Raw genomic sequence first — 288,358 nt, 5'->3', positions numbered from 1 at the left:
GAGACTGGGGAGTAACTCAGTGAAAGTGTTGGGCTTGGTGGTGATCCCTGGGTTCCTGGAACTGACCCGCGCTGAAATGTGGGCGTGGTTGGAGAGTAGCTGGGACAGACTGGAGGGTCCGTGTTTGGAGAGTAGCTGGGAGACACAGGAGACCCCCCGAGAGCTGGGGGTGAGCTGCTGGGTGATGGCAGTAAGAACATGTGGTATATCACTGATGAACGTGGTGACTCTGAGGAATCCTCAGAGGAGGACACGGGAGAGCCCAATGGCTTCATTGATTGCCCAGCACGGTGAGGACAGGGAAATGGGAGCTTGTGGGATTCTGGTGATGACAGAGGTGAGTGTGGTGAAGCCCTAGGGGATGGTGAATGGTAGCTCCGGATCCCTGGTGGGGAGCTTCCCCTTAAGCCTGAGTTTCTGAGAGGGGAGAGGGAGAAGCTGGGTGAGGCTCGCATGGACCTTGGGGAGTCCGGGCTGGGGGACCGTTCATAAGAAGAGCCAGACGAGACCCTACTGTTCTTAGGTGCAGACATGATTAGGAACCCTGCAGCTCCCAGGAGCCCCTACTAATTTTCTAACTCGCAGAAATAAGGAGTGTGTGTGTGCGTGTGTGTGTGTGTGTGTGTGTTTGTGTGTGTGCGGTGTGAGGTGTGTGCCCCTTAAGAAAATGGAAATCAACCAACCAATGGGACAGACAGACAGGCAGAGATTCACTTGCCCAAGTGTTCTGTCCTGTCCTCTGAATCCGCTTCCAAGTCGCAAGACGCTGTGAGCTCCAAGTCCACGCAGAGTCCGCCAAACGCTCCGGCCGCTGATCCGCTCCGCGAAGATGTGATTACAGGCCAGCCAGGGTGGGTTTAAATAGCCTCGGGCGCAGCCTAGCAGCGGAAAGGGCGGAGCTTCACTCCTCCTTTCCATCAGTCACCCCCAACTTTCCCAGGCTACACCTCGTAGGAAACTGTTCTCCTGCATTGATTCCATGCGCCACCTTTGGGACAATCTAAGAACTTACAAGTTTTCTTGGCCAGATATATTAGGAATTGTATACACGGAACCACTGAGAAACAACTAGTGGTTCCGTGGTTCCCACGTTGTGGTTTTGACACCAGCAGCACCCTTGCCACAATCAAACCCCGGAGATGCACAGATCTGTGTTGTAACAAGACCTCCCCCTGACCCTGACGCATGGCAGTTTAAGAAGTCTTTCCGTGTAAGCGAAAAGACTTTGAAGAAAAGGTGGAGATATGCGTTGTATAAACATTCTTTTGCTCTGGAACCACGTAGAGACTTGGGAGCCAGTTGGGTGGAGCATTCGTTGGATGAGGGTGCTCGGGTGAGGAATATCAAGGTGTGGCTCCAGATAATCGGATCATCTAATTAAGATTCCAGTTATGCTCATCGGTTTTAAAATTCCATTTGGGTAAATTCTTTAAGTCAGACTGAGAATGGCAAAGCCTCAACCCCAATTTCCAGGGAGGGTTGAGAGCCTCAGGTGGAGTTGATCACCAATAGCCTATGGTTTAACCCATCATGCCTATAGAATGAGGTCTCCATAAAAACCCAAAAGGACTGGGTTCAGAGAGCTTCTGGATAACACTTCCCGGAAGGTAGTGCGCCCCTCCCCACATGCCGGGCCCCACATTTATCTCTCAACTTTTTGCAATGTCCGCTAAAATACAAAGGCAAGTGTAAGTGTTTCCCTGCGTGCTGTGAGCTCTTCCAGCAAATGAATGCAACTAAATCTGGGAGTGGTGGCAACCTGATTTATAGCCAGTTGCTGAGAAGCACAGGTAGAACAAAGTAGGGCTCCCCATTGTTATTAGTGTGGGAGGCCTGTCTGGCGGGACTCGGCCCTTTGGAATCTAATGCTATGTCCCGGTAGATAGCGTCACCATTGAATTAGAAGACACACATATGTTGAGAATAATCTTTCTGGTCATTTGCTGCATGTCTTATTTACAATATGTAATCAAATTCTTTCTCCTGACCTTATGGCACCTGGGTTGAGAACCAAGATTTGAACCAAACATTGGTCGGTCACTTTCTGAGTTTGAAACTCTATTTTGCCTTTAGCGTTTTGCTATTGCTTTTTCGTTTTCTTTTGTTTCGTTTCGTTTCTAAGTTCTGGGGTATATGTGCAGGATGTGCAGATTTGTTACTAAGGTAAAGGTGTGCCATGGTGGTTGGCTGCACCTGTCAACCCATCACCTAGGTATTAAGCCCAGCATGCAGTAGCTGTTTTTCCTAACGCTCTGCCTCCCGAAAGGCCCCAGTGTGTGTTGTTCCCCTTCCTGTGTCCATGTGATCTCATTTTTCAGCTCCCATTATAAGTGAGAATGTGGCATTTGGTTGTCTTTCCCTGGATTAGTTTGCTGAGGATAATGACCACACATCACCACTGTTTTTGTTTTTTAGTATAAAGAGTAGTATTTTATTGAATAAGATCTGCTCACAGAAAAATAGGCTTAAATCTACAATGAATGCCAGACTCTACAGCAGAAAGCAATTTTCTCACTTTTCCACACACAATGGTTCCTACTCATTGAAAAAAAGCCATCAAATTTCATTCACAAATGTACTACTCTGTCTCAAAACATCTCACATAATCATGCACTGTACTAAAGCCATTAGATCAGTTCTTCAGTCAGGTTAAAGAAGTAGCCCTCTAATGACTGACTTTTATAGTGCTATCAATATCCACTCCCAATCAGTCTGCCATTGTTAATGGTGTACAGCATTACTGAATACAATGGAATTGATGACGCCCATATCCACGGACAGACCGTGACTTATGATGGTTTGATTTGTGATTCTTCAACGTTATGATGGGTTTATTAGATCATTAGATGCGTTTCTGAGTTACACTGGGTTTATGAGTATGCGACCCTATACTCCAGAAACAGCTGTATAAGGAAAAACAGGTGTACCTAATAAAAATATGCTTAGTGACTTGGGATAAACCAATAGATGTTCACAACTGATGGAGAGCCGTGAAAGAGAGATAGCGGTAAATAGTTACAATAACACAATTTTCCTGCACCTGTCGAGGATTTCCCCAAAAAAACGCAGAATGTGGGATGCACCTAAGGCATATGAAAGAGAGAGGGCAGAAGGAGTAAGAGAGAAATATGAGGAAGGAAGGAAGGAAGGAAGGAAGGAAGGAAGGAAGGAAGGTAGGAAGGAAGGAAGGAAGGAAGGAAGGGAGGAAAGAAGGACGAAAGGAAGGAGAAAACACCGGTGTTACTAAAACCCCCCCCCATAAAAATGGATTCCCACTGTGGGTAAGCCTACAATGTGGATGAATCTTGAAAATATTGTGCTACGTGTTATGTCAGTCATAACAGCTCACCTATTGTGCAATTCCGTTTATAGGAAATGTCCACAATATGGCAATCTATGCATATGGGATTGATCGCACTAGGTAGTTGCTACCTAGGGCTGAGGGTCAGGGAGAGGGTTTGAGACAGAATGAGGAGTGACTCATGTCTACAGGGTTCTTCTCTGGTCGGGGGTGAGAAGACGTTCTACAATGGATTGCGGATTAAAATTGAATGTGCACAGCCACAGGTATACTAAAAGCCACTCAATTCATGACTTTTAATGGGGGAATCTTACGTGGCGCACTCTCATGGACACCACGGCAGACATAGTGAGAGAGAAAAAGGTGAGTAAATATCTGAAACGGAGGCAGAAACAGAGAGAATGCAAAGCCCTGTGAATGGAAGGGAGAGCGAAAAGGGAAAATGATCCTATTTACAAATGACAGATGTGAAACTGGGGTTCACATCAACAGTGTCACTGTCAGGAAGGAGGGTCATGCTAGCCATGTCACCGGTAGTGTGGCCCGCAGGGACGCCGACCTGCTGGAGCGTCGTGCCAGCATGGGCTCTGGCAGCCACGTGGGCCAGCAGGAGGGTCCCGCTGCACAGCTGTGGGGTGAGGATAGCCTGGGTGGTGATATCGGCCATTACAGGGGCCTCTTCTGCTGGCAAGAGTGTGACAGTAGCAAGTAGATGGACAGGCCTGCGTGTGAGGACGGAATGCAGGAGGGGCTCTTGTGCGGCTGGGTGTGGGGCCCTCACGGGAACCGTGGAGAAATGGCCAGGTAACTGCGTCATGTGGGCTAGTAGATTGGCCAGGGCTTCGAACTGAAGGACAATAACGGGGAGTAGCTGTCAGGCCCTGGGAGTGTCTGAGTGTAAGTGGAGATGGGTTTGGGGTCACTGAGGGATGCGTGGGAGCCATCCCTGTATAGGTACAGGTCATAGGGAGATAGTCTCGTGAGGCCTGTGAGTGTCTAGGTTTGTCCTGGGTGCCTGGGGCTGACTGTGGCAGAAATCTGGGGAAGGCTGGAGAGAAGCTGGGAGACCCAGGAGAGTCCCTGAAGGCAGGGGGCGAAGAGGTGAAAGAAATGGGGGAGGGTTGCAGTAAGGTCCGTGAGTTTGTAGGTGATTCCTGGGTGCGGGAAGCTGACTCCAGGTGAAATCTGGAGATGGCCGGAGAGTAGCTGAGAGAGACAGAAGAGTCCCTGAGGGCTGGGGGTGAGAACATGAGGGAGACTGGGGAGTAAGTCAGTGAAATTCGTGAGTTCGGTGGTGTATCGTGGGTGCCTGGAACTGACTCCAGCTGGAATCTAGAGAAGTTTTGAGAGTAGCTGAAAGAGACACAAGAGTCCCTGTGGGCTGAGGGCAAAGACCTGAGAGAGACCAGGGAGGACCTCAGTGAAGTCTGTGAGTCTGTAGGTGATTCCGGAGTGTGGGAGGCTGACTCCCGCTGAAATCTGGGCGTGGTGGGAGAGTAGCTGGGACAGACCGGAGAGTCCCAGGGGGCTGGGGGTGAAGACATGAGAGAGACCGGGGAGTAACTCAGTGAAACTGCTGAGTTTGGTGGTGATACCTGGGTGCCTGGAACTGACTCCCGCTGAAATCTGGGCATGGTTGGAGAGTAGCTGGGACACACAGGAGAGTCCCTGAGGGCTGGGGGTGAAGACATGAGAGAGACCGGGGAGTAACTGAGTGAAACTGGTGAGTTTGGTGGTGACTCCGGGGTGCCTGGAACTGACTCCAGCTGAAATGTGGGCGTGGTTGGAGAGTAGCTGGGACAGACAGGAGAGTCCCTGAGGGCTGGTGAAGGCGTGAGAGAGACTGGAGAGTAATTGAGTGAAATTGGTGAGTTTGATGGTGATTCCTGGGTGCATGGAACCGACTCCCGCTGAAGTGTGGGCGTGGTTGGAGAGTAGCTGGGACACACAGGAGAGTCCCTGAGGGTTGGAGATAAAGACGTGCTAGAGACTGAGGAGTAACTGAGTGAAATTGGTGAGTTTGGTGGTGATTCCGGGGTGCCTGGAACTGACTCCAGCTGAAATGTGGGCGTGGTTGGAGAGTAGCTGGGACCGACCGGAGAGTCCCTGAGGGATGGTGAAGACATGAGAGAGACTGGGGAGTAACGCAGTGAAGTTGGTGAGTCTGGTGGTGATTTCTGGGTGCCTGCAACGGACTCCCGCTGAAGTGTGGGCGTGTTTGGAGAGTAGCTGGGACAGACAGGCGAGTCCCTGAGGGTTGGAGATAAAGACGTGCTAGAGACTGGGGAGTAACTCAGTGAAAGTGTTGGGCTTGGTGGTGATCCCTGGGTTCCTGGAACTGACCCGCGCTGAAATGTGGGCGTGGTTGGAGAGTAGCTGGGACAGACTGGAGGGTCCGTGTTTGGAGAGTAGCTGGGAGACACAGGAGACCCCCCGAGAGCTGGGGGTGAGCTGCTGGGTGATGGCAGTAAGAACATGTGGTATATCACTGATGAACGTGGTGACTCTGAGGAATCCTCAGAGGAGGACACGGGAGAGCCCAATGGCTTCATTGATTGCCCAGCACGGTGAGGACAGGGAAATGGGAGCTTGTGGGATTCTGGTGATGACAGAGGTGAGTGTGGTGAAGCCCTAGGGGATGGTGAATGGTAGCTCCGGATCCCTGGTGGGGAGCTTCCCCTTAAGCCTGAGTTTCTGAGAGGGGAGAGGGAGAAGCTGGGTGAGGCTCGCATGGACCTTGGGGAGTCCGGGCTGGGGGACCGTTCATAAGAAGAGCCAGACGAGACCCTACTGTTCTTAGGTGCAGACATGATTAGGAACCCTGCAGCTCCCAGGAGCCCCTACTAATTTTCTAACTCGCAGAAATAAGGAGTGTGTGTGTGCGTGTGTGTGTGTGTGTGTGTGTTTGTGTGTGTGCGGTGTGAGGTGTGTGCCCCTTAAGAAAATGGAAATCAACCAACCAATGGGACAGACAGACAGGCAGAGATTCACTTGCCCAAGTGTTCTGTCCTGTCCTCTGAATCCGCTTCCAAGTCGCAAGACGCTGTGAGCTCCAAGTCCACGCAGAGTCCGCCAAACGCTCCGGCCGCTGATCCGCTCCGCGAAGATGTGATTACAGGCCAGCCAGGGTGGGTTTAAATAGCCTCGGGCGCAGCCTAGCAGCGGAAAGGGCGGAGCTTCACTCCTCCTTTCCATCAGTCACCCCCAACTTTCCCAGGCTACACCTCGTAGGAAACTGTTCTCCTGCATTGATTCCATGCGCCACCTTTGGGACAATCTAAGAACTTACAAGTTTTCTTGGCCAGATATATTAGGAATTGTATACACGGAACCACTGAGAAACAACTAGTGGTTCCGTGGTTCCCACGTTGTGGTTTTGACACCAGCAGCACCCTTGCCACAATCAAACCCCGGAGATGCACAGATCTGTGTTGTAACAAGACCTCCCCCTGACCCTGACGCATGGCAGTTTAAGAAGTCTTTCCGTGTAAGCGAAAAGACTTTGAAGAAAAGGTGGAGATATGCGTTGTATAAACATTCTTTTGCTCTGGAACCACGTAGAGACTTGGGAGCCAGTTGGGTGGAGCATTCGTTGGATGAGGGTGCTCGGGTGAGGAATATCAAGGTGTGGCTCCAGATAATCGGATCATCTAATTAAGATTCCAGTTATGCTCATCGGTTTTAAAATTCCATTTGGGTAAATTCTTTAAGTCAGACTGAGAATGGCAAAGCCTCAACCCCAATTTCCAGGGAGGGTTGAGAGCCTCAGGTGGAGTTGATCACCAATAGCCTATGGTTTAACCCATCATGCCTATAGAATGAGGTCTCCATAAAAACCCAAAAGGACTGGGTTCAGAGAGCTTCTGGATAACACTTCCCGGAAGGTAGTGCGCCCCTCCCCACATGCCGGGCCCCACATTTATCTCTCAACTTTTTGCAATGTCCGCTAAAATACAAAGGCAAGTGTAAGTGTTTCCCTGCGTGCTGTGAGCTCTTCCAGCAAATGAATGCAACTAAATCTGGGAGTGGTGGCAACCTGATTTATAGCCAGTTGCTGAGAAGCACAGGTAGAACAAAGTAGGGCTCCCCATTGTTATTAGTGTGGGAGGCCTGTCTGGCGGGACTCGGCCCTTTGGAATCTAATGCTATGTCCCGGTAGATAGCGTCACCATTGAATTAGAAGACACACATATGTTGAGAATAATCTTTCTGGTCATTTGCTGCATGTCTTATTTACAATATGTAATCAAATTCTTTCTCCTGACCTTATGGCACCTGGGTTGAGAACCAAGATTTGAACCAAACATTGGTCGGTCACTTTCTGAGTTTGAAACTCTATTTTGCCTTTAGCGTTTTGCTATTGCTTTTTCGTTTTCTTTTGTTTCGTTTCGTTTCTAAGTTCTGGGGTATATGTGCAGGATGTGCAGATTTGTTACTAAGGTAAACGTGTGCCATGGTGGTTGGCTGCACCTGTCAACCCATCACCTAGGTATTAAGCCCAGCATGCAGTAGCTGTTTTTCCTAACGCTCTGCCTCCCGAAAGGCCCCAGTGTGTGTTGTTCCCCTTCCTGTGTCCATGTGATCTCATTTTTCAGCTCCCATTATAAGTGAGAATGTGGCATTTGGTTGTCTTTCCCTGGATTAGTTTGCTGAGGATAATGACCACACATCACCACTGTTTTTGTTTTTTAGTATAAAGAGTAGTATTTTATTGAATAAGATCTGCTCACAGAAAAATAGGCTTAAATCTACAATGAATGCCAGACTCTACAGCAGAAAGCAATTTTCTCACTTTTCCACACACAATGGTTCCTACTCATTGAAAAAAAGCCATCAAATTTCATTCACAAATGTACTACTCCGTCTCAAAACATCTCACATAATCATGCACTGTACTAAAGCCATTAGATCAGTTCTTCAGTCAGGTTAAAGAAGTAGCCCTCTAATGACTGACTTTTATAGTGCTATCAATATCCACTCCCAATCAGTCTGCCATTGTTAATGGTGTACAGCATTACTGAATACAATGGAATTGATGACGCCCATATCCACGGACAGACCGTGACTTATGATGGTTTGATTTGTGATTCTTCAACGTTATGATGGGTTTATTAGATTATTAGATGCGTTTCTGAGTTACACTGGGTTTATGAGTATGCGACCCTATACTCCAGAAACAGCTGTATAAGGAAAAACAGGTGTACCTAATAAAAATATGCTTAGTGACTTGGGATAAACCAATAGATGTTCACAACTGATGGAGAGCCGTGAAAGAGAGATAGCGGTAAATAGTTACAATAACACAATTTTCCTGCACCTGTCGAGGATTTCCCCAAAAAAACGCAGAATGTGGGATGCACCTAAGGCATATGAAAGAGAGAGGGCAGAAGGAGTAAGAGAGAAATAGGAGGAAGGAAGGAAGGAAGGAAGGAAGGAAGGAAGGAAGGTAGGAAGGAAGGAAGGAAGGGAGGAAAGAAGGACGAAAGGAAGGAGAAAACACCGGTGTTACTAAAACCCCCCCATAAAAATGGATTCCCCCTGTGGGTAAGCCTACAATGTGGATGAATCTTGAAAATATTGTGCTACGTGTTATGTCAGTCATAACAGCTCACCTATTGTGCAATTCCGTTTATAGGAAATGTCCACAATATGGAAATCTATGCATATGGGATTGATCGCACTAGGTAGTTGCTACCTAGGGCTGAGGGTCAGGGAGAGGGTTTGAGACAGAATGAGGAGTGACTCATGTCTACAGGGTTCTTCTCTGGTCGGGGGTGAGAAGACGTTCTACAATGGATTGCGGATTAAAATTGAATGTGCACAGCCACAGGTATACTAAAAGCCACTCAATTCATGACTTTTAATGGGGGAATCTTACATGGCGCACTCTCATGGACACCACGGCAGACATAGTGAGAGAGAAAAAGGTGAGTAAATATCTGAAACGGAGGCAGAAACAGAGAGAATGCAAAGCCCTGTGAATGGAAGGGAGAGCGAAAAGGGAAAATGATCCTATTTACAAATGACAGATGTGAAACTGGGGTTCACATCAACAGTGTCACTGTCAGGAAGGAGGGTCATGCTAGCCATGTCACCGGTAGTGTGGCCCGCAGGGACGCCGACCTGCTGGAGCGTCGTGCCAGCATGGGCTCTGGCAGCCACGTGGGCCAGCAGGAGGGTCCCGCTGCACAGCTGTGGGGTGAGGATAGCCTGGGTGGTGATATCGGCCATTACAGGGGCCTCTTCTGCTGGCAAGAGTGTGACAGTAGCAAGTAGATGGACAGGCCTGCGTGTGAGGACGGAATGCAGGAGGGGCTCTTGTGCGGCTGGGTGTGGGGCCCTCACGGGAACCGTGGAGAAATGGCCAGGTAACTGCGTCATGTGGGCTAGTAGATTGGCCAGGGCTTCGAACTGAAGGACAATAACGGGGAGTAGCTGTCAGGCCCTGGGAGTGTCTGAGTGTAAGTGGAGATGGGTTTGGGGTCACTGAGGGATGCGTGGGAGCCATCCCTGTATAGGTACAGGTCATAGGGAGATAGTCTCGTGAGGCCTGTGAGTGTCTAGGTTTGTCCTGGGTGCCTGGGGCTGACTGTGGCAGAAATCTGGGGAAGGCTGGAGAGAAGCTGGGAGACCCAGGAGAGTCCCTGAAGGCAGGGGGCGAAGAGGTGAAAGAAATGGGGGAGGGTTGCAGTAAGGTCCGTGAGTTTGTAGGTGATTCCTGGGTGCGGGAAGCTGACTCCAGGTGAAATCTGGAGATGGCCGGAGAGTAGCTGAGAGAGATAGAAGAGTCCCTGAGGGCTGGGGGTGAGAACATGAGGGAGACTGGGGAGTAAGTCAGTGAAATTCGTGAGTTCGGTGGTGTATCGTGGGTGCCTGGAACTGACTCCAGCTGGAATCTAGAGAAGTTTTGAGAGTAGCTGAAAGAGACACAAGAGTCCCTGTGGGCTGAGGGCAAAGACCTGAGAGAGACCAGGGAGGACCTCAGTGAAGTCTGTGAGTCTGTAGGTGATTCCGGAGTGTGGGAGGCTGACTCCCGCTGAAATCTGGGCGTGGTGGGAGAGTAGCTGGGACAGACCGGAGAGTCCCAGGGGGCTGGGGGTGAAGACATGAGAGAGACCGGGGAGTAACTCAGTGAAACTGCTGAGTTTGGTGGTGATACCTGGGTGCCTGGAACTGACTCCCGCTGAAATCTGGGCATGGTTGGAGAGTAGCTGGGACACACAGGAGAGTCCCTGAGGGCTGGGGGTGAAGACATGAGAGAGACCGGGGAGTAACTGAGTGAAACTGGTGAGTTTGGTGGTGACTCCGGGGTGCCTGGAACTGACTCCAGCTGAAATGTGGGCGTGGTTGGAGAGTAGCTGGGACAGACAGGAGAGTCCCTGAGGGCTGGTGAAGGCGTGAGAGAGACTGGAGAGTAATTGAGTGAAATTGGTGAGTTTGATGGTGATTCCTGGGTGCATGGAACCGACTCCCGCTGAAGTGTGGGCGTGGTTGGAGAGTAGCTGGGACACACAGGAGAGTCCCTGAGGGTTGGAGATAAAGACGTGCTAGAGACTGAGGAGTAACTGAGTGAAATTGGTGAGTTTGGTGGTGATTCCGGGGTGCCTGGAACTGACTCCAGCTGAAATGTGGGCGTGGTTGGAGAGTAGCTGGGACCGACCGGAGAGTCCCTGAGGGATGGTGAAGACATGAGAGAGACTGGGGAGTAACGCAGTGAAGTTGGTGAGTCTGGTGGTGATTTCTGGGTGCCTGCAACGGACTCCCGCTGAAGTGTGGGCGTGTTTGGAGAGTAGCTGGGACAGACAGGCGAGTCCCTGAGGGTTGGAGATAAAGACGTGCTAGAGACTGGGGAGTAACTCAGTGAAAGTGTTGGGCTTGGTGGTGATCCCTGGGTTCCTGGAACTGACCCGCGCTGAAATGTGGGCGTGGTTGGAGAGTAGCTGGGACAGACTGGAGGGTCCGTGTTTGGAGAGTAGCTGGGAGACACAGGAGACCCCCCGAGAGCTGGGGGTGAGCTGCTGGGTGATGGCAGTAAGAACATGTGGTATATCACTGATGAACGTGGTGACTCTGAGGAATCCTCAGAGGAGGACACGGGAGAGCCCAATGGCTTCATTGATTGCCCAGCACGGTGAGGACAGGGAAATGGGAGCTTGTGGGATTCTGGTGATGACAGAGGTGAGTGTGGTGAAGCCCTAGGGGATGGTGAATGGTAGCTCCGGATCCCTGGTGGGGAGCTTCCCCTGAAGCCTGAGTTTCTGAGAGGGGAGAGGGAGAAGCTGGGTGAGGCTCGCATGGACCTTGGGGAGTCCGGGCTGGGGGACCGTTCATAAGAAGAGCCAGACGAGACCCTACTGTTCTTAGGTGCAGACATGATTAGGAACCCTGCAGCTCCCAGGAGCCCCTACTAATTTTCTAACTCGCAGAAATAAGGAGTGTGTGTGTGCGTGTGTGTGTGTGTGTGTGTGTGTTTGTGTGTGTGCGGTGTGAGGTGTGTGCCCCTTAAGAAAATGGAAATCAACCAACCAATGGGACAGACAGACAGGCAGAGATTCACTTGCCCAAGTGTTCTGTCCTGTCCTCTGAATCCGCTTCCAAGTCGCAAGACGCTGTGAGCTCCAAGTCCACGCAGAGTCCGCCAAACGCTCCGGCCGCTGATCCGCTCCGCGAAGATGTGATTACAGGCCAGCCAGGGTGGGTTTAAATAGCCTCGGGCGCAGCCTAGCAGCGGAAAGGGCGGAGCTTCACTCCTCCTTTCCATCAGTCACCCCCAACTTTCCCAGGCTACACCTCGTAGGAAACTGTTCTCCTGCATTGATTCCATGCGCCACCTTTGGGACAATCTAAGAACTTACAAGTTTTCTTGGCCAGATATATTAGGAATTGTATACACGGAACCACTGAGAAACAACTAGTGGTTCCGTGGTTCCCACGTTGTGGTTTTGACACCAGCAGCACCCTTGCCACAATCAAACCCCGGAGATGCACAGATCTGTGTTGTAACAAGACCTCCCCCTGACCCTGACGCATGGCAGTTTAAGAAGTCTTTCCGTGTAAGCGAAAAGACTTTGAAGAAAAGGTGGAGATATGCGTTGTATAAACATTCTTTTGCTCTGGAACCACGTAGAGACTTGGGAGCCAGTTGGGTGGAGCATTCGTTGGATGAGGGTGCTCGGGTGAGGAATATCAAGGTGTGGCTCCAGATAATCGGATCATCTAATTAAGATTCCAGTTATGCTCATCGGTTTTAAAATTCCATTTGGGTAAATTCTTTAAGTCAGACTGAGAATGGCAAAGCCTCAACCCCAATTTCCAGGGAGGGTTGAGAGCCTCAGGTGGAGTTGATCACCAATAGCCTATGGTTTAACCCATCATGCCTATAGAATGAGGTCTCCATAAAAACCCAAAAGGACTGGGTTCAGAGAGCTTCTGGATAACACTTCCCGGAAGGTAGTGCGCCCCTCCCCACATGCCGGGCCCCACATTTATCTCTCAACTTTTTGCAATGTCCGCTAAAATACAAAGGCAAGTGTAAGTGTTTCCCTGCGTGCTGTGAGCTCTTCCAGCAAATGAATGCAACTAAATCTGGGAGTGGTGGCAACCTGATTTATAGCCAGTTGCTGAGAAGCACAGGTAGAACAAAGTAGGGCTCCCCATTGTTATTAGTGTGGGAGGCCTGTCTGGCGGGACTCGGCCCTTTGGAATCTAATGCTATGTCCCGGCAGATAGCGTCACCATTGAATTAGAAGACACACATATGTTGAGAATAATCTTTCTGGTCATTTGCTGCATGTCTTATTTACAATATGTAATCAAATTCTTTCTCCTGACCTTATGGCACCTGGGTTGAGAACCAAGATTTGAACCAAACATTGGTCGGTCACTTTCTGAGTTTGAAACTCTATTTTGCCTTTAGCGTTTTGCTATTGCTTTTTCGTTTTCTTTTGTTTCGTTTCGTTTCTAAGTTCTGGGGTATATGTGCAGGATGTGCAGATTTGTTACTAAGGTAAACGTGTGCCATGGTGGTTGGCTGCACCTGTCAACCCATCACCTAGGTATTAAGCCCAGCATGCAGTAGCTGTTTTTCCTAACGCTCTGCCTCCCGAAAGGCCCCAGTGTGTGTTGTTCCCCTTCCTGTGTCCATGTGATCTCATTTTTCAGCTCCCATTATAAGTGAGAATGTGGCATTTGGTTGTCTTTCCCTGGATTAGTTTGCTGAGGATAATGACCACACATCACCACTGTTTTTGTTTTTTAGTATAAAGAGTAGTATTTTATTGAATAAGATTTGCTCACAGAAAAATAGGCTTAAATCTACAATGAATGCCAGACTCTACAGCAGAAAGCAATTTTCTCACTTTTCCACACACAATGGTTCCTACTCATTGAAAAAAAGCCATCAAATTTCATTCACAAATGTACTACTCCGTCTCAAAACATCTCACATAATCATGCACTGTACTAAAGCCATTAGATCAGTTCTTCAGTCAGGTTAAAGAAGTAGCCCTCTAATGACTGACTTTTATAGTGCTATCAATATCCACTCCCAATCAGTCTGCCATTGTTAATGGTGTACAGCATTACTGAATACAATGGAATTGATGACGCCCATATCCACGGACAGACCGTGACTTATGATGGTTTGATTTGTGATTCTTCAACGATATGATGGGTTTATTAGATCATTAGATGCGTTTCTGAGTTACACTGGGTTTATGAGTATGCGACCCTATACTCCAGAAACAGCTGTATAAGGAAAAACAGGTGTACCTAATAAAAATATGCTTAGTGACTTGGGATAAACCAATAGATGTTCACAACTGATGGAGAGCCGTGAAAGAGAGATAGCGGTAAATAGTTACAATAACACAATTTTCCTGCACCTGTCGAGGATTTCCCCCAAAAAAACGCAGAATGTGGGATGCACCTAAGGCATATGAAAGAGAGAGGGCAGAAGGAGTAAGAGAGAAATAGGAGGAAGGAAGGAAGGAAGGAAGGAAGGAAGGTAGGAAGGAAGGAAGGAAGGAAGGGAGGAAAGAAGGACGAAAGGAAGGAGAAAACACCGGTGTTACTAAAACCCCCCCATAAAAATGGATTCCCCCTGTGGGTAAGCCTACAATGTGGATGAATCTTGAAAATATTGTGCTACGTTTTGTCAGTCATAACAGCTCACCTATTGTGCAATTCCGTTTATAGGAAATGTCCACAATATGGCAATCTATGCATATGGGATTGATCGCAATACGTAGTTTCTACTTAGGGCTGAGGGTCAGGGAGAGGGTTTGAGACAGAATGAGGAGTGACTCATGTCTACAGGGTTCTTCTCTGGTCGGGGGTGAGAAGACGTTCTACAATGGATTGCGGATTAAAATTGAATGTGCACAGCCACAGGTATACTAAAAGCCACTCAATTCATGACTTTTAATGGGGGAATCTTACGTGGCGCACTCTCATGGACACCACGGCAGACATAGTGAGAGAGAAAAAGGTGAGTAAATATCTGAAACGGAGGCAGAAACAGAGAGAATGCAAAGCCCTGTGAATGGAAGGGAGAGCGAAAAGGGAAAATGGTCCTATTTACAAATGACAGATGTGAAACTGGGGTTCACATCAACAGTGTCACTGTCAGGAAGGAGGGTCATGCTAGCCATGTCACCGGTAGTGTGGCCCGCAGGGACGCCGACCTGCTGGAGCGTCGTGCCAGCATGGGCTCTGGCAGCCACGTGGGCCAGCAGGAGGGTCCCGCTGCACAGCTGTGGGGTGAGGATAGCCTGGGTGGTGATATCGGCCATTACAGGGGCCTCTTCTGCTGGCAAGAGTGTGACAGTAGCAAGTAGATGGACAGGCCTGCGTGTGAGGACGGAATGCAGGAGGGGCTCTTGTGCGGCTGGGTGTGGGGCCCTCACGGGAACCGTGGAGAAATGGCCAGGTAACTGCGTCATGTGGGCTAGTAGATTGGCCAGGGCTTCGAACTGAAGGACAATAACGGGGAGTAGCTGTCAGGCCCTGGGAGTGTCTGAGTGTAAGTGGAGATGGGTTTGGGGTCACTGAGGGATGCGTGGGAGCCATCCCTGTATAGGTACAGGTCATAGGGAGATAGTCTCGTGAGGCCTGTGAGTGTCTAGGTTTGTCCTGGGTGCCTGGGGCTGACTGTGGCAGAAATCTGGGGAAGGCTGGAGAGAAGCTGGGAGACCCAGGAGAGTCCCTGAAGGCAGGGGGCGAAGAGGTGAAAGAAATGGGGGAGGGTTGCAGTAAGGTCCGTGAGTTTGTAGGTGATTCCTGGGTGCGGGAAGCTGACTCCAGGTGAAATCTGGAGATGGTCGGAGAGTAGCTGAGAGAGACAGAAGAGTCCCTGAGGGCTGGGGGTGAGAACATGAGGGAGACTGGGGAGTAAGTCAGTGAAATTCGTGAGTTCGGTGGTGTATCGTGGGTGCCTGGAACTGACTCCAGCTGGAATCTAGAGAAGTTTTGAGAGTAGCTGAAAGAGACACAAGAGTCCCTGTGGGCTGAGGGCAAAGACCTGAGAGAGACCAGGGAGGACCTCAGTGAAGTCTGTGAGTCTGTAGGTGATTCCGGAGTGTGGGAGGCTGACTCCCGCTGAAATCTGGGCGTGGTGGGAGAGTAGCTGGGACAGACCGGAGAGTCCCAGGGGGCTGGGGGTGAAGACATGAGAGAGACCGGGGAGTAACTCAGTGAAACTGCTGAGTTTGGTGGTGATACCTGGGTGCCTGGAACTGACTCCCGCTGAAATCTGGGCATGGTTGGAGAGTAGCTGGGACACACAGGAGAGTCCCTGAGGGCTGGGGGTGAAGACATGAGAGAGACCGGGGAGTAACTGAGTGAAACTGGTGAGTTTGGTGGTGACTCCGGGGTGCCTGGAACTGACTCCAGCTGAAATGTGGGCGTGGTTGGAGAGTAGCTGGGACAGACAGGAGAGTCCCTGAGGGCTGGTGAAGGCGTGAGAGAGACTGGAGAGTAATTGAGTGAAATTGGTGAGTTTGATGGTGATTCCTGGGTGCATGGAACCGACTCCCGCTGAAGTGTGGGCGTGGTTGGAGAGTAGCTGGGACACACAGGAGAGTCCCTGAGGGTTGGAGATAAAGACGTGCTAGAGACTGAGGAGTAACTGAGTGAAATTGGTGAGTTTGGTGGTGATTCCGGGGTGCCTGGAACTGACTCCAGCTGAAATGTGGGCGTGGTTGGAGAGTAGCTGGGACCGACCGGAGAGTCCCTGAGGGATGGTGAAGACATGAGAGAGACTGGGGAGTAACGCAGTGAAATTGGTGAGTCTGGTGGTGATTTCTGGGTGCCTGCAACGGACTCCCGCTGAAGTGTGGGCGTGTTTGGAGAGTAGCTGGGACAGACAGGCGAGTCCCTGAGGGTTGGAGATAAAGACGTGCTAGAGACTGGGGAGTAACTCAGTGAAAGTGTTGGGCTTGGTGGTGATCCCTGGGTTCCTGGAACTGACCCGCGCTGAAATGTGGGCGTGGTTGGAGAGTAGCTGGGACAGACTGGAGGGTCCGTGTTTGGAGAGTAGCTGGGAGACACAGGAGACCCCCCGAGAGCTGGGGGTGAGCTGCTGGGTGATGGCAGTAAGAACATGTGGTATATCACTGATGAACGTGGTGACTCTGAGGAATCCTCAGAGGAGGACACGGGAGAGCCCAATGGCTTCATTGATTGCCCAGCACGGTGAGGACAGGGAAATGGGAGCTTGTGGGATTCTGGTGATGACAGAGGTGAGTGTGGTGAAGCCCTAGGGGATGGTGAATGGTAGCTCCGGATCCCTGGTGGGGAGCTTCCCCTGAAGCCTGAGTTTCTGAGAGGGGAGAGGGAGAAGCTGGGTGAGGCTCGCATGGACCTTGGGGAGTCCGGGCTGGGGGACCGTTCATAAGAAGAGCCAGATGAGACCCTACTGTTCTTAGGTGCAGACATGATTAGGAACCCTGCAGCTCCCAGGAGCCCCTACTAATTTTCTAACTCGCAGAAATAAGGAGTGTGTGTGTGCGTGTGTGTGTGTGTGTGTGTGTGTGTTTGTGTGTGTGCGGTGTGAGGTGTGTGCCCCTTAAGAAAATGGAAATCAACCAACCAATGGGACAGACAGACAGACAGAGATTCACTTGCCCAAGTGTTCTGTCCTGTCCTCTGAATCCGCTTCCAAGTCGCAAGACGCTGTGAGCTCCAAGTCCACGCAGAGTCCGCCAAACGCTCCGGCCACTGATCCGCTCCGCGAAGATCTGAGTACAGGCCAGCCAGGGTGGGTTTAAATAGCCTCGGGCGCAGCCTAGCAGCGGAAAGGGCGGAGCTTCACTCCTCCTTTCCATCAGTCACCCCCAACTTTCCCAGGCTACACCTCGTAGGAAACTGTTCTCCTGCATTGATTCCATGCGCCACCTTTGGGACAATCTAAGAACTTACAAGTTTTCTTGGCCAGATATATTAGGAATTGTATACACGGAACCACTGAAAAACAACTAGTGGTTCCGTGGTTCCCACGTTGTGGTTTTGACACCAGCAGCACCCTTGCCACAATCAAACCCCGGAGATGCACAGATCTGTGTTGTAACAAGACCTCCCCCTGACCCTGACGCATGGCAGTTTAAGAAGTCTTTCCGTGTAAGCGAAAAGACTTTGAAGAAAAGGTGGAGATATGCGTTGTATAAACATTCTTTTGCTCTGGAACCACGTAGAGACTTGGGAGCCAGTTGGGTGGAGCATTCGTTGGATGAGGGTGCTCGGGTGAGGAATATCAAGGTGTGGCTCCAGATAATCCGATCATCTAATTAAGATTCCAGTTATGCTCATCGGTTTTAAAATTCCATTTGGGTAAATTCTTTAAGTCAGACTGAGAATGGCAAAGCCTCAACCCCAATTTCCAGGGAGGGTTGAGAGCCTCAGGTGGAGTTGATCACCAATAGCCTATGGTTTAACCCATCATGCCTATAGAATGAGGTCTCCATAAAAACCCAAAAGGACTGGGTTCAGAGAGCTTCTGGATAACACTTCCCGGAAGGTAGTGCGCCCCTCCCCACATGCCGGGCCCCACATTTATCTCTCAACTTTTTGCAATGTCCGCTAAAATACAGAGGCAAGTGTAAGTGTTTCCCTGCGTGCTGTGAGCTCTTCCAGCAAATGAATGCAACTAAATCTGGGAGTGGTGGCAACCTGATTTATAGCCAGTTGCTGAGAAGCACAGGTAGAACAAAGTAGGGCTCCCCATTGTTATTAGTGTGTTAGGCCTGTCTGGCGGGACTCGGCCCTTTGGAATCTAATGCTATGTCCCGGTAGATAGCGTCACCATTGAATTAGAAGACACACATATGTTGAGAATAATCTTTCTGGTCATTTGCTGCATGTCTTATTTACAATATGTAATCAAATTCTTTCTCCTGACCTTATGGCACCTGGGTTGAGAACCAAGATTTGAACCAAACATTGGTCGGTCACTTTCTGAGTTTGAAACTCTATTTTGCCTTTAGCGTTTTGCTATTGCTTTTTCGTTTTCTTTTGTTTCGTTTCGTTTCTAAGTTCTGGGGTATATGTGCAGGATGTGCAGATTTGTTACTAAGGTAAACGTGTGCCATGGTGGTTGGCTGCACCTGTCAACCCATCACCTAGGTATTAAGCCCAGCATGCAGTAGCTGTTTTTCCTAACGCTCTGCCTCCCGAAAGGCCCCAGTGTGTGTTGTTCCCCTTCCTGTGTCCATGTGATCTCATTTTTCAGCTCCCATTATAAGTGAGAATGTGGCATTTGGTTGTCTTTCCCTGGATTAGTTTGCTGAGGATAATGACCACACATCACCACTGTTTTTGTTTTTTAGTATAAAGAGTAGTATTTTATTGAATAAGATCTGCTCACAGAAAAATAGGCTTAAATCTACAATGAATGCCAGACTCTACAGCAGAAAGCAATTTTCTCACTTTTCCACACACAATGGTTCCTACTCATTGAAAAAAAGCCATCAAATTTCATTCACAAATGTACTACTCCGTCTCAAGACATCTCACATAATCATGTACTGACTAAAGCCATTAGATCAGTTCTTCAGTCAGGTTAAAGAAGTAGCCCTCTAATGACTGACTTTTATAGTGCTATCAATATCCACTCCCAATCAGTCTGCCATTGTTAATGGTGTACAGCATTACTGAATACAATGGAATTGATGACGCCCATATCCACGGACAGACCGTGACTTATGATGGTTTGATTTGTGATTCTTCAACGTTATGATGGGTTTATTAGATTATTAGATGCGTTTCTGAGTTACACTGGGTTTATGAGTATGCGACCCTATACTCCAGAAACAGCTGTATAAGGAAAAACAGGTGTACCTAATAAAAATATGCTTAGTGACTTGGGATAAACCAATAGATGTTCACAACTGATGGAGAGCCGTGAAAGAGAGATAGCGGTAAATAGTTACAATAACACAATTTTCCTGCACCTGTCGAGGATTTCCCCAAAAAAACGCAGAATGTGGGATGCACCTAAGGCATATGAAAGAGAGAGGGCAGAAGGAGTAAGAGAGAAATAGGAGGAAGGAAGGAAGGAAGGAAGGAAGGAAGGAAGGTAGGAAGGAAGGAAGGAAGGGAGGAAAGAAGGACGAAAGGAAGGAGAAAACACCGGTGTTACTAAAACCCCCCCATAAAAATGGATTCCCCCTGTGGGTAAGCCTACAATGTGGATGAATCTTGAAAATATTGTGCTACGTGTTATGTCAGTCATAACAGCTCACCTATTGTGCAATTCCGTTTATAGGAAATGTCCACAATATGGAAATCTATGCATATGGGATTGATCGCACTAGGTAGTTGCTACCTAGGGCTGAGGGTCAGGGAGAGGGTTTGAGACAGAATGAGGAGTGACTCATGTCTACAGGGTTCTTCTCTGGTCGGGGGTGAGAAGACGTTCTACAATGGATTGCGGATTAAAATTGAATGTGCACAGCCACAGGTATACTAAAAGCCACTCAATTCATAACTTTTAATGGGGGAATCTTACGTGGCGCACTCTCATGGACACCACGGCAGACATAGTGAGAGAGAAAAAGGTGAGTAAATATCTGAAACGGAGGCAGAAACAGAGAGAATGCAAAGCCCTGTGAATGGAAGGGAGAGCGAAAAGGGAAAATGGTCCTATTTACAAATGACAGATGTGAAACTGGGGTTCACATCAACAGTGTCACTGTCAGGAAGGAGGGTCATGCTAGCCATGTCACCGGTAGTGTGGCCCGCAGGGACGCCGACCTGCTGGAGCGTCGTGCCAGCATGGGCTCTGGCAGCCACGTGGGCCAGCAGGAGGGTCCCGCTGCACAGCTGTGGGGTGAGGATAGCCTGGGTGGTGATATCGGCCATTACAGGGGCCTCTTCTGCTGGCAAGAGTGTGACAGTAGCAAGTAGATGGACAGGCCTGCGTGTGAGGACGGAATGCAGGAGGGGCTCTTGTGCGGCTGGGTGTGGGGCCCTCACGGGAACCGTGGAGAAATGGCCAGGTAACTGCGTCATGTGGGCTAGTAGATTGGCCAGGGCTTCGAACTGAAGGACAATAACGGGGAGTAGCTGTCAGGCCCTGGGAGTGTCTGAGTGTAAGTGGAGATGGGTTTGGGGTCACTGAGGGATGCGTGGGAGCCATACCTGTATAGGTACAGGTCATAGGGAGATAGTCTCGTGAGGCCTGTGAGTGTCTAGGTTTGTCCTGGGTGCCTGGGGCTGACTGTGGCAGAAATCTGGGGAAGGCTGGAGAGAAGCTGGGAGACCCAGGAGAGTCCCTGAAGGCAGGGGGCGAAGAGGTGAAAGAAATGGGGGAGGGTTGCAGTAAGGTCCGTGAGTTTGTAGGTGATTCCTGGGTGCGGGAAGCTGACTCCAGGTGAAATCTGGAGATGGCCGGAGAGTAGCTGAGAGAGACAGAAGAGTCCCTGAGGGCTGGGGGTGAGAACATGAGGGAGACTGGGGAGTAAGTCAGTGAAATTCGTGAGTTCGGTGGTGTATCGTGGGTGCCTGGAACTGACTCCAGCTGGAATCTAGAGAAGTTTTGAGAGTAGCTGAAAGAGACACAAGAGTCCCTGTGGGCTGAGGGCAAAGACCTGAGAGAGACCAGGGAGGACCTCAGTGAAGTCTGTGAGTCTGTAGGTGATTCCGGAGTGTGGGAGGCTGACTCCCGCTGAAATCTGGGCGTGGTGGGAGAGTAGCTGGGACAGACCGGAGAGTCCCAGGGGGCTGGGGGTGAAGACATGAGAGAGACCGGGGAGTAACTCAGTGAAACTGCTGAGTTTGGTGGTGATACCTGGGTGCCTGGAACTGACTCCCGCTGAAATCTGGGCATGGTTGGAGAGTAGCTGGGACACACAGGAGAGTCCCTGAGGGCTGGGGGTGAAGACATGAGAGAGACCGGGGAGTAACTGAGTGAAACTGGTGAGTTTGGTGGTGACTCCGGGGTGCCTGGAACTGACTCCAGCTGAAATGTGGGCGTGGTTGGAGAGTAGCTGGGACAGACAGGAGAGTCCCTGAGGGCTGGTGAAGGCGTGAGAGAGACTGGAGAGTAATTGAGTGAAATTGGTGAGTTTGATGGTGATTCCTGGGTGCATGGAAGTGTGGGCGTGGTTGGAGAGTAGCTGGGACACACAGGAGAGTCCCTGAGGGTTGGAGATAAAGACGTGCTAGAGACTGAGGAGTAACTGAGTGAAATTGGTGAGTTTGGTGGTGATTCCGGGGTGCCTGGAACTGACTCCAGCTGAAATGTGGGCGTGGTTGGAGAGTAGCTGGGACCGACCGGAGAGTCCCTGAGGGATGGTGAAGACATGAGAGAGACTGGGGAGTAACGCAGTGAAGTTGGTGAGTCTGGTGGTGATTTCTGGGTGCCTGCAACGGACTCCCGCTGAAGTGTGGGCGTGTTTGGAGAGTAGCTGGGACAGACAGGCGAGTCCCTGAGGGTTGGAGATAAAGACGTGCTAGAGACTGGGGAGTAACTCAGTGAAAGTGTTGGGCTTGGTGGTGATCCCTGGGTTCCTGGAACTGACCCGCGCTGAAATGTGGGCGTGGTTGGAGAGTAGCTGGGACAGACTGGAGGGTCCGTGTTTGGAGAGTAGCTGGGAGACACAGGAGACCCCCCGAGAGCTGGGGGTGAGCTGCTGGGTGATGGCAGTAAGAACATGTGGTATATCACTGATGAACGTGGTGACTCTGAGGAATCCTCAGAGGAGGACACGGGAGAGCCCAATGGCTTCATTGATTGCCCAGCACGGTGAGGACAGGGAAATGGGAGCTTGTGGGATTCTGGTGATGACAGAGGTGAGTGTGGTGAAGCCCTAGGGGATGGTGAATGGTAGCTCCGGATCCCTGGTGGGGAGCTTCCCCTGAAGCCTGAGTTTCTGAGAGGGGAGAGGGAGAAGCTGGGTGAGGCTCGCATGGACCTTGGGGAGTCCGGGCTGGGGGACCGTTCATAAGAAGAGCCAGATGAGACCCTACTGTTCTTAGGTGCAGACATGATTAGGAACCCTGCAGCTCCCAGGAGCCCCTACTAATTTTCTAACTCGCAGAAATAAGGAGTGTGTGTGTGCGTGTGTGTGTGTGTGTGTGTGTGTGTGTTTGTGTGTGTGCGGTGTGAGGTGTGTGCCCCTTAAGAAAATGGAAATCAACCAACCAATGGGACAGACAGACAGGCAGAGATTCACTTGCCCAAGTGTTCTGTCCTGTCCTCTGAATCCGCTTCCAAGTCGCAAGACGCTGTGAGCTCCAAGTCCACGCAGAGTCCGCCAAACGCTCCGGCCGCTGATCCGCTCCGCGAAGATGTGATTACAGGCCAGCCAGGGTGGGTTTAAATAGCCTCGGGCGCAGCCTAGCAGCGGAAAGGGCGGAGCTTCACTCCTCCTTTCCATCAGTCACCCCCAACTTTCCCAGGCTACACCTCGTAGGAAACTGTTCTCCTGCATTGATTCCATGCGCCACCTTTGGGACAATCTAAGAACTTACAAGTTTTCTTGGCCAGATATATTAGGAATTGTATACACGGAACCACTGAGAAACAACTAGTGGTTCCGTGGTTCCCACGTTGTGGTTTTGACACCAGCAGCACCCTTGCCACAATCAAACCCCGGAGATGCACAGATCTGTGTTGTAACAAGACCTCCCCCTGACCCTGACGCATGGCAGTTTAAGAAGTCTTTCCGTGTAAGCGAAAAGACTTTGAAGAAAAGGTGGAGATATGCGTTGTATAAACATTCTTTTGCTCTGGAACCACGTAGAGACTTGGGAGCCAGTTGGGTGGAGCATTCGTTGGATGAGGGTGCTCGGGTGAGGAATATCAAGGTGTGGCTCCAGATAATCGGATCATCTAATTAAGATTCCAGTTATGCTCATCGGTTTTAAAATTCCATTTGGGTAAATTCTTTAAGTCAGACTGAGAATGGCAAAGCCTCAACCCCAATTTCCAGGGAGGGTTGAGAGCCTCAGGTGGAGTTGATCACCAATAGCCTATGGTTTAACCCATCATGCCTATAGAATGAGGTCTCCATAAAAACCCAAAAGGACTGGGTTCAGAGAGCTTCTGGATAACACTTCCCGGAAGGTAGTGCGCCCCTCCCCACATGCCGGGCCCCACATTTATCTCTCAACTTTTTGCAATGTCCGCTAAAATACAAAGGCAAGTGTAAGTGTTTCCCTGCGTGCTGTGAGCTCTTCCAGCAAATGAATGCAACTAAATCTGGGAGTGGTGGCAACCTGATTTATAGCCAGTTGCTGAGAAGCACAGGTAGAACAAAGTAGGGCTCCCCATTGTTATTAGTGTGGGAGGCCTGTCTGGCGGGACTCGGCCCTTTGGAATCTAATGCTATGTCCCGGCAGATAGCGTCACCATTGAATTAGAAGACACACATATGTTGAGAATAATCTTTCTGGTCATTTGCTGCATGTCTTATTTACAATATGTAATCAAATTCTTTCTCCTGACCTTATGGCACCTGGGTTGAGAACCAAGATTTGAACCAAACATTGGTCGGTCACTTTCTGAGTTTGAAACTCTATTTTGCCTTTAGCGTTTTGCTATTGCTTTTTCGTTTTCTTTTGTTTCGTTTCGTTTCTAAGTTCTGGGGTATATGTGCAGGATGTGCAGATTTGTTACTAAGGTAAACGTGTGCCATGGTGGTTGGCTGCACCTGTCAACCCATCACCTAGGTATTAAGCCCAGCATGCAGTAGCTGTTTTTCCTAACGCTCTGCCTCCCGAAAGGCCCCAGTGTGTGTTGTTCCCCTTCCTGTGTCCATGTGATCTCATTTTTCAGCTCCCATTATAAGTGAGAATGTGGCATTTGGTTGTCTTTCCCTGGATTAGTTTGCTGAGGATAATGACCACACATCACCACTGTTTTTGTTTTTTAGTATAAAGAGTAGTATTTTATTGAATAAGATTTGCTCACAGAAAAATAGGCTTAAATCTACAATGAATGCCAGACTCTACAGCAGAAAGCAATTTTCTCACTTTTCCACACACAATGGTTCCTACTCATTGAAAAAAAGCCATCAAATTTCATTCACAAATGTACTACTCCGTCTCAAAACATCTCACATAATCATGCACTGTACTAAAGCCATTAGATCAGTTCTTCAGTCAGGTTAAAGAAGTAGCCCTCTAATGACTGACTTTTATAGTGCTATCAATATCCACTCCCAATCAGTCTGCCATTGTTAATGGTGTACAGCATTACTGAATACAATGGAATTGATGACGCCCATATCCACGGACAGACCGTGACTTATGATGGTTTGATTTGTGATTCTTCAACGTTATGATGGGTTTATTAGATCATTAGATGCGTTTCTGAGTTACACTGGGTTTATGAGTATGCGACCCTATACTCCAGAAACAGCTGTATAAGGAAAAACAGGTGTACCTAATAAAAATATGCTTAGTGACTTGGGATAAACCAATAGATGTTCACAACTGATGGAGAGCCGTGAAAGAGAGATAGCGGTAAATAGTTACAATAACACAATTTTCCTGCACCTGTCGAGGATTTCCCCCAAAAAAACGCAGAATGTGGGATGCACCTAAGGCATATGAAAGAGAGAGGGCAGAAGGAGTAAGAGAGAAATAGGAGGAAGGAAGGAAGGAAGGAAGGAAGGAAGGTAGGAAGGAAGGAAGGAAGGAAGGAAGGGAGGAAAGAAGGACGAAAGGAAGGAGAAAACACCGGTGTTACTAAAACCCCCCCATAAAAATGGATTCCCCCTGTGGGTAAGCCTACAATGTGGATGAATCTTGAAAATATTGTGCTACGTGTTGTCAGTCATAACAGCTCACCTATTGTGCAATTCCGTTTATAGGAAATGTCCACAATATGGCAATCTATGCATATGGGATTGATCGCAATACGTAGTTTCTACTTAGGGCTGAGGGTCAGGGAGAGGGTTTGAGACAGAATGAGGAGTGACTCATGTCTACAGGGTTCTTCTCTGGTCGGGGGTGAGAAGACGTTCTACAATGGATTGCGGATTAAAATTGAATGTGCACAGCCACAGGTATACTAAAAGCCACTCAATTCATGACTTTTAATGGGGGAATCTTACGTGGCGCACTCTCATGGACACCACGGCAGACATAGTGAGAGAGAAAAAGGTGAGTAAATATCTGAAACGGAGGCAGAAACAGAGAGAATGCAAAGCCCTGTGAATGGAAGGGAGAGCGAAAAGGGAAAATGATCCTATTTACAAATGACAGATGTGAAACTGGGGTTCACATCAACAGTGTCACTGTCAGGAAGGAGGGTCATGCTAGCCATGTCACCGGTAGTGTGGCCCGCAGGGACGCCGACCTGCTGGAGCGTCGTGCCAGCATGGGCTCTGGCAGCCACGTGGGCCAGCAGGAGGGTCCCGCTGCACAGCTGTGGGGTGAGGATAGCCTGGGTGGTGATATCGGCCATTACAGGGGCCTCTTCTGCTGGCAAGAGTGTGACAGTAGCAAGTAGATGGACAGGCCTGCGTGTGAGGACGGAATGCAGGAGGGGCTCTTGTGCGGCTGGGTGTGGGGCCCTCACGGGAACCGTGGAGAAATGGCCAGGTAACTGCGTCATGTGGGCTAGTAGATTGGCCAGGGCTTCGAACTGAAGGACAATAACGGGGAGTAGCTGTCAGGCCCTGGGAGTGTCTGAGTGTAAGTGGAGATGGGTTTGGGGTCACTGAGGGATGCGTGGGAGCCATCCCTGTATAGGTACAGGTCATAGGGAGATAGTCTCGTGAGGCCTGTGAGTGTCTAGGTTTGTCCTGGGTGCCTGGGGCTGACTGTGGCAGAAATCTGGGGAAGGCTGGAGAGAAGCTGGGAGACCCAGGAGAGTCCCTGAAGGCAGGGGGCGAAGAGGTGAAAGAAATGGGGGAGGGTTGCAGTAAGGTCCGTGAGTTTGTAGGTGATTCCTGGGTGCGGGAAGCTGACTCCAGGTGAAATCTGGAGATGGTCGGAGAGTAGCTGAGAGAGACAGAAGAGTCCCTGAGGGCTGGGGGTGAGAACATGAGGGAGACTGGGGAGTAAGTCAGTGAAATTCGTGAGTTCGGTGGTGTATCGTGGGTGCCTGGAACTGACTCCAGCTGGAATCTAGAGAAGTTTTGAGAGTAGCTGAAAGAGACACAAGAGTCCCTGTGGGCTGAGGGCAAAGACCTGAGAGAGACCAGGGAGGACCTCAGTGAAGTCTGTGAGTCTGTAGGTGATTCCGGAGTGTGGGAGGCTGACTCCCGCTGAAATCTGGGCGTGGTGGGAGAGTAGCTGGGACAGACAGGAGAGTCCCAGGGGGCTGGGGGTGAAGACATGAGAGAGACCGGGGAGTAACTCAGTGAAACTGCTGAGTTTGGTGGTGATACCTGGGTGCCTGGAACTGACTCCCGCTGAAATCTGGGCATGGTTGGAGAGTAGCTGGGACACACAGGAGAGTCCCTGAGGGCTGGGGGTGAAGACATGAGAGAGACCGGGGAGTAACTGAGTGAAACTGGTGAGTTTGGTGGTGACACCGGGGTGCCTGGAACTGACTCCAGCTGAAATGTGGGCGTGGTTGGAGAGTAGCTGGGACAGACAGGAGAGTCCCTGAGGGCTGGTGAAGGCGTGAGAGAGACTGGAGAGTAATTGAGTGAAATTGGTGAGTTTGATGGTGATTCCTGGGTGCATGGAACCGACTCCCGCTGAAGTGTGGGCGTGGCTGGAGAGTAGCTGGGACACACAGGAGAGTCCCTGAGGGTTGGAGATAAAGACGTGCTAGAGACTGAGGAGTAACTGAGTGAAATTGGTGAGTTTGGTGGTGATTCCGGGGTGCCTGGAACTGACTCCAGCTGAAATGTGGGCGTGGTTGGAGAGTAGCTGGGACCGACCGGAGAGTCCCTGAGGGATGGTGAAGACATGAGAGAGACTGGGGAGTAACGCAGTGAAATTGGTGAGTCTGGTGGTGATTTCTGGGTGCCTGCAACGGACTCCCGCTGAAGTGTGGGCGTGTTTGGAGAGTAGCTGGGACAGACAGGCGAGTCCCTGAGGGTTGGAGATAAAGACGTGCTAGAGACTGGGGAGTAACTCAGTGAAAGTGTTGGGCTTGGTGGTGATCCCTGGGTTCCTGGAACTGACCCGCGCTGAAATGTGGGCGTGGTTGGAGAGTAGCTGGGACAGACTGGAGGGTCCGTGTTTGGAGAGTAGCTGGGAGACACAGGAGACCCCCCGAGAGCTGGGGGTGAGCTGCTGGGTGATGGCAGTAAGAACATGTGGTATATCACTGATGAACGTGGTGACTCTGAGGAATCCTCAGAGGAGGACACGGGAGAGCCCAATGGCTTCATTGATTGCCCAGCACGGTGAGGACAGGGAAATGGGAGCTTGTGGGATTCTGGTGATGACAGAGGTGAGTGTGGTGAAGCCCTAGGGGATGGTGAATGGTAGCTCCGGATCCCTGGTGGGGAGCTTCCCCTGAAGCCTGAGTTTCTGAGAGGGGAGAGGGAGAAGCTGGGTGAGGCTCGCATGGACCTTGGGGAGTCCGGGCTGGGGGACCGTTCATAAGAAGAGCCAGATGAGACCCTACTGTTCTTAGGTGCAGACATGATTAGGAACCCTGCAGCTCCCAGGAGCCCCTACTAATTTTCTAACTCGCAGAAATAAGGAGTGTGTGTGTGCGTGTGTGTGTGTGTGTGTGTGTGTGTGTTTGTGTGTGTGCGGTGTGAGGTGTGTGCCCCTTAAGAAAATGGAAATCAACCAACCAATGGGACAGACAGACAGGCAGAGATTCACTTGCCCAAGTGTTCTGTCCTGTCCTCTGAATCCGCTTCCAAGTCGCAAGACGCTGTGAGCTCCAAGTCCACGCAGAGTCCGCCAAACGCTCCGGCCACTGATCCGCTCCGCGAAGATCTGAGTACAGGCCAGCCAGGGTGGGTTTAAATAGCCTCGGGCGCAGCCTAGCAGCGGAAAGGGCGGAGCTTCACTCCTCCTTTCCATCAGTCACCCCCAACTTTCCCAGGCTACACCTCGTAGGAAACTGTTCTCCTGCATTGATTCCATGCGCCACCTTTGGGACAATCTAAGAACTTACAAGTTTTCTTGGCCAGATATATTAGGAATTGTATACACGGAACCACTGAAAAACAACTAGTGGTTCCGTGGTTCCCACGTTGTGGTTTTGACACCAGCAGCACCCTTGCCACAATCAAACCCCGGAGATGCACAGATCTGTGTTGTAACAAGACCTCCCCCTGACCCTGACGCATGGCAGTTTAAGAAGTCTTTCCGTGTAAGCGAAAAGACTTTGAAGAAAAGGTGGAGATATGCGTTGTATAAACATTCTTTTGCTCTGGAACCACGTAGAGACTTGGGAGCCAGTTGGGTGGAGCATTCGTTGGATGAGGGTGCTCGGGTGAGGAATATCAAGGTGTGGCTCCAGATAATCCGATCATCTAATTAAGATTCCAGTTATGCTCATCGGTTTTAAAATTCCATTTGGGTAAATTCTTTAAGTCAGACTGAGAATGGCAAAGCCTCAACCCCAATTTCCAGGGAGGGTTGAGAGCCTCAGGTGGAGTTGATCACCAATAGCCTATGGTTTAACCCATCATGCCTATAGAATGAGGTCTCCATAAAAACCCAAAAGGACTGGGTTCAGAGAGCTTCTGGATAACACTTCCCGGAAGGTAGTGCGCCCCTCCCCACATGCCGGGCCCCACATTTATCTCTCAACTTTTTGCAATGTCCGCTAAAATACAAAGGCAAGTGTAAGTGTTTCCCTGCGTGCTGTGAGCTCTTCCAGCAAATGAATGCAACTAAATCTGGGAGTGGTGGCAACCTGATTTATAGCCAGTTGCTGAGAAGCACAGGTAGAACAAAGTAGGGCTCCCCATTGTTATTAGTGTGTTAGGCCTGTCTGGCGGGACTCGGCCCTTTGGAATCTAATGCTATGTCCCGGTAGATAGCGTCACCATTGAATTAGAAGACACACATATGTTGAGAATAATCTTTCTGGTCATTTGCTGCATGTCTTATTTACAATATGTAATCAAATTCTTTCTCCTGACCTTATGGCACCTGGGTTGAGAACCAAGATTTGAACCAAACATTGGTCGGTCACTTTCTGAGTTTGAAACTCTATTTTGCCTTTAGCGTTTTGCTATTGCTTTTTCGTTTTCTTTTGTTTCGTTTCGTTTCTAAGTTCTGGGGTATATGTGCAGGATGTGCAGATTTGTTACTAAGGTAAACGTGTGCCATGGTGGTTGGCTGCACCTGTCAACCCATCACCTAGGTATTAAGCCCAGCATGCAGTAGCTGTTTTTCCTAACGCTCTGCCTCCCGAAAGGCCCCAGTGTGTGTTGTTCCCCTTCCTGTGTCCATGTGATCTCATTTTTCAGCTCCCATTATAAGTGAGAATGTGGCATTTGGTTGTCTTTCCCTGGATTAGTTTGCTGAGGATAATGACCACACATCACCACTGTTTTTGTTTTTTAGTATAAAGAGTAGTATTTTATTGAATAAGATCTGCTCACAGAAAAATAGGCTTAAATCTACAATGAATGCCAGACTCTACAGCAGAAAGCAATTTTCTCACTTTTCCACACTCAATGGTTCCTACTAATGGAAAAAGGCCATAAAATTTCATTCACAAATGTACTACTTTGTCTCAAAACATCTCACATAATCATGCACTGTACTAAAGCCATTAGATCAGTTCTTCAGTCAGGTTAAAGAAGTGACTCTCTAATGACTGACTTTTATAATGCTATCAATATCCACTCCCAATCAGTCTGCCATTGTTTTTGGTGTTCAGCATTACTGAATAGAATGGAATTGATTACGCCCATATCCACGGACAGACCGTGACTTATGATGGTTTGATTTGTGATTCTTCAACGTTATGATTGGTTTATTGGATTATTAGATGCGTTTCTGAGTTACACTGGGTTTATGAGTATGCGACCCTATACTCCAGAAACAGCTGTATAAGGAAAAACAGGTGTACCTAATAAAAATATGCTTAGTGACTTGGGATAAACCAATAGATGTTCACAACTGATGGAGAGCCGTGAAAGAGAGATAGCGGTAAATAGTTACAATAACACAATTTTCCTGCACCTGTCGAGGATTTCCCCAAAAAAACGCAGAATGTGGGATGCACCTAAGGCATATGAAAGAGAGAGGGCAGAAGGAGTAAGAGAGAAATAGGAGGAAGGAAGGAAGCAAGGAAAGAAGGAAGGTAGGAAGGAAGGAACTAAAGAAGGAAGGAAAGAAGGAAGGTAGGAAGGAAGGAAGGAAGGAACGGAGGAAAGAAGGACGAAAGGAAGGAGAAAACACCGGTGTTACTAAAACCCAGCCAAAAACATGGTTTTCCCTTGTGGGTAAGCCTACAATGTGGATGAATCTTGAAAATATTGTGCTACGTGTTATGTCAGTCATAACAGCTCACCTATTGTGCAATTCAGTTTATAGGAAATGTCCACAATATGGAAATCTATGCATATGGGATTGATCGCACTATGTAGTTGCTACCTAGGGCTGAGGGTCAGGGAGAGGGTTTGAGACAGAATGAGGAGTGACTAGTGTCTACAGGGTTTTTCTCTGGTCGGGGGTGATAAGACGTTCTACAATGGATTGCGAATTAAAATTGAATGTGCACAACCACAGGTATACTAAAAGCCACTCAATTCATAACTTTTAATGGGGGAATCTTATGTGGCGCACTCTCATGGAGACCACGGCAGACATAGTGAGAGAGAAAAATGTGAGTATATATCTGAAATGGAGGCAGAAACAGAGAGAATGCAAAGCCCTGTGAATGGAAGGGAGAGCGAAAAGGGAAAATGGTCTTATTTACAAATGACAGATGTGAAACTGGGGTTCACATCAACAGTGTCACTGTCAGGAAGGAGGGTCATGCTAGCCATGTCACCGGTAGTGTGGCCCGCAGGGACGCCGACCTGCTGGAGCGTCGTGCCAGCATGGGCTCTGGCAGCCACGTGGGCCAGCAGGAGGGTCCCGCTGCACAGCTGTGGGGTGAGGATAGCCTGGGTGGTGATATCGGCCATTACAGGGGCCTCTTCTGCTGGCAAGAGTGTGACAGTAGCAAGTAGATGGACAGGCCTGCGTGTGAGGACGGAATGCAGGAGGGGCTCTTGTGCGGCTGGGTGTGGGGCCCTCACGGGAACCGTGGAGAAATGGCCAGGTAACTGCGTCATGTGGGCTAGTAGATTGGCCAGGGCTTCGAACTGAAGGACAATAACGGGGAGTAGCTGTCAGGTCCTGGGAGTGTCTGAGTGTAAGTGTAGATGTGTTTGGGGCCACTGAGGGATGCGTGGGAGCCATCCCTGTATAGGTACAGGTCATAGGGAGATAGTTTCATGAGGCTTGTGGGTGTCTAGGGTTGTCCTGGGTGCCTGGGGCTGACTGTGGCAGAAATCTGGGGAAGGCTGGAGAGAAGCTGGGAGACCCAGTAGAATCCCCGAAGGCAGAGGCTGAAGATGAGAAAGAAATGGGGGAGGGTTGCAGTAAGGTCCGTGAGTTTGTAGTTGATTCCTGGGTGCGGGAAGCTGACTCCAGGTGAAATCTGGAGATGGTCGGAGATTAGCTGAGAGAGACAGAAGAGTCCCTGGGGTCTGGGGGTGAGAACTTGAGGGAGACTGGGGAGTAAGTCAGAGAAATTCGTGAGTTCGGTGGTGTATCGTGGGTGCCTGGAACTGACTCCAGCTGGAATCTAGAGAAGTTTTGAGAGTAGCTGAAAGAGACACAAGAGTCCCTGTGGGCTGAGGGCAAAGACCTGAGAGAGACCAGGGAGGACCTCAGTGAAGTCTGTGAGTCTGTAGGTGATTCCGGAGTGTGGGAGGCTGACTCCCGCTGAAATCTGGGCGTGGTGGGAGAGTAGCTGGGAGAGACAGGAGAGTTCCTGGGGGCTGGGGGTGAAGACATGAGAGAGACCGGGGAGTAACTCAGTGAAACTGCTGAGTTTGTTGGTGATACCTGGGTGCCTGGAACTGACTCCCGCTGAAATCTGGGGTTGTTTGGAGAGTAGCTGAGAGACACAGGAGTCCCCCCGAGAGCTGGGGGTGAGCTGCTGGGTGATGGCAGTAAGAACATGTGGTATATTACTGATGAACGTGGTGACTCTGAGGCATCCTCAGAGGAGGACTCGGGAGAGCCCAATGGATTCATTGATTGCCCACCACGGTGAGGACAGGTAAATGGGAGCTTGTCGTATTCTGTTGATGACAGAGGTGAGTGTGGTGAAGCCCTAGGTGATGGTGAATGTTCAGTATATAATACTGATATTTTATGTTCAGTACATAATATATATTTGCTGTGTTTTTTGATATTTTATATACAGTATATAATATATATTTGGTGTACTTTTTGATATTTTACGTAGAGTATATAGTATATATTTGGTATACTTTGATATTTTATGTAAACTTTATAGTATATATTTGATATTTTATGTAAAGTATACAATATATATTTGGTTTGCTTTTTGATATTTTATGTACACTATATAATATGTATTTGGTGTACTTTTTGGTATTTATGTACATTTTAAAATGAATATTATGTGTAATTTTTCATATTTTATATACAGTATTTAGTGTATATTTGGTATAATTTATGATGATATTTTATGTACATTATATAATGTATGTTTTGGGTACTTTTGAATATTTTATGTACAGTATATAATATATATGGTGTACTTTTTGATATTTTATATACATTGTATAATATATTTTAGGTGTAACATCTCATATTTGAGGTACAGTATATAATATATATTTGGTATAATTTTTGATATTTTATGAACAGTGTATAATATATATTTGGTAAACTATTTGATATTTTATGTACAGTATATAATATATATTTGGTGTACTTTTTGATATTTTATGTACAGTATTTAATATATATTAGGTGTAATTTTTGATATTTTTTGTACAGTATATAATAAATATATAATGTAATTTTTGATGATATTTTATGTACAGTATGTAATGCATATTTGGTGTAATTTTTGGTATTTTATGTACAGTATATAATATATCTTTGGTGTAATTTTTGATATTTTATGTACAGCATATAATATATATTTGGTGTAATTTTTGATATTTTATGTGCAGTATATAATATATATTAGGTATACTTTTTGATATTTTATGTTGTGTATATAATACATATGGTGTATTTTTGATATTTTATGTCCAGTATATAATATATATTTGGTGAATCTTTTGATATTTTTTGTAGGGTATATAATATATACTTGGTGTACTTCTTGTTATTTTATGTAGAGTGTATAATATATAATTGGTGTATTTTTGATATTTTATATACAGTGTATAATATATATTTGGTGTACTTTTTGATATTTTATGTACAGTATATAATATATATTTTGTGTACTTTTTGATATTTTAGTTACAGTATATAAAATATGTTCACTGTACATTTTGATATTTTATTTATAGTATATAAGATATATTTGTTGAAATTTTTGATATTTTATATTCAGTATATAAAATATATTTACTGTAGTTTTTTATAATTTATTTACAGTATATAATATATATTTGGTGTAATTTTTGATATTTTATGTACTGTATATAATATATATTTATTGTACTTTTTGATACTTCATTTACAATACATGATATGTATTTGGTGTACTATTAGATAATATTATACGTACATTATATAAAATATATTTACTGTTCTTTTTAATATTTTATTTACATTATATTATATATACGGTGTACATTTTGATATTTTATGTACAGTGTATAAAATATATTTGCTGTACATTTGATATATTATTTAGAGTATATAATATATATTTGGTGTACTTTTTGATATTTTATGTACAGTATGCAATATGTATTTACTGTACATTTTGATATTTCATTTACAGAATATAATATAAATTTGGTGTACTTTTAGATAAAATTATTTGAAGAGTATATAAAATAAATTTATTATACATTTTGATATTTAATGTACAGTATATAATATATATTTGGTGTACTTTTTGATATTTTATGCACAGTATAAAATATATATTTACTGTAGTTTTATACTTTATTTACGGTCTATAAAATATATTTTTTTAGTTTTTGATATTATATGTACAGTATATAATATATATTTGATGTAATTTTTGACATCTTATGTACAGTATGTAATATATATTTACAGAAATTTTTTTATTTTTTTACAGTATATAACCTGTATTTCGTGTACTTTTAGATGATATTATATTTGCAGTATATAAAACATATTTACTATATATTTTGATATTGAACAGTATATAAAATATATTTACTGTTGTGTTTGATATTTTATTTACAGTGCATAATATATACATGGTGTAGTTTTTGTTTTATTATGTACAGTATGTAATATATACTTACAGTACTTTTTGATATTTCATTCACAGTGTATAATATGTATTTGTTGTAATTTCAGATAATATTAGATGTAGAGTATATAAAATATATTTACTGTACTTTTTGGTAATTTATGTATGGTATATAATATATATTTGGTGTACTTTTTCATATTTTATATACAGTATAAAATATAAATTTACTCTCCTTTTAGATATTTTATTTACAGAGTATAATATATATTTGGTGTAATTTTGATATTATATGTACAGCATATAGTATACATTTGGTGCACTTTTTGATAATTTATGCACAGTATGTTATATATATTTACTGTATGTTGATATTTTATTTACAGTATATTATATGTATTTGCTGTACTTATAGATAATACTATATGTACAGTATATAAAATATGTTAACAGTATTTTTGTTATTTTATTTATATTATGTAGTATATATTCGGTGTACTTTTTGATATTTTATGTACAGGATATAAAATATATTTACAGTACTTTTTATATTTTATGTACAGTAAATAATATATATTTGGTGTACTATTTGATATTTTATGTAAAGTATAAAATATATATTGGGTGTACCTTTTGGTATTTTATGTACAGATTGTATTATATATGTATTTTAATATTTAATATTTATTTACAGTATATAATATACATTTGGTGTACATTTTCATATTTTATGTACATTATGTAAAATATATTTACTGTAGATTTGATATTTTATTTACAGTATATAATATATATTGGGTGTAATATTGATATTTTTTGTAGAGTATGTAATATATATTTACCATAATTTTTTTATTTCATTTACAGTATATAATTTGTATTTGGTGTACTGTTAGATAATATTATATGTACAGTATATAAAATATATTTACTGTAGTTTCTGTTATTTTATTTACTGTATATAATATATATTTGGTGTACATTTTGATATTTTATGTACAATATGTAATATATATTTACTCTAATTTTGATATTTCATTTACAGTATATAATGTGTATTCGGTGTACTGTTAGATGATATTATGTGTATAGTATATAAAATATTTTTACTGTAATTTTTCATATTTTATTTACAGTATATAATATACATTTGGTGTACTTTTTGATATTTTAAATACGGTATATAAAATATACTTACTGTAGTTTTTGATATTTTATTTACAGTATATAATATGTATTTGATGTACTTTTTGATATTTTATGTACAATATGCAATATATATTTAATGTACTGTTTGATAATTCATTTACAGTATATGATATATATTTGGTGTAATTTTTGTTATTTTATATACAGAATGTAAGATATATTCACTGTACTTTTTGATGTTTTAGCTACTGCATATAATATGTATCTGGTTTCCTTTTAGATAATATTATATATACAGTATATAAAATATATTTATTGTACTTTTTGATATTTTATTTGGAGTATATGAGATATATTTGGTGTACTTTTTGACATTTTATGTACATTATATAATATATATTTACTGTATTTTTGATATTTTATTTACTGTATATAATATTTATTTGGTGTACTTTTTGATATTTTATGTACAGTATATAAAATGTATTTACTGTACTTTTTGATATTTTAAGTACATTATATACTATATCTTTCTTGTACTATTTGATATTTTATGTACGGTATATAATATATATTTAGTGTACATTTTGGTATTTTATTTACAGTATATAATATGTATTTGGTGTACTTTTAGATAATATTATATTTACAGTATATAAAATATATCTATTGTACTTTTTGATATTTTATTTACAGTATATAATATATATTTGGTGTACTTTTTGATATTTCATGTACAGTATGTAATATATATTTAATGTACATTTTGATATTTTATTTACAGTATATAATATATATTTGGTGTTCTTTTTCATAATTTATGTACAGTATATAAAATATATTTACTGTATTTTTGATATTTTATGTACAGTATATAATATATATTTGGTGTACATTTGTTATTTTATGTACCGTATGTAATATATATTTACTGAAATTTTGATATTTCGTTTACAATATATAATGTGTATTTGGTATACTGTTAGATAATATTATATGTACAGTATATAAATTATATTTACTGTACATTTCGATATTTTATTTACAGTATATAATATACTTTTGGTGTACCTTTTGATATTTTATGTACACTATATAAAATATATTTACTGTTGTTTTGATATTTTATTTACAATATATACTATATATTTGATGTAATTTTGATATTTTATGAAGAGTATGTAATATAGATTTAGTGTAAATTTGATATTTCATTTAAGGTATATAATCTGTGTTTGGTGTACTGTTTGATAATATTAAATGTACATTATATTAAATATATTTACTGTATTTTTGATATTTTATTTACAGTATATAATATATATTTTGTGTACTTTTTGACATTTTATGTACATTATAGAAAATATATTTACTGTAGTTTTTGATATTTCATTTACTGTATATAATATATAAGGTGTACATTTTGATATTTTATGTACAGTATGTAGTATATATTTATTGTACTTTTTGATATTTCATTTACAGTATATAACATACATTTGGTGTTCTTTTTGATATTTCATGCACAGTATATAAAATATATTTACTGTAGTTTTTGATATTTTATGTACAGTATATAATAAATATTTGGTGTACTATTTGATATTTTATGTACAGTATATAATATGTGTTTGGTGTACATTTTAATATTTTATGTACAGTATGTAATATATGTACTGTGTTTTTTGATAGTTTATTTACAGTGTATAATATACATTTGGTGTACTTTTTGATAATTTATGTGCAGAATTTAATATAAATTTAATGTAGTATCTGATATTTCATTTACAGTATAAAGTATGTATTAGGGGTACTTTTAGATAATATTTTATGTACAGTATATAAAATATATTCACTGTAATTTTTGATATTTTATCTGCAGTATATAATATATATTTCGTGTACTATTTGAATTTCTATGTACAGTATATAAAATATGTTTATACAGATGTCTGTATAAATATTTCTGTTTATGCAGATATCTCTATAAATATTTATGTTTTTTCAGATATCTGTATAAGTATTCATCTGTTTATACAGACATCTTTATAAATATTTCTATGTTTATACAGATATCTGTGTAAATATTTATATGTTAATACAGATATCTGTAAAAATATTTATATGTGTATACAGATATCTGCATAAATAATATTTATAAGTTTAGACATCTGTATAAATAATATTTTTATGTTTATACAGATATCTCTATAAATAATATTTCTATGCTTATAGAGATATCTGTATAAATAATATTTATATGTTTATACAGCTATCTGTATAAATAATATTTATATGTTTATAGAGATATCTGTGTAAATTTTTATATATATATACAGATATCTGCATATATATTTATATGTTGATACAGATATCTGTATAACTTATATTTATATGTTTACAGATATCTGTATAAAGAATATTTATATGTTTATACAGATATCCATATAAATAATATTTATATGTTATTACAGATAACTGTATAAATAATATTTATATATTTATGAAGATATCTCTATAAATAATACTTATATGTTTATACAGACATCTGTATAAATAATATATATATGTTTATACAGATATCTTATATATAACATTTATGTTTATACAGATATTTTTATAAATAATATTTATATGTTTATAATATCTGTTTAAATAATTCTATATTTATACACATATCTGTATAAACATTTATATGATTATACAGATGTCTGCATAAATAATATTTATCTGTTTATTCAGTTATCTGTATAAATAACATTTATTTGCATATTCAGTTATTTGTATAAAAATATTTATATGTTTATACAGGTGTCTGTATAAATAATATTTATATGTTTATACAGATATCTGTATAAATATTTATATGTTTATACAGATATCTGTATAAATATTTATATGTTTATACAGATATCTGTATATATATATGTACAGATGTTTATAAATATTTATAAGTTTATACACATATCTGTAAAAATATTTATATGTTTATACAGATATCTGCATAAATAATATTTATATGTCTATACAGATATATGTATAAATAATATTTATATGTTTATACAGATCTCTGTATAAATATTTATGTTTATACAGATATCTGTATAAATATTTATATGTCTATACAGATAGCTGTGTAGATATTTATATGTTTATACCGATATCTGTAGAAATTATATTTATATGTTTATAGAGATATTTGTATAAAAATATTTATATGTTTATAAAGATATCTGCATAAATAATATGTATATGTTTATACAGATATCTGTATAAATATTTATATGTTTATAGAGATATATATATAAATATTAATATGTTTATACAGATATCTGTATAAATAATATTTATTTGTCTATAAAGGTATCAGTATAAATAATATATATGTCTATAGAGATATCTGTATAAATAATATTTATATGTCTATACCGATATCTCTATAAATAATATTTATATGTCTATACAGATAAATGTATAAATAATTGTATGTCTATACAGATATTTGTAGAAATCTTATTTATATGTCTATAGAGATATCTGTATAAATAATATTTATATGTACATACAGATATCAGTATAAATAATATTTATATGTTTATACAGATATCTGTATAAATAATATTTATATGTTTATAGAGTTATCTGTGTAAATAATATTTATAAATTTATACAAGTATCTGGATAAATAATATTTATATGTTTATAAAGATACCTGTATATATATTTATATGTTTATACAGATATCTGTATATATATTTACATGTTTATAGAGATACCTGAATAAATATTTATATGTTCATACAGATATCTTTATAAATAATATTTATATGTTTATACAGATATCTGAATAAATAATATTTATATGTTCATATAGATATCTGTATAAATAATATTTATATGTTTATACAGATATCTGAATAAATAATATTTATATGTTTATGCAGATATCTTTATAAATAATATATATATTTTTATTCAGATATGTGTATAAATAATTACATGTTTATACAGATACCTGTATAAATATTTATATGTTTATACACCTATCTGTATTGATATTTATATGTTTATAAAGATATCTGTATAAATCTTTATATGTTAATACAGACATCAGTGTAAACATTTACATGTTTATAGACATCTGTGTAAACATTTACATGTTATACAGATATCTGTGTAAATACTTACATGTTTATAGAGACATCTGTGTAAATATTTACATGTTTATGCAGACATGTGTGTAAATATTTATATGTTTATACAGACTTCTGTGTAAACATTTACATGTTAATACAGACATCTGTGCAAATATTTACATGTTTATACAGACATCTGTGTAAATATTTACAGGTTTATACAGACTTCTGCGTAAATAGGTAAATCTTTATACATATATCTGTGTAAATACGTACATCCTTATACAGACATCTGTGTAAATATTTACATGCTTATACGGACATGTGTGTAAATATTACATATTTATACAGACTTCTGTGTAAATATGTACATATTTATACAAACCACTGTGTAAATATGTACATCTTTATACAAACATCTGTGTAATATGTACATGTTTATACAGACATCTGTGTAAATATGTACATGTTTATACAGACATCTGTGTAAATATTTCATGTTTATACAGGAATTTGTGTAAATATTTACATGTTTATACAGACTTCTATGTAAATATTTACATGATTGTACCAATATCTGTCTAAATATTTACATGTTTATACACACATCTGTACAAATACTTACATGTTTATACATATATCTATGTAAATATTTACATGCATTTTCAGATATCTGTGTAAATATGTTAATATTTACACAGATATCTGTGTAAATATTTACATGTTTATACAGACATCTGGTAAATATTTACATGTTTTTACAGACACCTGTGTAAATAATTACATGTTAATACAGTCCTCTGTGTAAATATTTACGTTTATACAGACTTCTGTGTAAATATTAACATGTTTACACAGATATCTGTGTAAATATTTACGTGTTTATACAGACTTCTGTGTAAATATTAACATGTTTACACAGATATCTGTGTAAATATTTACGTGTTTATACAGACATCTTGAAAATATTTTCCTATTTATAGAGACATCTGTGTAAATAATTACATGTTAATACAGACCTCTGTGTAAATATTTACATGTTTATACAGACATCTGTGTAAATATTTGCATGTATCTACAGACATCTGTGTAAATATTTACATGTTTATACAGACTTCTGTGTAAATATTTACATGTTTATGCAGACTTCTGGGTAAATATGTACATCCTTATACAGACATCTGTTTAAAAATGTACATCTTTATACAGACGTCTGTGTTAATATTTCATGTTTATACAGACATCTGTGTAAATATTTACTTGTTTGTACAGACAGCTGTGTAAACATATACAATTTTATACAGACATCTGTTTAAATATTTACTTGTTTATATAGACCTCTGTGTAAATATTTACATGTTTATACAGACATCTGTGTAAATATTTACATGTTTGTACAGACAACAGTGTAAATATTTAAATGTTTATACAGACATCCTTGTAAATATTTACATTTTTATACAGACATCTGAGTTAATAATTACATGTTTATACAAACATCTGTCTAAATATTTATGTTTATACATACGTCTGTATAAATATTTATATGTTTATACAGACATTTCAATATATATTTATATGTTTATACAGATATCTGCATAAATATGAATATGTTTATACAGATAACTGTATAAATATTTATATGTTTATACAGATATCTGTATAAATATTCATATGTTTATTCACATATCTGTATAAATATTTTTATCTTTATATAGATATGTTTATAAATAATATTTATATGTTTATAAAGATATCTGTATAAATAATATTATCATGTTTATAGAGATATCAGTATAAATAATATTTATATGTTTATACGGATATCTGTATAAATAATATTTACATGTTTATACAGATATCTATATAAATACTTACAAGTTTATACGGTTATCTGTATAAATACTTACATGCTTATACAGACATCTGTCTAAATATTTACATATTTATACAGACTTCTGTGTAAATATGTACACATTTATAAAGACCACTGTGTAAATATGTACATCCTTATACAAACATCTGTGTAAAAATCTACATATTTATACTGACATCTGTGTAAATATTTACATGTTTATACAGACATCTGTGTAAATATTTACATGTATATACTGACATCTGTGTAAATATTTACATGTTTATACAGACTTCTGTGTAAATATTTACATTATTGTACGGATATCTGTGTAAATATTTAGATGTTTATACAGACATCTGTAAAAGTACTTACATGTTTACACAGATATCTTTGTAAATATTTACATGTTTTTTCAGATATCTGTGTAAATATTAACATGTTTATACAGATAGCTGTGTAAATTTTTACATGTTTATACAGATATCTGGTAAATATTTACAAGTTTATACAGACATCTTGGTAAATATTTACATGTTCATACAGACATCTTTGTAAACATTTGCATGTTTCTACAGACGTCTGTGTAAATATTTACATGTTTATAAAGACTTCTGTGTAATATTTACATATTTATACAGACTTCTGGGTAAATAAATACATCTATATAGACACATCTGTGTAAATATGTGCATCTTTATACAGACATCTCTGTAAATATTTACATGTTTATGCAGACATCTGTGTAAATATTTACTTGTTTTTACAGACAGCTGTGTAAACATATACATGTTTATACAGACATCTGTGTAAATATTTACTAGTTTATGCAGACATCTGTGTAAATATTTACAGGTTTATACAGACTTCAGTGTAACTATTTACATGTTTATACAGACATCTGTGTAAATATGTACATCTTTATACAGACATCTGTGTAAATACTTATATGTTTATACAGACATCTGTATAAATATTTATGTTTATACAGACATCTCAATAAATATTTATATGTTTATACAGATATCTGTATAAATATGAATATGTTTATACAGATATCTGTATAAATATGAATATGTTTATACAGATATCTGTATAAATATGAATATGTTTATACAGATATCTGTATAAATATGAATATGTTTATACAGATATCTGTATAAATATGAATATGTTTATACAGATAACTTTATAGATATTTATATGTTTATACAGATATCTGTATAGATATTTATATGTTTATACAGATATCTGTATAGATATTTATATGTTTCTACAGATATCTGTATAAATATTTATATGTTTATACAGATATCTGTATAAATATTTATGTGTTTATACAGATATCTGTATAATTAATATTTATATGTTTATACAGATATCTGTATAAATAATATCTACATGTTTATAGAGATATCGGTATAAATAATTTTTATACGTTTATACGGATTTCTGTATAAATAATATTTACATGTTTATACAGGTATCTGTATAAATACTTACATGTTTATACAGATATCTGTATAAATACTTACATGTTTATGCAGATATCTGTGTAAATAATTACATGTTTATACAGATATCTGTGTAAATATTTACATGTTTATACAGACATCTGTGTAAATATTTACATGTTTATACAGACTTCAGTGTAAACATTTACATGTTTATACCGACAGACATCTATGTAAATATTTGCATGTTTATACAGACATCTGTGTAAATATTTACATGTTTATACAGATATCGGTATAAATAATATTTATATGTTTATACGGATATCTGTATAAATTATATTTACATGTTTATACAGATATGTGTATAAATACTTTCATGTTTATACAGATATCTGCAGAAATACTTACATATTTATACAGAGATCTGTGTAAACACTTTCATGTTTATACAGATATCTGTGTAAATATTTACATGTTTATACAGACATCTTTGTAAACACTTACATGTTTATACAGACATCTGTGTAAATATTAACATGTTTGTACGGATATCTGTGCAAATATTTACATGTTTATATGGATATCTGTGTAAATATTTACATGTTTATGCGGACATCTGTATAAATATTTACGTGTTTATATGACATCTTTATAAATATTTACGTGTTTATACGGACATCTGTATAAATACTTACGTGTTTATACGGACATCTGTATAAATACTTACATGTTTATACAGACATCTGTATACATATTTACATGTTTATACAGATATCTGCATAAATATTTATACGTTTATGCAGACATTTCTATAAATATTCAGATGTTTATAGAGACATCAGCATAAATATTTGTATGTTTATACAGATGTCTGTATAAATATATGTTTAAACAGGTATCTGAATAAATATTTATTTGTTTATACTGATATCTGTATAAACATTTAAATGTTTATACAAATATCTGTATAAATAATATTTATATGTTTATACAGATATCAGTAAAAACAATATTTATATGTTTATACGGATACCTGTATCAGTAATATTTATATGTTTATAGAGATATCTGTATAAATAATATTTATATGTTTATGCAGATATCTGTATAAATAATCTTTATATGTTTATGCAGATATCTGTATAAATAATATTTACATGTTTATACAGATATCTATATAAATAACATTTATTTGTTTATACAGATATCTGTATAAATAATATTTATATGTGTATGCAGATATCTGTATAAATATTTATGTGTTTACACAGATATCTGTATAAATACTTATGTGTTTATATAGATAAATATATAAATATTTATGTGTTTATACAGACATCTCTCTAAATATTTATATGTGTATACAGATATCTGTATAAATATTTATATGTATATACAGATAGCTGTATAAATATTTATGAGTTTATACAGATATCTGTATAAATAAAATTTATATGCTTATACAGATATCTGTATAAATAATATTTATATGATGGTTATATGGATATCTGTATAAATAATATTTACATGTTTATACAGACATCAGTATAAATATTTACATGTTAATACAGATATCTGTATAAATAATATTCAAAAGTTTATGCAAATATCTGTATAAATAATATTTACATGTTTCTACAGATATCTTTATAAATAATATTTACATGTTCATACAGATATCTGTGTAAATATTTACATGTTTATACAGTTAACTGTATAAATATTTCCATGTTTATACAGATATGTTTATCCATACTTAAATGTTTATACAGATGTCTGTATAAATATTTACATGTTTGTTTATACAGATATCTGTATAAATATATACATGTTTATACATATATCAGTATAAATATTTACATGTTTATACAGATATGTGTTTAAATATTTGCATGTTTAAACAGATACCTGTGTAAATATTTACATGTTTAAACAGATACCTGTGTAAACATTTACATACTTAGACGTCTGTGTAAATATTTACATGTTTATACAGACCTCTGTATAAATATTTACATGTTTACACGGACATCGGTGTAAATATTTACATTTTTATACGGACATCTGCGTAAGTATTTACCTGTTTATACGGACATGTGCGTAAATATTTACTTGTGTATACAGACATCTGTGTAAATATTTACATCTTTATACAGACATCTGTATAAATATTTATGGGTTTATACAGACATGTGTATAAATATTTATGTGTTTATACACATATCTGCATAAATAATATTTACATGTTTATACACATATCTGAATAAATAATATTTACATGTTTATTCAGATATCTGTATGAATAATATTTACAATTTCATACCGATATCTGTATAAATAACATTTACATGTTAATACAGATACCTGTATAAATAATACCTATGTGTTTATACAGATATATGTATAAATATTTACAAGTATATACAGATATCTGTATAAATATTTACAGGTTTGTTTATACAGATATCTGCATAAATAATATTGATATGTTTATAAAGGTGTCTGTATGAACAATATTTATATGTTTATGCAGATATCTGTATAAATAATATTTATATGTATGTACACATAAATGTATAAATAATATTTATATCTTTATACTGATATCTGCATACATAATATTTATATGTTTAAACAGTTATCTGTGTACATAATATTTATATGTTTATACACATATCTCTTTACATATTATTGCTATGTTTATACAGATATATGCATATATACTATTTACATGTTTATACAGCTATATGTATAAATAATATTTATGTGTTGATAGAGATATCTGTGTAAATAATATTTACATGTTCATACTGATATCTGTAAAAATAATATTTACATATTTATACAGATATCTGTATAAATATTTACGTGTATATACAGATATCTGTATAAATATTTACATGTTTATACAGATATCTGTGTAAATATTTACAAGTATATACAGACATCTGCATAACTATTTATGTGTTTATACAGACATCTGTGTAAACATTTACATGTTTATACAGACATCTGTGTAAACATTTACATGTTTCTACAGACATCTGTGTAAATATTTACAGGTTTATACAGAAATCTGTGTAAATATTTACACGTTTACACGGACATCTATGTAAATATTTACATGTTTATATGGATATCTGTGTAAATATTTACATGTTTATACAGACATTTGTATAAATATTTACATGTTTATGCATACATCTTTATAAATATTCATATGTTTATACAGACATCTGTATAAATATTTATGTTTATACAGATATGAGTGTGAATATTTATATGTTTATAGAGATATGTCTATAAATATTTATCTTTTTACACATATCTGTGTAAATAATATTTATGTTTATACCGATATCTGTATAAGTAATATTTATATGTTTATATAGGTAATTGTATAAGTAATATTTATTTGTTTATACACGTATCTGTATAAATAATATTTCTATGTTCGTACAGATATCTGTATAAATAATATTAATATCTTCATACAGCTATCTGTATAAATAATATTTATGTGTTTATAGAGCTATCTGTATAAATAATATTTATGTGTTGATACAGATATCTGCATAAATAATATTTCCATATTCATACTGATATCTGTGTAAATAATATTTGCATGTTTATTCGGATATCTCTATCAATATTTACGTGTTTACACAGATATCTGTATAAATATTTACATGTTTATACAGATATCTGAGTAAATATTTACAAGTATATAGAGACATCTGTATAAATATTTACGTCTTTATACAGATATCTGTACAAATAATATTTACATGTTTATACACATATCTGTATAAATAAAATTTACATGTTTATACAGATATCTGTATATATAATATTTAAAATTTCATACAGATATCTGTATAAATAATATTTATATGTTTATGCAGACATCTGTACATATAATATTTATGTGTTTATACGGATATCCGAATAAATATTTATGTGTTAATACAGATATCTCTATAAAGATTTATCTGTTTATACAGATATCTATAAAATTATTAACGTGTATATAGAGATATCTATATAAATATTTATGTGTTTGTACAGATATCTGTATAAATATTTATATGTTTATACAGATATTAGTATAAATATTTATATGTTCATAGAGATATCTGTATAAATAATATTTATATGTTTATACAGGTATCTGTAAAAATAATATTTATATATTTATACACATATCTATATAAATAATATTTATATGTTTATACAGATATCTGTATAAACAATATTTATTTGTTTATATAGATATCTTTATAAATCATATTCATAAGTTTATACCGATATCTGTATAAATAGTATTTATATGTTTATACAGATATCAGTATAAATAATATCTTTGTGTTTATACAGATAACTGTATAAATATTATTTATGTGTTGATGCAGATATCTGTATAAATAATATTTACATGTTAATACAGATAACTGTATAAATAATATTTACATGTTTACACAAATATTTGTATAAACATTAACGTGTTTATACAGATATCTTTGTAGATATTTACATATTTATTCAGATATCTGTTAAATATTTTGGTGTATATACCGACATCTGTATAAATATTTACGTGTTAATACAGATATCTGTATTAATAATATTTACATGTTTATACACATATCTCTGTAAATAATATTTAAATGTTTATGCAGATATCTGTGTAAAAGTTTGCATGTTTAAACAGATATCTGTGTAAATATTTACATGTTTACACAAACATCCTTGTAAATATTTACATGTTAATACAGACCACTGTGTAAATATTTACACGTTTCTACAGACCTCTGTGTAAATATTTACATGTCTATATGGATATCTGTATAAATATTTACATGTTCATACAGAGATCTGTACAAATATTTACATGTTTATACAGACAACTTTATAAATATTTACATTTATATACAGACATCTGTATAAATATTTACGTGTTTATACAGATATCTGTATAAATAATATTTACAATTTCATACAGATATATGTATAAATAATATTTACATGTTTATACAGCTATCTATATAAATATTTCCATGTTTATACAGATATCTGTATAAATATTTAAATGTTTATACAGACAACTTTATAAATATTTATATGTTTATACAGACATCTACATAAATATTTCTGTTTATACAGACTTCTGTATAAATATTTAAAGGTGTATACACACATTGGTACAAATTTTATATGTTAATACACATAGTTGTATAAATATATGTTTATACAGATATCTCAAAAATATTTATGTGTTTATACTGATATCTTTACAAATATTTATCTTTATACAGATAACAGTATAAATATTTATCTTTATACAGATATCTGTATAAATAATATTTATATGTTTATACCGATATCTGTATCAATAATATTTGAGTGTTTATAAAGATATCTGTATAAATAATATTTATGTTTACACAGATATCTGTATAAACAATATTTATATGTTTATACAGCTATCACTATAAATAATATTTATATGTTTATACAGATATCCGTATAAATAATATTTATCTGTTTCTAAAGACATCCATAGAAGTGATATTTATATATTTATACAGATATCTGTATAAATAAGATTTATATGTTCATATAGATATCTGTATAAATAATATTTAGTTGTTTATACAGATATATGTATAAATAGTTAAGTGTTTATGTAGACATCTGTATAAATAGATATGTGTTTATAGAGATATCTGTATAAATATTTATATGTTTATACAGGTATCTGTATAAATATTTATGTGTTTATACAGATATCTGTATAAATATTTATACGTTCATGCAGATATCTGTATACGGAATACTTATGTGTTTACACAGATATCTGTATAAATAATATTTATATGTTTATACCGATATCTGCATAAATAATATTTATATGTTTATACAGATATGTGTATAAATAATATTTTTGTGTTTTTACATATATCTGTATAAATAATATTTATGTGTTGATAGAGATATCTGTATAAATAATATCTACATGTTCATAGAGATATCTGTATAAATAATATATACATGTTAATACAGGTATCTGTATAAATATTTACGTGTTCATACAGATATCTGTATAAATATTTACATGTTTCTGCACATATCTGTGTAAATATTTACATGTATATACAGACATCTGTATAAATATTTACGTGTTTATTCCGATATACATGTAAATAATATTTACATGTTTATACAAAGATCTCTATAAATAATATTTACATGTTTATACGGATATTTGTATAAATAATATTTACAAGTTCATACAGATATCTGTATAAATAATATTTACAATTTCATACAGATATCTGTATAAATAATATTTACATGTTAATAGAGTTATATGTATAAAGAATATTTACATGTTAATACAGATATCTTTATAAATATTTACATGTATATACAGATATCTGTATAAATGTGTACATGTTTGTTTATACAGATATCTGTAAAAATAATATTGATATGTTCATACAGATATCTGTATAAATAATATTTTTATATTTATACACATAACTGTATAAATAATCTTTACATGTTTATACAGATATCTGCGTAAATAATATTTATGTTTCTACAGATATCTGTGGTAATAATATTTATATGTTTATACAGATATCTGCATAGATATTATTGATGTGTTTATACAGAGATCTGTACAAATAATATTCCTATGTTTATACACATATGTGTATAAATAATATTTATATGTTTATGCAGATATCTACTTAAATTATATATATGTTTACAGATATCAGTGTTAATAATATTTATATGTTTATTCAGATGTCTGTATAAATAATATTTACTTGTTTACACAGATATCTGTATAAATTATATTTACATGTTTATAGAGATATCTATATAAATAATATTTACATGTTCATTCGGATATCTGTATAAATAACATTTACATGTTTATACGGATATCTTTATAAAAATTTTCATGTTTATACAGAAAAATGTATAAATATTTTCATGTTTATACATATATCTGTATAAATATTTACATGTTTATACAGATATCTGTATAAATATTTACATGTTTATACAGACATCAGTCTAAATATTCACACGTTTATTCAGACATCTGTGTCAATATTACCATGTTTATACGTACATCTCTGTAAATATTTACATGTTTATATGGACATCTGTGAAATATTTACATGTTTACACGGTCATCTGTGTATATATTTACATGTTTATACAGACATTTGTGTAAATATATTCATATTTATACAGACATCTGTATAAATATTTCTGTGTTCATACTGACATATTTATAAATGTTGATGTGTTTATAAAGAAATCTGCATAAATATTTATGTTTATACAGACAGCAGCATAAATATTTATACCTTTATACAGATATCTTTATTAATAGTTATATGTTTATACATATATCTGTATAAATACTTGTATGTTTATACAGATATCTCTATAAATAGTATTTATATGTTTATACCAATATCAGTATAAGTAATATTTATGTTTATACAGATATCTGTATAAATAATATTTATGTTTACACATATACGTGTATAAATAATATTCACATGATTATAAATATATTTGTATAAATAATATTAATATGTTTATACAGATATCTGAATTAATAATTTTTATATATTTACACAGATATTTGTATTAATAATAATTATGTGTTTATACACATATCTGTGAAAATACTTATGTGTTTATACAGATCCCTGTATAAATATTTATGTGTTTGCACAGATATCTGTATAAATATTTATGTGTTTATACTGACATCTCTATAATATTTCTGTTTATACACATATCTGTATAAATAATTATACATTTATACAGATATCTGAATAAATATTTATATGTACATACAGATATCTGCATAAATATTTATATGTTTAAAGAGATATCTGCATAAATAATATTTATATGTTTACCCAGATATCAGCATAAATAATATTTTTATGTTTATAACGATATCTGTATAAATAATATTTATAGGTTTATACAGATATGTGTATAAATAATATTTATATGTTTATACAGATATCTATATAAATAATATTTATATGTTTATACAGATATCTGTATAAATAATGTTTATATGATGTTTATACAGATATCTGTATAAATAATATTTACATGCTTGTAGAGATATTTGTGTAAATATTTACATGATTATACAGATATCTGTATAAATATTTACATACTTATACAGATATCTGTATAAATATTTGCATGTTTATACAGATATCTGTATAAATATTTACATGCTTGTTTATACAGATGTCTGTTTAAATATTTACATGTTTGTTTATACAGATATCTCTATAAACATTTATTTGTTTATAGAGATATCTGTATAAATAATATTCACATGTTAATACAGATATCTGAATAAATAATATTTACATGTTTATACAGATATCTCTATAAATATTTAAAGGTTTGTTTTTACATATATCTGTATAAATATTTACATGTTTATACAGATATCTGTATAAATATTTACATGTTTATACAGATATCTGTGTATATATTTACATGTTTAAACAGATATCTGTGAAAATATTTAGACATTTATACAGACAACTGTATAAATATTTATATGTTTATGCAGATATCTGTAGAAATAATATTTACAAATTTATACAGATATCTGTATAAATAATATTTACATGTTTATACAGATATCTGTATAAATAATATTTACATGTTTATAGAGATATCTGTATAAATAATATTTATATGTTTATACAGATATCTTTATAAATAGTATTTATGTGTTTATACAGATATCTTTATAAATATTTATGTTTATAAAGACATGTGTATAAATATTTATGTGTTTATACAAATATCTGTATAAACATTTATGTGTTTTAACAGATATCTGTATAAATAAACATGTAAATATTTATACAGATATCTGTATGAACATGTAAATATTTATACAGATAAATGTATAAACAAATATGTAAATATTTATACAGATATCTGTACGAACATGTAAATATTTTTACAAATATCTGATTAAACGTGTAACTATTTAAACCGATATATTTATAAACATGTAAATACTATTTATAGAGTTATTTTTAGAAACATGTAAATATTATTTATACAGATATCTGTAAACCTGTAAATATTATTTTTACAGATATCTGTATAAACATGCAAATATTATTTAAACAGATACCTGTTTAAACATATAAATATTTATACAGATATCTGTATAAACATATAAATATTTACACAGATATCTGTATTATCATGTATGTATTTATACAGATATCTGTTTAAACATATAAGTATTTATAGAGATATCTGTTTAAACATAAAAATATTTATAGAGATATCTGTATGAATATATAAATATTTATAGAGATATCTGTGTAAACACATAAATATTTATACAGATATCTGTATAAACACATAAATATTTATACAGACATCTGTATAAACACATAAATATTTATACAGATATCTGTATAAACACATAAATATTTATACAGATATCTGAATAAACACATAAATATTTTTCCAGATACCTGTATAAACACATAAATATTATTTATACAGATATCTGTATGAACATATAAATATTATTTATACAGATATCTATATGAACACATAAATATTATTTATACAGATATCTGTCTAAACTTATAAATATTATTTATGCAGATATCTGTATGAACATATAAATATTATTTATACCGATATCTGTATGAACATATAAATATTATTTATACAGATATCTGTCTAAACATACAAATATTATTTATACAGATATCTGTATTATCAAATAAATATTATTTATACAGATATCTGTTTAAATATATAAATGTTATTTATACAGATATCTGTTTAAATATATAAATATTATTTATATATATCTGTATAAATATATAAATATTTATGTTGATATCTGTATAAAGATATAAATATTTATATAGATATCTGTATAAGTATATAAATATTTATATAGATATCTCTATAACTATAGAAATATTTATGTAGATATCTGTATTAATATATAAATATTTATATAAATATCTGTCTAAATATATAAATATTATTTATATAGCTATCTGTCTAAATATATAAATAGTTTTTATACAGATATCTGTATAAATATATAAGTATTATTTATATGGATATTTGTATAAATATATAAATATTTACATAGTTATCTGTATAAATATATAAATGTTATTTATATACATAACTGTATAAATATATAATTATTTACATAGTTATCTTTATAAATATATAAATATTTCTATATGTGTATAAATATATAAGTATTATTTATGTAGATAGCTGTATGAATATATAAATATTTATATAGACATCTGTATGAATATATAAATATTTACATAGATATCTGTATAAATATATAAATATTTTCATAGATATCCGTAGAAATATATAAATATTTATATAAATATCTGTACAAATATTTAAATATTTTCATAGATATCTGTAGAAATATATAAGTATTTATACAGATATCTGTTTAAATATATAAGTAGTATTTATATAAATATCTCTATAAATATAAAAATATTATTTATATAGATACATGTATGAATATATAAATATTTATACAGATATCTGTATAATTATATAAATATTATTTATATAGATATCTGTATAAAGATATATATATTATTTATGTAGATATCTGTAGAAATATTTATATAATTATGCAGATATGGGTAGAAATATATAAATATTTATATAGATATCTCTATAAAAATATATACATTTATATAAATATTTATAGAAATATATTAATCATTATATACATTTCTGTATAAATATATAAATATTTGCATAGGTATCTGTGTAACTTTATGAATATATGTATAGATATATGTATAAATATATAAATATTTCTAAAGATATCAGTAGAAATATATAAATAAATATAAATATATTTTTAAATATAGAAATATTTATATAGATATCTGTAAAATATTTAAATGCTTATATAGTTATCTGTCTAAATATATAAATATTTTTTAGATATCTTCAGAAATATATAAATATTTACGTAGATATCTGTCTAAATATAAAAAGATTATTAATATAGATATCTGTCTAAATATATAAATATTATTTATATAGATATCTGTCTAAATATATAAATATTTTTATATTGATATCTCTCTAAATATATAAATATTTTTATACAGATATCTGTATAAATATATGAATATTATTTATATAGATATCTGTATAAATATATAAATTTTCATATAGTTATCTCTATAAATATATAAATGTTATTTATATACATATCTGTATAAATATATAAATATTCATATAGTTATCTGTATAAATATATAAATATTTATGTATGTGTGTATAAATATATAAATATTATTTATATAGGTATCTGTATGAATATACAATATTTATATAGATATCTGTATGAATATATAAATATTTATAGACATATCTGAATAAATATTTAAATATTTACATAGATATCTGTAGAAATATATAAGTATTTATATAGATATCTGTAGAAATATGAAAATAGTATTTATATAGATATCTGTATAAATATAAAACTATTATTTAAATAGATCCCTGTATGAATATATAAATATTTATAAAGTTATCTGTGTAAATATATGAATATTTATGCAGATATCTGTATTAGTATATAAATATTTATGCAGATATCCGTATAAATATATAAATATTTATGCAGATATGTGTATAAATATATAAATATTATTTATATAGATATCTGTATGAATATATAAGTATTTCTATAGATATCTCTATAAATATATAAATATTTATAAAAATATATTTATAAATATATAAATATATAGATATCTGTATAAATATTTAAATGCTTTTGTAGATATCTGTCTAAATATATAAATATTTTATAGATATCTTTATAAATATATAAATATTTATGTAGATATCTGTCTAAATATAAAAAGATTATTCATATAGATATCTAAATATATAAATATTATTTATATAGATATCTTTATAAATATAGAAATATTATTTACATAGATATCTGTATAAATATATAAATATTATTACAGATATCTGTATAAATATATAGATATTATTTATATAGATATCTGTATAATATATATTTATGTACATATCTGTCTAAATATATAAATATTATTTATATAGATATCTGTGTAAATATATAAATATTTATTTGGATATCTGTATAAATATATAAATATTAATATATATGCATATAAATATATAAATAATATTTATATAGATATCTGTATAATTATATAAATCTTTATATACATATCTGCATAAATATATAAATATTTATATAAATATCTGTATAAATATATAAATATTTATATAGATATCTGTATATATATAAATATTTATATAGATATCTATATAAATAGATAAATATTTTTATAGTTATCTGTATAAATATATAAATATTATATATGTATCTATATAAACATATAAACATTTATATAGATATCTGTATAAATATATAAATATTTATGTATGTATCTGTATAAATATATAAATATTTATATAGATATCTGTATAAACATATAAATATATACGTATCTGTATAAATATATAAATATTTATTTAAATATCTGTATAAATATGTAAATATTTATATAGATATATGTACAAATATAAAAATATTTATATAGATACCTGCATAAATATATAAATATTTATATATTATATATATAAACGTATAATAATATTTCTCATGTTGAACCTGTATTGCTGCATTCAAGGTATGTTCATACTGGCTTTTCAAATGCAAACTATTCAAATTATTAGTTAGGGCTTTCCAAATTTGTTGTTTAAAACATTATCCTCTGTATATTTCATATTCAGTTATCAATATGTTTCGTGGTTGTGTTTTATTCCTCAATTTATATATTTGATTATTGGACCAAGCAGAGTACCTTTGAAATTTTTCTTCATTTAAAAAATATGTATCTTGACTCAGGCATCTAATCCCAGCACTTTGGGAGACCAAAGCAAGAAGATCACAACGTGAAGAAATCAAGACCATCCTGGCCAATACAGTGAAATCCTGTCTCTACTAAAACTAAAGAAAATAAGCCAGGCATGGTGGCAGCTGGAGGAGTCCCAGTATGGTGTAGTCCCAGGTACGTGGGAGTCTGAGGCAAGACAATCGCTTGAACCAATGAGGCAGAAGTTGCAGTGAGCCAAGATGGTGCCATTGCACCACAGTCTGTGCAACAGAACAAGACTCTATCTAAAAACAATTATATATATAATATATATTATATAAATGCATTATATATTATATAATATATTATATCTGTAAGATATAATATATAATATCTCATAATATACATAAAAAACATTATGTCATATTATATATTGTATATATTATAGGTATTATATATTACAAATAACATAAAATATAATATATATTATATGACATCATATATTACATATCATATATTATATAATATTTAAATCATATATTATATGATATGTAAATAATATATTATAGGTAATATATACCATCTATAATAAATAAAATATATGACATATATTACATAACATATCATATAATGTATGATGTATATCATATTACATATTGTATATAATATGTTATATGATATATACTAAGTAATATATGGTATATATTATATAATATTTTATATATATTTTATAACATATGCTACATATTATATAATGTGTGATATATATTATATTGAACATATGATATATATTATTGCTAATATTTGATATATAACATATAAAAAATGATATATAACATATAATATATGATATATATTCCATGTAATGTATGATATATGTAATATATGATACATATTATATATAATATATTATGCATAATACATGATATGTATTATATATGATATATGAAATATATTATAAATGTTATATATTATATATAGTATATAATATTCTATTGTGTACAATTATATTATATATTATATATAAAATATCTTAATATATAATATATATTATATCATAATATATTACATATAATATATCATAATATATTTTATATTATATTATATTATTTTTCATAAAGTAATATATTATATATTTCATCTAATATATCATATATAATATAATAATATGCATTATATTATGATATTATATAGTATGTTATATAATATATAATATCTAATATATTATATATTATATATTTGATAATATCTAATATATTATATATTATGTGTAGTATATTACATATCATAAGTAACATAATACATTTTATATTATATTATATAGTAAATATTATATATTATACAATATGTTATACATATGATATTCTATATTATATAATATATGTTATATTATATAATATATATTATATATTACATATTATATTATATATAATTATATATATAATTGCATAAATATATATTATTATATATTATGTTATATGTAATAATTATATATTATTATATGTATTATACTGTATATAATATTATCTTATCATTATATATTATATTATACATAATATATTATATATAATATAAGGAGGCAGGGTGTAAAAGAAAATTATATATATGTTATACATATTATTTAAGTTTTATATTTACATTATATAAATTATATATATATATACACTTTTATATATATATGCACACATATATATATATATATTTGTAGGTGCCCTATTTCCCATTTCATATCTTATTTTAACATGTACATCATAGTAATGTGTGGGCTTGGGCTTCAGTTTTTGAAAGAAAACACTGAGCCTTCAATGACATTCCTGTACTTGTAAAAGCACTCCTGACTGCCTGGCAGCAGTTGGACCTCACAATGTGGATTGTGCCTTCACCTTGGAATGTGTATGCCCTATCGCCATGGTGATGGGATTAGGGATCTCCTGCCCTTGGTCCTAAGTGCAACTGCCTGTGCTGAGTTTTTCAAAGCTCAGAGCAGATTGAACTTTTGTGGTTTCATTTTCCCTGATTTTGATTTTTCTCATGTGGAACCTGTGTTGCTGCATTCAAGGTATGTTCATACTGGCCAGTCAAATGTAAACTCCTCAAATTCTTGGTTAGTGCTTTCCAAATATGTTATTTAAAATATTTTCTTCTGTATTTTCCCTATGCAGTTATCAATATGTTTCATGGTTATGTTTTATTCCTCAATTTATATATTTGATTACTGTACCAAGCAGAGTACCTTTGAAATTTTTCTTCATTTGAAAAATATGTATCTTTGTTCAGGCCTCCAATCCTAGCACTTTGGGAGGCAAAGGCAAGAGGATCACAACGTGAGGAGATCAAGACCATCCTGGCCAATACTGTGAAACCCTGTCTCTACTAAAACTAAAAAAAATTAGCCAGGCATGGTGGCAGCTGGAGTAATCCCAGTATGGTGTAGTCCCAGCTACCTGGGAGGCTGAGGCAGGTCAATCGCTGGAACCCGGGAGGCAGAGGTTGCACTGAGCCAAGATGGTGCCATTGCACCCCAGTCAGTGCGACAGAACAAGACTCTGTCTAAAAACAATTAAATATATAATATATAAAATATATATGCATTATATATTATATAATATATTACATCTGTAATATAAATATATATTATATAATATCTCATAATATACATAAAAATATTACGTATTATTATATATAATATATATTATATGTGTTACATATTATATACAATATATAATACATGATATATGACATTATATATTACATATAATTTATATTATTTATATTATATATAATATATATGATATGTATTATGTATTTTATTTAATATATAATATGTGTATTATATAATGATCTATAATATATATTATATTTTATGACATGTATATAATATATATTATATATTATATATCATATATTGAATATATCTTATATAAAATATATAATATATATATTATATATTATACTTTAAACAAAACATATAATATATTATATAATTTTTAAGTTATAAATTATATGATATGTAAATAATACATTATAGGTAATATATACCATCTATAATAAATATAATATATGACATATATTATATAACTTATGATATATATAACATAATATATGATGTATATTATATGATATATGGTATATAATATGATATATGATATATATTATATAATATATGCTATAAATTATATAATATATTATAAATATTTTATAACCTATGCTCTATATTATATAATGTATGATATATATTACATTGAACATATGACATATATTATTGATAATATATGATATATAACAGATAATATATGATATATAACATGTAATATATGATATTTATTACATATAATGTATGATATATGTAATATATGATACATATTATATATAATATATGATATAGAATACATGATATATATTATATATGACATATGATATACATTATATATGTTATATATTATATATAATATATAATAGTCTATAACATATGATTCTATTATATATTGTGAAAAATATCTTAATACATAGTATATATTACATCATAATTTATTATATATAATATATCATAATATATTATATATAACTTATAACATATTTTATAATATATAATATTATTATATCTAATGTAATATATTACATATTTAATCTAATATATATCATATATATTATAATATATATTATTTTATGATATTATTTATAATATGTTTTATAATATATAATTTTTAATATATAATATAGCGTACATTTTATGATATCTAATATATTATATATTATGTATAATATATTACATATTATATGTAATATATAGTGCATTATATATTATATTATATAGTAAATATTATATATTATATAATATGTTATATATATGACAGTCTATATTATATCATATATTATATATTATATATATTCTATATGATAACATTATATATTATTATATATATAATTGTATAATTATATATATAATTATATATGATGTTATATGTAAAAATTATATATTATTACTTATATTATATTGTATATAATAACATAACTTTATATATTATATTATACATAATATATTTTATATAATATAAGGATGCAGGATATAAAAGAAAATTATATGTATGCTATATATATTATAAAATTTATATATATTACGTTTTATAAATTATATATTTTTATATATACACACATATATATATATTTTGCGGTGCCCTATTTCCCATCTCATAACTTATTTTAAGAAGTACAGAGTAGTAATATGTGGGCTTGGGATTAGTCTTTTAAACAAAACACTGAGCCTTCAGTGACATTCCTGTACATGGAAAAGCACCGCTGACTGCCTGGCAGCAGTTGGACCTCACAATGTGGACTGTGCCTTCACCCTGTAATGTGTATGCACTATCGCCGTGGTGATTTGATTAGGGATCTCCTGCCCTTGGTCCTAAGTGCCACTGTCTTTGATGAGTTTTACAAAGCTTAGGGCAGATTGAACCTTTGTGCTTTCATTTCCCATGATTTTGATTTTTCTCTTGTTGAATCTGTGTTGCTGCATTCAAGGTATTTTCATATTGACGTGTCAAATGCAAACTCTTCAGATTATTAGTTAGTGCTTTGCAAATATGTTATTTAGAATATTATCCTCTGTATTTTACATATGCAGTTATCAATAGGTTTCATGGTTATGTTTTATTCCTCAATTTATATATTTGATTATTGGACCAAGCAGAGTAACTTTGAAATTTTTCTTCATTTAAAATATATGTATCTTGGCTCAGGCTTCTAATCCCAGGAATTTGGGAGGCCAAGGCAAGAGGATCACAACGTGAGGAGATCAAGACCATCCTGGCCAATACAGTGGAATCCTGTCTCTACTAAAACTAAAAAAAATTAGCCAGGCATGGTGGCAGCTGGAGTAGTCCCAGTATGGTGTAGTCCCAGCTACCTGGGAGGCTGAGGCAGGACAATCGTTTGAACCCATGAGGCAGAGTTAGCAGTAAGCCAAGATGGTGCCATTACACCCTAGTCTGTGCAAAAGAAGAAGACTCTGAATAAAAACAATTATATATATAATATACATTACATATGTAATATATATTATATAATATATTATACATTACATATGTAATATATATTATATAATATATTATACATGTTATATATTATTTATTATATAATATATTGTACATGTTATATATAATATATTATATTTGTTATATATAATATAATATATATGTTATATATAATATATTATATTCGTTATATATAATATATAATATATAATATGTCATAATTCATAATATATATTATATATTATGTCATATTGTATACAGTACATATAATATGTAATATATATCACATATAATATATAATATACATAATGTGACATAATATATTACATAGAACATATATAATATGTTTTATATATAATATATATAACATACATTATATGTTATATAATATATATAACATATATATTCTATAATATATAATATGATGTATATTATATAAAGAAATATCATATGTGTTACATTTTATGACATTTAAATAATTTATATTACATAATATATGTTATATATTACGTATATTATATATTAATTATATAACATATAAAATATATGATAAATATATTATATATAATTTGTATTAAATAAAATTTATAATATATTCTATAATATGGATATTTGTATATTATATGATATGTAAAGAATATATTTTTTGTAAAATATACCATATATAATAAATATAAAATATGAAATATATTATGTAATATATGATATATATAATATTATGTATGAAGTATATATGATATATGCTATATAATATGATATATGCTATATGTCATATGATATATGCTATATATTATATAATATATGATATATATTATATAGTATATTCTACATGATATATATTATATAGTATATTCTACATATTAAACAATATGTGATATATATTATGTATAACATATAATATATACTATTCATAATAAATGATATATAACATATAATATATGGTACATATTATATATAACATATAATATATATAATTTGTGATACATATTATATATAATATATGATATATAATATATGACAGATACTATATATATTATATGTTATATATTATATAATAGATGATATATATTATATATTTTATCAAATATAGATAATTATATAATATTCTATTACATATGATTATATTGTATTTTATATATGCTATATCTTAATATATGATATGTATTATAACATGATATATTATATATTATATTATATTATTACTATTGATAATATATGTTGTATATAATCTAATTTTTGTCATATATAACATTCTAATATATATTATATTAAGCTATAATATAAAATATGATATAAAATATCTATTATATAATATATTATATAATATATAACATCTAATATAATGTATAATATATATAATATATTACATATTATATGTAATATGTAATACAGTATATATTACATTATTTATTAGATATTATAAATTATATACTATATTATACATTTAATATTATATATTATATAATATACTATATATTATACATTATGTATTATATATTATTATGTCATATATAATTATATAATTATATGTATAATTACATATTATGTTATATATAATTATATAATATTATATATATTATATTGTATATCATAATTATATAATATTTTACATTATATTATACATAATATATTATATATAATGTGAGGATGCAGTATTTAAAAAATTATATATATGTTATAATTATTACATATGTTATATATGTTACCTTATAGATAATTGTATATGTATATACACATATGTATGTATATGTGTATTTGGGGGTGCCCTATTTCGCAACTCATATCTTATTTTAAGAAGTACAGCAAGGGAATGTGTGGGCTTGGGATTCGGTTTTTAAAACAAACAGTGAGCCTTCAATGACCTTCCTGTACATGTAAAACACTCCTGTCTGCCTGGCGGTAGTTTGACCTCACAATGTGGATTGTGCCTTCACCCTGGAATATTTATGCCCTATCGCCATGGTGGTGGGATTACGGAGCTCCTGCCCTTGGTCCTAAGAGCCACTTTCTGTGCTGAGTTTTTCGAAGGTAAGAGCAGACTGAACTTTTGTGTTTTCATTTTCCCTGATTTTGATTTTTCTTATGGGAAACCGTGTTTCTTCATTCCAGCTATGTTCATACTGTCCTGTCTAATGCAAACTCTCCAAATTACTAGTTAGTGCTTTCCAAATATGTTATTTAAAAAATTATCCTCTGTATTTTCCATATTCAGTTATCGATATGTTTCATGGTCATTTTTTATTCCTCAATGTATACATTTGATTATTGTACCAAGCAGAGTACTTTTGAAATTTTTCTTCATTTAAAAAATATGAATCTTTCTTCAGGCCTCTAATACCAGCATTTTGGGAGGCCAAGGCAAGAGGATCACAAGGTGAGCAGATCAAGACCTACCTGGCCAACAGAATGAAAACCTGTCTCTACTAAACAAAAAAACTTAGCCAGGTATGTTGGCAGCTGGTGTACTCCCAGTGTGGTGTAGTACTAGCTACCCGGGAGACTGCGGCAGGACAATCGCTTGAACCTGTGAGGCAGAGTTTGCAGTGAGCCATGCTGGCGCCATTGCACTCCAGCCTGTGCAACAGAACAAAACTCCATCTCAAAACTATCATTATTACTAATAATTATTACATATAATATATAATATATAATATATATAATATGACATAATATATATTACATATTATGTATTATTTATAAAATATATATAATATGTTATATATAAGATATATATTATATATAATATATTATATATAGTGTATAATATAAAATATATTATATATAATATATTATGGAAAATATATTATATATATTATACATATTATATAAAATGTATTGTATATATTATATATATTATATAATTTATAATATATATATTACATGATATATATAAAATATCATATATATTATATAATATAAGATATAGAATATTATGTATATTATATGATGAACAATAATATATATTATATTTTGTGACATGTATATAATATACATTATATACTATCTATTATATATAATATTTTATATATGTTACTAAATAAATACATAATTTATAAAATATATGATAAATACATTATATATAATATATTTTAATAAAATATATAATAAAGAATACAGTCAATAAATCATATATTATATGATATGTAAATAATAACTTATAGGTAATATATACCAAATATAATAAATATACCATATGACATACATCATATAATATATGATAAATATAATATAATGTATGATGTATGATATATGATATATGGTATATAATATGATATATGATATATATTATATAAGATATGTTATATATTATATAATATATGCCATTTAGTATATAACATATGCTATACATTTTATAATGTATGATATATATTATATATAACTTATGATATACATTATTGATAATATATTACATATAACATATAATAAATGAAATGTAACATAAAATATATGATGTATATTACATACAATATATGATATATATAATATATGTTACATATTTAATATATGATATATTATATACTGTACATGAAATATCAAAATATACCAAACATGTAATATATACTGCACATAAAGTATCAAAGAATGCAAAATATGTATTATATGCTGTACATAAAATATCAAAATATATGCTAAATGTGTATCACATACAGTACATAAAATATCAAAGTACATAATATATGTATTATATACTGTACATAAAATATGAAAAACTATGCAAAACATGTATTATATACTGTAGATGAAATATCAAAAACTATGCAAAATATGTATTATATACAGTATATAAAATATCAAAGTACCCAAAAAAATGTATTATAGACTGTACATAAAACATCAAATTACGCAAAATATGTATTACACACTGTAGATGAAATATCAAAGTACACAAAATATGTATTTTACACTGTACATAAAATATGAAAGTATGCAAAATATGTATTATAGACTTTAGATATAATACCAAAGTAAGCAAAATATGTATTTTACTCTGTAGATAAAATATTAAACTATGCAAAATATGTATTATAAACTCTAGATAGAATATTATATTTCACAAAATATGTATTATACACTGTAGATAAAATATCAAATTACGCAAAATATGTATTATAGTCTGTAGATAAAATATCAAAGCACCTAAAATATGTACTATACACAGTACATAAAATATCATACTAAGCAAAATCTGTATTTTACACTGCACATAAAATATCAAACTATGAAAATATGTACTATACACAATACATAAAGTATCAAATTATGCAAAATATGTATTATACACTGTACTTAAAATATCAAAGTACACAAAATATGTATTATACACTGTACATAAAATATCAAAGTGCCCCCAATATGGATTATGTACTCTACATATAATATCAAAATACCCCAAATATAAACTATATACTGTACATAAAATATCAAAGAACACTAAAGATATATTATATGGTGTACATGAAATATCAAAGTACCCCAAACATGTATTATATACTGTACATAAAATATCAAAGTACCCCAAATATGGATTATATACTGTAGATAAAATATCAAAATACACCAAATACGTATTATATACAGTACATGAAATATCAAAGAACCACAAATATGTCTTATATACTGTACAGAATATATCAAATTATCCCAAATATCTCTTACATACTGTACAAAAGTATCAAAGTGAACCAAATATGTATTATATACTGTACATAAATTATCAAAGTGAAAGAAATATGTATTATAAACCATACATAAAATATCAAAATACACCAAATATGATTTAAATACTGTTCATAAAATATCAAACTACACCAAATAAGTATTATATACTGTTAATAAAATATCAAAGTACACAAAATATGTATTATATGCTGTACATAAAATACCAAAGTACACCAAATATATATTTTATTCTGTACATAAAATATCAAAGTACCCAAAATATATATTAAATAATGTACATGAAATATAAAAGTACCCCAAATATGTATTATATACCATACATACAATATCAAAGTACCACAAATATATATTATGTACTGTATATAAAATATTAAACTACACCAAATATATATTATATACTTTACATAAAAAAGTATTAGAAATATGTGTTATATACTGTACATAAAATATCAAAGCACCCCAAATATGTATTATATACTGTACATAAATCCTCAATGGGAAACAAATATGTATTTTATACTGTACATACAATATCAAAGTACACCAAATATGTATTATATACTGTACATAAAACATCAAACTACACGAAATATGAATTATATACTGTACATAAAATATAAAAGTACACCAAATATGTATTATATGCTGTTCATAAAATATCAAAGTACACCAAATATGTACTATATACTGTACATAAAATTTTAAAATACCCCTAAAATGTATTATATACTGTTCATAAAATACTAAGTACAGCAAATATGTATTCTATACTGTACACAAAATATCAAAGTACACCAAATATGTATTATATACTGTGCATAAAATAACAAAGTATCACAAATATGTACTATATACTGACATAAAATATCAAAGTACCCCAAATATGTATAATTTACAGTAGATAAAATATCAAAGTACCCTAATGTGTATTATATACTGTACATAAAATATGAAAGTACCCAAAATATGTATTATATACTGTACATGAATTATCAAAGTACCCCAAATATGTATTATATACTGTACATAAAATATCAAAGTACCCCAAATATGCATTATATAGTGTACATAAAATACCAAAGTACCCAAAATATGAATTATATACTGTAGATAAATTATTCAAGAGAGACAGATATGTATTTTATACTGTACTTAAAATATGAAACTGAAACAAATATGCATGTTATACTGTAGATAAAATATCAAAGACACCAAATATGTATTTTATACTGTATATAAAATATTAAAGTAAACCTAATATGTAATATATGCTGGACATAAAATATCAAAGTACACCAAATATGTATTATATACAGTACATGAATTATCAAAATACTCCAAATATGTATTTTATACTGTACATAAAATATCAAAGAACCCCAAACATATATTATATACTGTACATAAAATATCAAAATACCGCAATTATATATTACATACTGTGTATGAAATATCAAAGTACCCCAAATATGTATTATATACTGTTCATAAAATATCAAAGTAACCCAAATATATATTATATACTGTACATAATATATCAAAGTACACCAAATATATATGAAATACTGTATATGAAACATCAAAGGACCCCAAACATGTATTACATACTGTACATAGTATATCAAAGTACCCCAAATATGTATTATATACTGTACATAAAATATCAAAGTACCACAAAATATGTATTATATACTGTACATAAATTATCAAAGTAACCAAAATATATATTATATACTGTACATCAAATATCAAAGAACACCAAATATATGTGAAATACTGTATATGACATATCAAAGTACCCAAAATATGTATTATTTACTGTACATAATATATCAAAGTACCCCAAATATGTATTATATACTGTACATAAAATATCAAAGTACCCCAAATATATATTAAATACTGTATATGAAATATCAAACTACCCCAAATGTGTATTATATACTGTTTATAAAATATCAAAGTAACCCAAATACATATTATATACTGTACATAAAATATCAAAGAACACAAAATATATATGAAATACTGTATATGAAATAAGAAAGTACCCCAAATATGTGTTATGTACTGTACTTAATATATCAAAGTACCCCAAACATGTATTATATACTGTACATAAAATATCAAAGTACCCCAAATATGTGTTATGTACTGAATATAAAATAACAAAGTAAACCAAATAAATATTACATACTGTACATAAGAAATCAAAGTAATCCAAATATGTATTATATAGTGAATGTAAAATATCAAAGTACCACAAATATATACTGTAGATAAATTATAAAACAGAAACAGATATGTACTTTATACTGTACAAAAAATATCAAAGTGAAACAAATATGCATTTTATACTGTAGACAAAATATCAAAGTACACCAAATATGTATTATATACTGTACATAAAATATTACAGTAAACTTAATATGTATTATATGCTGTAGATAAAATATCAAATTACCCCAAACATATATTATATACTGTACATAAAATATCAAAGTACCCTATATATGTATTAACTACAGTATATGAAATATCAAAGTACCCAAATATGTATTATATACTGTTAATAAAATATCAAAGTAACCCAAATATATATCATATACTGTACATAAAATATCAAAGAACACCAAATATATATGAAATACTGTATATGAAATATAAGAATACCCCAAATATATATTATATACTGTACATAAAATATCATATTACCCCAAATACGTATTATATACTGTACATAAAATATCAAAGTTACCCAAATATATATTATATACTGTACATAAGATATGAAAGTACATCAAATATATATGAAATAATGTATATGAAATATCAAAGTACCCTGAATATGTATTACATCCTGTACATAAAATATCAAAGTACCCCAAATATGTATTATATACAGTAGATAGAATAACAAAGTATACAAAAATGTATTATATACTGTATATAAAATATCAAAGTACCCCAAATATGAATCATACTGTACATAAAATATCAAAGTACACCATATGTGCATTATATAGTGAACATTAAATATGAAAGAACCCCAAACAAGTACAATATACAGTAGATAAATTATCAAAGAGAAACAGATATGTAGTTTATACATTACATAAAATATCAAAGTGAAATAAATATGCGTTTTGTACTGTAGATAAAATATGAAATTACACCTAATATGTGTTATATACTGTACATAAAATATTAAAGTAAACCTAATATGTATTATACGGTGTATATAAATTATCAAAGTACACTAAATATGTATTATATACTCTACATGAATTATCAAAGTACACCAAATATGTATTTCATACTGTACATAAAATATCAAAGTAACCAAAACTTATACTATATACTGTACATAACATATCAAAGTACCCCAAATATATATTAAATACGGTAAATGAAATATCAAATTACCCCAAATACGTATTATATACTGATCATAAAATATCAAAGTAACCCAAATATATACTATATACTGTACAAAAAATGCCAAAGTACCCCAAATATGTATTATATACTCTTCACAAAATATCAAATTAACCCAAATATATATTATATACTGTACATAAAATACCAAATTACCCCAAATATGTATTATACCCTGTACATAAAATTTCAAAGAACCCCAATTATACATTATATACAGTAGATAGAATATCAAAGTACCCAAATGTGTATTATATACTGTACACAAATTATCAAAGTAACCCTAATATGTATTATATACTGTAGATAAAATATCAAGGTACCCCAAGTATGTATTATATACTGTACATAAAATATCAAAGTACCTCAAATATGTATTATATACAGTACATAAAATATCAAATTACCCAAATTTGTTATATATACTGTACATAAAATATCAAAGTAACCAAAATATGTATTATATACTGTACAGAAAATATGAAAGTACCCAAAGTATGTATGATGTACTGTACATAAAATATCAAAGTACCCCAAATATGTATTATATACAGTAGATACACTATCAAAGGACCCAACTGTGTATTATATACTGTACATAAAATATCAAAGTACCCCAAATATGTATTATATACTGTTTATAAATTCTCAAAGTACCCCAAATATGTATTACATACTGTATATAAAATATCAAAGAAACCAAATATGCATTATATCATGTTCATAAAATATCAAAGTACCCCAAACATGCTTTATATACAGTAGATAAATTATCAAAGAGAAACAGATATGTATTTTATACTGTACATAAAACATCAAATTGAAACAAATATGCATCTTATACTGTAGATAAAATATCAAAGTACACCAAATATGTATTATAGACTGTACATAAAATATCAAAGTACCCCATTATGTATTATATACTGTACATAACATATCAAAGTACCCCAAATATGTATTATATACAGTAGATACCGTATCAAAGTACCCAAATGTGTATTATATACTGTACATAAAGTATCAAAGTACCATAAACATGTATTATATACTGAACATAAAGTATCAAAGTAACCCAAATATGTATTATATACAGTAGATACAATATCATAGTACCCAAATGTGTATTATATACTGTACATAAAATATCTAAGTAACCCTAATATGTATTATGTAATGTACATAAAATATCAAAGTACCCCAAATATGTATTATATACTGTACATAAAATATCAAAGTACCCCAAATATGTATTGTACACAGTAGATACAATATCAAAGTACCCAAATGTGTATTATGTACTGTACATAAAATATCAAAGTTCCCAAGATATGTATTATAAACTGTACATAAAAAATCAAAGTACCACAAATATGTATTATTTACAGTAGATACAATATCAAAGTACCGAAACGTGTATTATGTACTGTACATAAATTATCAAAGCAACCCAATTATGTATTATATACTGAACATAAAATATCAAAGTACCCCAAGTATGTATTATATACTGTACATAAAATATCAAAGTACCCCAAATATGTATTATATACACTAGATACAATATCAAAGTTTCCAAATCTGTATTATATACTGTACATAAAATATCAAAGTACCCCAAATATGTATTATATACCGTACATACAATATCAAAGTACCCCAAATATGTATTATATACGTGACATAAAATATCAAAGTACCCCAAAAAAGGATTATATAGTGTACATATAATATCAAAGTACCCCAAATATGTATTATATACTGTAGATAAATTTTCAAATAGAAACATATATGTATTTTATACTGTACATAAAATATCAAGTGAAACAAATATGCATTTTATTCTGTAGATAAAATATCAAAGAACACCAAATATGTTTTATATAGTGTACATAAAATATTAAACCTAATATGTATTATATGCTGTACATAAAATATCAAACTACACCAAATATGTATTATATACTGTGCATGAATTATCAAAGTACACCAAATATGCATTATATACTGTACATAAAATATCAAATTACCCCAAACATATATAACATACTGTACATAAAATATCAAAGTATCCCAAATATATATTAAACACTGTATATGAAATAGCAAAGTACCCCAAATATGTATTATATACTGTTCATAAAATATCAAAGTAACCCAAATACATATTATGTACTATACATAAAATATAAAAGTACACCAAATATATATGAAATACTGTATATGAAATATCAAAGTCCCCCAAAATGTATTATATGCTGTACATAATATATCAAAGTACCCCAAATATATATTATATAACGTACATAAAATATCAAATACCCCAAATATGTATTATATACTGTATATAAAATAACAAAGTAACCCAAATAAATATTACATACTGTACATAAGAAATAAAAGTACCCCAAATATGTATTATATACGGTACATAAAATAACAAAGTAACCCAAAAGTATATTATATACTATACATAAAATATCAAAGTACACCAAATATATATGAAATACTGTATATGAAATATGAAAGTACCCCAAATATGTATTATATACTGAACATAATATATCCAAGTACCACAAATATGTATTATATACTGTACATAAAATATCAAAGTACCTCAAATAAATTTTAAATACTCTATGGGACATATCAAAGTACCCCAAACGTGTATTATATACTGTTCATAAAATATTAATGTAACCCAAATACATATTACATACTGTACATAAAATATCAAAGTACAATAAATATATATGAAATAATATATATGAAATATTAAAGTACCCAAAATATGTGTTACACACTCTATATAAAATAACAAATTAACCCAAATAAATATTACATACTGTACATAAGAAATCAAAATACCCCAAATATGTATAATATACAGTACATAAAATATCAAAGTACCCCAAATATATATTAGGTAGAGTAGATACAATATCAAAGTAACCAAATGTGTACTATATACAGTGCACAACATATCAAAGTAAACCAAATATGTGTTATATACTGTACATAAAATATCAAAGTACACCAAGTATGTATTATATACTGTACACAAAATATCAAAGTATCCCAAATATGTATTATATACACTAGATACAATGTCAAAGTACCCAAATGTGTATTATATACTGTACATAAAATATTAAAGTACACTCAATATGTATTATATGCTGTACATAAAATATCAAATTATGCCAAATATGCATTATATAGTGTACATAAAATATCAAAGTGCCCCAAATATGTATAATATACTGTAGATGAATTATCAAAGAGAAACAGATATGTATTTTATACTCTACATAAAATATCAAAGTGAAACAAATATGCATTTTATACTGTAGATAAAATATCAAAGTACACCAAATATGTATTATATACTGTACATAAAATATTAAAGTAAACCCAATATGTATTATATGCTGTACATAAAATATCAAAGTACCCCAAATATGCATTATATAGTCTACATAAAATATCAGAGTACCCCAAATATGTATTATATACAGTAGATAAATTATCAAAGAGAAACAGATATTTATTTTATACTCTACATAAAATATCAAAGTGAAACAAATATGCCTTTTATACTGTAGATAAAATATCAAAGTACACAAAACATGTAGTATATAATGTACATAAAATATTAAAGAAAACCAAATATGTATTATATGCTGTACATAAAATATCAAAGTACACCAAATATGTACTCTATACTGTACATGAATTATCAAACTACATCAAATATGTATTATATACTGTACATAAAATATCAAGGTACCCCAAACATATATTAAATACAGTATATGAAATATCAAAGTACCCAAATATATATTATATTCTGTACATAAAATGTCAAAGTACACAAAATATATAATAAATACTGTATATGAAATATCAAAATACCCCAAATATGTATTATGTACTGTACTTAACATATCAAGGTACACCAAATATGTATTATATACTGTACATAAAATATCAAAGTACCGCAAATAAGTGTTATATACTGTATATGAAATAACAAAGTAACCCAAATAAATATCACATACTGTACATAATAAATCAAAGTACCCCAAATATGTATTATATACTGTACATAAAATATCAAAGTACTCCAAATATATATGACATACAATAGATACAATATCAAAGTACCCAAATGTGTACTATATACAGTACATAACATACCAAAGTAACCCAAATATGTATTAATTACTGTACATAAAATATCAAAGTACCCCAAGTATGTGTTATATACTGTACATAAAATATCAAAGTACCCCAAGTATGTATTATATACTGTACATGAAATATGAAAGTACCCCAAATAGGTATTATATACAGCAGATAAAATATCAATGTACTCAAATATGTATAATATACTGTACATAAAATATCAAAGTACCCAAAAGATGCATTATATACAGTTGATACAATATCAAAGTACTCAAATATGTATTATATACTGTACATAAAATATCAAATTACCCCAAATATGTATTATGTACTGTATATGAAATATCAAAGTACCCCAAATATGTATTATATACTGTTCATAAAATATCAAAGTAACCCAAATACATATTTTATAGTGTACACAAAATATCAAAGTACAATAAATATATATGAAATAGTTTATATGAAATATCAAAGTACCCAAAATATGTATTATATACTGTATATAAAATAACAAATTAACACAAATAAATATTACATACTGTACATAAGAAATCAAAGTACCCCAAATATGTATTACATACTGTACATAAAATATCAAAATACCCCAAACATGTATTATATACTGTACATAAAATATCAAAGTACCCCAAATATATATTATATACAGTAGATACAATATCAAAGTACCCAAACGTGTATTATATACAGTACACAACATATCAAAGTAAACCAAATATGTATTATATACTGTACAAAAAATATCAAATTACCCCAAGTATGTATTATATACTGTACATAAAATATCAAAGTACCCCAAATATGTATTATATACAGGTGGTACAATATCAAAGTACCCAAATGTGTATTATATACTATACATAAAATATCAGAGTACCCCAAGTATGTATTATATACTGTACATAAAATATCAAAGTACCCCAAATATGCATTATATAGTGTACATATAATATCAAACTACCCCAAATATGTATTATATACTGTAGGTAAATTATCAAAGAGAAACAGATATGTATTTTATACTGTACATAAAATATCAAAGTGAAAGAAATATGCCTTTTATACTGTAGATAAAATATCAAAGGACACCAAATATGTATTATATACTGTACATAAAATATTAAAGCAAACCTAACATGTATTATATGCTGAACATATAATATCAAAGTACACCAAATATGAATTAGATACTGCACATGAATTATCAAAGTATAGCAAATATGCATTATATACTGTACATAAAATATCAAAGTACCCCAAACATATATTATATACTGTATATAAAATATCAAAGTACCCCAAATATGTATTAAATACTGTATATGAAATATCAAAGTACCCCAAATATGTATTATATACTGTTCAGAAAATATCAAAGTAACCCAAATATATATTATATACGGTACATAAAATATCAAAGTACACCAAATATACATGAAATACTCTATATGAAATATCAAAGTACCCCAAATATGTATTATATTCTGTACATAATATATCAAAGTACCGCAAATAAGTATTATATACTGTATATAAAATATCAAAGTTCCCCAAATATAAATTAAATACTGTATATGAAATACCAAAGTACCCCAAATATGTATTATGTACTCTTCATAAAATATCAATGTAACCCAAATATATATTATAGACTTTACATAAAATATCAAAGTACACCAAATATATATGAAATACTGCATATGAAATATCAAAATACCCAAAGTATGTATTATATACTGTACATAATATATCAAAGTACCCCAAATATATATTATATACAGTAGATACAATATCAAAGTACCCAAAGTTGTATTATATACTGTAGATAAAATATTTAAGTAACCCAAATATGTATTATATACTGTACATATCAAATTACCCCAAGTATGTATTATATACTGTACATAAAATATCAAAGTGTACTAAATATATATTATATACTGTACATAATATATCAAAGTATGCCAAATATATATTATATACTCTAAATAAATTATCAAAGTACACAAAACATATATTATGTACTGTACATAAAATATCAATGTACTCTAAATATATTATATACTGTACATAAAATATAAAAGTACACCAAATATATTATATAAGGTACATAAAATTTCAATGTATACCAAATATATATTATATACTATACATAAAATATAAAAGTTCAAAAAATATATATTATATACTGTACATAAAGCATCAAATTACACCAAATATATATTATACACTGTACATCAAATATGAAAGTACACCAAATATATATTACATGCTGCACATAAAATATCACAGTATACCAAATATATATTATAGACAGTATATAAAATATCACACTACTCCAAATATATGTTATATATTGTACATAAAATATCAAAGTACCCCAAAGATATATTGTATGCTGTACATAAAATATCAAAGTAAACCAATTATATATAATATACTGTACATAAAATATCAAAGTACACCATATATATTATATACTGTACATAAAATGTCATAGTACACCCAATATATTATATGCTGTAAGTAAAATACCAAAGTACACGAAATATGTACTATATACTGTACATGAAATATCAAAGTACACCAAATGAATATTATATACTGTACATAAAATTTCAAAGTACAACAAATATATATTATATACCCTACTTAAAACATCACAGTACACCAAGTATATTTTTTATAATGCACATAAAATGTCAAAGTACACCAAAAATATATTATACACTGCACATAAAATATCAAAGTACACCAAATGTACATTATATACTGTACAGAAAATATCAATGTACACCAAATATATGTTATAAACTGCAGATAAAATATCAATGTACACAAAATATATATTGTATACTGTACATAAAATATCAAATTACCCCAAATATATATTATATTCTATACATATAATATCAAACTACAACAAATCTACATTATATACTGTACATAAAACATCAAAGTACAACAAATATATTTTATATACTGTACATAATATATCACAGTATACCAAAAATATATTATATACTTTACATAAAATATCTATGTACACCATATATATCTTATACGTGGTACATAATATATCAAAGTACACCAAATATATATTATATACTGTACATAAAATATCAAAATAAACCAAATATGTATCATATACGGTACATAAAATATCAAACTAAACCAAATATATATTATATACTGTACATAATATATCAAAGAACACCAAATATATATTATATACTGCACATAAAATATGAAAGTACACCATATATATTATATACTGAACATAAAATATCAAAGTTCACCAAACATATATTATGTATTGTACATAAAATATCAAAGTACACCAAATATATATTATGTACTGTGCAAACAATATCAAAGTACACCAAAAACATATTTTGTAGTGTACATAAAATATAAGAGTACACCAAATGTGTATTATATGCTGTACATAAAATATCAAAGTACACAAAATATATGTTATATATTGCACATAAAATATGAAAGTACACAAAATATATATTATATAATACATAAAATACAAAGTACACAAAATATATATTATATATTGTACATAAAATTTCAAAGTAAAGTACACAAAATATGTATTATATATTGTACATAAAATATCAAAGCACAAAAAATATATATTATATATTGTACAAAAAATACGAAAGTACACAAAATATGTATTATATATTGCACATAAAATACCAACCTACACAATATATATATTATATATTGTACATAAAATATCAAAGAACACAAATTATATATCATATATTGTACAAAAAATATGAAAGTACACAAAATATATATTATACATTCTACATAAAATATCAAAGAAGATAAAATATATATCATATATTGTACATTAAATATCAAAGTACACAAAATATATGTCATATATTGTACATAAAATATAAAAGTACAAAACTACATATTTTATATTGTCCATAAAATATCAAATTAGAGAAAATATATATTATACACTGTACATGAAATATGAAACTACACAAATTATATACCATATATTGTACATAAAATATCGACGTACAGAAAATATATATTATATATTGTACATAAAATATGAAACTACACAAAATATATATCATATATTTTACATAAAATATCAAACTACACAAAATATATATTATATATCATACATAAAAGATGAAAGCCCACAAAATATATATTATATATTGCACATAAAATATCAAAATAAAGTACACAAAATATTTATGTATTGTACATAAAATATGAAATTACACAAAATAAATAACATATATTTTATATAAAATATCAAATTACACAAAATATGTATGATATATTCTACATAAAATATCAAAGTACACAAAATATATATTATATATTCTACATAAAATATGAAAGTATGCAAAATAAATATTATATATTGTACATAAAATATCAAAGTACACAAAATACGTATTATGTGTTGTACATAAAATATCAAATTACAAAAAATATATATTATATATTGTACATAAAATATCAAAGGACACAAAATATATACTATATTCTATAATTAAAATGTCAACGTACACAAAATATATATTATATATTGTACATAAAATATCAAATTACACAAAATAAATATAATACATTGTACATAAAATATCAAAGTTCACAAAATATATATGTATTGTACATAAAATATCAAAGTACACAAAATATATATAGTACATAAAATATCACGTACACAATGTTTGTATTATATATTGTACTTAAAATATCAAAGTACACAAATTATATATCATGTATTGTACATAAAATATCAAAGTACATAAAATATATATCATATATTGAACATTAAACCTCAAAGTACACATAATATATGTCATATATTGTACATACAATATCAAAATACACAAAATATATCACATATGGTATGTAAAATATCAAAGAACAGCAAATATATATCATATATTGTACATAATATATCAAACTACACAAAATGGTTATCATATATTGTACATAAAATATCAAAGTACACAAAATATATATTATATATGGTACATAAAATATCAAAGTACACAAAATATATATTATATATTGTACATAAATTATAAAAGTACAGGAAATATATATTACATATTTTATATAAAATATCAAAGTACACAAAATATATATCACATATTGTACATAAAATATCAAAGTACACAAAATATATATTATATATACACAGATTATCAAAAAGTACACATAATATATGCTTTATATTGTACATACAATATCAAAGTACCCAAAATATATCTTATATTTTGTACATAAAATATCAATGTACACAAATTATATATTTTATATTGTACATGAAATATCAAAGTTCACAAAATATATATCATATATTGTACACAAAATATCAAAGTACACAAAACATATATCACATATTGTAGATAAAATATCAAAGTACACACAATATGTATCATATATTGTACATAATATTTCAAACTACACAAAATATATATCATATATTGTACATAAAATATCAAAGTGCACGAAATACACATTTTATTTTACATAAAATATCAAAGTACACAAAATATATATCACATAATTTACATAAAATAACAAAGTACACAAAATATATATTGTATATTGTACAAAAATTATCAAAAAGTACACAGTATTTATGTTTTATATTGTACATAAAATATCAAAGTACCCAAAATACATGTTATATATTGTACATAAAATATCAAAGTACACAAATATGTTATATATTGCACATAAAATATCAAAGTACACAAAATATATACTATATTTTGTAAATAAAATATTAAAGTACACAAAGTATATATTATATATTGTACATAAAATATCAAAGTACACGAAATAAATATAATAAACTGTAGATAAAATATCAAAGTTCACAAAATATATATTACGTGTTGTTCATAAAATATCAAATTACAGAAAATATATATAGTATATAAAATATCCAGTTCACAAAATATATATTATATATAGAACTTAAAATATCAAAGTACACAAATTTTATATCATATATTTTACATAAAATATCAAAATACACAAAATATATATGATATATTGTTCATAAAATATCAAAGTACAGAAAATATATATCCTATATTTCACATAAAATATCAAAGTACACAAAATGTATATTATATATTGTACATAAAATATCAAAGTACAAAAAATATTACATATTGTACATATAATTTCAAAAACTACTCAAAATATATGGCACATATTGTACATAAAATATCAAAGTACACAAAATATATCCTATTTATTGTACATAAAATACCAATGTACACAAAATATATCTTATATATTGTACAAAAATATAAAAGTATACAAAATATGTCTTGTATATTGTACATAAAACATCAAAGTTCACAAAATATAACTTACAGATTGTACATAAAATATCAAAGAAAACAAAATATATTTTTTATATTGTACGTAAAATATCAAAGTACACAAAATATATCCTATATATAGTACATAAAGTATCAAAGGACACAAAATATATCTTATATATTGCACATAAAATATCAAAGTACACAAAATATATCTTATATACTGTACATAAAATATCAAAGTACACAAAATATATATCATATTTTGCACATAAAATATAAAATAACACAAAATATATATCATAAATTGTACATAAAATATCAAAGTACACAACAAATGTATTATATATTGTACAGAAAATATCAAAATATGCAAAATATATATCTAATATTGTACATAAAATATCAAAATACACAAAATATGTATTATATATTCACCATAAAATATCAAATCACATGAAATTAATATTATATATTGTACATAATATATCAAATTACACAAAATATATATTATATATAGTACATAAAATATCAAAGTAAACAAAATTTATATTATATATTGGCCATAAAATATCAAAGTACACAAAATATATATTATATATTGTACGTAAAACATCAAAGTACACAAAACATGTATTATGTATTGCACGTAAAATATCAAAGAACACAAAATATATATTATATATTGTACATAAAATATGAAAGTAAACAAAATAAATATCTTATATTGTAAATAAAATATCAAAGTACACAAAATATGTATCATATATTGTACATAAAATATCAAAGTTCACAAAATATATATTATATATTGTACATAAAATATCAAAGCAAAGTGCAAAAAATATATGTTATATATTGTACATAAAATATGAAAATACACACAATATATAACACATATTGTACATAAAATATCAAAGTACACTATATATCATATATTGTACATTAAATATCAAAGGACACAGAATATGTATTATATATTGTACATAAAATATCAAGGTACACATAATACATATCAAATATTGCATATAAAATATCAAAGTACACAAAATATATGACACATCCTGTACATAATATATCAAACTACACAAAATATATATCATATATATCTTATATTGTACATAAAATATCACAGTACACAAAATATATATTATATATTGTACATAAAATATCAAAGTACACAAAATACTTATATATTGGCCATAAAGTATCAAAGTACACAAAATATATATTATACATAATACATACAATATCAAAGTACACAAAATATATGTTATATATTGTACATAAAACATCAAAGTACTCAAAATATACATAGTTCATAAAATATCAAAGTAAACTATATATAATATATACAGTACATAAATATCAAAGTACACTAAATATATATCATATATTGTACATAAAATATCAAAGTACACAAAATATATATCATATATAGTACATAAAATATCTAAATACACAAAATTTGTATCATATATTGTACATAAAATATCAAATTACACAAAATATATATTGTATAATTTACATAAAATATCAAAGTACACAAAATATGTATTATATATTGTACATGAAATACCAAAATACACAAAATATAGGTTATATATTGTACATGAAATATCAAAATACACAAAATATATATAATATATGGCATATAAAATATGAAAGTACACAAAATATATATCATATATTGTACATAAAATATGAAAATACACAAAATATATGTCATCTATTGAACAAAAAATATCAAAGTACAAAAAATATGTATCATATATTGTTCAAACAATATCAAAGCACACAAAGTATATATTATATATTCTACATAAAATATGAAAGTAAAGCACACAAACTATATATGATATATTGTACATAATATATCCAAGTACACAAAATATACATTATATATATATATATATATATACATGGAATGGATTGAAATGGAATGGAATACAATGGAAGGGAATCAACATGAGAGAAATGGAATGGAAACAAATTTAAAGGAATGGAATGGAACGGAATTTAATCAACTGGAATGGAATGGAATGGAATGGAATGGAATGGAATAGAATCAAATGGAATGGAATTGAATGAAATGGAATGGAAAGGAATGGAACGGAATGGATTGGAATGGAATGGAATGGAATGAAATGGATTGGAATGGAATAAAATGTAATACAATGGAATGAAATGGAATGGAACAGAATGAAATGGAATGGAATCAAATCATCCCGAGGGGAATGAAATGGAATTGAATGGAATGGAATGAAATTTAATGGAATGGAATGGAATGGAATTGAATGGAATGGAATCAACCCGAGTGGAATGGAATGGAATGGAATGGAATGGAATCAACCCGAGTGGAATAAAATGGAATGCAATGGAATGGAATGGAATGGAATGGAATGGAATGGAATGGAATGGAATAAACCTGAGTGGAATAGAATGGAATGGAATGGAATAAAATTGAATGGTATGGAATCAACACGAGTGGAAAGGAAGGGAAGAAACTGAATGGAATGGAATGGAATCAAATGGAATGGAACGGAATCAAATGGAATGAAATGGAATGGAATGGAACGGAATGGAATGAAATTAATCCGAGTGGAATGGAATGGATTGGAATGGAATGGATTGGAATGGAATCAACCAGAGTGGAATGGAATGAAATGCAATGGAATGGAATGGAATCAACCCGAGTTGAATGGAATGAAATCGAGTGGAATGGAATGGAGTGGAAAGGAATGGAATGGAATCAAATGGAATGGAACGGAATGGAATGGAATGGAATGGAGTGGAAACGAATGCAATCAACTGGAATGGAATGAAATGGAATGGCACGGAATAGAATGAAATGGAATGGAATGGAATCAACCCGAGTGGAATGGAATGGAATGGAGTGGAATGGAATGGAATGGAAAGGAACGGATTGAAAGGGAATGGACTGGAATCAACCCGAGTGGAATGGAATGGAATGGAATGGAATGGAATGGAATGGAATAGAAAGGAATCATCCAGAGTGGAATAGAATGCAACGGAATGGAATGGAATGGAATGGAATAAAATCATCCCAAGTGGAGTGCAATGGAATGGAATGGAATAGAATGAAATGGAATGGAATGGAATGGAATCAACACGAGTGGAATGGAATGGAAAGGAATGGAATGGAATCAACTGGAATGGAGTGGAAGGGAATGGAATAAACCTGAGTGGAAAGCAATGCAATGGAATGGAATCGAATGGAATAGATTGGAATGCAATGAAATCCAACCGAGTGAAGAGGAAAGGAACGGAATGAAATAGAATGAAACGGAATGGAATGGAATGGAATTAACCCGAGTGGAATGGAATGGAATGGAATAGAATGGCATCAATCCGAGTGCAAAAGAATGTAACGGAATGGAATGGAATGCAATAGAATGTTATCAACACGAGTGGGAAAGAATGTAATGTAATGGAATGGAATGGAATCATCCCATGTGGAATGGAATGGAATGGAAAAGAATAGAATAGAATGGAAGGGAAGGCAATGGAATCAACATGAGTGTAATGGAATGGAACGGAATGCAATGGAATGGAAAGGAATGGAATCACATGGAATGGAACGGAATGGAACGGAATGGAATGGAATGGAATGGAATGGAATGGAATCAAGAAGAGTGGAATGGAATGGATTGGACTGGAATGTAATGGAATGGAATGGAATCAACCAGAGTGAAATGGATTGGAAGGGAAATTAACAGAATGGAATGGAATGGAATGGAGAGGAATGGAATGGAATGGAATGGAATGGAATCATCCACAGAGTAATGGAATGGAAAGGAATGGAGTGGAATGGAATGGAATTAACTGGAACGGAATGGAGAAAAATGGAATGGAATGGAAGGGAATGGAATCAAACTGAGTGGAATGGAATGGAATGGAATGGAATTGAAACAACCCGAGGGGAATGGAAAAGAATGGAGTCAACTGGAATGGAATGGAATGGAATTGAACAGAGTGAAATGAAGTAGAATGGAATGGAAAGGAAAGGCATCAACTGTAATGGAATGCAATTGAATGGAATGGAATGGAATCATGTTGAATGGAATGGAATGGAATGGAATGAAATGGAATGGAAGGGAGTGGGATGGAATGAAATAGAATCAACCCGAGTGGAATGGAATGGAATGAAATGGAATGGAAAGGAATGGAATAGAATGGAAAGGAATGGAATCAACCAGATAGCAGTGGAATGGAAAAAAATTTAATGGAATGGAATGGAACGGAATGGAATGGAATGGAATGGAATAGAATCAACTGGAATGGAACTGAATGAAATGGAATGGAATGGAACGGAATGGATTGGAATGGAATGAAATGGAATAGAATGGAATGACCTTGAATGGAATTGAATGCAATGGAATGGAATCAAATGAACCCGAGGGGATTGGAATGGAATGGAATGGAATGAAATTGAATGGAATCAACTGGAATGGAATGAAATGGAATGGAAAGGAATGGAATGGAATGGAATCAACACGAATAGAATGGAATGGAATGGAATGGAATGGAATGGAATGGAGTGGAATAAACCTGAGTGGAATGGAATGGAAGGGAATGGAATGGAATGGTATGGAATCAACACGAGTGGAAAGGAATGGAATGGATTTGAATGGAATGGAAAGGAATCAACTGGAATGGAATGAAATGGAATGGAAAGGAATCAACTGGAATGGAATGGAAAGGAATGGAGTGGAATGGAACTGAATGGAATTGAATCAACCCAAATGGAATGGAATGAAATGGAATAGAACGGAATTGAATGGCATGGAATAGAATGGAATTGAATCAAACCGAGTGGAATGGAATGGAATGGAGTGGAGTGGAGTGGAATGGAATGGAATGGAATGGAATGGAATGGAATGGAATGGAATGGAAAGGAATGGAATGGAATGGAATGGAATGGAATGGAATGGAATGGATTAGAATGAAATTGAATCAACCTGAGTGGAATGGTACGGAAAGGAAAGGAATGGAATGGAATGGAATGGAATAGAATGGAATTGAATCAACCCGAGTGGAATGGAATGGAATTGAATGGAATGGAATGGAAGGGGAAGGAATGGAATGGAATGGAATGGAATGGAAAGGAATGGAATGGAATGGAATGGAATCAACCTGAGTGTAATGGAATGGAATGGAACGGAATAGAAAGGAATGGAATGAAATGGAATGGAATGGAATGGAAAGGAAGGTAATAGAATGGAATTGATTGAACCCGAGTGGAATGGAATGGAATGGAATGGAATGGAAAGGAAAGGAATGGAATAGAATGGAATGGAATGGAATCAACCCGAATGGAATGGAATAAAATGGAATGGAGTGGAATAGAATGGAACGGAAAGGAATGAAGTGAAATGCAATAGAATGCAATTGAACCAACCCGAGTGGAATGGAATGGAAAGGAATGGAATGGAATGGAATGGAATGGAATGGAAGAGAATTGAATTGAATTAACCTGATCGGAATTGAATGGAATGAAATGAAATGGAATAGAATGGAATGGAATAGAGTGGAATTGAATCAACCCGAGTGGAATGGAATGGATTGGAATGGAATGGAATGGAGTGGAATGGAATGGAATGGAATGGAATGGAATAGGATGGATTTGAAACAAAACCGAGTGGAGTGGAATGGAGTGGTATGCAATCGAATGGAATGGAACGGAATGGAACGGAATAGAATGGAATTGAATCAACACGAGCGGAATGGAATGGCATGGAATGGAATGTATTGGAATGGAATGGAAAGGAATGGAATGGAATTGAATCAACCCGAGTAGAATGGCATGGCATGGAATGGAAAGGTAAGGAATGGAATAGAAATGAATGGAATCAACCCGAGTGGAATGGAGTGAAATGGAATGAAAAGGAACGGAATGGAATGCAATGGAGTGGAATGGAGTGGAATGGAATGGAATGGTATGGAATGCAATGGAATGGAATTGAATCAACACGAGTAGAATGGAGTGGAATGGAATGCAATGTAATAGAATGGAATTGAATCAACCAGAGTGAAATGCAATGGAATGGAATGGAATCAAATTGAATGGAATTGAAGCAACCCTATTGGAATGCAATTGAATGTAATTGAATGGAATGGAATGGAATTGAACGGCACTGTACCGAACGGAATGGAATGGGATGGAAATGAATGGAATGGAATGGAATAGAATGGAATTGAATTAACCCGAGTGAAATGCAATGGAATGGAATGGAATGGAATGGAATCAACTGGAGAGGAATGGAATGGAATGGAAAGGAATGGAATGGAATCGAATGGAATAGAATGGAATTTAATCACCCCGAGTGGAATGGAATGGAATGGAATGGAATGGAATGAAAAGGAATGGAATGGAATGGAATCAACCCGAATGGAATGGAATGGAATGGAATGAAATGAAACGCAATAGAATGGAATTGAATGGACCCGAGTGGAATGGATTGGAATGGAATGGAATGCAATGGAATCGAATGGAATTGAATGGAATGGAGTAAAACGGAATTGAATCAATCTGAGTGAAATGGAATGGAATGGAATAGAATGTAATGTAATGGAATGGAATGGAATGGAATAGAAGGGAATTAAATCTACCCCAGTGGAATGGAATGGAATGGATTGGAATGGAAAAAACAGAATGGAATTGAACCAATCCAGGTGGAAAGGAGTGGAAGGTAATGGAATGGAATGGAAAGGAATGGAATAGAATGGAATTTAATCAACACGAGTTCAATGAAATGGAATGGAATGAAATGGAATGGCATCGAATTGAACAGAATGGAATAGAATTAACCCGAGTGAAATGGAATGGAATGGAATGGAATGGATTGGAAAGGAATGGAATGGAATTGAATCAACAAGAGTGGAAAGGAATGGAATGAAATGGAATGGAATGGAATGGAATAGAATGGAATTGAATCAACCCGAGTAGAATGGAAAGGAATGGAATGGAATGGAATGGAATAGAATGGAATGGAATGGAGTGGAATGGAATAGAATGGAATGGAATGCAATGTAATGGAATTGAATTGAATCAACACGAGTGGAATGGAATGGAATGGAAGGGAAGAGAATGGAATTGAAGCAACCCGAGTGGAATGGAATGGAATGGAATGGAATGGAATAGAAAGAATTGAATCAACGCGAGTGGAAAGGAATGGAATGGAATGGAATAGAATGGAATAGAATCATCCCGAGTGGAATGGAATGGAATGGAATGGAATCAACCAGAGTGGAATGGAATGGAATGGAGTGGAATGGAATGGAATGGAGTGGAATGGAATGGAATGGAATGGAATGGAGTAGAACGGAATTGAATCAACTGAAATGGAATGGAATGGAATGGAATCCACCCGAGTGGAATGGAGTGGAATGGAATGGGATTGAATGGAATTCGATGGAATGGAATGAAATGGAATCAACCTGAGTGGAATGGATTGGAATGGAATGGAATGGATTGATGTGGAGTGGAATGGAATGGATTGGAATTGAATGGAAGGGAATGGAATGGAATGGAATGGAATGATATGGAATGGAATGGAATAGAATGAAATTGAATCAACCCGAGTGGAATGGAATGGAATGGAACGGTGTGGAACTGGATGGAACGGAATTTAAACGAATAGAATGGAATCGAATCAACCCGTTGGAATGCAATGGAATGGAAGGGAATGGTATGGAATGGCATAGAATGGAATTGAATCAACACGAGCGCAGAGGATTGTAATGGAATGGAATGGAATGCGATGGGATGGAATTGAATCAATCCGAGGGCAATGGAATGGAATTGAGTTGAGTGGAGTGGAATGAAATGGAATGGAATGGAGTGGAGTGGAATGAAATGCATTGGAATGGAGTGGAGTGGAATAGAATGGAATGGAATGGAATGTAGTGGAGTGGAATGGAATGGAATGGAATGGATTGGAATGGAATGGAATGGCATACAATGGAGTTGAATCATCTGGAATGGAACGGAATGGAATAGAATGGAATGGAAAAGAATGGAATGGAATGAAATGGAATGGAATGGAATGAAATGGAATGGAATGGAATGGAATGGAATGAAACGGAATGGAATGGAAGAGTATAGAATTGAATCAAGTCAAGTGGAATGGAATGGAATCGAACGGAATGGAATGGAATGGAATGGAATGGAATAGAATGGAATGGAATCATCCAAATTGGAATGGATTGGAATGGAATGGAATGGAGTGGAATGGAATGGAATGGAAGAGAAAGGAATTGAATCAACTGGAATGGACTGGGATGGAATAGAATGGAACTGAATCAACCCGAGCAGAATGGAATGGATTGGAATGAAATGGAATGGAATGGAATGGAATAGAATTGTATTGAAGCAACTGGAGTGGAATGGAACGGAATGTAATGGAATGGAATGGAAACGAATAGAATGGAATGGAATCAACCCGATTGGAATGGAAAGGAAAGGAATGGAATAGAATGGAATGGAATGGAATGGAAAGGAATCAACCCGAGTGGAGTGGAATGTACTGCAATGGTATGGAATGGAATGGAATGGAATGGAATAGAATGTAATGGAATGGAATAAACCCGAGTGGAATGGAATGGAATGGAATAGAATGGAATGGAATGGAATGGAACACAGTGTATTTGAATGAAGCCGAATGGAATGGAATGGAATGGAAAGGAATGGAATGGAATGGAATGGAGAAGAATGGAAATAATGAATTGGAATGGAATTGAATGGAATGGAATAGAAAGGAATTGAATCAAGTGGAATGGAATGGAATGGAATGGAATGGAATGGAATGGAATGGAATGGAATAAACCCGAGTAGAATGGAATCAAATGGAGTGGAATTGATTGGAATGGAATGTAATGGAGTGGAACGGAATGGAATGGAAAAGAATGGAATTGAATCAACTGGAATGGAATAGAATGGGATGAAATGGAATGGAATAGAATGGAATGGAATAGAACGGAATAGAACCAACTGGAATGGAATGGAATGGAATGGAATGGAAAGGAATGACATGGAAACAACTGGAATGGAATGGAATGGAATGGAATAGAATGGAATGGAATAGAATGGCATTTAATCAATAGGAATGAAATGGAATGGAATGGAATGGAATGGAATGGAATGGAATGGAATGGAATGAAATGTAAAGGAATTGAATCAACCCGAGTGGAATAGAATGGGATGGAATAGAATGAAATGGGAATGAATGGAATGGAATGCAATGGAATGGAATGGAATGGGATGGAATATAATGAAACGGGAATGAATGGAATGGAATGGAATGGAATGGAATGGAATGGAATTGAAACAACCTGACTGGAATTGAATGGAATTGAATGGAGTAGAATGGAATTGAATAAACCAGAGTGGAATGGAATGGAATGCAATGGAATGCAATGGAATTGAAACAACTCGAATGGAATGGAATGGCATCGAATGTAATATAATGGAAAGGAATGGATTGGAATGGAATGGAATGGAATGCAATGGAATAGAATGAAATTGAACCAATTGGAATGGAATGGAATGGAATGGAATGGAACGGTATGGAATGGAATCGAATGGAATTGAATGGAATGGAATCAACCCTAGTTGAATGGAATTTAACGGAATGGAATCAACCGGAGTCGAATGGAATGGAATGGAATGAAACGCAATGGAATTGAATCAACCCAAGTGGAATGGAATGGAATGGAATGGAATGGAATGGAATGGAATGGAATGGAATGGAATGGAATAGAGTGAAATGCAGTAGAATGTAATTGAATAAACCCGAGTGGAATGGAATGGAATAGAAGGGAATGGAATGGATTGGAATGGAAAGGAATGCATTAGAATGGTATGGAATTCACTCTGCAAAATGGAATGGAATTAAATAGAATGCAATAGAATGGAATGGAATCCACTCGAGTGGAATAGAATGGAATGGAATGGAGTGAAATGCAATAGAATGGAATTGAATCAGCACGAGGGGAAATGAATGGAATGGAATGGAATGGAATGGAATGGAGTGGAATGGAGTGAAACGCATTAGAATGGAAATGAATCAACCCGAGTGGAATGGAATGGAATGGAATGGAATGGAATGGAATGGAATAGAAAGGAACTGAATCAACCCAAGTGGAATGGAATGAAATGGAATGGAATGCATGGAATTCAATCAACCCGAGTGGAATGGAAAGGAATGGAACGGAATGGAATGGAATGCAATAAACACGATGGGAATGTAATGGATTGGAATAGAATGGAATGAAATGGAATGGAATGGAATGGAATGGAATAGAATGGAATGAAATGGAACGGAATGGAATGGAATGGAATCAACCCGAGTGGAATGGAACAGAATGTAAGGGAATGGAATGGGAAGGAAAAGTATGGAATGGAATGGAATGGAATCAACCCGAGTGGAATGGAATGGAAAGGAATGAAAAAGGACGGAATGCAATGAAATGGAAAGGAATCAACCTGAGTGGAGTGGAATGGAATGGAGTGGTTAGGAATGGAATGAAATGGAGTAAACCCAAGTGGAATAGAATGGAATGGAATGCAATGGAATGGAACAGAATGTAATTGAATCAACCCGAATGGAATGGAATGGAATGGAGTAGAATGCAAATGAAAGAACTGGAATGGAATTGAATGGAATCAAATAGAAGGAAATTGAATCAAGTGGAATGGAATTGATTGGAATGGATTGGAATGGAAGTGAATAAACTCGAGAGGAATGGAATGGAATGGAATGGAATGAAATGGAATGGAATGGAATCAACCCGATTGGAATGGAAAGGAAAGGAATGGAATAGAATGGAATGGAATGGAATGGAAAGGAATCAACCCTAGTGGAGTGGAAAGTACTGCAATGGTATGGAATGGAATGGAATGGAATAGAATGTAATGGAATGGAATAAACCCGAGTGGAATGGAATGGAATGGAAAGGAATGGAATGGAATGGAATAGAATGGTATGGAATGGAATGGAACACAGTGTATTTGAATGAACCCGAATGGAATGGAATGGAATGGAATGGAGAACAGTGGAAATAATGAACTTGAATGGAATGGAATGGAATGGAACACATTGTATTTGAATGAACCCGAATGGAATGGAATGGAATGGAGAACAGTGCAAATAATGAACTTGAATGGAATTGAATGGAATGGAATAGAAAGGAGTTGAATCAAGTGGAATGGAATGGAATGGAATGGAATGGAATGGAATAAACCCGAGTAGAATGGAATCGAATGGAGTGGAATTGATTGGAATGGAATGAAATGCAGTGGAATGGAATGGAATGGAAAAGAATGGAATTGAATCAACTGGAATGGAATGGAATGGGATGAAATGGAATGGAATGGGATGAAATGGAATGGAATGGAATGGAATGGAATGGAATAGAACGGAATAGAAGCAACTGGAATAGAATGGAATGGAATGGAATGGAATGGAATGGAAAGGAATGTCATGGAAACAAGTGGAATGGAATGGAATGGAATGGAATAGAATGGAATGGAATAGAATGGCATTTAATCAATAGGAATGAAATGGAATGGAATGGAATGGAATGGAAAGGAATTGAATCAACCCGAGTGGAATAGAATGGGATGGGATAGAATGAAATGGGAATGAATGGAATGGAATGGAATGGAATGGGATGGAATATAATGAAATGGGAATGAATGGAATGGAATGGAATGGAATGGAATGGAATCAACCTGACTGGAATTGAATGGAATTGAATGGAGTAGAATGGAATTGAATAAACCAGAGTGAAATGGAATGGAATGCAATGGAATGCAATGGAATTGAAACAACTCGAATGGAATGGAATGGAATCGAATGTAATATAATGGAAAGGAAAGGACTGGAATGGAATGGAATTGAATCAACCTGAGTAGAAGCGAGTGGAATGGAATGGAATGGAATGGAATGGAATAGAATGGAATTGAATAAAGCCATGTGGAATGGAATGGAATGAAATGGAATGGAATGCAATGGAATAGAATGAAATTGAACCAATTGGAATGGAATGGAATGGAAAGGAATGAAATGGAATGGTGTGGAATGGAATCGAATGGAATTGAATGGAATGGAATCAACCCTACTGGAATGGAATTTAACGGAATGGAATCAACCGGATTGGAATGGAATGGAACACAATGGAATTGAATCAACCCGAGTGGAATGGAATGGAATGGAATGGAATGGAATGGAATGGAATGGAATAGAGTGAAATGCAGTAGAATGTAATTGAATCAACCCGAGTGGAATGGAATGGAATAGAAGGGAATGGAATGGATTGGAATGGAAAGGAATGCATTAGAATGGTAAGAAATCCACTCTTGCAAAATGGAATGGAATTAAATGGAATGCAATAGAATGGAATGGAATCCACTCGAGTGGAATAGAATGGAATGGAATGGAGTGAAATGCAATAGAATGGAATTGAATCAGCACGAGTGGAAATGAATGTAATGTAATGGAATGGAATGGAATGAAACCCAATAGAATGGAAATGAATCAACCCGAGTGGAATGGAATGGAATGGAATGAAATGGAATGGAATGGAATAGAATGGAAGTGAATCAACCCGAGTGGAATGGAATGGAATGGAATGGAATGGAATGGAATGGAATGGATTGGAATGAAATAGAATGGAATTGAATCAAACCGAGTGGAATCGAATGAAATGGAATGGAATGGAATGGAATGCATGGAATTCAATCAACCCGAGTGGAATGGAAAGGAATGGAATAGAATGGAATGGAATGGAATGGAATGGAATCGAATTGAAGGGAATCAACACGAGGGGAATGTAATGTAATGTAATGGAATGGAATGGAATGGAATGGAATTAAATGGAATGGAATGGAAAGGAATTAAATGGAATGGAATGGAATGGAATGGAATGGAATCAACCCAAGTGGAATGGAACAGAATGTAATGGAATGTAATGGAAAGGAATAGAATGGAATGGAATGGAATGGAATCAACCCGAGTGGAGTGGAATGGAAAGGAATGAAAAAGAACGGAATGCAATGAAATGGAAAGGAATCAACCCGAGTGGAGTGGAACGGAATGGAATGGAATGGAATGGAATGAAATGGATTAAACCCGAGTGGAATGGAATGGAATGGAATGGAATGGAACAGAATGTAATTGAATCAACCCGAAGGGAATGGAATGGAATGGAGTAGAATGCAAATGAAAGAACTGGAATGGAATTGAATGGAATCGCATAGAAGGGAATTGAATCAAGTGGAATGGAATGGAATGGAATGGAATGGAATAAACCCTCGTATAATGGAATGGAATGGAATGGAATTGATTGGAATGGAATTGATTGGAATGGAATGCAATTTAATGGAATGGAATGGATTGGAAAAGAATGGAATTGAATCAACTGGAATGGAATGAAATGGCATGAAATGGAATGGAATGAAATGAAATGGAATGGAATGGAATGGAATAGAATGGAATAGAATCAACTGGAATGGAATGGAATGGAATGGAAAGGAATGTAATGGAAACAACTGGAATGGAATCGAACGGAATGGAATAGAATGGAATTTAAACAATAGGAGTGGAATAGAATGGAATGGAATTTAATGGAATTGTATGGAAAGGAATTGAATCAACCTGAGTGGAATAGAATGGGATTGAATGGAATTGAATGGCAATGAATGGAATGGAATGGAGTGGAATGGAATAGAATGCAATTGAATCAACCCGACAGGAATGGAATGGAATTGAATGGAGTAGAATGGACTTGAATGAAACCGAGTCGAATGGAATGCAATGGAATTGAAACAACTGGAAAGGAATGGAATGGATTGGAATGGAATGGAATGGAATTGAATCAACCTGAGTTGAATGGAATGGAATGGAATGGAATAGAATGGAATTGAAAAAACCCCAGTGGAATGTAATGTGATGGAATGGAATGGAATGAAATGGAATGGAATGGAATGGAATCGAATAGAATGAAATTAAACCAAATGGAAAGGAATGGAGTGGAATGGAATGGAATGGAATGGAATGGAATGGTATGGAATGGAATCGAATGGAATTGAATCAACCTGAGTGGAGTGGATTGGAATGGAATGGGATGGAATTGTGTCAATCCGAGTGTAATGGAATGGAATGGAATGGAGTGGAGTGGAATGAAATGGAATGGAATAGAGTGGAGTAAAATGGAATGGAATGGAATGGAACGTAATTGAATGAAATGGAATGGAATAGAATGGAATTGAATCAATTGGAATGGAACGGAATGGAATGGAAAGGCATGGAATGGAATGAAATGGAATTGAGTGGAATGGAATGGAATTGAATCAAACCGAGTGGAATGGAATGGAATGGAATGGAATGGAACGGAATGGAATGGAATGGAATGCAATTGAATGGAATTGAATTGAATCAACACCAGTGGAATGAAATGGAATGGAATGGCCTGGAATGGAAAGGAATTGAATGGAATTGAATAGAATGGAATTGAATCAATACAAGAGGATTGTAATGGAATGGAATGGAATGAAATGGAATGGAATGGACTGGAATAAAATGGAATTGAATCAATTGGAATGGAATGGAATGGAATGGAATGGAATGGAATGGAATGGAATGGTATGGAATGGAATGGAATCAACCGGAGTGGAATGGAATGGATTGGAACACAATGGAATTGAATCAACCCGAGTGTAAGGGAGTGGAATGGAATGAAATGGAATGGAATGCAATGGAATGGAATGGAACAAAGTGAAATGCAGTAGAATGTAATTGAATCAATGCGAGTGTAATGGAATGGAAGAGAAGGGAATGGAATGGAATGGAGTAAAATGGAAAGGAAGGCAATAGAATAGTATGGAATCCACTCTTGCAAAATGGAATGTAACTGAATGGAATGCAATAGAATGGAATGGAATCCACTCGAGTGGAATGGAATGGAATGGAATGGAGTGAAATGCAACAGAATGGAATTGAATCAACCCGAGTGGAAATGAAATGAATGGAATGGAATGGAATGGAATGGAGAGAAACCGAATAGAATGGGAATGAATCAACCCGAGTGGAATGGAATGGAATGGAATGGAATGAAATGGAATAGGATGGAATTGAATCAATCAGAGTGGATTGGAATGGAATGGAAAGGAATGGAATGAAATGGAATGGTATGGAATGGAATCGAATGGAATTGAATGGAATGGAATGAACCCTAGTGGAATGGAATTTAATGGAATGGAGTCAACCGGAGTGGAATGGAATGGAATGGAATGGAATGGAAGACAATGGAATTGAATCAACCCGAGTGTAATGGAATGGAAAGGAATGGAATGGAATGGAATGGAATGGAATGGAATGGAATGGAATGGAATAGAGTGAAATGCAGTAGAATGTAATTGAATCAACCCGAATGGAATTTAATGGAATGGAATGGAATGGAATGGAATGGATTGGAATGGAAAAGAATGCATTAGAATGGTATGGAATCCACCCTTGCAAAATGGAATGAAATTAAATGGAATGCCATAGAATGGACGGGAATCCACTCGAGTGGAACAGAATGGAATGGAATGAAGTGAAATGCAATAGAGTGGAATTGAATCAGCACGAGCGGAAATGAATGGAATGGAATGGAATGGAATGGAATGGAATGAAACTGGATAGAATGAAAATGAATCAACCCGAGTGGAATGGAATGGAAAGGAATGGAATGGAATAGAATGGAAGTGAATCAACCCAAGTGGAATGGAATGGAATGGAATGGATTGGAATGAAATAGAAGGGAATTGATTCAACCCGAGTGGAATGGAATGGAATGGAATGGAATGCAATGGAATTGAATGTATGGAATTCAATCAACCCGAGTGGAATGGAAAGGAATGGAATAGAATGGAATGGAATGGAATGGAATGGAATGGAATCAACACGAGGGGCATGTAATGGTATGGAATAGAACGGAATGGAATGGAATGGATTGGAATGGAATGGAATGGAATGGAATGGAATTAATTGGAATGGAATGGAATGGAATGGAAACAACCCGAGTGGAAGGGAACAGAATGTAATGGAATGGAATGGAAAGGAATAGAATGGAGTGGAATGGAATGGAAGCAACCCGAGTGGAATGGAATGGAAAGGAATGAAAAAGAACAGAATGCAATGGAATGGAAAGGAATCAACCCGAGTGGAGTGGAATGGAATGGAATGGTATGGAATGAAATGAAATGGAGTAAACCCGAGTGGAATGGAATGGAATGGAATGGAATGGAACAGAATGTAATTGAAACAACCCGAATGGAATGGAATAGAATGGAATGGAATGGAGTAGAATGTAAAGGAATGAACTGGAATGGAATTGAATGGAATCGAATAGAAGGGAATTGAATCAAGTGGAATGGAATGGAATGGAATGGAATAAAGCCTAGTAGAATGGAATGCAATGGAGTGGAAGTGATTGGACTGGAGTGAAATGGAACGGAATGGAATGGCATGGAAAAGAATGGAATTGAATCAACTGGAATGGAATGAAATGGCATGAAATGGAAAGGAATGGAATGGAATGGATTGGAAAGGAATGGAATGGAATAGAGTGGAATAGAATCAACTGGAGTGGAATGGAATGGAATGGAAAGGAATGTAATGAAAACAACTGGAATGGAATGGAATGGAATGGAATAGAATGGAATTTAATCAATAGGAATGGAATAGAATGGAATGCAATTTAATGGAATGGAATGGAAAGGAATTGAATCAACCTGAGTGGAATAGAATTGGATTGAATGGAATTGAATGGGAATGAATGGAATGGAATGGAATAGAATGCAATTGAATCAAACCGACAGGAATGGAATGGAATTGAATGGAGTAGAATGGAATTGAATGAACCCGAGTCGAATGGAATGGAATGGAATGGAATGGAATGCAATGGAATTGAAACAACTGGAAAGGAATGGAATGGAATCGAATGTAATGGAATGGATTGGAATGGAATGGAATGGAATGGAATCAACCTGAGTGGAATGGAATGGAATGGAATGGAATGGAATGGAATGGAATAGAATGGAATTGAATAAACCCAAGTGGAATGTAATGTCTTGGAATGGAATGGAATGAAATGGAATGCAATGGAATGGAATGGAATAGAATGAAATTGAACCAAATAGAAAGGAATGGAATGGAATGGAATGGAATGGAACGGAATGGAATGGTATGGAATGGAATCGAATGGAATTGAATCAACCCGATTGGAGTGGATTGGAATGGAATGGAATGGAATGGAATGAGATGTAATTGAATCAATCCGAGTGGAATGGAATGGAATGTAATGGAGTGGAGTGGAATGAAATGGAATGGAATGTAGTGGAGTGGAATGGAATGGAATGGAACGGAACGTAATTGAATGAAATGGAATGGAATAGAATGGAATAGAATGGAATTGAATCAATGGGAATGGAATGGAATGGCATGGAATGGAATGAAATGAAATGGAATGGAGTGGAATGGAATGGAATTGAATCAACCAGAGTGGAATGGAATGGAATGGACTGGAATGGAATGGAGTGGAATGGAATGGAATTGAATCAACACTAGTGGAATGGAATGTAATGCAATGGAATGGAATTGAATGAAATTGAAAACAATGGAATTGAATCAATCCAAGAGGATTGGAATGGAACGGAATGGAATGAAATGGAATGGAATGGAATGGAATGGAATGGAATGGAATGGAATCAATTGAAATGGAATGGAATGGAAAGGAATGGTATGGAATGGAATGGAATCAAACGGAGTGGAATGGAATGGAATGGAGTGAAATGCAACAGAATGGAATTGAATCAACCCGAGTGGAAATGAATTGAATGGAATGGAATGGAGAGAAACCCAATAGAACGGGAATGAATCAACCCGAGTGGAATGGAATGGAACGGAATGGAAAGAAATGGAATAGAATGGAACTGAATCAATCAGAGTGGAATGGAATTGAATGGAATGGAATGGAATGGAAAGAAATAGAATGAAATCGAATGGTATGGAATGGAATGGAATGGAATGGAATGAAATGGAATGAAATCAAATGGTATGGAATGGAATTGAATGGAATGGAATCAACCCTAGTGGAATGGAATTTAACGGAACGGAATCAACTCGAGTGGAATGGAATGGAATGATATGGAATGGAATGGAATGGAACACAATGGAATTGAATCAACCCGAGTGTAATGGAATGGAAGGGAATAGAATGGAATGGAATGGAATGGAATGGAATGGAATGGAATAGAGTGAAATGCAGAAGAATGTAATTGAATCAACCCGAGTGGAATGGAATGGAATAGAAGGGAATGGAATGGTTTGGAATGGAAAGGAATGCATTAGAATGGTATGCAATGCACTCTGGCAAAATGGAATGGAATTAAATGGAATGCAATAGAATGGAATGGAATCCACTCGAGTGGAATAGAATGGAATGGAATGGAGTGAAATGCAATAGAATGGAATAGAATCAGCACGAGTGGAAATGAATGGAATGGAATGGAATGGAGTGAAACCCAACAGAATGGAAATGAATCAACCCGAGAGGAATGGAATGGAATGGAATGGAATAGAATGGAATGGAATGGAATAGAATGGAATTGAATCAACCCGAGTGGAATGGAATGAAACGGAATGGAATGGAATGGTATGGAATGGAATGGAATGGAATGGAATGGAATGGAATGGAATGCAGGGAATTCAATCAACCCGAGTGGAATGGAAAGGAATGGAATAGAATGGAATGGAATGGAACGGAATCAACACGAGTGGAATGTAATGGAATGGAATAGAACAGAATGGAATGGAATGGAATGCAGTGAAACCCAATAGAATGGAAATGAATCAACCCGAGTGGAATGGAATGGAATAGAATGCAACTGAATCAACCCGAGTGGAATGGAATGGAATGGAATGGATTGGAATGCAATAGAATGGAATTGAATCAACCCGAGTGGAATGGAATGAAATGGAATGCAATGGATTGGAATGGAATGGAACGGAATGGAATGGAGTGGAATGCAGGGAATTCAATCAACCCGAGTGGAATGGAAAGGAATGGAATAGAATGCAATGGAATGGAATGGAATCAACATGAGTGGAATGTAATGGAATGAAATAGAACGGAATGAAATGGAATGGAATGGAATGGAATTGAATGGAATGGAATGGCATGGATTGGAATGGAATGGAATCAACCCGAGTGGAAGGGAACAGAATGCAATGGAATGGAACGGAAAGGAATAGAACGGAATGGAATCAACCTGAGTGGAATGGAATGGAAAGGAATAAAAAAGAACGGAATGCAATGGAATGGAAAGGAATCAACCCGAGTGGAGTGGAATGGAATGGAACGGTATGGAATGGAATGAATTGGAGCAAACCCGAGTGGAATGGAATGGAATGGAATGGAATCTACCATAGAGGAATGAAATGGAATGGAAAGGAATGGAATGGAGTAGAACGGAATAGAATCAACTGAAATGGAATGGAATGGAATGGAATGAAATGGAATCAACCCGAGTGGAATGGAGTGGAATGGAATGGGATTGAATGGAATGGAATGGAATCAATCTGAGTGGAATGGATTGGAATGGAATGGAATGGAGTGATGTGGAGTGGAATGGAACGGATTGTAATGGAATGGAAGGAAATGGACTGGAATGGAATGGAATGGAATGGTATGGAATGGAATGGAATAGAATGAAATTGAATCAACCCGAGTGGAATGGAATGGAATGGAACGGAGTGGAACTGAATGGAACGGAATGGAAAGGAATAGAATGGAATTGAATCAACCCGATGGAATGTAATGGAATGGAATAGAATAGAATGGAATGAAATGGAGGGGAATGGATTTGAATGGAATGGAATGGAATTGAATCTACCTGAGTGGAATGGGATGAAATGGAATGGAATGGAATGGAAAAAATGGAATGGAATGGAATAGAATGGAATTGAATAAACCCGAGTGGAATGGCATGGAATGAAATGGAATGGAATGGAATGGAATGGAATGGAATAGAATGAAATTGAACCAATTGAATGGAATGGAATGTTTTGGTATGGTATGGAATGGAATAGAATGGAATTGAATTAATACGAGCGGAGTGGTTTGGAATGGAATGAAAAGGAATGTAATGGAATGGGATGGAATTGAATCAATCCGAGTGCAATGGAATGGAGTGGACGGGAATGAAATGGAATGGAATGGAGTGGAGTGGAGTAGAATGGAATGTATCCGAATGGAATGGAATGGAATGGAATAGAATACAATGGAATTGAATCAACTGGAATGGAACGGAATGGAGTGGAATGGAATGGAATTGAATCAACCAGAGTGGTATGGAATGGAATGGAATGGAATGGAATTGAATCGACTGGAAAGGAATGGAATGGAATGGAATGGAATCGAATTGAATCAACACTAGTTGAATGGAATGGAATGGAAAGGAATGGAATTGAATAAACCCGAATGGAATGGAGTGGAATGGAATGGAATGGAATGGAATAGAATGGAATTGAATCAACCGCAGTGGAATGGAATGGAATGGAATGGAATGGAATGGATTGGAATGGAATGGAAAGGAATGCAATAGAATTCAATCAACCGAAGTGCAATGAAAAGGAACGGAATAGAATGGAATGGAATGGAATGGAATCAACCCGAGGAGAATGTTTGGAATGCAATGGAATGGAATGGAATGGAATGGAATGGAATGGAATGGAATGAAATAGAATGGAATGGAATGAAATGGAATGGAATGGAATGCAACGGAATGGAATGAAATGGAATGGAATGCAATGCAATGGAATGGAATGAAATAGAATGCAATGGAATGGAATGAAATGGAATGGGATGGAATGCAATGGAATGGAATGAAATGGAATGGAATGGAATGGAATGAAATGGAATGGGATGCAATGCAATGGAATGGAATGAAATGGAATGGAATGGAATGGAATGGAATGGAATGGAATGGAATAGAATGGAATTGAATAAACCCGAGTGGAATGGCATGGAATGAAATGGAATGAAATGAAATGGAATGGAATGGAATAGAATGAAATTGAACCAATGGAATGGAATGGAATGGAATGGTATGGTATGGAATGGAATAGAATGGAATTTAATCAATAAGAGCGGAGTGGAATGGAATGGAATGGAAAGGAATAGAATAGAATACAATGGAATTGAATCAACTGGAATGGAACGGAATGGAATGGAATGGAATGGAATGGAATGGAATGGAGTGGAATGGAATGGAATTGAATCAACCAGAGTGGTATGGAATGGAATGGAATGGAATGGAATCGACTGGAAAGGAATGGAATGGAATGGAATGGAATTGAATCAACACTAGTTGAATGGAATGGAATGGAATGGAATTGAATGAACCCGAATGGAATGGAATTGAATGGAGTGGAATGGAATGGAAAGCAATGGAATGGAATGGAATACAATGGAATTGAATCAACCCCAGTGGAATGGAACGGAATGGAATGGAATGGAATGGAATGGAATGGAATGGAGTGGAATGGAATGGAATTGAATCAACCAGAGTGGTATGGAATGGAATGGAGTGGAATGGAATCGACTGGAAAGGAATGGAATGGAATGGAATGGAATGGAATCAACACTAGTTGAATGGAATGGAATGGAATGGAATTGAATGAACCCGAATGGAATGGACTGGAATGGAGTGGAATGGAATGGAATGCAATGGAATGGAATGGAATACAATGGAATTGAATCAACCCCAGTGGAATGGAATGGAATGGATTGGAATGGAATGGAAAGGAATGCAATAGAATTCTATCAACCGAAGTGGAATGGAAAGGAATGGAATAGAATGGAATGGAATGGAATGGAATGGAATGGACTGCAATGGAATGGAATGGAATGCAATGGAATGGAATAGAATGGAATGGAATGGAATGGAACGCAATGGAATGGAATGGAATGGAATGGAATGCAATGAAATGGAATGGAATTTAACGGAATGGAATGGAATGGGATGGAATGCAATGGAATGGAATGAAATGGAATGGAATGAAATGGAATGGAATGGAATGGAATGGAATGGAATGGAATGGAATGGAATGGAATGGAATGAAATGGAACGGAATGGAATGGAATGAAATGGAACGGAATGGAACGGAATGAAATGGAATGGAACGGAACGGAACGGAACGGAACGGAACGGAACGGAACGGAAGGGAACGGAATGGAATGGAATGGAATGGCATGAAATGGAATGGAATGGAATGGAATGGAATGGAATGAAATGGAATAGAATGGAATGGAATGAAATGGAATGGAATGGAATGGAATGGAATGGAATGGAATGAAATGGAATGGAAAGGAATGGAATGGAATGAAATGGAATGGAATGGAATGGAATGAAATGGAATGGAATGGAATTGAATGAAATGGAATGGAGTGGAATGGAATTGAATGAAATGGAATGGAATGGAATGAAATGGAGTGGAATGGAATGGAATGGATTGAAATGGAGTGGAATGGAATGGAATGGAATGGAATGGAATGGAACGGAATGAAATGGAATGGAATGGAATGGACTGCAATGGAATGGAATGGAATGCAATGGAATGGAATGTAATGGAATGGAATCGAATGGAATGCAATGGAATGGAATGGAATGCAATGGAATTTAATGGAATGGAATGGAATGGGATGGAATGCAATGGAATGGAATGGAATGGAATGAAATGGAATGGAATGGAATGGAATGGAATGGAATGGAATGGAATGGAATGGAATGAAATGGAATGGAATGGAGTGGAATGGAATGGAATGGAATGGAATGGAACGGAATGAAATGGAATGGAATGGAATGGACTGCAATGGAATGGAATGGAATACAATGGAATGGAATGTAATGGAATGGAATCGAATGGAATGCAATGGAATGGAATGGAATGCAATGAAATGGAATGGAATTTAATGGAATGGAATGGAATGGGATGGAATGCAATGGAATGGAATGGAATGGAATGAAATGGAATGAAATGGAATGGAATGGAATGGTATGGAATGAAATGGAATGGAATGGAATGGAATGGAATGGAATGGAATGGAATGGAATGAAATGGAATGGAATGAAATGGAATGGAAAGGAATGGAATGGAATGAAAAGGAATGGAATGGAATGAAATGGAATGGAATGGAATTCAATGAAATGGAATGGAGTGGAATGTAATGGAATGAAATGGAATGGAATGGAATGAAATGGAGTGGAATGGAATGGAATGGATTGAAAAGGAATGGAATGGAATGGAATGGAATGGAATGGAATGGAATGGAATGGAATGGAATGAAATGGAATGGAGTGAAACGGAGTGGAATGGAATGGAATGGAATGGAATGGAATGGAATGGAATAGAATGGAATGGACTGAAATGGAATGGAATGAAATAGTATAGAATTGAATCAACCCAAGTGGAATGGAATGGAATCGAACGTGATGTAATGAAATGGAATGAAATGGAAAGGAATGGAATAGAATGGAATGGAATCATCCCAAGCGGAATGGATTGGAGTGGAATGGATTGGAATGGAATGGAGTGGAATGGAATGGAATGGAATAAAATGGAATTGAATACACTGGAATGGACTGGAATGGAATGGAATGGAATGGAATCAACACGAGTGGAATGGAATGGAATGGAATGGAATGGAATGGAATGGAATGAAATTGAATGGAATGGAATAGAAAGGTATTGAAGCTACCCAAGTGAAATGGAATGGAATGGAATGGAATGGAATGGAATGGAATGGAATAGAATGGAATGGAATGGAATGGAATCAACCCCAGTGGAATGGAATGGAAAGGAATGGAATAGGTTGGAATGGAATGGAATGGAAAGGAATCAACCCTAGTGGAGTGGAATGGACTGCAGTGGTATGGAAAGGAATGGAATGGAATGGAATGGAATGGAATAAACCCGAGTGGAATGGAATGGAATGGAATGGAAAGGAATGTAATTGAATCAACCCGAGTGGAATGGAATGGAATGGAATGGAATGGAGTAGAATGGAAATGAATGAAGTGGAATGGAATGGAATGGAATGGAATGGAATGGATTGGAATGGAATGGAATGCAATCGAATAAACTCGAGTGGAATGGAATGGAATGGAGTGGAATTGATTGGATTGGAATGGCATGGAATGAATGGAAAAGAATGGAATTGAATCAACGGGAATGGAATGGAATGTGATGAAATGGAATGGCATGGAATGGAATGGAATGGAATGGAATGGAATAGAACGGAATAGAATCAACTGGCATGGAATGGAATGGAATGGAATGCAATGGAAAGGAATGTAATGGAAACAACTGGAATGGAATGGAATGGAGTTGAATGGAATTTAATCAATAAGAATTGAATGGAATGAAATGGAATGGAATGGAAAGTAATTGAATCAAACGGAGTGGAATAGAATGAGATGGAATGGAATGGAATGGTAATGAATGAAATGGAATGGAATGGAATGGAATGGAATGGAATGGAATTGAATCAACCTGACTGGAATGGAATTGAATTGAATGGAGTAGAATGGAATTGAATCAACCCGAGTGGAGTGGAATGGAATGGAATGGAATGGAATGCAATGGAATTGTAACAACTGGAATGAAATGGAATGGAATCGAATGTAATGTAATGGAAAGGAATGGATTGGAATGGAATCTAATGGAATGGAATTGAATCAACCTGAGTGGAACGGAATGGAATGGCATGGCATGGAAAAGAATGGAATTGAATCAACTGCAATGGAATGAAATGGCATGAAATGGAATGGAATGGAATGGAATGGAATGGATTGGAATGGAATGGAATGGAATAGAATGGAATAGAATCCACTGGAATGGAATGGAATGGAATGGAAAGGAATGTAATGAAAACAACTGGAATGGAATGGAATGGAATGGAATGGAATAGAATGGAATTTAATCAATAGGAATGGAACAGAATGGAATGGAATTTAATGGAATGGAATGGAAAGGAATTGAAACAACCTGAGTGGAATAGAATTGGATTGAATGTAATTGAATGGGAATGAATGGAATGGAATGGAATGGAATGGAATGGAATGGAATGGAATGGAATAGAATGCAATTGAATCAACCCGACTGGAATGGAATGGAATTGAATGGAGTAGAATGGCACTGAATGAACCCGAGTCGAATGGAATGGAATGGAATGGAATGGAATGGAATGGAATGCAATGGAATTCAAACAACTGGAATGGAATGGAATGGAATCGAATGTTATGGAATGGATTGGAACGGAATGGAATGGAATTGAATCAACCTGAGTTGAATGGGGTGGAATGGAATGGAATGGAAGGGAATGGAATGGAATGGAATGGAATAGAATGGAATTGAATAAACCCGAGTGGAATGCAATGTTTTGGAATGGAATGGAATGAAATGGAATGCAATGGAATGGAATGGAATGGAATGGAATGGAATGAAATTGAACCAAATAGAAAGGAATGGAATGGAATGGAATGGAATGGAACGGAATGGAATGGTATGGAATGGAATAGAATGGAATTGCATCAACCCGATTGTAGTGGACTGCAATGGAATGTAATGGAATGGAATGAGAAGTAATTGAATCAATCCGAGTGGAATGGAATGGAATGGAATGGAGTGGAGTGGAATGAAATGGAATGGAATGTAGTGGAGTGGAATGGAATGGAATGGAACGGAAAGTAATTGAATGAAATGGAATGGAATAGAATGGAATGGAATCAATTGAAATGGAACGGAATGGAATGGAATGGCATGTAACGGAATCAAATGAAATGGAATGGAGTGGAATGGAATGGAATTGAATCAACCACAGTGGAATGGAATTGAATGGAATGGAATGGAATGGAATGGAATCAACCAGAGTGGAATGGAATGGAATTGAATGGAATGGAATGGAATGGAATTGAAAAGAATGGAATTGAATCAATCCAAGAGGATTGGAATGGAATGAAATGGAATGGAATGAAATGGAATAGAATGGAATTGAATCAATTGAAATGGAATGGAATGGAAAGGAATGGTATGGAATGGAATGGAATAAACCGGAGTGGAATGGAATGGAATGGAGTGAAATGCAACAGAATGGAATTGAATCAACCCGAGTGGAAATGAATGGAATGGAATTTAATGGAATGGAATGGAATGGAATGGAATGGAAAGAAACCCAATAGAATGGGAATGAATCAACCCGAGTGGAATGGAATGGAATGGAATGGAATGGAATGAAATGGAATAGAATGGAACTGAATCAATCAGAGTGGAACGGAAAGGAATGGAATGGAATGGAATGGAATGGAATGCAATGAAATGGAATGAAATCGAATGGTATTTAATGGAATGGAATGGAATTGAATGGAATGGAATCAACCCTAGTGGAATGGAATTTAACGAAATGGAATCAACCGGAGTGGAATGGAATGGAATGAAATGGAATGGAATGGAATGGAACACAATGGAATTGAATCAACCCGAGTGGAATGGAATGGAATGGAATGGAATGGAATGGAATGGAATGGAACAGAGTGAAATGCAGTAGAAAAAATTGAATCAACTCGAGTGGAATGGAATGGAATAGAAGGGAATGGAATGGTTTGGAATGGAAAGGAATGCACTAGAATGATATGCAATGCACTCATGCAAAATGGAATGCAATTAAATGGAATGCAATAGAATGGAATGGAATCCACTCGAGTGGAATAGAATGGAATGGAATGGAGTGAAATGCAATAGAATGGAATTGAATCAGCATGAGTGGAAATGAATGGAATGGAATGGAATGGAATGGAATGGAATGGAATGGAGTGAAACCCAACAGAATGGAAATGAATCAACCCGAGTGGAATGGAATGGAATGGAATAGAATGGAATGGAATGGAATAGAATGGAAGTGAATCAACACGAGTGGAACAGAATGGAATGGAATGGATTGGAATGAAATAGAATGGAATTGAATCAACCCGAGTGGAATGGAATGAAACGGAATGGAATGGAATGGAATGGAATGCAGGGAATTCAATCAACCCGAGTGGAATAGAAAGTAATGGAATAGAATGCAATGCAATGGAATGGAATCAACACGAGTGGAATGTAATGGAATGAAATAGAACGGAATGAAATGGAATGGAATGGAATGGAATTGAATGTAATGGAATGGAATGGATTGGAATGGAATGGAATCAACCCGAGTGGAAGGGAACAGAATGTAATGGAATGGAATGGAAAGGAATAGAATGGAATGGAATCAACCTGAGTGGAATGGAATGGAAAGGAATGGAAAAGAAAGGAATGCAATGGAATGGAAAGGAATCAACCCGAGTGGAGTGGAATGGAATGGAACGGTATGGAATGGAATGAATTGGAGTAAACCCGAGTGGAATGGAATGGAATGGAATGGAATGGAATGGAATCTACCATAGTGGAATGGAATGGAATGGAATGGAATGGAATGGAATGGAATGGAATAAAATGGAATGGAATCATCCCAAGTGGAATGGATTGGATTGGAATGGAATGGAATGGAGTGGAATGGAATGGAATAGAATGTAATTGAATCGACTGGAATGGACTGTAATGAAATGGAATGGAATTGAATCAACCAGAGCGGAATGGAATGGAATGGAATGCAATGGAATGGAATGGAATGGAATAGAGTGGTATTGAAGCAACCGGAGTGGAATGGAACTGAATGTAATGGAATGTAATGGAAAGGAATAGAATGGAATGGAATGGAATGGAATGGAATGGAATAAACCAGAGTGGAATGGAAAGGAAAGGAATGGAAAAGAACGGAATGGAATGGAATGGAAAGGAATGAACCCGAGTGGAGTGGAATAGACTGCAATGGTATGGAATGGAATGGAATGGAATAAACCCGAGTGGAATGAAATGGAATGGAATAGAATGGAATGGAACAGAATGTAATTGAATCAACCCGATTTGAATGGAATGGAATGGAATGGAATGGAATGGAATAAAATGGAATTGAATGAACCCGAATGGAATGGAATGGAATGGAGTGGAATGGAATGGAATGGAGTGAAACCCAATAGAATGGAAATGAATCAACCCGAGTGGAATGGAATGGAATGGAATAGAATGGAAGTGAATCAACCCGAGTGGAATGGAATGGAATGGAATGGATTGGATTGAAATAGAATGGAATTGAATCAAACCGAATGGAATCGAATGAAATGGAATGGAATGAAATGGAATGGAATGGAATGCATGGAATTCAATCAACCCGAGTGGAATGGAAAGGAATGGAATAGAATGGAATGGAATGGAATGGAATGGAATGGAATGGAATGGAATCAACACGAGGGGAATGTAATGGAAGGGAATAGAATGTAATGAAATGGAATGGAATGGAATTGAATGGAATGGAAGGGAATAGAATGTAATGAAATGGAATGGAATGGAATGGAATGGAATGGAATGGAATGGAATGGAATGAAATGGAATTTAAAGCAATGGAATGGAATGAAATGGAATGGAATGGAATGGAATGAAATGGAATGGGATGGAATGCAATGGAATGGAATGGAATGGAATGGAATGGAATGAAATGAAATGGAATGGAATTAAATGGAGTGGAATGGAATGGAATGGAATGCAATGGAATTAAATGGAATGAAATGGAATGGTATGGAATGGAATGGAATGGAATGTAATGAAATGGAATGGAATGGAATAGTATAGAATAGAATCAACCCAAGTGGAATGGAATGGAATCGAAAGTAATGTAATGTAATGGAGTAGAATGGAATGGAATGGAATGGAATGGAATGGAATCATCCCAAGTGGAATGGAATGGAATGGAATGGAATGGAATGGAATGGAATGGAATGGAATGAAATAGAATGGAATGGAATGAAATGGAATGGATTGCAACGGAATGGAATGAAATGGAATGGAATGCAATGCAATGGAATGGAATGAAATAGAATGCAATGGAATGGAATGAAATGGAATGGGATGGAATGCAATGGAATGGAATGAAATGGAATGGAATGGAATGGAATGAAATGGAATGGGATGCAATGCAATGGAATGGAATGAAATGGAATGGAATGGAATGGAATGGAATGGAATGGAATGGAATGGAATAGAATGGAATTGAATAAACCCGAGTGGAATGGCATGGAATGAAATGGAATGAAATGAAATGGAATGGAATGGAATAGAATGAAATTGAACCAATGGAATGGAATGGAATGGAATGGTATGGTATGGAATGGAATAGAATGGAATTTAATCAATAAGAGCGGAGTGGAATGGAATGGAATGGAAAGGAATAGAATAGAATACAATGGAATTGAATCAACTGGAATGGAACGGAATGGAATGGAATGGAATGCAATGGAATGGAATGGAGTGGAATGGAATGGAATTGAATCAACCAGAGTGGTATGGAATGGAATGGAATGGAATGGAATCGACTGGAAAGGAATGGAATGGAATGGAATGGAATTGAATCAACACTAGTTGAATGGAATGGAATGGAATGGAATTGAATGAACCCGAATGGAATGGAATTGAATGGAGTGGAATGGAATGGAAAGCAATGGAATGGAATGGAATACAATGGAATTGAATCAACCCCAGTGGAATGGAACGGAATGGAATGGAATGGAATGGAATGGAATGGAATGGAGTGGAATGGAATGGAATTGAATCAACCAGAGTGGTATGGAATGGAATGGAGTGGAATGGAATCGACTGGAAAGGAATGGAATGGAATGGAATGGAATGGAATCAACACTAGTTGAATGGAATGGAATGGAATGGAATTGAATGAACCCGAATGGAATGGACTGGAATGGAGTGGAATGGAATGGAATGCAATGGAATGGAATGGAATACAATGGAATTGAATCAACCCCAGTGGAATGGAATGGAATGGATTGGAATGGAATGGAAAGGAATGCAATAGAATTCTATCAACCGAAGTGGAATGGAAAGGAATGGAATAGAATGGAATGGAATGGAATGGAATGGAATGGACTGCAATGGAATGGAATGGAATGCAATGGAATGGAATAGAATGGAATGGAATGGAATGGAATGCAATGGAATGGAATGGAATGGAATGGAATGCAATGAAATGGAATGGAATTTAACGGAATGGAATGGAATGGGATGGAATGCAATGGAATGGAATGAAATGGAATGGAATGAAATGGAATGGAATGGAATGAAATGGAATGGAATGGAATGGAATGGAATGGAATGGAATGAAATGGAACGGAATGGAATGGAATGAAATGGAACGGAATGGAACGGAATGAAATGGAATGGAACGGAACGGAACGGAACGGAAGGGAACGGAATGGAATGGAATGGAATGGAATGAAATGGAATGGAATGGAATGGAATGGAATGGAATGAAATGGAATAGAATGGAATGGAATGGAAAGATATGGAATGGAATGGAATGGAATGGAATGGAATGGAATGAAATGGAATGGAAAGGAATGGAATGGAATGAAATGGAATGGAATGGAGTGGAATGAAATGGAATGGAATGGAATTGAATGAAATGGAATGGAGTGGAATGGAGTTGAATGAAATGGAATGGAATGGAATGAAATGGAGTGGAATGGAATGGAATGGATTGAAATGGAGTGGAATGGAATGGAATGGAATGGAATGGAACGGAATGGAATGGAATGGAATGGAATGGACTGCAATGGAATGGAATGGAATGCAATGGAATGGAATGTAATGGAATGGAATCGAATGGAATGCAATGGAATGGAATGGAATGCAATGAAATGGAATGGAATTTAATGGAATGGAATGGAATGGGATGGAATGCAATGGAATGGAATGGAATGAAATGAAATGGAATGAAATGGAGTGGAATGGAATGGAATGGAATGAAATGGAATGGAATGGAATGGAATGGAATGGTATGGAATGGAATGGAATGGAATGGAATGGTATGGAATGAAATGGAATGGAATGGAATGGAATGGAATGGAATGGAATGGAATGGACTGCAATGGAATGGAATGGAATGCAATGGAATGGAATGTAATGGAATGGAATCGAATGGAATGCAATGGAATGGAATGGAATGCAATGAAATGGAATGGAATTTAATGGAATGGAATGGAATGGGATGGAATGCAATGGAATGGAATGGAATGGAATGAAATGGAATGAAATGGAATGGAATGTAATGGTATGGAATGGAATGGAATGGAATGGAATGGAATGGAATGGAATGGAATGGAATGAAATGGAATGGAATGGAATGGAATGGAAAGGAATGGAATGGAATGAAATGGAATGGAATGGAATGAAATGGAATGGAATGGAATTCAATGAAATGGAATGGAGTGGAATGTAATGGAATGAAATGGAATGGAATGGAATGAAATGGAGTGGAATGGAATGGAATGGATTGAAATGGAATGGAATGGAATGGAATGGAATGGAATGGAATGAAATGGAATGGAGTGAAACGGAGTGGAATGGAATGGAATGGAATGGAATGGAATGGAATGGAATAGAATGGAATTGACTGAAATGGAATGGAATGAAATAGTATAGAATTGAATCAACCCAAGTGGAATGGAATGGAATCGAACGTGATGCAATGAAATGGAATGAAATGGAAAGGAATGGAATAGAATGGAATGGAATCATCCCAAGCGGAATGGATTGGAGTGGAATGGATTGGAATGGAATGGAGTGGAATGGAATGGAATGGAATAAAATGGAATTGAATACACTGGAATGGACTGGAATGGAATGGAATGGAATTGAATCAACACGAGTGGAATGGAATGGAATGGAATGGAATGGAATGGAATGGAATGAAATTGAATGGAATGGAATAGAAAGGTATTGAAGCTACCCAAGTGAAATGGAATGGAATGGAATGGAATGGAATGGAAAGGAATAGAATGGAATGGAATGGAATGGAATCAACCCCAGTGGAATGGAATGGAAAGGAATGGAATAGGTTGGAATGGAATGGAATGGAAAGGAATCAACCCTAGTGGAGTGGAATGGACTGCAGTGGTATGGAAAGGAATGGAATGGAATGGAATGGAATGGAATGGAATGGAATAAACCCGAGTGGAATGGAATGGAATGGAATGGAAAGGAATGTAATTGAATCAACCCGAGTGGAATGGAATGGAATGGAATGGAATGGAGTAGAATGGAAATGAATGAAGTGGAATGGAATGGAATGGAATGGAATGGAATGGATTGGAATGGAATGGAATGCAATCGAATAAACTCGAGTGGAATGGAATGGAATGGAGTGGAATTGATTGGATTGGAATGGCATGGAATGAATGGAAAAGAATGGAATTGAATCAACTGGAATGGAATGGAATGTGATGAAATGGAATGGCATGGAATGGAATGGAATGGAATGGAATGGAATGGAATAGAACGGAATAGAATCAACTGGCATGGAATGGAATGGAATGGAATGCAATGGAAAGGAATGTAATGGAAACAACTGGAATGGAATGGAATGGAGTTGAATGGAATTTAATCAATAAGAATTGAATGGAATGAAATGGAATGGAATGGAAAGTAATTGAATCAAACGGAGTGGAATAGAATGAGATGGAATGGAATGGAATGGTAATGAATGAAATGGAATGGAATGGAATGGAATGGAATGGAATGGAATCAACCTGACTGGAATGGAATTGAATTGAATGGAGTAGAATGGAATTGAATCAACCCGAGTGGAGTGGAATGGAATGGAATGGAATGGAATGCAATGGAATTGTAACAACTGGAATGAAATGGAATGGAATCGAATGTAATGTAATGGAAAGGAATGGATTGGAATGGAATCTAATGGAATGGAATTGAATCAACCTGAGTGGAACGGAATGGAATGGCATGGCATGGAAAAGAATGGAATTGAATCAACTGCAATGGAATGAAATGGCATGAAATGGAATGGAATGGAATGGAATGGAATGGATTGGAATGGAATGGAATGGAATAGAATGGAATAGAATCCACTGGAATGGAATGGAATGGAATGGAAAGGAATGTAATGAAAACAACTGGAATGGAATGGAAGGGAATGGAATAGAATGGAATTTAATCAATAGGAATGGAACAGAATGGAATGGAATTTAATGGAATGGAATGGAAAGGAATTGAAACAACCTGAGTGGAATAGAATTGGATTGAATGTAATTGAATGGGAATGAATGGAATGGAATGGAATGGAATGGAATGGAATGGAATAGAATGCAATTGAATCAACCCGACTGGAATGGAATGGAATTGAATGGAGTAGAATGGCACTGAATGAACCCGAGTCGAATGGAATGGAATGGAATGGAATGGAATGGAATGGAATGCAATGGAATTCAAACAACTGGAATGGAATGGAATGGAATCGAATGTTATGGAATGGATTGGAACGGAATGGAATGGAATTGAATCAACCTGAGTTGAATGGGGTGGAATGGAATGGAATGGAAGGGAATGGAATGGAATGGAATGGAATAGAATGGAATTGAATAAACCCGAGTGGAATGCAATGTTTTGGAATGGAATGGAATGAAATGGAATGCAATGGAATGGAATGGAATGGAATGGAATAGAATGAAATTGAACCAAATAGAAAGGAATGGAATGGAATGGAATGGAATGGAACGGAATGGAATGGTATGGAATGGAATAGAATGGAATTGCATCAACCCGATTGGAGTGGACTGCAATGGAATGTAATGGAATGGAATGAGAAGTAATTGAATCAATCCGAGTGGAATGGAATGGAATGGAATGGAGTGGAGTGGAATGAAATGGAATGGAATGTAGTGGAGTGGAATGGAATGGAATGGAACGGAAAGTAATTGAATGAAATGGAATGGAATAGAATGGAATTGAATCAATTGAAATGGAACGGAATGGAATGGAATGGCATGTAACGGAATCAAATGAAATGGAATGGAGTGGAATGGAATGGAATTGAATCAACCACAGTGGAATGGAATTGAATGGAATGGAATGGAATGGAATGGAATCAACCAGAGTGGAATGGAATGGAATTGAATGGAATGGAATGGAATGGAATTGAAAAGAATGGAATTGAATCAATCCAAGAGGATTGGAATGGAATGAAATGGAATGGAATGGAATGGAATAGAATGGAATTGAATCAATGGAAATGGAATGGAATGGAATGGAAAGGAATGGTATGGAATGGAATGGAATAAACCGGAGTGGAATGGAATGGAATGGAGTGAAATGCAACAGAATGGAATTGAATCAACCCGAGTGGAAATGAATGGAATGGAATTTAATGGAATGGAATGGAATGGAATGGAATGGAATGGAAAGAAACCCAATAGAATGGGAATGAATCAACCCGAGTGGAATGGAATGGAATGGAATGGAATAGAATGAAATTGAACCAATGGAATGGAATGGAATGGAATGGTATGGTATGGAATGGAATAGAATGGAATTTAATCAATAAGAGCGGAGTGGAATGGAATGGAATGGAAAGGAATAGAATAGAATACAATGGAATTGAATCAACTGGAATGGAACGGAATGGAATGGAATGGAATGCAATGGAATGGAATGGAGTGGAATGGAATGGAATTGAATCAACCAGAGTGGTATGGAATGGAATGGAATGGAATGGAATCGACTGGAAAGGAATGGAATGGAATGGAATGGAATGGAATCAACACTAGTTGAATGGAATGGAATGGAATGGAATTGAATGAACCCGAATGGAATGGACTGGAATGGAGTGGAATGGAATGGAATGCAATTGAATGGAATGGAATACAATGGAATTGAATCAACCCCAGTGGAATGGAATGGAATGGATTGGAATGGAATGGAAAGGAATGCAATAGAATTCTATCAACCGAAGTGGAATGGAAAGGAATGGAATAGAATGGAATGGAATGGAATGGAATGGAATGGACTGCAATGGAATGGAATGGAATGCAATGGAATGGAATAGAATGGAATGGAATGGAATGGAATGCAATGGAATGGAATGGAATGGAATGGAATGCAATGAAATGGAATGGAATTTAACGGAATGGAATGGAATGGGATGGAATGCAATGGAATGGAATGAAATGGAATGGAATGAAATGGAATGGAACGGAATGAAATGGAATGGAATGGAATGGAATGGAATGGAATGGAATGGAATGAAATGGAACGGAATGGAATGGAATGAAATGGAACGGAATGGAACGGAATGAAATGGAATGGAACGGAACGGAACGGAACGGAAGGGAACGGAATGGAATGGAATGGAATGGAATGAAATGGAATGGAATGGAATGGAATGGAATGGAATGAAATGGAATAGAATGGAATGGAATGGAATGAAATGGAATGGAATGGAATGGAATGGAATGGAATGGAATGAAATGGAATGGAAAGGAATGGAATGGAATGAAATGGAATGGAATGGAGTGGAATGAAATGGAATGGAATGGAATTGAATGAAATGGAATGGAGTGGAATGGAATTGAATGAAATGGAATGGAATGGAATGAAATGGAGTGGAATGGAATGGAATGGATTGAAATGGAGTGGAATGGAATGGAATGGAATGGAATGGAACGGAATGAAATGGAATGGAATGGAATGGACTGCAAAGGAATGGAATGGAATGCAATGGAATGGAATGTAATGGAATGGAATCGAATGGAATGCAATGGAATGGAATGGAATGCAATGAAATGGAATGGAATTTAATGGAATGGAATGGAATGGGATGGAATGCAATGGAATGGAATGGAATGGAATGAAATGGAATGAAATGGAGTGGAATGGAATGGAATGGAATGAAATGGAATGGAATGGAATGGAATGGAATGGAATGGAATGAAATGGAATGGAATGGAATGGAATGGAATGGAATGAAATGGAATGGAATGGAATGGACTGCAATGGAATGGAATGGAATGCAATGGAATGGAATGTAATGGAATGGAATCGAATGGAATGCAATGGAATGGAATGGAATGCAATGAAATGGAATGGAATTTAATGGAATGGAATGGAATGGGATGGAATGCAATGGAATGGAATGGAATGGAATGAAATGGAATGAAATGGAATGGAATGGAATGGTATGGAATGGAATGGAATGGAATGGAATGGAATGGAATGGAATGGAATGAAATGGAATGGAATGGAATGGAATGGAAAGGAATGGAATGGAATGAAATGGAATGGAATGGAATGAAATGGAATGGAATGGAATTCAATGAAATGGAATGGAGTGGAATGTAATGGAATGAAATGGAATGGAATGGAATGAAATGGAGTGGAATGGAATGGAATGGATTGAAATGGAATGGAATGGAATGGAATGGAATGGAATGGAATGGAATGAAATGGAATGGAGTGAAACGGAGTGGAATGGAATGGAATGGAATGGAATGGAATGGAATGGAATGGAATAGAATGGAATGGACTGAAATGGAATGGAATGAAATAGTATAGAATTGAATCAACCCAAGTGGAATGGAATGGAATCGAACGTGATGTAATGAAATGGAATGAAATGGAAAGGAATGGAATAGAATGGAATGGAATCATCCCAAGCGGAATGGATTGGAGTGGAATGGATTGGAATGGAATGGAGTGGAATGGAATGGAATGGAATAAAATGGAATTGAATACACTGGAATGGACTGGAATGGAATGGAATGGAATTGAATCAACACGAGTGGAATGGAATGGAATGGAATGGAATGGAATGGAATGGAATGAAATTGAATGGAATGGAATAGAAAGGTATTGAAGCTACCCAAGTGAAATGGAATGGAATGGAATGGAATGGAATGGAATGGAATGGAATAGAATGGAATGGAATGGAATGGAATCAACCCCAGTGGAATGGAATGGAAAGGAATGGAATAGGTTGGAATGGAATGGAATGGAAAGGAATCAACCCTAGTGGAGTGGAATGGACTGCAGTGGTATGGAAAGGAATGGAATGGAATGGAATGGAATGGAATGGAATGGAATAAACCCGAGTGGAATGGAATGGAATGGAATGGAAAGGAATGTAATTGAATCAACCCAAGTGGAATGGAATGGAATGGAATGGAATGGAGTAGAATGGAAATGAATGAAGTGGAATGGAATGGAATGGAATGGAATGGAATGGATTGGAATGGAATGGAATGCAATCGAATAAACTCGAGTGGAATGGAATGGAATGGAGTGGAATTGATTGGATTGGAATGGCATGGAATGAATGGAAAAGAATGGAATTGAATCAACTGGAATGGAATGGAATGTGATGAAATGGAATGGCATGGAATGGAATGGAATGGAATGGAATGGAATGGAATAGAACGGAATAGAATCAACTGGCATGGAATGGAATGGAATGGAATGCAATGGAAAGGAATGTAATGGAAACAACTGGAATGGAATGGAATGGAGTTGAATGGAATTTAATCAATAAGAATTGAATGGAATGAAATGGAATGGAATGGAAAGTAATTGAATCAAACGGAGTGGAATAGAATGAGATGGAATGGAATGGAATGGTAATGAATGAAATGGAATGGAATGGAATGGAATGGAATGGAATGGAATTGAATCAACCTGACTGGAATGGAATTGAATTGAATGGAGTAGAATGGAATTGAATCAACCCGAGTGGAGTGGAATGGAATGGAATGGAATGGAATGCAATGGAATTGTAACAACTGGAATGAAATGGAATGGAATCGAATGTAATGTAATGGAAAGGAATGGATTGGAATGGAATCTAATGGAATGGAATTGAATCAACCTGAGTGGAACGGAATGGAATGGCATGGCATGGAAAAGAATGGAATTGAATCAACTGCAATGGAATGAAATGGCATGAAATGGAATGGAATGGAATGGAATGGAATGGATTGGAATGGAATGGAATGGAATAGAATGGAATAGAATCCACTGGAATGGAATGGAATGGAATGGAAAGGAATGTAATGAAAACAACTGGAATGGAATGGAATGGAATGGAATAGAATGGAATTTAATCAATAGGAATGGAACAGAATGGAATGGAATTTAATGGAATGGAATGGAAAGGAATTGAAACAACCTGAGTGGAATAGAATTGGATTGAATGTAATTGAATGGGAATGAATGGAATGGAATGGAATGGAATGGAATGGAATGGAATGGAATGGAATGGAATAGAATGCAATTGAATCAACCCGACTGGAATGGAATGGAATTGAATGGAGTAGAATGGCACTGAATGAACCCGAGTCGAATGGAATGGAATGGAATGGAATGGAATGGAATGGAATGGAATGCAATGGAATTCAAACAACTGGAATGGAATGGAATGGAATCGAATGTTATGGAATGGATTGGAACGGAATGGAATGGAATTGAATCAACCTGAGTTGAATGGGGTGGAATGGAATGGAATGGAAGGGAATGGAATGGAATGGAATGGAATAGAATGGAATTGAATAAACCCGAGTGGAATGCAATGTTTTGGAATGGAATGGAATGAAATGGAATGCAATGGAATGGAATGGAATGGAATGGAATAGAATGAAATTGAACCAAATAGAAAGGAATGGAATGGAATGGAATGGAATGGAACGGAATGGAATGGTATGGAATGGAATAGAATGGAATTGCATCAACCCGATTGGAGTGGACTGCAATGGAATGTAATGGAATGGAATGAGAAGTAATTGAATCAATCCGAGTGGAATGGAATGGAATGGAATGGAGTGGAGTGGAATGAAATGGAATGGAATGTAGTGGAGTGGAATGGAATGGAATGGAACGGAAAGTAATTGAATGAAATGGAATGGAATAGAATGGAATTGAATCAATTGAAATGGAACGGAATGGAATGGAATGGCATGTAACGGAATCAAATGAAATGGAATGGAGTGGAATGGAATGGAATTGAATCAACCACAGTGGAATGGAATTGAATGGAATGGAATGGAATGGAATGGAATCAACCAGAGTGGAATGGAATGGAATTGAATGGAATGGAATGGAATGGAATTGAAAAGAATGGAATTGAATCAATCCAAGAGGATTGGAATGGAATGAAATGGAATGGAATGGAATGGAATAGAATGGAATTGAATCAATGGAAATGGAATGGAATGGAATGGAAAGGAATGGTATGGAATGGAATGGAATAAACCGGAGTGGAATGGAATGGAATGGAGTGAAATGCAACAGAATGGAATTGAATCAACCCGAGTGGAAATGAATGGAATGGAATTTAATGGAATGGAATGGAATGGAATGGAATGGAATGGAATGGAAAGAAACCCAATAGAATGGGAATGAATCAACCCGAGTGGAATGGAATGGAATGGAATGGAATAGAATGAAATTGAACCAATGGAATGGAATGGAATGGAATGGTATGGTATGGAATGGAATAGAATGGAATTTAATCAATAAGAGCGGAGTGGAATGGAATGGAATGGAAAGGAATAGAATAGAATACAATGGAATTGAATCAACTGGAATGGAACGGAATGGAATGGAATGGAATGCAATGGAATGGAATGGAGTGGAATGGAATGGAATTGAATCAACCAGAGTGGTATGGAATGGAATGGAATGGAATGGAATCGACTGGAAAGGAATGGAATGGAATGGAATGGAATTGAATCAACACTAGTTGAATGGAATGGAATGGAATGGAATTGAATGAACCCGAATGGAATGGAATTGAATGGAGTGGAATGGAATGGAAAGCAATGGAATGGAATGGAATACAATGGAATTGAATCAACCCCAGTGGAATGGAACGGAATGGAATGGAATGGAATGGAATGGAATGGAATGGAGTGGAATGGAATGGAATTGAATCAACCAGAGTGGTATGGAATGGAATGGAGTGGAATGGAATCGACTGGAAAGGAATGGAATGGAATGGAATGGAATGGAATCAACACTAGTTGAATGGAATGGAATGGAATGGAATTGAATGAACCCGAATGGAATGGACTGGAATGGAGTGGAATGGAATGGAATGCAATGGAATGGAATGGAATACAATGGAATTGAATCAACCCCAGTGGAATGGAATGGAATGGATTGGAATGGAATGGAAAGGAATGCAATAGAATTCTATCAACCGAAGTGGAATGGAAAGGAATGGAATAGAATGGAATGGAATGGAATGGAATGGAATGGACTGCAATGGAATGGAATGGAATGCAATGGAATGGAATAGAATGGAATGGAATGGAATGGAATGCAATGGAATGGAATGGAATGGAATGGAATGCAATGAAATGGAATGGAATTTAACGGAATGGAATGGAATGGGATGGAATGCAATGGAATGGAATGAAATGGAATGGAATGAAATGGAATGGAATGGAATGAAATGGAATGGAATGGAATGGAATGGAATGGAATGAAATGGAACGGAATGGAATGGAATGAAATGGAACGGAATGGAACGGAATGAAATGGAATGGAACGGAACGGAACGGAACGGAAGGGAACGGAATGGAATGGAATGGAATGGAATGAAATGGAATGGAATGGAATGGAATGGAATGGAATGAAATGGAATAGAATGGAATGGAATGGAATGAAATGGAATGGAATGGAATGGAATGGAATGGAATGAAATGGAATGGAAAGGAATGGAATGGAATGAAATGGAATGGAATGGAGTGGAATGAAATGGAATGGAATGGAATTGAATGAAATGGAATGGAGTGGAATGGAATTGAATGAAATGGAATGGAATGGAATGAAATGGAGTGGAATGGAATGGAATGGATTGAAATGGAGTGGAATGGAATGGAATGGAATGGAATGGAACGGAATGAAATGGAATGGAATGGAATGGACTGCAATGGAATGGAATGGAATGCAATGGAATGGAATGTAATGGAATGGAATCGAATGGAATGCAATGGAATGGAATGGAATGCAATGAAATGGAATGGAATTTAATGGAATGGAATGGAATGGGATGGAATGCAATGGAATGGAATGGAATGAAATGAAATGGAATGAAATGGAGTGGAATGGAATGGAATGGAATGAAATGGAATGGAATGGAATGGAATGGAATGGAACGGAATGGAATGGAATGGAATGAAATGGAATGGAATTGAATGAAATGGAATGGAATGGAATGAAATGGAGTGGAATGGAATGGAATGGATTGAAATGGAGTGGAATGGAATGGAATGGAATGGAATGGAATGGAACGGAATGAAATGGAATGGAATGGAATGGACTGCAATGGAATGGAATGGAATGCAATGGAATGGAATGTAATGGAATGGAATCGAATGGAATGCTATGGAATGGAATGGAATGCAATGAAATGGAATGGAATTTAATGGAATGGAATGGAATGGGATGGAATGCAATGGAATGGAATGGAATGGAATGAAATGGAATGAAATGGAGTGGAATGGAATGGAATGGAATGAAATGGAATGGAATGGAATGGAATGGAATGGAATGGAATGGAATGGAATGAAATGGAATGGAATGGAATGGAATGGAATGGAATGGAATGGAACGGAATGAAATGGAATGGAATGGAATGGACTGCAATGGAATGGAATGGAATGCAATGGAATGGAATGTAATGGAATGGAATCGAATGGAATGCAATGGAATGGAATGGAATGCAATGAAATGGAATGGAATTTAATGGAATGGAATGGAATGGGATGGAATGCAATGGAATGGAATGGAATGGAATGAAATGGAATGAAATGGAATGGAATGGAATGGAATGGTATGGAATGGAATGGAATGGAATGGAATGGAATGGAATGGAATGGAATGGAATGAAATGGAATGGAATGGAATGGAATGGAAAGGAATGGAATGGAATGAAATGGAATGGAATGGAATGAAATGGAATCGAATGGAATTCAATGAAATGGAATGGAGTGGAATGTAATGGAATGAAATGGAATGGAATGGAATGAAATGGAGTGGAATGGAATGGAATGGATTGAAATGGAATGGAATGGAATGGAATGGAATGGAATGGAATGGAATGAAATGGAATGGAGTGAAACGGAGTGGAATGGAATGGAATGGAATGGAATGGAATGGAATGGAATGGAATAGAATGGAATGGACTGAAATGGAATGGAATGAAATAGTATAGAATTGAATCAACCCAAGTGGAATGGAATGGAATCGAACGTGATGTAATGAAATGGAATGAAATGGAAAGGAATGGAATAGAATGGAATGGAATCATCCCAAGCGGAATGGATTGGAGTGGAATGGATTGGAATGGAATGGAGTGGAATGGAATGGAATGGAATAAAATGGAATTGAATACACTGGAATGGACTGGAATGGAATGGAATGGAATTGAATCAACACGAGTGGAATGGAATGGAATGGAATGGAATGGAATGGAATGGAATGAAATTGAATGGAATGGAATAGAAAGGTATTGAAGCTACCCAAGTGAAATGGAATGGAATGGAATGGAATGGAATGGAATGGAATGGAAAGGAATAGAATGGAATGGAATGGAATCAACCCCAGTGGAATGGAATGGAAAGGAATGGAATAGGTTGGAATGGAATGGAATGGAAAGGAATCAACCCTAGTGGAGTGGAATGGACTGCAGTGGTATGGAAAGGAATGGAATGGAATGGAATGGAATGGAATGGAATGGAATGGAATAAACCCGAGTGGAATGGAATGGAATGGAATGGAAAGGAATGTAATTGAATCAACCCGAGTGGAATGGAATGGAATGGAATGGAATGGAGTAGAATGGAAATGAATGAAGTGGAATGGAATGGAATGGAATGGAATGGAATGGATTGGAATGGAATGGAATGCAATCGAATAAACTCGAGTGGAATGGAATGGAATGGAGTGGAATTGATTGGATTGGAATGGCATGGAATGAATGGAAAAGAATGGAATTGAATCAACTGGAATGGAATGGAATGTGATGAAATGGAATGGCATGGAATGGAATGGAATGGAATGGAATAGAACGGAATAGAATCAACTGGCATGGAATGGAATGGAATGGAATGCAATGGAAAGGAATGTAATGGAAACAACTGGAATGGAATGGAATGGAGTTGAATGGAATTTAATCAATAAGAATTGAATGGAATGAAATGGAATGGAATGGAAAGTAATTGAATCAAACGGAGTGGAATAGAATGAGATGGAATGGAATGGAATGGTAATGAATGAAATGGAATGGAATGGAATGGAATGGAATGGAATGGAATGGAATTGAATCAACCTGACTGGAATGGAATTGAATTGAATGGAGTAGAATGGAATTGAATCAACCCGAGTGGAGTGGAATGGAATGGAATGGAATGGAATGCAATGGAATTGTAACAACTGGAATGAAATGGAATGGAATCGAATGTAATGTAATGGAAAGGAATGGATTGGAATGGAATCTAATGGAATGGAGTTGAATCAACCTGAGTGGAACGGAATGGAATGGCATGGCATGGAAAAGAATGGAATTGAATCAACTGCAATGGAATGAAATGGCATGAAATGGAATGGAATGGAATGGAATGGAATGGATTGGAATGGAATGGAATGGAATAGAATGGAATAGAATCCACTGGAATGGAATGGAATGGAATGGAAAGGAATGTAATGAAAACAACTGGAATGGAATGGAAGGGAATGGAATAGAATGGAATTTAATCAATAGAAATGGAACAGAATGGAATGGAATTTAATGGAATGGAATGGAAAGGAATTGAAACAACCTGAGTGGAATAGAATTGGATTGAATGTAATTGAATGGGAATGAATGGAATGGAATGGAATGGAATGGAATGGAATGGAATAGAATGCAATTGAATCAACCCGACTGGAATGGAATGGAATTGAATGGAGTAGAATGGCACTGAATGAACCCGAGTCGAATGGAATGGAATGGAATGGAATGGAATGGAATGGAATGGAATGGAATGCAATGGAATTCAAACAACTGGAATGGAATGGAATGGAATCGAATGTTATGGAATGGATTGGAACGGAATGGAATGGAATTGAATCAACCTGAGTTGAATGGGGTGGAATGGAATGGAATGGAAGGGAATGGAATGGAATGGAATGGAATAGAATGGAATTGAATAAACCCGAGTGGAATGCAATGTTTTGGAATGGAATGGAATGAAATGGAATGCAATGGAATGGAATGGAATGGAATGGAATAGAATGAAATTGAACCAAATAGAAAGGAAAGGAATGGAATGGAATGGAATGGAACGGAATGGAATGGTATGGAATGGAATAGAATGGAATTGCATCAACCCGATTGGAGTGGACTGCAATGGAATGTAATGGAATGGAATGAGAAGTAATTGAATCAATCCGAGTGGAATGGAATGGAGTGGAATGGAGTGGAGTGGAATGAAATGGAATGGAATGTAGTGGAGTGGAATGGAATGGAATGGAACGGAAAGTAATTGAATGAAATGGAATGGAATAGAATGGAATTGAATCAATTGAAATGGAACGGAATGGAATGGAATGGCATGTAACGGAATCAAATGAAATGGAATGGAGTGGAATGGAATGGAATTGAATCAACCACAGTGGAATGGAATTGAATGGAATGGAATGGAATGGAATGGAATCAACCAGAGTGGAATGGAATGGAATTGAATGGAATGGAATGGAATGGAATTGAAAAGAATGGAACTGAATCAATCCAAGAGGATTGGAATGGAATGAAATGGAATGGAATGGAATGGAATAGAATGGAATTGAATCAATTGAAATGGAATGGAATGGAATGGAAAGGAATGGTATGGAATGGAATGGAATAAACCGGAGTGGAATGGAATGGAATGGAGTGAAATGCAACAGAATGGAATTGAATCAACCCGAGTGGAAATGAATGGAATGGAATTTAATGGAATGGAATGGAATGGAATGGAATGGAATGGAAAGAAACCCAATAGAATGGGAATGAATCAACCCGAGTGGAATGGAATGGAATGGAATGGAATGGAATGGAATAGAATGGAACTGAATCAATCAGAGTGGAACGGAAAGGAATGGAATGGAATGGAATGGAATGGAATGCAATGAAATGGAATGAAATCGAATGGTATTTAATGGAATTGAATGGAATTGAATGGAATGGAATCAACCCTAGTGGAATGGAATTTAACGAAATGGAATCAACCGGAGTGGAATGGAATGGAATGAAATGGAATGGAATGGAATGGAACACAATGGAATTGAATCAACCCGAGTGGAATGGAATGGAATGGAATGGAATGGAATGGAATGGAACAGAGTGAAATGCAGTAGAAAAAATTGAATCAACTCGAGTGGAATGGAATGGAATAGAAGGGAATGGAATGGTTTGGAATGGAAAGGAATGCACTAGAATGATATGCAATGCACTCATGCAAAATGGAATGCAATTAAATGGAATGCAATAGAATGGAATGGAATCCATTCGAGTGGAATAGAATGGAATGGAATGGAGTGAAATGCAATAGAATGGAATTGAATCAGCATGAGTGGAAATGAATGGAATGGAATGGAATGGAATGGAATGGAATGGAATGGAGTGAAACCCAACAGAATGGAAATGAATCAACCCGAGTGGAATGGAATGGAATGGAATAGAATGGAATGGAATGGAATAGAATGGAAGTGAATCAACACGAGTGGAATAGAATGGAATGGAATGGATTGGAATGAAATAGAATGGAATTGAATCAACCCGAGTGGAATGGAATGAAACGGAATGGAATGGAATGGAATGGAATGGAATGCAGGGAATTCAATCAACCCGAGTGGAATAGAAAGTAATGGAATAGAATGCAATGCAATGGAATGGAATCAACACGAGTGGAATGTAATGGAATGAAATAGAACGGAATGAAATGGAATGGAATGGAATGGAATTGAATGTAATGGAATGGAATGGATTGGAATGGAATGGAATCAACCCGAGTGGAAGGGAACAGAATGTAATGGAATGGAATGGAAAGGAATAGAATGGAATGGAATCAACCTGAGTGGAATGGAATGGAAAGGAATGGAAAAGAAAGGAATGCAATGGAATGGAAAGGAATCAACCCGAGTGGAGTGGAATGGAATGGAACGGTATGGAATGGAATGAATTGGAGTAAACCCGAGTGGAATGGAATGGAATGGAATGGAATGGAATCTACCATAGTGGAATGGAATTGAATGGAATGGAATGGAATGGAATGGAATAAAATGGAATGGAATCATCCCAAGTGGAATGGATTGGAATGGAATGGAATGGAATGGAGTGGAATGGAATGGAATAGAATGTAATTGAATCGACTGGAATGGACTGTAATGAAATGGAATGGAATTGAATCAACCCGAGCGGAATGGAATGGAATGGAATGCAATGGAATGGAACGGAATGGAATAGAGTGGTATTGAAGCAACCGGAGTGGAATGGAACTGAATGTAATGGAATGTAATGGAAAGGAATAGAATGGAATGGAATGGAATGGAATGGAATGGAATGGAATAAACCAGAGTGGAATGGAAAGGAAAGGAATGGAAAAGAACGGAATGGAATGGAATGGAAAGGAATGAACCCGAGTGGAGTGGAATAGACTGCAATGGTATGGAATAGAATGGAATGGAATAAACCCGAGTGGAATGCAATGGAATGGAGTAGAATGGAATGGAACAGAATGTAATTGAATCAACCCGATTTGAATGGAATGGAATGGAATGGAATGGAATGGAATGGAATAAAATGGAATTGAATGAACCCGAATGGAATGGAATGGAATGGAGTGGAATGGAGTGGAATGGAGTGAAACCCAATAGAATGGAAATGAATCAACCCGAGTGGAATGGAATGGAATGGAATAGAATGGAAGTGAATCAACCCGAGTGGAATGGAATGGAATGGAATGGATTGGATTGAAATAGAATGGAATTGAATCAAACCGAATGGAATCGAATGAAATGGAATGGAATGAAATGGAATGGAATGGAATGCATGGAATTCAATCAACCCGAGTGGAATGGAAAGGAATGGAATAGAATGGAATGGAATGGAATGGAATGGAATGGAATGGAATGGAATGGAATCAACACGAGGGGAATGTAATGGAAGGGAATAGAATGTAATGAAATGGAATGGAATGGAATTGAATGGAATGGAAGGGAATAGAATGTAATGAAATGGAATGGAATGGAATGGAATGGAATGAAATGGAATTTAAAGCAATGGAATGGAATGAAATGGAATGGAATGGAATGGAATGAAATGGAATGGGATGGAATGCAATGGAATGGAATGGAATGGAATGGAATGGAATGGAATGAAATGAAATGGAATGGAATGGAATGGAATGAAATGAAATGGAATGGAATGGAATGGAATGAAATGAAATGGAATGGAATTAAATGGAGTGGAATGGAATGGAATGGAATGCAATGGAATTAAATGGAATGAAATGGAATGGTATAGAATGGAATGGAATGGAACACAATGGAATTGAATCAACCCCATTGTAATGGAATGGAATGAAACGGAACGGAACGGAACGGAATGCAATAGAGTGAAATGCAGTGGAATATAATTGAATAATCCCGAGTGTACTGGAATGGAAGAGAAGAAAATGGAATGGAAAGGAATGGAGTAGAATGGAAAGGAATGCAATAGAATGGTATGGAATACACTCTTGCAAAAAGGAGTGGAATTGAATGGAATGCAATAGAATGGAATGGAATCCACTCGAGTGGAATGGAATGGAATGGAATGGAATGGAGTGAAATTCAATAGAATGGAATTGAATCAACCCGAGTGGAAATGAATGGAATGGAATGGAATGGAATGGAAAGGAATGGAATGGAAGGGAAAGGAATGGAGAGGAATGGAGTGAAACCCAATAGAATGGGAATGAATCAACCCGAGTGGAACGGAATGGAATGGAATGGAATGAAATGGAAAAGAATGGAATTGAATCAAACAGAGAGGAATGGAATGGAATGGAATGGAATGGAATGGAATGGAATGGAATGGAAAGAAATGGCATAGAATGGAATGGAATCAACTCGAGTGTAATGGAATGAAATGGAGTGGAATGGAATGAAATGGAATAGGACGGAATTGAATCAACTGGAATGGAATGGAAAGGAATGGAATGGAATGGAATGGAATGGAATCAACCAGAGTGGAATGGAATGGAATGGAATGGAATGGAATGGAATAGAACGGAATTGAATTAACTGAAATGGAATGGAATGGAATGGAATGGAACGGAATCAACCAGAGTGGAATGGAATGGAATGGAATGGAATGGAATGGAATGGAATGGAATAGAACGGAATTGAATGAACTGAAATGGAATGGAATGGAATGGAATGGAATGGAATGGAATTGAATCCACCCGAGTGGAATGGAGTGGAATGGAATGGGATTGAATGCAATTCGATGGAATGGAATGAAATGGAATCAACCTGAGTGGAATGGATTGGAATGGAATGGAATGGAGTGATGTGGAGTGGAATGGAATGGATTGGAATTCAATGGAATGGAATGGAATGATATGGAATGGAATGGAATAGAATGAAATTGAATCAACCCGAGTGGAATGGAATGGAATGGAACGGTGTGGAACTGGATGGAACGGAATTTAAACGAATAGAATGGAATCGTATCAACCCGTTGGAATGCAATGGAATGGAAGGGAATGGTATGGAATGGCATAGAATGGAATTGAATCAACACGAGCGCAGTGGATTGTAATGGAATGGAATGGAATGGGATGGGATGGAATTGAATCAATCCGAGGGCAATGGAATAGAATTGAGTTGAGTGGAGTGGAATGAAATGCAATGGAATGGAGTGGAGTGGAATGAAATGCATTGGAATGGAATGGAGTGGAATAGAATGGAATGGAATGGAATGCAGTGGAGTGGAATGGAATGGAATGGAATGGATTGGAATGGAATGGAATGGCATACAATGGAATTGAATCATCTGGAATGGAACGGAATGGAATGGAATGGAATGGATTGGAATGGAATGGAATGGCATACAAAGGAATTGAATAATCTGGAATGGAACGGAATGGAATGGAATGGAATGGAAAGGAATGGAATGGAATGGAGTGGAATGGAATGGAATTGAATCAACTAGAGTAGTATGGATTGGAATGGAATGGAATGAAATGGAACGGAACGGAATGGGACGAAATTGAATCGACTGGAAAGGAATGGAATGGAATGGAATAGAACTGAATTGAATCAACACTAGTTGAATGGAATGGACTGGAATGTAATGGAATTGAGTGGAACGGAATGGAGTGGAATGGAATGGAATGGAATGGAATGAAATGGAATGGAATGAAATGGAAGGGAATGCAATATAATGGAATGAAATGGAATGAAATGGAATGGAATGGAATGGAATGAAATGGAATGGAATGGAATGAAATGGAATGGAATGGAATGAAATGGAATGGAATGGAATGAAATGGAATGGAATGGAATGAAATGGAATGGAATGGAATGGAATGGAATGGAATGGAATGGAATGAAATGGAATGGAATGGAATGGAATGGAATGGAATGGAATGGAATGAAATGGAATGGAATGGAATGGAATGGAATGAAATGGAATGGAATGGAATGGAATGGAATGGAATGGAATGAAATGGAATGGAATGGAATGGAATGGAATGGAATGGAATGGAATGGAATGAAATGGAATGGAATGGAATGGAATGGAATGAAACGGAATGGAATGGAATAGTATAGAATTGAATCAACTCAAGTGGAATAGAATGGAATCGAACGTAATGGAATGGAATGGAATGGCATGGAATGGAATGGAATGGAATGGAATGGAATGGAATGGAATGGAATAGAATGGAATGGAATCATCCCAATTGGAATGGATTGGAATGGAATGGAATGGAGTGGAATGGAATGGAATGGAAGAGAAAGGAATTGAATCAACTGGAATGGACTGGAATGGAATAGAATGGAATTGAATCAACCCGAGCAGAATGGAATGGAATGGAATGAAATGGAATGGAATGAAATGGAATGGAATAGAATGGTATTGAAGCAAATGCAGTGGAATGGAACGGAATGTAATGGAATGGAATGGAAAGGAATAGAATGGAATGGAATCAACCCGATTGGAATGGAAAGGAAACGAATGGAATAGAATGGAATGGAATGGAATGGAAAGGAATCAACCAGAGTGGAGTGGAACGTACTGCAATGGTATGGAATGGAATGCAATGGAATAGAATGTAATGGAATGGAATAAACACGAGTGGAATGGAATGGAATGGAATAGAATGCAATGGAACACAATGTATTTGAATGAAGCCGAATGGAATGGAATGGAAAGGAATGGAATGGAATGGAATGGAGAAGAATGGAAATAATGAACTGGAATGGAATTCAATGGAATGGAATAGAAAGGAATTGAATCAAGTGGAATGGAATGGAATGGAATGGAATGGAATTGAATAAACACGAGTAGAATGGAATCGAATGGAGTGGAATTGACTGGAATGGAATGTAATGGAGTGGAACGGAATGGAATGGAAAAGAATGGAATTGAATCAACTGGAATGGAATGGAATGGGATGAAATGGAATGGAATAGAATGGAATGGAATAGAACGGAATAGAACCAACTGGAATGGAATGGAATGGAAAGGAATGGAAAGGAAAGGAATGTCATGGAAACAACTGGAATGGAATGGAATGGAATAGAATGGAATGGAATAGAATGGCATTTCATCAATAGGAATGAAATGGAATGGAATGGAATGGAATGGAATGTAAAGGAATTGAATCAACCCGAGTGGAATAGAATGGGATGGAATAGAATGAAATGGGAATGAATGGAATGGAATGCAATGGAATGGAATGGAATGGAATGGGATGGAATATAACGAAATGGGAATGAATGGAATGGAATGGAATGGAATGGAACGGAATGGAATTGAATCAACCTGACTGGAATTGAATGGAATTGAATGGAGTAGAATGGAATGGTATAAACCAGAGTGGAATGGAATGGAACGCAATGGAATGCAATGGAATTGAAACAACTCGAATGGAATGGAATGGAATCGAATATAATATAATGGAAAGGAATGGATTGGAATGGAATGGAATGGAATGGAATTGAATCAACCTGAGTGGAACGGAACGGAAAGGAATGGAATGGAATGGAATGCAATGGAATAGAATGAAATTGAACCAATTGGAATGGAATGGAATGGAATGGAATGGAATGAAATGGAATGGTATGGAATGAAATCGAATGGAATTGAATGGAATGGAATCAACCCTAGTTGAATGGAATTTAATGGAATGGAATCAACCGGAGTCGAATGGAATGGAATGGAATGAAACACAATGGAATTGAATCAACCCGAGTGGAATGGAATGGAATGGAATGGAATGGAATGGAATGGAATAGAGTGAAATGCAGTAGAATGTAATTGAATCAACCCGAGTGCAATGGAATGGAATAGAAGGGAATGGAATGGATTGGAATGGAAAGGAATGCCTTAGAATGGTATGGAATCCACTCTTGCAAAATGGAATGGAATTAAATAGAATGCAATAGAATGGAATGGAATCCACTCGAGTGGAATAGAATGGAATGGAATGGAGGGAAATGCAATAGAATGGAATTGAATCAGCACGAGTGGAAATGAAAGGAATGGAATGGAATGGAATGGAATGGAATGGAATGGAGTGAAACCCAATAGAATGGAAATGAATCAACCCGAGTGGAATGGAATGGAATGGAATAGAATGGAAGTGAATCAACCCGAGTGGAATGGAATGGAATGGAATGGATTGGATTGAAATAGAATGGAATTGAATCAAACCGAGTGGAATCGAATGAAATGGAATGGAATGAAATGGAATGGAATGGAATGGTATGCATGGAATTCAATCAACCCGAGTGGAATGGAAAGGAATGGAATAGAATGGAATGGAATGGAATGGAATGGAATCAACACGAGGGGAATGTAATGGAAGGGAATAGAATGTAATGAAATGGAATGGAATGGAATGGAATGGAATGGAATGGAATGGAATTAAATGGAATGAAATGGAATGGAATGGAATGGAATGGAATCAACCCGAGTGGAATGGAACAGAATGTAATGGAATGGAATGGAAAGGAAAAGTATGGAATGGAATGGAATGGAATCAACCCGTGTGGAATGGAATGGAAAGGAATGAAAAAGAACGGAATGCAATGAAATGGAAAGGAATCAACCTGAGTGGAGTGGAATGGAATGGAGTGGTTAGGAATGGAATGAAATGGAGTAAACCCAAGTGGAATGGAATGGAATGGAATGGAATGGAACAGAATGTAATTGAATCAACCCGAATGGAATGGAATGGAATGGAGTAGAACGCAAATGAAAGAACTGGAATGGAATTGAATGGAATCAAATAGAAGGGAATTGAATCAAGTGGAATGGAATGGATTGGAATGGAATGGAATGGAATGGAATGGAATGGAATGGAAGTGAATAAACTCGAGAGGAATGGAATGGAATGGAATGGAATGAAATGGAATGGAACGGAATCAACCCAATTGGAATGGAAAGGAAAGGAATGGAATAGAATGGAATGGAATGGAATGGAAAGGAATCAACCCTAGTGGAGTGGAACCTACTGCAATGGTATGGAATGGAATGGAATGGAATAGAATGTAATGGAATGGAATAAACCCGAGTGGAATGGAATGGAATGGAATGGAATGGAATAGAATGGAATGGAATGGAATGGAACACAATGTATTTGAATGAACCCGAATGGAATGGAATGAAATGGAATGGAGAAGAATGGAAATAATGAACTTGAATGGAATTGAATGGAATGGAATAGAAAGGAGTTGAATCAAGTGGAATGGAATGGAATGGAATGGAATGGAGTGGAATGGAATGGAATGGAATAAACCCGAGTAGAATGGAATCGAATGGAGTGGAATTGATTGGAATGGAATGTAATGGAGTGGAATGGAATGGAATGGAAAAGAATGGAATTGAATCAACTGGAAGGGAATGGAATGGGATGAAATGGAATGGCATGGAAAGGAATGTCATGGAAACAACTGGAATGGAATGGAATGGAATAGAATGGCATTTAATCAATAGGAATGAAATGGAATGGAATGGAATGGAATGGAAGGGAATGGAATGGAATGGAATGGAATTGAGTCAACCCGAGTGGAATAGAATGGGATGGGATAGAATGAAATGGGAATGAATGGAATGGAATGGAATGGAATATAATGAAATGGGAATGAATGGAATGGAATGGAATGGAATTGAATCAACCTGACTGGAATTGAATGGAATTGAATGGAGTAGAATGGAATTGAATAAACCAGAGTGAAATGGAATGGAATGCAATGGAATGCAATGGAATTGAAACAACTCGAATGTAATGGAATGGAATCGAATGTAATATAATGGAAAGGAATGGATTGGAATGGAATGGAATGGAATGGAATTGAATCAACCTGAGTGGAAGGGAGTGGAATGGAATGGAATGGAATGGAATAGAATGGAATTGAATAAAGCCATGTGGAATGGAATGGAATGAAATGGAATGGATTGCAATGGAATAGAATGAAATTGAACCAATTGGAATGGAATGGAATGAAATGGAATGGAATGCAATGGAATAGAATGAAATTGAACCAATTGGAATGGAATGGAATGGAATGGAATGGAATGGTATCGAATGGAATCGAATGGAATTGAATGGAATGGAATCAACCCTAGTTGAATGGAATTTAACGGAATGGAATCAACCGGAGTGGAATGGAATGGAATGGAATGGAGTGGAACACAATGGAATTGAATCAAACCGAGTGGAATCGAATGAAATGGAATGGAATGAAATGGAATGGAATGGAATGCATGGAATTCAATCAACCCGAGTGGAATGGAAAGGAATGGAATAGAATGGAATGGAATGGAATGGAATCAACACGAGGGGAATGTAATGGAAGGGAATAGAATGTAATGAAATGGAATGGAATGGAATGGAATGGAATGGAATGGAATTAAATGGAATGAAATGGAATGGAATGGAATGGAATGGAATCAACCCGAGTGGAATGGAGCAGAATGTAATGGAATGGAATGGAAAGGAAAAGTATGGAATGGAATGGAATGGAATTGAATCAACCTGAGTGGAAGGGAGTGGAATGGAATGGAATGGAATGGAATAGAATGGAATTCAATAAAGCCATGTGGAATGGAATGGAATGAAATGGAATGGAATGCAATGGAATAGAATGAAATTGAACCAATTGGAATGGAATGGAATGAAATGGAATGGAATGCAATGGAATAGAATGAAATTGAACCAATTGGAATGGAATGGAATGGAATGGAATGAAATGGAATGGTAACGAATGGAATCGAATGGAATTGAATGGAATGGAATCAACCCTAGTTGAATGGAATTTAACGGAATGGAATCAACCGGAGTAGAATGGAATGGAATGGAATGGAGTGGAACACAATGGAATTGAATCAAACCGAGTGGAATCGAATGAAATGGAATGGAATGAAATGGAATGGAATGGAATGCATGGAATTCAATCAACCCGAGTGGAATGGAAAGGAATGGAATGGAAAGGAATGGAATAGAATGGAATGGAATGGAATGGAATCAACACGAGGGGAATGTAATGGAAGGGAATAGAATGTAATGAAATGGAATGGAATGGAATGGAATGGAATGGAATGGAATGGAATGGAATGGAATGGAATTAAATGGAATGAAATGGAATGGAATGGAATGGAATGGAATGGAATCAACCCGAGTGGAATGGAACAGAATGTAATGGAATGGAATGGAAAGGAAAAGTATGGAATGGAATGGAATGGAATCAACCCGAGTGGAATGGAATGGAAAGGAATGAAAAAGAACGGAATGCAATGAAATGGAAAGGAATCAACCTGAGTGGAGTGGAATGGAATGGAGTGGTTAGGAATGGAAAGAAATGGAGTAAACCCAAGTGGAATGGAATGGAATGGAATGGAATGGAATGGAATGAAATGGAATGGAATAAACCCTACTATAATGGAATGGAACGGAGTGGAATTGATTGGAATGGAATTGATTGGAATGGAATGGGATTTAATGGAATGGAATGGAATGGAAAAGAATGGAATTGAATAAACTGGAATGGAATGAAATGGCATGAAATGGAATGGAATGCAATGAAATGGAATGAAATGGAATGGAATGGAATGGAATGGAATAGAATGGAATGGAATAGAACGGAATAGAATCAACTGGAATGGAATGGAATGGAATGGAAAGGAATGTAATGGAAACAACTGGAATGGAATCGAACGGAATGGAATAGAATGGAATTTAATCAATAGGAACGAAATAGAATGGAATGGAATTTAATGGAATTGTATGGAAAGGAATTGAATCAACCTGAGTGGAATAGAATGGGATTGAATGGAATTGAATGGGAATGAATGGAATGGAATGGAGTGGAATGGAATAGAATGCAATTGAATCAACCCGACTGGAATGGAATGGAATTGAATGGAGTAGAATGGACTTCAATGAAACCGAATGGAATGGAATGGAATGGAATGGAATGGAATGCAATGGAATTGAAACAACTGGAATGGAATGGAATGGAATGGAATGGAATGGAATGGATTGGAATGGAATGGAATGGAAGTGAATCAACCTGAGTGGAATGGAATGGAATGGAATGGAATGGAATGGAATGGAATGGAATAGAATGGAATTGAAAAAACCCCAGTGGAATGTAATGTGATGGAATGGAATGGAATGAAATGGAATGGAATGGAATGGAATCGAGTAGAATGAAATTGAACCAAATGGAAAGGAATGGAATGGAACGGAATGGAATGGTATGGAATGGAATCGAATGGAATTGAATCAACCTGAGTGGAGTGGATTGGAATGGAATGGGATGGAATTGTGTCAATCCGAGTGTAATGGAATGGAATGGAATGGAGTGGAGTGGAATGAAATGGAATGGAATGGAGTGAAGTGAAATGGAATGGAATGGAATGGAACGTAATTGAATGAAATGGAATGGAATAGAATGGAATTGAATCAATTGGAATGGAACGGAATGGAATGGAAAGGCATGGAATGGAATGAAATGGAATTGAGTGGAATGGAATGGAATTGAATCAACCCGAGTGGAATGGAATGGAATGGAATTGAATGGAATGGAATGGAATGGAACGGAATGGAATGGAATGGAATGCAATTGAATGGAATTGAATTGAATCAACACCAGTGGAATGGAATGGAATGGAATGGCCTGGAATGGAATGGAATTGAATGGAATTGAATAGAATGGAATTGAATCAATACAAGAGGATTGTAATGGAATGGAATGGAATGAAATGGAATGGAATGGAATGGAATGGAATGAAATGGAATGGAATGGAATGGAATAGAATGGAATTGAATCAATTGGAATGGAATGGAATTGAATGGTATGGAATGGAATGGAATCAACCGGAGTGGAATGGAATGGAATGGAATGGATTGGAACACAATGGAATTGAATCAACCCGAGTGTAAGGGAGTGGAATGGAATGAAATGGAATGGAATGCAATGGAATGGAATGGAACAAAGTGAAATGCAGTAGAATGTAATTGAATCAACGCAAGTGTAATGGAATGGAAGAGAAGGGAATGGAATGGAATGGAGTAGAATGGAAATAATGAACTGGAATGGAATTGAATGGAATGGAATAGAAAGGAATTGAATCAAGTGGAATGGAATGGAATGGAATGGAATGGAATTGAATAAACCCGAGTAGAATGGAATCGAATGGAGTGGAATTGACTGGAATGGAATGTAATGGAGTGGAACGGAATGGAATGGAAAAGAATGGAATTGAATCAACTGGAATGGAATGGAATGGGATGAAATGGAATGGAATAGAATGGAATGGAATAGAACGGAATAGAACCAACTGGAATGGAATGGAATGGAAAGGAATGGAATGGAAAGGAATGTCATGGAAACAACTGGAATGGAATGGAATGGAATAGAATGGAATGGAATAGAATGGCATTTAATCAATAGGAATGAAATGGAATGGAATGGAATGGAATGGAATGTAAAGGAATTGAATCAACCCGAGTGGAATAGAATGGGATGGAATAGAATGAAATGGGAATGAATGGAATGGAATGCAATGGAATGGAATGGAATGGAATGGGATAGAATATAACGAAATGGGAATGAATGGAATGGAATGTAATGGAATGGAACGGAATGGAATTGAATCAACCTGACTGGAATTGAATGGAATTGAATGGAGTAGAATGGAATGGAATAAACCAGAGTGGAATGGAATGGAATGCAATGGAATGCAATGGAATTGAAACAACTCGAATGGAATGGAATGGAATCGAATGTAATATAATGGAAAGGAATGGATTGGAATGGAATGGAATGGAATGGAATTGAATCAACCTGAGTGGAACGGAACGGAAAGGAATGGAATGGAATGGAATGCAATGGAATAGAATGAAATTGAACCAATTGGAATGGAATGGAATGGAATGGAATGGAATGGAATGGAATGAAATGGAATGGTATGGAATGAAATCGAATGGAATTGAATGGAATGGAATCAACCCTAGTTGAATGGAATTTAACGGAATGGAATCAACCGGAGTCGAATGGAATGGAATGGAATGAAACACAATGGAATTGAATCAACCCGAGTGGAATGGAATGGAATGGAATGGAATGGAATAGAGTGAAATGCAGTAGAATGTAATTGAATCAACCCGAGTGCAATGGAATGGAATAGAAGGGAATGGAATGGATTGGAATGGAAAGGAATGCGTTAGAATGGTATGGAATCCACTCTTGCAAAATGGAATGGAATTAAATAGAATGCAATAGAATGGAATTGAATCCACTCGAGTGGAATAGAATGGAATGGAATGGAGGGAAATGCAATAGAATGGAATTGAATCAGCACGAGTGGAAATGAAAGGAATGGAATGGAATGGAATGGAATGGAATGGAATGGAATGGAGTGAAACCCAATAGAATGGAAATGAATCAACCCGAGTGGAATGGAATGGAATGGAATAGAATGGAAGTGAATCAACCCGAGTGGAATGGAATGGAATGGAATGGATTGGATTGAAATAGAATGGAATTGAATCAAACCGAGTGGAATCGAATGAAATGGAATGGAATGAAATGGAATGGAATGGAATGCATGGAATTCAATCAACCCGAGAGGAATGGAAAGGAATGGAATAGAATGGAATGGAATGGAATGGAATGGAATGGAATGGAATCAACACGAGGGGAATGTAATGGAAGGGAACAGAATGTAATGAAATGGAATGGAATGGAATGGAATGGAATGGAATGGAATGGAATGGAATTAAATGGAATGAAATGGAATGAAATGGAATGGAATGGAATGGAATGGAATGGAATGGAATGGAATGGAGTGGAATGGAATGGAATCAACCCGAGTGGAATGGAACAGAATGTAATGGAATGGAATGGAAAGGAAAAGTATGGAATGGAATGGAATGGAATCAACCCGAGTGGAATGGAATGGAAAGGAATGAAAAAGAACGGAATGCAATGAAATGGAAAGGAATCAACCTGAGTGGAATGGAATGGAGTGGTTAGGAATGGAATGAAATGGAGTAAACCCAAGTGGAATGGAATGGAATGGAACAGAATGTAATTGAATCAACCCGAATGGAATGGAATGGAATGGAGTAGAACGCAAATGAAAGAACTGGAATGGAATTGAATGGAATCAAATAGAAGGGAATTGAATCAAGTGGAATGGAATGGATTGGAACGGAATGGAATGGAATGGAATGGAATGGAATGGAAGTGAATAAACTCGAGAGGAATGGAATGGAATGGAATTGAATGAAATGGAATGGAACGGAATCAACCCAATTGGAATGGAAAGGAAAGGAATGGAATAGAATGGAATGGAATGGAATGGAAAGGAATCAACCCTAGTGGAGTGGAACGTACTGCAATGGTATGGAATGGAATGGAATGGAATAGAATGTAATGGAATGGAATAAACCCGAGTGGAATGGAATGGAATGGAATGGAATGGAATAGAATGGAATGGAATGGAATGGAACACAATGTATTTGAATGAACCCGAATGGAATGGAATGGAATGGAATGGAGAAGAATGGAAATAATGAACTTGAATGGAATTGAATGGAATGGAATAGAAAGGAGTTGAATCAAGTGGAATGGAATGGAATGGAATGGAATAAACCCGAGTAGAATGGAATCGAATGGAGTGGAATTGATTGGAATGGAATGTAATGGAGTGGAATGGAATGGAAGGGAAAGAATGGAATTGAATCAACTGGAAGGGAATGGAATGGGATGAAATGGAATGGCATGGAAAGGAATGTCATGGAAACAACTGGAATGGAATGGAATGGAATAGAATGGCATTTAATCAATAGGAATGAAATGGAATGGAATGGAATCTAATGGAATGGAATGGAATGGAATGCAATTGAGTCAACCCGAGTGGAATAGAATGGGATGGGATAGAATGAAATGGGAATGAATGGAATGGAATGGAATGGAATATAATGAAATGGGAATGAATGGAATGGAATGGAATGGAATGGAATGGAATGGAATTGAATCAACCTGACTGGAATTGAATGGAATTGAATGGAGTAGAATGGAATTGAATAAACCAGAGTGAAATGGAATGGAATGCAATGGAATGCAATGGAATTGAAACAACTCGAATGGAATGGAATGGAACCGAATGTAATATAATGGAAAGGAATGGATTGGAATGGAATGGAATGGAATGGAATTGAATCAACCTGAGTGGAAGGGAGTGGAATGGAATGGAATGGAATGGAATAGAATGGAATTGAATAAAGCCATGTGGAATGGAATGGAATGAAATGGAATGGAATGCAATGGAATAGAATGAAATTGAACCAATTGGAATGGAATGGAATGAAATGGAATGGAATGCAATGGAATAGAATGAAATTGAACCAATTGGAATGGAATGGAATGGAATGGAATGGAATGGAATGAAATGGAATCAACCGGAGTGGAATGGAATGGAATGGAATGGATTGGAACACAATGGAATTGAATCAACCCGAGTGTAAGGGAGTGGAATGGAATGAAATGGAATGGAATGCAATGGAATGGAATGGAACAAAGTGAAATGCAGTAGAATGTAATTGAATCAACGCGAGTGTAATGGAATGGAAGAGAAGGGAATGGAATGGAATGGAGTAGAATGGAAAGGAATGCAATAGAATAGTATGGAATCCACTCTTGCAAAATGGAATGTAATTGAATGGAATGCAATAGAATGGAATGGAATCCACTCGAGTGGAATGGAATGGAATGGAATGGAGTGAAATGCAACAGAATGGAATTGAATCAACCCGAGTGGAAATGAATGGAATGGAATGGAATGGAATGGAATGGAATGGAATGGAGAGAAACCGAATAGAATGGGAATGAATCAACCCAAGTGGAATGGAATGGAATGGAATGGAATGAAATGGAATAGAATGGAATTGAATCAATCAGAGTGGATTGGAATGGAATGGAATGGAATGGAATGAAATGGAATGGTATGGAATGGAATCGAATGGAATTGAATGGAATGGAATGAACCCTAGTGGAATGGAATTTAACAGAATGGAGTCAACAGGAGTGGAATGGAATGGAATGGAATGGAATGGAATGGAATGGAACACAATGGAATTGAATCAACCCGAGTGTAATGGAATGGAATTTAATGGAATGGAATGGAATGGAATGGAATAGAGTGAAATGCAGTAGAATGTAATTGAATCAACCCGAATGGAATGGAATGGAATGGAATGGAATGGAATGGAATGGAATGGATTGGAATGGAAAAGAATGCATTAGAATGGTATGGAATCCACTCTTGCAAAATGGAATGAAATTAAATGGAATGCAATAGAATGGAAAGGAATCCACTCGAGTGGAATAGAATGGAATGGAATGGAGTGAAATGCAATAGAATGGAATTGAATCAGCACGAGCGGAAATGAATGGAATGGAAAGGAATGGAACGGAATGGAATGGAGTGAAACCCGATAGAATGAAAATGAATCAACCCGAGTGGAATGGAATGGAAAGGAATGGAATGGAATAGAATGGAAGTGAATTAACCCAAGTGGAATGGAATGGAATGGAATGGATTGGAATGAAATAGAAGGGAATTGAATCAACCCGAGTGGAATGGAATGGAATGGAATGGAATGGAATGGAATGCATGGAATTCAATCAACCCGAGTGGAATGGAAAGGAATGGAATAGAATGGAATGGAATGGAATGGATTGGAATGGAATGGAATGGAATGGAATGGAATGGAATGGAATGGAACGAAATCAACACGAGTGGAATGTAATGGAATGGAATAGAACGGAATGGAATGGAATGGAATGGAATGGAATGGAGTGAAACCCAATAGAATGGAAATGAATCAACCCGAGTGGAATGGAATGGAATGGAATAGAATGCAAGTGAATCAACCCGAGTGGAATGGAATGAAATGGAATGGAATGGAATGGAATGGAATGGAATGGAATGGAATGGAATGCAGGGAATTCAATCAACCCGAGTGGAATAGAAAGTAATGGAATAGAATGCAATGCAATGGAATGGAATCAACACGAGTGGAATGTAATGGAATGAAATAGAACGGAATGAAATGGAATGGAATGGAATGGAATTGAATGTAACGGAATGGAATGGATTGGAATGGAATGGAATCAACACGAGTGGAAGGGAACAGAATGTAATGGAATGGAATGGAAAGGAATAGAATGGAATGGAATCAACCTGTGTGGAATGGAATGGAAAGGAATGAAAAAGAACGGAATGCAATGAAATGGAAAGGAATCAACCCGAGTGGAGTTGAATGGAATTGAATGGAATGAAATGGAGTAAACCCGAGTGGAATGGAATGGAATGGAATGGAAAGGAATGGAATGGAACAGAATGTAATTGAATCAACCCGAATGGAATGGAATGGAGTAGAAAGCAAATGACAGAACTGGAATGGAATTGAATGGAATCGAATAGAAGGGAATTGAATCAAGTTGAATGGAATGGAATGGAATGGAATGGAATAAACCCTACTATAATGGAATGGAATGGAGTGGAATTGATTGGAATGGAATTGATTGGAATGGAATGGGATTTAATGGAATGGAATGGAAAAGAATGGAATTGAATAAACTGGAATGGAATGAAATGGCATGAAATGGAATGGAATGCAATGAAATGGAATGGAATGGAATGGAATGGAATGGAATGGAATGGAATAGAACGGAATAGAATCAACTGGAATGGAATGGAATGGAATGGAAAGGAATGTAATGGAAACAACTGGAATGGAATCGAACGGAATGGAATAGAATGGAATTTAATCAATAGGAACGGAATAGAATGGAATGGAATTTAATGGAATTGTATGGAAAGGAATTGAATCAACATGAGTGGAATAGAATGGGATTGAATGCAATTGAATGGGAATGAATGGAATGGAATGGAGTGGAATGGAATAGAATGCAATTGAATCAACCCGACTGGAATGGAATGGAATTGAATGGAGTAGAATGGACTTGAATGAAACCGAGTCGAATGGAATGGAAGGGAATGGAATGCAATGGAATTGAAACAACTGGAATGGAATGGAATGGAATGGAATGCAATGGATTGGAATGGAATGGAATGGAATTGAATCAACCTGAGTGGAATGGAATGGAATGGAATGGAATGGAATGGAATGAATAGAATGGAATTGAAAAAACCCCAGTGGAATGTAATGTGATGGAATGGAATGGAATGAAATGGAATGGAATCGAGTAGAATGAAATTGAACCAAATGGAAAGGAATGGAATGGAATGGAATGGAACGGAATGGAATGGTATGGAATGGAATCGAATGGAATTGAATCAACCTGAGTGGAGTGGATTGGAATGGAATGGGATGGAATTGTGTCAATCCGAGTGTAATGGAATGGAATGGAATGGAGTGGAGTGGAATGAAATGGAATGGAATGGAGTGAAGTGAAATGGAATGGAATGGAATGGAACGTAATTGAATGAAATGGAATGGAATAGAATGGAATTGAATCAATTGGAATGGAACGGAATGGAATGGAAAGGCATGGAATGGAATGAAATGGAATTGAGTGGAATGGAATGGGATTGAATCAACCCGAGTGGAATGGAATGGAATGGAATTGAATGGAATGGAATGGAATGGAACGGAATGGAATGGAATGGAATGCAATTGAATGGAATTGAATTGAATCAACACCAGTGGAATGGAATGGAATGGAATGGCCTGGAATGGAATGGAATTGAATGGAATTGAAAAGAATGGAATTGAATCAATACAAGAGGATTGTAATGGAATGGAATGGAATGAAATGGAATGGAATGGAATGAAATGGAATGGAATGGAATGGAATAGAATGGAATTGAATCAATTGGAATGGAATGGAATTGAATGCTATGGAATGGAATGGAATCAACCGGAGTGGAATGGAATGAAATGGATTGGAACACAATGGAATTGAATCAACCCGAGTGTAAGGGAGTGGAATGGAATGAAATGGAATGGAATGCAATGGAATGGAATGGAACAAAGTGAAATGCAGTAGAATGTAATTGAATCAACGCGAGTGTAATGGAATGGAAGAGAAGGGAATGGAATGGAATGGAGTAGAATGGAAAGGAATGCAATAGAATAGTATGGAATCCACTCTTGCAAAATGGAATGTAATTGAATGGAATGCAATAGAATGGAATGGAATCCACTCGAGTGGAATGGAATAGAATGGAATGGAGTGAAATGCAACAGAATGGAATTGAATCAACCCGAGTGGAAATGAATGGAATGGAATGGAATGGAATGGAATGGAGAGAAACCGAATAGAATGGGAATGAATCAACCCAAGTGGAATGGAATGGAATGGAATGGAATGAAATGGAATAGAATGGAATTGAATCAATCAGAGTGGATTGGAATGGAATGGAATGGAATGGAATGAAATGGAATGGTATGGAATGGAATCGAATGGAATTGAATGGAATGGAATGAACCCTAGTGGAATGGAATTTAACAGAATGGAGTCAACAGGAGTGGAATGGAATGGAATGGAATGGAATGGAATGGAATGGAACACAATGGAATTGAATCAACCCGAGTGTAATGGAATGGAATTTAATGGAATGGAATGGAATGGAATGGAATAGAGTGAAATGCAGTAGAATGTAATTGAATCAACCCGAATGGAATGGAATGGAATGGAATGGAATGGAATGGAATGGAATGGATTGGAATGGAAAAGAATGCATTAGAATGGTATGGAATCCACTCTTGCAAAATGGAATGAAATTAAATGGAATGCAATAGAATGGAAAGGAATCCACTCGAGTGGAATAGAATGGAATGGAATGGAGTGAAATGCAATAGAATGGAATTGAATCAGCACGAGCGGAAATGAATGGAATGGAAAGGAATGGAACGGAATGGAATGGAGTGAAACCCGATAGAATGAAAATGAATCAACCCTAGTGGAATGGAATGGAAAGGAATGGAATGGAATAGAATGGAAGTGAATTAACCCAAGTGGAATGGAATGGAATGGATTGGAATGAAATAGAAGGGAATTGAATCAACCCGAGTGGAATGGAATGGAATGGAATGGAATGGAATGGAATGCATGGAATTCAATCAACCCGAGTGGAATGGAAAGGAATGGAATAGAATGGAATGGAATGGAATGGAATGGAATGGAATGGAATGGAACGGAATCAACACGAGTGGAATGTAATGGAATGGAATAGAACGGAATGGAATGGAATGGAATGGAATGCAATGGAGTGAAACCCAATAGAATGGAAATGAATCAACCCGAGTGGAATGGAATGGAATGGAATAGAATGCAAGTGAATCAAACCGAGTGGAATGGAATGGAATGGAATGGATTGGAATGCAATAGAATAGAATTGAATCAACACGAGTTGAATGGAATGAAATGGAATGGAATGGAATGGAATGGAATGGAATGGAATGGAATGCAGGGAATTCAATCAACCCGAGTGGAATAGAAAGTAATGGAATAGAATGCAATGCAATGGAATGGAATCAACACGAGTGGAATGTAATGGAATGAAATAGAACGGAATGAAATGGAATGGAATGGAATGGAATTGAATGTAACGGAATGGAATGGATTGGAATGGAATGGAATCAACACGAGTGGAAGGGAACAGAATGTAATGGAATGGAATGGAAAGGAATAGAATGGAATGGAATCAACCTGTGTGGAATGGAATGGAAAGGAATGAAAAAGAACGGAATGCAATGAAATGGAAAGGAATCAACCCGAGTGGAGTGGAATGGAATTGAATGGAATGAAATGGAGTAAACCCGAGTGGAATGGAATGGAATGGAATGGAAAGGAATGGAATGGAACAGAATGTAATTGAATCAACCCGAATGGAATGGAATGGAGTAGAAAGCAAATGACAGAACTGGAATGGAATTGAATGGAATCGAATAGAAGGGAATTGAATCAAGTTGAATGGAATGGAATGGAATGGAATGGAATAAACCCTACTATAATGGATTGGAATGGAGTGGAATTGATTGGAATGAAATTGATTGGAATGGAATGGGATTTAATGGAATGGAATGGAAAAGAATGGAATTGAATAAACTGGAATGGAATGAAATGGCATGAAATGGAATGGAATGCAATGAAATGGAATGGAATGGAATGGAATGGAATGGAATAGAACGGAATAGAATCAACTGGAATGGAATGGAATGGAATGGAAAGGAATGTAATGGAAACAACTGGAATGGAATCGAACGGACTGGAATAGAATGGAATTTAATCAATAGCAACGGAATAGAATGGAATGGAATTTAATGGAATTGTATGGAAAGGAATTGAATCAACCTGAGTGGAATAGAATGGGATTGAATGGAATTGAATGGGAATGAATGGAATGGAATGGAGTGGAATGGAATAGAATGCAATTGAATCAACCCGACTGGAATGGAATGGAATTGAATGGAGTAGAATGGACTTGAATGAAACCGAGTCGAATGGAATGGAAGGGAATGGAATGCAATGGAATTGAAACAACTGGAATGGAATGGAATGGAATGGAATGGAATGGAATGGAATGGATTGGAATGGAATGGAATGGAATTGAATCAACCTGAGTGGAATGGAATGGAATGGAATGGAATGGAATGGAATGGAATGAATAGAATGGAATTGAAAAAACCCCAGTGGAATGTAATGTGATGGAATGAAATGGAATGGAATGGAATGGAATCGAGTAGAATGAAATTGAACCAAATGGAAAGGAATGGAATGGAATGGAATGGAACGGAATGGAATGGTATGGAATGGAATCGAATGGAATTGAATCAACCTGAGTGGAGTGGATTGGAATGGAATGGGATGGAATTGTGTCAATCCGAGTGTAATGGAATGGAATGGAATGGAGTGGAGTGGAATGAAATGGAATGGAATGGAGTGAAGTGAAATGGAATGGAATGGAATGGAACGTAATTGAATGAAATGGAATGGAATAGAATGGAATTGAATCAATTGGAATGGAACGGAGTGGAATGGAAAGGCATGGAATGGAATGAAATGGAATTGAGTGGAATGGAATGGAATTGAATCAACCCGAGTGGAATGGAATGGAATGGAATGGAATGGAATGGAATGGAACGGAATGGAATGGAATGGAATGCAATTGAATGGAATTGAATTGAATCAACACCAGTGGAATGGAATGGAATGGAATGGCCTGGAATGGAATGGAATTGAATGGAATTGAATAGAATGGAATTGAATCAATACAAGAGGATTGTAATGGAATGGAATGGAATGAAATGGAATGTAATGGAATGAAATGGAATGGAATGGAATAGAATGGAATTGAATCAATTGGAATGGAATGGAATTGAATGGTATGGAATGGAATGGAATCAACCGGAGTGGAATGGAATGGAATGGAATGGATTGGAACACAATGGAATTGAATCAACCCGAGTGTAAGGGAGTGGAATGGAATGAAATGGAATGGAATGCAATGGAATGGAATGGAACAAAGTGAAATGCAGTAGAATGTGATTGAATTAACGCGAGTGTAATGGAATGGAAGAGAAGGGAATGGAATGGAATGGAGTAGAATGGAAAGGAATGCAATAGAATAGTAAGGAATCCACTCTTGCAAAATGGAATGTAATTGAATGGAATGCAATAGAATGGAATGGAATCCACTCGAGTGGAATGGAATGGAATGGAATGGAGTGAAATGCAACAGAATGGAATTGAATCAACCCGAGTGGAAATGAATGGAATGGAATGGAATGGAATGGAGAGAAACCGAATAGAATGGGAATGAATCAACCCAAGTGGAATGGAATGGAATGGAATGGAATGAAATGGAATAGAATGGAATTGAATCAATCAGAGTGGATTGGAATGGAATGGAATGGAATGGAATGAAATGGAATGGTATGGAATGGAATCGAATGGAATTGAATGGAATGGAATGAACCCTAGTGGAATGGAATTTAACAGAATGGAGTCAACTGGAGTGGAATGGAATGGAATGGAATGGAATGGAATGGAACACAATGGAATTGAATCAACCCGAGTGTAATGGAATGGAATTTAATGGAATGGAATGGAATGGAATGGAATAGAGTGAAATGCAGTAGAATGTAATTGAATCAACCCGAATGGAATGGAATGGAATGGAATGGATTGGAATGGAAAAGAATGCATTAGAATGGTATGGAATCCACTCTTGCAAAATGGAATGAAATAAAATGGAATGCAATAGAATGGAAAGGAATCCACTCGAGTGGAATAGAATGGAATGGAATGGAGTGAAATGCAATAGAATGGAATTGAATCAGCACGAGCGGAAATGAATGGAATGGAATGGAATGGAACGGAATGGAATGGAGTGAAACCCGATAGAATGAAAATGAATCAACCCGAGTGGAATGGAATGGAAAGGAATGGAATGGAATAGAATGGAAGTGAATTAACCCAAGTGGAATGGAATGGAATGGAATGGATTGGAATGAAATAGAAGGGAATTGAATCAACCCGAGTGGAATGGAATGGAATGGAATGGAATGGAATGGAATGGAATGGAGTGGAATGCATGGAATTCAATCAACCCGAGTGGAATGGAAAGGAATGGAATAGAATGGAATGGAATGGAATGGATTGGAATGGAATGGAATGGAATGGAATGGAATGGAATGGAATGGAATCAACACGAGTGGAATGTAATGGAATGGAATAGAACGGAATGGAATGGAATGGAATGGAATGGAGTGAAACCCAATAGAATGGAAATGAATCAACCCGAGTGGAATGGAATGGAATGGAATAGAATGCAAGTGAATCAACCCGAGTGGAATGGAATGGAATGGAATGGATTGGAATGCAATAGAATAGAATTGAATCAACACGAGTGGAATGGAATGAAATGGAATGGAATGGAATGGAATGGAATGGAATGGAATGGAATGGAATGGAATGCAGGGAATTCAATCAACCCGAGTGGAATAGAAAGTAATGGAATAGAATGCAATGCAATGGAACGGAATCAACACGAGTGGAATGTAATGGAATGAAATAGAACGGAATGAAATGGAATGGAATGGAATGGAGTGGAATGGAATGGAATAGAATGTAATTGAATCGACTGGAATGGACTGTAATGGAATGGAATGGAATGGAATCAACCCGAGCGGAATGGAATGGAATGCAATGGAATGGAATGGAATGGAATAGAATGGTATTGAAGCAACCGGAGTGGAATGGAACAGAATGTAATGGAATGGAATGGAAAGGAATAGAATGGAATGGAATAAACCCGAGTGGAATGGAAAGGAAAGGAATGGAAAAGAACGGAATGGAATGGAATGGAAAGGAATGAACCCGAGTGGAGTGGAGTAGACTGCAATGGTATGGAATGGAATGGAATGGAATAAACCCGAGTGGAATGCAATGGAAAGGAATAGAATGGAATGGAACAGAATGTAATTGAATCAACCCGATTTGAATGGAATGGAATGGAATGGAATGGAATGGGAGTAGAATGGAAATGAATGAACTGGAATGGAATTGAATGGTATGGAATAGAATGGAATTGAATGAAGTGGAATGGAATGGAATGGAACGGAATGGAATGGAATGGAACGGAATAAACCCGAGTAGAATGGAATCGAATGGAGTGGAATTGATTGGAATGGAATGGAATGGAATGGAATGGGATGGAATTGAATCAACTGTAATGCAATGGAAAGGAATGGAAGGGAATGGAATGGAATAGAACAGAATTGAATCAACTGAAATGGAATGGAATGGAATGGAATGGAATTGAATGAACCCGAGTGGAATGGAATGGAATTCAATGAACCCGAGTGGAATGGAGTGGAATGGAATGGGATTGAATGGAATAGAATGGAATGGAATGGAATGGAATCAACCTGAGTGGAATGGATTGGAATGGAATGGAGTAATGTGGAGTGGAATGGAATGGATTGGAATGGAATGGAAGGGAATGGAATGGAATGGAATGGTATGCAATGGAATGGAATAGAATGAAATTGAATCAAGCCGAGTGGAATGGAATGGAATGGAACGGAGTGCAACTGAATGGAACGGAATAGAAACGAATAGAATGGAATTGAATCAACCCGATGGAATGGAATGGAATGGAATAGAATGGAAGGGAATGAAATGGAGGGGAATGGAATGGAATGGAATGGAGAAGAATGAAATTGAACCAACTGAATGGAATGGAATGGAATGGTATGGAATGGCATAGAATGGAAATGAATCAACACGAGCGGAGTGGATTGGAATGGAATGGAATGGAATGGAATGAGATGGAATTGAATCAATCCAAGGGCAATGGAATGGAATGGAATGGAATGGAGTGGAATGGAATGGAATGGAATGGAGTGGAATGGAATGAAATGGAATGGAATGGAATGGAATACAATGGAATTCAATCAATTGGAATGGAACGGAATGGAATGGAATGGAAGGGAATGGAACGGAATGGAATGGAATGGAATGGAATGGAGTGGAATGGAATGGAATTGAATCAAACAGAGTGGTATGGATTGGAATGGTATGGAATGCAATGGAATGGAATGGAATGGAATCGACTGGAATGGAATGGTATGAAATGGAATGGAATTGAATTGAATCAACACTAGTTGAATGGATTAGAATGGAATGGAGTGGAATGGAATGGAATAGAATGCAATTGAATGAACCCGAATGGAATGGAATGGAATGGAATGGAATGGAATAAAATGGAATTGAATGAACCCGAATGGAATGGAATGGAATGGAGTGGAATGTAATGGAATGGAGTGAAACCCAATAGAATGGAAATGAATCAACCCGAGTGGAATGGAATGGAATGGAATAGAATGGAAGTGAATCAACCCGAGTGGAATGGAATGGAATGGAATGGATTGGATTGAAATAGAATGGAATTGAATCAAACCGAGTGGAATCGAATGAAATGGAATGGAATGAAATGGAATGGAAGGGAATGCATGGAATTCAATCAACCCGAGTGGAATGGAAAGGAATGGAATAGAATGGAATGGAATGGAATGGAATGGAATCAACACGAGGGGAATGTAATGGAAGGGAATAGAATGTAATGAAATGGAATGGAATGGAATGGAATGGAATTAAATGGAATGAAATGGAATGGAATGGAATGGAATGGAATGGAATGGAATGGAATCAACCCGAGTGGAATGGAACAGAATGTAATGGAATGGAATGGAAAGGAAAAGTATGGAATGGAATGGAATCGAATCAACCCGAGTGGAATGGAATGGAAAGGAATGAAAAAGAACGGAATGCAATGAAATGGAAAGGAATCAACCTGAGTGGAGTGGAATGGAATGGAGTGGTTAGGAATGGAATGAAATGGAGTAAACCCAAGTGGAATGGAATGGAATGGAATGGAATGGAACAGAATGTAATTGAATCAACCCGAATGGAATGGAATGGAATGGAGTAGAACGCAAATGAAAGAACTGAAATGGAATTGAATGGAATCAAATAGAAGGGAATTGAATCAAGTGGAATGGAATGGAATGGAATGGAATGGAAGTGAATAAACTCGAGAGGAATGGAATGGAATGGAATGGAATGAAATGGAATGGAACGGAATCAACCCAACTGGAATGTAAAGGAAAGGAATGGAATAGAATGGAATGGAATGGAAAGGAATCAACCCTAGTGGAGTGGAACGTACTGCAATGGTATGGAATGGAATGGAATGGAATAGAATGTAATGGAATGGAATAAACCCGAGTGGAATGGAATGGAATGGAATGGAATGGAATAGAATGGAATGGAATGCAATGGAACACAATGTATTTGAATGAACCCGAATGGAATGGAATGGAAAGGAATGGAATGGAGAAGAATGGAAATAATGAACTTGAATGGAATTGAATGGAATGGAATAGAAAGGAGTTGAATCAAGTGGAATGGAATGGAATGGAATGGAATGGAATAAACCCGAGTAGAATGGAATCGAATGGAGTGGAATTGATTGGAATGGAATGTAATGGAGTGGAATGGAATGGAATGGAAAAGAAAGGAATTGAATCAACTGGAAGGGAATGGAATGGGATGAAATGGAATGGCATGGAAAGGAATGTCATGGAAACAACTGGAATGGAATGGAATGGAATAGAATGGCATTTAATCAATAGGAATGAAATGGAATGGAATGGAATGGAATGGAATGGAATGGAATGCAATGGAATGGAATTGAATCAACCCGAGTGGAATAGAATGGGATGGGATAGAATGAAATGGGAATGAATGGAATGGAATGGAATGGAATGGAATATAATGAAATGGGAATGAATGGAATGGAATGGAATGGAATGGAATGGAATGGAATGGAATGGAATTGAATCAACCTGACTGGAATTGAATGGAATTGAATGGAGTAGAATGGAATTGAATAAACCAGAGTGAAATGGAATGGAATGCAATGGAATGCAATGGAATTGAAACAACTCGAATGGAATGGAATGGAATCGAATGTAATATAATGGAAAGGAATGGATTGGAATGGAATGGAATGGAATGGAATGGAATCAACCTGAGTGGAAGGGAGTGGAATGGAATGGAATGGAATGGAATAGAATGGAATTGAATAAAGCCATGTGGAATGGAATGGAATGAAATGGAATGGAATGCAATGGAATAGAATGAAATTGAACCAATTGGAATGGAATGGAATGGAATGGAATGAAATGAAATGGAATGGTATCGAATGGAATCGAATGGAATTGAATGGAATGGAATCAACCCTAGTTGAATGGAATTTAACGGAATGGAATCAACCGGAGTGTAATGGAATGGAATGGAATGGAGTGGAACACAATGGAATTGAATCAACACGAGTGGAACGGAATGGAATGGAATGGAATGGAATGGAATGGAATGGAATGGAATGGAATAGAGTGAAATGCAGTAGAATGTAATTGAATCAACCCGAGTGGAATTGAATGGAATAGAAGGGAATGGAATGGATTGGAATGGAAAGGAATGCATTAGAATTGTAAGAAATCCACTCTTGCAAAATGGAATGGAATTAAATGGAATGCAATAGAATGGAATGGAATCCACTCGAGTGGAATAGAATGGAATGGAATGGAATGGAGTGAAATGCAATAGAATGGAATTGAATCAGCACGAGTGGAAATATATGGAATGTAATGGAATGTAATGGAATGGAATGGAATGAAACCCAATAGAATGGAAATGAATCAACCCGAGTGGAATGGAATGGAATGGAATGGAATGGAATAGAATGGAAGTGAATCAACCCGAATGGAATGGAATGGAATGGAATGGATTGGAATGAAATAGAATGGAATTGAATCAAACCGAGTGGAATCGAATGAAATGGAATGGAATGGAATGGAATGGAATGGAATGGAATGCATGGAATTAAATCAACCCGAGTGGAATGGAAAGGAAGGGAATAGAATGGAATGAAATGGAATGGAATGGTATCGAATTGAATGGAATAAACACGAGGGGAATGGAATGGAATGGAATGGAATTAAATGGAATGGAATGGATTGGAATTAAATGGAATGGAATGGAATGGAATGGAATGGAATGGAATGGAATGGAATCAACCCAAGTGGAATGGAACAGAATGTAATGGAATGTAATGGAAAGGAATGGAATGGAGTGGAATGGAATGGAATCAACCCAAGTGGAGAGGAATGGAAAGGAATGAAAAAGAACGGAATGCAATGAAATGGAAAGGAATCAACCCGAGTGGAGTGGAATGGAATTGAATGGAATGAAATGGAGTAAACCCGAGTGGAATGGAATGGAATGGAATGGAAAGGAATGGAATGGAACAGAATGTAATAGAATCAACCCGAATGGAATGGAATGGAGTAGAAAGCAAATGACAGAACTGGAATGGAATTGAATGGAATCGAATAGAAGGGAATTGAATCAAGTGGAATGGAATGGAATAAAATAAACCCTACTATAATGGAATGGAACGGAGTGTAATTGATTGGAATGGAATTGATTGGAATGGAATGGGATTTAATGGAATGGAATGGAAAAGAATGGAATTGAATAAACTGGAATGGAATGAAATGGCGTGAAATGGAATGGAATGCAATGAAATGGAATGAAATCGAATGGAATGGAATGGAATGGAATAGAACGGAATAGAATCAACTGGAATGGAATGGAATGGAATGGAAAGGAATGTAATGGAAACAACTGGAATGGAATCGAACGGAATCGAATAGAATGGAATTTAATCAATAGGAACGGAATAGAATGGAATGGAATTTAATGGAATTGTATGGAAAGGAATTGAATCAACCTGAGTGGAATAGAATGGGATTGAATGGAATTGAATGGGAATGAATGGAATGGAATGGAGTGGAATGGAATAGAATGCAATTGAATCAACCCGACTGGAATGGAATGGAATTGAATGGAGTAGAATGGACTTGAATGAAACCGAGTCGAATGGAATGGAAGGGAATGGAATGCAATGGAATTGAAACAACTGGAATGGAATGGAATGGAATGGAATGGAATGGAATGGATTGGAATGGAATGGAATGGAATTGAATCAACCTGAGTTGAATGGAATTTAATGGAATGGAATGGAATGGAATGGAATGGAATGGAATGGAATGCATGGAATTCAATCAACCCGAGTGGAATGGAAAGGAAGGGAATAGAATGGAATGAAATGGAATGGAATGGTATCCAATTGAATGGAATAAACACGAGGGGAATGTAATGTAATGTAATGGATTGGAATGGAATTCAATAGAATGGATTGGAATGTAATTAAATGGAATGGAATGGAATGCAATGGAATGGAATGGAATCAACCCAAGTGGAATGGTACAGAATGTAATGGAATGTAATGGAAAGGAATAGAATGGAATGGAATGGAATGGAATCAACCCGAGTGGAGTGGAATGGAAAGGAATGAAAAAGAACGGAATGCAATGAAATGGAAAGGAATCAACCCGAGTGGAGTGGAATGGAATTGAATGGAATGAAATGGAGTAAACCCGAGTGGAATGGAATGCAATGGAATGGAAAGGAATGGAATGGAACAGAATGTAATTGAATCAACCCGAATGGAATGGAATGGAGTAGAAAGCAAATGACAGAACTGGAATGGAATTGAATGGAATCGAATAGAAGGGAATTGAATCAAGTGGAATGGAATGGAATGGAATGGAATGGAATGGAATGGAAAGGAATGGAATAAACCCTACTATAATGGAATGGAATGGAGTGGAATTGATTGGAATGGAATTGATTGGAATGGAATGGGATTTAATGGAATGGAATGGAAAAGAATGGAATTGAATAAACTGGAATGGAATGAAATGGCATGAAATGGAAAGGAATGCAATGAAATGGAATGAAATGGAATGGAATGGAATGGAATGGAATAGAACGGAATAGAATCAACTGGAATGGAATGGAATGGAATGGAAAGGAATGTAATGGAAACAACTGGAATGGAATCGAACGGAATGGATTAGAATGGAATTTAATCAATAGGAACGGAATAGAATGGAATGGAATTTAATGGAATTGTATGGAAAGGAATTGAATCAACCTGAGTGGAATAGAATGGGATTGAATGGAATTGAATGGGAATGAATGGAATGGAATGGAGTGGAATGGAATAGAATGCAATTGAATCAACCCGACTGGAATGGAATGGAATTGAATGGAGTAGAATGGACTTGAATGAAACCGAGTCGAACGGAATGGAAGGGAATGGAATGCAATGGAATTGAAACAACTGGAATGGAATGGAAGGGAATGGATTGGAATGGAATGGAATGGAATTGAATCAACCTTAGTTGAATGGAATGGAATGGAATGGAATGGAATGGAATGGAATGGAATGGAATGGAATAGAATGGAATTGAAAAAACCCCAGTGGAATGTAATGTGATGGAATGGAATGGAAAGAAATGGAATGGAATGGAATGGAATCGAATAGAATGAAATTGAACCAAATGGAAAGGAATGGAATGGAGTGGAATGGAACGGAATGGAATGGTATGGAATGGAATCGAATGGAATTGAATCAACCTGAGTGGATTGGATTGGAATGGAATGGGATGGAATTGTGTCAATCCGAGTGTAATGGAATGGAATGGAATGGAGTGGAGTGGAATGGAATGGAATGGAATGGAGTGAAGTGAAATGGAATGGAATGGAATGGAACGTAATTGAATGAAATGGAATGGAATAGAATGGAATTGAATCAATTGGAATGGAACGGAATGGAATGGAAAGGCATGGAATGGAATGAAATGGAATTGAGTGGAATGGAATGGAATTGAATCAACCCGAGTGGAATGGAATGGAATGGAATGGAATGGAATGGAATGGAATGGAACGGAATGGAATGGAATGGAATGCAATTGAATGGAATTGAATTGAATCAACACCAGTGGAATGGAATGGAATGGAATGGCCTGGAATGGAATAGAATTGAATGGAATTGAATAGAATGGAATTGAATCAATACAAGAGGATTGTAATGGAATGGAATGGAATGAAATGGAATGGAATGGAATGGAATAGAATGGAATTGAATCAATTGGAATGGAATGGAATTGAATGGTATGGAATGGAATGGAATCAACCGGAGTGGAATGGAATGGAATGGAATGGATTGGAACACAATGGAATTGAATCAACCCGAGTGTAAGGGAGTGGAATGGAATGAAATGGAATGGAATGCAATGGAATGGAATGGAACAAAGTGAAATGCAGTAGAATGTAATTGAATCAACGCGAGTGTAATGGAATGGAAGAGAAGGGAATGGAATGGAATGGAGTAGAATGGAAAGGAATGCAATGGAATAGTATGGAATCCACTCTTGCAAAATGGAATGTAATTGAATGGAATGCAATAGAATGGAATGGAATCCACTCGAGTGGAATGGAATGGAATGGAATGGAGTGAAATGCAACAGAATGGAATTGAATCAACCCGAGTGGAAATGAATGGAATGGAATGGAATGGAATGGAGAGAAACCGAATAGAATGGGAATGAATCAACCCAAGTGGAATGGAATGGAATGGAATGGAATGAAATGGAATAGAATGGAATTGAATCAATCAGAGTGGATTGGAATGGAATGGAATGAAATGGAATGGTATGGAATGGAATCGAATGGAATTGAACGGAATGGAATGAACCCTAGTGGAATGGAATTTAACAGAATGGAGTCAACTGGAGTGGAATGGAATGGAATGGAATGGAATGGAATGGAACACAATGGAATTGAATCAACCCGAGTGTAATGGAATGGAATTTAATGGAATGGAATGGAATGGAATGGAATAGAGTAAAATGCAGTAGAATGTAATTGAATCAACCCGAATGGAATGGTATGGAATGGAATGCAATGGAATGGAATGGAATGGATTGGAATGGAAAAGAATGCATTAGAATGGTATGGAATCCACTCTTGCAAAATGGAATGAAATTAAATGGAATGCAATAGAATGGAAAGGAATCCACTCGAGTGGAATAGAATGGAATGGAATGGAGTGAAATGCAATAGAATGGAATTGAATCAGCACGAGCGGAAATGAATGGAATGGAATGGAATGGAAAGGAATGGAATGGAGTGAAACCCGATAGAATGAAAATGAATCAACCCGAGTGGAATGGAATGGAAAGGAATGGAATGGAATAGAATGGAAGTGAATTAACCCAAGTGGAATGGAATGGAATGGAATGGATTGGAATGAAATAGAAGGGAATTGAATCAACCCGAGTGGAATGGAATGGAATGGAATGGAATGCATGGAATTCAATCAACCCGAGTGGAATGGAAAGGAATGGAATAGAATGGAATGGAATGGAATGGATTGGAATGGAATGGAATGGAATGGAATGGAATTAATTGGAATGGAATTGAATGGAATGGAATGGAATGGAATGGAATGGAATGGAATGGAAACAACCCGAGTGGAATGGAACAGAATGTAATGGAATGGAATGGAAAGGAATAGAATGGAATGGAATGGAATGGAATCAACCCGAGTGGAATGGAATGGAAAGGAATGAAAAAGAACAGAATGCAATGGAATGGAAAGGAATCAACCCGAGTGGAGTGGAATGGAATGGAATGGTATGGAATGAAATGAAATGGAGTAAACCCGAGTGGAATGGAATGGAATGGAATGGAATGGAATGGAATGGAATGGAACAGAATGTAATTGAATCAACCCGAATGGAATGGAATAGAATGGAATGGAATGGAGTAGAATGTAAATGAATGAACTGGAATGGAATTGAATGGAATCGAATAGAAGGGAATTGATTCAAGTGGAATGGAATGGAATGGAATGGAATGGAATGGAATGGAATAAACCCTAGTAGAATGGAATGCAATGGAGTGGAATTGATTGGACTGGAGTGAAATGGAATGAAATGGAATGGCAAGGAAAAGAATGGAATTGAATCAACTGGAATGGAATGAAATGGCATGAAATGGAATGCAATGGAATGGAATGGATTGGAATGGAATGGAATGGAATAGAATGGAATAGAATCAACTGGAGTGGAATGGAATGGAATGGAATGGAAAGGAATGTAATGAAAACAACTGGAATGGAATGGAATGGAATGGAATAGAATGGAATTTAATCAATAGGAATGGTATAGAATGGAATGGAATTTAATGGAATGGAATGGAAAGGAATTGAATCAACCTGAGTGGAATAGAGTTGGATTGAATGGAATTGAATGGGAATGAATGGAATGGAATGGAATAGAATGCAATTGAATCAACCCGACTGGAATGGAATGGAATTGAATAGAATAGAATGGAATTGAATGAACCCGAGTCGAATGGAATGGAATGGAATGGAATGCAATGGAATTGAAACAACAGGAATGTAATGGAATGGAATCGAATGTAATGGAATGGATTGGAATGGAATGGAATGGAATTGAATCAACCTGAGTTGAATGGAATGGAATGGAATTGAATAAACCCGAGTGGAATGTAATGTTTTGGAATGGAATGGAAAGAAATGGAATGGAATGGAATGGAATGGAATGGAATAGAATGAAATTGAACCAAATAGAAAGGAATGGAATGGAATGGAATGGAATGGAACGGAATGGAATGGTATGGAATGGAATCGAATGGAATTGAATCAACCGGATTGGAGTGGATTGCAATGGAATGGAATGGAATGGGATGAGATGTAATTGAATCAATCCGAGTGGAATGGAATGGAATGGAATGGAGTGGAGTGGAATGAAATGGAATGGAATGTAGTGGAGTGGAATGGAATGGAATGGAACGCAACGTAATTGAATGAAACGGAATGGAATAGAATGGAATTGAATCAATGGGAATGGAAAGGAACGGAATGGAATGGCATGGAATGGAATGAAATGAAATGGAATGGAGTGGAATGGAATGGAATTGAATCAACCAGAGTGGAAAGGAATGGAATGGAATGGAATGGAATGGAATTGAATCAACACTAGTGGAATGGAATGGAATGGAATGGAATGGAATGGAATGGAATAGAATGGAATTGAATGGAATTGAAAAGAATGGAATTGAATCAATCCAAGAGGATTGGAATGGAATGGAATGAAATGGAATGGAATGGAATGGAACAGAATGGAATTGAATCAATTAAAATGGAATGGAATGGAAAGGAATGGTATGGAATGGAATGGATTCAACCGGAGTGGAATGGAATGGAATGGAGTGAAATGCAACAGAATGGAATTGAATCAACCCGAGTGGAAATGAATGGAATGGAATGGAATGGAATGGAGAGAAACCCAATAGAATGGGAATGAATCAACCCGAGTGCAATGAAACGGAATGGAATGGAATGGAATGGAATAGAATGGAACTGAATCAATCAGAATGGAATGGAATTGAAATGAATGGAATGGAATGCAATGAAATGGAATGAAATCGAATGGTATGGAATGGAATGGAATGGAATGGAATGGAATGAAATCGAATGGAATGGAATGGAATGGAATGAAACCGAATGGAATGGAATGGAATGGAATTGAATAAACCCGAGTAGAATGGAATCGAATGGAGTGGAATTGATTGGAATGGAATGTAATGGAGTGGAATGGAAAGGAAAAGAATGGAATTGAATCAACTGGAAGGGAATGGAATGGGATGAAATGGAATGAAATGGAAAGGAATGTCATGGAAACAACTGGAATGGAATGGAATGGAATAGAATGGCATTTAAGCAATAGGAATGAAATGGAATGGAATGGAATGGAATGGAATGGAATTGAGTCAACCCGAGTGGAATAGAATGGGATGGGATAGAATGAAATGGGAATGAATGGAATGGAATGGAATGGAATATAATGAAATGGGAATGAATGGAATGGAATGGAATGGAATGGAATGGAATGGAATGGAATGGAATGGAATTGAATCAACCTGACTGGAATTGAATGGAATTGAATGGAGTAGAATGGAATTGAATAACCCAGAGTGAAATGGAATGGAATGCAATGGAATGCAATGGAATTGAAACAACTCGAATGGAATGGAATGGAATCGAATGTAATATAATGGAAAGGAATGGATTGGAATGGAATGGAATGGAATGGAATTGAATCAACCTGAGTGGAAGGGAGTGGAATGGAATGGAATGGAATGGAAAAGAATGGAATTGAATACAGCCATGTGGAATGGAATGGAATGAAATGGAATGGAATGCAATGGAATAGAATGAAATTGAACCAATTGGAATGGAATGGAATGGAATGGAATGGAATGGAATGGAATGGAATGAAATGGAATGGTATCGAATGGAATCGAATGGAATTGAATGGAATGGAATCAACCCTAGTTGAATGGAATTTAACGGAATGGAATCAACCGGAGTGGAATGGAATGGAATGGAATCAACCGGAGTGGAATGGAATGGAATGGAATGAAATGGAATGAAATGGAATGGAATGGAATGGAATGGAATGAAATGGAATGGAATGGAATGCAATGGAATGGAATGGAATGAAATGGAATGGAATGGAATGCAATGGAATGGAATGGAATGGAATGCAATGGAATGGAATGGAATGGAATGAAATGGAATGGAATGGAATGCAATGGATTGGAATGGAATGGAATGCAATGGAATGGAATGGAATGGAATGGAATGGAATGAAATGGAATGGAATGGAATGCAATGGAATGGAATGGAATGGAATGGAATGAAATGGAATGGAATGGAATGCAATGGAATGGAATGGAATGGAATGGAATGGAATGGAATGGAATGAAATGAAATGGAATGGGATGGAATGCAATGGAATGGAATGAAATGGAATGGAATTTAATGGAATGAAATGGAAAGGGATGGAATGCAATGGAATGGAATGAAATGGAATGGAATGGAATGAAATGGAATGGAATGGAATGGAATGAAATGGAATGGAATGGAATGGAATGGAATGGAATGAAATGGAATGGAATGGAATGGAATGGAATGGAATGAAATGGAATGGAATGGAACGGAATGAAATTGAATGGAATGGAATGGAACGGAATGAAATGGAATGGAATGGAATGGAATTGAATGAAATGGAATGGAGTGGAATGGAATGGAATGAAATGGAATGGAATGGATTGAAATGGAGTGGAATGGAATGGAATGGATTGAAATGGAGTGGAATGGAATGGAATGGAATGGAATGGAATGAAACGGAGTGGAATGGAATGGAATGAAATGGAATACAATGGAATGGACTGAAATGGAATGGAATGAAGTAGTATAGAATTGAATCAACCCAAGTGGAATGGAATGGAATCGAACGTAATTTAATGAAATGGAATGAAATGGAATGGAATGGAATAGAATGGAATGGAATCATCCCAAGTGGAATGGATTGGAATGGAATGGATTGGAATAGAATGGAGTGGAATGGAATGGAATGGAATGGAATAGAATGGAATAAAATGGAATTGAATCCACTGGAATGGACTGGAATTGAATGGAATGGAATTGAATCAACCCGAGCAGAATGGAATGGAATGGAATGGAATGGAATGAAATGGAATGGGATGGAATGCAATGGAATGGAATGAAATGGAATGGAATTTAATGGAATGAAATGGAAAGGGATGGAATGCAATGGAATGGAATGAAATGGAATGGAATGGAATGAAATGGAATGGAATGGAATGGAATGGAATGAAATGCAATGGAATGGAATGGAATGGAATGCAATGGAATGGAATGGAACGGAATGAAATTGAATGGAATGGAACGGAACGGAATGAAATGGAATGGAATGGAATGGAATTGAATGAAATGGAATGGAGTGGAATGGAATGGAATGAAATGGAATGGAATGGAATGAAATGGAGTGGAATGGAATGGAAAGGATTGAAATGGAGTGGAATGGAATGGAATGGAATGGAATGGAATGGAATGAAATGGAATGGAATGAAACGGAGTGGAATGGAATGGAATGAAATGGAATACAATGGAATGGACTGAAATGGAATGGAATGAAATAGTATAGAATTGAATCAACCCAAGTGGAATGGAATGGAATCGAACGTAATGTAATGAAATGGAATGAAATGGAATGGAATGGAATAGAATGGAATGGAATCATCCCAAGTGGAATGGATTGGAATGGAATGGATTGGAATAGAATGGAGTGGAATGGAATGGAATGGAATGGAATGGAATAGAATGGAATAAAATGGAATTGAATCCACTGGAATTGACTGGAATGGAATGGAATGGAATTGAATCAACCCGAGCAGAATGGAATGGAATGGAATGGAATGGAATGAAATGGAATGGAATGGAATAGAAAGGTACTGAAGCAACCCGAGTGAAATGGAATGGAATGCAATGGAATGGAATGGAAAGGAATAGAATGGAATGGAATGGAATGGAATGAACCCGAGTGGAATGGAATGGAAAGGAATGGAATAGAACGGAATGGAATGGAATGGAAAGGAATCAACCCTAGTGGAGCGGAATGGACTGCAATGGTATGGAATGGAATGGAATGGAATGGAATGGAATGGAATGGAATAAACCCGAGTGGAATGGAATGGAATGGAATAGAATGGAATGGAATGGAATGGAACAGAATGTAATTGAATCAACCCGAAAGGAATGGAATGGAATGGAATGGAATGGAATGGAATGGAATGGAATGCAATGGAATGGAATGGAATGGGATGGAATGGAATGGAATGGAATGGAATGGAATGGAATGGAATGGAATGAAATGGAATGGGATGGAATGCAATGGAATGGAATGGAATGGAATGGAATGGAATGGATTGGAATGGAATGGAAAGGAATGCAATAGAATTCTATCAACCGAAGTGGAATGGAAAGGAATGGAATATAATGGAATGGAATGGAATGGAATCAACCCGAGGAGAATATTTGGAATGGAACGGAACGGAATGGAATGGAATGGAATGGAATGGAATGCAATGGAATGAAATGGAATGGAATGGAATGGAATGGAATGAAACGGAATGGAATGGAATGGAATGGAATGGAATGAAATGGAATGGAATGGAATGGAATGGAATGGAATGGAATGGAATGGAATGGAATGCAATGGAATGGAATGGAATGGAATGCAATGGAATGGAATGGAATGGAATGAAATGGAATGGAATGGAATGCAATGGATTGGAATGGAATGGAATGCAATGGAATGGAATGGAATGGAATGGAATGAAATGGAATGGAATGGAATGGAATGCAATGGAATGGAATGGAATGGAATGGAATGGAATGAAACGGAATGGAATGGAATGCAATGGAATGGAATGGAATGGAATGGAATGGAATGGAATGGAATGGAATGAAATGGAATGGGATGGAATGCAATGGAATGGAATGAAATGGAATGGAATTTAATGGAATGAAATGGAAAGGGATGGAATGCAATGGAATGGAATGAAATGGAATGGAATGGAATGAAATGGAATGGAATGGAATGGAATGAAATGGAATGGAATGGAATGGAATGAAATTGAATGGAATGGAATGGAACGGAATGAAATGGAATGGAATGGAATGGAATTGAATGAAATGGAATGGAGTGGAATGGAATGGAATGAAATGGAATGGAATGGACTGAAATGGAGTGGAATGGAATGGAATGGATTGAAATGGAGTGGAATGGAATGGAATGGAATGGAATGGAATGGAATGGAAAGAAACGGAGTGGAATGGAATGGAATGAAATGGAATACAATGGAATGGACTGAAATGGAATGGAATGAAATAGTATAGAATTGAATCAACCCAAGTGGAATGGAATGGAATCGAACGTAATTTAATGAAATGGAATGAAATGGAATGGAATGGAATAGAATGGAATGGAATCATCCCAAGTGGAATGGATTGGAATGGAATGGATTGGAATAGAATGGAGTGGAATGGAATGGAATGGAATGGAATAGAATGGAATAAAATGGAATTGAATCCACTGGAATGGACTGGAATTGAATGGAATGGAATTGAATCAACCCGAGCAGAATGGAATGGAATGGAATGGAATGGAATGAAATGGAATGGGATGGAATGCAATGGAATGGAATGAAATGGAATGGAATTTAATGGAATGAAATGGAAAGGGATGGAATGCAATGGAATGGAATGAAATGGAATGGAATGGAATGAAATGGAATGGAATGGAAAGGAATGGAATGAAATGGAATGGAATGGAATGGAATGGAATGAAATGGAATGGAATGGAATGGAATGGAATGAAATGGAATGGAATGGAATGGAATGGAATGCAATGGAATGGAATGGAACGGAATGAAATTGAATGGAATGGAATGGAACGGAATGAAATGGAATGGAATGGAATGGAATTGAATGAAATGGAATGGAGTGGAATGGAATGGAATGAAATGGAATGGAATGGATTGAAATGGAGTGGAATGGAATGGAATGGATTGAAATGGAGTGGAATGGAATGGAATGGAATGGAATGAAATGGAATGGAATGAAACGGAGTGGAATGGAATGGAATGAAATGGAATACAATGGAATGGACTGAAATGGAATGGAATGAAATAGTATAGAATTGAATCAACCCAAGTGGAATGGAATGGAATCGAACGTAATGTAATGAAATGGAATGAAATGGAATGGAATGGAATAGAATGGAATGGAACCATCCCAAGTGGAATGGATTGGAATGGAATGGATTGGAATAGAATGGAGTGGAATGGAATGGAATAGAATGGAATAAAATGGAATTGAATCCACTGGAATTGACTGGAATGGAATGGAATGGAATTGAATCAACCCGAGCAGAATGGAATGGAATGGAATGGAGTGGAATGAAATGGAATGGAATGGAATAGAAAGGTACTGAAGCAACCCGAGTGAAATGGAATGGAATGCAATGGAATGGAATGGAAAGGAATAGAATGGAATGGAATGGAATGGAATCAACCCGAGTGGAATGGAATGGAAAGGAATGGAATAGAACGGAATGGAATGGAATGGAATGGAATGGGATGGAATGGAATGGAATGGAATGGAATGGGATGGAATGGAATGGAATGGAATGGAATGGGATGGAATGGAATGGAATGGAATGGAATGGGATGGAATGAAATGGAATGGGATGGAATGCAATGGAATGGAAGGAAATGGAATGGAATTTAATGGAATGAAATGGAATGGGATCGAATGCAATGGAATGGAATGAAATGGAATGGAATGGAATGGAATGGAATGGAATGGAATGAAATTGAATGACATGGAATGGAGTGGAATGGAATGGAATGAAATGGAATGGAATGGAATGAAATGTAGTGGAATGGAATGGAATGGATTGAAATGTAGTGGAGTGGAATGGAATGGAATGGAATGGGATTGAATGAAATGGAATGGAATGAAACGGAGTGGAATGGAATGGAATGGAATGGAATAGAATGGAATGGACTGAAATGGAATGGAATGAAATAGTATAGAATTGAATCAACCCAAATGGAATGGAATGGAATCGAACGTAATGTAATGAAATGGAATGAAATGGAATGGAATGGAATAGAATGGAATGGAATCATCCCAAGTGCAATGGATTGGAATGGAATGGATTGGAATGGAATGGAATAAAATGGAATTGAATCCACTGGAATGGACTGGAATGGAATGGAATGGAATGGAATCAACCCGAGCGGAATGGAATGGAATGGAATGGAATGAAATGGAATGGAATGGAATAGAAAGCTATTGAAGCAACCCGAGTGAAATGGAATGGAATGTAATGGAATGGAATGGAAAGGAATAGAATGGAATGGAATGGAATGGAATCAACCCGAGTGGAATGGAATGGAAAGGAATGGAATAGAATGGAATGGAATGGAATGGAAAGGAATCAACCCTAGTGGAGTGGAATGGACTGCCATGGAATGGAATGGAATGGAATGGAATGGACTGCCACGGAATGGAATGGAATGGATTGGAATGGAATGGAATGGAATCAACACTAGTGGAATGGAATGGAACGGAATGGAATGGAGTTGAATGGAATTGAAAAGAATGGATTTGAATCAATCCAAGAGTATTGGAATGGAATGGAATGGAATGGAATGGAATAGAATGGAATTGAATCAATTGAAATGGAATGGAATGGAATGGAAAGGAATGGTATGGAATGGAATGGAATCAAGTGGAGTGGAATGGAATGGAATGGAGTGAAATGCAACAGAATGGAATTGAATCAACCCGCATGGAAATGAATGGAATGGAATTTAATGGAATGGAATGGAATGGAATGGAAAGAAACCCAATAGAATGGGAATGAATCAACCCGAGTGGAATGGAATGGAATGGAATGGAATGGAATGGAATGGAATGGAATGGAATGAAATGGAATAGAATGGAACTGAATCAATCAGAGTGGAATGGAATTGAATGGAATGGAATGGAATGCAATGAAATGGAAGGAAATCGAATGGTATGGAATGGAATTGAATGGAATGGAATGGAATGGAATGAAATGGAACGAAATCGAATGGTATGGAATGGAATTGAATGGAATGGAATCAACCCTAGTGGAATGGAATTTAACGGAATGGAATCAACCATAGTGGAATGGAATGGAATGAAATGGAATGGAATGGAATGGAACACAATGGAATTGAATCAACCCGAGTGTAATGGAATGGAAGGGAATGGAATGGAATGGAAAGGAATGGAATGGAATGGAATAGAGTGAAATGCAGTAGAATGTAATTGAATCAACCCGAGTGGAATGGAATGGAATACAAGGGAATGGAATGGTTTGGAATGGAAAGGAATGCATTAGAATGGTATGCAATGCACTCTTGCAAAATGGAATGGAATTAAATGGAATGCAATAGAATGGAATGGAATCCACTCGAGTGGAATAGAATGGAATGGAATGGAGTGAAATGCAATAGAATGGAATTGAATCAGCACGAGTGGAAATGAATGGAATGGAATGGAATGGAATGGAATGAAATGGAATGGAATGGAATAGAAAGCTACTGAAGCAACCCGAGTGAAATGGAATGGAATGTAATGGAATGGAATGGAAAGGAATAGAATGGAATGGAATGGAATGGAATCAACCCGAGTGGAATGGAATGGAAAGGAATGGAATAGAATGGAATGGAAAGGAATGGAAAGGAATCAACCCTAGTGGAGTGGAATGGACTGCCATGGAATGGAATGGAATGGACTGCCACGGAATGGAATGGAATGGATTGGAATGGAATGGAATAAACCCGAGTGGAATGGAATGGAATGCAATAGAATGGAATGGAATGGAATGGAACAGAATGTAATTGAATCAACCCGAATGGAATGGAATGGAATGGAATGGAATGGAATGGAGTAGAATGGAAATGAATGAACTGGAATGGAATTGAGTGGAATGGAATAGAATGGAATTGAATGAAGTGGAATGGAATGGAATGGATTGGAATGGAATGGAATGGAATCGAATAAACTCGAGTGGAATGGAATGGAATGGAGTGGAATTGATTGGATTGGAATGGCATGGAATGAATGGAAAAGAATGGAATTGAATCAACTGGAATGGAATGGAATGGGATGAAATGGAATGGCATGGAATGGAATGGAAAGGAATGGAATGGAATAGAACGGAATAGAATCAACTGGCATGGAATGGAATGGAACGGAATGGAATGCAATGGAAAGGAATGTAATGGATACAACTGGAATGGAATGGAATGGAATGGAATGGAATGGAATGGAATGGAATTTAATCAATAAGAATGGAATGGAATGAAATGGAATGGAATGGAAAGTAATTGAATCAACCGGAGTGGAATAGAATGAGATGGAATGGAATGGAATGGAATGGAATGGAATGGAATCATCCTGACTGGAATGAAATGGAATTGAATGGAGTAGAATGGAATTGAATCAACCCGAGTGGAGTGGAATGGAATGGAATGGAATGGAATGCAATGGAATTGAAACAACTGGAATGGAATGGAATGGAATCGAATGTAATGTAATGGAAAGGAATGGATTGGAATGGAATGGAATGGAATGGAATTGAATCAACCTGAGTGGAACGGAATGGAATGGAATGGCATGGAAAAGAATGGAATTGAATCAACTGGAATGGAAGGAAATGGCATGAAATGGAATGGAATGGAATGCAATGGATTGGAATGGAAAGGAATGGAATAGAATGGAATAGAATCCACTGGAATGGAATGGAATGGAATGGAATGGAATGGAAAGGAATGTAATGAAAACAACTGGAATGGAATGGAATGGAATGGAATAGAATGGAATTTAATCAATAGGAATGGAATACAATGGAATGGAATTTAATGGAATGGAATGGAAAGGAATTGAATCAACCTGAGTGGAATAGAATTGGATTGAATGGAATTGAATGGGAATGAATGGAAAGGAATGGAATAGAATGCAATTGAATCAACCCGACTGGAATGGAATGGCATTGAATGGAGTAGAATGGAATTGAATGAACCCGAGTCGAATGGAATGGAATGGAATGGAATGGAATGCAATGGAATTGAAACAACTGGAATGGAATGGAATGGAATCGAATGTAATGGAATGGATTGGAACGGAATGGAATGGAATTGAATCAACCTGAGTTGAATGGGGTGGAATGGAATGGAATGGAATGGAATAGAATGGAATTGAATAAACCCGAGTGGAATGTAATGTTTTGGAATGGAATGGAGTGAAATGGAAAGGAATGGACTGGAATGGAATGGAATGGAATGGAATGGAATGGAATGGAATAGAATGAAATTCAACCAAATAGAAAGGAATGGAATGGAATGGAATGGAATGGAATGGAATGGTATGGAATGGAATAGAATGGAATTGAATCAACCCGATTGGAGTGGATTGGAATGGAATGTAATGGAATGTAATGGAGTGGAGTGGAATGAAATGGAATGGAATGTAGTGGAGTGGAATGGAATGGAATGGAACGGAACGTAATTGAATGAAATGGAATGGAATAGAATGTAATTGAATCAATTGGAATGGAAGGGAACGGAATGGAATGGCATGGAATGGAATGAAATGAAATGGAATGGAGTGGAATGGAATGGAATTGAATCAACCAGAGTGGAATGGAATGGAATGGAATGGAATGGAATGGAATGGAATGGAATGGAATGGAATGGAATCAACACTAGTGGAATGGAATGGAACGGAATGGAATGGAATTGAATGGAATTGAAAAGAATGGATTTGAATCAATCCAAGAGTATTGGAATGGAATGGAATGGAATAGAATGGAATTGAATCAATTGAAATGGAATGGAATGGAATGGAAAGGAATGGTATGGAATGGAATGGAATCAAGTGGAGTGGAATGGAATGGAATGGAGTGAAATGCAACAGAATGGAATTGAATCAACCCGAGTGGAAATGAATGGAATGGAATTTAATGGAATGGAATGGAATGGAATGGAAAGAAACCCAATAGAATGGGAATGAATCAACCCGAGTGGAATGGAATGGAATGGAATGGAATGGAATGAAATGGAATAGAATGGAACTGAATCAATCAGAGTGGAATGGAATGAAATGGAATGGAATGGAATGCAATGAAATGGAATGAAATCGAATGGTATGGAATGGAATTGAATGGAATGGAATGGAATGGAATGAAATGGAATGAAATCGAATGGTATGGAATGGAATTGAATGGAATGGAATCAACCCTAGTGGAATGGAATTTAACGGAATGGAATCAACCATAGTGGAATGGAATGGAATGAAATGGAATGGAATGGAATGGAACACAATGGAATTGAATCAACCCGAGTGTAATGGAATGGAAGGGAATGGAATGGAATGGAAAGGAATGGAATGGAATGGAATAGAGTGAAATGCAGTAGAATGTAATTGAATCAACCCGAGTGGAATGGAATGGAATACAAGGGAATGGAATGGTTTGGAATGGAAAGGAATGCATTAGAATGGTATGCAATGCACTCTTGCAAAATGGAATGGAATTAAATGGAATGCAATAGAATGGAATGGAATCCACTCGAGTGGAATAGAATGGAATGGAATGGAGTGAAATGCAATAGAATGGAATTGAATCAGCACGAGTGGAAATGAATGGAATGGAATGGAATGGAATGGAGTGAAACCCAACAGAATGGAAATGAATCAACCCGAGTGGAATGGAATGGAATGAAATGGAATAGAATGGAATGGAATGGAATAGAATGGAAGTGAATCAACCCGAGTGGAATAGAATGGAATGGAATGGATTGGAATGAAATAGAATGGAATTGAATCAACCCGAGTTGAATGGAATGAAACGGAATGGAATGGAATGGTATGGAATGGAATGGTATGGAATGGAATGCAATGGAATGGAATGGAATGCTGGGAATTCAATCAACCCGAGTGGAATGGAAAGGAATGGAATAGAATGGAATGGAATGGAACGGAATCAACACGAGTGGAATGTAATGGAATGGAATAGAACGGAATGGAATGGAATGGAATGGAATGGAATGGAATGGAATGGAATGGAATGGAATGGAATGGAGTGAAACCCAATAGAATGGAAATGAATCAACCCCGAGTGGAATGGAATGGAATGGAATGGAATGGAATAGAATGCAAGTGAATCAACCCGAGTGGAATGGAATGGAATGGAATGGAACGGAATGGAATGGAATGGAATGCAGGGAATTCAATCAACCCGAGTGGAATGGAAAGGAATGGAAGAGAATGCAATGGAATGGAATGGAATCAACACGAGTGGAATGTAATTGAATGAAATAGAACGGAATGAAATGGAATGGAATGGAATGGAATGGAATGGAATGGAATGGATTGGAATGGAATGGAATCAACCCGAGTGGAAGGGAACAGAATGTAATGGAATGGAATGGAAAGGAATAGAATGGAATGGAATCAACCTGAGTGGAATGGAATGGAAAGGAATGAAAAAGAAAGGAATGCAATGGAATGGAAAGGAATCAACCCGAGTGGAGTGGAATGGAATGGAACGGTATGGAATGGAATGAATTGGAGTAAACCCGAGTGGAATGGAATGAAATGGAATGGAATGGAATGGAATGGAATCTACCATAGTGGAATGGAATTGAATGGAATGGAATGGAAAGGAATGGAATGGAATGGAATGGAATAAAATGGAATGGAATCATCCCAAGTGGAATGGATTGGAATGGAATGGAATGGAATGGAATGGAATGGAATGGAATAAAATGGAATGGAATCATCCCAAGTGGAATGGATTGGAATGGAATGGAATGGAGTGGAATGGAATGGAATAGAATAGAATGTAATTGAATCGACTGGAATGGACTGTAATGGAATGGAATGGAATTGAATCAACCCGAGCGGAATGGAATGGAATGGAATGCAATGGAATGGAATGGAATGGTATAGAATGGTATTGAAGCAACCGGAGTGGAATGGAACAGAATGTAATGGAATGTCATGGAAAGGAATAGAATGGAATGGAATGGAATGGAATGGAATAAACCCGAGTGGAATGGAAAGGAAAGGAATGGAAAAGAACGGAATGGAATGGAATGGAAAGGAATGAACCCGAGTGGAGTGGAATGGACTGCAATGGTATGGAATGGAATGGAATGGAATAAACCCGAGTGGAATGCAATGGAATGGAATAGAATGGAATGGAACAGAATGTAATTGAATCAACCCGATTTGAATGGAATGGAATGGAATGGGAGTAGAATGGAAATGAATGAAGTGGAATGGAATTGAATGGTATGGAATAGAATGGAATTGAACGAAGTGGAATGGAATGGAATGGAACGGAATGGAATTGAATGGTATGGAATAGAATGGAATTGAACGAAGTGGAATGGAATCGAATGGAACGGAATGGAATGGAATGGAATGGAATAAACCCGAGTAGAATGGAATCGAACCGAGTGCAATTGATTGGAATGGAATGGAATGGAATGGATTGGGATGGAATGGAAAGGAATGGCATAGAATGGAATTGAATCAACCCGAGTGGAATGGAATGAAATGGAATGGAATGGATTGAAATGGAATAGGATGGAATTGAATCAACTGGAATGCAATGGAAAGGAATGGAATGGAATGGAATTTAATGGAATGAAATGGAATGGGATCGAATGCAATGGAATGGAATGAAATGGAATGGAATGGAATGGAATGGAATGGAATGGAATGAAATTGAATGACATGGAATGGAGTGGAATGGAATGGAATGAAATGGAATGGAATGGAATGAAATGGAGTGGAATGGAATGGAATGGATTGAAATGTAGTGGAGTGGAATGGAATGGAATGGAATGGAATGGGATTGAATGAAATGGAATGGAATGAAACGGAGTGGAATGGAATGGAATGGAATGGAATAGAATGGAATGGACTGAAATGGAATGGAATGAAATAGTATAGAATTGAATCAACCCAAATGGAATGGAATGGAATCGAACGTAATGTAATGAAATGGAATGAAATGGAATGGAACGGAATAGAATGGAATGGAATCATCCCAAGTGGAATGGATTGGAATGGAATGGATTGGAATGGAATGGAATAAAATGGAATTGAATCCACTGGAATGGACTGGAATGGAATGGAATGGAATGGAATCAACCCGAGCGGAATGGAATGGAATGGAATGGAATGAAATGGAATGGAATGGAATAGAAAGCTATTGAAGCAACCCGAGTGAAATGGAATGGAATGTAATGGAATGGAATGGAAAGGAATAGAATGGAATGGAATGGAATGGAATCAACCCGAGTGGAATGGAATGGAAAGGAATGGAATAGAATGGAATGGAATGGAATGGAAAGGAATCAACCCTAGTGGAGTGGAATGGACTGCCATGGAATGGAATGGAATGGACTGCCACGGAATGGAATGGAATGGATTGGAATGGAATGGAATAAACCCGAGTGGAATGGAATGGAATGGAATAGAATGGAATGGAATGGAATGGAACAGAATGTAATTGAATCAACCCGAATGGAATGGAATGGAATGGAATGGAATGGAATGGAATGGAATGGAATGGAATGGAGTAGAATGGAAATGAATGAACTGGAATGGAATTGAGTGGAATGGAATAGAATGGAATTGAATGAAGTGGAATGGAATGGTATGGATTGGAATGGAATGGAATGGAATCGAATAAACTCGAGTGGAATGGAATGGAATGGAGTGGAATTGATTGGATTGGAATGGCATGGAATGAATGGAAAAGAATGGAATTGAATCAACTGGAATGGAATGGAATGGGATGAAATGGAATGGCATGGAATGGAATGGAAAGGAATGGAATGGAATAGAACGGAATAGAATCAACTGGCATGGAATGGAATGGAACGGAATGGAATGCAATGGAAAGGAATGTAATGGATACAACTGGAATGGAATGGAATGGAATGGAATGGAATGGAATTTAATCAATAAGAATGGAATGGAATGAAATGGAATGGAATGGAAAGTAATTGAATCAACCGGAGTGGAATAGAATGAGATGGAATGGAATGGAATGGAATGGAATGGAATGGAATGGAATCATCCTGACTGGAATGAAATGGAATTGAATGGAGTAGAATGGAATTGAATCAACCCGAGTGGAGTGGAATGGAATGGAATGGAATGGAATGCAATGGAATTGAAACAACTGGAATGGAATGGAATGGAATCGAATGTAATGTAATGGAAAGGAATGGATTGGAATGGAATGGAATGGAATGGAATTGAATCAACCTGAGTGGAACGGAATGGAATGGAATGGCATGGAAAAGAATGGAATTGAATCAACTGGAATGGAAGGAAATGGCATGAAATGGAATGGAATGGAATGCAATGGATTGGAATGGAAAGGAATGGAATAGAATGGAATAGAATCCACTGGAATGGAATGGAATGGAATGGAATGGAAAGGAATGTAATGAAAACAACTGGAATGGAATGGAATGGAACGGAATGGAATAGAATGGAATTTAATCAATAGGAATGGAATAGAATGGAATGGAATTTAATGGAATGGAATGGAAAGGAATTGAATCAACCTGAGTGGAATAGAATTGGATTGAATGGAATTGAATGGGAATGAATGGAAAGGAATGGAATAGAATGCAATTGAATCAACCCGACTGGAATGGAATGGCATTGAATGGAGTAGAATGGAATTGAATGAACCCGAGTCGAATGGAATGGAATGGAATGGAATGGAATGCAATGGAATTGAAACAACTGGAATGGAATGGAATGGAATCGAATGTAATGGAATGGATTGGAACGGAATGGAATGGAATTGAATCAACCTGAGTTGAATGGGGTGGAATGGAATGGAATAGAATGGAATTGAATAAACCCGAGTGGAATGTAATGTTTTGGAATGGAATGGAGTGAAATGGAAAGGAATGGAATGGAATGGAATGGAATGGAATAGAATGAAATTCAACCAAATAGAAAGGAATGGAATGGAATGGAATGGAATGGAATGGAATGGAATGGAACGGAATGGAATGGTATGGAATGGAATAGAATGGAATTGAATCAACCCGATTGGAGTGGATTGGAATGGAATGTAATGGAATGTAATGGAGTGGAGTGGAATGAAATGGAATGGAATGTAGTGGAGTGGAATGGAATGGAATGGAACGGAACGTAATTGAATGAAATGGAATGGAATAGAATGTAATTGAATCAATTGGAATGGAAGGGAACGGAATGGAATGGCATGGAATGGAATGAAATGAAATGGAATGGAGTGGAATGGAATGGAATTGAATCAACCAGAATGGAATGGAATGGAATGGAATGGAATGGAATGGAATGGAATGGAATGGAATCAACACTAGTGGAATGGAATGGAACGGAATGGAATGGAATTGAATGGAATTGAAAAGAATGGATTTGAATCAATCCAAGAGTATTGGAATGGAATGGAATGGAATGGAATGGAATAGAATGGAATTGAATCAATTGAAATGGAATGGAATGGAATGGAAAGGAATGGTATGGAATGGAAGGGAATCAAGTGGAGTGGAATGGAATGGAATGGAGTGAAATGCAACAGAATGGAATTGAATCAACCCGAGTGGAAATGAATGGAATGGAATTTAATGGAATGGAATGGAATGGAATGGAATGGAAAGGAATGTAATGAAAACAACTGGAATGGAATGGAATGGAACGGAATGGAATAGAATGGAATTTAATCAATAGGAATGGAATAGAATGGAATGGAATTTAATGGAATGGAATGGAAAGGAATTGAATCAACTTGAGTGGAATAGAATTGGATTGAATGGAATTGAATGGGAATGAATGGAAAGGAATGGAATAGAATGCAATTGAATCAACCCGACTGGAATGGAATGGCATTGAATGGAGTAGAATGGAATTGAATGAACCCGAGTCGAATGGAATGGAATGGAATGGAATGGAATGCAATGGAATTGAAACAACTGGAATGGAATGGAATGGAATCGAATGTAATGGAATGGATTGGAACGGAATGGAATGGAATTGAATCAACCTGAGTTGAATGGGGTGGAATGGAATGGAATAGAATGGAATTGAATAAACCCGAGTGGAATGTAATGTTTTGGAATGGAATGCAGTGAAATGGAAAGGAATGGAATGGAATGGAATGGAATGGAATGGAATGGAATGGAATGGAATGGAATGGAATAGAATGAAATTCAACCAAATAGAAAGGAATGGAATGGAATGGAATGGAACGGAATGGAATGGTATGGAATGGAATAGAATGGAATTGAATCAACCCGATTGGAGTGGATTGGAATGGAATGTAATGGAATGTAATGGAGTGGAGTGGAGTGGAATGAAATGGAATGGAATGTAGTGGAGTGGAATGGAATGGAATGGAACGGAACGTAATTGAATGAAATGGAATGGAACAGAATGTAATTGAATCAATTGGAATGGAACGGAACGGAATGGAATGGCATGGAATGGAATGAAATGAAAGGGAATGGAGTGGAATGGAATGGAATTGAATCAACCAGAGTGGAATGGAATGGAATGGAATGGAATGGAATGGAATGGAATGGAATGGAATGGAATCAACACTAGTGGAATGGAATGGAACGGAATGGAATGGAATTGAATGGAATTGAAAAGAATGGATTTGAATCAATCCAAGAGTATTGGAATGGAATGGAATGGAATGGAATGGAATTGAATCAATTGAAATGGAATGGAATGGAATGGAAAGGAATGGTATGGAATGGAATGGAATCAAGTGGAGTGGAATGGAATGGAATGGAGTGAAATGCAACAGAATGGAATTGAATCAACCCGAGTGGAAATGAATGGAATGGAATTTAATGGAATGGAATGGAATGGAATGGAAAGAAACCCAATAGAATGGGAATGAATCAACCCGAGTGGAATGGAATGGAATGGAATGGAATGGAATGGAATGGAATGGAATGAAATGGAATAGAATGGAACTGAATCAATCAGAGTGGAATGGAATTGAATGGAATGGAATGGAATGCAATGAAATGGAAGGAAATCGAATGGTATGGAATGGAATTGAATGGAATGGAATGGAATGGAATGAAATGGAACGAAATCGAATGGTATGGAATGGAATTGAATGGAATGGAATCAACCCTAGTGGAATGGAATTTAACGGAATGGAATCAACCATAGTGGAATGGAATGGAATGAAATGGAATGGAATGGAATGGAACACAATGGAATTGAATCAACCCGAGTGTAATGGAATGGAAGGGAATGGAATGGAATGGAAAGGAATGGAATGGAATGGAATAGAGTGAAATGCAGTAGAATGTAATTGAATCAACCCGAGTGGAATGGAATGGAATACAAGGGAATGGAATGGTTTGGAATGGAAAGGAATGCATTAGAATGGTATGCAATGCACTCTTGCAAAATGGAATGGAATTAAATGGAATGCAATAGAATGGAATGGAATCCACTCGAGTGGAATAGAATGGAATGGAATGGAGTGAAATGCAATAGAATGGAATTGAATCAGCACGAGTGGAAATGAATGGAATGGAATGGAATGGAATGGAATGAAATGGAATGGAATGGAATAGAAAACTACTGAAGCAACCCGAGTGAAATGGAATGGAATGTAATGGAATGGAATGGAAAGGAATAGAATGGAATGGAATGGAATGGAATCAACCCGAGTGGAATGGAATGGAAAGGAATGGAATAGAATGGAATGGAAAGGAATGGAAAGGAATCAACCCTAGTGGAGTGGAATGGACTGCCATGGAATGGAATGGAATGGACTGCCACGGAATGGAATGGAATGGATTGGAATGGAATGGAATAAACCCGAGTGGAATGGAATGGAATGCAATAGAATGGAATGGAATGGAATGGAACAGAATGTAATTGAATCAACCCGAATGGAATGGAATGGAATGGAATGGAATGGAATGGAATGGAGTAGAATGGAAATGAATGAACTGGAATGGAATTGAGTGGAATGGAATAGAATGGAATTGAATGAAGTGGAATGGAATGGAATGGATTGGAATGGAATGGAATGGAATCGAATAAACTCGAGTGGAATGGAATGGAATGGAGTGGAATTGATTGGATTGGAATGGCATGGAATGAATGGAAAAGAATGGAATTGAATCAACTGGAATGGAATGGAATGGGATGAAATGGAATGGCATGGAATGGAATGGAAAGGAATGGAATGGAATAGAACGGAATAGAATCAACTGGCATGGAATGGAATGGAACGGAATGGAATGCAATGGAAAGGAATGTAATGGATACAACTGGAATGGAATGGAATGGAATGGAATGGAATGGAATGGAATGGAATTTAATCAATAAGAATGGAATGGAATGAAATGGAATGGAATGGAAAGTAATTGAATCAACCGGAGTGGAATAGAATGAGATGGAATGGAATGGAATGGAATGGAATGGAATGGAATCATCCTGACTGGAATGAAATGGAATTGAATGGAGTAGAATGGAATTGAATCAACCCGAGTGGAGTGGAATGGAATGGAATGGAATGGAATGCAATGGAATTGAAACAACTGGAATGGAATGGAATGGAATCGAATGTAATGTAATGGAAAGGAATGGATTGGAATGGAATGGAATGGAATGGAATTGAATCAACCTGAGTGGAACGGAATGGAATGGAATGGCATGGAAAAGAATGGAATTGAATCAACTGGAATGGAAGGAAATGGCATGAAATGGAATGGAATGGAATGCAATGGATTGGAATGGAAAGGAATGGAATAGAATGGAATAGAATCCACTGGAATGGAATGGAATGGAATGGAATGGAATGGAATGGAATGGAAAGGAATGTAATGAAAACAACTGGAATGGAATGGAATGGAATGGAATGGAATAGAATGGAATTTAATCAATAGGAATGGAATAGAATGGAATGGAATTTAATGGAATGGAATGGAAAGGAATTGAATCAACCTGAGTGGAATAGAATTGGATTGAATGGAATTGAATGGGAATGAATGGAAAGGAATGGAATAGAATGCAATTGAATCAACCCGACTGGAATGGAATGGCATTGAATGGAGTAGAATGGAATTGAATGAACCCGAGTCGAATGGAATGGAATGGAATGGAATGGAATGCAATGGAATTGAAACAACTGGAATGGAATGGAATGGAATCGAATGTAATGGAATGGATTGGAACGGAATGGAATGGAATTGAATCAACCTGAGTTGAATGGGGTGGAATGGAATGGAATAGAATGGAATTGAATAAACCCGAGTGGAATGTAATGTTTTGGAATGGAATGGAGTGAAATGGAAAGGAATGGAATGGAATGGAATGGAATGGAATGGAATGGAATGGAATAGAATGAAATTCAACCAAATAGAAAGGAATGGAATGGAATGGAATGGAATGGAATGGAACGGAATGGAATGGTATGGAATGGAATAGAATGGAATTGAATCAACCCGATTGGAGTGGATTGGAATGGAATGTAATGGAATGTAATGGAGTGGAGTGGAATGAAATGGAATGGAATGTAGTGGAGTGGAATGGAATGGAATGGAACGGAACGTAATTGAATGAAATGGAATGGAATAGAATGTAATTGAATCAATTGGAATGGAAGGGAACGGAATGGAATGGCATGGAATGGAATGAAATGAAATGGAATGGAGTGGAATGGAATGGAATTGAATCAACCAGAGTGGAATGGAATGGAATGGAATGGAATGGAATGGAATGGAATGGAATGGAATGGAATGGAATCAACACTAGTGGAATGGAATGGAACGGAATGGAATGGAATTGAATGGAATTGAAAAGAATGGATTTGAATCAATCCAAGAGTATTGGAATGGAATGGAATGGAATGGAATGGAATAGAATGGAATTGAATCAATTGAAATGGAATGGAATGGAATGGAAAGGAATGGTATGGAATGGAAGGGAATCAAGTGGAGTGGAATGGAATGGAATGGAGTGAAATGCAACAGAATGGAATTGAATCAACCCGAGTGGAAATGAATGGAATGGAATTTAATGGAATGGAATGGAATGGAATGGAATGGAAAGGAATGTAATGAAAACAACTGGAATGGAATGGAATGGAACGGAATGGAATAGAATGGAATTTAATCAATAGGAATGGAATAGAATGGAATGGAATTTAATGGAATGGAATGGAAAGGAATTGAATCAACTTGAGTGGAATAGAATTGGATTGAATGGAATTGAATGGGAATGAATGGAAAGGAATGGAGTAGAATGCAATTGAATCAACCCGACTGGAATGGAATGGCATTGAATGGAGTAGAATGGAATTGAATGAACCCGAGTCGAATGGAATGGAATGGAATGGAATGGAATGCAATGGAATTGAAACAACTGGAATGGAATGGAATGGAATCGAATGTAATGGAATGGATTGGAACGGAATGGAATGGAATTGAATCAACCTGAGTTGAATGGGGTGGAATGGAATGGAATAGAATGGAATTGAATAAACCCGAGTGGAATGTAATGTTTTGGAATGGAATGGAGTGAAATGGAAAGGAATGGAATGGAATGGAATGGAATGGAATGGAATGGAATGGAATAGAATGAAATTCAACCAAATAGAAAGGAATGGAATGGAATGGAATGGAATGGAATGGAACGGAATGGAATGGTATGGAATGGAATAGAATGGAATTGAATCAACCCGATTGGAGTGGATTGGAATGGAATGTAATGGAATGTAATGGAGTGGAGTGGAATGAAATGGAATGGAATGTAGTGGAGTGGAATGGAATGGAATGGAACGGAACGTAATTGAATGAAATGGAATGGAACAGAATGTAATTGAATCAATTGGAATGGAACGGAACGGAATGGAATGGCATGGAATGGAATGAAATGAAAGGGAATGGAGTGGAATGGAATGGAATTGAATCAACCAGAGTGGAATGGAATGGAATGGAATGGAATGGAATGGAATGGAATGGAATGGAATGGAATGGAATCAACACTAGTGGAATGGAATGGAACGGAATGGAATGGAATTGAATGGAATTGAAAAGAATGGATTTGAATCAATCCAAGAGTATTGGAATGGAATGGAATGGAATGGAATGGAATTGAATCAATTGAAATGGAATGGAATGGAATGGAAAGGAATGGTATGGAATGGAATGGAATCAAGTGGAGTGGAATGGAATGGAATGGAGTGAAATGCAACAGAATGGAATTGAATCAACCCGAGTGGAAATGAATGGAATGGAATTTAATGGAATGGAATGGAATGGAATGGAAAGAAACCCAATAGAATGGGAATGAATCAACCCGAGTGGAATGGAATGGAATGGAATGGAATGGAATGGAATGGAATGGAATGGAATGGAATGGAATGGAATGAAATGGAATAGAATGGAACTGAATCAATCAGAGTGGAATGGAATTGAATGGAATGGAATGGAATGCAATGAAATGGAAGGAAATCGAATGGTATGGAATGGAATTGAATGGAATGGAATGGAATGGAATGAAATGGAACGAAATCGAATGGTATGGAATGGAATTGAATGGAATGGAATCAACCCTAGTGGAATGGAATTTAACGGAATGGAATCAACCATAGTGGAATGGAATGGAATGAAATGGAATGGAATGGAATGGAACACAATGGAATTGAATCAACCCGAGTGTAATGGAATGGAAGGGAATGGAATGGAATGGAAAGGAATGGAATGGAATGGAATAGAGTGAAATGCAGTAGAATGTAATTGAATCAACCCGAGTGGAATGGAATGGAATACAAGGGAATGGAATGGTTTGGAATGGAAAGGAATGCATTAGAATGGTATGCAATGCACTCTTGCAAAATGGAATGGAATTAAATGGAATGCAATAGAATGGAATGGAATCCACTCGAGTGGAATAGAATGGAATGGAATGGAGTGAAATGCAATAGAATGGAATTGAATCAGCACGAGTGGAAATGAATGGAATGGAATGGAATGGAATGGAATGAAATGGAATGGAATGGAATAGAAAACTATTGAAGCAACCCGAGTGAAATGGAATGGAATGTAATGGAATGGAATGGAAAGGAATAGAATGGAATGGAATGGAATGGAATCAACCCGAGTGGAATGGAATGGAAAGGAATGGAATAGAATGGAATGGAAAGGAATGGAAAGGAATCAACCCTAGTGGAGTGGAATGGACTGCCATGGAATGGAATGGAATGGACTGCCACGGAATGGAATGGAATGGATTGGAATGGAATGGAATAAACCCGAGTGGAATGGAATGGAATGCAATAGAATGCAATGGAATGGAATGGAACAGAATGTAATTGAATCAACCCGAATGGAATGGAATGGAATGGAATGGAATGGAATGGAATGGAGTAGAATGGAAATGAATGAACTGGAATGGAATTGAGTGGAATGGAATAGAATGGAATTGAATGAAGTGGAATGGAATGGAATGGATTGGAATGGAATGGAATGGAATCGAATAAACTCGAGTGGAATGGAATGGAATGGAGTGGAATTGATTGGATTGGAATGGCATGGAATGAATGGAAAAGAATGGAATTGAATCAACTGGAATGGAATGGAATGGGATGAAATGGAATGGCATGGAATGGAATGGAAAGGAATGGAATGGAATAGAACGGAATAGAATCAACTGGCATGGAATGGAATGGAACGGAATGGAATGCAATGGAAAGGAATGTAATGGATACAACTGCAATGGAATGGAATGGAATGGAATGGAATGGAATTTAATCAATAAGAATGGAATGGAATGAAATGGAATGGAATGGAAAGTAATTGAATCAACCGGAGTGGAATAGAATGAGATGGAATGGAATGGAATGGAATGGAATCATCCTGACTGGAATGAAATGGAATTGAATGGAGTAGAATGGAATTGAATCAACCCGAGTGGAGTGGAATGGAATGGAATGGAATGGAATGCAATGGAATTGAAACAACTGGAATGGAATGGAATGGAATCGAATGTAATGTAATGGAAAGGAATGGATTGGAATTGAATCAACCTGAGTGGAACGGAATGGAATGGAATGGCATGGAAAAGAATGGAATTGAATCAACTGGAATGGAAGGAAATGGCATGAAATGGAATGGAATGGATGCAATGGATTGGAATGGAAAGGAATGGAATAGAATGGAATAGAATCCACTGGAATGGAATGGAATGGAATGGAATGGAATGGAATGGAATGGAATGGAATGGAATGGAAAGGAATGTAATGAAAACAACTGGAATGGAATGGAATGGAATGGAATGGAATAGAATGGAATTTAATCAATAGGAATGGAATAGAATGGAATGGAATTTAATGGAATGGAATGGAAAGGAATTGAATCAACCTGAGTGGAATAGAATTGGATTGAATGGAATTGAATGGGAATGAATGGAAAGGAATGGAATAGAATGCAATTGAATCAACCCGACTGGAATGGAATGGCATTGAATGGAGTAGAATGGAATTGAATGAACCCGAGTCGAATGGAATGGAATGGAATGGAATGGAATGCAATGGAATTGAAACAACTGGAATGGAATGGAATGGAATCGAATGTAATGGAATGGATTGGAACGGAATGGAATGGAATTGAATCAACCTGAGTTGAATGGGGTGGAATGGAATGGAATAGAATGGAATTGAATAAACCCGAGTGGAATGTAATGTTTTGGAATGGAATGGAGTGAAATGGAAAGGAATGGAATGGAATGGAATGGAATGGAATGGAATGGAATGGAATGGAATGGAATAGAATGAAATTCAACCAAATAGAAAGGAATGGAATGGAATGGAATGGAATGGAATGGAACGGAATGGAATGGTATGGAATGGAATAGAATGGAATTGAATCAACCCGATTGGAGTGGATTGGAATGGAATGTAATGGAATGTAATGGAGTGGAGTGGAATGAAATGGAATGGAATGTAGTGGAGTGGAATGGAATGGAATGGAACGGAACGTAATTGAATGAAATGGAATGGAATAGAATGTAATTGAATCAATTGGAATGGAAGGGAACGGAATGGAATGGCATGGAATGGAATGAAATGAAATGGAATGGAGTGGAATGGAATGGAATTGAATCAACCAGAGTGGAATGGAATGGAATGGAATGGAATGGAATGGAATGGAATGGAATGGAATGGAATGGAATGGAATCAACACTAGTGGAATGCAATGGAACGGAATGGAATGGAATTGAATGGAATTGAAAAGAATGGATTTGAATCAATCCAAGAGTATTGGAATGGAATGGAATGGAATGGAATGGAATAGAATGGAATTGAATCAATTGAAATGGAATGGAATGGAATGGAAAGGAATGGTATGGAATGGAAGGGAATCAAGTGGAGTGGAATGGAATGGAATGGAGTGAAATGCAACAGAATGGAATTGAATCAACCCGAGTGGAAATGAATGGAATGGAATTTAATGGAATGGAATGGAATGGAATGGAAAGGAATGTAATGAAAACAACTGGAATGGAATGGAATGGAACGGAATGGAATAGAATGGAATTTAATCAATAGGAATGGAATAGAATGGAATGGAATTTAATGGAATGGAATGGAAAGGAATTGAATCAACTTGAGTGGAATAGAATTGGATTGAATGGAATTGAATGGGAATGAATGGAAAGGAATGGAATAGAATGCAATTGAATCAACCCGACTGGAATGGAATGGCATTGAATGGAGTAGAATGGAATTGAATGAACCCGAGTCGAATGGAATGGAATGGAATGGAATGGAATGCAATGGAATTGAAACAACTGGAATGGAATGGAATGGAATCGAATGTAATGGAATGGATTGGAACGGAATGGAATGGAATTGAATCAACCTGAGTTGAATGGGGTGGAATGGAATGGAATAGAATGGAATTGAATAAACCCGAGTGGAATGTAATGTTTTGGAATGGAATGGAGTGAAATGGAAAGGAATGGAATGGAATGGAATGGAATGGAATGGAATGGAATGGAATAGAATGAAATTCAACCAAATAGAAAGGAATGGAATGGAATGGAATGGAATGGAATGGAACGGAATGGAATGGTATGGAATGGAATAGAATGGAATTGAATCAACCCGATTGGAGTGGATTGGAATGGAATGTAATGGAATGTAATGGAGTGGAGTGGAATGAAATGGAATGGAATGTAGTGGAGTGGAATGGAATGGAATGGAACGGAACGTAATTGAATGAAATGGAATGGAACAGAATGTAATTGAATCAATTGGAATGGAACGGAACGGAATGGAATGGCATGGAATGGAATGAAATGAAAGGGAATGGAGTGGAATGGAATGGAATTGAATCAACCAGAGTGGAATGGAATGGAATGGAATGGAATGGAATGGAATGGAATGGAATGGAATGGAATGGAATCAACACTAGTGGAATGGAATGGAACGGAATGGAATGGAATTGAATGGAATTGAAAAGAATGGATTTGAATCAATCCAAGAGTATTGGAATGGAATGGAATGGAATGGAATGGAATTGAATCAATTGAAATGGAATGGAATGGAATGGAAAGGAATGGTATGGAATGGAATGGAATCAAGTGGAGTGGAATGGAATGGAATGGAGTGAAATGCAACAGAATGGAATTGAATCAACCCGAGTGGAAATGAATGGAATGGAATTTAATGGAATGGAATGGAATGGAATGGAAAGAAACCCAATAGAATGGGAATGAATCAACCCGAGTGGAATGGAATGGAATGGAATGGAATGGAATGGAATGGAATGGAATGAAATGGAATAGAATGGAACTGAATCAATCAGAGTGGAATGGAATTGAATGGAATGGAATGGAATGCAATGAAATGGAAGGAAATCGAATGGTATGGAATGGAATTGAATGGAATGGAATGGAATGGAATGAAATGGAACGAAATCGAATGGTATGGAATGGAATTGAATGGAATGGAATCAACCCTAGTGGAATGGAATTTAACGGAATGGAATCAACCATAGTGGAATGGAATGGAATGAAATGGAATGGAATGGAATGGAACACAATGGAATTGAATCAACCCGAGTGTAATGGAATGGAAGGGAATGGAATGGAATGGAAAGGAATGGAATGGAATGGAATAGAGTGAAATGCAGTAGAATGTAATTGAATCAACCCGAGTGGAATGGAATGGAATACAAGGGAATGGAATGGTTTGGAATGGAAAGGAATGCATTAGAATGGTATGCAATGCACTCTTGCAAAATGGAATGGAATTAAATGGAATGCAATAGAATGGAATGGAATCCACTCGAGTGGAATAGAATGGAATGGAATGGAGTGAAATGCAATAGAATGGAATTGAATCAGCACGAGTGGAAATGAATGGAATGGAATGGAATGGAATGGAATGAAATGGAATGGAATGGAATAGAAAACTATTGAAGCAACCCGAGTGAAATGGAATGGAATGTAATGGAATGGAATGGAAAGGAATAGAATGGAATGGAATGGAATGGAATCAACCCGAGTGGAATGGAATGGAAAGGAATGGAATAGAATGGAATGGAAAGGAATGGAAAGGAATCAACCCTAGTGGAGTGGAATGGACTGCCATGGAATGGAATGGAATGGACTGCCACGGAATGGAATGGAATGGATTGGAATGGAATGGAATAAACCCGAGTGGAATGGAATGGAATGCAATAGAATGCAATGGAATGGAATGGAACAGAATGTAATTGAATCAACCCGAATGGAATGGAATGGAATGGAATGGAATGGAATGGAATGGAGTAGAATGGAAATGAATGAACTGGAATGGAATTGAGTGGAATGGAATAGAATGGAATTGAATGAAGTGGAATGGAATGGAATGGATTGGAATGGAATGGAATGGAATCGAATAAACTCGAGTGGAATGGAATGGAATGGAGTGGAATTGATTGGATTGGAATGGCATGGAATGAATGGAAAAGAATGGAATTGAATCAACTGGAATGGAATGGAATGGGATGAAATGGAATGGCATGGAATGGAATGGAAAGGAATGGAATGGAATAGAACGGAATAGAATCAACTGGCATGGAATGGAATGGAACGGAATGGAATGCAATGGAAAGGAATGTAATGGATACAACTGCAATGGAATGGAATGGAATGGAATGGAATGGAATTTAATCAATAAGAATGGAATGGAATGAAATGGAATGGAATGGAAAGTAATTGAATCAACCGGAGTGGAATAGAATGAGATGGAATGGAATGGAATGGAATGGAATCATCCTGACTGGAATGAAATGGAATTGAATGGAGTAGAATGGAATTGAATCAACCCGAGTGGAGTGGAATGGAATGGAATGGAATGGAATGCAATGGAATTGAAACAACTGGAATGGAATGGAATGGAATCGAATGTAATGTAATGGAAAGGAATGGATTGGAATTGAATCAACCTGAGTGGAACGGAATGGAATGGAATGGCATGGAAAAGAATGGAATTGAATCAACTGGAATGGAAGGAAATGGCATGAAATGGAATGGAATGGAATGCAATGGATTGGAATGGAAAGGAATGGAATAGAATGGAATAGAATCCACTGGAATGGAATGGAATGGAATGGAATGGAATGGAATGGAATGGAATGGAATGGAAAGGAATGTAATGAAAACAACTGGAATGGAATGGAATGGAATGGAATGGAATAGAATGGAATTTAATCAATAGGAATGGAATAGAATGGAATGGAATTTAATGGAATGGAATGGAAAGGAATTGAATCAACCTGAGTGGAATAGAATTGGATTGAATGGAATTGAATGGGAATGAATGGAAAGGAATGGAATAGAATGCAATTGAATCAACCCGACTGGAATGGAATGGCATTGAATGGAGTAGAATGGAATTGAATGAACCCGAGTCGAATGGAATGGAATGGAATGGAATGGAATGCAATGGAATTGAAACAACTGGAATGGAATGGAATGGAATCGAATGTAATGGAATGGATTGGAACGGAATGGAATGGAATTGAATCAACCTGAGTTGAATGGGGTGGAATGGAATGGAATAGAATGGAATTGAATAAACCCGAGTGGAATGTAATGTTTTGGAATGGAATGGAGTGAAATGGAAAGGAATGGAATGGAATGGAATGGAATGGAATGGAATGGAATGGAATGGAATAGAATGAAATTCAACCAAATAGAAAGGAATGGAATGGAATGGAATGGAATGGAATGGAACGGAATGGAATGGTATGGAATGGAATAGAATGGAATTGAATCAACCCGATTGGAGTGGATTGGAATGGAATGTAATGGAATGTAATGGAGTGGAGTGGAATGAAATGGAATGGAATGTAGTGGAGTGGAATGGAATGGAATGGAACGGAACGTAATTGAATGAAATGGAATGGAATAGAATGTAATTGAATCAATTGGAATGGAAGGGAACGGAATGGAATGGCATGGAATGGAATGAAATGAAATGGAATGGAGTGGAATGGAATGGAATTGAATCAACCAGAGTGGAATGGAATGGAATGGAATGGAATGGAATGGAATGGAATGGAATGGAATGGAATCAACACTAGTGGAATGCAATGGAACGGAATGGAATGGAATTGAATGGAATTGAAAAGAATGGATTTGAATCAATCCAAGAGTATTGGAATGGAATGGAATGGAATGGAATGGAATAGAATGGAATTGAATCAATTGAAATGGAATGGAATGGAATGGAAAGGAATGGTATGGAATGGAAGGGAATCAAGTGGAGTGGAATGGAATGGAATGGAGTGAAATGCAACAGAATGGAATTGAATCAACCCGAGTGGAAATGAATGGAATGGAATTTAATGGAATGGAATGGAATGGAATGGAAAGGAATGTAATGAAAACAACTGGAATGGAATGGAATGGAACGGAATGGAATAGAATGGAATTTAATCAATAGGAATGGAATAGAATGGAATGGAATTTAATGGAATGGAATGGAAAGGAATTGAATCAACTTGAGTGGAATAGAATTGGATTGAATGGAATTGAATGGGAATGAATGGAAAGGAATGGAATAGAATGCAATTGAATCAACCCGACTGGAATGGAATGGCATTGAATGGAGTAGAATGGAATTGAATGAACCCGAGTCGAATGGAATGGAATGGAATGGAATGGAATGCAATGGAATTGAAACAACTGGAATGGAATGGAATGGAATCGAATGTAATGGAATGGATTGGAACGGAATGGAATGGAATTGAATCAACCTGAGTTGAATGGGGTGGAATGGAATGGAATAGAATGGAATTGAATAAACCCGAGTGGAATGTAATGTTTTGGAATGGAATGGAGTGAAATGGAAAGGAATGGAATGGAATGGAATGGAATGGAATGGAATGGAATGGAATAGAATGAAATTCAACCAAATAGAAAGGAATGGAATGGAATGGAATGGAATGGAATGGAACGGAATGGAATGGTATGGAATGGAATAGAATGGAATTGAATCAACCCGATTGGAGTGGATTGGAATGGAATGTAATGGAATGTAATGGAGTGGAGTGGAATGAAATGGAATGGAATGTAGTGGAGTGGAATGGAATGGAATGGAACGGAACGTAATTGAATGAAATGGAATGGAACAGAATGTAATTGAATCAATTGGAATGGAACGGAACGGAATGGAATGGCATGGAATGGAATGAAATGAAAGGGAATGGAGTGGAATGGAATGGAATTGAATCAACCAGAGTGGAATGGAATGGAATGGAATGGAATGGAATGGAATGGAATGGAATGGAATGGAATCAACACTAGTGGAATGGAATGGAACGGAATGGAATGGAATTGAATGGAATTGAAAAGAATGGATTTGAATCAATCCAAGAGTATTGGAATGGAATGGAATGGAATGGAATGGAATTGAATCAATTGAAATGGAATGGAATGGAATGGAAAGGAATGGTATGGAATGGAATGGAATCAAGTGGAGTGGAATGGAATGGAATGGAGTGAAATGCAACAGAATGGAATTGAATCAACCCGAGTGGAAATGAATGGAATGGAATTTAATGGAATGGAATGGAATGGAATGGAAAGAAACCCAATAGAATGGGAATGAATCAACCCGAGTGGAATGGAATGGAATGGAATGGAATGGAATGGAATGGAATGGAATGAAATGGAATAGAATGGAACTGAATCAATCAGAGTGGAATGGAATTGAATGGAATGGAATGGAATGCAATGAAATGGAAGGAAATCGAATGGTATGGAATGGAATTGAATGGAATGGAATGGAATGGAATGAAATGGAACGAAATCGAATGGTATGGAATGGAATTGAATGGAATGGAATCAACCCTAGTGGAATGGAATTTAACGGAATGGAATCAACCATAGTGGAATGGAATGGAATGAAATGGAATGGAATGGAATGGAACACAATGGAATTGAATCAACCCGAGTGTAATGGAATGGAAGGGAATGGAATGGAATGGAAAGGAATGGAATGGAATGGAATAGAGTGAAATGCAGTAGAATGTAATTGAATCAACCCGAGTGGAATGGAATGGAATACAAGGGAATGGAATGGTTTGGAATGGAAAGGAATGCATTAGAATGGTATGCAATGCACTCTTGCAAAATGGAATGGAATTAAATGGAATGCAATAGAATGGAATGGAATCCACTCGAGTGGAATAGAATGGAATGGAATGGAGTGAAATGCAATAGAATGGAATTGAATCAGCACGAGTGGAAATGAATGGAATGGAATGGAATGGAATGGAATGAAATGGAATGGAATGGAATAGAAAACTATTGAAGCAACCCGAGTGAAATGGAATGGAATGTAATGGAATGGAATGGAAAGGAATAGAATGGAATGGAATGGAATGGAATCAACCCGAGTGGAATGGAATGGAAAGGAATGGAATAGAATGGAATGGAAAGGAATGGAAAGGAATCAACCCTAGTGGAGTGGAATGGACTGCCATGGAATGGAATGGAATGGACTGCCACGGAATGGAATGGAATGGATTGGAATGGAATGGAATAAACCCGAGTGGAATGGAATGGAATGCAATAGAATGCAATGGAATGGAATGGAACAGAATGTAATTGAATCAACCTGAATGGAATGGAATGGAATGGAATGGAATGGAATGGAATGGAGTAGAATGGAAATGAATGAACTGGAATGGAATTGAGTGGAATGGAATAGAATGGAATTGAATGAAGTGGAATGGAATGGAATGGATTGGAATGGAATGGAATGGAATCGAATAAACTCGAGTGGAATGGAATGGAATGGAGTGGAATTGATTGGATTGGAATGGCATGGAATGAATGGAAAAGAATGGAATTGAATCAACTGGAATGGAATGGAATGGGATGAAATGGAATGGCATGGAATGGAATGGAAAGGAATGGAATGGAATAGAACGGAATAGAATCAACTGGCATGGAATGGAATGGAACGGAATGGAATGCAATGGAAAGGAATGTAATGGATACAACTGGAATGGAATGGAATGGAATGGAATGGAATTTAATCAATAAGAATGGAATGGAATGAAATGGAATGGAATGGAAAGTAATTGAATCAACCGGAGTGGAATAGAATGAGATGGAATGGAATGGAATGGAATGGAATGGAATGGAATCATCCTGACTGGAATGAAATGGAATTGAATGGAGTAGAATGGAATTGAATCAACCCGAGTGGAGTGGAATGGAATGGAATGGAATGGAATGCAATGGAATTGAAACAACTGGAATGGAATGGAATGGAATCGAATGTAATGTAATGGAAAGGAATGGATTGGAATGGAATGGAATGGAATGGAATTGAATCAACCTGAGTGGAACGGAATGGAATGGAATGGCATGGAAAAGAATGGAATTGAATCAACTGGAATGGAAGGAAATGGCATGAAATGGAATGGAATGGAATGCAATGGATTGGAATGGAAAGGAATGGAATAGAATGGAATAGAATCCACTGGAATGGAATGGAATGGAATGGAATGGAATGGAATGGAATGGAATGGAAAGGAATGTAATGAAAACAACTGGAATGGAATGGAATGGAATGGAATGGAATAGAATGGAATTTAATCAATAGGAATGGAATAGAATGGAATGGAATTTAATGGAATGGAATGGAAAGGAATTGAATCAACCTGAGTGGAATAGAATTGGATTGAATGGAATTGAATGGGAATGAATGGAAAGGAATGGAATAGAATGCAATTGAATCAACCCGACTGGAATGGAATGGCATTGAATGGAGTAGAATGGAATTGAATGAACCTGAGTCGAATGGAATGGAATGGAATGGAATGGAATGCAATGGAATTGAAACAACTGGAATGGAATGGAATGGAATCGAATGTAATGGAATGGATTGGAACGGAATGGAATGGAATTGAATCAACCTGAGTTGAATGGGGTGGAATGGAATGGAATGGAATGGAATAGAATGGAATTGAATAAACCCGAGTGGAATGTAATGTTTTGGAATGGAATGGAGTGAAATGGAAAGGAATGGAATGGAATGGAATGGAATGGAATGGAATGGAATAGAATGAAATTCAACCAAATAGAAAGGAATGGAATGGAATGGAATGGAATGGAACGGAATGGAATGGTATGGAATGGAATAGAATGGAATTGAATCAACCCGATTGGAGTGGATTGGAATGGAATGTAATGGAATGTAATGGAGTGGAGTGGAATGAAATGGAATGGAATGTAGTGGAGTGGAATGGAATGGAATGGAACGGAACGTAATTGAATGAAATGGAATGGAATAGAATGTAATTGAATCAATTGGAATGGAACGGAACGGAATGGAATGGCATGGAATGGAATGAAATGAAATGGAATGGAGTGGAATGGAATGGAATTGAATCAACCAGAGTGGAATGGAATGGAATGGAATGGAATGGAATGGAATGGAATGGAATGGAATGGAATCAACACTAGTGGAATGGAATGGAACGGAATGGAATGGAATTGAATGGAATTGAAAAGAATGGATTTGAATCAATCCAAGAGTATTGGAATGGAATGGAATGGAATGGAATGGAATAGAATGGAATTGAATCAATTGAAATGGAATGGAATGGAATGGAAAGGAATGGTATGGAATGGAATGGAATCAAGTGGAGTGGAATGGAATGGAATGGAGTGAAATGCAACAGAATGGAATTGAATCAACCCGAGTGGAAATGAATGGAATGGAATTTAATGGAATGGAATGGAATGGAATGGAAAGAAACCCAATAGAATGGGAATGAATCAACCCGAGTGGAATGGAATGGAATGGAATGGAATGGAATGAAATGGAATAGAATGGAACTGAATCAATCAGAGTGGAATGGAATGGAATGGAATGGAATGGAATGCAATGAAATGGAATGAAATCGAATGGTATGGAATGGAATTGAATGGAATGGAATGGAATGGAATGAAATGGAATGAAATCGAATGGTATGGAATGGAATTGAATGGAATGGAATCAACCCTAGTGGAATGGAATTTAACGGAATGGAATCAACCATAGTGGAATGGAATGGAATGAAATGGAATGGAATGGAATGGAACACAATGGAATTGAATCAACCCGAGTGTAATGGAATGGAAGGGAATGGAATGGAATGGAAAGGAATGGAATGGAATGGAATAGAGTGAAATGCAGTAGAATGTAATTGAATCAACCCGAGTGGAATGGAATGGAATACAAGGGAATGGAATGGTTTGGAATGGAAAGGAATGCATTAGAATGGTATGCAATGCACTCTTGCAAAATGGAATGGAATTAAATGGAATGCAATAGAATGGAATGGAATCCACTCGAGTGGAATAGAATGGAATGGAATGGAGTGAAATGCAATAGAATGGAATTGAATCAGCACGAGTGGAAATGAATGGAATGGAATGGAATGGAATGGAGTGAAACCCAACAGAATGGAAATGAATCAACCCGAGTGGAATGGAATGGAATGGAATGGAATAGAATGGAATGGAATGGAATAGAATGGAAGTGAATCAACCCGAGTGGAATAGAATGGAATGGAATGGATTGGAATGAAATAGAATGGAATTGAATCAACCCGAGTTGAATGGAATGAAACGGAATGGAATGGAATGGTATGGAATGGAATGGTATGGAATGGAATGCAATGGAATGGAATGGAATGCAGGGAATTCAATCAACCCGAGTGGAATGGAAAGGAATGGAATAGAATGGAATGGAATGGAACGGAATCAACACGAGTGGAATGTAATGGAATGGAATAGAACGGAATGGAATGGAATGGAATGGAATGGAATGGAATGGAATGGAATGGAATGGAATGGAGTGAAACCCAATAGAATGGAAATGAATCAACCCCGAGTGGAATGGAATGGAATGGAATGGAATGGAATAGAATGCAAGTGAATCAACCCGAGTGGAATGGAATGGAATGGAATGGAACGGAATGGAATGGAATGGAATGCAGGGAATTCAATCAACCCGAGTGGAATGGAAAGGAATGGAAGAGAATGCAATGGAATGGAATGGAATCAACACGAGTGGAATGTAATGGAATGAAATAGAACGGAATGAAATGGAATGGAATGGAATGGAATGGAATGGAATGGAATGGAATGGAATGGATTGGAATGGAATGGAATCAACCTGAGTGGAAGGGAACAGAATGTAATGGAATGGAATGGAAAGGAATAGAATGGAATGGAATCAACCTGAGTGGAATGGAATGGAAAGGAATGAAAAAGAAAGGAATGCAATGGAATGGAAAGGAATCAACCCGAGTGGAGTGGAATGGAATGGAACGGTATGGAATGGAATGAATTGGAGTAAACCCGAGTGGAATGGAATGAAATGGAATGGAATGGAATGGAATGGAATCTACCATAGTGGAATGGAATTGAATGGAATGGAATGGAAAGGAATGGAATGGAATGGAATGGAATAAAATGGAATGGAATCATCCCAAGTGGAATGGATTGGAATGGAATGGAATGGAATGGAATGGAATGGAATGGAATAAAATGGAATGGAATCATCCCAAGTGGAATGGATTGGAATGGAATGGAATGGAGTGGAATGGAATGGAATAGAATAGAATGTAATTGAATCGACTGGAATGGACTGTAATGGAATGGAATGGAATTGAATCAACCCGAGCGGAATGGAATGGAATGAAATGCAATGGAATGGAATGGAATGGTATAGAATGGTATTGAAGCAACCGGAGTGGAATGGAACAGAATGTAATGGAATGTCATGGAAAGGAATAGAATGGAATGGAATGGAATGGAATGGAATAAACCCGAGTGGAATGGAAAGGAAAGGAATGGAAAAGAACGGAATGGAATGGAATGGAAAGGAATGAACCCGAGTGGAGTGGAATGGACTGCAATGGTATGGAATGGAATGGAATGGAATAAACCCGAGTGGAATGCAATGGAATGGAATAGAATGGAATGGAACAGAATGTAATTGAATCAACCCGATTTGAATGGAATGGAATGGAATGGGAGTAGAATGGAAATGAATGAAGTGGAATGGAATTGAATGGTATGGAATAGAATGGAATTGAACGAAGTGGAATGGAATGGAATGGAACGGAATGGAATTGAATGGTATGGAATAGAATGGAATTGAACGAAGTGGAATGGAATCGAATGGAACGGAATGGAATGGAATGGAATGGAATAAACCCGAGTAGAATGGAATCGAACCGAGTGCAATTGATTGGAATGGAATGGAATGGAATGGATTGGGATGGAATGGAAAGGAATGGCATAGAATGGAATTGAATCAACCCGAGTGGAATGGAATGAAATGGAATGGAATGGATTGAAATGGAATAGGATGGAATTGAATCAACTGGAATGCAATGGAAAGGAATGGAATGGAATGGAATGGAATAGAACAGAATTGAATCAACTGAAATGGAATGGAATGGAATGGAATTGAATGAACCCGAGTGGAATGGAATGGAATTCAATGAACCCGAGTGGAATGGAGTGGAATGGAATGGGATTGAATGGAATAGAATGGAATGGAATCAACCTGAGTGGAATGGATTGGAATGGAATGGAGTGATGTGGAGTGGAATGGAATGGATTGGAATGGAATGGAAGGGAATGGAATGGAATGGAATGGTATGCAATGGAATGGAACAGAATGAAATTGAATCAAGCCGAGTGGAATGGAATGGAATGGAACAGAGTGGAACTGAATGGAACGGAATAGAAACGAATAGAATGGAATTGAATCAACCCGATGGAATGGAATGGAATGGAATAGAATGGAATGGAATGAAATGGAGGGGAATGGAATGGAGTAGAATGAAATTGAACCAACTGAATGGAATGGAATGGAATGGAATGGTATGGAATGGCATAGAATGGAAATGAATCAACACGAGCGGAGTGGATTGGAATGGAATGGAATGGAATGGAATGGGATGGAATTGAATCAATCCAAGGGCAATGGAATGGAATGGAGTGGAATGAAATGGAATGGAATGGAGTGGAATGGAATGGAATGGAATGGAATGGAATAGAATGGAAATGAATGAACTGGAATGGAATTGAATGGAATGGAATGGATTGGAATGGAATGGAATGGAATCGAATAAACTCGAGTGGAATGGAATGGAATGAAGTGGAATTGATTGGATTGGAATGGCATGGAACGGAATGGAAAAGAATGGAATTGAATCAACTGGAAAGGGATGAAATGGAATGGCATGGAATGGAATGGAATGGAATGGAATGGAATGGAATGGAATAGAACGGAGTAGAATCAACTGGCATGGAATGGAATGGAATGGAATGCAATGGAAAGGAATGTAATGGAAACAACTGGAATGGAATGGAATGGAATGGAATGGAATGGAATGGAATGGAATTTAATCAATAAGAATGGAATGGAATGAAATGGAATGGAATGGAAAGTAATTGAATCAACCGGAGTGGAATAGAATGAGATGGAATGGAATGGAATGGAATGGAATGGAATCATCCTGACTGGAATGAAATGGAATTGAATGGAGTAGAATGGAATTGAATCAACCCGAGTGGAGTGGAATGGAATGGAATGGAATGGAATGCAATGGAATTGAAACAACTGGAATGGAATGGAATGGAATCGAATGTAATGTAATGGAAAGGAATGGATTGGAATGGAATGGAATGGAATGGAATTGAATCAACCTGAGTGGAACGGAATGGAATGGAATGGCATGGAAAAGAATGGAATTGAATCAACTGGAATGGAAGGAAATGGCATGAAATGGAATGGAATGGAATGCAATGGATTGGAATGGAAAGGAATGGAATAGAATGGAATAGAATCCACTGGAATGGAATGGAATGGAATGGAATGGAATGGAATGGAATGGAATGGAAAGGAATGTAATGAAAACAACTGGAATGGAATGGAATGGAATGGAATGGAATAGAATGGAATTTAATCAATAGGAATGGAATAGAATGGAATGGAATTTAATGGAATGGAATGGAAAGGAATTGAATCAACCTGAGTGGAATAGAATTGGATTGAATGGAATTGAATGGGAATGAATGGAAAGGAATGGAATAGAATGCAATTGAATCAACCCGACTGGAATGGAATGGCATTGAATGGAGTAGAATGGAATTGAATGAACCCGAGTCGAATGGAATGGAATGGAATGGAATGGAATGCAATGGAATTGAAACAACTGGAATGGAATGGAATGGAATCGAATGTAATGGAATGGATTGGAACGGAATGGAATGGAATTGAATCAACCTGAGTTGAATGGGGTGGAATGGAATGGAATGGAATGGAATAGAATGGAATTGAATAAACCCGAGTGGAATGTAATGTTTTGGAATGGAATGGAGTGAAATGGAAAGGAATGGAATGGAATGGAATGGAATGGAATGGAATGGAATAGAATGAAATTCAACCAAATAGAAAGGAATGGAATGGAATGGAATGGAATGGAACGGAATGGAATGGTATGGAATGGAATAGAATGGAATTGAATCAACCCGATTGGAGTGGATTGGAATGGAATGTAATGGAATGTAATGGAGTGGAGTGGAATGAAATGGAATGGAATGTAGTGGAGTGGAATGGAATGGAATGGAACGGAACGTAATTGAATGAAATGGAATGGAATAGAATGTAATTGAATCAATTGGAATGGAAGGGAACGGAATGGAATGGCATGGAATGGAATGAAATGAAATGGAATGGAGTGGAATGGAATTGAATTGAATCAACCAGAGTGGAATGGAATGGAATGGAATGGAATGGAATGGAATGCAATGGAATGGAATCAACACTAGTGGAATGGAATGGAACGGAATGGAATGGAATTGAATGGAATTGAAAAGAATGGATTTGAATCAATCCAAGAGTATTGGAATGGAATGGAATGGAATAGAATGGAATTGAATCAATTGAAATGGAATGGAATGGAATGGAAAGGAATGGTATGGAATGGAATGGAATCAAGTGGAGTGGAATGGAATGGAATGGAGTGAAATGCAACAGAATGGAATTGAATCAACCCGAGTGGAAATGAATGGAATGGAATTTAATGGAATGGAATGGAATGGAATGGAAAGAAACCCAATAGAATGGGAATGAATCAACCCGAGTGGAATGGAATGGAATGGAATGGAATGGAATGAAATGGAATAGAATGGAACTGAATCAATCAGAGTGGAATGGAATGGAATGGAATGGAATGGAATGCAATGAAATGGAATGAAATCGAATGGTATGGAATGGAATTGAATGGAATGGAATGGAATGGAATGAAATGGAATGAAATCGAATGGTATGGAATGGAATTGAATGGAATGGAATCAACCCTAGTGGAATGGAATTTAACGGAATGGAATCAACCATAGTGGAATGGAATGGAATGAAATGGAATGGAATGGAATGGAACACAATGGAATTGAATCAACCCGAGTGTAATGGAATGGAAGGGAATGGAATGGAATGGAAAGGAATGGAATGGAATGGAATAGAGTGAAATGCAGTAGAATGTAATTGAATCAACCCGAGTGGAATGGAATGGAATACAAGGGAATGGAATGGTTTGGAATGGAAAGGAATGCATTAGAATGGTATGCAATGCACTCTTGCAAAATGGAATGGAATTAAATGGAATGCAATAGAATGGAATGGAATCCACTCGAGTGGAATAGAATGGAATGGAATGGAGTGAAATGCAATAGAATGGAATTGAATCAGCACGAGTGGAAATGAATGGAATGGAATGGAATGGAATGGAGTGAAACCCAACAGAATGGAAATGAATCAACCCGAGTGGAATGGAATGGAATAGAATGGAATGGAATGGAATAGAATGGAAGTGAATCAACCCGAGTGGAATAGAATGGAATGGAATGGATTGGAATGAAATAGAATGGAATTGAATCAACCCGAGTTGAATGGAATGAAACGGAATGGAATGGAATGGTATGGAATGGAATGGTATGGAATGGAATGCAATGGAATGGAATGGAATGCAGGGAATTCAATCAACCCGAGTGGAATGGAAAGGAATGGAATAGAATGGAATGGAATGGAACGGAATCAACACGAGTGGAATGTAATGGAATGGAATAGAACGGAATGGAATGGAATGGAATGGAATGGAATGGAATGGAATGGAGTGAAACCCAATAGAATGGAAATGAATCAACCCCGAGTGGAATGGAATGGAATGGAATGGAATGGAATAGAATGCAAGTGAATCAACCCGAGTGGAATGGAATGGAATGGAATGGAACGGAATGGAATGGAATGGAATGCAGGGAATTCAATCAACCCGAGTGGAATGGAAAGGAATGGAAGAGAATGCAATGGAATGGAATGGAATCAACACGAGTGGAATGTAATGGAATGAAATAGAACGGAATGAAATGGAATGGAATGGAATGGAATGGAATGGAATGGATTGGAATGGAATGGAATCAACCCGAGTGGAAGGGAACAGAATGTAATGGAATGGAATGGAAAGGAATAGAATGGAATGGAATCAACCTGAGTGGAATGGAATGGAAAGGAATGAAAAAGAAAGGAATGCAATGGAATGGAAAGGAATCAACCCGAGTGGAGTGGAATGGAATGGAACGGTATGGAATGGAATGAATTGGAGTAAACCCGAGTGGAATGGAATGAAATGGAATGGAATGGAATGGAATGGAATCTACCATAGTGGAATGGAATTGAATGGAATGGAATGGAAAGGAATGGAATGGAATGGAATGGAATAAAATGGAATGGAATCATCCCAAGTGGAATGGATTGGAATGGAATGGAAGGGAATGGAATGGAATGGAATAAAATGGAATGGAATCATCCCAAGTGGAATGGATTGGAATGGAATGGAATGGAGTGGAATGGAATGGAATAGAATAGAATGTAATTGAATCGACTGGAATGGACTGTAATGGAATGGAATGGAATTGAATCAACCCGAGCGGAATGGAATGGAATGAAATGCAATGGAATGGAATGGAATGGTATAGAATGGTATTGAAGCAACCGGAGTGGAATGGAACAGAATGTAATGGAATGTCATGGAAAGGAATAGAATGGAATGGAATGGAATGGAATGGAATAAACCCGAGTGGAATGGAAAGGAAAGGAATGGAAAAGAACGGAATGGAATGGAATGTAAAGGAATGAACCCGAGTGGAGTGGAATGGACTGCAATGGTATGGAATGGAATGGAATGGAATAAACCCGAGTGGAATGCAATGGAATGGAATAGAATGGAATGGAACAGAATGTAATTGAATCAACCCGATTTGAATGGAATGGAATGGAATGGGAGTAGAATGGAAATGAATGAAGTGGAATGGAATTGAATGGTATGGAATAGAATGGAATTGAACGAAGTGGAATGGAATGGAATGGAACGGAATGGAATTGAATGGTATGGAATAGAATGGAATTGAACGAAGTGGAATGGAATCGAATGGAACGGAATGGAATGGAATGGAATGGAATAAACCCGAGTAGAATGGAATCGAACCGAGTGCAATTGATTGGAATGGAATGGAATGGAATGGATTGGGATGGAATGGAAAGGAATGGCATAGAATGGAATTGAATCAACCCGAGTGGAATGGAATGAAATGGAATGGAATGGATTGAAATGGAATAGGATGGAATTGAATCAACTGGAATGCAATGGAAAGGAATGGAATGGAATGGAATTTAATGGAATGAAATGGAATGGGATCGAATGCAATGGAATGGAATGAAATGGAATGGAATGGAATGGAATGGAATGAAATTGAATGACATGGAATGGAGTGGAATGGAATGGAATGAAATGGAATGGAATGGAATGAAATGGAGTGGAATGGAATGGAATGGATTGAAATGTAGTGGAGTGGAATGGAATGGAATGGAATGGAATGGGATTGAATGAAATGGAATGGAATGAAACGGAGTGGAATGGAATGGAATGGAATGGAATAGAATGGAATGGACTGAAATGGAATGGAATGAAATAGTATAGAATTGAATCAACCCAAATGGAATGGAATGGAATCGAACGTAATGTAATGAAATGGAATGAAATGGAATGGAACGGAATAGAATGGAATGGAATCATCCCAAGTGGAATGGATTGGAATGGAATGGATTGGAATGGAATGGAATAAAATGGAATTGAATCCACTGGAATGGACTGGAATGGAATGGAATGGAATGGAATCAACCCGAGCGGAATGGAATGGAATGGAATGGAATGAAATGGAATGGAATGGAATAGAAAGCTATTGAAGCAACCCGAGTGAAATGGAATGGAATGTAATGGAATGGAATGGAAAGGAATAGAATGGAATGGAATGGAATGGAATCAACCCGAGTGGAATGGAATGGAAAGGAATGGAATAGAATGGAATGGAATGGAATGGAAAGGAATCAACCCTAGTGGAGTGGAATGGACTGCCATGGAATGGAATGGAATGGAATGGAATGGACTGCCACGGAATGGAATGGAATGGATTGGAATGGAATGGAATAAACCCGAGTGGAATGGAATGGAATGGAATAGAATGGAATGGAATGGAATGGAACAGAATGTAATTGAATCAACCCGAATGGAATGGAATGGAATGGAATGGAATGGAATGGAATGGAGTAGAATGGAAATGAATGAACTGGAATGGAATTGAGTGGAATGGAATAGAATGGAATTGAATGAAGTGGAATGGAATGGAATGGATTGGAATGGAATGGAATGGAATCGAATAAACTCGAGTGGAATGGAATGGAATGGAGTGGAATTGATTGGATTGGAATGGCATGGAATGAATGGAAAAGAATGGAATTGAATCAACTGGAATGGAATGGAATGGGATGAAATGGAATGGCATGGAATGGAATGGAAAGGAATGGAATGGAATAGAACGGAATAGAATCAACTGGCATGGAATGGAATGGAACGGAATGGAATGCAATGGAAAGGAATGTAATGGATACAACTGGAATGGAATGGAATGGAATGGAATGGAATGGAATGGAATGGAATGGAATGGAATGGAATTTAATCAATAAGAATGGAATGGAATGAAATGGAATGGAATGGAAAGTAATTGAATCAACCGGAGTGGAATAGAATGAGATGGAATGGAATGGAATGGAATGGAATGGAATGGAATGGAATCATCCTGACTGGAATGAAATGGAATTGAATGGAGTAGAATGGAATTGAATCAACCCGAGTGGAGTGGAATGGAATGGAATGGAATGGAATGCAATGGAATTGAAACAACTGGAATGGAATGGAATGGAATCGAATGTAATGTAATGGAAAGGAATGGATTGGAATGGAATGGAATGGAATGGAATTGAATCAACCTGAGTGGAACGGAATGGAATGGAATGGCATGGAAAAGAATGGAATTGAATCAACTGGAATGGAAGGAAATGGCATGAAATGGAATGGAATGGAATGCAATGGATTGGAATGGAAAGGAATGGAATAGAATGGAATAGAATCCACTGGAATGGAATGGAATGGAATGGAATGGAAAGGAATGTAATGAAAACAACTGGAATGGAATGGAATGGAACGGAATGGAATAGAATGGAATTTAATCAATAGGAATGGAATAGAATGGAATGGAATTTAATGGAATGGAATGGAAAGGAATTGAATCAACCTGAGTGGAATAGAATTGGATTGAATGGAATTGAATGGGAATGAATGGAAAGGAATGGAATAGAATGCAATTGAATCAACCCGACTGGAATGGAATGGCATTGAATGGAGTAGAATGGAATTGAATGAACCCGAGTCGAATGGAATGGAATGGAATGGAATGGAATGCAATGGAATTGAAACAACTGGAATGGAATGGAATGGAATCGAATGTAATGGAATGGATTGGAACGGAATGGAATGGAATTGAATCAACCTGAGTTGAATGGGGTGGAATGGAATGGAATAGAATGGAATTGAATAAACCCGAGTGGAATGTAATGTTTTGGAATGGAATGGAGTGAAATGGAAAGGAATGGAATGGAATGGAATGGAATGGAATGGAATGGAATAGAATGAAATTCAACCAAATAGAAAGGAATGGAATGGAATGGAATGGAATGGAATGGAATGGAATGGTATGGAATGGAATAGAATGAAATTCAACCAAATAGAAAGGAATGGAATGGAATGGAATGGAATGGAATGGAATGGAGTGGAGTGGAATGAAATGGAATGGAATGTAGTGGAGTGGAATGGAATGGAATGGAACGGAACGTAATTGAATGAAATGGAATGGAATAGAATGTAATTGAATCAATTGGAATGGAACGGAACGGAATGGAATGGCATGGAATGGAATGAAATGAAATGGAATGGAGTGGAATGGAATGGAATTGAATCAACCAGAGTGGAATGGAATGGAATGGAATGGAATGGAATGGAATGGAATGGAATGGAATGGAATCAACACTAGTGGAATGGAATGGAACGGAATGGAATGGAATTGAATGGAATTGAAAAGAATGGATTTGAATCAATCCAAGAGTATTGGAATGGAATGGAATGGAATGGAATGGAATGGAATAGAATGGAATTGAATCAATTGAAATGGAATGGAATGGAATGGAAAGGAATGGTATGGAATGGAATGGAATCAAGTGGAGTGGAATGGAATGGAATGGAGTGAAATGCAACAGAATGGAATTGAATCAACCCGAGTGGAAATGAATGGAATGGAATTTAATGGAATGGAATGGAATGGAATGGAAAGAAACCCAATAGAATGGGAATGAATCAACCCGAGTGGAATGGAATGGAATGGAATGGAATGGAATGGAATGGAATGGAATGGAATGGAATGAAATGGAATAGAATGGAACTGAATCAATCAGAGTGGAATGGAATTGAATGGAATGGAATGGAATGCAATGAAATGGAAAGAAATCGAATGGTATGGAATGGAATTGAATGGAATGGAATGGAATGGAATGAAATGGAACGAAATCGAATGGTATGGAATGGAATTGAATGGAATGGAATCAACCCTAGTGGAATGGAATTTAACGGAATGGAATCAACCATAGTGGAATGGAATGGAATGAAATGGAATGGAATGGAATGGAACACAATGGAATTGAATCAACCCGAGTGTAATGGAATGGAAGGGAATGGAATGGAATGGAAAGGAATGGAATGGAATGGAATAGAGTGAAATGCAGTAGAATGTAATTGAATCAACCCGAGTGGAATGGAATGGAATACAAGGGAATGGAATGGTTTGGAATGGAAAGGAATGCATTAGAATGGTATGCAATGCACTCTTGCAAAATGGAATGGAATTAAATGGAATGCAATAGAATGGAATGGAATCCACTCGAGTGGAATAGAATGGAATGGAATGGAGTGAAATGCAATAGAATGGAATTGAATCAGCACGAGTGGAAATGAATGGAATGGAATGGAATGGAATGGAATGGAATGGAATGGAATGGAATAGAAAACTATTGAAGCAACCCGAGTGAAATGGAATGGAATGTAATGGAATGGAATGGAAAGGAATAGAATGGAATGGAATGGAATGGAATCAACCCGAGTGGAATGGAATGGAAAGGAATGGAATAGAATGGAATGGAAAGGAATGGAAAGGAATCAACCCTAGTGGAGTGGAATGGACTGCCATGGAATGGAATGGAATGGACTGCCACGGAATGGAATGGAATGGATTGGAATGGAATGGAATAAACCCGAGTGGAATGGAATGGAATGGAATAGAATGGAATGGAATGGAATGGAACAGAATGTAATTGAATCAACCCGAATGGAATGGAATGGAATGGAATGGAATGGAATGGAATGGAGTAGAATGGAAATGAATGAACTGGAATGGAATTGAGTGGAATGGAATAGAATGGAATTGAATGAAGTGGAATGGAATGGAATGGATTGGAATGGAATGGAATGGAATCGAATAAACTCGAGTGGAATGGAATGGAATGGAGTGGAATTGATTGGATTGGAATGGCATGGAATGAATGGAAAAGAATGGAATTGAATCAACTGGAATGGAATGGAATGGGATGAAATGGAATGGCATGGAATGGAATGGAAAGGAATGGAATGGAATAGAACGGAATAGAATCAACTGGCATGGAATGGAATGGAACGGAATGGAATGCAATGGAAAGGAATGTAATGGATACAACTGGAATGGAATGGAATGGAATGGAATGGAATGGAATGGAATGGAATTTAATCAATAAGAATGGAATGGAATGAAATGGAATGGAATGGAAAGTAATTGAATCAACCGGAGTGGAATAGAATGAGATGGAATGGAATGGAATGGAATGGAATCATCCTGACTGGAATGAAATGGAATTGAATGGAGTAGAATGGAATTGAATCAACCCGAGTGGAGTGGAATGGAATGGAATGGAATGGAATGCAATGGAATTGAAACAACTGGAATGGAATGGAATGGAATCGAATGTAATGTAATGGAAAGGAATGGATTGGAATGGAATGGAATGGAATGGAATTGAATCAACCTGAGTGGAACGGAATGGAATGGAATGGCATGGAAAAGAATGGAATTGAATCAACTGGAATGGAAGGAAATGGCATGAAATGGAATGGAATGGAATGCAATGGATTGGAATGGAAAGGAATGGAATAGAATGGAATAGAATCCACTGGAATGGAATGGAATGGAATGGAATGGAATGGAATGGAATGGAAAGGAATGTAATGAAAACAACTGGAATGGAATGGAATGGAATGGAATGGAATAGAATGGAATTTAATCAATAGGAATGGAATAGAATGGAATGGAATTTAATGGAATGGAATGGAAAGGAATTGAATCAACCTGAGTGGAATAGAATTGGATTGAATGGAATTGAATGGGAATGAATGGAAAGGAATGGAATAGAATGCAATTGAATCAACCCGACTGGAATGGAATGGCATTGAATGGAGTAGAATGGAATTGAATGAACCCGAGTCGAATGGAATGGAATGGAATGGAATGGAATGCAATGGAATTGAAACAACTGGAATGGAATGGAATGGAATCGAATGTAATGGAATGGATTGGAACGGAATGGAATGGAATTGAATCAACCTGAGTTGAATGGGGTGGAATGGAATGGAATGGAATGGAATAGAATGGAATTGAATAAACCCGAGTGGAATGTAATGTTTTGGAATGGAATGGAGTGAAATGGAAAGGAATGGAATGGAATGGAATGGAATGGAATGGAATGGAATGGAATGGAATAGAATGAAATTCAACCAAATAGAAAGGAATGGAATGGAATGGAATGGAATGGAATGGAATGGAATGGTATGGAATGGAATAGAATGGAATTGAATCAACCCGATTGGAGTGGATTGGAATGGAATGTAATGGAATGTAATGGAGTGGAGTGGAATGAAATGGAATGGAATGTAGTGGAGTGGAATGGAATGGAATGGAACGGAACGTAATTGAATGAAATGGAATGGAATAGAATGTAATTGAATCAATTGGAATGGAACGGAACGGAATGGAATGGCATGGAATGGAATGAAATGAAATGGAATGGAGTGGAATGGAATGGAATTGAATCAACCAGAGTGGAATGGAATGGAATGGAATGGAATGGAATGGAATGGAATGGAATGGAATCAACACTAGTGGAATGGAATGGAACGGAATGGAATGGAATTGAATGGAATTGAAAAGAATGGATTTGAATCAATCCAAGAGTATTGGAATGGAATGGAATGGAATGGAATGGAATAGAATGGAATTGAATCAATTGAAATGGAATGGAATGGAATGGAAAGGAATGGTATGGAATGGAATGGAATCAAGTGGAGTGGAATGGAATGGAATGGAGTGAAATGCAACAGAATGGAATTGAATCAACCCGAGTGGAAATGAATGGAATGGAATTTAATGGAATGGAATGGAATGGAATGGAAAGAAACCCAATAGAATGGGAATGAATCAACCCGAGTGGAATGGAATGGAATGGAATGGAATGGAATGGAATGGAATGGAATGGAATGAAATGGAATAGAATGGAACTGAATCAATCAGAGTGGAATGGAATTGAATGGAATGGAATGGAATGCAATGAAATGGAATGAAATCGAATGGTATGGAATGGAATTGAATGGAATGGAATGGAATGGAATGAAATGGAATGAAATCGAATGGTATGGAATGGAATTGAATGGAATGGAATCAACCCTAGTGGAATGGAATTTAACGGAATGGAATCAACCATAGTGGAATGGAATGGAATGAAATGGAATGGAATGGAATGGAACACAATGGAATTGAATCAACCCGAGTGTAATGGAATGGAAGGGAATGGAATGGAATGGAAAGGAATGGAATGGAATGGAATAGAGTGAAATGCAGTAGAATGTAATTGAATCAACCCGAGTGGAATGGAATGGAATACAAGGGAATGGAATGGTTTGGAATGGAAAGGAATGCATTAGAATGGTATGCAATGCACTCTTGCAAAATGGAATGGAATTAAATGGAATGCAATAGAATGGAATGGAATCCACTCGAGTGGAATAGAATGGAATGGAATGGAGTGAAATGCAATAGAATGGAATTGAATCAGCACGAGTGGAAATGAATGGAATGGAATGGAATGGAATGGAGTGAAACCCAACAGAATGGAAATGAATCAACCCGAGTGGAATGGAATGGAATGAAATGGAATAGAATGGAATGGAATGGAATAGAATGGAAGTGAATCAACCCGAGTGGAATAGAATGGAATGGAATGGATTGGAATGAAATAGAATGGAATTGAATCAACCCGAGTTGAATGGAATGAAACGGAATGGAATGGAATGGTATGGAATGGAATGGTATGGAATGGAATGCAATGGAATGGAATGGAATGCAGGGAATTCAATCAACCCGAGTGGAATGGAAAGGAATGGAATAGAATGGAATGGAATGGAACGGAATCAACACGAGTGGAATGTAATGGAATGGAATAGAACGGAATGGAATGGAATGGAATGGAATGGAATGGAATGGAATGGAATGGAATGGAGTGAAACCCAATAGAATGGAAATGAATCAACCCCGAGTGGAATGGAATGGAATGGAATGGAATGGAATAGAATGCAAGTGAATCAACCCGAGTGGAATGGAATGGAATGGAATGGAACGGAATGGAATGGAATGGAATGCAGGGAATTCAATCAACCCGAGTGGAATGGAAAGGAATGGAAGAGAATGCAATGGAATGGAATGGAATCAACACGAGTGGAATGTAATGGAATGAAATAGAACGGAATGAAATGGAATGGAATGGAATGGAATGGAATGGAATGGAATGGATTGGAATGGAATGGAATCAACCCGAGTGGAAGGGAACAGAATGTAATGGAATGGAATGGAAAGGAATAGAATGGAATGGAATCAACCTGAGTGGAATGGAATGGAAAGGAATGAAAAAGAAAGGAATGCAATGGAATGGAAAGGAATCAACCCGAGTGGAGTGGAATGGAATGGAACGGTATGGAATGGAATGAATTGGAGTAAACCCGAGTGGAATGGAATGAAATGGAATGGAATGGAATGGAATGGAATCTACCATAGTGGAATGGAATTGAATGGAATGGAATGGAAAGGAATGGAATGGAATGGAATGGAATAAAATGGAATGGAATCATCCCAAGTGGAATGGATTGGAATGGAATGGAATGGAATGGAATGGAATGGAATGGAATGGAATAAAATGGAATGGAATCATCCCAAGTGGAATGGATTGGAATGGAATGGAATGGAGTGGAATGGAATGGAATAGAATAGAATGTAATTGAATCGACTGGAATGGACTGTAATGGAATGGAATGGAATTGAATCAACCCGAGCGGAATGGAATGGAATGAAATGCAATGGAATGGAATGGAATGGTATAGAATGGTATTGAAGCAACCGGAGTGGAATGGAACAGAATGTAATGGAATGTCATGGAAAGGAATAGAATGGAATGGAATGGAATGGAATGGAATAAACCCGAGTGGAATGGAAAGGAAAGGAATGGAAAAGAACGGAATGGAATGGAATGGAAAGGAATGAACCCGAGTGGAGTGGAATGGACTGCAATGGTATGGAATGGAATGGAATGGAATAAACCCGAGTGGAATGCAATGGAATGGAATAGAATGGAATGGAACAGAATGTAATTGAATCAACCCGATTTGAATGGAATGGAATGGAATGGGAGTAGAATGGAAATGAATGAAGTGGAATGGAATTGAATGGTATGGAATAGAATGGAATTGAACGAAGTGGAATGGAATGGAATGGAACGGAATGGAATTGAATGGTATGGAATAGAATGGAATTGAACGAAGTGGAATGGAATCGAATGGAACGGAATGGAATGGAATGGAATGGAATAAACCCGAGTAGAATGGAATCGAACCGAGTGCAATTGATTGGAATGGAATGGAATGGAATGGATTGGGATGGAATGGAAAGGAATGGCATAGAATGGAATTGAATCAACCCGAGTGGAATGGAATGAAATGGAATGGAATGGATTGAAATGGAATAGGATGGAATTGAATCAACTGGAATGCAATGGAAAGGAATGGAATGGAATGGAATTTAATGGAATGAAATGGAATGGGATCGAATGCAATGGAATGGAATGAAATGGAATGGAATGGAATGGAATGGAATGGAATGGAATGAAATTGAATGACATGGAATGGAGTGGAATGGAATGGAATGAAATGGAATGGAATGGAATGAAATGGAGTGGAATGGAATGGAATGGATTGAAATGTAGTGGAGTGGAATGGAATGGAATGGAATGGAATGGGATTGAATGAAATGGAATGGAATGAAACGGAGTGGAATGGAATGGAATGGAATGGAATAGAATGGAATGGACTGAAATGGAATGGAATGAAATAGTATAGAATTGAATCAACCCAAATGGAATGGAATGGAATCGAACGTAATGTAATGAAATGGAATGAAATGGAATGGAATGGAATAGAATGGAATGGAATCATCCCAAGTGGAATGGATTGGAATGGAATGGATTGGAATGGAATGGAATAAAATGGAATTGAATCCACTGGAATGGACTGGAATGGAATGGAATCAACCCGAGCGGAATGGAATGGAATGGAATGGAATGAAATGGAATGGAATGGAATAGAAAGCTATTGAAGCACCCCGAGTGAAATGGAATGGAATGTAATGGAATGGAATGGAAAGGAATAGAATGGAATGGAATGGAATGGAATCAACCCGAGTGGAATGGAATGGAAAGGAATGGAATAGAATGGAATGGAATGGAATGGAAAGGAATCAACCCTAGTGGAGTGGAATGGACTGCCATGGAATGGAATGGAATGGAATGGAATGGACTGCCACGGAATGGAATGGAATGGATTGGAATGGAATGGAATAAACCCGAGTGGAATGGAATGGAATGGAATAGAATGGAATGGAATGGAATGGAACAGAATGTAATTGAATCAACCCGAATGGAATGGAATGGAATGGAATGGAATGGAATGGAATGGAATGGAGTAGAATGGAAATGAATGAACTGGAATGGAATTGAGTGGAATGGAATAGAATGGAATTGAATGAAGTGGAATGGAATGGAATGGATTGGAATGGAATGGAATGGAATCGAATAAACTCGAGTGGAATGGAATGGAATGGAGTGGAATTGATTGGATTGGAATGGCATGGAATGAATGGAAAAGAATGGAATTGAATCAACTGGAATGGAATGGAATGGGATGAAATGGAATGGCATGGAATGGAATGGAAAGGAATGGAATGGAATAGAACGGAATAGAATCAACTGGCATGGAATGGAATGGAACGGAATGGAATGCAATGGAAAGGAATGTAATGGATACAACTGGAATGGAATGGAATGGAATGGAATGGAATGGAATGGAATGGAATGGAATTTAATCAATAAGAATGGAATGGAATGAAATGGAATGGAATGGAAAGTAATTGAATCAACCGGAGTGGAATAGAATGAGATGGAATGGAATGGAATGGAATGGAATGGAATGGAATGGAATCATCCTGACTGGAATGAAATGGAATTGAATGGAGTAGAATGGAATTGAATCAACCCGAGTGGAGTGGAATGGAATGGAATGGAATGGAATGGAATGCAATGGAATTGAAACAACTGGAATGGAATGGAATGGAATCGAATGTAATGTAATGGAAAGGAATGGATTGGAATGGAATGGAATGGAATGGAATTGAATCAACCTGAGTGGAACGGAATGGAATGGAATGGCATGGAAAAGAATGGAATTGAATCAACTGGAATGGAAGGAAATGGCATGAAATGGAATGGAATGGAATGCAATGGATTGGAATGGAAAGGAATGGAATAGAATGGAATAGAATCCACTGGAATGGAATGGAATGGAAAGGAATGTAATGAAAACAACTGGAATGGAATGGAATGGAACGGAATGGAATAGAATGGAATTTAATCAATAGGAATGGAATAGAATGGAATGGAATTTAATGGAATGGAATGGAAAGGAATTGAATCAACCTGAGTGGAATAGAATTGGATTGAATGGAATTGAATGGGAATGAATGGAAAGGAATGGAATAGAATGCAATTGAATCAACCCGACTGGAATGGAATGGCATTGAATGGAGTAGAATGGAATTGAATGAACCCGAGTCGAATGGAATGGAATGGAATGGAATGGAATGCAATGGAATTGAAACAACTGGAATGGAATGGAATGGAATCGAATGTAATGGAATGGATTGGAACGGAATGGAATGGAATTGAATCAACCTGAGTTGAATGGGGTGGAATGGAATGGAATAGAATGGTATTGAATAAACCCGAGTGGAATGTAATGTTTTGGAATGGAATGGAGTGAAATGGAAAGGAATGGAATGGAATGGAATGGAATGGAATGGAATGGAATGGAATAGAATGAAATTCAACCAAATAGAAAGGAATGGAATGGAATGGAATGGAATGGAATGGAATGGAACGGAATGGAATGGTATGGAATGGAATAGAATGGAATTGAATCAACCCGATTGGAGTGGATTGGAATGGAATGTAATGGAATGTAATGGAGTGGAGTGGAATGAAATGGAATGGAATGTAGTGGAGTGGAATGGAATGGAATGGAACGGAACGTAATTGAATGAAATGGAATGGAATAGAATGTAATTGAATCAATTGGAATGGAACGGAACGGAATGGAATGGCATGGAATGGAATGAAATGAAATGGAATGGAGTGGAATGGAATGGAATTGAATCAACCAGAGTGGAATGGAATGGAATGGAATGGAATGGAATGGAATGGAATGGAATGGAATGGAATCAACACTAGTGGAATGGAATGGAACGGAATGGAATGGAATTGAATGGAATTGAAAAGAATGGATTTGAATCAATCCAAGAGAATTGGAATGGAATGGAATGGAATGGAATAGAATAGAATGGAATTGAATCAATTGAAATGGAATGGAATGGAATGGAAAGGAATGGTATGGAATGGAATGGAATCAAGTGGAGTGGAATGGAATGGAATGGAGTGAAATGCAACAGAATGGAATTGAATCAACCCGAGTGGAAATGAATGGAATGGAATTTAATGGAATGGAATGGAATGGAATGGAATGGAAAGGAATGTAATGAAAACAACTGGAATGGAATGGAATGGAACGGAATGGAATAGAATGGAATTTAATCAATAGGAATGGAATAGAATGGAATGGAATTTAATGGAATGGAATGGAAAGGAATTGAATCAACCTGAGTGGAATAGAATTGGATTGAATGGAATTGAATGGGAATGAATGGAAAGGAATGGAATAGAATGCAATTGAATCAACCCGACTGGAATGGAATGGCATTGAATGGAGTAGAATGGAATTGAATGAACCCGAGTCGAATGGAATGGAATGGAATGGAATGGAATGCAATGGAATTGAAACAACTGGAATGGAATGGAATGGAATCGAATGTAATGGAATGGATTGGAACGGAATGGAATGGAATTGAATCAACCTGAGTTGAATGGGGTGGAATGGAATGGAATAGAATGGAATTGAATAAACCCGAGTGGAATGTAATGTTTTGGAATGGAATGGAGTGAAATGGAAAGGAATGGAATGGAATGGAATGGAATGGAATGGAATAGAATGAAATTCAACCAAATAGAAAGGAATGGAATGGAATGGAATGGAATGGAATGGAACGGAATGGAATGGTATGGAATGGAATAGAATGGAATTGAATCAACCCGATTGGAGTGGATTGGAATGGAATGTAATGGAATGTAATGGAGTGGAGTGGAATGAAATGGAATGGAATGTAGTGGAGTGGAATGGAATGGAATGGAACGGAACGTAATTGAATGAAATGGAATGGAATAGAATGTAATTGAATCAATTGGAATGGAACGGAACGGAATGGAATGGCATGGAATGGAATGAAATGAAATGGAATGGAGTGGAATGGAATGGAATTGAATCAACCAGAGTGGAATGGAATGGAATGGAATGGAATGGAATGGAATGGAATGGAATGGAATCAACACTAGTGGAATGGAATGGAACGGAATGGAATGGAATTGAATGGAATTGAAAAGAATGGATTTGAATCAATCCAAGAGTATTGGAATGGAATGGAATGGAATGGAATGGAATGGAATAGAATGGAATTGAATCAATTGAAATGGAATGGAATGGAATGGAAAGGAATGGTATGGAATGGAATGGAATCAAGTGGAGTGGAATGGAATGGAATGGAGTGAAATGCAACAGAATGGAATTGAATCAACCCGAGTGGAAATGAATGGAATGGAATTTAATGGAATGGAATGGAATGGAATGGAAAGAAACCCAATAGAATGGGAATGAATCAACCCGAGTGGAATGGAATGGAATGGAATGGAATGGAATGGAATGGAATGGAATGAAATGGAATAGAATGGAACTGAATCAATCAGAGTGGAATGGAATTGAATGGAATGGAATGGAATGCAATGAAATGGAAAGAAATCGAATGGTATGGAATGGAATTGAATGGAATGGAATGGAATGGAATGAAATGGAACGAAATCGAATGGTATGGAATGGAATTGAATGGAATGGAATCAACCCTAGTGGAATGGAATTTAACGGAATGGAATCAACCATAGTGGAATGGAATGGAATGAAATGGAATGGAATGGAATGGAACACAATGGAATTGAATCAACCCGAGTGTAATGGAATGGAAGGGAATGGAATGGAATGGAAAGGAATGGAATGGAATGGAATAGAGTGAAATGCAGTAGAATGTAATTGAATCAACCCGAGTGGAATGGAATGGAATACAAGGGAATGGAATGGTTTGGAATGGAAAGGAATGCATTAGAATGGTATGCAATGCACTCTTGCAAAATGGAATGGAATTAAACGGAATGCAATAGAATGGAATGGAATCCACTCGAGTGGAATAGAATGGAATGGAATGGAGTGAAATGCAATAGAATGGAATTGAATCAGCACGAGTGGAAATGAATGGAATGGAATGGAATGGAATGGAATGGAATGGAATAGAAAACTATTGAAGCAACCCGAGTGAAATGGAATGGAATGTAATGGAATGGAATGGAAAGGAATAGAATGGAATGGAATGGAATGGAATCAACCCGAGTGGAATGGAATGGAAAGGAATGGAATAGAATGGAATGGAAAGGAATGGAAAGGAATCAACCCTAGTGGAGTGGAATGGACTGCCATGGAATGGAATGGAATGGACTGCCACGGAATGGAATGGAATGGATTGGAATGGAATGGAATAAACCCGAGTGGAATGGAATGGAATGCAATAGAATGGAATGGAATGGAATGGAACAGAATGTAATTGAATCAACCCGAATGGAATGGAATGGAATGGAATGGAATGGAATGGAGTAGAATGGAAATGAATGAACTGGAATGGAATTGAGTGGAATGGAATAGAATGGAATTGAATGAAGTGGAATGGAATGGAATGGATTGGAATGGAATGGAATGGAATCGAATAAACTCGAGTGGAATGGAATGGAATGGAGTGGAATTGATTGGATTGGAATGGCATGGAATGAATGGAAAAGAATGGAATTGAATCAACTGGAATGGAATGGAATGGGATGAAATGGAATGGCATGGAATGGAATGGAAAGGAATGGAATGGAATAGAACGGAATAGAATCAACTGGCATGGAATGGAATGGAACGGAATGGAATGCAATGGAAAGGAATGTAATGGATACAACTGGAATGGAATGGAATGGAATGGAATGGAATGGAATGGAATTTAATCAATAAGAATGGAATGGAATGAAATGGAATGGAATGGAAAGTAATTGAATCAACCGGAGTGGAATAGAATGAGATGGAATGGAATGGAATGGAATGGAATCATCCTGACTGGAATGAAATGGAATTGAATGGAGTAGAATGGAATTGAATCAACCCGAGTGGAGTGGAATGGAATGGAATGGAATGGAATGCAATGGAATTGAAACAACTGGAATGGAATGGAATGGAATCGAATGTAATGTAATGGAAAGGAATGGATTGGAATGGAATGGAATGGAATGGAATTGAATCAACCTGAGTGGAACGGAATGGAATGGAATGGCATGGAAAAGAATGGAATTGAATCAACTGGAATGGAAGGAAATGGCATGAAATGGAATGGAATGGAATGCAATGGATTGGAATGGAAAGGAATGGAATAGAATGGAATAGAATCCACTGGAATGGAATGGAATGGAATGGAATGGAATGGAATGGAATGGAAAGGAATGTAATGAAAACAACTGGAATGGAATGGAATGGAATGGAATGGAAGAGAATGGAATTTAATCAATAGGAATGGAATAGAATGGAATGGAATTTAATGGAATGGAATGGAAAGGAATTGAATCAACCTGAGTGGAATAGAATTGGATTGAATGGAATTGAATGGGAATGAATGGAAAGGAATGGAATAGAATGCAATTGAATCAACCCGACTGGAATGGAATGGCATTGAATGGAGTAGAATGGAATTGAATGAACCCGAGTCGAATGGAATGGAATGGAATGGAATGGAATGCAATGGAATTGAAACAACTGGAATGGAATGGAATGGAATCGAATGTAATGGAATGGATTGGAACGGAATGGAATGGAATTGAATCAACCTGAGTTGAATGGGGTGGAATGGAATGGAATGGAATGGAATAGAATGGAATTGAATAAACCCGAGTGGAATGTAATGTTTTGGAATGGAATGGAGTGAAATGGAAAGGAATGGAATGGAATGGAATGGAATGGAATGGAATGGAATAGAATGAAATTCAACCAAATAGAAAGGAATGGAATGGAATGGAATGGAATGGAACGGAATGGAATGGTATGGAATGGAATAGAATGGAATTGAATCAACCCGATTGGAGTGGATTGGAATGGAATGTAATGGAATGTAATGGAGTGGAGTGGAATGAAATGGAATGGAATGTAGTGGAGTGGAATGGAATGGAATGGAACGGAACGTAATTGAATGAAATGGAATGGAATAGAATGTAATTGAATCAATTGGAATGGAACGGAACGGAATGGAATGGCATGGAATGGAATGAAATGAAATGGAATGGAGTGGAATGGAATGGAATTGAATCAACCAGAGTGGAATGGAATGGAATGGAATGGAATGGAATGGAATGGAATGGAATGGAATGGAATCAGCACTAGTGGAATGGAATGGAACGGAATGGAATGGAATTGAATGGAATTGAAAATTATGGATTTGAATCAATCCAAGAGTATTGGAATGGAATGGAATGGAATGGAATGGAATAGAATGGAATTGAATCAATTGAAATGGAATGGAATGGAATGGAAAGGAATGGTATGGAATGGAATGGAATCAAGTGGAGTTGAATGGAATGGAATGGAGTGAAATGCAACAGAATGGAATTGAATCAACCCGAGTGGAAATGAATGGAATGGAATTTAATGGAATGGAATGGAATGGAATGGAAAGAAACCCAATAGAATGGGAATGAATCAACCCGAGTGGAATGGAATGGAATGGAATGGAATGGAATGGAATGAAATGGAATAGAATGGAACTGAATCAATCAGAGTGGAATGGAATTGAATGGAATGGAATGGAATGCAATGAAATGGAATGAAATCGAATGGTATGGAATGGAATTGAATGGAATGGAATGGAATGGAATGAAATGGAATGAAATCGAATGGTATGGAATGGAATTGAATGGAATGGAATCAACCCTAGTGGAATGGAATTTAACGGAATGGAATCAACCATAGTGGAATGGAATGGAATGAAATGGAATGGAATGGAATGGAACACAATGGAATTGAATCAACCCGAGTGTAATGGAATGGAAGGGAATGGAATGGAATGGAAAGGAATGGAATGGAATGGAATAGAGTGAAATGCAGTAGAATGTAATTGAATCAACCCGAGTGGAATGGAATGGAATACAAGGGAATGGAATGGTTTGGAATGGAAAGGAATGCATTAGAATGGTATGCAATGCACTCTTGCAAAATGGAATGGAATTAAATGGAATGCAATAGAATGGAATGGAATCCACTCGAGTGGAATAGAATGGAATGGAATGGAGTGAAATGCAATAGAATGGAATTGAATCAGCACGAGTGGAAATGAATGGAATGGAATGGAATGGAATGGAGTGAAACCCAACAGAATGGAAATGAATCAACCCGAGTGGAATGGAATGGAATGGAATGGAATAGAATGGAATGGAATGGAATAGAATGGAAGTGAATCAACCCGAGTGGAATAGAATGGAATGGAATGGATTGGAATGAAATAGAATGGAATTGAATCAACCCGAGTTGAATGGAATGAAACGGAATGGAATGGAATGGTATGGAATGGAATGGTATGGAATGGAATGCAATGGAATGGAATGGAATGCAGGGAATTCAATCAACCCGAGTGGAATGGAAAGGAATGGAATAGAATGGAATGGAATGGAACGGAATCAACACGAGTGGAATGTAATGGAATGGAATAGAACGGAATGGAATGGAATGGAATGGAATGGAATGGAATGGAATGGAATGGAGTGAAACCCAATAGAATGGAAATGAATCAACCCCGAGTGGAATGGAATGGAATGGAATGGAATGGAATAGAATGCAAGTGAATCAACCCGAGTGGAATGGAATGGAATGGAATGGAACGGAATGGAATGGAATGGAATGCAGGGAATTCAATCAACCCGAGTGGAATGGAAAGGAATGGAAGAGAATGCAATGGAATGGAATGGAATCAACACGAGTGGAATGTAATGGAATGAAATAGAACGGAATGAAATGGAATGGAATGGAATGGAATGGAATGGAATGGAATGGAATGGAATGGATTGGAATGGAATGGAATCAACCCGAGTGGAAGGGAACAGAATGTAATGGAATGGAATGGAAAGGAATAGAATGGAATGGAATCAACCTGAGTGGAATGGAATGGAAAGGAATGAAAAAGAAAGGAATGCAATGGAATGGAAAGGAATCAACCCGAGTGGAGTGGAATGGAATGGAACGGTATGGAATGGAATGAATTGGAGTAAACCCGAGTGGAATGGAATGAAATGGAATGGAATGGAATGGAATGGAATCTACCATAGTGGAATGGAATTGAATGGAATGGAATGGAAAGGAATGGAATGGAATGGAATGGAATAAAATGGAATGGAATCATCCCAAGTGGAATGGATTGGAATGGAATTGAATGGAATGGAATGGAATGGAATGGAATAAAATGGAATGGAATCATCCCAAGTGGAATGGATTGGAATGGAATGGAATGGAGTGGAATGGAATGGAATAGAATAGAATGTAATTGAATCGACTGGAATGGACTGTAATGGAATGGAATGGAATTGAATCAACCCGAGCGGAATGGAATGGAATGAAATGCAATGGAATGGAATGGAATGGTATAGAATGGTATTGAAGCAACCGGAGTGGAATGGAACAGAATGTAATGGAATGTCATGGAAAGGAATAGAATGGAATGGAATGGAATGGAATGGAATAAACCCGAGTGGAATGGAAAGGAAAGGAATGGAAAAGAACGGAATGGAATGGAATGGAAAGGAATGAACCCGAGTGGAGTGGAATGGACTGCAATGGTATGGAATGGGAGTAGAATGGAAATGAATGAAGTGGAATGGAATTGAATGGTATGGAATAGAATGGAATTGAACGAAGTGGAATGGAATGGAATGGAACGGAATGGAATTGAATGGTATGGAATAGAATGGAATTGAACGAAGTGGAATGGAATCGAATGGAACGGAATGGAATGGAATGGAATGGAATAAACCCGAGTAGAATGGAATCGAACCGAGTGCAATTGATTGGAATGGAATGGAATGGAATGGATTGGGATGGAATGGAAAGGAATGGCATAGAATGGAATTGAATCAACCCGAGTGGAATGGAATGAAATGGAATGGAATGGATTGAAATGGAATAGGATGGAATTGAATCAACTGGAATGCAATGGAAAGGAATGGAATGGAATGGAATGGAATAGAACAGAATTGAATCAACTGAAATGGAATGGAATGGAATGGAATTGAATGAACCCGAGTGGAATGGAATGGAATTCAATGAACCCGAGTGGAATGGAGTGGAATGGAATGGGATTGAATGGAATAGAATGGAATGGAATCAACCTGAGTGGAATGGATTGGAATGGAATGGAGTGATGTGGAGTGGAATGGAATGGATTGGAATGGAATGGAAGGGAATGGAATGGAATGGAATGGTATGCAATGGAATGGAACAGAATGAAATTGAATCAAGCCGAGTGGAATGGAATGGAATGGAACAGAGTGGAACTGAATGGAACGGAATAGAAACGAATAGAATGGAATTGAATCAACCCGATGGAATGGAATGGAATGGAATAGAATGGAATGGAATGAAATGGAGGGGAACGGAATGGAGTAGAATGAAATTGAACCAACTGAATGGAATGGAATGGAATGGAATGGTATGGAATGGCATAGAATGGAAATGAATCAACACGAGCGGAGTGGATTGGAATGGAATGGAATGGAATGGAATGGGATGGAATTGAATCAATCCAAGGGCAATGGAATGGAATGGAGTGGAATGAAATGGAATGGAATGGAGTGGAATGGAATGGAATGGAATGGAATGGATTAGAATGGAAATGAATGAACTGGAATGGAATTGAATGGAATGGAATGGATTGGAATGGAATGGAATGGAATCGAATAAACTCGAGTGGAATGGAATGGAATGAAGTGGAATTGATTGGATTGGAATGGCATGGAACTGAATGGAAAAGAATGGAATTGTATCAACTGGAAAGGGATGAAATGGAATGGCATGGAATGGAATGGAATGGAATGGAATGGAATGGAATAGAACGGAGTAGAATCAACTGGCATGGAATGGAATGGAATGGAATGCAATGGAAAGGAATGTAATGGAAACAACTGGAATGGAATGGAATGGAATGGAATGGAATGGAATTTAATCAATAAGAATGGAATGGAATGAAATGGAATGGAATGGAAAGTAATTGAATCAACCGGAGTGGAATAGAATGAGATGGAATGGAATGGAATGGAATGGAATGGAATGGAATGGAATCATCCTGACTGGAATGAAATGGAATTGAATGGAGTAGAATGGAATTGAATCAACCCGAGTGGAGTGGAATGGAATGGAATGGAATGGAATGCAATGGAATTGAAACAACTGGAATGGAATGGAATGGAATCGAATGTAATGTAATGGAAAGGAATGGATTGGAATGGAATGGAATGGAATGGAATTAAATCAACCTGAGTGGAACGGAATGGAATGGAATGGCATGGAAAAGAATGGAATTGAATCAACTGGAATGGAAGGAAATGGCATGAAATGGAATGGAATGGAATGCAATGGATTGGAATGGAAAGGAATGGAATAGAATGGAATAGAATCCACTGGAATGGAATGGAATGGAATGGAATGGAATGGAATGGAATGGAAAGGAATGTAATGAAAACAACTGGAATGGAATGGAATGGAATGGAATGGAATGGAATGGAATAGAATGGAATTTAATCAATAGGAATGGAATAGAATGGAATGGAATTTAATGGAATGGAATGGAAAGGAATTGAATCAACCTGAGTGGAATAGAATTGGATTGAATGGAATTGAATGGGAATGAATGGAAAGGAATGGAATAGAATGCAATTGAATCAACCCGACTGGAATGGAATGGCATTGAATGGAGTAGAATGGAATTGAATGAACCCGAGTCGAATGGAATGGAATGGAATGGAATGGAATGCAATGGAATTGAAACAACTGGAATGGAATGGAATGGAATCGAATGTAATGGAATGGATTGGAACGGAATGGAATGGAATTGAATCAACCTGAGTTGAATGGGGTGGAATGGAATGGAATGGAATGGAATAGAATGGAATTGAATAAACCCGAGTGGAATGTAATGTTTTGGAATGGAATGGAGTGAAATGGAAAGGAATGGAATGGAATGGAATGGAATGGAATGGAATGGAATGGAATGAAATTCAACCAAATAGAAAGGAATGGAATGGAATGGAATGGAATGGAACGGAATGGAATGGTATGGAATGGAATAGAATGGAATTGAATCAACCCGATTGGAGTGGATTGGAATGGAATGTAATGGAATGTAATGGAGTGGAGTGGAATGAAATGGAATGGAATGTAGTGGAGTGGAATGGAATGGAATGGAACGGAACGTAATTGAATGAAAAGGAATGGAATAGAATGTAATTGAATCAATTGGAATGGAAGGGAACGGAATGGAATGGCATGGAATGGAATGAAATGAAATGGAATGGAGTGGAATGGAATTGAATTGAATCAACCAGAGTGGAATGGAATGGAATGGAATGGAATGGAATGGAATGGAATGGAATGGAATGCAATGGAATGGAATCAACACTAGTGGAATGGAATGGAACGGAATGGAATGGAATTGAATGGAATTGAAAAGAATGGATTTGAATCAATCCAAGAGTATTGGAATGGAATGGAATGGAATAGAATGGAATTGAATCAATTGAAATGGAATGGAATGGAATGGAAAGGAATGGTATGGAATGGAATGGAATCAAGTGGAGTGGAATGGAATGGAATGGAGTGAAATGCAACAGAATGGAATTGAATCAACCCGAGTGGAAATGAATGGAATGGAATTTAATGGAATGGAATGGAATGGAATGGAAAGAAACCCAATAGAATGGGAATGAATCAACCCGAGTGGAATGGAATGGAATGGAATGGAATGGAATGAAATGGAATAGAATGGAACTGAATCAATCAGAGTGGAATGGAATGGAATGGAATGGAATGGAATGCAATGAAATGGAATGAAATCGAATGGTATGGAATGGAATTGAATGGAATGGAATGGAATGGAATGAAATGGAATGAAATCGAATGGTATGGAATGGAATTGAATGGAATGGAATCAACCCTAGTGGAATGGAATTTAACGGAATGGAATCAACCATAGTGGAATGGAATGGAATGAAATGGAATGGAATGGAATGGAACACAATGGAATTGAATCAACCCGAGTGTAATGGAATGGAAGGGAATGGAATGGAATGGAAAGGAATGGAATGGAATGGAATAGAGTGAAATGCAGTAGAATGTAATTGAATCAACCCGAGTGGAATGGAATGGAATACAAGGGAATGGAATGGTTTGGAATGGAAAGGAATGCATTAGAATGGTATGCAATGCACTCTTGCAAAATGGAATGGAATTAAATGGAATGCAATAGAATGGAATGGAATCCACTCGAGTGGAATAGAATGGAATGGAATGGAGTGAAATGCAATAGAATGGAATTGAATCAGCACGAGTGGAAATGAATGGAATGGAATGGAATGGAATGGAGTGAAACCCAACAGAATGGAAATGAATCAACCCGAGTGGAATGGAATGGAATGGAATGGAATAGAATGGAATGGAATGGAATAGAATGGAAGTGAATCAACCCGAGTGGAATAGAATGGAATGGAATGGATTGGAATGAAATAGAATGGAATTGAATCAACCCGAGTTGAATGGAATGAAACGGAATGGAATGGAATGGTATGGAATGGAATGGTATGGAATGGAATGCAATGGAATGGAATGGAATGCAGGGAATTCAATCAACCCGAGTGGAATGGAAAGGAATGGAATAGAATGGAATGGAATGGAACGGAATCAACACGAGTGGAATGTAATGGAATGGAATAGAACGGAATGGAATGGAATGGAATGGAATGGAATGGAATGGAATGGAGTGAAACCCAATAGAATGGAAATGAATCAACCCCGAGTGGAATGGAATGGAATGGAATGGAATGGAATAGAATGCAAGTGAATCAACCCGAGTGGAATGGAATGGAATGGAATGGAACGGAATGGAATGGAATGGAATGCAGGGAATTCAATCAACCCGAGTGGAATGGAAAGGAATGGAAGAGAATGCAATGGAATGGAATGGAATCAACACGAGTGGAATGTAATGGAATGAAATAGAACGGAATGAAATGGAATGGAATGGAATGGAATGGAATGGAATGGAATGGAATGGATTGGAATGGAATGGAATCAACCCGAGTGGAAGGGAACAGAATGTAATGGAATGGAATGGAAAGGAATAGAATGGAATGGAATCAACCTGAGTGGAATGGAATGGAAAGGAATGAAAAAGAAAGGAATGCAATGGAATGGAAAGGAATCAACCCGAGTGGAGTGGAATGGAATGGAACGGTATGGAATGGAATGAATTGGAGTAAACCCGAGTGGAATGGAATGAAATGGAATGGAATGGAATGGAATGGAATCTACCATAGTGGAATGGAATTGAATGGAATGGAATGGAAAGGAATGGAATGGAATGGAATGGAATAAAATGGAATGGAATCATCCCAAGTGGAATGGATTGGAATGGAATTGAATGGAATGGAATGGAATGGAATGGAATAAAATGGAATGGAATCATCCCAAGTGGAATGGATTGGAATGGAATGGAATGGAGTGGAATGGAATGGAATAGAATAGAATGTAATTGAATCGACTGGAATGGACTGTAATGGAATGGAATGGAATTGAATCAACCCGAGCGGAATGGAATGGAATGAAATGCAATGGAATGGAATGGAATGGTATAGAATGGTATTGAAGCAACCGGAGTGGAATGGAACAGAATGTAATGGAATGTCATGGAAAGGAATAGAATGGAATGGAATGGAATGGAATAAACCCGAGTGGAATGGAAAGGAAAGGAATGGAAAAGAACGGAATGGAATGGAATGGAAAGGAATGAACCCGAGTGGAGTGGAATGGACTGCAATGGTATGGAATGGAATGGAATGGAATAAACCCGAGTGGAATGCAATGGAATGGAATAGAATGGAATGGAACAGAATGTAATTGAATCAACCGGATTTGAATGGAATGGAATGGAATGGGAGTAGAATGGAAATGAATGAAGTGGAATGGAATTGAATGGTATGGAATAGAATGGAATTGAACGAAGTGGAATGGAATGGAATGGAACGGAATGGAATTGAATGGTATGGAATAGAATGGAATTGAACGAAGTGGAATGGAATCGAATGGAACGGAATGGAATGGAATGGAATGGAATAAACCCGAGTAGAATGGAATCGAACCGAGTGCAATTGATTGGAATGGAATGGAATGGAATGGATTGGGATGGAATGGAAAGGAATGGCATAGAATGGAATTGAATCAACCCGAGTGGAATGGAATGAAATGGAATGGAATGGATTGAAATGGAATAGGATGGAATTGAATCAACTGGAATGCAATGGAAAGGAATGGAATGGAATGGAATGGAATAGAACAGAATTGAATCAACTGAAATGGAATGGAATGGAATGGAATTGAATGAACCCGAGTGGAATGGAATGGAATTCAATGAACCCGAGTGGAATGGAGTGGAATGGAATGGGATTGAATGGAATAGAATGGAATGGAATCAACCTGAGTGGAATGGATTGGAATGGAATGGAGTGATGTGGAGTGGAATGGAATGGATTGGAATGGAATGGAAGGGAATGGAATGGAATGGAATGGTACGCAATGGAATGGAACAGAATGAAATTGAATCAAGCTGAGTGGAATGGAATGGAATGGAACAGAGTGGAACTGAATGGAACGGAATAGAAACGAATAGAATGGAATTGAATCAACCCGATGGAATGGAATGGAATGGAATAGAATGGAATGGAATGAAATGGAGGGGAATGGAATGGAGTAGAATGAAATTGAACCAACTGAATGGAATGGAATGGAATGGAATGGTATGGAATGGCATAGAATGGAAATGAATCAACACGAGCGGAGTGGATTGGAATGGAATGGAATGGAATGGAATGGGATGGAATTGAATCAATCCAAGGGCAATGGAATGGAATGGAGTGGAATGAAATGGAATGGAATGGAGTGGAATGGAATGGAATGGAATGGAATGGAATGGAATGGATTAGAATGGAAATGAATGAACTGGAATGGAATTGAATGGAATGGAATAGAATGGAATTGAATGAAGTGGAATGGAATGGAATGGAATGGAATGGATTGGAATGGAATGGAATGGAATCCAATAAACTCGAGTGGAATGGAATGGAATGAAGTGGAATTGATTGGATTGGAATGGCATGGAACGGAATGGAAAAGAATGGAATTGAATCAACTGGAAAGGGATGAAATGGAATGGCATGGAATGGAATGGAATGGAATGGAATGGAATGGAATGGAATAGAACGGAATAGAATCAACTGGCATGGAATGGAATGGAATGGAATGCAATGGAAAGGAATGTAATGGAAACAACTGGAATGGAATGGAATGGAATGGAATTTAATCAATAAGAATGGAATGGAATGAAATGGAATGGAATGGAAAGTAATTGAATCAACCGGAGTGGAATAGAATGAGATGGAATGGAATGGAATGGAATGGAATGGAATGGAATCATCCTGACTGGAATGAAATGGAATTGAATGGAGTAGAATGGAATTGAATCAACCCGAGTGGAGTGGAATGGAATGGAATGGAATGGAATGCAATGGAATTGAAACAACTGGAATGGAATGGAATGGAATCGAATGTAATGTAATGGAAAGGAATGGATTGGAATGGATTGGAATGGAATGGAATGGAATGGAATTGAATCAACCTGAGTGGAACGGAATGGAATGGAATGGCATGGAAAAGAATGGAATTGAATCAACTGGAATGGAAGGAAATGGCATGAAATGGAATGGAATGGAATGCAATGGATTGGAATGGAAAGGAATGGAATAGAATGGAATAGAATCCACTGGAATGGAATGGAATGGAATGGAATGGAATGGAAAGGAATGTAATGAAAACAACTGGAATGGAATGGAATGGAATGGAATGGAATAGAATGGAATTTAATCAATAGGAATGGAATAGAATGGAATGGAATTTAATGGAATGGAATGGAAAGGAATTGAATCAACCTGAGTGGAATAGAATTGGATTGAATGGAATTGAATGGGAATGAATGGAAAGGAATGGAATAGAATGCAATTGAATCAACCCGACTGGAATGGAATGGCATTGAATGGAGTAGAATGGAATTGAATGAACCCGAGTCGAATGGAATGGAATGGAATGGAATGGAATGGAATGCAATGGAATTGAAACAACTGGAATGGAATGGAATGGAATCGAATGTAATGGAATGGATTGGAACGGAATGGAATGGAATTGAATCAACCTGAGTTGAATGGGGTGGAATGGAATGGAATGGAATGGAATAGAATGGAATTGAATAAACCCGAGTGGAATGTAATGTTTTGGAATGGAATGGAGTGAAATGGAAAGGAATGGAATGGAATGGAATGGAATGGAATGGAATGGAATGGAATGGAATGGAATGGAATAGAATGAAATTCAACCAAATAGAAAGGAATGGAATGGAATGGAATGGAATGGAATGGAACGGAATGGAATGGTATGGAATGGAATAGAATGGAATTGAATCAACCCGATTGGAGTGGATTGGAATGGAATGTAATGGAATGTAATGGAGTGGAGTGGAATGAAATGGAATGGAATGTAGTGGAGTGGAATGGAATGGAATGCAACGGAACGTAATTGAATGAAATGGAATGGAATAGAATGTAATTGAATCAATTGGAATGGAACGGAACGGAATGGAATGGCATGGAATGGAATGAAATGAAATGGAATGGAGTGGAATGGAATGGAATTGAATCAACCAGAGTGGAATGGAATGGAATGGAATGGAATGGAATGGAATGGAATGGAATGGAATCAACACTAGTGGAATGGAATGGAACGGAATGGAATGGAATTGAATGGAATTGAAAAGAATAGATTTGAATCAATCCAAGAGTATTGGAATGGAATGGAATGGAATAGAATGGAATTGAATCAATTGAAATGGAATGGAATGGAATGGAAAGGAATGGTATGGAATGGAATGGAATCAAGTGGAGTGGAATGGAATGGAATGGAGTGAAATGCAACAGAATGGAATTGAATCAACCCGAGTGGAAATGAATGGAATGGAATTTAATGGAATGGAAGGGAATGGAATGGAAAGAAACCCAATAGAATGGGAATGAATCAACCCGAGTGGAATGGAATGGAATGGAATGGAATGGAATGGAATGGAATGAAATGGAATAGAATGGAACTGAATCAATCAGAGTGGAATGGAATTGAATGGAATGGAATGGAATGCAATGAAATGGAATGAAATCGAATGGTATGGAATGGAATTGAATGGAATGGAATGGAATGGAATGAAATGGAATGAAATCGAATGGTATGGAATGGAATTGAATGGAATGGAATCAACCCTAGTGGAATGGAATTTAACGGAATGGAATCAACCATAGTGGAATGGAATGGAATGAAATGGAATGGAATGGAATGGAACACAATGGAATTGAATCAACCCGAGTGTAATGGAATGGAAGGGAATGGAATGGAATGGAAAGGAATGGAATGGAATGGAATAGAGTGAAATGCAGTAGAATGTAATTGAATCAACCCGAGTGGAATGGAATGGAATACAAGGGAATGGAATGGTTTGGAATGGAAAGGAATGCATTAGAATGGTATGCAATGCACTCTTGCAAAATGGAATGGAATTAAATGGAATGCAATAGAATGGAATGGAATCCACTCGAGTGGAATGGAATGGAATGGAGTGAAATGCAATAGAATGGAATTGAATCAGCACGAGTGGAAATGAATGGAATGGAATGGAATGGAATGGAGTGAAACCCAACAGAATGGAAATGAATCAACCCGAGTGGAATGGAATGGAATGGAATGGAATAGAATGGAATGGAATGGAATAGAATGGAAGTGAATCAACCCGAGTGGAATAGAATGGAATGGAATGGATTGGAATGAAATAGAATGGAATTGAATCAACCCGAGTTGAATGGAATGAAACGGAATGGAATGGAATGGTATGGAATGGAATGGTATGGAATGGAATGCAATGGAATGGAATGGAATGCAGGGAATTCAATCAACCCGAGTGGAATGGAAAGGAATGGAATAGAATGGAATGGAATGGAACGGAATCAACACGAGTGGAATGTAATGGAATGGAATAGAACGGAATGGAATGGAATGGAATGGAATGGAATGGAATGGAATGGAGTGAAACCCAATAGAATGGAAATGAATCAACCCCGAGTGGAATGGAATGGAATGGAATGGAATGGAATAGAATGCAAGTGAATCAACCCGAGTGGAATGGAATGGAATGGAATGGAACGGAATGGAATGGAATGGAATGGAATGCAGGGAATTCAATCAACCCGAGTGGAATGGAAAGGAATGGAAGAGAATGCAATGGAATGGAATGGAATCAACACGAGTGGAATGTAATGGAATGAAATAGAACGGAATGGAATGGAATGGAATGGAATGGAATGGAATGGAATGGAATGGAATGGATTGGAATGGAATGGAATCAACCCGAGTGGAAGGGAACAGAATGTAATGGAATGGAATGGAAAGGAATAGAATGGAATGGAATCAACCTGAGTGGAATGGAATGGAAAGGAATGAAAAAGAAAGGAATGCAATGGAATGGAAAGGAATCAACCCGAGTGGAGTGGAATGGAATGGAACGGTATGGAATGGAATGAATTGGAGTAAACCCGAGTGGAATGGAATGAAATGGAATGGAATGGAATCTACCATAGTGGAATGGAATTGAATGGAATGGAATGGAAAGGAATGGAATGGAATGGAATGGAATAAAATGGAATGGAATCATCCCAAGTGGAATGGATTGGAATGGAATGGAATGGAATGGAATGGAATGGAATGGAATAAAATGGAATGGAATCATCCCAAGTGGAATGGATTGGAATGGAATGGAATGGAGTGGAATGGAATGGAATAGAATAGAATGTAATTGAATCGACTGGAATGGACTGTAATGGAATGGAATGGAATTGAATCAACCCGAGCGGAATGGAATGGAATGAAATGCAATGGAATGGAATGGAATGGTATAGAATGGTATTGAAGCAACCGGAGTGGAATGGAACAGAATATAATGGAAAGTCATGGAAAGGAATAGAATGGAATGGAATGGAATGGAATGGAATAAACCCGAGTGGAATGGAAAGGAAAGGAATGGAAAAGAACGGAATGGAATGGAATGGAAAGGAATGAACCCGAGTGGAGTGGAATGGACTGCAATGGTATGGAATGGAATGGAATGGAATAAACCCGAGTGGAATGCAATGGAATGGAATAGAATGGAATGGAACAGAATGTAATTGAATCAACCCGATTTGAATGGAATGGAATGGAATGGGAGTAGAATGGAAATGAATGAAGTGGAATGGAATTGAATGGTATGGAATAGAATGGAATTGAACGAAGTGGAATGGAATGGAATGGAACGGAATGGAATTGAATGGTATGGAATAGAATGGAATTGAACGAAGTGGAATGGAATCGAATGGAACGGAATGGAATGGAATGGAATGGAATAAACCCGAGTAGAATGGAATCGAACCGAGTGCAATTGATTGGAATGGAATGGAATGGAATGGATTGGGATGGAATGGAAAGGAATGGCATAGAATGGAATTGAATCAACCCGAGTGGAATGGAATGAAATGGAATGGAATGGATTGAAATGGAATAGGATGGAATTGAATCAACTGGAATGCAATGGAAAGGAATGGAATGGAATGGAATGGAATAGAACAGAATTGAATCAACTGAAATGGAATGGAATGGAATGGAATTGAATGAACCCGAGTGGAATGGAATGGAATTCAATGAACCCGAGTGGAATGGAGTGGAATGGAATGGGATTGAATGGAATAGAATGGAATGGAATCAACCTGAGTGGAATGGATTGGAATGGAATGGAGTGATGTGGAGTGGAATGGAATGGATTGGAATGGAATGGAAGGGAATGGAATGGAATGGAATGGTACGCAATGGAATGGAACAGAATGAAATTGAATCAAGCCGAGTGGAATGGAATGGAATGGAACAGAGTGGAACTGAATGGAACGGAATAGAAACGAATAGAATGGAATTGAATCAACCCGATGGAATGGAATGGAATGGAATAGAATGGAATGGAATGAAATGGAGGGGAATGGAATGGAGTAGAATGAAATTGAACCAACTGAATGGAATGGAATGGAATGGAATGGTATGGAATGGCATAGAATGGAAATGAATCAACACGAGCGGAGTGGATTGGAATGGAATGGAATGGAATGGAATGGGATGGAATTGAATCAATCCAAGGGCAATGGAATGGAATGGAGTGGAATGAAATGGAATGGAATGGAGTGGAATGGAATGGAATGGATTAGAATGGAAATGAATGAACTGGAATGGAATTGAATGGAATGGAATAGAATGGAATTGAATGAAGTGGAATGGAATGGAATGGAATCGAATGGATTGGAATGGAATGGAATGGAATCGAATAAACTCGAGTGGAATGGAATGGAATGAAGTGGAATTGATTGGATTGGAATGGCATGGAACTGAATGGAAAAGAATGGAATTGTATCAACTGGAAAGGGATGAAATGGAATGGCATGGAATGGAATGGAATGGAATGGAATGGAATGGAATGGAATAGAACGGAATAGAATCAACTGGCATGGAATGGAATGGAATGGAATGAAATGGAAAGGAATGTAATGGAAACAACTGGAATGGAATGGAATGGAATGGAATTTAATCAATAAGAATGGAATGGAATGAAATGGAATGGAATGGAAAGTAATTGAATCAACCGGAGTGGAATAGAATGAGATGGAATGGAATGGAATGGTAATGAATGGAATGGAATGGAATGGAATGGAATGGAATGGAATGGAATCAACCTGACTGGAATGGAATGGAATTGAATGGAGTAGAATGGAATTGAATCAACCCGAGTGGAGTGGAATGGAATGGATTGGAATGCAATGGAATTGAAGCAACTGGAATGGAATGGAATGAAATCGAATGTAATGTAACGGAAAGGAATGGATTGGAATGGAATGGAATGCAATGGAATTGAATCAACCTGAGTGGAACGGAATGGAGTGGAATGGAATGGAATAGAATGTAATTGAATAAACCCAAGTGGAATGGAATGGAATGAAATGGTTGGAATGCAATGGAATAGAATGAAATTGTACCAATTGGAATGGAATGGAATGGAATGGAATGGAATGGAATGGAAGGGAATGGAATGAAATGGAATGGTATGGAATGCAATCGAATGTAATTGAATGGAATGGAATCAACCCTAGTGGAATGGAATGGAATGGAATGGAATTAACTGGAATGGAATGGAATGGAATGGAATGGAATGGAATGGAATGGAACACAATGGAAATGAATCAACCCGAGTGTAATGGAATGGAAGGGAATGGAATGGAATGGAATGGAATGGAATGGGAGTGAAATGCAGTAGAATGTAATTGAATTAACCCGAGTGTAATGGAATGGAATAGAAGGGAATGGAATGGAATGGAATGGAATGGAATGGAATGGAATGGAATTGAAAGGAATGCATTAGAATGTTATGGAATCCACTCTTGCAAAATGGAATGGAATTGAATGGAATGCAATAGAATGGAAGGGAATCCACTCGAGTGGAATGGAATGGAATGGAATGCAGTGAAATGCAATAGAATGGAATTGAATCAACCTGAGTGGAAATGAATGGAATGGAATGGAATGGAATGGAATGGAATGGAGTGAAACCCAATAGAATGGAAATGAATCAACCCGAATGGAATGGAATGGAATGGAATGGAATGGAATGGAAAGGAATAGAATGGAATTGAATCAACCCGAGTGGAATGGAATGGAATGGAATGGAATGGAATGAAATGAAATGGAAAAGGATGGAATTGAATCAACTGGAATGGAATGGAATGGAATGGAATGGAATCAACCAGAGTGGAATGGAATTGAATGGAATTTAAATGGAATGGAATGGAATGGAATAGAACAGAATTGAATCAACTGAAATGGAATGGAATGGAGTGCAATGGAATTGAATTAACCCGAGTGGAATGGAGTGGAATGGAATGGGATGGAATGGAATGGAATGGAATGGAATGGAATGGAATGGAATCAACCTGAGTGGAATGGATTTTAATGGAATGGAATGGAGTGATGTGGAGTTGAATGAAATGGAGTGGAGACGAATGGATTGGTTTGGAGTGGTTTGGAGTGGACTACATTGGAATGGAGTGGAGAGGAGTGTAATGGAGTGGAGGGAAGTTGAGTGAATTGGAGTGTAATGGAGTGCCATGGAGTGTAGTGGATTGGAGTGGAGTGGAATAGAGTGGAGAGGAGTGTAATGGAGTGGAGTCGAGCGGAATAGAGTGGAAAGGAATGGAGTGGATCGGAATGGAATGGAGTGGAACGGAATGGAATGGAGTGGAATCAAATGGAATGGAAGGAAATGGAGTGAAATGGAGTGGAGTGTAGTGGAATGGGATGGAATGGAGTAGAATAGAATGGAATGCAGTGGTGGGAAACAGTGGAATTGAGTGGAGAATAGTGGAATGGAATGGAGAGGAGAGGAGTGGAGTGGAGTGGAATATAATGTAATAGAGGAGAAAGGAATGGAATGGAGTGCAGTGGAATGGAATGGAGTGGAATGGAATGGAATGGAGTGCAATCGAGTTGAATGGAGTGGAATGGAGTGGAGTGTAGTGGAATATAATATAAAGTAGTGGAAAGGAGTGGAATGGAGTGGAGAAGAATGGAATGGAATGGGGTGCAATGGAGTGGAATGGAATGGAGTGAAGTGGAGTGGAATGGAATTGAATGGAGTGGAATAGAATGGAATGGAATGGAGTGGACTGGAGTGGAATGGTGTGGAGTGGTGTGGAATGGAGTGGAGTGGAATGGAGTGGAATTGGGTGGAGTGGAATGGAATGGGTTAGAGTGGAATGGAATGGACAGGAATGGAATGGAATGTTGTGGAGTTGAATGGAGTGGAGTGGAATGGAGTGGAGTGTAATGGAACGGAATGGAGTGGAATGGAATGGATTGTTATGGAGTGCAGTGGAATGGAAAGGAATGGAATGGAATGGATTGGAGTGGACTGGAGTGGATTGGAGTAGAATGGAATGCAATGGAGTGGACTGGAGTAGATTGGAGAGGCATGGTGTGGAATGGAATAGAGTGGAATGGAATGGAATGGCCTGAGATGGAATGGAATGGAGTGGAGTGAAGTGGAGTGGAATGGAGTGGAATAGAGTGGAAGGGAATAGAATGGAGTAGAGTGGAGTGGAAAGGAGTGGAGTGGAGTGGGCTGCTGTGGAATGGAGTGGAGTGGAGTTAAATGGAATAGAATGTAGTGGAATGGAATGGAGTGGATTGGATTGGAATAGAGTGGAATGGAATGGATTGGAATGGAATGGAATAGAGTGGTGTGTAGTGGAGTGGAGAGGAGTGGAATGGAGTTGACTGGAGTGGACTGCAGTGGAATGGAATGGATTGGAATGGAGTGGATTGGAATGGATTGGAATCAAATGGAAAGGAGTGGAGTGCAGTGGTGTGGAGTGGATTGGAGTGGAGTGGAGGGGAGTGGAGTGGAGTGGAATGGATTGGAATGGAATGGAGTTGAATGGATTGGAATGGAGTTGAGTGGAATAGAATGCAGTGGAATGGAATGGAATGGAATGGAAGGGAGTGGAATGGAGTGGAGTGGAATGGAATGCAGTGGAATGGAATTGAATGGAGTGGCATCGAGTGGAATGGAGTGTAGTGGTTTGGAATGTAATGGAGTTGATTGGAATGCAATGGAATTGACAGGAGTGAAATGGAGTGGAATGGGGTGGAGTGGAGTTGAGTGGATTGGAATGGAATGGAATGCAGTGAGATGGAATGGAATGGATTGGGATCAAATGGAGTGGAGGGGCATGGAGTAGAATGGTGTGTATTGGAATGGAGTGGAGTGGAGGGTGACGCAAAGGAATGGATTGGATTGGAATTGACCGGAGTGGAATGAAGCAGAGTGGAATGGAGTGTAGTGGTATGGAGTGGAGTGCAGTGGAATGGAGTGGAGTGGAGTGGAATGGAATGGAGTGGATTGGGGTTGAAAGGAGTGGAGTGGAGTTGAATGTAATGGAGTGGAGTGGAATGGAGTGGATTGGAGTGGAATGGGTTTTAGTGGAGTGGAATGGAGTGGAGTGAATGGAGTGCAGTAGAAAGAAGTGGAGTGGAATGGAGTGGAATGGAAAGTAGTAGAGTGGAGTTGAATGGAGTGGAGTGGAGTAAAATGGAATGGAGTAGATTTGAGTAGAATGGAGTGGAGTGGGAGGAATGGAGTGGACAGGAGTGGAATGGAGTGGAGTCGAACGGAGTGGAGCTGAATGGAGTGGAGTTATTGGAGCAGAATGGATTGGAGTGGAGTGGAATGGAATGGAAAGGAATGCAGTGGAATGGAAAGGAAAGGAATAGAAAGGAATGGAGTGGTGTGGAATGGAGTAGAATTGAATGGAGTGGAGTGGAATGCAGTAGAGTGGAGACGACTGGAATTGAATGGAGTTTAATGGAGTGGAATGGAGTGGAGCGAAATGGAATAGAGTTGAGTGGAATGTAATGTCCTGGAGTGGAATGGAGTGGAGTTGAGTGGAGTGGAATGAAATGAAATGGAGTTGAATGGAATTGAATGGAATGGAGTGGAGTGGAGTGGAGAGTAGTGGAGTGTTGTGGAGTGGGGTTAAATAGAATGGAGTGGAACAGAGTGGAATGGAGTGGAGGGGAATGGAATGGATTAGTGTGGGCTGGAATGGACTAGAAAGGAATGGAATTTAATGGAATGGAGTGGAGTGTAGTGGAGTGGAGAGTAGTGGAGTGTTGTGGAGTGGGGTTAAATAGAATGGAGTGGAATAGAGTGGAAAGGAGTGGAGGGGAATGGAATTTATTAGAGTGGGCTGGAATGGACTAGAAAGAAATGGAATGGAATGGAATGGATTTGAATGGAATGGAATGGAATGGAATGGAATGGAATGGAATGGAATGGAATGGAACGGAACGGAGTAGAGTTGAATGGAGTGGAGTGTAATGAAATTGAGTGGAGTGGAATGGAGTGGAGTGGAATGGAGGGGATTGGAGTGGTTTGGAGTGGAGTGGAGTGGAATGGAGTGGAGAGGAGTGTAAAGGAGTGGAGTGGAGTGGAGTTGAGTGGAGTGGAGTGGAATGGAGTGTCATGGAGTGGAGTGGATGGGAGTGGATTGGAGTGAAGTGGAATGGAGTAGAGAGGACTGTAATGGAGTGGAATGGAGTGGAGAGGAGTGTAATGGAGTGGTATGGAATGCAATAAAGTGGAAAGGATTGGAGTGGAATGGAATGGAATGGAGTGGAATCAAATGGAATGGAAGGGAATGGAGTGGAATGGAATGGAATGCAGTGGTGTGTAATAGTGGAATTGAGTGGAGAGTAGTGGAAAGCAATGGAGTGGAGTGGAGAGGAGTGGAGTGGAATATAACATAATTGAGTAGAAAGGAGTGGAATGGAGTGCAGTCGAATGGATTGGAGTGGAGTGGAATGGAATGGAGTGGAATCAAATGGAATGGAAGGGAATGGAGTGGAATGGAATGGAATGCAGTGGTGTGTAATAGTGGAATTGAGTGGAGAGTAGTGGAAAGCAATGGAGTGGAGTGGAGAGGAGTGGAGTGGAATATAACATAATTGAGTAGAAAGGAGTGGAATGGAGTGGAGTGGAATGAAATGGAGTGGAATGGAATGGAATGGAGTACAATGGAGTGGAATGGAGTGGAATGAAGTGGAGTGGAGTGGAATATAATATAATGCAGTGGAAAGGAGTGGAATGGAGTGGAGTGGAATGGAATGGAATGCAGTGGAATGGAGTGTAATGGAGTGGAATGGAATGGAGTGGAATGGAATGGAATGGAGTGGACAGGAGTGGAATGGTGTGGTGTGGAGTTGAACTGAATCGAGTGGAATGGAGTGTAATTGAGTGGAGTGGAATGGAATGGAGTAGTGTGGAATGGAATGGACAGGAATGGAATGGAATGGAATGTCGTGGAGTTGAATGGAGTGGAGTGGAATGGAGTGGCATGGGGTGAAGTTTAATGGTATGGAATGTAATGGAATGGAATGGAATGCAGTGGAATGGAATGGAATGGAATGGAATGGAATCGAATCGAATGGAATGGAGTGGAGTGGATTGGAGTGGAGTGGAGTGGAGTGGAATGCAATGGAGTGGAGTAGAGTGCATTGGAATGGCATGGAGTGGAATGGAAAGGAGTTGAGAGGAGTGGAGTGGAATGGAATAGAGTGGAATGGCATGGAATGGCCTGGGTTGAAATAGATTGGAGTGGAGAGGAGTGGAATGGAGTGGAGTGGAGTGGATTGGAGTGGATTGGAGTGGAGTGGTGTGGAATGGAGTGGAGTGGTGTGGAGTGAAATGGAATTGAATGGAGTGGAATGGAATGGAGTGGAGTGTATTGGAATAGAGTGGAATGGAATGGATTGAAATGGAATGGAATGGAGTGGTGTGTGTTGGAGTGGCGAGGAGTGGAATGGAGTGGAGTGGAGTGGAGTTGACTGGAGTGGAATGGAATGGAGTGGAATAGAATGGAATGGAATAATTTGGAGTGGAGTGGAATGGAATGAAGAGGAGTGGAACGGAATGGAGCGGAATGGAAGGGAATGTAATGGAATTTTGTCTAGTGGATTGGAATGGAATGGAATGGAATGGAATGGAATGGAGTGGAATGAAATGGAATGCCATGGAATTCAATGGCGTGGAATGAAGTGGCATGGAATGGAATGGAAAGCAATGGCATGGAATAGAATGGAATGGAATGGACGGCAGTGGAGTGGAGTGGAATGAAAGGAGTGGAATAGATTGGTAAAAAGGGTAGTGGAATAGAATGTAGTGGAGTGCAATGGAATGCAGTGGAACGTAAAGGAATGGAATGGAATGGGGTGGAATGGATTGTAGTGAAATGGAGTGCAGTGGAGTGGAATGGAATGGAGTGAAAGGGAGTGGAATGGAATGGAGGGGAATGGAGTGGAATGGAGTGAAGTGGAGTGGAATGGAATGGAATGGAATGGTGTGGAATGGAATGGAATGGAGTGGAATGGAATGCAGTGGTGTGTAATGGAGTGGAATTGAGTGGAGTGTAGTGGAATGGAATGGAGTGGAGTGGAGTGGAATGGAATATATTGGAGTGGGAAGGAGTGGAATGGATTGGAGTGGAATTGAATGGAGTGGAATGGAAAGGAATGGAGTGGAATAGAGTGTAACGGAGGGGAGTGGAATGGAATGGAATGGAATGGAATGGAGTGGAGTGGTGTGGTGTGGATTGGAACTGAATCGAGTGGAATGGAGTGTAATTGAGTGTAGTGGAATGGAATGGAGTAGTGTGGAATGGAGTGGACAGTAATGGAATGGAATGGAATGTCATGGAGTTGAATGGAGTGGAGTGGAATGGAGTGGCATGGGGTGAAAAGTAATGGTATGGAATGGAGTGGAATGGAATGTAATGGAATGGAGTGGAATGTAATGGAATGGAATGGAATGGAGTGGAATGGGATCAAATGGAATGGAGTGGAGTGGAGTGGAGCGGAATGCAATGGAATGGAGTAGAGTGGATTGGAGTGGCGTGGAGTGGAATGCAGTGGAGTCGAGAGGAATGGAGTGGAATGGAATAGAGTGGAATAGAATGGAATGGCCTGGGTTGGAATGGATTGGAGTGGAGTGCAGTGGAGTGGAATGGAGTAGAGTGGAGTGTATTGGAGTGGAGTGGAATGGAATGGAGTGGAGTGGAGTGGTGTGGAATGGAGTGGAGTGGACTGAAATGGAATTGAATGGAGTGGAATGGAATGGAGTGGAGTGTATTGGAATAGAATGGAATGGATTGGAATGGAATGGAATGGATTGGAATGGAATGGAATGGAGTGGTGTGTATTGGAGTGTAGAGTAGTGGAATGGAGTGGAGTGGAGTGGAGTGGACTGGAGTGGAACGGAATGTAGCGGAATTGATTGTAATGGAGTAGAATGGAATGGATTGGAATGGAATGGAATGCAGTGGAATGCAGTGGAGTGGAGTGGAGTGGAATGGAGTGGAGTGGAGTGGAATGGAGTGGAATGGAATGGAGTGGAATGGAGTGGACTGGAATGGAATGGAGTGGAATGGAGTGGTGTGGAATGGAATGGAGTGGAATGGAGTGCAGTGGAGTGGATTGGAGTTGAGACGATTGGAGTGGAATGGAATGGAATGGAATAGAATGGAATGGAATGGGATATAATGGTGAAATGAAATGTGAGCTGAGATTGTGCCACTGCACTCCGTCCTGGGTGACAGAGTGAGATCCTGTCTAAGGAAAGGAATTGAAGGGATTAGAGTGGAATGGAATGGAATGGAATGAAAATGAATGGAATGGAATGGAGTGTAGTGGTTTGGAGAGGAGTGGATTGGAGTGGAATGAAGAGGAATGGAATGGAATTGAGTGTAGTGGTTTGGAGAGGAGTGGATTGGAGTGGAATGAAGAGGAATGGAATGGAATGCAATGGAAAGGAATGCAGTGGAGTAGAGTGGAGTAGAGTGGTTTGGAATAGAATGAAATGGAATTGAATTTAATGAAATGGAATGGAATGGAATGGAATGGAATGGAATGGAATGGAGTGGAATGGAAGGAAACGGTCAAATGAAATGTGGGCTGAGATTGTGCCACTGCACTCCAGCCTGGGTGATGGAGTGAGATCCTGACGAAATAAAATGGAATGGAATGGATTGGAAAGAAATGGAATGGAATGGAATGGAATGGAATGGAATGGAGTGTATTGGACTGGAGTGGAGCGGAATGGAGTGAAGTAGAATGGAAGGGAGTGGAAAGGAATGGAATGGAATGAAGTGGAATGGAATGGAATGGAATGGAATGGAATGCAGTGGAGTGGAGTGAAGTGGAGTGCAGAATTCCTCAATAAAATACTATCAAACCGAATCCAGCAGCAAATCAAAAAGCTTATCCAACATGATCAAATCTGCTGCATCCCTGGGATGCAAGGCTGGCTCAACATACACAAATCAATAAATATAATCCATCATATAAACAGAACCAACGACAAAAAATATATGATTATCTCAATAGATGCAGAAAAGGCCTTTGACAATATTCAACAACTTTCATGCTAAAAACTCTCAATAAATTAGATATTGATGGGACGTATCTCAAAATAATAAGAGCTATTTATGACAAACCCACAGCCAATATCATACTTAATGGGCAAAACCTGGAAGCATTCCCTTTGAAAATCTCAGTTACGTTTCTTTTGGATATGTGTGTGAGGAAAGGATACCTACAAACTACCCTTTTAGTTAAATGCCAAATACAATAAATATTAATACCTACAGTCCTCATGTTGTACATTATATCCCTCAACGTGTTAATTCTACATATCTACAACTTTGCATTCTTTGAATTCTGTATCTCCATTTTCTCTTCTCACCCCCAGCCCCTGGTAACCACTGTTTTATACTCTATCTCTGTGTATTTAAGTTTTTGTTGTTTTTGTCCTGAGAAGTTTGTTGGGACTTTCAGCTAGGAGATAATATGTTCTGAGTCTTGGGTATCTCAAATGATAGCAGGTAAGAAGTTTTACTTGTCTGGAGAGCAGAGTGCCAGTGCATAATTTTATGCAGAAGAGGGAATAAAGAGAATTCGCTACAATTTGAATCAGAAATATGGCTCATATTTTTATGTACAACAATCTCTAAGGCTTCTTGGAAAGGAACTAGCTGCCTGATTTTTTTTTTCATTTGAATCCACTAATACATGAAGAGGATGATTCTCCCATACCAATCACGAGAATGATATCTGTAGAATCAAAAGTTGAAATCCTATTATCCTAGAACTTTTTTCAGAAAACTTGAACATGTATTGAAATGTCATGCTGGTCATATATTTTATAGCAATGAGGAATTTACTTATTATATACTTTAGCTTTTTAGCGCTTTCCCTGCCACCAGAAATGTTTCTTTTGAATCCAATATGGTCCTCAGGGTTTAAGAATGTTAAGGAATGTATAGGGGTTTCTTTCTTCTTCTTCTTCTTTTTTTTTTTTTTTTGTCAAGCTATTGTATATTTTTACTTTACCTGTTTGGGTATGTAGTTACTATTTGTTTGGACTCTCATACCAGAAAAAAAATCATAGTGAATTTTACATGTACGGAGTCTACATTAATCTGTACAAACTGACAAGTTTAGAATATCAAAGTCAACATTGTAAAAAATAAAGTGATATTTTGTCTGGTCTATCTCCTTGCAAATAAAACAACAATATATTCTGTATTATTATGAAATATAAGAGCTTGAAAATTTTTCAAGTGCCTTGTATAGAATGGCCTTCGAATTCAAGGTATAAACTACAACAAAACACTTTCGAGATCTAGTTTGATTGAAGAGTGCATTCTTACTCATTTATATATTCTCTGCAATTTCTGATTCAAGATATTTCACAATTCTAAAGGAAAGCCAAAATAGGATAATAATTACAAAACAAAATAAAAAGTAATTGAGGAAGATAACTGAGCAACTTATTCTTGACAACTAGCTTTTTAACACACAGAAAAGTGCACTAAAAATACTGCCTAGTTGTTTAAGGTAAGCTGAGATCTGACTGTATCCCCTAAGTGAGTGTAATAAAGAAAAAATTACCTTTGAGGGAGCACAGTGGTTAAATTTAAAAGATTTATTGTTTAACCTCAGGAAGACTTTCAGTAACTTTTTAGAAAATGTATACATTTAATGGAAGACATGCTATGCTTCTTGTAAGAATTTGTTCCAAGTCACTGTGTATAATTAATGGCTTGTCTACATATTTTTTCAATAAAACTGTTCATGCAGAACTTTAAGTATGCACTTTCAGTACCAGAATGAATGCATCTTTGTGAAGATACCATTTATGTACCATAACATCCAAAGCATAATGAGGAGATTTTGATACGCTGAAGATTTAGAACTGAGTTGGAAAACAAAACTTCAACATACTGTCTTGTCAGCACAAAGCAAATAAATTCATCACTGTAAGTTGAGATTTAAATTCACAAACTTATAAGCAATAAAATCAAAGTAATTTTATTATAAGTGTTTTGACACCAGATTATATGGGGTAAATAATTTACTTTCTAATCAAGCAATTGATATATATAAACCTGAAATAGAGAGTTTTGCCTTTTAATTAGATACATTGTTAAACAAAGAATGGTTGAAGCAGCAGTTGAGAATTATCTTTTTCTCTTTTTGCTGTTCTTACAAGGACAGTTTCTAGAATTGTTTTCAAAACAATAGAACAGAAAATTTCACTTACTCAATTTAACTTTTGTTAAAGTACTTTGCCAAAATTAGCAAACTATGAAAGGAAAGTTTGCCTTTTCAATATATATGTAAGTGGCAAGTAAAAGTTGTTCTTAAATCACGTGATCTCATAGAAATAACATGGGACAAAAAGAGTTCTGAAGGTGTTCAGGAAATGCCAGTCCTAAATGGATTGCTTTGGTGTACTGATTACATCGAACTGAAAATATCTGAAAAACAACAAATGCGGGACATGCTTTCGCTGCACTCCCTTTACGTTCCTCAAGAGAGATCCTCCAAAAGGAACTTTCAATACCGGAATGAATGTATTTTTGTAAAGATACCATTTATCTACCATAACATCCAAAGCATGATGAGGAGATTTTTATATACTGCAGATTTAGAACTGAATTGGAAAACAAAGCTTCAAGATACTGTCTTGTCAGCACAAAGACATTCATCTCCTTCCTAGGAGTTTCATCAGCCAGGGAAAATTGACTCCTCATATCACAGGAGACAAGACTAAGGGTCCATACCACACCAAGACAGACTGCCACAAACTATCATCTATTGTCCTAAGGGTCTGGTCATCTTTCCCAAAAGTCATTTGCTCCCCCCTAAGTTTCCTACATTCTTCCTCCTGCCTTCCCTATAAGCTCCCAAATCTCACTGGGGTTTTTTCTTGCTGGTGTTTTGTTTGTTTGTTTTTTGTTTTGTTTTTGATTCCACTTTTCTTTCCTGTGATTCCCCCATGCGTGTAATAAATGTGTATACCTTTTCTTCTTTTGACATGCCTGTTATCCATTTATTTCATAGACTCAGTTATCATACCTTCACAGGGTAGAGGGAAAGTTCTCCAAGTCCTACAGTTCCAAAAGAAAATAGCTAGTAACTGCAAATTCAAAAGTCATATAAACTTAGAGACAAAGTTAACTTCTTATACGATATGTTCAGAAAGAAGAGGTGTGTTGCACACCAAGGGATATTTCCCTGGTCTTAGCTCCTAAGTTTCTCAGAGAAGAAGCAGTTACTACTACAGAAGTTAAACACCTGACTCCCAAATTATAAAAGCCTAAGTGTTGATTTTAAATCATTAATTGTCACCTGTGAATCATAAAGTCTGAACTCTTTAAATTGCAAACACATATATAAAAGGGATTCTTATACAAGGATCCATGAGTGGAACTGCAAAGTTTTGTCAAAATCTGTATATATGTTTTCTTTTTAAGGATCATAGATTTCAATATATGTTAAAAGATATCTGGAGCCAGTAAAGATTAATAACCATTTTCAGTTTCGTGCTGAAATTGGCAAATCATGGCTTTTCTCCCTCCAATACACCCCCTCCCGCCCCAGCACACCACTGGTTAATCTTTATTTTCAGGAGAGAAAAAGATGTTTCATACTAATAAAGGTAAATTATACACTTGTTTGTTTTATACTTTTCCACCTCTTAAGCTTCATCGTGTTTTAATAATATATAATTGAATACATTAACATTTAGATGTTAGTAAACTAATAACAAATGTTCATTATTTCTCTTGAGTAGAGGAATACAAATTTTGCACCCATTGTTGTATAGAATGATTTTAAAATGTCATTCAATCCCTTAGAAGTTTAAGATTTTTTTCCAAGAATTTATATATAAAATTTTTACTTAGAAACAGATAGCTCACAAAAAGTATGGGTTTTTTTTTTCTATTATAACTAAACTATTCCACTCACCAAGATGCTGAGATATCCTACTTTCTGGTATTTTGAAATGAAAACAAAACACAAGAATGTGATGATGAAGCAAGTGAAAATTAAAAGGGTACAGACTTTAGAAGTATCATAAGCTGAAAATAAAGTGAAACAAATCTGTAAAGGAACCAAAAGCCCAGGCAGATATAATACAGTAAATTATGAGAAGCTAAAAAAATGAGGGGGTGACAAACAATAAAGTGAGAGTCTCTGATAAAGCCAAAACTATTTGAATGGCAGTCAACAAAACAGAAGAAAAAAATGACACTCATAACAAGGCAGAACTATGGAAATGCATCCCCGGGGGTAAGATAATAGAGTTGTGAATTAGTGGAGGCGAATCACCAATACTGGCCAACTAAAGCCCGCTAACATAATTCAAAAGATGGAGAAATTCTGTAGCTGAAGATAAAAAGTCTGAAATATATTATGGTATAGTCAAATGAGTGTCATTTCTAATATACACACTTATTTTTCAAGAGTTGATAATATGAAGTAAAAATTTAGTATGCAAAGTTCAAATTTTCCACTTGTTGAGTAATTCATTTTTATTAAATATTTTCCAACAATTAAACTAAAGTGGTACCAGAACAGAGTAGACATTCTGAGCTTTCACTTTACAAAAGCTACACATAAATATACATACTTTTTAAGGGTATAAACAAAGTCAGAGCCTGTGTGATATTTCAATAAACAATTGGAGAAAATTTTTCTTTAAGAATAGATTATATACATATTGACCTCTTTGAGATCCTTATTTTTTTCTTGTTTGTGTGTGTGTGGACATATGTTTTCATTTCTTTTTTTAAATTATTATTATTATACATTAAGTTTTAGGGTACATGTGCAGAACGTGCAGGTTTGTTACATACATATACATGTGCCATGCTGTTGTGCTGCACCCATTAACTCGTCATTTAACATTAGGTATATCTTCTAATGCTATCCCTCCCCCCTCTCCCCACCCCACAACTGTCCCCAGTGTGTGATGTTCCCCTTCCTGTGTCCATGTGTTCTCATTGTTCAATTCCCACCTATGAGTGAGAACATGTGCTGTTTGGTTTTTTGTCCTTGTGATAGTTTGCTGAGAATGATGGTTTCCAGCTTCATCCATGTCCCTACAAAGGACATGAACTCATCATTTTTTATGGCTGCATAGTATTCCATGGTGTATATGTGCCACATTTTCTTAGTCCAGTCTATCATTGTTGGACATTTGGGTTGGTTCCAAGTCTTTGCTATTGTGAATAGTGCCACAATAAACATACGTGTGCATGTGTCTTTAGAGCAGCATGATTTATAGTCCTTTGGGTATATACCCAGTAATGGAATGGCTGGGTCAAATGGTATTTATAGTTCTAGATCCCTGAGGAATCGCCACACCGACTTCCACAATGTTTGAACTAGTTTACAGTCCCATCAACAGTGTAAAAGTGTTCCTATTTCTCCACATCCTCTCCGGCACCTGTTGTTTCCTGACTTTTTAATGATCGCCATTCTAACTGGTGTGAGATGGTATCTCATTGTGGTTTTGGTTTGCATTTCTCTGATGGCCAGTGATGGTGAGCAGTTTTTCATGTGTTTTTTGGCTGCATAAATGTCCTCTTTTGAGAAGTGTCTGTTCATATCCTTCGCCCACTTTTTGATGGGGTTGCTTTTTTCTTGTAAATTTGTTGGAGTTTATTGTAGATTCTGGATATTTGCCCTTTGTCAGATGAGTAGATTGCAAAACTTTTCTCCCATTCTGTAGGTTGCCTGTTCACTCTGATGGTGCTTTCTTTTGCTGTGCACAAGCTCTTTCGTTTAATTAGATCCCATTTATCAATTTTGTCTTTTGTTGCCATTGCTTTTGGTGTTTTAGACATGAAGTCCCTGCCCATGCCTATGTCCCGAATGGTATAGCCTAGTTTTTTTCTAGGGTTTTTTATGGTTTTAGGCCTAACATGTAAGTCTTTAATCCATCTTGAATTAATTTTTGTATAAGGTGTAAGGAAGGGATCCAGTTTCAGCTTTCTACATATGGCTAGCCAGTTTTCCCAGAACCATTTATTAAATAGGGAATCCTTTCCCTAGTTCTTGTTTTTGTCAGGTTTGTCAAAGATCAGATAGTTGTAGACACGTGGCATTATTTCTGAGGGCTCTGTTCTGTTCCATTGGCCTCTATCTCTCTTTTGGTACAAGTACCATGCTGTTTGGGTCACTGTAGCCTTGTAGTATAGTTTGAAGTCAGGCAGCATGGTTCCTCCAGCTTTGTTCTTTTGGCTTAGGATTGACTTGGCAATGCAGGCTCTTTTTTCATTCCATATGAACTTTAAAGTAGTTTTTTCCAATTCTGTGAAGAAAGTCATTGGTAGCTTGATGGGGATGGCATTGAATCTATAAATTACCTTGGGCAGTATGGCCATTTCCACAATATTGATTCTTGCTACCCATGAGCATGGAAGGTTCTTACATTTGTTTGTATCTTATTTCATTGAGCAGTGGTTTGTAGTTCTCCTTGAAGAGGTCTTTCACATCCCTTGTAAGTTGGATTTCTAGGTATTTTATTCTCTTTGAAGCAATTGAGATCCTTATTGTGAGAGTCAGTTCAGAATCTGGGGTTTTGTTTTGTGTTGTTTTGTTTTGTTCTGAGATGGAGTCTCTCTCTGTTACCAGGCTGGAGTACAGTGGCACAGTCGCGGCTCATGCAACCTCTGCCTCCCAGGTCCAAGTGATTCTCCTGCCTCAGCCTCCCAAGTAGCTGGGACTACAGGCACGTGCCACAATGCCCAGCTAACTTTTGTATTTTTTTATTAGAGATGGGGTTTCTCCATGTTGGCCAGGATGGTCCCGATCTGTTGACCTTGTGATTTGCCTGCCTCAGCCTCTCAAAGTGCTGGGATCACAGACGTGAGCCACTGTGCCCAGCCCAGAATCTGGGTTTTAACCAGATTTGCCATTATAAAATGAAATGAAATGAAAACCACCTGTCAATATCTGTAGCAGTGTTATTGTTGGGGAGCATGCACGTTTGTTTGAGCTTATTTATACATACAGAGCTGTTTAGCTTAATATTTAAATTGAAAATTTTTAGTATTTTTAGAATGTTTTAGATACTTTGATGAATAAATTTTGTGTTAACAAACTACTATTAAAAAATTATACGTTATATATTTCTGAACACATTGGCAGATGTAAATGACAAAGTTATATTCACACAATCAGTTTTTCTTACACAGAATTGACATTTTGTCAAAAAGTTAAAATCTTTGAAGTGTATTTTCTGTCCTCATCTTTCCCCTTTTGAGCATTTTTCCCCCGGGGTTGGTTATAAAATGTTCCCTAACTTCAGGCATCTGATTAAATTTTGGGTTTTCTCCCTTCCTACCAACTCATATGGATTGGTAACGATCTGATAGAAGACAATTGCCAAAAATCAATCAAATATATTTTAAATTAAACTTCTCCAAGATAATATTCATATTAATCCTTCTTTAATTGCTGAGTGAGGAATAATTGTTCACTGACCCTTAAAATCCTAAAACTTAATCAGCTCACTGGAGTGGATGAATGTATATTTGTCCAGATGAGAATGCTTAAGGTCTACTTCAAGGAGTTCATAATAGTAAACATGTCCTTTTCTTCCATCAGAAGCTTCATCCTGGATCTTTTCATCCTTATTTATCTACTAGCTCTCCTTCTCCAAATACACTGACTTGGAACCCCAGTTTCAGTGGTGGACTGCATGGATTTGATTCTAAGCTATGCTATAATGAGAAAGTAGCTGTAACCCTATTCTCATTTTCTTCACATGTAATATAGAAATCATCATCAGACAATATACAGATAGGGGCAAGTTATTTCACAGATAATAATAGGTGAAAATGGAGAGTATGTGGGTGTAGACATGGCAAAGTGAGTTTAAATGGTTTCAGGAGTCTGTGGAAGTTGTCTTTGGGTGATTCAATGTTCTCAGGGAAGCACAACCAAAAAGACATTGAAGATTTCTGGGGAAGTGTTAGGGATTAGAGACAGAATAAGATACAAAATTAGGTAAATTAGAGAGTGAATAGATTGGAGCATATGTAGTATGATTGATTGATAGGCAGCACTGAGATTCTCATTTTCAAGTGGGATATTTTTCAATTTGATCCATATAGCTAGTTGCTCAAATATATGTGGGGATTTGGTGGAAATTTGGATCTAACCAGGGTTATTTTTCTGGTTAGATTCAGCAAAGTGAAAGAGCAACAAGGAAGTTGAAGTTTCCTGGGAATGGTTGGCCATGGAATTTAGGCAGGAGAACAGGAAATAGAGTACATCAAGTTGGTAAGGGTCATTGTGAATATGATAAAATAATAGTTTGGAGGTCTCAGAGAGATTGAAAAATTTTATGTCAGCGTATGAAAGGGAATGATTAAAGGAGGAGCTCAGAGAATGGGATGAATGAAATTATGACTACAGAGAAGTTGCTATTATAAGTAACGACGATGCTTCACTCAGTCCGTCTGGAAGTGTGGTCCCTGTGCTAGCAACATCAGCATCACCTGGGAACTTACTAGAACTGCACATTCTCAGGTTACACCCCCAGATCTACCAAATCTGAAATTCCAATAGGAGGCCTCAGCAATCTCTTATTGTAACACAACTGTAGGCAATTTTGAGGCACACAGTAGTTAGCACAACTGGTCTAGGGTATGTCCTATTTGGTCTTCCTCCCCAGTTCACAGTTCAGAGCTCCTAAAACTTGAAATTTCCTGATAGAGATGAGAGGACCATCCTTTACTAGTCATAAGTCCCTCTTAGCCATACCTGAGTTTATGCTATTGACATGACATGAGTGGTGGCTGGAGACCCGTATAGCTTCAGGGTGGGTGCTGGACATCAGAAACATGAAGGCATAACTACATGGTTGAAACTGTCAGCCCTCTCCTCCATCACCTCTGAGGTGCTGGGAGGGTGATACAGTGACATACTTAGAGGTCATATGGCAGCTTTGTGCCCCTTTTCACCATACCTGGCCCTATGTCTCTCTTCTATTTGACAGTTCCTGATTTGTATCAGACAGTAACTGTAAGCAAAGTGCTTTCTTGGGTTCTGTGCACCATCTTAGCAAATTATAGAACCTGGGGAAGGAATCCATGGAAGTCCTAATTTATAGACAGTTGGTCAGGAGTATGGGAGGCCCACAACTCCTCTCTAATGGTGGGGGTGCAGTCTTGTAGGCCTGAACCCTGAACTTTTGGGATCTGATGCTATCTCCAGATAGATAGTCTCAGGATTGAATTGAATTGTAGGACACCATTTGGTGTCCTGAGAGTTGAAGAATTGATTGGGGTGAGACTAAATCCACAAATTTGATCTCAGAAGTTTGAGTAGAAATAATTCTGTTGGAAAACATTATCATTAGATCAAAGGTGTTCATAGAACTGAGAGATCAAAATGGCAAAGAGTCATCTATGATTACACATTGTTGACATAAACTAGAATTAAGACAAGAGTATGTCAAAGAGAGTTACATTGAGCCAGGGATAAAAATAGTCAATCAATTGATTGATTAGAATTTAGTAAATGCCATTTTTAAAAAAATTAATCTTTACTTAATTAATGGAGATACTTATCTCCATTTTGACTTTAAATTTATAATTAAAAAATTGCAATTTTATCTACTTTCCATAAAAGGAAACTGAAAAGCAATAGTAAAATGCTTCGACAGAAAATCTAACCTTCTTATTCCCAAGACGAAGAATGGCCAACTACCTTAAGCACAAAGTTAGAAAAACTTTCATAATTTTTTACGTTGCTATATTTTATAGCTTTGAACAAGTTGAATTGTTAACTAGACTGCCCAGAGAATGGAGCCATCTAATATAATTTCCTTACTATTTAGGTAAGATTTTGTTGTTGAAAATCTTAATCATTTTTAATGACCCTGTTTTCAGAGCCTGATATTAATGATTCGTGAAACTCATTAAATGTAGTTATGCATCTGATTTGAAAATCTTGAGGGAGATTTTTGGTCAGATATGCATAGCAAATCTATGTCACTAGACATATGTCCCTGCTACCCATGTCACAACCTTTATGTCTACTCTTGAATTGAGGTTTTGCTACGTTTTATTTTTGAGGTTTAAGAATTATTCGTTTAGGTATCTGGGTGCAGTACACCAGCATGGCACATGTATACATGTGTAACTAATCTGCACAATGTGCACATGTACCCTAAAACTTAAAGTATAATGATAAAAATAAAATAAAATAAAATAAAAAAAGAATTATTCATTTAACTGACGGAAAATTGTATTTCTCTTGTTAGAATAGAGCCCAATTTATCTTTTCTATTTTTCATGGAGACATGAAAGGATGTGAATTTGGAATCAGAGAAACCTGAGTTCCACCATGCTTTCTTCCTCTTGCAATCCATGAAATCCACAGTGGGTTAGTGGATATTACAAAACCTCTGGTCCCACCTTATTAAGATGGAAAAAAATAATACTAATTGAAAGAATAAATGTGATAATGAGAAGAAATGGCATCAATAAAGTTTCTGGAACACAGTAAGTTCTAACAAATGCTAGTTCTTTTCTTTCATTATTCAAAATCTAAATAGAAGCCAGTTGGTAATTCCAAGATAATAGTATGAAGACAAAAAAAAAAAAAGTTTGTTAACTGACCTTCAACCATTGAGGCCTTATCTTATAGAAAGCAAAATTAACAAATATTTTCTCCCTTCTACAAATGTACACCCTCTGAGAAAGAGAGACAGTGTTCCAATCAAGACGATGAAAGTATTCTGGGCACACATAGGAAGGGAAGAAGAATAAGAGAGAACTTTAAAAAGACAATTTTAGATAGGCACCCTATTTTTACCGGCAATAACATTTTTTAGAACTTACGGCATACAAAATAGACCTTAAATGGACTCAGTGCTGAGAAATTTTTATAAGGGTGCTTTATTTTCTTCTATGGTAAATCTAGGAACCAATAAAATAGCTTTGGTAATTCACTCATTACATTCTTTCCTAACTAATCTATTTACATTATAAATTTTGTTGATATGCTGTGCTTTTGCATTAATAATTCTCATGTGTCTCATTTGTGAATACATGAAAACTAGTTGTAAAATAAGGAAAATGTAATTTTGAAACATCTTCAAAAACAGTTGCATAATTTAACAAATGTTTATAAATTTTCATCCTTACTCTAAAACCATAGATATTCTAAAAGTGATTGAAGGTAAAATGATTTCTTTAAATAACTGGATTTCTCACCTTGAGTTATTTTATCTCCGTACAAACTGTAGCAGTGTTATACAATGGTTCAGAAGAAATTACTTCCAAGTGAGAATAAAGATACAGCTTATTAACACTTAATTTTATGGATGAGACCTGAAAAATTAAACTTTTCTTCTAGAGACAAGTTGGAGTTAGTTGTGTATATAGAGTGTGAATACATAGTGTCTATATTTTACTGTCATTATTTAAACAGAAACATGTAATTTGCACTTCAAAAACCTACTACAAATTAGCTGTGTCATTTGGAAGTGTCAAAATTATCTCATTAATGATCAGATAGGCTTTTTGCTCATTGTAATGAGATGTTCCTATAAACCAAATTTGAAAGACAAAGACAGAGTTTGGAGTCTTTAGTACTTGGTAAAATCAGTAGCTCTATTTAGGGCTATATTTGCAAAATACTATTCCTACTCAAGCATATTATTGTTTGCAAGGCCCTTCACAAATGTTGACCACAAAGATGTTTCTACCTAGCAGAAATAATTATAGTTACATATAGTTGTCTAGGAATATCTTAAACATGGGATACTAAAATAACTTTCAAGAACAAGAAGAAATGTTATACCAGGCATTTTTGCAACTAGTGCTCTATTTCAGTGCAATATTTGTGGCAATTAAAAACATAAATGACTTGGATTTACAGCTAAGATATCAAAGGAAAAATATGCAAAGGCATGATTATTTTATAAATGTGCCACATATGTGACTTGAGGTACAAAACCTCTAAGTTTAAAATTGTCTTTTTAAAAAAGAAATCAAAGCAGACAAGTGGGCAATAAGTTATGGATACTATTATAGGGTACCCTGGTAAACTAGTAGGAAGAAGACTTTTGGTACTGAAAATTCCAATTAACCACATGCCTCCATTAAGGCCATGATCACTGCCAAGTTTTACTCACAAAGGCTGGAGCTAGAGTTATGTGGAATTCCATATGTGTCTAAACCATAGATTTATCAATTATCACTTAAACACAACTTGGAGGACACTATCCAGAATTTGTAGGGCTTGGCCTTATTCTAGAAAAACATACACTGGAATAGGCAGTTGGATTTTAAATTCAGCCTTAAATCTGTTGAAAATAATGCATTTTTTTCTCAGAGATGAGATATTGTCCAACTCTCTTGACTTATTTTAGATTTGATATTATACAGTTCGAACACCATGGAGATTTACTAATCTGAATGAACACATACCAAATTAGTCTTTGCTCCAGTCTCAAAATCTGAGATTAATTCTGGCTGTTGAAGAAATTTTCCAGGGTTAGGAGTACGCTTCAATGCTGGTGACCGGTACTACTTTCTGGTAAACTATAGACGACATGTGCCCTTTCACTGCCTAAACTCACTTTGTAGAACACCATTAAATGAAACTCATCACCAGTAATTTGGGAGGCTACGGTGGGCAGATCATTTGAGGTCAGGAGTTTGAGACCAGCCTGGCCAACATGATGAAACCCCGTCTCTACTGAAAATACAAAAACTTATCCAGGCATGACGGGATGTCCCTGGAATCCGAGCTACTTGGGAGGCTAAGGCAGGAAAATCGCCTGAACCCAGGATGTGAAGGTTGCAGTGAACAGAGATGTTGCCATTGCACTCCAGCCTGGGTGACAGAGTGAGACTTCATCTCCAAAAAAAGGAAAAAAAAAGAGAGAGAGAGAGAAAGAAAATTGTCAGTGTTCAGTGACTGTTTTTTTCCATGCTGATAAACTATTACACAGAAAAGGAAAATTTTCGTGCTGATAAACTATTACACAGAAAAAGAAATGTATCCATAATGGAAAATTAAAAGGGCTATACAATCTCTCTCACTGTATGATTCTGGTTTTTTTCTTTTTCTTTTCTTTTTTTCTTTTTTTTAAGACAGGATCTCACTCTGTCACCCAGGCTGGAATGCAGTGGCTCTATCTTGGCACACTGCAACCTCAGCCTCCTGGGTTCAAGCTATTCTCCTGCCTTAGCCTCCTGAGTAGCTAGGACTAGACGCATTCACCACCACGCCCAGCTAATTTGTGCATTTTAAAAATACAGGTGGGGTTTTGCCATGTTGCCCAGGCTGGTCTTGAACTCCTGACCTCAAATGATCCTCCCACCTCGGCCTCCCTAAATGTTGGCATTACAGGCATAAGCCACCAGGCTTGGCCTGATTCTGTTTTTTAACACAATTCCTATTACTTCTGTTTTAATTTTACAAAGCCATAGGTTTTTAATCTGAGAAACCTTTGAGAAAGCATCCAGATAAATTTATAAATAGAAAAATAAATTCAGATACATAGAATTAAGTTTATGATCTAATTAGTGGGTGTCAACTGAAAAATTTTCAAGTTCCATAAACTGAAGTGAAAGGATCACTTTCCTGAAAATATTACAAAGGCTTGATAATTACCTGGATTGTACTAAAACCTACACAATCTAGTATATTCTATAGCAGCAATTCATAAAGACAGCTTCACTTACCATGTAGAATTTATACGTACACTAAATTTAAGGAATGCATTACTTGTTATTGGAGAAGGATAATAGCTCACAGCCGAACTGATTTGCATGAATGCCTATTAAACTATCATCGATGTAGAAATTAAAAGTTAAGCTATTCAGCCCCAGATGTGTGAGAGACAGAGAAAATCTTCAAAAGAGTTCAGCTACCAAATCCCTTCCTCAATAGCTCTTTGAGTCTCAAGACAGTTTCAACCACACACAGCCTCAGAGTCTTATGGTCCAAACAACAATTGACTGCAGCTCTAAAGTAAGAAAACATTTGAAAAGAAACAATCAAAGATCTATGCCAAGTTATGGTCAAGGAGGTCCACCTACTGGTGGGTGAGCATGGCAAGGATAGGGACTAAGCCAAATGATGGGTTTACCAAAACAGAAACAAGAGAAGCCAATGGAAACAGAGTCCAGGTTATAACAGGAGCCCAGGCACTTGATGTGGGAACTCTATTTGTCTCATTTAGCAGCTAGAGTTTTAACGTCCTATGAGGCACAGCTAATGCCCTTCATTATTATTTTTTGTAATTGACTGCATAGTTTAGAACTATGCCTTGAATTTAATATCTGTCTGTTGAAGAAGAGAATAATGATGAAAATCTGTCCACAGGTTCTGTGCAGTACTGAAGAGCAACTTCAGCTCTTGAGGTATCTATCAGAAGTCTTACTCTCTAAAAAGCCTCTGGTTAATTACTGATATAGGTTGCTGACAATTTCACTCTCACAATGTAGGGGAAGCAGGAATGTTATCTGGCCTCTTGGCTCCTCTTCCTTTGCCTTCCACAGATCTCTCTGCTGGTTCACAGAGGAATAGTTTCGTGGCTCTCAGTTCATTTTGCAATTCTGCTAGAATCTCATTCCATCCTCAATTGTAACTAGCTTGTCCTTCACCCAACGCTTATTTATGGAGGGACAGATAGCAAGAAGAAATCGCACTCTGGATTACAAAGTGGGAAGACGCACCCCTTGGCCAGAATGCCTGCCTCCTATGTTCATGATGGATATTTCGAATTGATCTCAGTACTCTTTTCCATTGAGCCCATGTCCCAAATTGGCCGTGAGTTAGGGAGAGGGCTCTAGAATGGGAAAGATGTACCCAAAACTTCCCTAATCTGACTATCAAGCCTAAAAAATTAAACTTTCAATTCAACATCCCTTGTTTCTCCAACTTGGAGTGCCTGATGGTGTGGGAAGCCCCTACTCATAAAAATTCATAGTTGAAGATTGTTGGTAATTTTGCCCAACCCCTTCTTTTTTTGTTATACTTTAAGTTCTAGGGTACATGTGCACAACGTGCAGGTTTGTTTCATATGTATACATGTGACATGTTGGTGTGCTGCACCCATTAATTCGTCATTTACATTAGGTATATATCCTAATGCTTTCCCTCCCCTAGCCCCTCACCCCACAACAGGCCCCAGTGTGGGCTGTTCCCCTTCCTGTGTCCATGTGTTCTCATTGTTTAATTCCCACCTATGAGTGAGAACACGCAGTGTTTGGTTTTTTGTCCTTGTGATAATTTGCTGAGAATGATGGTTTCCAGCTTCATCCATGTCCCTACAAATGACATGAACTCGTCATTTTTATGGCTGCATAGTATTCCATGGTGTATATGTGCCACATTTTCTTAATCCAGTCTATCATTGTTGGACATTTGGGTTGGTTCCAAGTCTTTGCTATTGTCAGTAGTGCCTCAATAAACTCCTTCTTTCTTTGCCTAGTTACAGCTCAATGCAACCTCCTGGCAGGCCAGCCTTAAGCCCAGCAGTCCAACCATGCATCTAAGCTGAGTTCTCGTCAGAGCCAACTTCAATTATAAACAACTGAGATGATGCCAGAGGCCAGAATCCCTGAGAACCCAATTTGCTGTCATCACGATGGCTGAAACAAGGTGTTTGGCATCTAGAAAAGCTGATCTGTAGGAAATTTCCAATAGAGTTCAATTTTTCTAAGTTTAAAGTGTACAATATCATCAAGGTCAGACACTCGAGATAAAACTGGGCTTGCATTTAAATATAATAAAAATATTTGAAGAATAGTAAGAGTGGTGACTACTTTTACACAGGAATGTTTTAAATAAATTGTTTTTTTCTTCTGCCTTTAAAATTTTGTGATTTGTCAATGAGATGTTGACATATTTTTAATGAAGCATGCCTTGTAAAATAATAAGTGAATGAAAAATACACAGTAATATTCACATCAACAAAGCTAGAAGACTGTATGTCTCAAGAGGCTCCATCATCTACCCAGTGGCCACTTGACCAAATTAAGATCCAAATACCAAAAAGAAAAGTAATTAAAATTTGTGTTGCATGCCTTATAAGACCAAACCTATAAAATGAGGGGAAACTTCACAATTACTTGTAATTTGCTCTGTGGAATTGTAACAGATGGATTATAAAGACGATTCCATGATAAACATCTAAATGTGGTTACTACCTTCTGTGCTTTCTTGGTTCATATTTTTATTGTTTTTTTTCTTTATAAACAGATAATTCATTCCTATCTATGGCAATGCAAACTTTTCAGATCATGTGTGATAAATAGTTATCCAACTTTCTAGATGTCCACCCAGAGCTGCTTCCATGTGAAGAGGTGGAAACGGATTCTGTGCATGATACTGGTTAGGATTGGGAACTGTTTTTTTAAAGGAGATTTTAAAAATTAGTTTTCCTTGTACACATAGACATAATATTGTGTTGCTAATTGCCCTCTGGGAACAAAGTCATACCAATCACAAATATATTGCCTAAAGTGGGAGGCTTATTACTCTGCTGTGAATTCCATCTCCTATTATGTTTTAAAGATGCTACAAACTTGAGACATTACTATGTAGATGACATTCCCAGCAAATCCCCAAACAACACTTAATGAGATTTCAAATACCAGGATCATGCAACAGTAAAAGATATAAGGAAATAAAGAAAAGCACAGTATATGTGTAGAAGGCATTAAAACACAAATTTTATAATTATGAATGCATATAATAAGGAACAAGTTTTACTCTAAATAGCAATTAAATCAGAACTACGATACAGGGAATAAAAGTGAATATTAAACCATTGTACTGACAATAACAGAGCCCTTTTTCTGCTGCGTGATTGAATTTAGTGTTTACTAAGGAAGAAAAAATGCAAGATATCTTAAATTTGGTACTTTCCAACAAATTTAAGAAATGTGTACACACTTGAGGAGACTTAAGAAGTCTCTGACTAAAACACTAGAAAAGAAAAGCAGTGAAAAGCCAAATAACTATTACTCAACAATAACGACATTGGTTACTATTATATTAATATTAAACACACTATTAAGCAACAACATTTCAGTTACTCACTGAGCCCAAAGTCATTTTTCATGAACCATTCACAACACTGATAACCTATTGAAAAATGACTGAAAACAAAAAACTTATTGCTTTCCAAGTCCTTTTATAGCCTTCTCATGTGTCATTTCATATAATCCTTATAACGAATCTATGGAGTATATACTGACTTTATCTCTGTACAGAAAAGAAAACTGAGTCATATTCAGAATAAGTTGCAAAGTTCCCCAGATAATCAGTGTCATAGGTGATATTTGTTGTCACAGTGTACTCAAGTGTAATTTAGGGAAGCAGTACAAATGATGGTTGAAAGCACAGGTTCTGGGGTAAATAGCCTGAAGTCAAAATCTAGTTCATATCCTCAGTGGCTGTGTGATCTTGGGAAATTTCCCTTAACTCTCTGTGTCTTGGTTTTATAGTTTCATCCATTTTTGCCTCTCATATGAGGTGGTGAGCATTACACTAGTTTATGCTTCTAGGACACTGAAAACGGTACCTGGCTCTTGATAAATATTACAAATTTTGTTTCATTTTCTTCACCTTGAGTATTTCATGGCCAGATGGAAATCAATGTCAATATGAAAAAATGTTCATAATTCAACAGGAAGAAATACAAAACCATATAAACAACTTTGTTTTACTGGCAAGTGTATTTGGAAGCTATGTCAAATTGAGAAGGGAAAGGGAAAGCCTCTAAGGGCATCGATTAATCAATGACCGAAAGCTGATGAGATTTGTCTGGAATTTTTTTTGGAGACTCTGAGACTTAAAATTTTGACAAAATAAGGAGATGAATTGAGTAGTGTGGAAGAGACATTTTCTGAAGTCAGCTGAGAAAGGAGAGACAAATATGGTAAGGGGAAAATGGTATGAAGTAATAATATCTATGAAGTGCTTTCTAAAGTATAACACATGTAAATTATGTTAAATGTAAACTGTCATGATTATATCATTACTGTCTGACTGATACAACTATATCCACCTCAGTTAGCCACATAAGATCAATTTTCCTATACCTTAGCGAATACCAGTAACCTCCAGTTCAGAAACAGCATAAATATCTATCCACAGCTGAGCAGACACATACAGCTAGCTACCAGACGAAATAGGCTATATCATAAAATACTATTGTTTTCCATTTTTTAATTGTGGCAAAACACACTCAACAATTTGCATCTTAACCACTGTTAAGTATACAATTCAGTGTTATTAAATGTATTCACAATGTTGTGCAAACATCACCACCACCCATCTCCATAATTCTTTTTGTCTTGTAAAATTGAAATCCTGTACCCACTAAAAAGTGACTCCCCATTCCCTGCCCTCCCAGGGCAACTACAGCTTTACTTTCTGTCTTGATGAATCATACAATATCAAATGCAATCTTTAAAATATTTAAAATCTTTTGTCTGGAAGCAAAGTGGAAGTTAATATCAATGGCTATGCCTTCAGTGAGTTCTGAGACCACATTACAATGTAGTTAACCATTTATCTTTTATTATGTTCTAGACCTATTATTTCTTCCTGGCACAAAAATATCTTCTTTGTAGATTATGGCATTTACCTCTATCTCCACACCATTTTGGTCTCTCATCCACAGATCATCAGCCTCTTGCTTAGTCTTCCATTTAATGACAATTTCTATTTAGTATACAACAGTCCTTCCCCCTGCAATGCAATTTCTTCACTCTTTAAAGCTCTGACTCTGGCTACTGGTCTCTGTTTTGTACTCATCCCTAGAGCCATGTCTTCAAATATTTCTCAGAACTTCTTCACATCTAAAAATCAAGGATTAATTTATTGCTCTCTGATTATATTCTTCTGGTATTTCAAGTATCCTGTATAACTTCTTCATCTGCCCTTGCTTTTATTCTACATCAAGATGTCAAGTTCATGGACTTCCCAATTAATCATTTAAAAAATTTATTTCAAGCCTTTATGAGTCACTACAATATACATATGTTCTCAGGAATTATGGCCCTACAATTTGTATGTGAGAATAATTCCTGTGTCAGGCATTATGGACATAAGAGTAAATAAACTCTAGCCCCTGCCTACAAGGAGCTAATTCCCAGCCTAAGACAGATTATAAGCCAATAATATGCAGAGTTGTAAGACTAAGGAAACTGATTGGGATATACATAATTCGAGCTGGGAATATCAGAAGAAAAACTTTTTGAAAGTCATGAGACATGAGCTGTGCCTAAAAGAATAAAAAATAGAGAGAGAAATAAGAAGAAATAAATTAGGGAATGAGATGGGTATAATAGTAGAAAAAGGAAATCTCTTTAGATAAAACAGGGTATGAGAGTATATAGGAGGCGTATTAACTCAGTGTGGTTGGAGAAAACAGGTTGAAAGGAGAAATAGGGGAGAAAGTTACAAAGGGAATCAAACGTGTTAGTAGTTGGGGGAAAAGCAAATATTGAATACGACCCATAGATCTTGTATAACCCAATGTTTGGTAGTAGCTTACATAAAAAGTTGTGACAAAATAACCAGAGATATACAGAGAAAATAATAACTGAGTATTATATTTCCTCTCAGTAGAAACCTAAAAAAAAATGTAATCACACACTGATCTTTTAACTGACCTCCACTTATCTTGCTGCCTGGATTGGCATACATATTCCTCTGCCTGAAAAATTGCTCAACACTTTTGAAATGTTGTTTCTCACTGTTACACCCAGGCATTTCTGCTAACACCAGCTGAGTTGTAAGGGGCCCTCCAGGAGACCTAGTTGTTCTCCTTATCACATACATTATTTTCATTTATCAATTTAACCAGAATATCTAATGAAATATTATGGACACCAATAGCATGAATACAAATATAGCTATAGACTCTAAAAAGTAAATTGATGTCTCCTGAAAGGCTGTCATGTCTTAGATGCTAAATTTGGAGTATGTGTTTCTAATAAATAAATAGCTTGCTTTAATCATTCTGACTTATGAATGTAATATAGGGGAGCAGCTTTGATTTCGCCCTTAATCTTAAAAAAAAAAATTAGCCGGGTGTGGTGGTGGGCACCTGTAGTCCCAGCTACTCAGGAGGCTGAAGCAGGAGAATGGTGTGCCCCTGGGAGGCGGAGCTTGCAGTAAGCCAAAATTGTGCCACTGCTCTCCAGCCTGAATGACAGTGCCAGACTCTGTCTCAAAAAAAAAAATCATACAAGAAGTAAATGATGATTTAGCATAAAACACAACTTTAGCCTAAAACACAGTTCATAGGGCTCAAACTTTGTTATTTTATGGGATTATACTAACCAGTTAATATTCAAAATTTACCATTTCAAAAGAAGAAATATTGGTCTGGGAAAATTGCCATTGCTTATACAGAAGAATGGAGGAATCTTTTTGAGCACAACAATTCTAATGATCTTCCTCATCACTGGTTCCAAAACCAAGCCCATGGAAGGCCTGCATAGGGATAATGTGGAGAACATGCACAAGAAATACACATCACCAGCTCCTCAACTCAGAGCTCCAAGGGAATGGCCAAGGAAGCTGTATTGTCCTAGGAAATTTGAGACAGTTTTGACTTACATTAAATCCTGCTCAATCATATGTATGTACACACACACACACACACACACACACACACACACACAGACGGTGTTGTCAGTGAAGCCTCTAACAATGCATCTTGACTGGACAGATTTGACAATTAAAATGGCTGGAAGAAAATAGGGCTTCATAAGTGGCACTTACTATTCACATTACACATTAAAAGGACATCTCCTATATTAAATCTTGTCTATGATAAAAAGGCAGAAAATCATGACCCAAGGCTAGTTTATAACTGCAGAAATGTTCAAGATAGACCAATGCTTTCTATGTTTAGGAACTGACAATAAAGTACAGGTCTTTATAATCTACCATTTTGCCTCATTTGATACCAGGTGACCTTCATAATGCAGGCAATAGAGAATTGCAAGATTTGTCAGAGATTTCAGGTCTTTGGAAAGCTATGCTCTTTCACAAGAACAGCCATGGAAACAGGAAGAAAGTCAATTCCCACTTAAGGTAATCAGAATTTACAAATATTCCTTTCTTCATTGAAATCTCAATAGGCACTTCAATATTATCTTTAATTAATTCTTTTGTTACAATCATGCATCACATAACAACATTTTGGTCAAGGATAGTGCACTTGTATGACAGTGGTACAATAAAATCATAACACTGTATTTTTACTGTACCTCTTGTATGTTTAGAAATGTATAGATACACTTACTGTATAGATATAAGTAAGTATAGATATACTTAACTGTTGTGTTACAATTGCCTACAGTATTCAGTACAGTAACATGCTGCACAGGTTTGTAGCCTAGGAGGAATAGGCTATAACACCTAACCTAGGTATGTAATCAGCTATAGCATCTAGGTTTATGTAAGTAAACTCTGTGATATTCATACAATAATAATATTGTCCAGCAATGCATTTCTCAGACACACCCCTGTCATTAAGTGACACATGACTGCATTAGTTAACACTATGGAAACTTCATGGGAAATGGACACTGCAGCTCCACCATAAATAGAAATTGTTTATGTCAAAAAACACGTAAAAGCATAGTTGCAAGATTACAATTCCTTCCAGATATTTCATTTAGTATCTCCACAGATCACTTACTGACTGAATAGCATTCTTGGGTCTCCACCGCCTCACATTTGATTTCAGGTCATTCAATCAATTGTCAAAGACGCATCCAACATTAACTTTCCAACTACTGGTTTGGATTGTGTCAACATTGTCATCCTGGGCCACAAGAACACAAAAGGCTAACTCAGTGAGGCAACATAGACACTGATCAGTGAGATTTTGCTGAAGGGTGGTACCGTTTTTTACTAAGATCAAGGGTATTCATAACTTCAGGCATCTAGACAACATTGAAAAGGGCAGGTTCATAGATAAAAAGGAAAAGAGGAAGGGTTTTTGCAGTATATATGAGCTACCATGTCTCCTGTTTAACCTGAGTCTGAAGAGATTCAAAGTGCAGGTGCCATGAAGGCCTCTTTAATAGTTCAATGTCGATTGATTTTCTGGGCTACACTTCCCAGCATTCAAATTGCTAAATGCATATAAACTACTACTGAATATTTATAACCTGGATTTGTGCTTTTGAGTAACCTTATCTACAGTTACGTGCTTCAGTGATCCAACTTGGGGTGGACTCCAAACTTTGATAAATTAAAGACCCTGCTTATTCCTTGAGTATTGCTACACTGACAACTGATTTAGTGAATGCCACTGTGAAAATAATAAACCTCTCGGTGAATATATTTAGACATGTCTTGTAACCTGTACACATCTTAACCAGAGATGTCACTTGGTCTTTCTATGTTCAGGAGCGGGTGGAGATAGAAAAACATACAGGATTTTAATTGTTTCCTGTGAGACTAACAGAAAATTCAAGCTAGTGAAGTATGTTTATGCATGGCACACTTCTCACGAGCAATTTTAGGAAGTTCTACCCACAACCCCGTATGTCTTTTGATATGTGGGTTACCTTGGAGAGAGAAAAAGAAACTGAACACAAGCATGAAATACTTTAGAATTTTATCTAGAGTTGGACTTGTCCAAAAGCTTTTGTATAAACTTGCTTGATGAGCAACTGTTGTCCACTGGTACCTTCACTGTACAATCCACACACAACCAAACTTCACAACTGGACACCTAAATTTGCACTTTGTTTGGTAAAGCTGAATGAAAAATGTTGTCTTTTAAGCTTATGCTCTCTTATGAAAACTGTTATTAGATTAATTTTACTCCAAGATATGCCAGTTAGGAAATAACTTCCAATTTAATTTCACCAGCTCCCTGTGGGTGGACTAATTACTCATACATCACACTTACTCTGGTGGTGAAATGCCTCAAAAGAAGGTCTCCAGAGTGTTGCTTTACCTAGAAGGACAAGAATGAAGAGACATAAAAATCATTCATTAAGAAGGAAGATTTTCCTTGCCTAGATTTTCACTTGTAGGATCCAATTAATTTTATCACTTAATATTTTGTCCTGGTGGGCATTCATTTTACAAATTTGTAAGGTCAGTAGAAATGGAAACTTTTGGAAATCAAACTGTAAATGTTCTGTAGACGTTGACAGAAATAGCAATTTGGAGCTGTGCTTTTGCCAACTAGACACTCTGAGAAAATCTGTGAGAGGATATTTTCAGGAAGTCATTGAACCCCCTAAAAATCAAGTTTATTCCTTTTACCATAAATATAAATAATTAAATTATTATCAACCACTTTCAATATTCCAATAAGTAACCTTTATTGTTTATTTCATTGACATGATCTACATAGACACACAATTTATCTTCTTTTGTGATACATTCAGAAAATTTGCTGCCTGGAAAAGCCATGTTTTAAAATTACCACCTGTTTGATGACTTTTTTTTGTACTTTAAGTTTTAGGGCATATGTGCACAACGTGCAGTTTAGTTACATATGTATACATGTGCCATGTTGGTGTGCTGCACCCATTAACTCGTCATTTAGCATTAGGTATATGTCCTAATGCTATCCCTGCCCCCTCCCCCACCCCACAACAGGCCCTGGTGTGTGATGTTCCCCTTCCTGTGTGCATGTGTTCTCATTGTTCAATTCCCACCTATGAGTGAGAACATGCAGTGTTTCATTTCCCCTTAAGTATCTATCTCTATTTGTCCTTTATTTTCACTTCCATCCTAGCTCTATCCCTTGTCTCCTTCGTGTGTCTCAGGATAGGTGCCCTATAACATTTTGTATTTCTGGAAACCCTTCAATATAAATTTATTACATGTAAAAATAAAAAGTCTGTTTTAGCGAATTTTTTCTTCACAAATTATATTTTCCTACTTCCCTATTAGACAATTTTTGTAGGCTCCATATGCTATTAATTTATATTCACTTTTAGAAGAATTTTCATCAAAAGCAAAAGTCTTATGTAAATTGATTATATGCTATTTCTACTTCTATGTATATATACACACATAGCCACATACATATATGTAACTCCAGAGGCCTGCCTGGACTGTTTAATAACTGTATTGAACAACAGCAAGAAAAAGCTGTTCAAATTTCAAACAACAAGTTGAACTGAAGACCTCACATCTTTGAATTAAATAGACACTAGTAGCCTTTAAAAATTAAACATTTCTACGGTTTTAAAAATTATAGCCATCATAGTATGAGGAAAAATGTAATAATCTTTTTTAATTCTTGCCATTTTATTAACCACGGACTCCTTATGCCCTAACTTCATTGGTACCCCTTTGAGATTAAACAGAACACTTAATTTAAAATTCTGATAAATAAATTAATTACACCATTTACTTGAGGTACTCTTTCACCTTTCAAGAAATGTTTTGAGAATTCATTAGCTAAATATTGCTATAATGCAGGTTAGTAATAAATGGAAAGAATGAATTCATTGTAAACTTTAAACTAATGATGGTATGATCCGGAATTTTTGTTAACTTAGAAGACATAATTAGCTTTAGAGGTGAAATGAAAGACAAAATCACTTCACATATTAGTAAAAAACAAATAATATAACTTTATAAGCTACTGCTGTTCTTTTGCTATTAAGAACCAATGACATCTGTAATTAGGGAAGATTATGGAAAGGTTAAAGATGAGAATACATGCAGTCTATCTACAGGAAACCTAAACTGTTTAGGTTAAGGAAATGTCTGAGAAAGTCATATTAATTAGCAGGTTCACAGGAAACTAACATTTATTGTATAAATTCCATGGTAAAATGTATTAGGGCTCCACGCACACAACTATGTGCCATCTACCTTACCACACAGTGTTTACTTCTTTCAGTCTTTATTCATTTCTCTCCTAATGGTCTTTATGGTATTATTACATAGTTCTAAAAACCTTCCATGAGGCAGAAATTTCATTTAATCATATAGCTTCAAAAATAATGAAAAACAGTGGAAACTTTCTATTTTTTATGAAGCAGAATTGTTGAATTTTCAGTTTCATTTATTTAATATTACAAGATGACAAACATATTTCTTTAATTCCCTCTTTTTATTTTTGTCTAACATCAACCAAAGCCATTTCTTTCATTTGAAGTTGAAAACTGCTCATCAAAATCCAGTTTAAGCTGAGAAACAAAGAACTAAATTTTGCATGAGAGATTATACACTGCATAAGTATAAAACAGGACCAGAAACAATGGTGGATTAGCAATTTTTAAAAAGACAAAAGCAGGTTATCATCAAATCAATTGTTACCAACACACCAATTCCACCTCTAGGCCAGAAAATTAGCCACTTACCCACAGGAAAACAATGATTGAAGACAAAGTTCACCAGTGAAAGTTGGTTATTTTCTTCCATCCTTGCATCAACTAAAATGATATCTACAGTTCCTCTTAACACTTTTCTGAGTTTCAAATATGTGGGTATGCTTCATTAGCTGAGGCCATTTTCCATATGTACATCTGGCTACAAGGGAAACTGGGAATGTGAGCCCTGATCCTAATGTTTGTAGAGTATTTAGAAATTTGAGAATTCCCTCCAAATAAAGAGTTTTTTTAAAACATTGTTAGACCAAAAGTTTGAATTACAAAATGTGGTAGTAGCTCAGGTCTAACTCAAATGCAGGGAAAAAAACTATTAACTCTAAAAAAAATTAAATACACATTTGATGGCAATGAGAAACAGAAAACAGGCAGAAATAGTAGACTATTCAACCACTGATGAAGTATTTGACCATTGAATAAAGAAAATTGCAATGATTTAAATTTGCATCAGTGCAACTTCACACCTGATGACGCTTCCCAGTCTGTGCAAAATTAGATGTCTATGAGTAAAGCGGTGAGTTTTACTAGCTTGAGGAATAAGAGCACAGAGTTCCAGGCTGACAGAAAAGAAGAACTGGGAAATTTGAATGACATGGGAGGAAATCTCACACAATTGAAAGTCACAGAGGAGAATGTCACAGAGTAAAAATGTAAAATCAGCACTTCAACTTCATTCAGATATATGATGGCTGCTACATTTCACATTCATAAAAAGAGGCTCCATAGAATCCAGCAGAAAACAACAGCTAAATTGCTAGTACAGAGCAGAGATTTCAACCATTGCATATAGCTCAGGAGTGAAATTTTGGTGTTTGACTACAGAAAAAAACTAATGTTAGAAAAGAGTCACTCTTCAAAGGAAAATAGAAGAACCTATCACTACAAAATATCATAAACATAATCTAACATATAATTTAACCTGCCTAGACATAAAACCAGGAAAATATGACGCATAACAAAAAAAGTAAACAATGGATTAAGACAGTGAAATGGCCAACATGCTGGGATTAGAAGATAAGAAATTTAAAATAAGCTATTATAAGCATATTCAAGGATTTAAGGAATAGATGGTCATAAGAGGGAATATATGGAGAATCTCAACAGAGAAGTAAAAACGATAAAGAGATAATAGGACAAATTTTAGAACTGAGAGACTGAATATCTTATATAAAAGTGTCATTGTATGCACATACTAGTAAATTAAAGATGGCAGAAAAAACTATCAGTGCACTTAAAAACAGATCAAGAACAATTTCCCAATACAGATAATACAAAGGAAGAAAAATAATAAAAATAGGGCAAGTCTAGCGCTATTATAATTGGAGTCCTAGAAAGAGTAGAGAAGAAAATGAGACAGAAAAAGCTATTTGAAAAAGTAAAGACCAAAAGTTTTCCTAATTGTCAGCATATATCAACTTACAGGTTTAAGAAACTCAAAGAACAAAATAAAAATAAACAGAACCAAATGTAGACACACCATAGTCAAACCACTGGGCAAAAAAAGAGTAAATCTTGAAAGTAGCTAAAGGGAGGGAGAAAATAATTTACATACGTGGAAACAAATAGACAGATGACCTGTCATCAGAAATGACACTTTAAAAAGCAATGAAACTACATCTTCAAAATAAAAGAAAACTGTCAACTCCAAATTCTATAACTAGAAAAAGTAATTCTTGAGAAAAGAAAGATTTATTCAGATAAAAGAAAGCTTCGAACAATTGTCATTAGCAGACCTAGATACAAGAAATGCAAACGGAAATTTTTTAGGCTAAAGAAAAATAACAACAGATGGAAATTCTGACCTACAGGAAGCAAGGAGAAGCTCTAGGAATGACATGTGCATAAACATGAAAAACTAAGGCTTTTTTCTTTTAGTTTTATAACAAACAACTGATGGTTTGAATAAAAACTTAAGTGTACTATTGATAATGTATGTAAAATATTCTAAATTATTAGCTCTGACAGGAGACTAAATGCAAAAATTTTGCCGCAACTTTTCTTTATGTTACATGAAAACGCTGACTATTAACACTAAGTGGACTGCGATAAGCCCAGGATGTTTATTATAATCCCTAGAGAACCACCACATTATATGAAGATATTCTTCTAAAATGCCAATAAAGGAATTAAAATGGAACCCTGAATATTGTTCAGTTAATATAAAAAGGCATGAAAGAAAGAACAGAGGAGCAAAAAATGATGGAACAAATAGAACATAAGAGCAAAATAGGCTGGGTGCAGTGGCTCAGCCTGTAATCCCAGCACTTTGGGAGGCCGAGGCGAGTGGATCACGAGGTCAGGAGATCGAGACCATCCTGGCTAACACGGTGAAACCCCGTCTCTACTAAAAATACAAAAATTAGCCGGGCATGGCGGCGGGCGCCTGTAGTACCAGCTACTCCGGATGCTGAGGCAGGAAAATGGCGTGAACCTGGGAGGCGGAGCTTGCAGAGAGCCGAGATCCCGCCACTGCACTCCAGCCTGGGTGACAGGACCAGACTCCGTCTCAAAAAAAAAAAAAAAAAGAAAAACAAAAATAGTAGTCTTAAATCCAAACGTTTCAATAATTATTTCAAATGTAATTTAAATACTCCAAATAAAACACAGATTGTCCAACTATATAATAAAAGTACCTATAAGAGATGCATGCCAAATATTATGGTATAGATAAGTTGAGAGTTAAATAATTCCCAAGTATACCAAGGAAACAACAAGCACAAGAAATCTTATGTGGCTATATTAATATAAGAAAAAGTAGACCTCCAAACAAGCAATATTACAACAGACACCTATTTCATAATGATAAAATGTCAAGTAATTATGAAGACATAATGCTGTATTGCTGACAGAATAACTAAAGAAAATTAAGATAAAATAATTTTGACAACAGCTTGACCTAATCGATATTGACCAAGACAATAGAATATATGTTCTATTATGCTACACATGAAACATTTATCAATAGGCTATAGACCACAAAATATCTCTCAAGAAGTTTCAAAACACTATAATCATAGAAAGTATGCTTTCTGACCATAATGAAAATGAGTTGAAATGGGTAAAAACAAGCTACCCATGAAAGTCTACACTATTGGAAGATTTAAATACATCTTAAAATGCCCTTTAGCTCAAGGAAGAAATCATAAGAAACACCTTTAAATACATTGAACTGAATACAAATAAAAATATACTATATCAAAATGTATGGGATAAAGTTAAGCAGGCCCAGAGTAAATTTTTTGTATAAATGCTTATTCTAAAAAAGAGAAGTTCAAAACAAGTGAACTGATTTTCTACCTTAAAAAGAAAATCTAAAACAAGAGAGCAAATTAAGTCCAAAACAAGTAGAAGAAAAGAAATAAAACAGAAATTAGAAATCAATGAGACAGAAAAGAGAAACAGGAGAAAATCATCATGGCCAAAAGTTAGTTCTGTGAGAAAGAAAGAAAACACAAATTATAAATATCAGGGATTAATGAGATTGTACAGTTGTAGACACAAGAGACATTAACAAGATAATGGAATACTGTGAAACATTTTATGCTAATTTTCATTACTTTGAAGAAAGGGTGAATTCCTTGAAAATAACTTATAAAAAAATTCACAAGATTAAATGGAACATATGAGGTAATTGACATTTATTAAAGTAATTAAATTAATTGTCAAATACCTGCACATAAAAAGATAAATCTAAAGAAATAAAAAAATAAGCAAACTCCAGATCCAAAGAGTTTTGCTGATGAATTATTTCAAACGTTTAAAAAAATAAAATTTTTAAATTATTTCAGAAATAAAGAAGGGGGAAATTCCAAACTTGTTTTATGAGTCAGAATCCTGATAGCAAAACTACAAAACCCAGGAATGCAAAATTGATTTCAATTTAAAGGGCTATCACCATTGTAATCTGTGATTCTAATGAATTTGGCTATCTTAGATACTTTATACAAGTGGAATCATACAGTTTGTCCTTCTGTGACTGATTTACTTTACTTAGCATTAATGTCCTCTAGGTTCATCCATGTTGCATATTGCTGGGCTTTCTTGTTTTAAAGATGAATAATATTCCGTTTTATGAATATACCACATTTTCTTTATCTATTCATCTGCCAATAGACATTAACCTTATTTCCACATTTTGATTAGTGTAAATAATGCTGCAATGAGCCTGAGAATCATCCCAATCTCAATTCTTTCAGATAAATAACCTGAAGTGGATTGCTAGATCATATGGTAGTTCTAGTTTCTTAATTTTTTTGAGGAACCACCGTACTGTTTTCCATAGAGGCTGCACAGTTTTACTTTCACAGAAACACTGTAGAAGTGTTCCAATTGCTCCCCATTGTTAACACTCGTTATCTTTTTCTTTTAATAAGACAATTCTAAAGGGCCAGAGGCAATATCTCTTTGTGGTTTTGATTTGCATTTCCCTGATTAGTGATGCTGAGCATTTTTTTCATGTATCTGTTGGTCATTTGGATATTTTCTTTGGAGAAATATCTATTGCTGATATAAAAAAAACTCTCAGCAAGCTAGAAAAAGAAATTTTCTTGAAGTGATGGAAAACATCCATAACAAATCATATAAACAATACTATATTTAATGGTGAAAGCGTAAATGTTTAAACCACATAGATTAGGACAAGAAAGGGATGTGTGTGTTCATCACTGCTATTCAACATTGTACTGGTGATCCTAGATTTTGAGTATAAATATTTAGGGGACAACTATTGTCACTGAAGCCCAAATCTAGGTCATCCTCAGAAAAAAAAAGTTGATTAGGTTGTATATAATCTAATTCCACTTGCTAATTTAATTTCTCTAAAATTACAGCTTGTATCAACTCTAGAATTTATTGGGCACCTCCTAGGACATAAACACTGGAATTTGGTGAGAGACGTCAAATAGGAAAGAACCTGGCTCTGACATAAATTCAACACACGGAGGGGGACACATGTTATGAGACTGATCTGGCCTCTTCATCTCATAAAAGGGGTTCTTGTTGCTGGTAACACAGATTAAAACTATTTCAATTACATTCAAGATAAAAAGATGAGCAATGGTATGTAAGATGAAAAAATCACCCCGCAGGAAGACAAAAGTCTCACAAAAGGATATTTAAGCTAGCCAACACTTTGAAATTCAGGCAGAGATCGTGCTTTCTGGGTGAACTAAAGTAGCAAGAACAAAGTAGAGGCTCCAATTCTAGGAAAAATGGGCCCTAATAAGGTTTACAATCCAGAAACTCAAGATATCCAGACAGAAGGATGCAGTCTCCGCTTTCAAGGCAGCAGCAGTACCTGGATTACTAAGCCAATCCCCAACACAATCATAAACACAAATTTGATTGAGGAAGAAGCTTGCCCACCAGAAGATTTAGGTTATTACAAGGTAGAATGTGATAGAGAAAATGAGCATGGGACTGGAAACAAAAGGAGGTAGCCCCATGATTACAACTGGAATATATCTGTCAGCGATGGTGCGGAAATAAGACTGAAGAGAGAGATCCTTAAACCCCACGTGGCTTACATCAGGACTAATCCTGGACACAGGCTGGAAAGCATAGCCTACAGGTGGTGAGGGAGGAGGAGTGGGCTTAGCTGTGAGGAGGAGAAGGAAATATGGCTGAAAACCAGATAGGGGTCTTGAAATCACACAGAGGATTTGGGCCTTTGCTGCTGTCTGCCAGCAGCTGCCAGTAGTTCTCACACTTTGGCTGGCAACAAAATCACCTGGGGCAGTGGTGCGGAAGCGGGGGGAGTGTTGTAAAACCACAAGTGACCAGGCAAAAAACACCTGTATGTTTTCCAATTCAGTAAGTACAGAAATATTAATTGGAAAAAGGTGGACGTCAGACATTGATAGTGCTGTGGACTGCTCCAGGGACATAAGCATGATCTTTAGAGAGGCGACTCTAATCAGTTGAGGGCAACCACTGGACAGAAAGAGGTCCAGACCAACCGTGCACAGAGACATCATACAACTACACTTTAGCAACCTCTCCAAGTAACATGTCTCTTAGTGAAACTTGGGAGGGTGAAAGTTAAAAACATAAAATCCAGTGGCATTTATGTATCCTAGGCACTTACATTTGTCTGATTCTTCCAACTTGCCTTTGCTTGGTTAGAGTTTTGGGTAGATAAGAGGTGGATTTACATGTGCTAGTGTGAGAACTTTGATACACTCATTTAGACATTGACCTACTATCTTGATGTTTGAAAGCTAAAACCCAAAGAAATTTGTCTTTTTACGTAAAACAAATTCAGCCCTTGCCTTCCTTGTAGATTACATCTTCCACTAGCAGTAATAAAAAAGTAACAATATGCATAAGTCAAAGTGTCTTCTTAGATTCTCTGTAGTGTTTTATTATTTAGTTGTGTTAATTAAAGTAACTGTCTCAAAATTTCAAGGAATGCCAGAGAAGCAATTCCTGTTCAAAGGCTGCCCTCTTGTGACAATGTGTTGTATGCTTTACTGTAAAGTAACCTTATTTTACCTTATAACCTCTACAATCCAATTCATAACAGCATAAAAAGGAAAAAAACCTTACATAATTTTGAATTTTAAAAAGTACCTTGTTTATATGGCTCCTTTACCTAATGAATAGTCAATTTGGTAAATATTCCAGTGAGTTGAAGGTTTGAATCTATCTCACTTAACTAGCTTGATGAATGTATTTCTAAACCTATACAACCCACTCCTCTGCTTTTAAAAAATTAAAGTTAGCTGTAGATTGAGATGTCAGTGACACAGTTTATAGAACATAACTTAGATTGTCATCTACATTACTGTAACTACAAATACCACCCTCAGATGGAAGAATAAGTTTTATCAGTGAACATCTCTAATTGAACTATAAATGGTGTATGTCTTCTGGCTTTTACAAGCTCTTGGTCTAACACAGGGGACATATGATGTAAAAATTACAAAGCAAGGTCACTCACGGTGGCTCATGCCTGTAATCCCAGCACTTTGGGAGGCCAAGGCGGGTGGATCACAAGGTCAGGAGATCGAGATCATCCTGGCTAACATGGTGAAACCCCATCTCTACTAAAAATACAAAAATTAGCTGGGTGTGGTGGCACACGCCTGTAGTCCCAGCTACTCAGTAGGCTGAGGCAGGAGAATCGCTTGAACCCAGGACGCGGAGGTTGCAGTGAGCCGAGATTGCACCACTGCACTCCAGCCTGGTGGCAGAACAAGACTCCATCTCAAAAATAAATAAATAAATAAATAAATAAATAAATAATAAAATAGCAGTGACTATAATGTTTTGTGATGTTAAACTTTGAGAGCTTTTTTTTTTCTTTCTTTCCCCAAGTGCCTTTCCCAGTTCCAGGAGCAGAGTTATTCTAAGCTCACTGATGTAAAGGAATAGAAAGAAAAGGTTTGGTGGAAAACCTAATAACCTGCTATCTTTCTGTCTTTTGTTTTTTAAAAGCTTGAGCATTTGGGAGAATTTGGAAAGATTGTGGAGTAAGTGCAAAGAAGGAATTTGCTAACAAAATTTATACAGGGTAAAATGAGTTTTTTCCAGGTTAGAAAATATCCACTCCCTACCCTCCTACATTCTTTTCCCATGGCTAAGAAGAGGAAAAAACAAAGGCCTCTTGGTGAGCAGTGGTGACTTAGGCAGTTTCTTAGAAATATTCTAGAAGGCGTAGTCATCTTTTAAAAAAATAGCTACAAGGATGTGTCTAAGCAGAAGGGTCCATGGGCCAAATTACGTGTAGATTTTTGCATTCCAAATATGGTAAAGAAGAAGCAGGAAGCTGGGGCTCCTAAACAGGTCACACAGAAATGGACAAGGAAGAGGCCAGCAGCAGCTTGTGGGGACAAGATGTCAAACCGCAAATGTTAAACCCACCAACCATCCTCCAAATTCTGGCTCTGTTTAACAAGGCTGTGGTCTGACACTACATGCCGCCTCAGTGACTAAAGCATAATTTCCCGTCTCCTGGGAGTGTTGACAGCTGACTCCTGGCAACAATACTCACAGCACAGTAAAGTTCCTTCATCCAAGTTCATGTCCCTTCTCAAGGCATCCCACATCCGAGAACTGCTTGGTACAGAAATATAAAGGCCTGGTTTTCTTGCTCGAATTCGAAGTCATTAGGTAAACTCACCAAGATCCCTGTAGAGTGGACTGCGGCCATGATAGTGATTGCATTCCAGCCGACTTCCTGCTCTGCCCAATCCTATTGCTTTCACTCTTCCACAGGTGTTGGGAATATCATTTCAACCTCCTTGCATGCAATTCTCCAACTCGGAGTCGGCTTCCTAGGACACCTGACTGGTGATATCTCTATCACTATCACAGTAATTAGAGGGGAGCATCTTAAAATGATTGAAGGCTAACTGCCCTAACAGCACAGGCAGATGATGGCTTAAAATAGAATTTAAGTGGATTTAAAAAAAACATGAAAAAAGTTGACATTGCACGCTCATATGAGCTTATGGATCAAACCATGTGTATGATTTCTAAGATCCCTCATGCAGTATATATTTGCACTGTTTATAAATGACATCCCCTTGAATTGAATTCAGTGCAATTCAAAACAGTAATTCGTGGGAAAAATTAGATATGCAGATAGCCTGGACTCTAGAGAGGCACACATCATTTGGAGAATAATAGTGAACCGGCTGGTCTATGAGGGAAGAAAACAGAGTGAATATAGACTATTAGTGAACAACGATATTTTCCCATGTATATTCAAATTAAGGTGAACTTCTTTAGAGAATTGTGCCTTAGAAAGAACAAGTATTTCCCTATATTTGAGTCCTCACAAGTTTTCCTACGATGAGTGCTTTTGTGATTATTTTGAATAACAAAGTAATATTTAAAGAAACTCTCTTGCCCTGAATGTACTTTACGTCAATTGATGTTGCATATAGAGAGCATCAGAGTCAACCCACAAGAAAAGGAGGAACATAACTTAGCAAAGACTTAGAGGATTAGTCCTAATAGTGTGAAATCAAAAGTTCAAGTGAGGGAATAAATGCAGCTTTTAATGATTACTTAAATGAAGTTTAACTCTGGCAGGATCTACAAGAAATTGGCAACCTTTGGCTTCAGTAACAGAAACTCAGGATATATGCCCTTCAGTGCTTTTGGATTCCGCATCATATTGAGAGCGACTCCTTTAAACAAGCAATAAGAAACTTCCTGTGACAACATAATAAATTCAAAAAGTTCTGTAACTCAGACAATTTAGATAGAAGTGAGGACTTTGGCCTAGACAGCCCTGTTCACTCTAAAGATGGATTAAACAAGGAAAAAGATATTGATATCAAAAATTCAATCAGGAGTTTGATTAAAGCATTTCATTAAATGTGATAATTTCTTAGTATATTATCTTACATATGCAATATTCATGTGTAACAAACTAAATACAAGCAAACATTTGAGCATATTATCTGCAGCATAATTCACATATCAATTTACATATTCAGTTTTGCTCACATGAAAACTTCGATCTTCTCAATAAGAAAATTTGTGAAATCTTTAATTCCTCATCCCCAGGAATGTAAATAAATAAATATAAATATTGTAAGTCAGTGATTTTTTCCTAGGAAGACAGTAAAATTACTTTACACGCCTTCTCATTGTAAACCTAAATAACAAACAGAGAAAGGTTCTCTAAAGGAAAAAGACACATCTTAGGGAGGAGGGCACTGCAATGGGAATATGCATGACAAAGCAAACTGTGTAGATTCAAATGGTAAAGGAAGACAAGGTCTTTAAAAGAAAAGCGATCAACCTGGAATTATGGGTGAGTAGAAAAAAATAAATAAAGGAAAAATGAAGAGGCTTATCTAATTGTTTTGTTATAGTTATCTTTGACTATAAAGAGCAACAACAAGGTCGATGTCAGTTGAAGTTTGGGCAGGTGGTTGCTGGATAGATGTCCTCACAGAAGTGTATTTTGTGTAAGGTTGCTATGGCCTTTGTGCAAGGTTGTGGATTTTGTGGTATTTTGTGATAGTTTGTATCAGGCCTAGAAGCATGAGAACCCTCTCTTCAAGGCCTTCTCTGAATCTATTTGTCCAGGTTTTTTCTTTTCTTTTTAAAGATTACTGACAGTTTTGATTCTGATAACTTTTATATCATGATCCCTAATTTCAAAAAAAATTAAACGTGTAACTTTTTTATGATGTATTTGATAGGCTTGGATTTATGAATCACCTCTACTATCTATAGTGGTAGATATATCTGAGCCTACTTACACAGCACTTCCATCAGATTTTCTCTTCAGTGGAATTGGAAGAGGGGGGTTTTGGAGAAGGGGATGAAGGAATTGTGCTGCATCAGAGGTCCCCACCTAACAGCACAGGGCCTTTTTCTGTGCTCTTGCCAGGCCGTTGTATTAGGCTGATACAAAAGTAATTTTGGTTTTGTCATTGAAAGTAATGAGACCATCTGACTTACAATGTCTGTGCCGTAACCAACTCCTAATAGCCTCCTAGGACAGCTTTGCTCTGACATACACTGTCCTGGAACCATGTCTGCTTTGTAACTCCTGAGGTAGCTGCCACCATGACCAATGCCTTCTCATCTTTACTCTACATGCAGGTAACAGTTATAATTATATCTCTGTGTATTCACAGAACATTTAGTACATCTGGGACTTCTACAAAATTTCCCTAGCTGATTTTGGTGTTCTAGTGTCCTGGCAGCTCTAGCCATGAAGGGATGATGCTTTATCAGCATTTCTGTTGAGTTTTTTTACTTTTTCTCACAAACTGATTCCACTTTTCCCACATACGTTTGACAATTCATTTGAACTCATTTATTCTAAACCCATTATTTTTTGTCTATTATTTAATAGGGTGGGGGACGAGGGATAAAAGATAACAAATAAGGTGCAGTGTACACTGTTCGGGTGATAGGTGCACCCAAATCTCACAAATAACCAGTAAAGAAGTTATTCATGGAACCAAATACCACCGTACCCCAATAACCTATGGGAAAAAAAATAAAAAATACAATAAAAAAGAGTCAGAAAAAAAGAAAATAATCACTGTACTTACCACGACACTTAGAAATGGTGGCTAGCATTAGTTGTGTCACCTAATAATATTATTATTTTTTCTTTATGCTACAAACTAGCTCTGCTATTTCAATCACTACTATTTGAAGTGTCACTAAATTAAATTAAATTTATTGTATCCTTCTGGACTCAAAAATGGAGGTAAATGCTAAGACAATTTCAGAATATTATCACATATTAAAGCATATTATATGGGGAAAATGTGATTTAAAAAAAAATAGAAATTGGTAGAGAAACAGTTTTGGGGTCTCTTTAATTTCCGCACATTTTGCAAGTATGGACGCTGAATTTCTTGTTCCAAATGATTGTTTTCAAGCATGTTTGTATAGAAAACAGCCTTGGAATAGAAAACCAGCACCTCCTTCTGAAACAAAGAAAAGTTTATTTACTGTCTAGTATAATGCAGATAATTTCTCCCTCTTGGGAAGGGTACAGCCAAGTGAACTTCCCATAATACAAGTTGGGGTTTCTTGAGCTTGGGTTTTTCTTCCACAGTGTAATGTGCAGGTGCCACTTGGCTCTCTTTGTGTTATCATGGGAAAGCTGATGGCTGTAGGTGCATGTTTATTTTGGGGTTCTCTATTCTGTTTCATTGGTCTTTGTGTCTGTTTTCATATCGCTACCATGCTATTTTGTCTATTGTGGCCTTAGGGTATAGTATGAAGTCAAGTAATGTGATGTCTCCAGCTTTGTTCTTCTTGCTTAGGTTTCCTTTGGTTGTCTGGGCTCTTTAAAAATCCATATGAAATTTAGAATTTTTTTTTCTAATTCTGTGAAAAACGATATTGGTTGTTTCATAGGAATAGTGTTGAATGTGTAGATTGCTTTTGGCAGTATAGCCATTTTAACAATATTGATCTTTCTAATCCATGAGCATGGAATAGTTTTCCATTTGCTTTGTCATCTATGATTTCTTTCTGCAGTGTTTTGTAGTTCTCCTTTTAGATATCCTTTACCTCCTTGCTTAGACATATTCTTCTTTTCTTTTATTTTATTTTGGGGGTTGCTGTTGTAAACAGCATTGCACTCTTGATTTACCTCTCAGTTTAAACATTTTTGGTGTACAGAAATGATACTTCTTTCTATATATTGATTTTTTTAATCCTGAAAGTTTGCTGAAGTTTTTTTTTTATCAGTTCTAGGAGCCTTTTGGCACAGTCTTTAGGGATTTCTAGGTGTAGAATCATATCATCAGTGAAGAGAGATAATTTGTCTTCATTTCCTATTTGGATGCCTTTTATCGCTTTCTCTTGCCTGATTGCTCTGGCTAGGACTTGTTAAACAGGAGTGGTGAGAACAGGCATCCCTATTTTATTCCTGTTCATAAGGGGAATGTGTTGGGAGAAAAGCTGAGTGTTGGAAGAGAAGCTGAGGCAGGGCCATATGTTTCTCATTCACTTGATACACCGTTTCCTTTCAACCCCTAAATCCTCAACACCTGTTTGTTTGAGCACCAACAAATAGCGTGGGCTCCCAGAGCTTGGGGACTTTGCAGACTCCACACTCGTGATGGTCTCCTGGTCCCACTTTCTCTCTCAAACTGTCTTTTTCTCATTCCTTTGACTCTGCCGGACTTCATCACCCCCATGACCTAGTGTTGGGTCTGATCACCCCAACATTCCTGGCGCCCAACATGGGGTGACAAAGACCCGGTGAAGGAAGGCTGGAGCATGTGAAAGCAGAGGACACAACATCAAAAGACACCCGAGGACATACAAAGATGGGGAATGAAATTTATTACTTAGAATTTGTTATCACTCTTTAGTACAGTAAAGCAGTTTTGCCCATGGTTTCCAGAACAAAGGACTATGAAGTTGGATGAATGGGAGAGAATTGGAAGAGATTTTTTAAAAGGCATATAAAGATGGAGCAGAAATTCCAGTCTCTATATGGTCAGTGTGGGCACTAATAAAGGCAGCCCTTGAGCCATTTCAAACAGATGAGGACGCAGACTCAGATGAGGAAGAGGAGGATGAGTGTAAAAAACTAACTTCAAATTCTGAGTGTGGGGAGCAGCTACCAGAGGAGATTAAAGAAAAGAAAGAAAAACTTTAAAAGTATGTTTTACTAGCCCGTTGGCTCCACCTGCTGAATTAAGTGAATGGCCACCTCCTCTCTCTCCTCTAAATGGGCGAAAAAATAAATTAGCTGAAAAACTTACTGCTCCTGTAGTTACAACATTAAAACCTGGAGCAATTGGTGGTGGTAGACAAAATTCTATTCAAAAAGCTAAAGCCAAGGGAGACCTTGAAGCATGGCAATTTCCCGTTACTGTAATCCAGCAAGTAGGACAGAATATAGCTAATTAGGCTGCTTTCTCTTTTAAGTTACTAAAGAATTTAAGCAAGCCATTAGTCAATATGGACTGAACTCTCTTTTTGTGCAAACTTTATTTAAAAATATGGCTCTTGATAATAGATTACTACCATATAATTAGCATACTTTGACAAATCCTGTTCTCACTCCATCTCAGTACTTGCAGTTTAAAACTTGGTAGGCTGATGAAGCTCAAACTCAGGCAAAAGAAAACACACAAGTGCAGCCACCTGTGCCTGTTTTCTTTGATCAGTTAATATGAGTTGGCCCTAACTGGGGTTGATTAGAGAATCAAGCACTAATGGAAGATGTTGCCATTGTTCAGCTGTGCTTCATGTGCTTACATGCATAGAAAAGGATAAATGTTACAGGGGAAAAGTATCCTTATTTCAGTTCTGTCTGACAAGGACCTAAAGAACCATATATTAATTTTATTGCTCAGCTCCAAGAGGCTGTGTATAAAGCCGTAAATGATCAAAACAGCTCAGGATGTTGTAATACAGCTTCTTGCATACAATAATGCTAATGCAGAGTGTCAAACTGCTATTAGATCCCAGACAGAGAGGGCCCATTTAACTAAATATATTAAGGCTTGCGATGGCATTGGAGATAACTTACATAAGGTTATTCTTTTAGCTCAGGCTGTGGCTAGATTAAGAGTAAGAAAAAATATGCTTCATTTCTCAGGCTCTTGCCTTATTGTGGGCAAATTGGACACAAGAAAGGAATGTAGAAAGGAATTCAAAAGACGAAAACTACTACCATCAATCAACAGAAAAGTCCCAATGTACGTCCCTGGTGTAAGAAAGGCAATCACTGGGCAAGTCCGTGTCATTCTAAATTTAGCAAAGAAGGACAACCTCTTTCAGGAAATAGGAAGAGGGACCCGCCTCAAGCCCCTCAACAAACTGAGGCACACCCAGCACAGCCACTGCCCTTACAAATGTACAGCAATTGTTCCCCGCCTCAGCAAGCAGTGCTGCTGTAGACCTCTACAGCACAATTCCCATCTCCTTACTTCCTGGGGAGCCACCAAAGAAGGTCCCCACAGGAGTTAGGGCACCCTTACCCTGAGAAACTGTTGAGAACAAGCCTCCCCAAATCCGGCCATAAACTGGCCCCCAAACTGGCCATAAACAAAATCTCTGCAGCACTGTGACATGTTCATGATGGCCATAACACCCACGCTGGAAGGTTGTGGGTTTACTGGAATGAGAACAAGGAATACCTGGCCCGTCCAGGGTGGAAAACCACTTAAAGGCATTCTTAAGCCACAAACAATAGCATGAGTGATCTGTGCCTTAAGAATAAGGGATACTTTTAGTTAATCTAATATCTATAGAAACAATGCTAATGACTGGCTTGCTGTTAATAAATACGTGGGTAAATCTCTGTTCAGGGCTCTGCTCTGAAGGCTATAAGACCCCCCCTCCCCGATTTCCCACTTCACACCTCTATATTTCTGTGTGTGTGTCTTTAATTCCTCTAGTGCTGCTGGGTTAGGGTCTCTACAACCGACCTGGTCTCAGCAAGTGGTGCCCATTCATGGGGGCTCAAATACAGGTCAAAGGATCGCTGGAGCAATGATTGGAGAATGTGGAATTAGCTGGAGGACACCCGAGTACTCTTAAAGCAATCCCCGTGGTGAGTCAGAAGGGGAGCTCGGAAGCATCAGGGTAGCAATAGGGCAAGTGTGGGCTGTGGTTCATTCTACCTTGGAACTTTTTCACACTGATGATGAGGAGGAAGGAGAGTATAACAAAGTAACAGTAGAGGTTACAGACCAGGTTTATTTGTCACCTAAAGCTAAAGCAGAAAAGGAGGGAGAGGTTCATCCCTATCCTTCTGCACACCCTCATTATTATTTTGAAGTAAACGACCCTCCAGATCTTTCTTTTCTGGAGGACACTAGGTGAAAAGTAGTTGCCCTGGTGACTGTTCGAGCAGCGCCTTGAGCAACTGCTCTTAGTTCTATTCAGGCAGGAATACAGCAAGCTAGACAAAAGTGGGATTTAGAGGCTTGGCAGTTCCCTGTTTGAATACACCCCCAAGATCAACAGGGAAACATTATAGCTACATTTGAGCCTTTTCCTTTTACATTACTCAAAAAAATTAAACAAGCTATAAATCAGTATGGACCAGGTTCTCCTTTTGAAATGGGACTGTTAAAGAATGTTGCTGTTTCCAGTCGGATGATTCCTACTGACTGGGACACTCTTACTCTAGCTTGTCTAACTCCTGCTCAGTTCTTACAATTTAAAACTTAGTGGGCAGATGAAGCTTCCATTCAGGCTGCTCACAATGCCTGGGCCCAACCTCAAATTAATATAACTGCAGACCAACTTTTGGGGGTTGGTGGCTGGGCTGGTTTACATGCACAAGTGGTCATGCAGGATGATGCCATAGAACAGCTTAGAGGAGTGTGCATTAGAGCTTGGAATAAATCACTTCATGTGGAGAACAATACCCTTCCTTTAGTGCTGTAAAACAGGGACAAAGAGAACCATATGTGGATTTTATAGCTTGGTTACAGGAGTCTCTTAAAAAGATGATTGAAGATTTGGCTGCTTAGGATATAGTGTTGCAGTTATTGGTTTTGACAATGCTAATCCTTATTGCCAGGCTGCTCTGCGACCTATCAGAGGGAAAGCACATTTAGTTGATTATAACAAGGCCTATGATGATATCAGAGATAATCTACATAAAGCTACTTTGTTGGCACAGGCGATGGCAGGACTGAGAGTGGATAAAGGAAATACTCTATTTCCTGGAGCTTGTTTTAACTGTGGGAAGCATGGTCATACTAAAAAGAATGTAAAAAAAAAAAAAATCACCGAGTCAGGCCACCAGATAGGGGAAAAAACAAAACTGCTGATCCTGAAATATGTCCAAAATGTAAAAAAGGAAAACTTTGGACTAATCAGTGTCACTCTAAGTTTGATAAAGAAGGGAACCCGATTTTGGGAAACTCCCCGAGGGGCCCATCCCAGCCCCTGTTCTAAACCAGGGCATTTCCAGCTCAGGCCATTCCCTCACCCCCATACGTTATCTGTCCCCCACCACAGCCCATAGTGCTGCAGTAGATTTATGCTGCACAAAAGCTGTGAGCCTTCTGCCTGGGGAACCCCCACAAAACGTCCCAACAGGAGTCTGTGGACCGTTGCCAGCAGGGACAATGGGATTAGTTTTAGGAACGTCTAGTTTAAGTTTAAAAGGGGTACAAATACACACTGGAGTCATTGATTCAGATTACAATGAGGAAATTCAAATTGTGATATTTAGTTCTGTTCCCTGGAAAGCACAGCCAGGAGTGCGCATAGCACAGCTCCTGAGTGAGCCGTATGTGGGAATGGGAAAAAGTGAAATTAAATGAACTGGAGGATTTGGAAGCACAAATAAAAAAGGCAAGGCAGCTTATTGGGTAAATCAAATTACTGATAAACATCCTACCTGTGAAATAACTATCCAAGGAAAGAATTTTAAAGGTTTGGTAGATACTATTTTTTTTTTTTTTGGTAGGAGTGGACATTTCAATTATTTCTCTACAGCACTGGCCGTCCATGTGGCCAATTCAGCTCACTCAATTTAACACAGTGGAAACTGCTAAAGCTCTAGAAGTGTATCAAAGTAGCTATACTTTGCATTGTGAAGGGTCCGATGGACAACCTGGGACTCTTCAACCAATTGCAACTTCTGTACCTATAAATTTATGGGGGAGAGATTTATTATGACAATGGGGAGCACAAGTTCTAATTCCATAACAATTATACAGCCCTCAAAGTCAACATATGATGCACGAAATGGGGCATGTCCCTGGTATAGGAGTAGAAAAAAATTGCAAGATTTGAAAGAACTGCTTCAAACGGAAAGACAAATTTCCTGCCAAAGATTAGGATACAATTTTTGATGGTGGCCATAGTTAAGCCTCCAGAACATATACCTTTAAAATGGTTAACAGATAAGCCAATTTGGATAGAATAATGGCTGTTAAGCAAAGAGAAACTGGATGCTTTAGAGAAATTAGTTACTGAACAATTAGAAAATGGGCACATAGCTCCAACATTTTCCCCTTGGAATTCTCCAGTTTTCATAATTAAGAAAAAATCAGGTAAATGGAGAATGTTAACTGACTTAAGAGCCATCAATTCAGTTATACAACCAATGGAAATATAACAGCCAGGATTGCCTTCTCCTACTATAATTCCAAAAAATTGGCCTTTAATAGTCACAGATTTAAAAGACTGTTTCTTTACTACCCTTTTAGCTGAGCAAGACTGTGAACGGTTTGCATTTACAATGCCTGCAGTAAACAATCTGCAGCCTGCTAAGCGTTTTCATTGTTTCACAGATGGGTCTAGTAATGGTAAAGCTTCTTATTCTGGATCAAAAGGTAAAGTTTTCCAGACACCCTATACTTCAGCTCAAAAAGCGGAGCTTGTAGCTGTAATTGAGGTGTTGACTGCTTTTGATATGCCTATTAATGTGATTTCTGATTCTTCATACATGGTTCATTCCACACAGTTAATTGAAAATGCTCAGTTGCGATTTCATACAGATGAACAACTGATAATAAAAACAAAAAAGGGGGAGAAACAGGGATTACGGGATAGCCCATATACAATTGAATCTAACATCATTAACTTTCAATTTTTTGAGCCTGCCCAAAGGCCAGATGTTATCAGCAGCTGAACAGCATCTACAGAAACCAGCTGCAAAGACAGAAGCAGAACAACTGGTTTAGCGGAGCGATCCAATAACAAAAAGTTGGGAAATAGGCAAAATTATAACTTGGCATAGAGGTTATGCTTGTGTTTCTCCAGGACCGAAACAACAACTGATTTAGATACCATCAAGACACCTGAAATTTTATCATGAGCCAGATGCTGAGGAAGAGATAAAAAGCACAATCATCATTGAAATTAGAGCTTCTGGCTGGGTGCAGTGGCTCACGCCTGTAATCCCAGCACTCTGGGAGGCCGAGGTGGGTGAATCACAAGGTCAGGAGATCGAGACCATCCTGGCTAACACGGTGAAAACCCGTCTCTACTAAAAATACAAAAAATTAGCTGGGTGAGGTGGCGGGCGCCTATAGTCCCAGCTACTCAGGAGGCTGAGGCAGGAGAATGGTGTGAACCCAGGAGGCAAAACTTCAGGTTTTGCCAAGAATGACACTGTAAATGTAACAAAGCTTCTGTGCTTGTTAGTGAACACCAAATCAGCTACTCTCCTGTATTTGGAGATCAGGATGAAATGAAAAGAACAAGCAGGCTGGGTGCGGTGGCTCATGCCTGTAATGCCAACACTTTGGGAGGCTTAGGTGGGCGGTTCACCTGAGGTTGGGAGTTTGAGACCAGCCTGACCAACATGGAGAAACCCCATCTCTACTAAAAATGCAAAATGAGCTGGGCGTGGTGGCACAAGACTCTAATCCCAGCTTGGGAGGCTGAGGCAGGATAAGTGCTTAAACCTGAGAGGCGGAGGTTGCAGTGAGGCAATATTGCACCATTGCACTCCAGCCTGGGCAACAAGAGTGAAACTCCATCTCAAAAAAATAAAAAATAAAAAAGACCCCCAACCTTGTCTAGACTGTGGGGTTTCAGTTTCACCCCAGGGGGGTCCTGGTTGGGTTAGAATCCTGCATCTGGTTTGAGTTCGAATCCTAAAGAATAAAGGGAATAAAGGCTGTAGCCACTGACATACTCAATCTGGTCTGGTTCTGGCTTTTGCGTGTCTATCTGTATTTTTGGTCTAAATATTTGGCCCAACAGAGGTTAAAGGCTTTGATGTTCTCAGCAAAAACCTTGTGAGATCTCTAGTTTATCTGTGTGCTCAGCTGGAGCAAAGAGACTCCATAAACTAGAAAAACCTAAAGAAAATGGTACACTTGAAAAATTGAGAGCCAACTCCTGTTTGTTGTTCTGTCCACCTCCCTCTCTCACTCCTCCTTCTGCCTTTGCTGTGGTCCCATGGTGTTTCTGTCTTTACAGGGACCTGCGATTCAGTGTAGGAGTGAAGTCCATGATTTTAAAACCTTCATGTCTCTGCTTTTTAACTCTGCCTGCTTTGCTGAGCTCTTATAATGAGAAATAAACCATTCAGAACAGAAACAACAGGGCATCAGAAAACCAACTTCCGGCAGTGCTCCGGCAAGTACCTCCCTAGAGGGGAAGGGCTTACTAAAGGAGATTTAATCTTGAAAAGGTCAAAATGAGAAGCTCTAACCTTAAGCTTGCTAGGTTTTCTGGGACTCGAGCTGGCTATATATTATGGACCATTCTAGTCACACACACACACATACACACACACACACACACACAATTTTTTTTGAGACAGAGTCTCGCTCTGTTGCCCACGCTGGAGTGCAGTGGTGTGATCTTGGCTCACTGCAACCTCCACTTCCCAGGTTTGAGCAATTCTCCTGTCTCAGCCTCCTGAGTAGCTGCGATTACAGGTGTGTGCCACCATATCCGGCTAATTTTTGTGGTTTTAGTAGAGATGAGGTTTCACCATGTTGGCCAGGCTGGTCTCAAACTCCTGATCTCAAGTGATCCACTTGCCTTGGCCTCCCAAACTGCTGGGATTACAGGCATGAGCCACTGTGCCCAGCCTATATATATATATATATATATATATATTTTCTTTTTCTTTTTGATACAGAGTCTTGCTCTGTTGCCGAGGATGGAGTATGGTGGTACAATCGCAGCTCACTGCAACCTCCACCTCCCAGGTTTGAGTGATTATCCTGCCTCAGCCTCCTGAATAGCTAGGACTACAGGTGCACACCACCACACCCAGTTAATTTTTGTATTTTCAGTAGAGATGGGGTTTTGTCACGTTGGCCAGGCTGGTCTCAAACTCCTGGCCTCAAGTGATCCACCTGCTTCAGCCTCCCATAGTGTTGGGATTACATGAATGAGCCACTGTACCTGGCCTCTAGTGCACACTTTAAACCTGACGGCCAAATTACATGAAAGAAAATTCAGAACTCAAATAGTGACTATTTTTAAAAACCATAAAATGAAAAAGTCTCAGTTCTTTTGCCTACCTTTTTTTTCCCACTGCCTACTTTGAATCTGCTGATTTGTCTACTGGTGTTGAGATAAGACTTACTGTCTGTTGTGTTACCAATTCGAGGTTACTTGGCTGAAGAAAAACAAAAGAATGAAACAATTCTATATTTTTTTCTCTTTTTGAGACAAGGTCTCACTCTAAGGTCTCACTCTGTTCCCCAGACTGGAGTGCAGTAGTGGGATCATAACTCACTGTTATCTCAACCTCCTAGGCTCAAGCAATCTTCCTGCCTCATCCTCTCTAGTAGCTGGGACAATAGGCATGCACCACCATGCCTGGCAATATTTATCTTATTCTTAGTAGAGATTGGGTCTCACTATGTTGCCCAGGCTGGTCTCAAACTCCTGAGCTCAAGTGATCCTCTTGCCTCAGCCTCTCAAAGTGCTGGGATACAGGCATGAACCACTGTGCCCAGACAAAAGAGTTCTTTTATAAATACAAATAATTTAAAAAGTATTGGTAAAATAAAAATAGAAATGTCTTCAGAATTGTCAGCATACATTTTTGACTGTCTTTTATATTTACATTTGCTAGATATTTTAAGGTGCTAGGTTTTGGCATGAAGGTTATAAAGCTATAAACACAGGAAAGAAAAGAATATTTGTTTATGTGATTTTTTAAATACATAAGACCAATTTAATACGGTTTGTTGAACAAAAATAATGGAATTTTCTGAGTTATTGGTAAAATACCCTTGTATTTAACTTTGAAGTCCTCACTTATGTGAACACCTGATATTCGCAGGCTATATCATGGTTAACAAGAAAATAACTTAGAAATGATGACTAGCTTTGTCTAATACCTCAGTTCTCACAAATACTCTAGATAAACTGTCAAAAATAAGTAAATGTAAATGGATAAATATCTATACAAGACATCTTAATGTATTTTTGAAAATTTTTTGAGCCAGTGTCTCTGTCTGTCACCCAGGCTGAAGTGCAGTGGCATGATCACAGCTCATTGCAACCTTGACCTCCTGCACTCAAGGGATCCTCCCATCTCAGCCTCCCAAGAAACTGTTAATTACAGGCATGCACCACCATGGTCAGCTAACCTTTATTTTTTTTTTTTTTGTAGAGTCAGCATCTCTCTATTTTGCTCAGGCTGGTCTCATGGTGTGAGCCACCATGCCCAGCCTATTTTTGAAATTTTAGTTATGTTACATTAAATAATAGATACTCATTAAATATCTGGGTTATTTCCAATTTGAAACTCATGTTTTAGCCCAGGAACTGTGGCTCACACCTGTAATCCCAACACTTTGGGAAGCCAAGGCGGGTGGCTCACCCGAGGTCAGGAGCTCAAGACCAGCCTGATCAACATGGTGAAACCCAATCTCTACTAAAAAATACAAAAAATTAGCCAGGTGTGGTGGTGTGTCCCTGTAATCCCAGCTACTCAGGAGGCTGAGGCAGGAGAATTGCTTGAACCTGGGGGGCGGAGGTTGCAGTGAGCTGAGATCACACCATTGCACTCCAGCCTGGGCAAAAAGAGCGAAAATCCATCCTAAAAAAAATGTTTTAGGAACACATAATTCTAAATTATGAAATTATTCTCATATGTAAGATACTGCTATATGACAATTCAAGATTTCTTGCTTCCTAGGTTTTTTATTAAAATAAGGGTTTCTAAGTGTTAATATCTTTGTAGATATATGTGATTAAGATGACTAGATACAAAAGAAACAATTCTGTATGCAAAATGTATACCGGTTTTTGTTTCAGAGAAAATAAATTCGCTTAGAGATTTTTAAGGATTATTTTAAATTGAAGGAATAAAAAAGAAAGATAAAACTAAATGTGTATAAAAAGTTAGGAAAGATGGAAAAAATTATACGAGGTTATTAAAAGTTTATGTAAATCTTACCTCGAGGTCAAAACTGATTGAGATCAGATAGACTGTTTATAAAGTTTATTTAAATTAG

General features: G+C 36.7%; 1 long non-coding RNA gene across 1 annotated transcript; it reads left to right on the top strand.

Moving 5' to 3' along the window:
* Positions 1-58,646: 58,646 nt before the first annotated feature.
* On the top strand, positions 58,647-272,561 carry LOC129137836 (uncharacterized). Its single transcript, XR_010152091.1, has 7 exons — positions 58,647-58,759; positions 64,061-64,178; positions 242,413-242,591; positions 254,980-255,017; positions 256,091-256,260; positions 261,594-261,717; positions 270,830-272,561. It is a non-coding gene; the product is annotated as an uncharacterized LOC129137836 (long non-coding RNA).
* Positions 272,562-288,358: the final 15,797 nt, after the last annotated feature.

Source organism: Pan troglodytes, chromosome 17 (assembly GCF_028858775.2).
Source record: "Pan troglodytes isolate AG18354 chromosome 17, NHGRI_mPanTro3-v2.0_pri, whole genome shotgun sequence".
Lineage (NCBI taxonomy): Eukaryota > Metazoa > Chordata > Mammalia > Primates > Hominidae > Pan > Pan troglodytes.
The sequence above is the reverse complement of the archived record's forward strand: the minus strand, read 5'-3'. Positions and strand labels throughout refer to the sequence as shown.